We start from the raw sequence: 254904 nt of genomic DNA, 5'->3' as shown, positions 1-254904 counted from the left end.
TAAGCTTAGCTTAGCATAAAAACTAGGAGCAGGTGGGAACAGTTAGCCTGGATGTATCTAGAGGTTGGAGTGGTTCCTGCTAACATAACTGCTTGATCTGCTCCTGTTTTCACTGGTTTCAAACCAGGGTGGAGACTGGTCAAACTGGGGATTATCAGTGTTTAATGGATGTTGGTTCAGCTTCAGGGCGCAGAGCCTGGAAATGGGTCAGAACCAGTGAAACCAGGACAGATGGTCGCTCTGTCCAGATAACAACCTGTCCCACAGATAAACCCCTACATTAAAACACCACATATTAATTTTAAACCAGTTTATAAGTGTTTTACCTGATGTTTGCTGTTTCTGGATGCCAGTAGAAGCACAGTCCAAACAAAAGATCAGTTTTAATTTTTAAATGAGTCATTATTGTAAACACAGAAACCTTATTGGGATGAGAAGCCCTTCCTTACATTCAGCTACAGATCTCCTTACCTGCTCTGATAAACCGTTTCTGCGGTCTGAGTCTAAACACACTGTGGTGCTGATGTGTTTGCCTGTGAGGGTTAACCCGGGTTAATGTGGGCCTGGTGGCCCATCAGAAACCGGTTCAGACTCATGCTTGTTTCTTTTTTCCTGTTTTGTTTGTGGCTCAGGAGACAAAAATAAACTCCAACACAAACTGAAGGCATCTGAGGCCTCATCAGCAGGCCTGTTTGTGAGGGCAATTATCATACCTCTGTCCCTCTGTGTGTGTGTGTGTGTGTGTGTGTGTGTGTGTGTGTGTGTGTGTGTGTGTGTGTGTGTGTGTGTGTGTGTGTGTGTGTGTGTGTGCGCCCTCCTTTCACACAGAAACACATGTTAGGCAGGTACGTCAAGTAACGGCACATACCTGGAGCTGGCGCTGAAACCGTTGCTGGGAGTGTTAACTAACGCTGCGTAATAACGCGCTGACACAGGATCAGTTTTTAATCTCCTCACCCCAGATTACATCTTCTAGTTTTAAACTACAAACTTTTACATGAATGGTTCTTATTTCCAGTGTTTTTAAGAAATAAAACTTAACGAAATACAAAGTCCAGGAAGTAGATGTACCGTTTGTTTTCAGAGCGTTTCACGCCCTGACATGCTCAAAGTCCGACACAATCATTAAAAACTGAGTCAAGGGTCTTCGAAACCCGTCCTAAACTCCAGAACACAACCAGTCTGTGCTCATGTTCCGGTTTGAAACCCTGGAGAGGATGTGAAAGTCAATGATTAAAAGCTAACGGTGAGGAGAAGAGGAAGAAAAGGTCGGAGAGAGGGAGACAGAAAGAAAGGGGGATGGTTAGACAGAGAGGGAGAGAGGGTGTAGTCCGTTACTTGTTATCTGATACCAGCGGGGTCTTACAATAAAAACTCTGCCGATGGCAACAAAGGGGATTGTTCTCAGAGAGGTGCACTCCCTTCACATGTCATTTAGATGCAAAGATGCAAACTTCACCCCTGCACTCAGGTGCCAACATGAGATACTGATGTGTCGTATTAAACGCGTTAATATCACCCACTGAGGCCCCCAAATCACCACAGATTACCTCTCACACTCCTGATTAACTCATCAGAAGGAGAACTGCAGAATGAGCCTGCTTCAGTGACAGAGGAGCAAAGCTGCAGAAGGAAGAAAGCTGCAATCTGGGGTTGAAGGTCGGCATGTGAAAAGCAACGGGCCTTCAGAGAGGCCACAGGCCGCAGCGCGCAGAGATATGACAATTAAAGAGGAGATATGATGACTTCTTTAAAAATAAATACATTTTATGTAAGATTGAAAATGTCATGTTTAGATTTTAAAAAGATAACTGTCTCTAAATTTCACAGGAATAGTTTATTTTTCTGTAAATTTAAAGTCAAAGAGGCCAAAAGACTGAGTCTGCCCGTCTCTTCACAGCCCGCTGTGTTTCCCGTTATTCCAGAGCCCCGGACTCAAGCTGCCCCGTTACAATCACCCGACCCGCGCCCCTCCAGACTCACTGACACTCCTTCTTTATCCAAAACAACAAGAAAACTCAAACAACCGCGCGTAAAAGCGCCCCACACGCGTCAGAAACATGTAATAATCCACATCCAGGTCTCTGCTCCTCTTTTTCACACCGACCTGTCTCACTCAGCAGCGGCGTGGACTCACCTGGGATGTAGACGTCGCCTCGTTCATGATCAGGGAGCTCGCTCCAGTTCCGCTTTCCCGGCGAAACGTTCGCCTTCTTCACCAGAAAGGCCCTCGGCATACTCAGGTAGAGGCAACTCCGTCAGTGTGAGGGGAGAAGAAGCTGTTCGACTCCTGAAGGTGAAGTTTCAGCCGCAGGAAAGTCCAAATGTGGCAGAAAATGGAAGGTGTCTGTCCCTCCGCTCCTTCCTCCTCACACCTTTCTGCTCGTTTCGTAAGTCTGATCCGCTTTATCTGCTCCTCTCACACACCTTTCTTCCCCACTGAACTCTCTCAGCTCCCGACACACAAGCGGAGAAAAGGCTTTGTTTGTCCGGACAGGTGAGTCTGCTCAGGTGTGCAGCCCGGACAGGTAAAGCCGAATTACACCTACGGCGCTCTGAAATAACGGGAGTGTGTGTGAGTGTGAGCGGGGGTGGGAGGGAGGAACACGGCAGATTGTATCCTGATCACACACACACACACACAGTCGGCAGAGGTGGGTCAACAGCAGCACAGGTACTCATTTGAAAAGCAGGAAACAGGCGCCAGCGCGCATGCGCGTCAGAAATAACGGTGACAAGCTGGAGCAGCCTGGGTTAGGCCTCCTCCGGAGACCTGTTGGACCGGTTTACCCCTCCCCTCCCTTTCTCCCCATTCCGCTTTAAGGTGTGGACCAATGACAAGAAGACTTTTAGGGGAAAGAGAGTGTGTTAGGGCAGGTACACACACACACACACACACACACACACACACACACACACACACACACACAGACAATGAGAGGCATAAATAACCTGAACAGCTCTGAAACTACATGACCATGACAGCCAACCGCCAACAGGGTGTGTGTTATTATCATTATCATATTTGCTCCACCCAGAGAGAGGAAACCTCCAGAACAGGACCGGCTCAGACCCACCTGGAGCTTTGTCAGGTCGTATTTTTAGACTCAGGTGCTCCTTGGACCAGTTTGAGTTAGAGGTGCTGAGGTGTAACAGGTTTCACAGCTCGTGTGAGGTCAAGAGGGGTGAATGAAGCAGAATAGGGAGTGTTTATTTTTTTACACATCAAACCAATAAAATGTTAATTAAAAAAAAAAAAATATATATATATATATATATATATATATATATATATATATATATATATATATATATATATATATATATATATATATATATATATATATATATATATATATTTGTAGTTTAATAGTCTGTATATACAGTTTTTCTCTGCAATACTTCCATGATTCTATTATTCTTATTGTAATGTTTGCATTTATCACCAGTTGTGGGATGAATAAAGGATTTTATTTGTCAGCAGTTACTAAATGAAATCACTATAAAACTATACGAAGAAATAAAGAGTTGGTCAAAAACAAACAAGCAAATAAATAGTTAAATAAATAAATAAATGTAGAGCAGTTTCTGTCCTCTGTTAAAGCGAGGATAAGAAGTTTTTCTGTCTTCCTGACTGAAAGCAGTCTGTGTTAAAGCTGCTCTAACACACAGCCTGATCAGAAACAAGCAGTTTAAGGTGAGATGCTGCTGATTTAATGTGTCAGAGATTACTGAAGGTCTTAGTGACTAAAGTTAACTTAGTTAACTAAAACGAAACTAAAAACGAAAACTAAAATTTTAAATACATTGCAGTTAACTCAAACTAATAAAAACTAGTAAGGAAAACAAAAACGATAAGTAAACTAAAACTGTATCTTGTGTTCACAAACTAACTGAAACTAAAATTATAGACAAAATGTCCTTAGTTATAGTTTTTGACAATATTAAAAAGTCTTTAGGATTTAAATTATTTAGACACGTTTTCCCAACCAATTTTACGACAGTTTTCGGCAGTTGTCAATGCCGTACAGCACCATCATAGGGGGGTACTGGGACGTGCTTGTTTACTGCACTGACTGGCTGTGCGCTGTGCTGCGACGAAACGTAGTGGAGCAATGAATCAGAGCATCTGTAATAGTGTCATTTCATGTGAGTCTGACTTTATTGTTACAGAGTCCAAATTTCTAACTATCAAAGCTCATATTTTATTGTTTTATAGAATTTATGTTTATATTATTTTTATGTAATGTATGTTAACATTTTTTATATAATTAATGTTTATATTTTTTATATTAAGTTTATATTATTTTCTTGTGTTGAAGGCAGCAGCCAACAGTTCAGTATCAGCATTGACTGAGCAGTGAGCACTATGTTGGACTGGAAAATAAACAGTATGACAAAATATTTACTCGAATCCTGCACCTGGTTGATAAGGTATGAAAAAACTAAAACTAAAACTAAAACTAAGCCTTGTTGCAAAAATCAAAACTAAATAAAAACTAGAAAGCCTGCTCTAAAACTAATTAAAACTAAACTGTCATGGGAAAAAAATGTCAAAACTAACTAAAACTAAACTATAATGACAAATCCAAAACTATTATAACCTTGCTTGGCTCCTGTTGCAGAAGCTCTCTCTTTACTGTTAGTTTTCTTTGCATTAACCACTGTACTACCACTACCACTACTACTACCACTGTTGCCCGTCATTTCTTTTTATATCTCATTTGTTGACTGTTGATGCCAAACTGGTTGTGTCTGCAACCAGTTTTGAGATCCTACATGAAGCCATGGTCACATTGTATACACACAAGATTTCACCTGTCAGCAGCCTGTAGCATGTTGATGCTAACCGGTGCTGGGGCTGGTGTTCTCTGTGAGCTGAGTGGGAGGATGTGAGGACAACATGCTGGTGCTGCGGTGTGTGCTAAAAGAGATGAGATCAACCTGTCCTATTCATCGTTTTTGAGAATGCAGGATCTATCTCCAATAAAATGGATAAGCTAGCCATGCTAACCCAGCAACAGAGGGAATATCAGAAGGCAGAGTAGCATCATGCTAACAGGATCCAGGAGACAGAGACTGAACAGACTGCTGAAGAAGCTCAGTCCTGGACCCTGTGGAGGTGGACACTGGCTGGACAATGATGGACAAGCTGTCATCACTGATGGACATTTTTATTTCTAGCTGACACTTATTTTATTATTGTGTTTATATAATCTTAATGTTTTGCACTTTATTTTTTTTTGTTTAGCTGCTGGGACTCTGAATTTTTTCCTTCAGGGATTAATAAGTACATTCTATTCTATTCTATTCTATTCTATTCTATTCTATTCTATTCTATTCTATTCTATTGTCGCTAGTTCAGCTGATTATTGCTGCGAAGAAGACAAATATCAGCCTGTGAATGTGAGAAACTCTCATTCACAGATCATCCTCCTGCCCCGCTCCTCCAATGCACCTGTCTTTGTAATCCACCACACACACACACACACACACACACACACACACACACACACACACACACACACACACACACACACACTCACAGATTGACACACACAGGATCACAACAACACTTGATTCTTGGTGTTTATGTGGATCCAGGTTTTGGTCTCATGGTTCGGTCTCTGTCAGACCAGGGATGTGTCTCCTGGTCTACAGTCTCTTAGTCCCCGACACCATCACCTGCTTGTTCTGGTTCCATTTGCATGAGCAGACAAACAAACCCTGGCTCACCCAGAAACACGCTTATGCAGCTTCAGCCCTGACCCTGAGCTCAGAGCGGCTCTGAGGGAGCGCTGAGATGGGAGCGGTGCTGAGGCTCAGTGAATGAATGAGCGGTATGCCGCCTGGGCTGTTGGGGAGGTTTGAGCAGAGGAGTCAGCCTCCTCCTTCTTTCTTTCTAGCTCTTCTCTGACTGTCAGTGCTACCCCCTCTCTCCTGACCCTCTCTGCTCTTGGGAACATGTTTCGGGCTTAAACATCTATAAGCACCTGGACACCTTCAAACACCTGACCCCTGCGTCCTCTCTGAATGTTTCATAAGCAGCCTGATCTATTTTAGTCTGTTAGGGATCCACAGTGAGACCAGTCCAACCTGACTGATCGGCTGCTTTAGTTTCTGCAGGCTGCTGTTTTACATGAGGACGCTGTGGGTGGATTATTGTCCTGATGATTGGGACTCTGCTCAGAGCGGTCTCATGAAACCCTCAGCTGATAGGTCCCTCTGTTAAAGTTATCCATGTTCTGGACTGACTGCAGAGCGAGCCCTTCAAAATCAGTCTAGAGTGAGGACCTGGTAAAGAACTGGACCCTATCACTGTTTACAGAAATAAAAGTAGGGCAGACTTCCAAACGGCCAGCAGGGGGCGACTCGACCGGTTGTACAGCTTCAATAATAAGACGTAAGGAGTGAAGCTGCTTGAGCTGATCCTCGGTTCTGTTTGTAAAGTAGAACACATTTATCTTATAAGACCCAGACCTGGACCCCAGACCAATACATAAGACCAAGACCTCACAGATGGAGGCCTCAGGCCTAAGACCCAGGCCTCAGTCCCAGATCCAGGCCTCAGACCCCAGACCCAGGCGACACCCCCCAGGCCTCAGACCCAGACTTTAAACCTCAGACCCAGAGCGGACATTAGACCCTGATCCAGGCCTCAGAACAAAGCCACAGTCCCAGACCTCGGACCCACATTTCAGACCCAGGCTTTGAAACTAATGCTAGATCCAGGCCTCAGACCCAGATCCATGATTCAGAACAAGGCCTCTGACCCGGACCTCAGACACACATCTCAGACCCAGAACTAAGATCCAGAGCCTCGAACCCAGATCAGGGACTGAGACTTAAAACCCCAGACCCAGATCCAGTTAACAGACCCATGTCTTAGTCCCTACCTGACTCAGACCTATGACTCAGATCCTGGCCTCAGAGCCAGACTTCAGACCCAGGCCTCATACTCACATCTCAGACTCAGATCCAGACCTTAGTCCTAGACCTCAGACCCAGAACCTTGAACACAGGCCTTGGGCCCAGGCCTTAGACCCAGGCCTTAGACCCCAGCCTTAGGCCCAGTTTAATAATAATTATAATACAGTTTATTAAAAAGCGCCTTTCAAACACTCAAGGACACTGTACAGGATAAAACAACATTAAATCAGCAAACAGTACAACTGTAAAACCAGCAATATACAACAGTCAGTAATGGATAAGTGGATGAGAGTGGAATAGTCATGGTAAGGAGTAAGCAGTTTGGACCAGGTGGGCAGTTTGAATTCCATCCTATGCTTGACCAAGAGCCAGTGAAGCTGCTGCAGGATGGAGGTGCTGTGAGGAGTGAGGGAGGGGCAGAGGCGGTTGATATTATGGAGGTGGAAGTAAGCGGACCGGGTGATGTTATTTATGTGAAATTGAAAACAGAGGTTGCTGTCAGGGATGACACCCAGACTCTTAACCCGAGGGAAGGGGAAGACTGATGAGCTGTCGATTGTGAGAGAGAAGGTGTCAGCCTTTGGAAGTGTGGATTTAGTGCGGATCAAAAGGAAGGAATTAAAAGGTTTACACAAAACCTTGAAAACAGGCCTTGGATCCAGACCTCGGACCCAGGCCTTAGACTCAGATCCAAGCCTCAGATCCAGGCCTCTTTGTCCTCTCGTTGTTCTGTGACGTGTTTAAGACATGGTCATACGTGGATGCTTTGAAAGGTGGATTAGGACACCACAGTCTTATATTTCGGGTCTATATTTTGTGCTGGGCCAGTTTTCTTTGACCCACATTCTGGTATTTCTGGTCCATGGCTTTAGAGTTGTTAAACCCTCTTTGTGTTTCTCTCCTCAGCCTCTGATGTCATGTTATTAAGTCTGACTGCATATTTGATTTTAATGGCTTTGTTTTCTCGGTGTGGGTGGGAGCACAGGTTGAGCAGCATACCTGTCTGTGTGTTTAAAGCTGCTGTGTGATATGACAGGACCAGACCTTTCAGTCCGGCAGCGGACTCCCTCTGGTGTGCAGTCTCAAACCAAAGCTGCTGTCTGTGGCTGTCAGCTGGTGTCATAAACCTGATGAATGAGAGACAGAGTGTTTAAAGCCCTGACTTATTATTTCAGTGTTAAAATATGATTTAAAGGCTCCTTCAAGATTTTATGTTTGGTCATAAAATAGCGCCAACAGATGCTATCCTGATTTGAAAACCTTATAGTCTTCATCCAAAATCTAAACTTTCTGCCTTCATCAACAGGTCCTGCTCTATTGGAAGGTAATTTATAAACATAATTTCACTCCACCCAACACCCGAATATACACTGCTCAAAAAAATAAAGGGAACACTAAAATAACACATCCCAGACCTGAATGAATGAAATATTCTTATTGAATATTTTGTTCTGTACATAGTTAAATGTGCTGACAACAAAATCACACAAAATATATCAACGGAAATCAAATGTGTTAACCCATGGAGGTCTGGATTTGGAGTCACACTCAAAATTAAAGTGGAAAAACAAACTATAGGCTGATCCAACTTTAATGTTATGTCCTTAAAACAAGTCAGAATGAGGCTCAGTAGTGTGTGTGGCCTCCATGTGCCTGTATGACCTCCCTCTAACACCTGGGCATGCTCCTGATGAGGTGGCGGATGGTCTCCTGAGGGATCTCCTACCAGACCTGGACTAAAGCATCCACCAACTCCTGGACAGTCTGTGGTGTAACGTGGCGTTAGTGGATGGAGCGAGACATGATGTCCTAGATGTGCTCAGTTGGATTCAGGTCTGGAGAACGGGCAGGTCAGTCCATAGCATCAACGCCTTCATCTTACAGGAACTGCTGACACACTCCAGCCACATGAACTCTAACATTGTCTTACATTAGGAAGAACCCAGGACCAACTACACCAGCATATAGTCTCACAAGGGGTCTGAGGATCTCATCTCGTACCTAATGGCAGTCAGGCTACCTCTGGAGAGCACATGGAGGGCTGTGCAACCCCCCAAAGAAAAGCCACCCCACACCATTACTGACCCACTGTCAAAGCGGTCATGGTGGAGGATGTTGCAGACAGCAGAACGTTCTCCACGGCGTCTCCAGACTCTGACACGTCTGTCACATGTGCTCAGTGTGAACCTGCTTTCAGCGGTGAAGAGCACAATCTTGGTGTTCTCTGGCAAATGCCAAACGTCCTGCACAGTGCTGGGCTGTAAGCACAACCCCCACCTGTGGACGTCGGATCCTCATGCCACCCTCATGGAGTCTGTTTCTGACCCTTTGAGTAGACACATGCTCATTTGTGGCCTGCTGGAGCTCATGTTGCAGGGCTCTGCCAGTACTCCTCCTGTTCCTCCCTGCACAAAGGAGGAGGAAGTGGTCCTGCTGCTGGGTCATTGCCCTCCTATGGCCTCCTTTACGTCTCCTGATGTACTGGCCTGTCTCCTGGTAGAGCCTCCGTGCTCTGGACACTACCCTGACAGACACAGCAAACCTTCTTGCCACAGCTCACATTGATGTACCATCCCGGATGAGCTGCTCTACCTGAGCCACTTGTGTGGGTTGTAGACTCCGTCTCATGCTACCACGAGAGTGAAAGCACCACCAGCATTCAGAAGTGACCAAAACATCATCCAGAAAGCTCAGGAACTGAGAAGTGGTCTGTGGTCTCCACCTGCAGAACCACTGCTTTATTGGGGGTGTCTTACTAATAACCTATAATTTCCACCTGTTGTCTATTCCATTTGCACAACAACATGTGAAACTGATTGTCAATCAGTGTTTCTTCCTAAGTGGACAGTTTGATTCCACAGAAGTGTGATTGACTTGGAGTTACACTGTGTTGTATTAGTGTTCAATTTACTGTTTTTGATCAGTCTAGAATAACAGATATCTGTGTATTTACAGGAGTGTTTGAATAAAGAAGTTTGGAAGTTTGCTCAATGGATGAATGATGAAGAGAAGTTATTAAGTTTTGAGCAACTTTGTGAAAATGTTCAACTAATATGAACTTGAAATGATTTTTTTTTAACAAGATCATTAAAGCCATCCCGACCTCCGTGAAAGCAGTGGTTAAGGAAGACATGATCCACTCTGAGGTAATACCTGGACTGAGACAACTCTGCATTCAAGGGACTGATTTAAGTGAGGATAAATGCACAAACAAACTTCTTAGAAAACTTTTTCTACAGCAGCTTTACCCCATTCCAAGTTTTTTTTAAATATATATATATGTATATATATATATATATATATATATATATATATATATATATATATATATATATCCTTCAAGATCACAAGGAAGATAAAATCTGTAAGAAAAGAAGGATTGACTCCCAAAGCGAAGGAATTAGATTTAAAAATTTGAAATGAATTTTTTCCCACAAAATAAGTAATTTATAACTGAGATGAATAACTGCACTTCTGAGATATTGAAAATTTGGATCGTTTATTTTTTTAAAGTTAAGAGCCCAGTGCAGTCTGGACTGATGTGTTTGTTTGCAATTGTCAGAGGAAGATATTGAGTTCGGTATTTTTGTTTCAGAAAGCTCTCCGAACTTGGAGCCTGTCATTAATTCTTTGATTTTACTCTGGAAAAATGTTTTCCAGAGATGCAGGTACTTAAAAAACTAAGCCCACTTGATTTATTGGAATAATGAATTAAGACTCATAGGCAAATCCTTTAAATGCGTGAAAGATAAGAAAGCCATGAAGCTATATTCATTTCTGAATGACTTTAATTTGCTTTATGTTAAATTTGCTTGTTTTTTCTTGTATTTATACCAGTTTAAGTTAAATTGTATGGCCTCTTTTACTTTCACTCTATGTTCTGCTGCTATTTCATTACACTTTAGGCTGAAATGTTTCTTTACTTATGATTGATTTTGCTCAACCTGAAATTTGTTTGTATAATTTGATGTTGATCTATGCCTTTTTGTTTATATTGATATAAAGTTCAACACAAATAAAATAATAAAAAAAAAACTTTCCTGCCAAATAAAACTGCTCTTAATACAGTTCTTGAAACCAACCAGGAGTTTTCCAGAACAATATTCAAATGTACACTGTTATATCTTAATTCTAATCTTTTTCAAACATCAGAGGGAACTGGAGAGTGATGTGGAAACCAGTATCTCTGATTATCAGTTGACAAAGATACTTGAAAACGTTCATCCAACATCTTCCTGTGCAAAGCCTCATACAGGTTAAGAGTGAACTCCACCTTCATATGTCTGTCAGGTCAAACTTCCAGTGATCTTTTCTGAGATCAATCCAACTCTGTGACAGATGCAAACAGGCCCCTCCCAGTCTGTATGACACATCATGGTTATTAGTGATGTGTCATGATCAAACGATGCGGCTCACAGAGCCGATGCTTTGTAGTGAATCAGGAGAGCCGACTCCCATCGAGTGAGAGCCGGCTTCCAACCATTTTCCTTTTTTTCACGCAGGCCCTGTTTAGACAACAATGTTTAACCCCAAACTTTAAAAAAATGCTTGATAAAAAACACAAAAACGCTGAGGGACTAAAAGACGCTGTAGTGAGCATGGCAGGCCTGTAGTTGGCGCTATAACTGTCTTGTCCAGAAGCAGCTTTTGGTAGATCTCCTCTGAAGTAGAGTTGGGCTGATCATCTGGTGTACTGGGGAAAACTAAGAGCGGAATTGGAGCAACATATGCTCATTTTGTTAAAGACAGTCAGCAGATTCAGCAGTACAACAATGCAGCACAGCATGGCAGACCAGGGTTGGACTGTTATATGTGATTGTGCGAAACGGAGCGTGGCGTCAGCGTTTGAAGTCAGCATACTTTGGTTTCACCCTAGAACTGTTGTCATGTAAACAGCCCTCAGTCGCACTGCTGTGCTCTTGACAGGACTCAGTTATGATTGACAGCAAATCACATGTGAGGATATAGGATCATGCCCCTCTCTGTGGCAGCAGAGGGACACTCAGGGGCTGTTTATAGACAACAGTTTTAAGGTGAAACGCAAAAGAGTTGTTGCGTTTCAGCTGCTCGTTAACATGGAAACAGCCTTTTAGCTGACCTAAAATGCTAACTCCTAAAAGCGGGTTCCAGAGAGGATTTTTCCTGAAACATTGCTGCCACCATCGCAGTGTAAACAGTAAGCTGGAGTTTTCAGTGGAAACGCTGACGTCACACTCAACTCCCCGCATACAACAGTCCAACAGTCACGTTGTTACGATCGTCATGGTCCACCGTGTTGCGCTTGTGCTGCTCAGACTGCTGAATCTGCTCGCTGTCTTTATACAAAATGAGCATCTGTTGCTCCACTTTTGAACCTAATATTCACCAATACACCAGATGATCGGTCCAACTCTACTTCAGTGGAGAACTACCAAAAGCTGCTTCTGAACATGACAGTTATAGCTCCACCTACAGGCCTGCCATGCTCACTACAGCATCTTTTGGTCCCTCAGTGTTTTTAGTGTAAACACAGATTTTCCCCCTGCATTTTGGGGTTTTGGGATGAAACGTTGTTACGTGAACGGGGCCTCAGTCAGGTATTAGATCCTGCCCCCACTCAGCAAGTGAGACAGCAGATGGCGCTGAGGAGGAGAGTGTGCTTATACACCTGCAAAAAAAGCACCACCTGGCTGCTGTTTAGAGACATTGCACTGTTTGAATGCTGGGTTAGGGTTTCTGTGCAGTGTTTTATGTGTAAAAAGTTTGATTGAAATATGAAACAGAAGTGACAATCCCTACTTTTTGTGACAGAACAAATGCACATGATGAGGGAATTATGAGGCATCTCATAAAAACGCTGCAGGCAAAAGGCTTTATCGAAACACAGATCATTCATATTTGCCAGCTTACACAAAAACATTAGGCTACAGAGAGTAAAAGTCAGGAGCTGTGAGGAAGCCAAAAGAGTCAACTCTTCTTTGGGAGTCGAGCCAAAAGAACCAGCTCTCTAAAAAGAGCTGAACTTCTCATCACTGATGATCATGTCCAAGCCTTACACCCTACTGTTCAGCTATGTTTAAAGCATTCATTTAGATTCCAGGTGAAATTATTGAACCATGTCCACGTCTTGGTCTTTTTGGTGTGCTATCAGGTGTAGTAACTCTTTCTTTGCTTAGCCTCTGTGGTGAGGTGTCTCATTCTTACAAACTGGAAGAGTGATCCACCTCCAATCTGTGGATCTGTGAGATCATACAGTCTCTTAGAATAGAAAAGTTTTCTTTTCTTTCACAACTGTCTGATTGTTAACTATGTTTAGTTTAGTCTAGCTATCCCAACTTGTTCAGGCATATTTTTTTTCTAATAATTAATCTATTTCAACTCAATTTAAACTTTTGTCATCACAGTAACAATAACTGTTAGGTTACAGTTCACGAAGGCATTCTGGGTACAACTTGAAAGCTGTAACTCTACTAACAGCAGCGGAAATGTCGTGACGTAGGCGTTTTAAATACCTTCATTGTCAAGTCGACATGATTTGTTTGGACAGAGATTTTCCAAGCTGAAATGTATTCTTAAGTTTAGACAATGTCCTCTTATAAGTGTTATCTCAACAACTTCAGTAACTTTTGTCACACCCACTGAATAATGTTTTATGAATAACAATTGTGCAAAATCCCATTGAACAGAGAACAGAGGGAACAGACAGAGCAGGTCAGTCCGGTTTTACCGTCAGTCTATAAGTCCTATAATGGAACAATACGGTGACACCTTTCTATATGTGATTCAATTACAGGTGAAGGAGGAATCGACATAAAGACATTTACCTCCAGACATTCTCCTTTAACACACCCAGAAGGCTTCAAATAAAAACAGTAGTCATTTAAGCTTTTATTTCTGATCACTGAATCAAACACCTAAATTTAAAAAAACAAAACATTTACTTCATGCTGCTTACTGCTTGTCTTACATGTATGTAATGTCAATAGCGTTTTATGTTTCCTTTTTAATACAGATTATGGTCATGTTTCACTGCAGGGTGTTGTTCACAGTCTCACTGAAAAAAAAAAAAAAAAATCTTCCACACATTTTTTGCTATGTTTGGTTTGATGTGATTTGGTGTGTTTTTTTTTAAAGGTCTGGTCTATTCTAAAATCTGACCAAGGAGGACATGGAAATGAACTCTTATCTAACTCTGGCATATTATATATACAGAAATGGTGATTATTTTGCACTGTCCCTGTAAAATAGATAAATAAATAGATAAATAAATAAATAAACAATTTTACTCTGCCATGAGGATTTCAAGAAAAGATTTCTTTTGTTTTGTTTTTCAAATGTACCAGATAATAGCCTAAATTTCAGAGAAAAAGATTAAGGATATTGTGAATATTAATGTTCTCAAATTTGAGGTCTAACCTGCCCGGTGTTCAATGTTTAAGGTTTTTAGTATGGAGGACCAAAACTGCCAGAAATGAAAATAAATAAAAGTGTAAATAATAATAATAATAATAATAATAATAATAATAATAATAATAATAATAATAACAATTTTATATATATATATATATATATATATATATATATATATATATATATATATATAATAAAATATATAAAAATAAATGTGGGAATAAAATTTAATGTCAATCAAACAAAAGCGCTCTGCTCTCATGTTTATTTATATTTATTATTAGAGGTCCTAAGTGTGTCTTGGGTTGAACTGTTTGCCTATTGGTTGATCCTCAAATGAGTGCAGAAATTGAAGAGGTTTGTCTGCCAACAGCCACAGCAAGGGGAAATAAACAGGGAGAAAATCACATAAGCATTAGGTGGATCTCAAAGCTCCAAAGTTTAGTCCTCCTTTCCTCCACATGTGTCGTTCGCTTGCTACAGTCAAAAGGCATCAGGAAGGCTGTGAGCGGGTAACCACGACAAAAAAGTGACGCTTGGCCCTGTATTTTAACCTGGGACAAGTGCATCTCACAACTCTCTTAGGAAACCCACAACACACAGATGTTGCCTGCTTGAACTGCTGATCGCAGATCATGCATTCACTAAGCCTTGTAATTCTCATTCACATTCAGTCTGTTACAGTATCAACTGTCTCAACAAGAAAATGCAGGAGAAAATAGTGAGAAATTCAAAAACAGGAATACAGCGGAAGAGGGGGTGAAAAAATGGGAGACCCCGGTAAAGAAAGGATGTCTTTGGGTAATACTGCATTCCATTTGTACTCCAAAGTCGGAAATCCTGAGTTCTAAGTGGGAAATTCTGAGTTTAGGAGTGTGTGTGTGGGAACAGATGAGCTGGAGATGATGAGTTTCATTCTGTGTTTTTTTCCTGCCTGTTTTGAGTTTGTATGATCACAGCAACATAAAATGAATAAACATGTAAGCAGAGCGCTTTGATGTACTTATTTATTGATATCTAATTCTATTTTCACATTGACTTTTGTATTTATGTTTACTTTTATTTATTTTTTTTACTCAAGTAAATATATTTTTCATCTTCAGTTTTATTAATTTTTAATTTTAGCAGTTTTGGTTCTCCATATTTTTTGACTTCACACTCGTTTTGTGTACAGTGTAGTACACCAGTCTTCCGGTAGAGGCTGTAGTGAGCTCAGTGTTCCGTGTAGAAAAACCAGTTTGAAAAGAAGAAGAAGGGTTAACTTTATGATGTCAGTCAGACTGTGGTCTCCCTTCCTCTCTTTCAATCTCTGTGCCTCCCCTACAGACTGACTCCCTCTTTTGAATATCACTCTGTAAGTTTATCAGGACATCGTTCCTCTCCTGATCTCAGTACCGTGACGGAATTCCTCTGTTCTCCTAGTCGCCATGTCTTCCCGGAAAAGAAACCTCCAGGAGGACAACGGGGAGCTGGACGGGGTGCTGCCCGCCTCCAAGCAGTCGTGGACGGGGGGAAAGCGTCACATCGCGGCGCTGGTTCTGGCGAGGGGAGGCAGCAAAGGGATCCCTCTGAAGAACATCAAGATGCTGGCCGGGGTTCCTCTGATCGGATGGGTGCTGAGAGCTGCCGTGGACTCAGAGTTATTCGACAGGTAGACAGACAGATTTACACCTAGGCTGACCTTTACGAGGAGCCGCGTACACCTGTACTGCTAGACCAAAACCTGCTCCTGAGAGCCCTGTGAATCCACCTTTGATAACTCTACTAACATGCATCTATTACCTGATTATTAACATGTGTACTAACGACTATAGGCGCTGTGTGTGTGTCCCCCTTCAACTCTCTAATCTAACTTTATCTGCTGTCCTCCAAACTCTCACACACTGCTTCATGTTTGGAGTTAATCCTGGTACTGTCCATTCATTAGTCTGCTTCCTACAGACATAATATCCACAGATAGACTGTAAATATAACCCTGAAGAGGAAGAAGACCCATGTTTAATTCTTTATTCATTACATGTGTCTGAAATGTAACCCAGTTGTATTAGGACCAAAGAAGCCTGAAACCAGTATTTATTTGAAGGACATCTGCAAAACTGTGCCGAAAACATAGAGAGGAGTTTATAGATGAGTCCAAATCTCAGTTTCTAGATTCATGCACTAATGTTTCATTTAAACCCTTTTATACCTGGAAAACAGATGAGAAACTAAGGGTCTTCAGAGCTGCTTTGAATGACTGTAACTGACTAATTCAGACCCACAGAACACGTTTGTTAACAGTGAAGCTGGGACCTCATTTACAAACAGCTGGGGCAGGGAGTAGGAAGATAGAAAGTGATATAAAAAAGTAAACATTCAAAGCGTTAAATGATCAGTGTGTTTCAGGAATCATGATATTGCTGCTATTCTTGCTAATGCTACACTATGACAGAATACAAAAGGATGAATCATACAGTAAAGCATAGTAACAAGTTTAATAGTGTTTGTCCATATGTAAGTTGTTTCAAAAAGTTCACACCATGCTCGCTCATTTATTCATTTTGTTTTGAGTTTCCAAGAAGAAACTTTTACATGTTTTAATATAATGCCGTTTGAGGTTGTAATTTTGACTTCCTTACAGTTTTACTAACTCATTTAAAAACAGAATAATACTTTTAACTAAGGGGGGAGTATTGGCAAAACCTCACAATACGCATCAAGATACTTTTGTCACAATACAATAGTATTACAATATCACAATATTGTAATATTTTGCAATATTCTACAGTTAACCTGAGAAAAACAGAGATGCTTTACAACCAGGGCTGGATTTTGCTCATTAGCCACGACCCCCGTTCACACTCAAATCAATACTAAATACATTTTTAGCACCACAGGTCATTATCAGGTGTTCAGCTTTGATCAGGTTGATCAGGCCTATTAGGACAAGGTCATAAAAGGAGGAGTTTATTTATGCAGAAAATGAAAGTGGTGAAGGGGTGTAGAAGATTAGTTTTAAGGATGAAAACTAAACAGAAAAAAACTAGCATCAGACCCTGCCTGCTTAAATATTTATTTACAACAGTAATTTTTCATGAATTAAGTTAGTACCATATTCTCTAGGATATAAGTCATTCTGGAGTATAATTATACATTTTCTGAAATTGCATCAGACAAACATACCTCATGAAGAGGAAAACAACATTTAAAAGACATTTATTCAGAATGATTTGTTTTTTGTTAAGTATTACCAGTGAGCACTAATAGCACATAACTCTGATAAGTGTTTTAAGGAGGTTTAACTATTGTTCCTACCACACCTCATATCTGTGACCGGTTTCTCTTCTCTACTTTTACCCCTGGATGCCCGTGTTCCCCCCTCTCCCCTGTTCTACCGTGAGTGTTGCCGGTTAGACCGGTGCAGTGTGAGCTCAAGTGAGCTCCATTGAATAAACATCCTCATTTTTAAAATGTTGACTCTAGTTTGTGATTCAAATCCCCAAAACTGTTGACAACGCAGAGCGAAGAAGGCGTGTGTGAACAGTTATTTTTATAAATCACATTATCAGGAGCTGTCAGGCTGAGATGGAGTCAGCTTTTAGGTCAGCAGAAGACTTCACGAATGAACCAGTGAACAAACACTGCATGCAGGCAGTGCTTATGGGAGTTGAAGTGTCGTAGTCTCAAAGCGTTTAGTATTTCAGATGCTGTTCAAGAAAACTACAATGAAATAATAATTCAACCCACCAAAGTGGCCTGTAGTGAAGTGGCCATTTTTCCTGCCATTGCTGAAATTCAACTGCATTTAACTGTTTGTCTGGTTTTCATGTCAAGCCCTGTTTAGATCACACAATATTACTCAGAACTGAAGACAAATTAAGTCAAAACTGTTTGATTGAAAACAACTTTAGTATTTTTTTGTTTTTTAAAAAATAAAAAAGTCAGATGTAGTGTTTCATACATTCACTTAACTTAAAACATGAAGTGCAACAAGTTTGTCACTAGAACTACTGTGACATTAAATTCATGTTGCAAAGAAATTATTTGTGAAAGACTTGGTGACACTGATAAATGTCCCTTGGTGTAACCAATGTTACTCATAAAAAACCTGATGTTACACAAAAAGTTGCTGTATATATGATTTATCAGTTTACTACAGTATAGAAAATTAATCTTAAAATGGTTTTAAACCAACTGACCCCAAAACAGGGAAGAAACATTGATGTCTACAGCAGACTGACTTGCTCAGCCCAATGAAAACTCCATGTTATCAAGCTTAGAAAGTTAACACTCGAATTATACTTTGGGATGATATTTATTTTACAGCCTATGGGCAACATACATTGGAGTGGCTCTTTGGCACTAGCTACTGCAGTGGAGGTGTGGCAGTCATATTTTACCTTCAACTCAGCTAAAATGTGATTTTTTATTACGAAATAATAAGGGCTGTCATTTTATCGCATTAATTAGATTCATTAATTACACCGCAAATTAACGTGTTGTAAAATTAACGCAGATTAATCTGGATCCCAAACCTGTGGGAGGTTCAAAGAGGCACTTATTTTCAAATGTCTGGTATTTACAAACTGTTTGTCCCATTCAAAAGCTGTAAAAAAAAAAAAAAGTGGCGTTCTCGTCAGATTCTGAAATTTCCGACTGTCCCTGAATGTATCACACGTCGGCAACATTCTTTAAACCAGGGGAAGAGAGAGTGATTTTTGTGAGACTGCCGTCCTCATCTCGTTTATTCACACGTCCTTTTTGAAAATCTGCAGAAAATCAACCGTTTGCTCTAGCTCAATTCTGTAAAAAACAAATAATTAAACACTCTTCACTGCATTAAACAAGCCCTGAATGATCAATATTTACCCTGTATGTAAATCTAAAGAATTCTTTGAAAATTTCCTTCCATCTTCCTGGTGTGATGTTTCAGCGCGGGGCTGCTCTGCACCAATGAGGAACAGTTTGTGTGTTCAGAGCATGTAAAATTGAAGATACTTTACTCGTCTTTGATCCAAGACTTGAGTAAATTGTTTTGCACATAGTTCCTCACAGTTTTTAGCCTTTAACCCTGGTTCTCCTGACCTCATAGAAGTATAGAAGTTCATATTGAAAATTGAGTCAACAGCGAGTAAAAATGTGACAGAAGCAAAAACCGTCCCTAAAAATCAAATCAGCTTATCTTAGGTGCAGGACTGTGTAGATTTTGTAAAGATAGAACCATAAAACTTTTTTCATGTGTTCCTTATGCCTCAGGGTACCTAAAAATGTGTTGTATATATTCCCACCTTATTTTTAAATGTCTTTTAATGTAGTTTTAATGTCCTGGAATTCAAATTCTTTATTTTGGGACCATAAGCAGATATAAGATTAAAATGCGATTAATTAGATTAATTAATCACAAATCCTGTAATTAATTAGATAATTTTTTTTAATCGCCTGACGGCACTAGCTAAAATATGAATTTTTATTACGAGATAACCGATATAAAGAGTTGAAATATTGATATTGTATCAAGAACAAAGTATTACAGTATATTGCTGCATCAATAAATATATATACATTTTTTTTCACATCTATAGTGTTCCACTCCATCTTTATCAGACATTTGTGTTTTATGTCCGTTTGAAGACAGCTGACTCCAAACTTGTGTCTGAATGTTCCCCTTCAGTTCAGGAGGCTCTGCAGGTTCAGAGGTTATGTATATTTGTACAGATTTGTTGATAAAGATACTTTTATAGATGGAGGGTTATTATCCACTGGGTGTGGTTCTACCATTGTCAAACAGACGTGAAACCTGTGAGAGCTGGAATAGTATCACAGCTCTCCCAGGTGAGATCCTGGAGGATCTGGTTGACGTTCAGTTGAGTCCTGTTTCCACCAAGTGGTCCGGTTTATGTCAGTACAGTTTGGTCCTGTTTGCGTTTCCACAGCCAACCGTGCCCTTCTTGGTAGGTGGAGTGTAAGCCAGGTGCTGATAGTCACATCAGTTATATAATAGCACAACACCAAGGCAGCGCAACACATGGTACCCTGCTAATAAATCCACTGAAGAAGAGAAACGCGACACAGTAAACAAAGAGAAATGATGGAAGATATCCAGCAACTTGTCTTCTCTGTGATTGTCATGTGTCTTTGTTACTAAGAACAATCAAGTTTTGTTTCAGAGAAGACTGTGAGCCACCAGGAGAAATACAGCAGCCGCTGTCACACAGGAAGTGATGATTCTTTCAACCAATCAGCAGACTGCAGAGCTTCTAGCTCCACCTTCTGGGGGTCAGATCGATATGTCTGGCACCCCAACAGAAGGTGTACCAAAAAGTGTGACGGCTTGTCTCTGTAATTTGGGGATCTGTCCCAAGATTAGTCAGTGGAAACTCCACAAAATGTGTGCTGAACCAAGACAAACCGAACTGAACCATTCGGTGGAAACAGGCTTTTTCTGGATGATCAGACAGGAGGAGGAAACAGCGCTGTAGATGTGGACTTGTGTAAAAAGATGAATGTTTACAACTCATGATGTTCTGATAACTGTAACTGTTGGATGTCTCAGTGTGTGGGTGTCGACAGACCACGATGAGATCGAGAAGGTGGCCAAAGCCTGGGGGGCTAAAGTTCACCGCAGGAGTCCTGAGGTCTCCAAAGACTCCTCTTCCTCCCTGGACACCATCAATGAGTTTGTCCGTCTGAACCCAGGTACACACTCCAGTCCAGCAGAGAGAGTCTGTTTGGTCAGTGCTGCAGCAGCTGGTTGGTTCTGAGCGTGCTCTGTTGACTCTGTGCCCTGCAGAGGTGGATGTCATCTGTAACATCCAGGCTACGTCCCCCTGTCTGCACCCGTTCCACCTGAAGAGGGCGCTGGACCTGATCACTCAGCAGGGCTACGACTCAGTCTTCTCTGTGGTGCGGAGGCATCAGTTCCGCTGGAAGGAGGTGAAGGCAGCGAGTAAGTGGACGATGTAGGAGTGAAATAATCCTTCAGAGAGAGACAGAGCAGGGTGTGGATCACTTCAGAGAGAGGTTTCATAAAGCAGCTGTTCCACCTGCTCCTCCTTCAGCGACCTTTGACCCCACCTGTCTCAGCCTCCCTCCTTTGATAAACTGTAAAACCTGTCTGATACCATCCTCTGACTCTCCCTCTGCCTCCTTCAGCTGATGAGTTCACTGCACCGCTCAACCTGAACATTCAGAAGCGGCCGCGGCGTCAGGACTGGGACGGGGAGCTGTGTGAGAACGGATCCTTTTACTTTGCTACCAGAGTCCTGATAGAAAGCGGGTGTTTGCAGGTACTCCAGAGACACAACCTCTGAGTCATCATCATCATCATCATTCTGTTTGCTCCCTGCATCTCAGTCTGTCTGTCTGTCTGTCTGACTGTCTGTCTGCCTGCCTGCAGGGGGGTAAGATGGCGTACTTTGAGATGCTTCCAGAGTACAGCGTGGACATAGACGTGGACATCGACTGGCCCGTGGCAGAGCAGAGAGTAATCAGGTGAGATTTAAGAAGCAGGAAGTGGTCCGGGCTGCTCTCCACCAGACTCTTTAAAGCTTTTATCAGAAAAGTCTCACAAACGCGTTCAGCAAATGGCAGAGCAAGTCTGCTCTCAGGAAGTCTGTTTGTTTTGTTGTGTTTGCAGAGTAAAGTGATGAATAAAATCCCAGTAGAGCGTAAAATCAAACAGAAGTGAGTGTGTGGGCTCGAGTCTCTACCTAGCTGTGCTGGTGCTGGTTCCAGGCCAGTGCCTGACTTAACTCTGGTTCTTTGAGGGGCGCGGCCTCACTGGCCATTTGAACCGTACCATTCTCAAGCACAATCAACCTGCTCTGTATTGCACACAGCAGAGATCTGCTCTGTTTATGGACACACTAATGCACACACACACACAAAAAGAGAGACGAGCACACGGTTGGGGACAAGTAGTATGAAACTATTCTCTGCCTAGATGAAAGCACTCCTAGCGCCAACTATGTTGCCATCTTCTGCCTCATGTGTCTGCAGCCAATCTCCCCTGGAGCAGTTACATATGCAGTGACGTACTGATGTTTTACGGTGACGCAATAACGCGGCCCCAACTTGGCTCCTTGCATATGGAAAACCAAACCCGTTCTTAGAAAGAACGTGATTAGAACCAACTAAGCGCCAGCACTAAACGAGCACTTGTGGAAAAATGGTATAGGTTATGTTGCAGGACGGACTTATCAGGGTATCATTCGTTTATTCCATATCCGTTTTAGAATCCAAAATCGAAAAAGGGGTAACGACTTGTTCAATTTTTCGTTTTCAAATCAAAAATCAGAAAACAATTATCTGCTGCTATGCGCGCGGATAAGATGGAGTGGATCGTCAGCGATCTGTTACTTACATAAAAAAAAAAAGCTCAGGAACATGTCCGTATAAACCTTCAATGTGAGTTATTTGTCTAATTTTTATATAGAGATGTTCACATTTAAAATCAAAATATCACACAAACAATTTTGACACAATCTTTTATTATTTATCGTTTTTTCATTTTTAAAACCAGGACAGAAAAATCACGTTTTTCTGTTATTCAGTTTTTCCGTTTTGGTTTTAAAACAGAAAAACAAAAAACAAGTCAATTTTTTTTAAATTTTTTTAAATTTTGTTTTGAAACAGAACAACGAAAGAACGAACCATACACGTATTCAAAAAATCCCATTACAATTCCATTCTCTCATATTCAATTTTAATTTCAAAACAAAATCAAGACAGCGAAAAATAGACCGTTATTTGTTTTCAGATTTTTGATTTGAAAACGAAAAATTGAATAACAAGTTGTTATCCGTTTTCCGATTTTGGATTCTAAAACGGATATGAAATGAATGAATGATACCCTGATACGGACTGTCTGCAGAATCCCATGACCCAGATTGTGAGTTGTTGCCACACAAATAAGTAGAGACAAGTAACTCGTACACCCCACTTTAAAACCCTGAAGTGTCCCTTTAAATGAGGTAAATGGTACATGGACTAGCACTTGTAAAGCACATTTCCAGTCTTTCTGACCACTCCAAGCGCTTCACACTGCTGGTCTCAGTCCATCCATCACTTTCATACCCTTTCACACACCACTGACCAACAGTGGGAGCAATCGGGGGTTCAGTGTCTTGCTCAAAGACACTGAGACATGTGACTGCAGGAGCTGGGATCAAACTTTCAACCTTCTGATAAAGAGGCAACGACTCTACCACTGAGCCACATTTGTTGTCTTAACTCCAGCAGCTGTGGAGCGAACGTTTGGGCTGTTTTCAGAAGGATTCCTCTCACCTGTTGTTCCTGTCTGTCCCTCAGGTACGGTTACAACGGTCGCAACACTCCAGCAATGACTGGCCTGCTGCTCTGCAACGTGTCCGGCTGTCTAACAGAGGGGCGGCTCTTTCTGTCCGTGTCTGGGGAAGAGATGGTCTCCATAAACACAAGAGACACCATGGGCATCCGCATGCTGCAGAAAGAAGACGTAGAGGTTCAGACTCCTCAAAAAGCTGATGGTTTCCTCTGTGATAGGACACACTAACCCACCTCTGCCGCTCTGCTCCACCAGGTGGTGCTGCTCACCTCCACCCTGGACCCCATGGCCAAGGCTCTGTTGGACATAATAAGCCAGAGGACAGGCTGTAAGGTGATGCAGGTTGGGGAGGAGCCTCTGGAGTCTCTGAAGCTGGTGGTGGGGCAGAGAAACCTGGACTGGAGGGACGTGGCGTACATGGGTAAGACATCCAACACAGACTTCTTTTTTCATTTTCAGCTCCTGCAGGAGCTCTGCATGGATGAGCCGGCTGCTGACTGGAGGAGGAAACATTGTTTTTGTTATTTTATTATATTATCTATAGTGCTGTCAGGTGATTGAAACAAATAATCTAATTAATTACAGGATTTGTAATTAATTAATCTAAATAATCACATTTTAATCTCATATCTGCTTCAGGTTTCCAAACAAAGAATTGAATTCTGGGACATTACAAAACTGTCGTGCATTACTGATCAAATGAATACAAGAAGGAGAGAAGAGTTTTTGATCCACTTTTTTTTTAACTGGCCAATTTTAAAATACCTGTGTTCGCTGGTGTCTATAGACATCAGTTTGATTGCAACCATTGCAACTGCATCTATAGAAGTAAACCATGTTTTTCAGAATGGGTGGCGGTGTCTGGTGGAGCTTGTCAATCAAAGTCCTGCTCGTAAACTACTGTGGGTGAGAGCAGAGTGCTCTTTGGATGAGAGATCAGCATGGATATGAAGAGAAGATGTGAGATGACAGAGACACAGAGAGACGCTGCAAGTCAGAAAAGTTCAGGCAGCTCACGCTCTAACTGAGGATGTGTCGCCATAGTTCAAAGAGAAAGAGCGGCGCTATCGTGAGAAAAGATGACAGAGATCGTGGAAAGGATCAAAGAATGGGAGCCCGAAATGAATACGATCAAAGAAAGTACATTTTGTCCGATGTATAGATCAAAAACAGAAAGAGACATAAAAGAAGAGAGTCCACTATTCTTGGGTAGTTTTTGTGTTTACATCGTCATAGAAAACAATATTATTTGGGTCTTGAAAGATCATTCAGGATACTCTGAAAATGGCTGGCAGCCAATGAGTTAATCTGCATTAATTTTTATAACGCATAAATTTGCGATGTAATTAATTTATCTTATTAATGCGTTTAAGTAAAAGCCCTTATTATTTATTTATTTAATTATTTTTAGTTTAATTAATTATTTATTAGTTTTAATTATTTTAAATTTTAATTAATTTATTATTTATTTGTATTTATGGTGTTTTTTATTCTATTTTATTTTCATGCACAATCTGCAGTTTTCTGTAGTTGAACCCCAGAAAATTACAGATTGTGTATGAAAATCTACTGTCTACAGCCCTGGTTCAGTTTAGCTGGCATTTTGTGCCGTTTCCTCTGACTTATCCCGAGGCAGGTGTCCAGGTTACAGACCCATACCGTCCCACTTTTTGATACCCTTCCATTTTGGTGCCAACATACTGATCCAACCCCAGGAGGTGGAGCATGAAACACTGCAGTCTGTTGATTGGTCCAAAGAACTAGGGCTGAACGATTTTAAGAAAAGATTGAATTGCGATTTTTCTGGCAGATATTGTGATTTCAATTCGATTCACGATTTTCTTCAAATCAAGCTTTGGGATATTCACATGTAGGGCTGAACGATTTTAGGAAAAGATCTAATTTTTCTGGCAGATATTGCAATTCACGATTTTTTAATCATCAATAGTGATGATAAATAATCTGTTTTTATCAACTTCTACTCCTAAACAGAGGCTTTTTATTGTTGACCTGCTTACCAGCACTTTTAACATATAGATTGTCTACAAATTTGTAAAACAGAATGTGAATAATACTTGACACAACAGATCCTGAGTCAGTCAAGAGCGCTGCAAAAAATTGCTGCTTTGGCGATCTCAAAATTGCATTGTCTAAAATTGCGATTTCGATCTGACAACGATAAATTGTTCAGCCCTACAAAGAACCATTACTTCTTGTGTGAAAGCAGCTGTTGTATTTCTTCTTTGTTGTATTCTTCAGTGGGGTACACTGTGTTGTGCTGCTTTGCCATCATGCTATTATGAAACTGTGGGCTGTGGAAACGCAGACAGTATCAGACTTTACTGATCTGACTCATACCAAACTGGACTGATCTGTACCGGACCACTTGGTGGAAACAGGGCATTAGAATCCACTGCTTTGAGCTGTTCTCTATGAGAGCGACATCTAGTGGTGTAAGTGTGTTCAGCAGGATGAACAACAGCTCTTTGCTTCCTGAAAACTTCCTTCAGTTACACATTTAACCCTTGGTCCCTCTTTGCTCTCAGGTAACGACACGCAGGACATCGAGTGTCTGAACCTGGCCGGTCTGAGCGCCGTACCCAGAGACGCTCCGGTGGAAGCCATCAACGCTGCCAAGTACACGTGTCGCAATGTGGGAGGAAAGGGCGCCGTGAGGGAGTTTGCCGAGCACATCCTGCTACAGAGGAAGAAAGCTCTGTCCCAGATGGAGCAGGAGCGCATCGACCGCAAGAACTTCTGATTCAGAACAAGTGATGTGAAGGAAAGTTGCATGAAAGCTGTACTACATGAAATTATAGAAACAATCGACCTGCAGGGAGCAGATAGAAGCTTTAAGATGAGAGATGAATGTCAGATTTAAGGGTTTAGACTAATGAGTGATGTCTTTGTTTACAATCAGGCCTCACAGCCTCTGAGCTGTTTTTATCTTTTCTGCACACTTTGAAGTTATTTACCAAACAGGAGTTTAAAGAAAAATGTGAAACTGAAGCAAAAGGTGACTGAAGTTTAGCTTTAGACGACTCCTCAAACACACACACAGCCTCATATCACTGGACTGCAAGCTGATAGAGTTAACTTATAGAGAAGGCCTGATCTGTTCGCTCCTAGAGCTACTTTATATTTTATTTAAACACCGAACGGTACCCCGGAGCCTTGAATTATTATTTAATGATCATATCTTATTTCTGATTTTATACATGTGTAATCACAGACGCTGCATTTGAATCTTAGAAGTTGTGTTTTAAACTTAAGTGACGTCTAAAATCCTGTCTTAGCATACGAATCACTTGTTAGCAACATTTTAATCCACTTTACAGCCAAGAATGCAAAAATACAACGCTAAATCCAGGAGCCAACTAGCTTAGCTTAGCTTAGCTTAGCACAGGGTGTGACGAGTGAGAGTGAGGGTGAATGTTTCTCTTTTTAAGTCCAGTTTTATGACCTTTAACCCTCATGGGTTGCTTTCATTTAATATATTATATTTAACAGAATACAATAAATATTTAATTACTTTTATTGTTCTAACTCTTTAAATGCCCATTTAACTGCATGATGTCACTGTTCTTTTTATTAAAAAAAACATGAAATGAGTTATTTTTCATGTGTTAAAGTCTAGAGGGCTGGAATTTATTCTTGGAGATCAGGTTAAAACACACATGAGATTAGTAATAACACTGATTTTGATGTACTTTTATTGATCTATTTTTTTGTTTATTTTTTGCTGTGTCAGATTCTCCATTTACGACCTTTTGAAGACATTAGAGTTTGCCACTATTTTCCTCCAAATGTTACCCTAAAATTAGAACAGGCATGGTTATATTGTGTAATGACTGTGCTTTTAAAAATTGAAGTTTTGGTAGGTTTCGATGGGACATTTTTGTCCTCCATTTACCTGAAAAGGTAACACATTAAGAATCTGACACTGCAAAAAAAACAACAATGCATTAAAATGTTTTTTTACTAATTCTATGTATAATTAAACTTAATCTCAAAATAAAAGAAAAATTCCCAGCCCTCCAACATTTATTGAAAAAATAACTCATTTTTTTAATTAATATTATTATTATTATTTTTATAAGTAGTAGTAATAATAATAGTAATAATAATAATAATAGTAATAATAATACTTGGTATATTCAACTGAGACTGAAGTTATCTGAAAGACTTGAGCAAAAAAGAGAAAAAATATTAATCGGTTGTGTTTTTATAGCAGGTTTTGGATAAAGATATTTTTTTCCCTTAAATGGCTAAAAAATTGCCCCAGTGTATCGATGGCATTAGAAAAATTGAAATGTGAATTCTGAGGCTTTTAAAGGGAAAAAAAAAGCCTTTTTACTAAGTATCATTTCATGTTGAGTAACACAAAAAAAATTACCTGAAAGGACAACTGTCCTTCTAGTTACCCCTGAGAGTTGAAGCTCCTCAGCTTGTTTCTGTATTTTAACACAACCAGAGACCAAGCTGGTCTGGTTTCAGGCCTGGGACAGGAAGCTGCAGTGAAACCTGGTTCAAAGTTCAGAGCAGATTTTGTGACCCTGTGGGGTAATGACTGATAAAAACAGCGTCTTTATATCTAACAGGGCGGATTAGCCTTAACAGCATGAAATGTGAATTTAAGAGCTGTCAAAGGAGAGTTTTAACATACACACACTCCTGCTTCATGCTACTGTCTTACTATCTATCTTACTGCTAAGATAAGCAAAGCTAACATGCGAACATGCATTGTGATTATGCAGATTTGACATAATGACTAACTTTCATTTGTGTTTTTATTTCCACTTGAAGCCAGCAGGAAGTTAATTCTGGGCTGTGGTGCCTTTTCTTTGTTTTAAATGAGAGATTCACTATGAACTGATGAAAGCTGACTGATAGGAGACTAACCATGGAACACTTTACTTTGAGCTGTGAAGTTAGTGTGTGATTCAGCCTGGAGCAATGAAGTCAGTGTGTGATTTAGTGTCTGTCCTCTTTTTCTTAAAGCTGTTTGTTGATTTTTATTTTTTACTTTTTTTGTTATTTGGCTCATTCCTCCAACTGTATTTCACTCTAATGAAAATGAAGCTTTCTGTGGATGATTTCAGCCTCTGTGTCCTGTTTGTTGAATGGGGAAAAGATACCGACCACTGTACGGCCACATTGGACGTGAACTTGGGTCGAGATTACATACAAAGTCAATGCAAAGACGCGTTTAGATGCCAATTCGCCCCAGACAGCGCGTTTGGGGCGTCAGAAGCCTCTACGCTGGAGTTGAAAATATTGAACTGGCAGCAGGCCTTGATTGTGATCTCCAAAGCTTTCACACACTCTTGTTATGCTCTTGAGACCACAGCTCAGTGTTTTTCAGATGCGCTTTTGGGCTTTTGGGCCGTCTTGAAATGAACGGGCTCTCTACTCCATTAGCACTCACATCAGCCCCTCAGCTTGTCAAAATAGTCCAGCGTTCACGCGGCGTGCTACAGGCGTGACGTGTGTTTAAATTCATGAATTCGCGTCCAGTGTGGCCACAGCATTAAGCTGCATACACATGCATTTACATGCTTTTGGTCCCTCTTCAGCGGAGCTTGTCTTCTCAAGCTCCGGTCGAACTCACAGGTACTCAGTTTGTCTTTACTGCAGTAAAAACAAAGAAACAAGGGACAAAGCAACAGGAAACAAAGCCACAGGTATAAAGATATAAGCAACAACCCAAAAAGAAACAAAAAACAAACTAACAAAAAACAAATCAACAAGGAAACAAAGCAACGAGAAACGATCCAACAAAGGAAAGCATCAGGAAAAAAAACAAGTAACAAAGCCACAAGAACTAGAAACAAAGCAACAAAAAAAACCCAACCCCAACAAGAAACAAACCAAATTGGGGAAATCATCGGAAACATACCAAAATAAAACAAGGCCACAAGAACTAGAAACTTCCTAACAAGAAACAATGCAACAAGTGTAAAGCATTAGAAAAAAAACAAAACCAAACAACCCAACAGGAAACAAACCAACAGGAACTAGAAACAACCCAACACAAAACAAAGCAACAGGAAATTAAGCAATAATGAATAACCCAACAAGAAACAAAGTAATAAGAAACAAACCATTTATAAACAACCCAGCAAAAAACAAAGCAATAAAAAGCAAAGAAACAAGAAATTAATCAAAAAGAAACTAAACAACAGGAACAAAGCAACAGAAACAAATCAACACAAAATAGCAAGAAGAAACAAGCAAACTTAGACAAAGTTACAGGAACCAAAGCAACCAAAAACAAAGAAGCAAAGAGAAGAAATCAGCACATGACTGCATCTGTTTAAAAGTGATGTACCACAGTGCTCACATTTGTTTCATTTATTAACCTTTGTTCACTTGCTTGCTGCCTTGACCTCTGTCTTACGCTGTCTCAAAGCTAAGCTAACTGGCTGCTAGCTGTGGCTTAAATGTAGGTTGGCTTTTTTTTGTTTGTTTGTTGTTGTTTTTTTTTTTTTTTTTTTTTTTTTTTTTGGGGGGGGGGGGGGTCTTAGCCAAAAAAATTAAGAGGATTGAAATCAAACAAATCCGGACATCAGGGTGTTCAGATAATGTGATCACTTTAATAAAAGACATGAAAATAATTTCAAACACGATAAAAAAAGGAACCTTCACAGTCATCGTAAAGCAACGCTCTGCAACAGAGAGAAGTCAACAATTCACAAGAACATCAAGCATTGTTGTTCAGTAAGAAGTAAATATTCAGAGAAGGTCAGAAAGCTCTAAGCTGGTGTTGGTCAGTCTGTCATGGTGACCGGCGAGATGATCAGTGGCCCCTCATTCTTCCCTGATTTGTTGGCACAGGGGCTGAAGAATGGGTAAATACTATCACCGAAAGCATTGTTGAACGTGTAGATGTGGATTTTAGAGTCCACGTTGTAAAACGAAACCTGCAGACAAAGTAGAATACAAATAAAAACGAACATCTTGTAGGTTTTAACACATCAGGAAAAACAAGTTGAAAGAAACATAAAACGTCTTCCTTGCTCTGCACCTGTCCTTTCTCGTAGTCCACGAAAACCCCGATCTTCTGCGGTCGGAGGCTCACCTGGACGTCTATGGAGGGCTCAGTGCGAAAGGCGTATTTGTTCCTGAGAGAAGGGAGGAGACCAGAGGGTGTAAAGAAGAAAAGGATCAGAAAGAAAACTCAGAGTTATGTGCTGCTTCTCATCTGATGTGTCAGTGGTCGAGTCCTCGCTCCTGTTTTAGCTCTGTTATGGTCTCCACCACCTTATGAGGAGCTCAATACCAGTCCCCCCCAGCATCAGGGGGCCTCAGTTAGTGAAGTGAAGAGTGGACTCACTTGTCTCTCAGGCTGAGGAACCAGTATCCGTTGGTTGGAGTGACGTCAATCTTCCCCTTCCTATTGACGGATTGTCGAGCCACTCCCAGATCCCAGTCCGTCTTTCCACCAACCTCCACCTGTTGACGGGAAGAGGAGACAGACTTATAACGGAGGCTGAGGAACACACAGCTCAGATACCATCTCTCAGACTTCAATATGTCCTCCATTAAACTGTAAAACTTCTGAATCAGATCAAACATTTGCTGATATGATCAGATCCTACACATGTAACCCAGTCAGCCCCTTGCAAAGCTCATCCTGTTTTCTGCATCAGGTCAGCTTCAGCTAAATAACCCCCTGTGCTTCTGTTGTTATCTGAATAGCAGCCTGTTGGCTGAAGCCAGTGTTTTTTTGTCAACAATGTTGAAACTATTTTGTTGACGGCTCTTTTTTTTCAAGTCGGTAACGAGGCGGTGACGAGCTAAACATGGCTTTGACTAAAACATGACATGGAGCGAGAGATTGACAGAGGGATTGGGGTGGCGTTGGCAGTGATGCAGACGTTATACCAGTCTGTTGTGGTAAAGAGAGAGCTGACTCAGAAGGCAAGGCTCTCAATTTACCGGTCAATCTATGTTCCAACCCTCACCTATGGCCTCGAGCTGTGGGTCGTGACCAAAAGAACAAGGTCGCGGATACAAGCAGCTGAAATGAGCTTTCTCAGCAGGGTGTCTGGGCTCAGCCTTAGAGATAGGGTTCAATGCTCGGACATCCAGGAGAGGCTTGGAGTAGAGCTGCTGCTCCTTTTTCATCCAAGGGAGCAGATGAGGTGGTTCGGGCATCTGGTGAGGATGCCTCCTGGACGCCTCCCTTGGGAGGTGTTTTGGGCATGTCCAACTGGGAGGAGACCCCGGGGCAGACCCAGGACAGAGTGGGGAGATTATATCTCTCGACTGGCCTGGGAATGCCTTGGTATCTCCTCAGTGGAGCTGGTGGAAGTGGCTTGGGACAGGGGCCATTGGTCTTCACTGATGGCACTGCTGCCCCCGCGACCCGGATAAGCGGTGGAAAATGAAACGAAACATGACGAGATGTCTGTGAGTTTTCAAAGACAAGATGAGACTGGATGGTCTGTCAGGCATTTAAAATGCATGACATTGGAGACTTAGGTTTCTGTCCAGCACTACTGAAGTACAGCAGTGAAGCATTTCATCTCCATCAATGGTGCAGTCATACCAGAGTGGAGTGGACGGACTTCACTGCTGTCAGCTGCGTTTCATGAGTAACTAGGCAGCTAAGCCTCATCCAGGAGCAGCATCAGCTCCACAAGCTATGATAAGCTAATGTTACGGTATTCAGGAGCTACATAATACAGCTTTTGAATACCTGAATGTTAGCTTTTCATAGCTAAGCTGTCTCATTACTCATGTGATGTAGTGTATCATGGTGGTGTCTGTTTGTTGTAAATGTGTCGCCCTAATCTGACATCAGTTTATCATCAATTTGTAAAAATGGGTTTGGTTTGGAAGTGAATCAACAGTCGCTTTACCTACAACAGCCAGCGAGTACCAAGGGGTAATAAAGTAGCCTCTCGTTTCTAAGAGATGTTTTTACACTTCTTCCCCTTGGCCCTTAAAGCAGAGGGCCAAGGGGAAGGCGTAGATGAAGGAGTAAGGCGAAAGGGAAGGGGTAAGAATGACAATTGGGATTGGCCCTAACACTTTCTGTGTTCATTAAAACTAGACTAAAACCTTTTTGAGTTTTCGTCGACTAAAACTGGACTTAAACTGTCACACATAGAAATGACTGAAATGTGACTTAAACCAAAACACATTTTCATCCAAAAGACCGAGGTTAAAACTAAGACAGCTGCTGAAGCAGAGTCTTTACCTCCCAGTAGTGTCTTCCAGAGGAGATCATCTCTCGGCCCAGGACACAGATGACTCTGTCAAACCTCTCTGGGTTATCAGGAAGCATCTGGTGTCGCTCTCCACACCGTACCTGCCTCGAGCAAAGTTCAACATGAGCATTTTATATTCTGCCTTTTTAAGAAAACACACTCTGACTTATGATATGAATGTCTTACACTCTTCAGGTCCTCTGACACGATCAGTCGGGGATGAGCCGTGTTGTAGTCCAGAGTCACGTCCACTGTCATGACACAGGGGGAGCGGGTTTAGTGTCTCTGAAATATCCTCTTTAAATCAGGCACACTGGCCCGTCTTTCACCTGAACCCACAGGTGAGCTTCCTCCCAGCTCTGCCTCTGAATGAGAGGCTCTCATTAGTCATCCAAAGTGAGTTTCAAAGAGTGATTCATACCTGCATATTCCTGAACTCTCCTTATCCCTGTGGGAAACACGAGAAAACACAACTTTAAACATCAGACTGTCACCTTGTATACATATAAGATACACTGATCCTGATTGGACGGACAAAGCCCAAGTGTGGTGAAAGGTGGACATTCATTGGATCATGCTCAGTATAGACATTAAAGAAATGCTGATGATGGGGACTTACTGGGCTGTGCACGAACTGGACCTAGTCCCAGTACTGATGCTGGGAAACCTGAAGAGGAAGAAGATGCCACAAAAGAGTCAGATGAAGATACTACAGGGGGCACAGGAGGGACAAAATACTGACTGAAAAAAGCAGCACAGCACTTGTTGCTTGTTTCTGACCCTGTGGATCATGGGTATTGTAGTTTCTGAATATCAACCAGCATAGCAACTTTCAATTAGCCTTAGAACCATTGTTTGATGCAGTTGTCTTCATTTCTGGGTATCTTCGAAAGTAAGTCTGGTGTTTTGCTTCTCACAGACCTGTTTCTGCAGCCATCCTGAGTTCTTTCTGGAAACTCTCCAACTGAGCAGCAAGCGTCCTGTAGATGGTTCCCGTGCTCAGCTCAGTGTTCACTGAAACCCCAGTCCAGTCTTTGGTGGGAGGATGACCGGAGAGGGCTGTGAAGGTCTGAAAGGAAGACGTCAGCTGACCCACAGCTCAGTCATCATTGGTAACCTTGAATGTGTTAAGGACCCAGATCAAACCAGTACCAACCTTGATCCCATGCAGGGCATCGTCTAACTGGCTGAGCTCAATCAGAGATGTTTCTCTCCTCCGCAGTTCGTCGATCTCCAGCTCCAGCTGTCGGATCATGACATCGGCCTGGCGCTCGGCAGCTCTCCGGCTCATCTCCATCACCTCCATCAGCTCAGCCTGGGATCGCTCAATGGCCGACACCAGCTCAGAGAATAGACTAACGCTGCCCGCCGTCTCTTGCTCCACCGTCAGCTGGGGAAGTCAGTGTCAAGTTATTGTCAACAGAAACACCTCTGTGTGCAGTTTCTGATGTTTACCCTTGAAGCAAACAGATATTTCCTTTTGCGAAATCTAGAAGCCTTGAACCACCTCTAATGGTAAGACCCTCATAAGTGGATAAAACCCTCAAAATGTGATCAAACCATTGACCATCATTGTTGTTTGGGCTGAAACAAAAACAGATTATTCAGAGAAACCTGCTCAAAGTCTTGAATATATGGGGTAAAAACAAACGGACCACATCCTTGGGGGAGCACCAAAGCTGAGCCATAAAAAGCCATCCCAGCTCATGACAAAGTTTTGACCCAAAGACGAAATAAAACCTCCTCAGAGTTTGAAAACTGGCAAATTTTCTTGACGGAGCCTCAAACGTGTAAGTGGAAACCTACAAAATGTGTTGTCGACAATGCCAGTCACATGGTTGTCAACGTGAGGCCTGTGAAAGTCTGATAGAGAGCTCAGTTAGAGCCTGTCACTTGCAGAAAAACAAGTTCCCATCCTTCAAAGAGTCCAGAGTCGGATGAAACGTCGATAAGGAGACGACAAGAGGATTTTCTGGTTTGAAGGAATGCATTGGTCTTACCTGCAGCTCAGTCACTGAGGTTTTGATCGAATCAATCTTCCTGATTCTTTGTCTGATCATCTCCTGGATCTCCTGCTCCGACACACTCAGCTGGGCCTACGATGAGAACATATTTTTTATGGTTATGTCATTGATTAATACTTCTCTGCTGGAATAAACTGTTAAACTGATGGTTTCCTACCTTCGTTTTAGTCCATTCATTCTCTATATTAACTGTGTCGTGATCAGGATGATCCTCGGTCGCACAATCTGGACAGATGCTGATGTTGTCGGTCTTACAGTACATCTGAAATCAGAACATGTTGAGTTTGTCACCAAACTGTCAGTAATAAACCACAGACCACTCTTCAAAGCTTCCCAATAGAGTGTTGTACCATTTTCCCACGCCTGTGGATCTCACAAATTGGGAGGTCATCGCTGCTTGCTGCTCCGGTCACTGTGAACCTTCTACGGCCACCGCCCCGACAGAAAGGGGGAGGTGGGGGAGGAGGTTCAGGGGGGAAAGTCATGGTAGAAAGTGGACTTTGGTTTGGCACAGATGTAGCTAACAAGGCTGGGTCTGCTAAAATAAAGAAGATTTGACCTCTTTAGATGACAGGGTACAGGTTTTACTTTCTGAAATACTGGTTTAACTTTCTCAATGCAAAGAAGTTTGAAGATCAGAAGGTTGTACAGCTTTTATGCTCAAACACATCAGTCATTGAATTGTTCACCTGCTGCCTCAATGTTCCTCTTTATTGGCAGTTTGGGAAGAGGTCGAGGCAGCTTCTTCTTCAGCTCCTCAAAGAAGCTTTCAGGCACTCCTCTTCCAAATGCTTTCTTCTCACTGCCTGCTCCTCCTCCCCCTCCTCCTCCTCTCATGGATTTGAACTGCTCGGTAATCTCTCGCAGAGTCCGGTTAATCTGGAGGTCTGGACGCTTCTGGAAGGTCTTCTTGCACAGAGGACACTGGCAGATCTGGGAGGAAGAGTGGACAGTGGAGAGGTGGAGAAAAATGAGTCCATGGAAAGACAGAAATAAAGAGGTTAAATATGATAGGTGTGAGGATGGATCGTTTCAGTTATGCCATATTTTCAAACTCAGTGTCAGGTAAGTCCAGGATCCTGAACCTAGAAATCAGTTTCAGATTTTTTCACAGTCAGACATATTCATTTTAAACTCATCTGGACTCATTTTTTTCGTTTTGTTTCTGGAACATGGAGGCTTTGGAGGTCACATGACATTTAAATAGAGTGAGTAGAAGTCAATGAGAACTTCCAATGCCCAAAAACTTTCCAATGCCAAGACCCACCCAAGAACTCCTACTGCTCAATCCTAACCAAGAACTTTCAGTAACCAGACCTGTCCAAATTCTTCTAAAATCCAGACCTAGCAAGGAACTTCTAATGTACAGACCTAACTAAAAACTCTGAATGCTCATACCCAACCAAGAACTTCCAGCGCCCACACCAGGCTAAAATCTTCTGAGTCTAACCAAGAACTTCCAGTAACCAGACCTTATCAAGACATTAATCCCTACACCCAATAAAAATCTTCCGATGCCCAGACATGACCCTGAACTTCCAATGACCAGCCCTAACCAAGAAATATCAAACCTCAGACCTATCCATGAACTTCTTATGCCTGGACTAAACCAAGAACTTTTAATGCCCATACCTTATCAAAAACTTCAAATGCCCAGACCTAACCAAGAACTTCTAAAACCCCAAACTAACCAAGAACTCGTAACACCCGACACTAACCAAGACCTTTTGATGCCAAGACCTAACCAGGACTATTTATGTTCAGACCGAATTAAAGACTTTCAATGGTCAAACATAACCAAAGAACTTTTGATGACCACACCTAACCAAGAACTGCTGATGCCAAGACCTAACCAAGAAATTCTAATGCCCTGTCTCAACCAAGAACTGCCAATTCCCAGGCCTAACCAAGAACTTCAAGTGACCAACACTCCCAAATGCCCATACCTAACAAGGAACTTCCAATGTCAAGGCCAGAAATCTTAAAGCCATGACATAACCAAGAACCTCATATGCCCAGACCTTATCAAAAACTTTTAATGCCTGCACCCAAACAAGAACTTTCAATGCTCTGACCTACTCATCATAGACCACATTTAGAGACACAGTAGGACTTAGGACTGGGCTGGCTCTGGTACTGACTTTGATTTCACCACCAGGGAACCTTTCCACCAGGGGCTTCTAGTGTGTATCTTTAAACTCATCTCTGATGTTCATGCCATGCACATTTAACCACACACCCACCTTAGAGCCGTCCCAGTACCTGCTGATGCAGGCCATGCAGAAGCTGTGTCCACACGGTGTGGATGAAGGGTTGATGAACACATCCAGACAGATGGAGCACTGGAACTGCTCATCAGACAGGAAGCTACCGAGCAGAGACATCCTGTGGGGAGAGAGGAAGACATCTGTCTTTTATATGTGAGGTTAGATACAGACTGACATGTCATGATGTGTCTCTGACAGAGCTGGTGTCAACTCTCCTGTCTGTGTGCTTTAATTTAAGTTCTACAGAAATAATCTTAGCGTGGACCACCAGAGTCCTCTGAAAAGATAAACTCCAGGACACATTAATACTCATCTTTCCTCAGGACAGACACTTACAGAGTAAACCCATGATTGGATAAATGTCTACTGAGAAGGCAGACATTAAGACGATAAACGGACTGATTATGTAATGAAGACAAACTACCATCAATCAGATTGGACAGTTAGAGGGGTTCAGGAATGAAGATCAGCTGGATTCTGTTGCGTATCAGCTCAAAGTGAACAAGCTGAGTTATATTCTCCCTCCATGTGCACACACATTCCTCCTTAAAAGGTAACGCCAGCGGCATCTGAATCTACACCAGGTATATAGTTTAAGCTGACACCTCCAGTGTCCCATTTCTCTGTGTCCCCCCTTCACGTTCATTAGCATGGAGGGTCTGGTGCCTTTCAGTCTGCAGAGGTCAAATCCACAGACTCCTTTGTCACCCGCCATGAAGGGTCCCACAGTCTGGTGACAGATACACTAACTTAGCTTAGCTTTGTCTTATTGTTAGCATCTTCTCTTTTTTAAACTACAAATCATCTCGTCTTGGTGGCCCGACTCTTCATCCTCCTCCTGCAGTCAATGTCTGACTATCAAAACTCTGGAGGGGCCGGGTCCTTCTCAGACCATTAGTCAAACTTAGAGTCGATAGAGCGTCTTTAGGTTGTTAAGTCTTTGTGTGAAGAAAGAAAAGATTAAATAAGTCATGATGTCTGTTCTATTTCAGCTAATTTATGCAAATCAAATTATTCAAACCTGTACGGAGACCTCTCATGTGCACACAGATCACTAATAATGATCCTGAATCCTGTAACTCAGATAAAAATGAAAATTTGGTACCTTTCCTGCTGGGGGGTCCAACATTAAATAGAATCCAGGGCTGTCTGTGCAGGATCTGAACCTGAAGAAGTGGGTCTGTGGCTCGGGGTCAGAAGTATAAATGTGTGTGAGCTCTCTGAAACTCCACGCCCACTCACCTGTCACTTTGTCTGTTGGGTGAATGTGGAAGGACGGGTTAGTATGAGGGAGTGCTTCACAGAAATACACACACACACACACACACACACACACACACACACACACACACACACACACACACACACACACACACACACATGCAGAGAGTAGGTCAGACGACCACAGGCTCATCCCTTCAACCCTTGTTTCCTGGTTTTTCTCCGTTGCAGGGTCAGATCAGGTTCCTGAAAGCAGGTCAATGTTTGGGCCTACAGCGGCGAGAGATTAAAATCTGAAATGATAACCATGTTTAGTCTAACGCACTCAATAATTAAGGACCTAAGTGTTTTAAGCCTGACCATAAATCCATTTACGGCACAAAGACCCAAAGTCTCTGACCACACCAGGCTGAGTCATAACGTTCAGCAGAGAGAACAGAGACCTGTCTGTTTCCCTAGAAGAAGGGGTTTCTGTGACCCCCCAAAAACAGCAGAGCTGCATAACTACACACAAAGACACAACACTTGACATCCTGGGAAAAAAATCAACAAAGACAAGTAGAGTTCAAAACAAGATCTGATCTCCAAAACAAAGGCAGGTCTTAGAAAGGGTCACGTCTTTAGGACTGTGGGTGATGGTGCTCATGGGAAACAGAGTCTTTTAATCCTGGAAAAAAACTACAGATCCTGAACAGTCCTCACAGCGCCCCTATACCTTCAAGGAAACTGTAACAGAGGTGAGTTAGAGAAAGCATTTCCCAAAAAAGACCTGAGTGAACATGAATGAACAGTAAAGGGTAATTTCACCCAGTTTGAGAGAGAAGTTTCTCAGTTTCCGAAAAACGCTTTTTAACATGACCTTCAAAGGCTTCAGATCAAATAATCTGATACTAATCTGATACTGAAGCTCAATGTGCTTGGATTACTGGGAGAAATGGCATTGATGACATGTGGTTAGCAAATTACTTTCTCCATACGTCTATAAATAACTGTAACTCTTGCCTAACTCCTATTGTACATACACCCTTACTAAACATAAACCAACATTTATAACTTTATATCCTTAATAATTCTGTTGCCAATTATTGAATTTCAATAGTCTGCTCTGACTTATTCTAGTTTATTTTTTCTTATCTAATTTGTTCAAGTTAGCCAATAGTACTGTACTTATTGTACATGTTTAACTGCACTGTTCCTTCACCTTCACTTGCTGGACACTGCAGCAAATCAAAATATACAAGTATAAAGTGATTAACTAATCCAGACAGGATGGGGATGAATAAATGGAATAAATGGGATGGATTTGATTATTTCAGTTAATAGTATAAATAAAATTAATGGGATTAATAGAATAATTGCATTTATCGGGGTAATTGGGGTTAACGGACTGAACTCAATAAATGTAATTAAAGGGAGTTATAGAAAAAATAGTATAATTTGAATGAATGTCATTGATATGACTGATTGGATAAATGAGGTTAGAAATTAATGGGTTGATAGGAATTGATAGGATTATTGGCATTAATGGGATTAATGGGATTAGGAAGTTAATGGGGTGATTGGATAGGAAAATTGGATTAATTGTGATCATTGAAATAAATGGAATGAATGCAAAAAAATATAATTAAAGGAAGTTGTGGAATTAATAGAATAAATAGAATGGATGTATTTAATTTGATAAATTTGGCTTAGAAGTTAATGGGGTAATAGAAATTGATAGGTAGGATTATTGGAATTAATGGGATTTCTGGGATTAATGGAACGATTTAAATTAATGTAATCAATGGGATAAAAAGGATTAGTGGGATTAATGTTATTAATGGGAATACTGGAAATAACAGGATCACTGGAGTGAATGTGATTGATGAGATTAAAGTAATGAATAGGATTACTGGAATTAACAGTGTAACTGCAATTATTGGGCATACTGAGATTAATGGAAGAAATTAAATATATGAAATAAATGGAATAATTAGGATTAATGGAATTAATATGTTTTATGTGATGATGTGATAAATGGGATTAATGTAATTCATGGTATTATTGGAGTTAATGTTATGACAGCAATTAATGTAATTGATGGGTTTAATAGGATTCATGGGATTAATGGGATCCTGTGATCCTAAAACTGTGGGGGTCTGAGATGAAGATTAAGCTGAGTTTGTTTTAGCATCAGTGCCTGGGTTTAAAGTAGATGTAGAACTTTGACTTTTCAGTGAAATTTAGGACTGGTGAGTGCAGCTCCAAGCATATCAAACCCATATTTGGCAGTGTTTTCTAGATGTATACCTGTTCCAGCCAATCAGAATGAGCACCCGTCATTCAGCCGTGTCGTTCAAGAACCAAAAACTCTGTTTACCGGCATCCACTCGAAACCATGAAACTTGAGTTTCCCAAATACCCGGCTCCTTGTGGACATGGCCTAAGATCAGTGTGTGTGTGTGTGTGTGTGTGTGTGTGTGTGTGTGTGTGTGTGTGTGTGTGTGTGTGTGTGTGTGTGTGTGTGTGTGTGTTTGTGTGTGTGTGTGTGTGTGTATCTGTGAACTTGTCTGGACATTGGACATCTTTATCGTGTTTGTCATTCCTTTTGGTAAATGGTCCTCTTCCTGCAGGCAGAGATAATCTGTATAATGAAACGGTGTGTACCAAAAACAAAAGTGTGCTCATACTTAGAGAGTTTGATAGTTCAAGAGTCCAAACATGCTGAACAGGAGCTCTGTGAAAACACACACACCAGGCTGACACACAGACTGAAGACAGGATCACTGAACCAAACATGGAGCTCTGCTGTCAGATACACATATTACTGTTCTGATACTCTGGAGCTGATACCATCCAGAAAAGGTGTTCAGGCCTGAAAACACACAGGGCTACAGTAACTCCCACAGTCTGTCTCTCCATCAGAATATAAAAATGACCTTTGACACAGTAGCTGTTGTGTTTCAGTGACTCAGATAGAAATCTAAAGTTCAGGTAAAATTCCCCTTGGTGTGAAAATCCTCCGACCTTCTGAGCATTCCTCTCTGAGGTTTCTGTGTCACCCTCGGAGCTCTCAGAGATTAAAAACCACATCAGGAATTTAAGTGACACACTTTAAAAAGAGGGCTCAGACTGAACCTGTTCCTCCGGTCCCTGAAGGGATGTTTGTGAACCACTCAAGGGAACATGGAGTTCAGAGGATCTGATAAAAGCAGCTGTCACAAACATGCATATATCTGAACAATCTTGTTTTCTCATTCTCTTGTTTTTCTGAGACGTTTGGCTGTGGAGTGATGATTCACTTCACAACCATCTGCATTTCTGGTCTCTGACTTTGTTTAAAAATAGACGACAGTTGTATGTTAATATTCCACCATTTAACTTTATTTTAAAAACTTGAAGTCTCATTTTAGATTGAACTAAGATTGAAAGTGTTTTTTTTTTTTAAAGTGAGGAAACATGCTTTCCTGTTCAATTTGATGCTTCCTTTGTTTTTCACAATGAACACCTAGCAATGACAAAAAAAAAAGATAGATCAAAAATGAAGGCAGAAAAATACAATATATGACAATTAAAAGATTTTATCTCCTCAAATAGAAAATTACAGATGCGGATTAGGACCATGATTGATGGAGAAAACAATTTTGGGCAGGTCCAGATTAAAGGCCAAAAGACAAGAATAAAATCAAGATAAAATTTTGATATTAAAGTTGTAATGTCAAGAATAAAATCAAAATGACATGGAAAAAATCAAAATGCCTGGAAAGAAGTCAAAGTACCCTGCTCTGATGTTAACCGTAGTGCGTGGGGTACAGTCAGCTCCTCAGCAGCCACAAGCGAGACAGACAGTGGCATCAACTGCCAGTACAGGAGCCTAAACGACTGTCTTCAGGGTCCTTTGTCAAGGTCGGGGGGCAAAACTTTAAAAACTGGTTGATTTCCAATTCTAGTTTTGGAGAACAAAGAATAAACTGTTAGGAGACAGAAACAAAAACAACAAACAAACAGTTTTTCATATTGTGGAACCTGGAGTTGCCTTTTTAAAGTGAGGCACTAAACTGTTTGTGCTAATGTTGATTCCAACCCACAGTCAGCAGTTATTCTGCAGTGGTCTGTTCAAACTTGAGAGTCTACCAATAACATGAAGAGTGAGGTTATGTTAGCTCTGATTGGTAGATGACTGGCAGGACATAACCAGTAGAGCTACAATATGCAAAAGCAAGAAGGGAGAGTGTGACAAAAAGCACTTTGAAAAAGTTATTTATTGAAAACAAGTAAAGTGAAACAGGCTGTTTATCAGCTGATCAAAAGTTTAAGACCATCGCTCAAAAAATGACTAAAAACTCTCCAAACCAGAATAAAGGTTTTTCTCAGTGGGACTCAAAGATGAGCAGCTCCACAAATTCCTTTGGTCATGCTTGATGTGAGTGTTTCCAGGAAGCTTTTGGGGACATTGCTCCAAGTGGTGAAGATGGTTTCACAAAAGGCATCAACTATCTGGAACTGACGGCCATTTTTATTAACTCTCCTCGCCATCCATCCCCAAATGTTCTCTATTGGATTTAAATCAGGGGAACATGTGGGATGGTCCAAAGAGTGATGTTATTCTCCCTGAAGAAGTCCTTCATCAAGCCAGCATTGTGAGCTGCAGCATTGTCTTTTTGAAAAACCAGCTGTTACCACACAGACCAGGGCCCTCAGTCATGAAGGATGCCCGCTGCAACATCTGCACGTAACCAGCCTCTGTTTTACCACCCTGCTCCACCTGAAGCTCCAGTGTTCACTGAATGATCATGATGGACCCCCTCCACTGTGCCGAAAACATCTAAGGTGGGATCTCCTCATCATGTCAGTAACGTTGGAGCCATCTGGACTGTCAGGGTTACATTTTTTCTCATCAGAGAATCAAACTTTTTTCCACCTTTCAATTTTCCATGTTTGATGCTCCCTGGCAAAGTCTGAACGGTCAGTTTTGTGGTGTTGAAGGAGACAAGGTCTTTGAGTTCTTTTATTTTATTTTATTTTAAACCCTTTTCCTGCAGATGTGGTCTGATGTTTATTGCGCTGCAGTCTGCACCAGTAAGGGTCTTAATTTGGGTTGAGGACCACCCTGTGTCTTGACAGACAGCCAATCGGATCCACCGGCTCGTCACAGGTGTAATTTTTTGGGGTCTACCTTCACTTTTTTGTTCCATAATGCTCAGGATCTTTCTGAAATGTAGAATGACTGTCTGACTGCGTCCAACCTCAGCAGCAATGACACGCTGCGAGAGGGCATGACCGTGTGAATGCCTGACAGAAAATGGACATTTGGAGTAGATTTTGGCTTTAATAGACTGTGGTCTTAAACCTTTGATCAGCTGATAAACAGCCAATTTCAGTTTTTCTTTTTCTTTTTTTTAATCACAAGTCCCAAATGTTTTATGTCACACTCCTCCTTCTTGTTTTTGCATATTCTAGCAATTTTTCAACTGGTCTTGAGATTTTGATCAAGTCTCTACCTTACCTCTGGGCGTTGTATCCAGTAAGAAATTGTCTTGAACAAAGGAGGTGTGTTTTTATCCGATCTCCATTTACTTCCAGAACAAACACACTCCTTGCTAAAAGTCATTTACGACAGTATGAGGAGACTCCGGGCCAGAAATGGTGGTGAGGGAGTTTGATGAAAACAGATCCTCTTCACAGCATCTTTAATTTGAATTTGCTCATTTGGATTTCTTCTTGTTTAGTTTGGTCTGGTTAGTTTTTGCTCCATTCACTGTAGTTTTTAATACTTTTACACTTGTTGTAGGCCTGTTTTAAGTATTATAAAAGTAAAACACTTTTTCCTTAACTTTTAGTTTGTGGTTTAACTTCATCATTTCTTTCCCCCTAAGGTAAAGGTATCAAGCTGTTCTTCAGCTTCATGGTCAGTCAATGACACTCACATGAACACTGTGGGAAGAAAAGGTAACACAGACATATAGTCAGTGTTGATGTTGTGAACGTGCCTCAGTGTTAGTGATGATAAAGAACATGCCGTCACTCTCAGATTGTGGAGTTACTAGTTTCAGATTTAGGTTTGTGTGTCAGCGTTAATGCTGCAGTGAACCTGTAACCTCAGAGATTCCTGGGCTGTCTCAGAGGATTTATAGTGGATCAGATCTGAGTCAGAGTTCAGGCAGCAGACCCACAGCCTGAGGGCGCTGTCTCTGTCTCCTCACATGGTATCTGTCCTCTCTCTGCAGCTCCACCTGAGGCATGAAGCGACACCTGGAGAGGAGACGGCTTGTCTCTTTAGAGCCTTTTACATGAGCAGACTGACACGAAGCAACTGTGTGCAGAAAAATATTTATTTACTAAAGATTGAAGCCTGAACGAGCTCAAACATGAAGATGATGAACATACAGGCTGTAAATGAAGACAACTTTGAACACAGCTGAGAATCCATAGGGTTAGATTAAAAAGAAGCAAACACAAAGACTCTGAGGACAGCTCAGGACATTTTTTATTCTGACTGTTTTTATAAACCTGCTCTAAAATCAGGTTGCTGTACTTGTTTTCCACTAAAGGTTTTAATTTTTCCTGTAATTAAAAAGAATAAAGTGAGTATCTGACTCCATCCATCCATGAAAAGGTCATGATTCTGACCTCTGATTCCCCTGAACTCTGTCTCTAATCTCAGAAATGTAAAACAAACTCAGATAAACATTTTAAACAGAATAAATGATGATATGTCATGGATCACAGGCTGGGTCCCATCTCTGGTCCTGCTCCCTGTCTTTGTCCCTCTCTGGTGCTCTGACCCAGCTCACTGTCAGATATTCAGAAATGATCTGATCTCTCAGCGTCTTCTCCACCTTTCAGACACAGAGATTAGAAACAGGTTAAATGTCACATTTACAAACGTGCTGCATCTTCACTTGTCAGCCCATTTAGCAGCAGCTCAGTGCAGCATCATGGGTCTGTGAGCTCCTGTGGACTCAAAGTCCTGATGACAACAGTTTTTTGGTTCTTCAGGAGACAAAGACTGTTTTCCAATTTGCCTGGTATGCAAGCAGTACTGTACTGATTAGGTGGAAATTTAGTGTTTAGTGTGTGAAAAAGAGTTAAATCTGCAGTGTGCCACAAATTCCTGTATTTCTGATCTGGGAAAATTTCTCAGCACGCACCAGACCAGTCCATCTGTCATCTGTCTCCCACAATGCATGGCTATAATGCTGTTTGTCTTCCTTTTCTGATTATGCAGTGAAACTCATGTTTAGGTGTATTAGGTGAATTACCGCCACCTACTGGAATAATTCAGCAAAACAGCTACAGAATAATTAGGTGAAATAAACTTTGGCAAATCTTCTCACAACTGTTTTCATTTACAAAATTCACTTAAGTCCATAAAAAGAATTTACCAACTTAATCATACATGAACTACATTAGCCCCATCTCTCCATATCAGGGATGCCTGGGTCAGTGACAGTGGTGTAGACATTTCAGATGATCTATGGGTAAAAAGTCTGAGTGGGATAAAATCTTGTTCAATCAATGCAATGCTGCGATTAATTCAGTTTAAGGTCATTCACTGACTGCACTACTCTAAAACCAAGTTAAACAGAATTTATCCCAATGTATCGGTCAAATGTGATAAGTGTAAAACAGGGGAACATTAGCTCATCAACTGTGGTCATATCTGACACTCAAAGGCTTCTGGGAAGACATTGTTCATCTTTACAGAATCATATTTAAAACCTTTATCTCCCGACTTTCTTCTTGTTATTTTGGGCTGTTCTGGTAACATTTTAACCCTTCCTTCTGCCCTTGAAATTTAGCCTGGTTAAACCAAAAAGGGCAATCCTGAAAGAATGGAAGTCCTCCACTCCTCCCTCTTTTAAAGCCTGGCTGAATGATAAGGTTTCTTGCTCATACTTGCTTACACTCTGTCCAATTCACACCCAAAGTTCCTAAATATCTGGGGACCTTTTATTGAAAATATAAAAAAGGGGAAGGAACAGTCTATGAACTGACAAAGTCTGTATATTTTTTGTTATACTGTGAGGTTTTGATAATGTGCATAAGTGATGTTATCAGTTATTCATCCTTGCTCCCAGTATCTAAGACAAGGTCTTCCCTTTTGGAATCGGACTTTACACTTGGACCTTCAATTTTTTCAATTCAATCTTGGAATTAGGGACTGTCATCCCTTATAAATATCATTTCTGAACTGGCATGGATGTTGTCCTCTCTGTTATTGTTGTACTGTCTATGGTAGTGTGCATACTTGTTTGTTCCTTTTATTTGTTTTGTTTGTGTTTTTGTTGTTGTTGTTGTTGTTTTGTTTTCCTTTCAGTCTCTTGTTTTTCTTGTATTGTTAAACAAAAAAAATAAATAAATAAAATTATTATTTAAAAAAAAAAAAAAAAACGTGGATTATATGGAAGCAGTTTTTCCCAGAGATTTTGGAAGTCAACCCATTGCTGATTAATTTCTAAAGTATGATTTACCTATTGGTGTTAAAAAATCAAATATAATTTATTTTGCAGTGATATCAATCTTTGCCTTTTACATTTTTTTATTCATAAAACAACACCCTGGAATCCCTCCTAAAATTGATCATTGTCCAACTCTTTCACTGCCATTGACGTATATAGACGTCATTTCAGTGCGGAACGTTGCCCGCTAAAGAACAGAAAAAGGTAGAGACAATCTTTTTTTTGATGAAAGAAGAGAGTTTACTCTTTATTTCGGTTGTTTCTGTGTTTACAGAGTCATAGAACTCAATATTCTGTGGGTCTTGAAAGATAGGTTAAAATGCGCTAAAACGGCTGGCAGTGAATGAGTTGAAATAGAGTTAAACCAGTGTTCCTCAAACTGAAATTGAAAAAGAGAGAGGAAGATGTGAGTTGTAGGGCAGCAACATGAATCGATGAAATCAATAAACATTGATTAATAAAAACATATTTTTTGGCTCGAGTCGCGTATTTGTTAACCCCCCGCGCGCGTAGCGTTGCTGTTTATGTCATGTGTAAACGTGAGGGCAACAGGGTGGAATTGAAGTGAAGCCGCTAATTAAAGTAAATAACTGTACATCTGAAATTTTGCAGCAGCAGAGGAAGCAGCCAGGCTCCATGTGTTGTCAGTGTGTGAGCATCTAACCTGATCTAACCAGCCCATTACCCAACACATGCACCAGGTATGACTGACGGGCTGACAGCCGCTCACTAACTCCATCAGTCCAACACATTTACTGAAAGGCAGGCAGCATATATTGTCTTCTTCTTTTGGAGTGTATACGTGTGTGTAGATTAGAAGTATGAACTAATAAAAGTAAAATATAAAGAGAAGTTCAAAAACAAAAAAAAGAAAGGAAGTAAACATCAGTTGTACTTCTGCTGAACTGAAAACCAGTGTAGTGAACTATGAAACAGACCTAGAACAGTCATACTACATTCTAGAGTCAAAAGCAGAAGAAGTAGAAGTAGAATTCAGAAACAGCCAAAGAGCTGATCACCTGTTTCAGGATGGACTCCCTCACAGCAGGGGACGACATGTCCACAGAGGAGCTGTCTGCAGCCAGAGTCAGTCTCACAACATGTTTACGGAGCAGTGTGGAAACATCTGAGAGAAGGAATCATTTTTAGACCTTTTTAACCGTTCATCATCAAAACTCAACCTTCAGCTCTGAGATCAGCCCCATCTTTACTGTGGGACAAAAATCCAGCCACAGACAGCAGTCAACTAGCTTAGCTTAGCTTAAGCTCGAGAGCTCAGAGCTTCAGATGTGTTGATTGATTGATTGATTGATTGATTTTTTTTTTTTGCTTTTTATTTTTTTTAAATTTGTATGACTGGATATTTGTTGAGTTTGAACCAAATACGTAAACATTTTCACTTCATTTCAATGTTTATCATTTAATGACGTGAATTTTTTTCTGTAAATCTTTTTTTTTCTCGTCCTGATCCTCCATCACACACTCGACACTGAAAGCTTGTTGTTTAAAGAAACATCTGTAATTATGTTTTCAAAGTCTTACACTGTGGTTGTCATAAATATAAACATAATTTAAAATTTTGATATAAATAGGCCTAAATGTAAACAATAAGAATAATAAACATGGACATAAATAATGATAATAATATTGATAAAGGTCTAAAAGATAAATGTTGATATAAATATTAAGGTGTGAGGGGGCAGAGAGTGGTCTTTACCCTTGTAGCACACAAAGGTTTTTCTTGTGTTGCAGTTGATGTCTGCCAGCCCCACAGAGTCTCTGTGGACCTGAAGAACAGAGCACCGAGCTGATCCGCTGGTCTGGCCTCTGTTTGGTCTCCAGGGTGTGAACGTGGCCTTGCTGCCGTCGCTCCAGTCCCAGAATGACCGGGTGAGCCCCATCCAGAACCAGGTCTGCTTCATGCTTTTCTGCAGCTTTTGCAGCTCCTGGTTCTCCAGCTTGTTCCGGACTCGGGCCAGGTCTGTGTGCTGGTTCCTGCAGTACGCCTGAGCATCCATCCAGTTCAGAGCTGCGTGTCCAGGGACAAATCTTTCAGAAACATTGGAAGCTGATCCTGAAAATGACAACAGCACTGTAGAGCTCAGCCCGTGTTACCATCAATCATTACAAGTCAGTCCATGCTCCTCCTGCTCCTCCCGCTTCTGGACTTCAGGAGAGAAATAAGAAATTAAAACATGATGACAACTTAATATTTAGAACACCCTCCTTCTGGAAAATAATCAGAACCTTATATTTTCTGCCAACAGTTTGTGCAAATAAGGAATCATAGGTCAGTGTTCAGATGTTTCACTGGGTGTCCCCCAGGGGTCAGTCTTGGATCCACTTTTTTTTGTGGTTGTTTACCTTCTACCCCCGGGCACACTTCTCCATCGCCATAGGGTCCACTTTCACTGTTACACTGCAAAAATTTGAAACATTTTAATACCTTTTTGTCTTATTTTAAGTTAAGATTGTCTTGTTATACTTGATTTGAGCCACTTTCAACTTATCAGTCCAGAAAAATGTCTTGTTTGAAGTTATTTTAAAAAGACAAAAATAAGGTCTGAATTCCTTTTAATAAGTTAAAAAGAAAATCTGCCAAGGGAACAAGAAAATGTCCTTGAAACTAGACTAATGTCTTAATACAGGTAACATTTCTCTCATTTCTCTCCCTGCTCATTGTCTCCAAACCCACCGTCACCAAAACACAACACACCCCAGCTCCACCCATCATAATGGATGGTTTTCCTGTCCCCTTCTCTCCTCAAGTCAAGAGCTCCAGCATTATTCTGTTCAGCACCTGGACTGCATTCTTCCATCTCCACAGCATCTCCAGACTCTGCCCATCACTTTCTCAATACAGCACTAAAATACCGGTTCACTCATTTGACACATCCCTCATCGATTGCTTCACAGCCCTCCTCACCGGTTTCCCCACCAAACTCATCAATAGACCGCAAATCAGGGGCGGCGTCATGGGAGGGCCCAGTGGTCTCAGGCCCACCTTAAAGTGATACTCTGGGATGGAACAAGTTGGGTCCTATCACAAGGTTTAGGGCAGAAATTACCCCTACAGCAGTGTTTTTGTGCAGCAGAAGCCCAGAGCGCTCACACCAAACACCCCCTCCCTGCTCCTCTGCTGGTTTCCTCTGCACTCAGACGGGGCCATATTTGACTTGACCAAAAACACAAATAAACAGACTCCCACCGAAAAAATCTGATATCGGTCTGTATTCACGCTTTATTTAGATAATTTTCAGTGTGTTACTTTCACACAAAAACACCGCTAAATAAGGCTCTAGTTCTCATCGTGTCTCTTCGTCCTGGCAGACTACCTGTGTTTGTTTATGGCACGCCGTGCACGGACTGATACACTAAGTGGCGAGCAAAGCGTGCTGTGGCTCTGCAGCGGAGGTAGCGCCGTTTTACAACACGATGAGAACTAGAGCCTTATTTAGCGGTGTTTTTGTGTGAAAGTAACGTGTTGAAAATTCTCTAAATAAAGCGTGAATGCAGACCGATATCAGAGTTTTACGGTGGGAGTCCGTTTATTTGTGTTTTTGGTCAAGTAAAATATGGCCCCGTCTGAGTGCAGAGGAAACCTGCACACCTGATTCAAATGATCAGCTCGTTATCAGGCTCCAGCAGAGCTTGATGATGAGCTGATCATTTGAATCAGGTGTGTTGGATTCGGGTAACATCTAAAACATGCAGGGCAGGGGGGCCCCAGGACCGGAATTGAGAAAAACTGCGTTATACCAATAGGACTAATGAATGATTTAAGGAAAGATCGTAGTTTTTTGTCTTTTATTTAACTGTGGTTAATGTTGCTGCCTCTAACACATGATAGTTGAGGCAGCACAGCCCATTGGGGTGTTTTTGGCTGGTATCATTGAGAGCTATTGCTGTCTGATGCACTAAAATTTGATCACATATCAAAGGATCAAAGCAAGCAAATGATCTGCCTGAAACATACACAGTAATAGTACTATATATCTATATCTATATCGTAATAGTTATTTACTAACAATTGTAATTTAAGACCCACTCAAAATTGAAATCCTGGCTTTGTCTCTGCTGCAAATCATTCGGAACTCAACCACCGCGCATCACCACCTGCACTTAATCATCAGACCACATCACCCCTGTTCCCATCCAACACCTCTGGCTCCCTGTAAAATATCCCAACCACTACAAAACAATGTTATACATAAAACATAGTCCATTTGAAAAAGCATCAGAGAGTGAAACTAAGGTGACACTTTATCCCTAGAAACTGAGCTGCGCATCAGAGTCTCACCGTTGTAGCAGAAGAAGTGTCGAGCCCGACTGCACTGTTCAGAAAACCACCCCCCCTTGTGCCCTATGAGCCCACAGTCATGGTTTGCAGGTTGTTTGTTTGCCCAGTTCCTGTAACCCGGTTCTCCCTCTTTGTAGTCATCAGCGTCTGACCTGGTCCAGCCCCACCATCTCTTCAGACCGATGTAGACTTCTGTGAAACCAGAGCCCACCAGATCAGCCAGGTCCTCCAGGTCCCTCTCGTCCCTCACAGATGCCAGCTCCCTGTAGTGGTCTCCACAGAATCTGCGAGCATCATGCCACTGTCTGGCCTGGCTGATGAGGTAATACTTCCTCTGGGGAAGGTCAAGTTTAGGATGAGAGGACACAGAGTGGTAGAGACCTGCTGATGTGCAAACGATGGAATGAAACAGAGAATGAGAGCAGGCTAATAGTTTGAAACGAAGCATGCTGAAGAGAAAGAATAGCTCACCTGAAAGCACCAAGAGGCAGAAAACTCTCTGCTCCATGTCGGAGTCTCAGCAGATCAGTACAGGTTTCAGAAAGAGAGCCGAGACGTTTCCTCTTCAGCAGAAACCTCCTCACTCACTCACCTGAGAGCGGGAGGTCTCTCTAAAGCCTCCTCTTTGTTTTTAAATCAAATTGTAATCCTGAGTGGATTAACTCTGCAGACGTTTCCCTGGCCCTCAGATGCAAAACCAGGTTTCTTTCAGGGCGCGGCTGTCAGGGAACCAAGTCTGCAAAGTGATAGCTTCAATCAGATAGCGCTGAGCTAATCCACAGAGAAGGACTGTGAACGTGACAAACTGAAACGTCCATCATAAAAAGACGCTGCTTTGTGAGACACTGAGGGAGTCAGCTATTTATTAGCCTGCTAACCGGTTAGCATTGTTAGACTTAGACTGATCGATCCTGAGACACGTTAGCATTAGCGTTTAAGCCCCTTTAAACAGTTTACAAATGTATTCATTTTTGGTTTGTGGCTAATGATGCTAATGCTGCTCTTTAGCATTGGATGTGAATGAGCAGCTAACGTGTTAGCCTCGGTCAAACCCTGAGCAGTGTGCTGCTTGTATTTAAACTCTTTTTTCAAGTCTGGTCACATCTTCAGGATGAAGTTCAAACTCAGGACAGACTTCTCCCTCCTGATGTTCTCCGTGCATGAGCGGCGATGCGGCCTCTACGAATGCAAAGCACATGAAAACACCGGAGCTCTGCAGAGAAGGATGCAAAGGTTTGCAAAACAGAGACGCTCCCAAATGTGGAGGAGAAAACAATCTTTATTACAGGGAGAAATCACCAGACACACACACACACACACACACACACACACACACACACACACACACACGCACACACGCACATACAGGCATTAAACAGTTTCAAGTATGGAATGATAAGCAAATTAGCACCTCCTGAATAAAAAATGTAATGAATCAATGAATGTAATCCTCCGTAGCACCACAACAAACAGGAAGTCAGGAGGTTTTACTCAGAATATAAAGTTGAAACTGTTTACAAAGCAGAACCAGATGGCACCACAGGGTGACAGAAGGTGTCAGAGGGTAACAAAAAAAGTTAGGGGGTGTCACAGGGCATCTCTAATGAAAGATTATTGTTTATTAGCTCATATTGAGATTAGAAATCCTTTACTTTACTAATCTAGTCATCTAATAGACCAATTTACTGTCAACATCATCAAAAACATGCATGCACATTTTGGCAACAAGCTTTTAGCTTCATTTATTCAGATGAGTTCTTTTTCTTTAAACTCTAAATCTGAGCTGTAAGCAACATAAAAATGTCTGGTTGTTCTGTGGTCAGCTGTCAGAAATGATACTACACCATGGAGTCAACTTCTATCCAGCTCTGAGTGTTACAGAGCTACAGGTGTTTAGGAGCAAAGAGTGACCGTGCTAATTGGAGACCCTCAGAGGAACGTGTCAGTGATTGTTGGCTGAGAGCCACCAGTTAACAGGGTCACACTTTACACTGAAACACCAGCGACGTCTACAGCTGTGGCATGAAATGTGTCTTCTTTATCCAACCTCAGGTAACCAGGTTTGACCACAAAGAAATAATTTTAACGGCTGATATTCTAAATCCAGTTTTTACTATGTGAATTTAATGAAAAAGTTAGTTATAGGTTGGGGTTCTGACCAAACATGGACTCACTATGGAGGGTAAATACAAATGAACATATAAACTAACAGAAACAGATTTTAGGTTCAAAGTGAAACGACAGTATATTAACAAACTATGAATCAGTCCTTTTAGTAATCTTAAAATACAAACCATTAATATTCTGATAGATTTGGTTCAGTTCTCTGTCTGGACGTGGTTTTCAGGTTCCTTTATTATAACACAGGTCACAGGTTACTATTATCATAGCATCATGTCTTTTCATTTCTCAGTCTGTAAGTCTCCACAGATAATACAGTCATAAGCATCAAGTAATGTGTGTGTTCAAACTCCTCTCTGGGTACATGCTGGATTTGGTCTGTCCACTTGTTGATGTTTTCCATCCACTCTATGATTTCTCACGAACCTGTGGGTTGTTAATCATCTGTAAATTTTGTGATATTCAGGTCAATTTAGTCTATTTTGGTGGTTAACACCCTCACATTGTTTCACCAACCATTGTACTCCACAGCACTTCTGTTGCCAAACCACGGTCACAGCCGTTACGGTTTACAAACAGTGAACTGGTCTATAGAGATCACATTTTACAAACCCAGTTAACTGTGGTGGGACACTGGTCCCCCTGTAGTGTATCTACCCATCTGTCTGTAGATTCTTGGGATATTTGGTCTGCAGAGACTCAGTCTGTGTCTAATGACCGACGGCGGTGATCACCAGAGGAGCAGTGTTCTTCCCGTTGTCACAAACGCCCGGGCTGAAGAACGGGAAGATCCTCTCTGAGAACAGACACCCACTGAATGTGTACATGTGCATCATGTTGTCCACATCGAAGAAGGACACGATCCCCTCCTCGTAGTCCACGAAGACACCGACCGTCTGCGGCTTCTCTCTGAGTGTCACAAGGACGGACGGGGAGTCCAGGGCTCGATACTCGTTCCCGTTCCTCAAGCGAACCGTCCAGTACCCGTTCTCCGGTTTGGAGGTGATCATCCCTTTTCTGTTGGCCGACTCTTTGACCACGCCGAGGTCCCAAAAGGTTTTTGCTCCCACTGCAACCTGAACAATGACAGAGCAGAGTAAAGGGGACTCAGTGAGTCATGTCAAAGGGTCATCAGTCATCTTAATGAGCAGGAGATAATCAAGACCTGGAAGTAGATCCTCCCTGACAGGAAGCCTTTCTTCCCCACCACGCAGATGACCGGGTCAAAACGCTGAGGATTATCAGGAACGATGTGAAGCAGCTCTCCACGGCCCGCCTGCTTCCCATCAGCTGACAGGACGATGTTTGGATGGGCCGTGTCCGGGTCCAGAACCACATCGACTAGAGAGGACATGAGAAAAGAAGAAGCTGAGTCTAAAAGAAAATCTGTTACAGAAACCACAAGCTCCAGATCCACACGCTCCAGATACACACGCTCCAGATACACACGCTCCAGATACACACGCTCCAGATCCACACGCTCCAGATCCACACAGCTCAGTCTCACCTGCATATTTCTTCATCCTCTTCATCTCTATGGCACAGATCAAAGTTCACGTTAGTTTGTGCAGCGGGGTCAGAGATGGCGCTGTTTTGGACATACAGATTGAACTGGTCAGGCTCAGCTTACCTTCTCTCTTCAAAGAGTCAAGTTCGTTCTGCAGAGTCACGTTGAGTTTGGACAGAGCTTTAGTCGTGGTCCCCACACAGAGCTCAGGATGGACCCCGATCTCCTTCCACTGTCTGCTAGGTGGAGGAGAGGTAAGGGAGGGCAACCTCTACCACAGACAGGAACAAAGAGAGTCAGGACTGAGGTAGTCCAGATACCAAATACCTGCTCCAGGTAACCTCCTGTAGTGTTCATGTTCACCTGTAGGAGGTGCAGGTGGTCGTCGGTGCTCTCCAGCTCCTCCAGCTCAGCGCTCCTCCTCTGCAGCTCGTTGATTTCTTGCTGCAGCTCGTCGGTGAGCTCTACGGCCCGTCTCTCTGCAGCTTTCTGCTTCTCTCTGATCTCTGAGCTCACTTCGGACTGTCTCTCCTGGACCGAGCGAACCAGAGACGAGAAGAGGCGGTCGCTGTCCTTCAGCTCCTTCTCTCCGCTCACCTGCAGGGAGATACAAGACATCAGCTCCAAATGTTTAAGAAAACTTGACACTCAACTCTTAACTTTCCTATATAATCTGCACCCAACAGGCTTACAGAGAGGCCAGCCAATCAGAGCGAAGGGGGTTTGTGGAGCAGGGAGTCTTAAAGAGACATTTTACCAAAACACCAGAGAGAAAAAAATAGATTTATTTGAGCTGCAAATCATGAAAGGAGACTACATAGATCAAGGGTGTGCAACCTGCAGCTCTTTGACTCCTTGAAGCGGCTCCTTCTAGCTTTAAAAATATTATTGAAATAAAGAATTTTTCTTTTTCTTACAGAGGGTTTTGATGATTAAAGACACTGACACTACGTATAATCTTCATCCCATCTGTCATTAAAGTCTGCCACTGCTCTACTTCACCTCCTACAACACCAACAGCCCACCAACTTTCCATGCACCTGTGGCTAACCTCAAGTTTCACAGCCCTGAAGAAAACTAGATCAATGAAAGACTAATCTGGAAGAAAAAACAGGTTTTAATTCTGTGTGGATGGATTTATTTAACTGACAAAATGCTGGCTTAATGTACATGCTTGATATGTGGCAAGACCAAGCAGCAACCTCCAGTCTAAGAATATGAGACAGTGCTGAAGTGCTAAAATCTGCTGTTTCTCAAGTGTTCACTTGGGTCTGGCTCCAGAAGTAGCGGAAGTCACACACACACCAAGCCAAAAAAAAGATGTCTTCAAAGCAGAAATTAACCTATTTACAGCCTGGTTCAAAAAACCTCTCCTGTCTGAGTTGCTGATTTTATTATCGGCACCCACTGTACTTAATATCCCCCTTCAGAGGATATTAAGATTGCCAGCTCCCCCAATAAGAGGCACAGCTCAGGGTCACGTGACCGACAGGTGCCCTATGGCTGTAGGTGAAGCCCCTGCCACTACCAATATGGCCGCTATAGCCGATGTGCTTCATTTTCCGTTTCAGAAAAAGACCGGTGATGTCAGCGAGACTACGTCCATGTTTTATACAGTCTATGGGCAAGACATTAGCAAACAAAAAAAAAAAGATGAGTTGTGCAGTATCATCATACATGTTCTTAAATTTGAGTATTCTTTTCCAAACTCATTAAATTATAATTTTTTATTTAAAAATGTTAGAAATTTTGCACATTTTTGCGCAATTTTTTATTTTTATTTTTTTCAAAATTTTGAGAAATTTGTGCAAATTATTAAACATGAAAAACCATGGATGACATGTATAATTTCATAAATTAAAAAAAAACCTTTCCCGTTCAGACAATTATTCACTAGATTTGAACAATGGTGAAGATAAATTTCATTTTGTGGTTCCTGAATGACTTTAAAGACTGCACAGTGGCGCTCACAACAAAAAGGTCACAGGTTTGATTCCCAGCCTTTCTGTGTGGAGTTTGCATGTTCTCCCCGTACTTGTGTGGTATTTTGGCTTCCTCCAAAAACATGCTCATCAGGTTAATTAAACACTCTAAATTGTCTGAAGGTTAGAGTGTGTGAGTGAAAGGTTGTCTGTCTCAGTCAGCCCTGTGATTGGCTGGCAATGACAGCTGGGATAGGCCCCAGCCACCCACGACTCTGAACAGACTGATAAGTGGTTCAGAAAATGAATGAATGAATGACTTTAATCCAGTTGAGCTGAGGCAAATTTGCTCCTAAGAAAGATAAAGTTGCAGACCCCTGACACAGATAAAGAATAGACTCTAAGTTTTCTGTGGGTAAAGAAAAAAAGGGAGTATCTATGAAGACTGACCGTACTGAGCTTCAGACAGTTCTTGATCTCCTCCACTTTCCTGACTCGGTCCTGGATCATCTGCTGAAAACCAGCCTCGGTGGTCTTCATCTGAACCTGAGAGGGGCAGCAGAGAGGAAGCCTTCAGACTGCACACTGGAGCTTGTAGAGACATATAAACTCTGAACATGGAAAACCTGCTGTGTATTAGTGTGAGCTCAGGCTCAGGATCATAACACGACATTATGATGATCTTCAGTCCCACCCCCCAAGCGTACCTTCCTCTCTTGGCTCTCAAGCTCTACGGTCACAGCCTGGTGGCCTTTGTGGTCCGTCTCGGTGCAGAACTGACACACACACTTCTGTTCGTCCCTGCAGAACATCTCCAGCAGCCGGTCGTGCTTCTTACACATCCTCTCCTGCAGGTTCTTCACTGGGTTGATCAGTCTGTGGACCTTCAGCGTGGGAACCCTCTGATGGGGCTCCAGGTGGGCTTCACAGTACGAAGTCAGGCACCCTAAACAGGACTTCAGGGCCTTCACCTGCAGGGACGTGGATGCACAGACATCACACACCACCTCTCCAGATTTGGCTGCTGCGAGCGGGGATGCTGATGAGCAGACGATGATGTTCCTGAATGTGTCTGCCAGCTCTTTGAAAGCTGTGTTGATGCTGGTTTCAGGTCTAGAGGGAAAGGACTTGTGACAGGAGGGACAGTGGTAGACCTCGCTGCTGTCCCACACACTCTGGAGGCAACAGAGGCAGAAGTTATGACCACAGGGAGTGGTGACAGGGTCTGTGAAGACCTGCTCACAGAGTGGGCACTGGAACTGTTTCTCTGGTAGCATGTTGGCTGGCTCAGGAAGGCAGCGTCTGTAAAACAGGAAGTTAGTTAACGAGTGGCTCAGAAATCTGACTGATAGAGGAAGTTCAAATTTAATTCAACTGAACACACTGGAACAGTGACAGGTGGAAGAGGAACACATCGTGTCGTCTGTTCATGGAAACAGTGAGTCAGGAGTGAAACAGCTCTAAAATGAGTGTGAACACAGAGAACACTCAGCATCAACCTGTGTCATGACATGTTTACACTCTAAAGCTGGAGGTACACAGACCAAAGTCTGTGGAGCTGGTAAATCCAGACTCATACACCCTCAACTGTTTGTGCTGTGTGCTTGTGTGTGTGTGTGAGTCAGTGTTTTGACTGAACAACACACCAAGACACACCTGACATACACACATAAACACACAGACACACAGACACACCCAAGGTCCACAACGCAAGGATCAACTAAAACACTCCAAAATGTCTACTGACACACACACACACACACACACACACACACACACACACACACACACACACACACACACACACACACACACACACACACACACACACACAACCACACACAGGCCCAATACACTAACACACCAATGAAACAATGAAACAACAACAAAAAACAGACCAACAATCCAAAAAACTAACAAATTAACAAACCAAAAAAAAAACAAGATAACCAACCAAAAAACTAGCATCCCAACAAACCAACAAACAATTGACCATCAAATGAAAAAAAAAAAATAAACAAAACAAAAAAAAAGTGTCAACCATCCAACAAACCATAAAAACAACAAGCCAACATGACAACGAACCATCAAAAAGATGAACCAGCATTTCAACAGACCAACAAGCCAACATGCCAAAAAACCAAGGAACCAATGATCCAACACACCAACAAACCAGTGAACCATCAAAACAACTAACCAGCAAACCAGTAAACCAAGCATGCCAACAAACCAGCGAACTATCAAAACAACTTACCAGCAAACCAGCAAACCATGCACATCAACAAACCAGCACATCAACAAACCAAGGGACCAATTATCCCACACACCAACATGCCAATAAACCAGTGAATCATCAAAACAACAAACTAGGGAACCAACAAACCAGTTTACCAATGACTCAATGAACTAAAATTCAGCAAACCAACAAGCCAACAAACCAACAAACAAATTAACAAAAAAACAAAAAAGAAACATCAAAACAATGAACCAGTAAACCAGTGAACTAATGATCTGATGGACCAATGACCCCAAACAATGAACCAACAAACCAACATGGGAACAGGCCATGACGTTGAAAGTTAGTCCATAAAGCTATGAATAGTTGGATGTGTTGAAACTGACTGAGAAACCAGAAGCCTGATTTCTTTTGAGGAGTCCATGACGTGACGTGACGTGAAGACCTCAGGTGGTCAGAGTCTCCTGAGGAGGTTTAACAACCTTGACCCTGATCCAGCTAAATGAAGCAGGCACAGGTCCAGGTTCAAGAAAGTGAAAGAGATTATGTAAGAGTAATAAAAACTCTGCTGACTCAGATTTTAAAAGAAAAAAAAAATGTTTTGCTCCGTCTTACTTTAAAGCTACATCCAGCTTTGTCTGAAAGTAAGAAATTCTCCTTCCTCCAGCTTTAAGACTTAATATAGCAAGTTTGGTTTTAGGATTAAAATACAGACACACAGCCATGTCAGATTAATTCAACAGATGGGGTATATGACAGAAAAAGGGATTATTCTCAGGCTTGGTTTGGCATTAATTCATGCAGGAGTAGCAGCTGGCTTAGCCCAGTCTAAGAATCATCTCACCTGCTCTCTGTTAGCTCCATAATGTGTCAGAAGATGGTTTAAAATCCGTGTTTAAAGTTACTGGAAGAATCTATTTTAGTGCAAAACTAACAGGGCAGTCTAAAGGCCTTCACAGCTGATTCATTCTGAGCATGTAAAAGTAGATCTCCTTGTTTAGTCCAAAAACAAATGACATATGGTTTCAACATCTGATTTACTGGTCTAAATCTGCTGCTTTTAGACATTTTACAGAAACTGACGCTCAAAAAATCCAGTAATGTTCAGAAAACTCAGACTAATGAAGCAAGAATCTGATTATGAGTATATATTTTCAGGATGTGTGTATATATGTTAGTATTTTCTCTGTTTTCTCCCAGACTGAAGCTCCCTGTCTGAGCTCTGCTCCACTCTCACTGATATTGAATTGATATTGAACCTGATATTACTCTTACCTACAGGTGATCCTTCAGGTGTTCAGCTCAGCAGGTGACTCTCCGTCTGTGTGACCACTGATGAACACTTTAGACAGATCGAGGTGTGAAACAGGAAAATGAAGCGTCAGTTATTCATCAGCTCAGCCCTCCCTCCCTCTGCTCAGCTGGTCTCTGCTGACGCCCTGCTTCACACCTCCACACCTCAGCACTAAACACTGCTTCAACCCACCATTAGCTCCTCTGTGTGTGTGTGTGTGTGTGTGTGTGTGTGTGTGTGTGTGTGTGTGTGTGTGTGTGTGTGTGTGTGTGTGTGTGTGTGTGTGTGTGTGTGTGTGTGTGTGTATGAAATTATAGAAGACATAATAGTAGTTCTCACACAGGGGAGGATTGAGTTTACCTCAGGGGTGTGTCGGCTGGCTAAGTCCAATGGTTAAACTTTTCGTTTATGACACACCTGAAACACACACACACACACACACACACACACACACACACACACACACACACACACACACACACACACACACACACACACACACACACACACACACACACACACCTGAAACACTGAAACAGACACACGGAAGCTTGAGCTGAAGAATGCTGTATGTCTACATTACTCTACAAATACTCGCAGTTTATGACGCGTTACTGTCAGGTCTAGCTATAAGACCATTAACAGGAAAACTTAACAGCATGGAGACACACACTGAACTCAAACAATAAGGTCATGGTTTAACTCACTCATGGTTTAAATTATTCACTTATTGTTTAAATTATGGACACGTAGTTTAAACTATATGGTTTCAGAGATAAAGTCATGGTTTAAGTTATAGACTGATAAACAATCTAATGGACTCATGGTATAAATTATGAGGTAAAGTTTAGGTTATGGAGTCATGGTTTAAGTAATGAAGTCATGGTTTAAGTTGTGGACTCACGCTTTAAGTTATAAAGTCATGCTTTAAGTTTTGGACTTGTGGTTTTAGTAATGAGTTCAAGGGTTTTAGTTATGAATTCATGGTTTCAGTAATAAGGTAACTGGTTTAAATTTTGGATATATGGTTTAAGTTATGAAGACATGGTTTATGTTATTGACTCCTGGTTGAAGTTATATACTCAGTGCTAAAGTTATGAAGTCATGGTTTAAGTTATGAAGTCATGGTTTAAGTTATGAAGTCAGGGTTTAAGTTATGAAGTCATGGTTTAAGTTATGAAGTCAGGGTTTAAGTTATGAAGTCAGGGTTTAAGTTATGAAGTCATGGTTTAAGTTATGAAGTCAGGGTTTAAGTTATGAAGTCATGGTTTAAGTTATGAAGTCAGGGTTTAAGTTATGAAGTCAGGGTTTAAGTTATGAAGTCAGGGTTTAAGTTTTGGACTCATGGTTTAAGTATAGAAGTCATGGTTTAAGTTTAAATTCATAGTTGAAGTTACAAAGTCATGGTTTAAGCTATGAAGTCATGGTTTTGGACTCATGGTTTAAGTTTTGAAGTGAAGGTTTAAGGTTAGAAGTTTAATGTGGACCCCAGAAGACTAGCTGGTGACTACGGCACCAACTAAAGGGGATCCTTAATAAATCAAATCAAATCAATTCAAGTTTTGGTTTAGAAGTCAAGGTTTAAGTTATGAAGTCCTGGTATAAGTTATGAAGCCAAGGTTTAAGTGTTGGACTCATGGTTAAAGTGATGAAGTCATGGTTTAAGTTATGAAGTCCTGGTATAAGTGATGAAGTCATGGTTTAAGTTTCAAATTCATGTCTGAGGTTATGAAGTCTTGTTTTAAGTTATGAAGTCCTGGTTTATGTTATGAAGTCAAGGTTTAGGTTTAGAAGTCATGGTTTAAGTTTTGAAGTCATAGTTGAAGTTTTGAAGTCATGGTCAAAGTTATGGACTCATGGTTTAAGTTTTTGGGTAATTGTTTAAGTTTTGAAGTATGATTCGAGTTTTTAAGTCATGGTTTGAGTAATGAAGTCGAGGTTTAAGATTTGGACTCATGGTTTAAGTTAAGCAGTCATGGTTCAAGAAAAGAAGTCCTGGTATAAGTTATGAAGTCATGGTTTAAGTTTTGAAGTCATGGTTTAAGTTTTGAAGTCATGGTTTAAGTTTTGAAGTCATGGGTTAAGTTTTGAAGTCGTGGTTTAAGTTTTGAAGTCATGGTCTAAGTTACGGACTCATGGTTTAAGTTTTTATGTCATTGTTTAAGTTTTGAAGTCATGGTCTAAGTTATGGACTCATGGTTTAAGTTTTTATGTCATTGTTTAAGTTTTGAAGTCATGGTTGAAGTTTTGGACTCATGGTTTAAGTTATGCAGTCATGGTTCAAGAAATGAAGTCTTGGTATAAGTTATGAAGTCATGGTTTAAGTTTTGGACTCATGGTTTAAGTTTTGGACTCATGGTTTGGTTTAAAGTCGTGGTGTAAGTTGTTGACTTATGGTTTAAGTTGAGAACCAATGGTTTAGCTTATGGAGAGGTGACTTTGTCCGTGCCTGCATTGAAGCAGCTGTCTAAGGTTGAGTTACTCAGAGCAGAGAACATGTGACTGACCTATGACAGGAACTTTTACAGGACCATAAAGGATGAACAGGACCATCACTGACACACAGAGACTAGGATCAGGGCAAAGTGGAACATGTTTTTTGGGGAGTTTGTTTTCCTTCAGACTTTTTGGTTCTTAGATTAAAGTTCAAAGCCTACAAAGTCAGATCATGATCCTGTGGTCAGAATATGACTTCAATTTAAGAAATCTGAAAAAAGTTTGAATTCTGAGAATAAAAAGTGTCAAACTTCAGTATTACTTTGAGAGAACAGTCTTCATATGGTCAGAGTGGATTGTTCAGGAGATAATTGGTATTTAAAAATGTTTTTACATCGACCCTGATGAAGGGCTCAAGTTTTGACCTTTGACCCTTTCAGGCTTTCATGTCCTTGAAGGAGGTGAAGTTGGGTCAGAATCCTTAAGTTACCCCAAGAAAACATGGGATGCGTCCTAACTCTGTAGCTGTTGACTGTGTGTCAGTCTGACACATGTCAGGACCTCCAGATCGCGGAAGACACTGATCAAGGAGGCCCCTGGATTCTCAACCCAGTGCTGATCCTTTCGTGGTTCAAGTTGGGCTGTAAAAACTCAAACCTGTTGACTCATGGTGTGGCTCTGCTCAATATGCCAGTTTGTGTTGTAGTCAGGAGAAATACAACGTGGTTTGGACACGCTTTCTTGTATTTTGAAAGTCACTGGGTGTTTGTATGTGGTTTTAGGGCCTCAGCTCCTGTCCGCTTGATCTGATGACAGATTGACTTGAATAGAAACCTATCTGATCTGGTGCCCTGACAGACCAGAGACAGGCTGGAGAAGTATCTGGTGTATTTTAGTCATTACGGCTCAACATGAATGAACAAAGACTTTTCAATAAAGTTGGAACATGGGAACTCTTTGGTCTCACAACCCCGGTCATGCAGCTTGCCGGACTGAACAAGCAGCTGGGCGTGTCCTGATTGTATTTTAGATGGCTGTATTTGCTTAGCCAAAGAGAGGCCTCAGTCACCTCCTGTTAGCATACGGTTTGCATGAGGTGAGTCCACCAGCCTTTACATCTGGTTTGCATCTTTGATCAGCGCGCAGACCACAGTGAACGTTCTGCAAACCATCCATCACCATGCAGGGCGAACAGTTAGCTCCTCTTTAAGAGCTTTCTTATCACATCTCTGAGAACGCATCAAAAAACTCTGAGACATCTTTGCTGATGGGTTAATAAAGCACTGACTCATGTCCCTGTCCAATGAAAACTCTTATTTTAAAATAAACATGAATCACTTGAGCATGACCACAGAGGGGCCATTTATGATCCTGTGTGTTGAGTCTTGAAGCTGAAGATGGGTTCAGATCCAGACTCTGGATCCTCTAGAGAAAGGGTCAGAGATCAGGTTACATCTGTCTGAAGTTGGGATGGTTGGATGGTTGGTGCTTTGCATGTCTCCTATGAATATTTGCTGTCAGAGGGGATAAAAGGAGAAGATGAAGGAGAAGGGATATCAAAAAGCATAGCTGGGACGTTTCTCGAAGTTCTGGTGAGACTCAGACTGAGAGGTTGCGAGTGAGGAATCGAAGATGGGACTGTCTAAGAGGAGCACAGGTTCAGGTAGGAAATCTGTCTGAGTTATTGTTCTGCTGAACAACAGTAATTGTTCTAGAAAGGCTGACAAACCTCCATTATTCACAGTAACAAACATCACCAGAGAACTAAAAGTTAGAGTTCTCCAGTCTTATTGAGAACCAAATCATGTTCTTCCTTCATGTTCTTCCTCAGGTGTTGGAGGGGTCATGGGGTGTGTTCTGCTTTTCTCAGGTCAGTTTGTCGCACGCAGAGTCTGTTTACTCAAAGGTAACGAATGCTAAAACATGTTAACACCATAGACTGTATATAGAGTGGACAGCTTGGCTCCACCATTTACCATTATACGGTTTTAAAGCCAAAATACTCTGTCACAGGTGCAGACATTGGCAGCAATCGTGCAGCCATAATCTGCACAGTAGAGACTGAGAGGGATTCTGGGAGAATCTGAGTGGAGCTGGGTGACAAAACTAATAAAACATAACTTTTCAGAAAAAAAGAGAACTTGAATACAAGACAGCCAAATGATATCTTCAAATCACCACAACAATCAGATGAGAGAAACATTTGTACGAGGTGTATTAATTTCTTTAAGTTTGACCACAGCCCATCTGGAATGGCTGGAGAGTTGAATATTTTGACCTATACTGCAGCCAGCCACCAGGGGGAGCTGTTTTTGTGGAGACCTCACTTCGAGCTGAGCAAGATGACATTCATTTTTTTTTTTTTTTTTTTTTTTTGCAGTCTATGGTTAACACATAATGTTTTTAGCAAAAGAGCAAATCAATCAACATGAGTCTGTAGAAAAATCTGAAAAAACTCCACTGTCTGTCTCTCTGTTACTCCCTTGTCCGTCTCTCTGTTACTCCACTGTCTGTCTCTCTGTTACTCCACTGTCTGTCTCTCTGTTACTTCACTGTCTGTCTCTCTGTTACTCCCCTGTCCGTCTCTCTGTTACTCCCCTGTCCGTCTCTCTGTTACTCCACTGTCTGTCTCTCTGTTACTTCACTGTCTGTCTCTCTGTTACTCCCTTGTCCGTCTCTCTGTTACTCCACTGTCTGTCTCTCTGTTTCTCCCCTGTCTGTCTCTCTGTTACTCCACTGTCTATCTCTCTGTTACTCCACTGTCTATCTCTCTGTTACTCCCCTGTCTGTCACTGTTAACAGGCTGTCTGTCTCTCTGTTACTCCACTGTCTATCTCTCTGTTATTCCACTGTCTGTCACTGTTAACAGGCTGTCTGTCTCTCTGTTACTCCACTGTCTGTCACTGTTAACATGCTGTCTGTCTCTCTGTTACTCCCCTGTCTGTCACTGTTAACAGGCTGTCTGTCTCTCTGTTACTCCACTGTCTGTCACTGTTAACATGCTGTCTGTCTCTCTGTTACTCCACTGTCTGTCACTGTTAACAGGCTGTCTGTCTCTCTGTTACTCCACTGTCTATCTCTCTGTTACTCCACTGTCTGTCACTGTTAACATGCTGTCTGTCTCTCTGTTACTCCACTGTCTGTCTCTCTGTTACTCCACTGTCTGTCTCTCTATTACTCCACTGTCTGTCTCTCTGTTACTCCACTGTCTGTCACTGTTAACAGGCTGTCTGTCTCTGTTATCAGGACTGTGTTGGTGCCTCCATGAGTACCACTTTGTGGATGAACCCATGTCCTGGACTGAGGCCAGAGATTACTGTGAAGAGAACTTCACAGCACTGGCCACCATCAAAAACATGGGGGACATGACGCGGCTGACGGAAGCGGTGGGCAGCGGTTTTCAGGGCCGGGTTTGGATCGGCCTGTTTGACAGAGAGAACAGGTGGAAGTGGTCGATGGATGATAAGAGCTTCTATGGTCCGGGTGAGTATGACTTTCACAGTTGGCACGAAGGCGAACCCAATGACACTCGAGCACATGGGAGACTGTGTGTGGCCTCCAGAGAGGGGACCTGGTTCGACCTGACCTGTAACAAAGAGTTCCCCTTCGTTTGCTACGACAAAAACCTAAGTAGTGAGTCGTCAGTCGGTCTTCTTGTGTTTCTACACATTATGAGGTCTAGTACAGCCAAAGAGGACGGGACAACTTAATGAGTTTTATATTTCACTCCAGACACCTCGTTAGGGTTCATCCTGCTGGACCAGGAGATGAGATGGTGGGAAGCGGGGAATTACTGCAGGACGAACCACACGAACCTGGCCAGCGTGAGGAACAAGAGTGAAAACTCAGAGATCCAGCGCCTAGTAGGTGATGACCGCTTTGTCTGGATCGGACTCTTCAGGTACACTTGGGGCCTGTGGGCAGGTGGCAAAAGCAATTTTGAAAACTGGCTCAGTGGACACCCCAAAGAGCTGAAAAACAGCTGTGCCAGCAGCGTGTTTGACGCTAACCATGACGGGGAGTGGGTGGAAACGAAATGCCGCACCAGACTCCCGTTTGTTTGCCACCAGAGTAAGTTATTCACTGGAGATGTTCTGCAACAGTTCAAAGCTTTTCCTCTTGACACAACGATTATCTCTGACCTCCTCCAGCTCTGAATGATCCTACGCCACCACCAGAGATTAAAAGAAAGGTTTTTCGCATCAAGATAACGGCGCTGAAGTCCACCATTGACCTGAACCACCCCAATGTGACTCAGGCCCTCTTAGACCAGGTAACTAAAGGTCACAGGGCGGGCAACACACGGGGAGGAAAACAGATTTATCAAACGGATATTAAACTCTACAGAGGTGTGCTGATAGTGTACAGTGTTCCCTACCAGCAGAGGGCAATACATGAAAAAAAAATCTGAAGCTGTTTTTACAAAGCAGGTGTGTTTTTTTAAGTTCCTGTTTTTTCATTTCCATCAGTGAAACATTAAAAAACAAGACTACTCCTTGTTCTGACATCTATGGAAGTGTATTTGGAATATAATCCAAATGAAAATGCAAACATGAAAATGGAAATGCAATAAAGGAAATACATTTTCATATGAAGAATACAGGCTCGTTATTTTAGTCATATTGCAAATTAAATGTCAAATATTAAAATATCATTTTTATTTTATCTTCAAGACTGTACATAATGTGACATGATTCTAATTAAAATGAAAATGGTGTTTGCATTTTAATTTAAAAAAATGGTTCGCTAAATACTTAATTCAATTGAAAATTCAAAAAAAAAAAAAAAAAAAAAAAACATTATCATTATCTAGTTTAATGAGCACATTGTATGGCATAATCCAAATGAAAAGGAAAAGATCATTGTATTTTCAAAACCGGCCCTCAGACCATCATGAAAATGAAATCAAAATGTGGACTCCTTAGTCACACATCATCTTCAACAGCAGGGGGCGGTGTGTATGTGTGACTGCCAGCTCTGTGTCACTTTTATTGTAAAGAGCAATCTCTTTCAGATACAGGAGAAACTGGGAGGGATGGGGCTGACCGAAGATCTCAGAGTTTCCTGGATAAAGAAGTCCAACAAGAAAATCTTCAACACAGTAAAGAAGAAGAAGAAGAAGAAAAAAGAAGTTTGTTAGAAGAGCGACTCATTAAAATGTCTCAGTAAATGACTGAATATTACAGTATGTTGAGTTGTTACTGACGTTTTCTAAAACGAGGAGAAAACTTGATTCAGAAATAAAGCACTGTGTGAAACATATCCGTCTGTGGTGTAAATCTGTAAGCAGAATTCATTGTCGTATTGATTCACTGATTTTTATCTTATGGATTCAGTGTGACTGTAACACGTGATCCATTGAAGCAATCAGACTGATGGATGCTCAGTCATGATCGACCATAGAGTCTCAAACACATCCTACTTTACCTCTGAACCCTGGGGCCAGTCGTTCAAAGGTAATCTTATTGGAGTTTGGTTCTTGGATTGGATCAAATGTTGAAAATGAGTTGATCAAAAAGGGAAAGAAGGTTTTTGAAATTGGATTAGATTACATAATCAAATCCTAGTTCTAATCCGGATCAAACCTTCAGTTTGTGTTGTTCAAAACTTTTCAGAAGTATCTGGATAACTTTGATCCAAAAAAAGGATTATTCTGATCCCAGCAGGGGGCAGGATTTCAAAGTGGATAAAAACTTACAATGGGTCAAATACAAGAACGTGTATCATTAAGTGCTTATACTTTTGTTTTATCTATACGTTACAGTGACAAAGTAGATAAAGGCTTCCAAAGTGATCTTTTCCCCATGAAATAATCTCTCAAACAGATTTCAAGAACAAACAAAAATAATATATCTAAATTTTTTTTGTCATTTTTCTGTTTATTAATGTCAAAGAAACAGTCAGCAGTGATGAACCTGTCAAAAATAGTTACTAACAGTATCATCCGTTACTACAGGTCCAGTCAGTCAAATCAATTGACAGTAATTTCCTGTGAAACTACTATTTTTCCCATGCACAGTAACAAATTTGTAATGTATAAAAAAAAACTCCATAAAAAGATAAATGTCTGCAGATTTACAGTATTGAGATGTAATTTTAGAGAAAAATACCATAATTTAACAGATTTTTCCTCAATTATTACGGTCAAACACCTTCAATATAGTGACAATGCAAAGAGTTATGCAAAAAAAAAATACCGTTATTTTACAGCAAAATACTTTTTGTTGTTATGGTGTTTTGTAACCGTGAGGAGGGCACACAGAGGATATAAGACTCTGCTGAACATTAAAGTATTACATTGGGGAAATATGCTGCCTGTGCAACACTGCAACGACTGGCTGTGTCATTCAAATAACATTGTTATTAAAGATTGACCAACATAGCAAAGACCGTCAACACATCTCATTCATTAAAAACGAAACATAAAAAATCACTGGGTGCAGGGTCTGCACAATGGAGCACAGACAGACAGTCCACACCACAGGGCGCAGACAGGCGGTCCATTCCACTGGCCACAGACGACCAGCCCTGTGACCAGTGATGCATCAGAGGAAAGTGTTTTTTGAAGAAGGGCAGTGTGTGTTCTGTTTGTTGGAGTTTTTTTTTTTTTTTTTTTTTGTCTCTGATCTCAAAATAATTCATTCTGTATTTCTTTTTTTTTTTTTTTTTTTACAGTTTTTTAAGCAGTCCTTTGTTACAGCATCTGACTGTAATTTTACTGTATTTGTCTGGAAACTTTGCTGTCAGTGCTTTTACTGTTCTGTTTTTGTTTTTTCGTTTTTACTGTTTTTTTTTTCTTATTTGAGTGAGGAGGGTACAGAGTTCAGCTCTGCTTTATTATTGACATAATACCTTAAAAAAAAAACATCCAGGATGTCATTTTACAGATAATTTCAGTAATTTTACAGTTCTTGTATTTTTTTGACTGTTTAAAATAAGTTAAAATATCTCTAAATCTACTGGAAATGTGTTGTTTTATAAGAAAACAGGAAAAATCTGTTAAAAATTACAGACCACTTCCTGTAAAATTACATTTTTTAACAGTGCAGATTAGAAACATCAGCACAGAGAGAGACAGACATAACTCACATGTTTTATATGTGTTATGGTTTCTCTGTAAACAAATTGGATATTTAGCCTTTTTAAGGTTCAATACATTTTCAGAATTTCCAGGATGTAGTTTTTAATACATGTTCGTTTTTTATTTTTTTTTGTGGCTCAGATGAGGGGTCATTAAAGAAATGACAAATGGAAGTAGAAATTTTTGTTATTTTTGTGTTTTGTCTCAGAATCAGAAACTCTCAAAGTGACCCCATGTTGGCTCCTCTACCTGTTCTTCTTTATAGAGCTGGGAGCCCACATTGTGATATGCTGTCCCATTCAGAGCACTGGTAATCTGGATTTGGTAATCTTGAAAACTGTGTGTGTCTGCATCAGGGTCAAAATCCAATGTTGCTTTGGAAAAACAGCATAAAACTGTGACGGATTACTTGATCCTGGATAGCAAGAGATAGGATTACCTAATCCAGATCATTTTAATCCAGCTTAAATTCCCTGCAGTGCCCTGAATGCATCACTAGGTGGCAGTAAAGATCAGATCAAACAGACAGGTCAGAGAGAGAGAGAGAGAGAGAGAGAGAGAGAGAGAGAGAGAGAGAGAGAGAGAGAGAAAGAGACAGAGAGAGACAGAGAGAGAGAGAGAGAGAGAGACTAAGCAGACAGATGACGAGATCTTAAACTATGATAATTAGGATAATGAGAGAAAGAACAAAGAGCTGCCAAAACACGTACAGTGGCCACAGAGGAGAGGAGACAAACTGCTGACTGTTACACAAGAGTGACTCTAAGGTTTTACAGTCAGGGACTGAGAGAAGGAGGCCAACACCACACAAACACAGCACACACACAGAGCACACACACCTGATCGTCAGGTAGGAGACAGGGCAGGTAACATGCTTCAGGGGTATGACATGAGGGGGACATGTAGGGGAAGATAAAGGGGACATGAAGGAGAGATGAAAAGGAAAGGAAGGGGACAGGAAAGGAAAACTAAGGGGACATGTAGGGGACATAAAGCAGGCATGAACAGAACATGAAGGGGAATTGAAGGGGACATGTGAGTGATCTGCTTTAGATGTGGAACAAGAGAGAGCTGCAGGCTCAGACGTCTGTCAAGGTGTTGATCTACGGATAAAGGACCAGGGTGTTTTTGGACTCAGATGAAGACTGACAGTACAGAAACCAGGATCTAATGAATCCACTCTTGATCCGACGTCTTGTCTTAAGAAATGCTGCTTTTGTTCCTGAATCTCTTTGTTTGGACATAAAGAGTGAAGTTGATTCATCAGTGTTCAGATGGTTTTGTGTTTCCTAACCTCCAGCTTGAGTCCCAGCAGAGATCAAAGAGCCGGTCCTACATTTGTGCCAGTCCCTCATTAGATCTGTCCCTCATTAGAGCCGGTCCCTCATTAGAGGAGGTCATTTAAGTCAATTGTGTTGTTATATCTTTCTCTAAAGGAACACTTTGTTCACGCCTGATTCTCCCTCTTTGTGTCAGTGACAGTTTCAGGTTGCATCAGGTCTGAAAGTGGATCTCTCAATCTCTGAACTCGTAGGTATAGGACTTTGTTAAGTAACTGGACCAGTGGGAGTTTGAGCCTTAAGTAGAGGTGGATCTCAGATTGTTTTCTGATCGTCACTGGACATGTAGTTTTGTGGTTTATTGACCCACCAGTTTGTACAACTGGTGGGTTTTGGGCTCACTGAGAAACTGGACTGTAGAAAAGTTTGTGCTTTGAAGAAATACTGGATTGACAGGTCAAGCCTTTAAAGAAGACCTTAAGTCATCTTTTGGACCTCTTTAGGTGTCAGAGGACTGGAAGGTTTCAGGCTCTTTTAAGAGACTGGTCCAAAGCAATCTTAGGCTGGAAAAGAAGTTGATCCATTGGGTTTGGGTCCATTTATGAGTCTGTTTTCGGGTCAGTTCTGAGTTCATTCATATCTCTGAGGGGAGTTATCTATCCTCACATAAAGCCATCGATGAGGTCTTTAAAAAAGATCTGAACCCACTGATGTAAAAACAAAAAACAGTCACAGACTCCAACTCTTCATACCAACGTGGGTTCAGGCTCATCTCTGTGAACTCCACCCAGTCACACAGATTACTTAATCAGGATGCTCATTAAGTTAACTCTCAGGACTCCTTTCACTGACTGCCAACACAAACACCTGAGCCCAGAGCATTAATAAACCTGAGACTGTCAACAAAGCTGCAATGAATCATAAATCTGGAGTGTAGAAACGCCTATAGCTGGCAGCTTTCTAAGAGTGTTAGTGTTTGTGTGAGTTTTACAGACGTCAGCAAGGAAACGTTCAGTGACTGAGTGTGTGTCTCCAAACTTTAGGTCAAAACCAGCTCATCAAATCAAACCCAGCTCTGGTTTTAGATTTCACCCTGGATCAGATGATAACATGAGGATGTGAGGATGAAGAGAGGGAAGAGCAGGATGTGTGACAGGCTTTCAGACTGACTGTAAGAAGGAGTGATGATGGAGTCCAAATAGGACAAACTGAGAGCCCAGAGAGGAGAACCCCAACATGTGCAAAGAAAGTCTTTACATTATGAGCTGTCCTCCAGAACAGAGCCGGACCATCATAGGATCCAATGACTGAAAGATGCTCCGTGGAAGGAACAGACGGCACAGACCAAACACCAGCAGCAGCCGTGTTGTCTGTTCAACCCCTCAGATGTTACATAACTCACCCTGCTCAGTCTGACGTGAAAATCAGACACAAAATCTGTTTGGAGCCTCGTGAATATGACGAAGCAATAACAGGATGTGCTGCTTTATTCTCTGCTTACCATCACAATCCAAATGCATCCAACACAGAGAGACAAACTCATTCCACGTCAGCAGAGACTTTCTACCTCTTCGTTTCACTATATCTGAATAAATTAATTAATACAAATACTATATTACTACTACTACTACTACTACTACTACTACTACTACTACTAATAATAATAATAATAATAATAATAATGATAATAATAATAATAATAATAATAATAAGCTGATGATGATGATGATAACAACAAACAACAACAAAAGATCAGCCCCAAGAAGAAATCACTACAAAAGCCAGTCTTCAGCATCAGCTTTATTTATTTTACCTGGTTAATATTCCTGGTATAGTGAGATTTTTTTTTTTTAAATAACTATCTTAAAATCCAGGTGGAGTAAAAAAAAAACTTAAACAATTTAAAAGCACAATAAAGTAAAAACACCTTAAACTAGTGTATATTCCTGGATAAGTGAAAAAAAAAACTTAAATTATTTTATAATCCCGATAAAGTGAAAACACCTTAAACTTAAATAATCCTGGTTTTGTGAAAAATCCTTTAACTAGTTTATAAACCTGATGAAGTGAGAACACCTAAATCTAGTTAAAATCCTAGTTAAGTAAAATCCCCTGAAAGAATTTTGGAAAAAAATAGTTCAGTGAAACCCTTCAACTCGTTTATAATTCTGGTAGAGTGAAAACACCTTAAACTAGTTTAAAAGTAATAGTAAAGTGAAAACACTCTAACTAGTTAATGTGCATGATTAAGTAAAAACACCTTACACTTTAAAATCACATTGAAGTGAAAACAACTTACACTAGTTTAGTATCCCATTGAAGTGAAAACACCTTAAACTAGTTTAATATCCCATTGAAGTGAAAACACCTTAAACTAGTTTAATATCCCATCGAAGTGAAAACACCTTAAACTAGTTAAATATCCCATTGAAGTGAAAACACCTTAAACTAGTTTAATATCCCATTGAAGTGAAAACACCTTAAACTAGTTTAAAATCCCATTGAAGTGAAAACACCTTAAACTAGTTAAATATCCCATTGAAGTGAAAACACCTTAAACTAGTTTAAAATCCCATTGAAGTGAAAACACCTTAAACTAGTTTAAAATCCCATTGAAGTGAAAACACCTTAAACTAGTTAAATATCCCATTGAAGTGAAAACACCTTAAACTAGTTTAATATCCCATTGAAGTGAAAACACCTTAAACTAGTTTAAAATCCCATTGAAGTGAAAACACCTTAAACTAGTTAAATATCCCATTGAAGTGAAAACACCTTAAACTAGTTTAAAATCCCATTGAAGTGAAAACACTGTACACTAGTTAAATATCCCATTGAAGTGAAAACACCTTAAACTAGTTTAAAATCCCATTGAAGTGAAAACACTGTACACTAGTTAAATATCCCATTGAAGTGAAAACACCTTAAACTAGTTTAATATCCCATTGAAGTGAAAACACTCTATTTAATAAGTATCATTAAGTGAAAACACATGAAACGTTTCTGTTTTCATAATGAAGTGAAAACTTGAATCCTGTCTAAGAGTTTAACAACTTAGAAAATGTCTTTGTTCCTCCTCTTTGCTTGTGGCGATGTCTTATCAGACAGATGGATCAAGGAAGAAGAACAGCATGTTGAGGGATGATGTGCTTGGTTACAACTTCAGAATTTAATCCAAACTTGATCTTTTTAACTGAAAACACTAACTGCAACTTCAAGCAGAGCTCAGACAACAACCTCACATCAGTATGTGGTGAGTGCTGCAGGTGTTATTGGTGTTTGGGAGCAGGACGTGTCGGTTAGTTGGATGTAGAGGGCAGATGGAGTTGTGGATGAGGGGCTGATGTTTCAGCGTGATGTTTCTGTCAGGAGCACTCGTTGCAGAAAGTGAGCATCTGAGACGTTTCTGTACCTGCACAAAACAAAGAGGAGCTATGATCACCATTAAGCTCTTCAGATTTACAGGCTGTGTGTCATAAGGCCTGTTTCATAAAGACACAGTGTGATAAAAAGGACTCTGTTCTGCTCCTAACAGACCAGGAGGAAGAACCTGATGGACCTGTTCCTCCTCTGACTCCACTCATACTTCAGGAACAAGTTGTTTTGACTCTGCTCATACGGTGAAGACGACTGTTGACGTGTCGAGCTGACAATCCACACAGGTGAGACATTATTTACTACGAGGGGCTAATATTTATCAACCAGGTAAGGGTTGTGATTGCTGTGGACCATGGAGGATGGATATGAGTTTCTTTAATTCATCAAAGATCATTTCTGATAATGAAGGTTCTTCTTTTCATCTTGGGAAGATTTCTGTCACAGTCAGGTTACGTTCAGTTCAAACTTTAGAGAAGGTTTTGGCAGAGGATGGTATGACGGGTCAAACTATTTTTTATTTAACTTTATTTTGGAATAACCTCTGGTTTCAGTCACCCCATGTGTTTTAAACTTTGCTTTGGCAGTATGCTGTTGGGAAACAGTTTCAGATAGTAGGAGTCTGCAGGGAGAGTCTGGGAGGAGGATCTGAGCCTGTCAGCGTGGACAGGTTGTTGTAGTGGGAGGAGGAGGATCATCTGTGAGAATGACGCTTGGTAGAGGTGATACTAGAGTCTGAGTTTGGTGATGTTCTCATGACACAGATCTGCCTGATAATTCACGCCATTTAAAAAAAAGCTCATTAAGTGGCTCATTAAATCAGATCAGGACTTAACCTTACTTTATTATCCCAGCGGCTCTTTGAGGATTTTTGTACGTCAGCGGTGATCTGTCTCCTCTCCTAAACCCAGACTAATCTTTATTAAAGTGATTTTTTTTCCCTTCTTTTTTTAATTAAACCTTTTTTTTTACCAGAACTATTTCTGTCGAGACGCAAGATCTCTTCTACAAGGCAGTCCTGGCCAAGACAGCAGCACAAAACAGTTTCACACGGAGGGCGAGACAGAGACGATAGAAAGCAATAAATCAAAAAACATCGGCAGAAATCAAGTAAACAGATAAAAAAAAGTGTTGTTAAAATTAGTTTTCCAAACAACAAATGAGAAAAATTCAGCTTCCTCTTCAGCTTTTTTTTTTTTTTTTTTTTTTTTTTGGAGGGGCTGTGAGGAGTTTCTAAGTGATCTTGAAAAAGTCTCCCTTCTAGATATATGTCTGATCCTAATCCACACTTTAAAATGAGATTATCAGAACCAATATTACAGGTTACATGTTATTTTATAATAGTACTTCTATGCTTCCCAGTTGGGTTGAGCAGGACAGGAGTTATTTATTACAAGTCTAAGTCTCTATGACAACACACCATGGATAAAGTTTAGCAGTGAGAAGAAACATCTTTCTGTGATTAATTTTGTAATGATGGTGGACACTGGAGCCTAACTGTCAGACAGAAAAAGGACAGAAGAGCAGAAGAAAGATAAACAGGAGAGAGATAGAGCACAAACTAACGGCTAACACAGGAGCTAAACTGTTTGAGCTAATGTTGATTCCAACCCACAGTCAGCAGTTATTCTGCAGTGGTCTGTTTAAACTTGAGAGTCTATCAATAAAATGAAGAGTGAGGTTATGTTAGCTCTGATTGGTAGATGACTGGCAGGACATAACCAGGATTCACTAACGTTACATATTACAGACATGTCTTAGAGCACCGGGCTCTCAGCTGTGCTAAATATAAATGGCTACTAAACTACGTTCTAAACTGACAGTGTTTACTTGTTGTCACATTAGCCTACAGATACATCTGAGCACAGGGCTGCTGATAGCACTATATATAGCCAGCCACTACAATGTTTGCTTGACGCCACATTTCATGCCTAAAACTATGTAACGGCACTGATAAATCCCTTACCTTAGAGCGTTGTATCCAGTAAAAAGTTGTCTTGAACAAAGAATTTTTTTTCAATCTGATCTCTTTTTTAGGGCTGTCATTTTAACGTGTTAATTAGATTAATTAATTACACCGCAAATTAACGCAATATAAAAATTAACACAGATTACTCTGGATCCCAAACCCGCGGGGCGTTCAAAGACGCACTTATTTTTAAATGTGTGGCATTTACAAACCGTGTGTCCTACTTGAAAAAAGAAGTGTTCTCGTCAGATTTTAAAATTTCCAACGATCCTTGAATGTATCACACGTGACGTCAGCAACATGCTTTAAACCGGAGGGAGGGAAGCGAGAGTGATTCTTGACTGCCGTCCACATCTCGTTTATTCACACGTCCTGTTTGAAAATCTGCAGAAAATCAACCGTTTGCTCTAGCTCAATTCTGTAAAAAAACAAGTAATTCTACACTTTTTACTGCATTAAACAAGCCCTGAATGATCGATACATATCTTGTATTTAAATCTAAAGAATTCTTTGAAAATTTGCTTCCATCTTCCTGGTGTCATGTTTCAGCTTGGGGCTGCTCTGCACCAATCAGCAACAGTTTGTGTGTTCAGAGCATGTTAAACTGAAAATACTTCACTTTTCTTTGATCCAAGACTTGAGTAAATTGTTTTGCACATAGTTCCTCACAGTTTCTAGCCTTTAGCCCTGGTTCTCCTGACCTCATAGAAGTATAGAAGTTCATATTGCAGTGAAAATCGAGTTAACATCGAGTAAAAATGTGACAGAAGCAAAAACCGTCCTAAAAATCAAATCAGTTTATCTTAGGTGCAGGAATGTATAGATTTTGTAAAGATAGAACCATAAAACTATTTTCATGGGTTCCTTATGCATCAGGGTACCTAAAAATGTGTTGTATACATTCCCACCTTATTTTTTTATTTTTTTTTTAGTGTTTTTTTAATGTAATTTTAATGTCCTGGAATTCAAATTCTTTATTTTAGGACCTTGAGTAGATATGCAATTAATTAGATTAATTAATTACAAATCCTGTAATTAATTAGATTAATTTTTTTAATCGCCTGACAGCACTACTCTTTTTGATTCCAAAACAAACACCAGCCTTGCTAAAAGTCATTTACAACACTGTGCGTAAGACTCCAGGCCAGAAGATGGCTAGGCAGTCCAATTAAAACAGATCCTCTTCACAGCAGCTTTAAGCTGACTTGAAGAAGAAAGAAAGACTAAATTAAAATCTTTCATCCAGAGAAAACCCAGGTCTTTAAAAGTCTGGACCCATTCAATCCCCTCATTTGAACGAGTAAATATCTGACAATCACCTGTTCCTGTCCTCTTAGACCTAGAGAAGTACATCGCTTGAGTTTTATCAGCATCTTAAACCAGCGTCATGTTATGAAGACTTCTTAGAACAGTGTTTAAAGCCACCTGCACTTGGTTAACTGCACTCAAAAGAGAAAATCCTGAGGTGTAAAGGATGTTGTCAACAGCATAGAAATGGAACCTTGCCTCTGTGATGCTTTTACATAAATGATCAATGAAAATCATTGATAAATAGGGCCCAATAACGACCCTTGAAGAACCTCATTTTTATATATATTTAAAGTGATAGAAGATAAGTTATCACCTCTGACACATTGCTCCCTACCGCTCAGGTAGTTTTTAAACCACTGAACTGTTTTCAGTGAGAACCATGGACTGTATGAAACACAGACATAGTCTCTGTGACTTTGCTGTTCCTGAAACAGTGAAATGAAGCCAATGGGCAGATGCAGCCATATTGGATATGACACAGACTTTGAGCTTCCTTTTCAACGGCTAGTGGATGGCTGCTTTCAGGTGAGCTGAGCTACGTCTCTGATTGTACAATCAGACAATCCTAATATCTTCTAAACTAAAGAGTTATGAAAAGATTCACACACACACCTGTAGAGTGTTTGCTAATAGCAAAATTAGTGTTTCAGACTCAAGCTGTTTATTGAACCAGGCTGTAAATATGTTTTTAATACCATAGAAGTCTGTTTTGTTTTGTTTTTTTGTCTCGGTGTGTTTGTGGTTTCTGGTCTTTCTGCAGCCAGCCTTAAGCAGATTCCCTTTCAAACAGGCTTCATTTTTTCTAAACTAGATGTTGCCCCTTGGTGAGAAACCACTGTTGGTTAGCCTTTGCAGAAGACCAGATTGATCCACTGTGTCGAAGGCCTTAGATTAATCTAAAAGTAGAGCAACACACAAGGGTCAACATCCGGTTAGTAAAAATGAAGCCTTTGTGGAAGTGCTAAAAGTCGCTGTTCGTGGAGAATCTGCTTGAGTCTGGCGCAAGAAAGACCAGAAGTCGTGTACACACCCAGCCATAAAAACAGACTTTTACGGCACACACTGTACGGTGAGTGAATTTTTTTCTATCTCTGTGGTTTAGAAGTTATTAGGATGGTTTGATTTTCCAATCAGAGGCACAGCCCAGGTCATGTGACCGCCGGGTGCCCTGTAGCTGCTCGAGGGAAAACTCACAGCCACCGATTCGCTGCATTTCACAGTTTCAGGAACAGACGGGTGATGTTGCGGAGGCTACATCCATGTTTTATACAGTCTATGGCAACACATTGTTCTCAGAAGTTTTAGAGGTTTATGATGTCATCAAAGAGCTATGATCCTTTAAGTAGGCATCTATTTCCATGATTACACTAAACACCAATTTAAAGCTCTTTGCTCTCATTTATCGAAACTAAAGAGAGTCCTATTTGATTTGACTCATAAAACATAAAGTTTTCTGCATACAGCATCCAGTGGTTAAACTTGTGTTACCTTTATTTATGAGTTCTGTATCTTAATGATCCTATTTCCCCTCTCTAAGTTTTAATATCATCTTCTGAGTTTCTCTCAGGCACAGTGGCTATGTTTACATGCAGTCATTAACCCTTTCATATTCGGCATACTACCAATAACCCGGTAGTGCACGGCCATGTAAAAAGCAATAACTCTTTTTAGAAACCTGAAAAACCCCCGGGTTCCTCCTCTTCTAAGTTGAATATTTGCTCATGTATTCTCCTATCAGGATCTCCCCATCCAAAGGAACAATAATCTGTGTTCTGCACATGTTCTGTTCACAAGGAAACTTGGGCTGTTTCCTGAAGCCCAGGTACCTTGCCTTGCCTTGGTCTGATGTGGACGTGGGGTGGGTGTGGGCAGGCATCCACATCATCAGTCGCTGCCCAAGTGCTGTTCCAATGTTCATGTCCTCCTGAGGCATATGTCCTCCGTTTGGTTAGCATGTGGCTAATTGACCAAGGATACACTGGTGTATTCTCCGTAGCCTTGCCACGGCTATAAATACCCAACATGCAACGCGTGAATCTACGAAAAAGAAAAAAATGGAAGGAAAAGACGCACCAGAGAGAAACACTCCAGTGGAGGTGCGGGGTAAATTGCAATTCAAATGTAAGCAACAAAATACACCTCTGAAAATAACAACTTATACCATGTCCAACACTTAACTCTTTTGTGTGTCACTCACGTAACTATAACTACTGAGAAGCTGCACCTGCAGAGTGTCAATGATGCGACAATAAAAAAGCAAAAAGCGTACAAAAGTGGCAAGCCATGACAATATTTGTAGCCGCCTGAGCATACGGTCTACTCCCATGTTTGTATCTAACTTTCCAAGAACTGTCCACAGTGCAACACATGTTATGTGAGACAATGTAACTCCAATTACACAAAAAATTTGTGAAAGGAATCTGATGGTAAAAAATATGCCTTTGAAGGCTGTTCCATTAGCATCTCCTTTTGAGTAGAGGCAGGACACTTGCCTTGGATTGGAAGGAAGTGGCTTCAAAGGCACTGCCTTCAAAGGCAAGGCAAGGCAAGGCACCTGGGCTTTGGGAAACAGCCCTGGTCTTTTGAGTTCAGGAAGTACACCATGCTGCTGCTGCTGTTGCCATGGATATGAAAAGAAGAGGCAGAAATGACGCATATTGCGTCACGATTATGGCCGCATTATACTTCCAAAATTTGAGTGCATATATGATATACAAATACAACATTCAAAAGCAAAAATGAAATTCACGCGAGCGTATATGAGATCTGCATTACAGTCGAGCATCCGTGCGAGCTGTCACAATGATCGCGTGCAGAAGCTCCTCTGTCCGCTTAGCTTTCTCTGGCTTGCTCACAAGCAGATTTTCTTATGGCAGTCAGTGGGCGGGCCCAGCCGTTGTCATTGTATCCCCTGATGTGATTGGCTACAGTCCTTATGTCATTTTATTGGCTATGGTCTTTTGGCCAGAAAACGTAAACAAGAAAGGACAGTGAAAAGTTAAAGTCTCCTCAAAGATTCAAGAAGAATGGCTGTTGAAACAGCTGTTATTTGATTTTAGTTTCCTCATGGCCACTCTATGGCAAGCATTGTGAAAGCTTGCACATGGGCTAAAGTAACATGCTCGCGCGGATGCCAGACTTCAGTGCGCGCACGCCTCCTCATCTCATATTTGCTCCTGAAAGTTATATTTGAATCTCACATATGCTCTTGAAATTTGGCAGTATAATGCCGCTAAACATGATGTTGTCCGTGCATCACTGTTTTGATCGGTGTACCATGTAAACAGGAACAACCCTGTGTGCTCATGCATGTAAACGAGTTATTCTGAATGTTTCAGACAGTGCTAGTCGTTTTGTTGTAAAGGCTTGTTATGTGCTGAGGTGTTTTTTCTTAACCTCACACTGTTTATTTTTGATTCTGATTCAGAAATATGGCTGAAGCTCTGTCTGAGGAGCAGTTTCGATGCAGCATCTGTTTGGACTTCTTTAAGAACCCAGTCTCCATCCCGTGTGGACACAACTACTGCCTGGGATGCATTAAACGCGCCTGGGATACGAGACACAAGTGGGAGTGTCCGCTCTGCAAGGAGGTCTTCAAAAAACGCCCCGACCTCAGGATCAATCTGGTCTTAAAGGAAATCACTGAAGGGTTCAGAAGGTTGGTGATGTCTGATTCTGGTTTTAGGTTTTTCTTGGATGCTCGACCGAGGCTCACCCACATTTCCTTTAATTTGAAAGGTCTTTGAAGGGAAAGCCAAATTATAAGATCCCACCCAGAAAAAGGCCCATCCAATCGAGACAGGCCTCCATTTGTGAGGATGTCCCCTGTGACCTGTGCCAGAGGAACCAAATAACAGCCGTCAAGTCATGCCTGGTCTGCCAGAAGTCCTACTGTGAGGTTCACCTGACGCCTCACCTGAGAGACCAGGTGATGACCAAGCACATGCTGACTGATCCGGCCACCTTTGTCACCAGTCACATCTGCAGGAGTCACAACCTGTTCCTGGAGATGTTTTGTGAGAGAGAGCAGACACCGGTGTGTTTGAAATGCTTCGAGACCGATCACAAAAACCACAAGATCGTCCCCTTAGAGAAGGAGGGCCGGAGGATCAGGGTGAGCAGGGACAGGTTTACCACCATCAGATGATTAGGATGATTCAGAAAGGTCCCCCTGAGCTCCTCATGATGGATTCATGTTCAACCTTTTCAGTCTCAGGTGAGGAGGCTCGATGCAGAGGCCGAACAGCAGATCCAGGACAGACTCCGAAAGTTTGATGAGATCAAGTCTGCAGTAGACCTGGGCAAGGTCAGTGACCTCTTCTGGCCCCCAGTCTGTGAATGTTTACTGATCACCTGACGTGCTACTGACTGCTCACTATGCTCACCTGCAGGTAAACCAGGAGCGAGAGATGCAGAAAAGCGTTCAGGTCGCCACCATATTGATGAGCGCCATCGAGTCAAACCAAGCATCACTCGTCAAGGACATCGGGGAGAAGCAGGATGCCGCAGAGAGGACGGCAGAGGGGCTGCTCAAAGAGCTGGAGAAGGAGATCAACGAGCTGCAGATCAGACGCACGGAGCTGCAGACGCTGGAGCAAGCAGAGGAACCTCTGCACCTCATCCAGGTCAGCTCCAGCTCCATCTGCACCAAAACCCCACTCCCTGTGAAAACGAACCCACTTCATGTCTCTGTCCTCCTGTTTCAATTCAGTGTTTCTCATCTCTGAGCGCTCCATCCGGGACCAGGGACTGGTCCAGCTTTAGGGTCCAGTCAGAGGACTTTCTGGGAATGGTGAGGGCCAATTTCTCCAAACTGGTGGATATCTGCAACGATTTGGAGAGGAACCTGTCAGCAGAAGGTGAGTAAGCTCTGGAGGGGTTGTGTTGTCTGACCTGTGAGGGATCCACACCCCAGAAACAGAGGAACCTCAACACTAAATGAGCCTCTGGTGTCCCCTTTAATATGTCTACGATCATCTGATTCCATGTTTTGAGAAATGCTTGAACAGTTAGCAATGATCTCACAGGAGCCTTTCTCTTTTTCCAGAGGCCAACCAGCTGAGCCTGTACGCGGGTACGGTTTAAACCCTAATGAGGAGATGACTCAACCTGAGTCTGATGTCAACATTGGAGTTCATACCATGAGCACACTCTCTTAAACTATGTCTGAAGTTGTCAAATCTGATGATGAACATGTTCTTTTGATTTCCAGTGGACGTGACTCTGGATCCAGATACGGCTGCAGGCTGGCTGATCCTGTCCCCAGATGGAAAACAGGTAAAGACCCTTTAAAGTCCACCTGTCATACTTCTTCAGTCAGAGTAAAAGCTGTTGCAGCCTGAAAACAAGGCTTGGGGCCAATCTTAGTTATCGCTCATTTTCCTTCCCCTTCATCTCCCCCTTCCCCTTGGTCCTCTGTTTTGAGGAACTAGGGCAAGGTGTAAAAACACATCTCTTAGAAATGAGACGCCACTCGATTCCTACTACAGCATCACTTCTGGTCGCTTGCTGGCTGTCATAGGCAGAGCAGCTGTTTCTTTTCCTCCAGACTGAACACATTTTTACAAAGTAAAGATGAACTGATGTCAGATTGGAGCGACACATTCACAACAGACTTCACTACCATTAACTGCATTTCATGAGTGATGAGACAGCTAAGCTATAAAAAGCTAACATTAAAGATGCTATGATGACGATCTGTTCTAAATGCACTCCCTCGCCACCTTCTGGCCTGGAGTCTCAGGCACACTGTCGTAAATTACTTTTAGCAAGGCGCATGTTTGTTTTGGAATTAAATGAAGATTGGATCAAAACAATCTTTTTTGTTCAAAACAACTTTTTACTGAGGTAAGGTTTTTAACAAGCAATACAGTTTGAAATGTGTCAACAAGCAAACATTTTAGTAGCCAGCTTTATGTAGCACTATAGGCAGCCCTGTGCTCTGACGTATCTGTAGGCTAACGCGACAACAAGTTAACACTGTCAGTTTGTTTATAGTTAAGTAGCTGTCTATATTTGGCAGCCTGGTGCTCTAAGACATGTCTGTAATGTGTAACATTAGTGAATCCTGGTCATGTCCTGTCAGTCATCTACCAATCAGAGCTAACATAACCTCACTCTTCATTTTATTGATAGACTCTCAAGTTTGAACAGACCACTGCAGAATAACTGCTGACTGGGGGTTGGAATCAACATTAGCACAAACAGTTTAGCCCCTGTTTCAGCCTTTAGCTTGGGCTGTATCACTTTCCCTGTATCACAGGTTCCAGTGTCCACCATCACAACAAAATTAATTACAGAAATCATTTTCAGGAGAGAAAAACACAGATCTCTCTTCTCCCCTCTAAACTTCATCAGCCAATTTGGTGCCATCATAGAGACTTATACTTAAAGACTTAAATAACTCCCGTCTTGCTCGACCCAATCAGGAAGCTAAGAAGTAGCATTTAGAAATAACCTGTAACCTGTAAAATTGGTGCTGATAATCTCATTTTATATTGTGGATTATGATCAGGTATATATCGAGAATGGATACTTTTCAAGATCACTTTTGAACTCCTCACAGCCCCTTTACCTGAACGTGACAGTATTTAGAAGCCGTATTATGCAGCTTCTGAATACTGTACCGTTAGCTTATCATAGCTTATCATAGCTTATGTAGCTGATGCAGCTCCTGAATGCATCTTATCTGTCTAATCATTCGGGAAATGCAGTTCATTGTAGTGAAGTTTGTTTGCTGTCAATCTGTCACCCTGCTCTGACATCAGTGTAGCTATTATTAGCTGAAGCTGTTGCTATAACAGGCTTAGCTAGATCATTATAACATGATTTCAAAATACAACCAAATATTGAAAACATGGCTAATATTGACTTGGAGTAGCTAAGGATTGGATATCTGATAAAAAGTATCCATATCATGGGAAATTTGTCAAACCTCTTGGTTTGAGGTGAGGTCCTGGTTTGTCTTTGTTTGAAAGACTGTGTAGACCTTCACCCAGGGGTGTAGCTACAGTTAGGCAAATACAGGCGGTTGCCTGGGGCCACAAGATTCCCAGGGGCCACCAAAGCATCTCTTAAAAACTGATGTATGAAGTTCTCTTCAATTGAAGGCATTTCTTTTTTCTAAATCTTACTTCACATGCTTCAAAATACATCTAAAGGCTTAATCTTTAATGATGGTTTTGGGTACTCCCCCTCCCTTCTTATTCAATGGGCTATTCCATGTTACAACACATCTGAAAATTTGATTCAGGAAGAAAGTGGTAAAAAACACTTTTTTCACCATTTTTTTCTTATTTTCAACCAAGTCGGAAATAAAAACAATGTTGCTCTGAGATCTGAGATAAACATATCAGACTTTTAGGATTTTAAGGACTTTATCTAGCCCCGGAAACAGGATCATTTCCTCAAAATCAAACTTTTTGAGTTGGTGATAAACATTATTGTACAAAATCTCTTTTTTGGAAACATTACTCACTGGACAGGGGGTTAATAAAAATACATTAACTTTAAAATAATAGTACCAAAAAGTATGGTAACTGTAAATATCACCTCTTTCAGTAGATTTGTTCCCAGTTTTATGTTGTGCTTGATATTTACATATTTTTTCTTTATTAATTATTTTTTTCAATATTTACCTATTGTAATGTTTTTCACTTCATACTTTCTTGTTTGTTACTGTTACTCTGTAAATTCCCCACTGTGGGACAAATAAGCTGTCAATTGACCATAAAAGATTTCAAATCCAGGACAAAGTGGACTAAATTATGTATTCACTTTTTTCAAAATCAAACTAAAGTACAGAACTTGAGGAAATGCATCTAGTTGCGTTAAGTTACCATGTACAAGATTAGCACTGTCTCATGCCTTGATTCTCAGAAAGAGACAGTGGATCCAGGGAAGGCCAGTCTAGCTCTGAGGAAGAGGAGTTACAAGGACATGGAGGGCACCATTGACTGGGTTTGCCTTGGGCCCCCAAACGACTTAATACGCCCCTGCCTTCACCTATACTTTACAGAGAATTGGGACACCATTTCACTACATGCAGCAGCTAGGCTTTTAACTGGTTTTAATAGACGGCATCACATCACACCAGTTTTAGCCTCCCTCCACTGGCTTCCTGTCAGTTTTAGAATTGATTTTAAGATTTTATTGATCACTTTTAAAGCTCTCACAGGACGTGCTCCTACTTACATTTCTGAGCTTTTAATTAAATATGAGCCAGCTCGCAGCCTCAGATCCTCTGGCGAAGGTCTCCTGGTCATTCCAAAGTCGAGGCTCAAAACTAAAGGTGACAGAGCTTTCTCTGTCAGAGCTCCTCGACTTTGGAACGACCTGCCAGAGGAGATAAGGCATGCAGAGTCTGTTGGTTCTTTTAAATCACTTTTAAAAACCCACTTTTATAGGCTGGCTTTTATGTGATGCCGTCTTTCGTCTTTCATTCTTCATTCTTTCATTCTTTCATTTTTTGCTCTCTTACTTATTTATTTATTTATTTATTTATTCTTATTTTTTGTTTATCTAACATCATTATTCTGTTTATATTTATCTTTCATTTTTTTTTTTTTTTTTTTTTTTTTATATTTATATTTGATGTTTGTAACTGTCTTTTATTGCACTTTCCATTGCCTTTTCCTCCTTTATCTCACTGAGTTTATGTTTTAGCTTTTATCCCAGTCCTCATGGTCTCATTTTACGTTGTATGGTTCCTGTATAGTCTGGGTCCCTGACTATGCTTCCTGTTGCCCTCATACATGATGTCTTTCTCCACAAGTGCGTCTTGAACTGTGTGTTTTGTTTTTGTGCTTGGCTTTATTTATTTATTTTTATTTCATTTTATTTTATTATATTTTATTTTATTTTTTGTGTGTGTGCTTACGTTTATGTTTATGTTAAAGCACTTTGTAAACTTGTGTTTTTAAAAGGTGCTATATAAATAAAGTTATTATTATTATTATTATTATTACATCTACGCTGACGTCAGCATGTCATATTTCCACAAATATGATCCCACTCATGTTCCAGACTCAGACTCTTGTTTCTAACTCACAGCTTCTTTTGAATATTTGTCTCAAAAGAGATCACATGGAGTCCATGTGTCTGTGTTATCATCCTCTGAAAAGAAACGTTATCAAGCACCTAATCTTTTGCATAATCTCTAACTGTCAGTCTGTTGAGGCTTCTGTAGAAACCAGGTTATATAATCAGCCTTCCCATCCAGGGTCCAGTCTGTGGAAACGTCAGCACCAGGGATCGCCTCTGCCTCCATCACCAGGAGTTAGTGTTGTGCAGCATTCTTCATGTCAAGAAAGTTTGACATCTTTGGCTCAGAGCCAAAACCCACACGTGAAACCAGAACCTCAAAGAGATGAGCTTTGAAAGAGCTGCATCCTGTTTGAAACTAACTCTTTCACCGACTTTACTCATAATAAAATCAGGATTATCTTCATGTCTGTGGTTCAGAGAGCATTCAGTCCTTTCAGGTTTCTCTTAGAGTCGATCCTGATCAGAATTTAATTTCTCCAACACCCGTATCAAATGATCTAAAGGTAGAGGAAAGTATTATAACTGTCAGAACAAGTTTGGTTGGTGCTCAGCATCCTGATCATCTATGCTGATACCTGCAAGCGCTGATAAGCGGTTCCACGGAAAAATTTAATGTCAGCTGTTCTTCCTGTTCATCCTCAGGTCAGCCTCGGCTATCAGAAACTCTCCGTCCCTGACGACCCCCGCAGGTTCGATTCCTGCGTCTCAGTTCTTGGGAAACAAAGCTTCAAATCAGGACGGAGTTACTGGGTTGTACAGGTGAGACTTACTGTATCCACCCACACCACCATCCCTCAGAGACCTTAAGTATAGACCAGATCTGTCAGGAGACCACGGACGCAACCTTAACTGCTCAGGATAATAACAAAAATTACACCTGCTCTGGTAAAAAAAAAACAGGTTCTGATGAGAGGTCTAAGGTCATGTCTGTCTCTCTGACCACTTTCCAAACCACCTACTACACTAGCAGTGCCTACTATTTTGGCCTAAATTCAGTCTGTAGTACGGAGTATGCAAATACTTGCAAAATCTGCAGTATACTAAAAATCCCCTGATGTCCTACTGATCCAGGAAAATTTCTCAGTATGCAACGGACCAGTCTACTTGGCAAACTGTTTCCCACAATGCACGTTGCTAACGCTATTTGTCTATGCTGGTGACAGGTTTTGGTGAATTACCTCCAACTACTGGAATGAGTTGGCATTATAACTACAACACAACAACACTAACGTTGGCCATCTGTGAGATAGAAGTGAAGTAATTGGAAAGAAACACCAGAAAATCTTGTCACTTCCACTTGTAAAAAAGGCATTTACTTCTACAAATTTATTAACCCATATAAACCACTTATTCACTTTTTAAACCAAACGTGGATTATATAGAAGTGTTTTTACAGCAGCTGTAAAAATAAAAATCCTTCCCAGATTCATTTCAGTAAACAATATAACTTTTGGTGTAAAATCAATAATCAAATACAATGACTCTGCTGTGATATGATTAACAAAATAACTTAAATGCCAAGATCTACCCAAAGTTTTTTTTTATACATTTATAAAGGCAAAATTAAATCCATCAACTGTAGCTCTGAAACTGAAAACCAGAGTAGTATGCTCATAGCAGACCCAACAGAACAGTCATACTACATACTACATGCAAAACAGTAGTTAGTATGCAGTACCCACTACATACTACATTCACACGTAGTATGTAGTAGGCCATGTCAGTTCCTGTGATGAGAGGTTAAAGGTCATGTCCATCTGTTAATGTCTCTTATTAGAGGTCAAAGGTCATGTCTGCCTCTCTGTGGGTCTCTGTATGACATGTAAAGCAGTCAGTCAATCTGAGCAGCAGTTTCTCTCTGAGTGCCCATGCTTGGTTTAAATGGTTCATCACGCCACCTAGTGGCTGAGAGGAGAGTAATCCACCCTGAATCATTAACTGCTGAGTAACTGCTCACACAGCATTACTTAATATAACTATGGCATCTATTACAACCTGGTCACAGTCACACACACCTCAGAGGCCCTGCAGAGGTTATAGTTAACACACCTCAGACCACATCAAAGGTTTGTTTGTTAGTCATCCTCAACACTGCCACCTACTGGACAAATGATGCCAGTGTTCTAGAAATTTCTCAGCATCAAGATCACTTTCAGAGGGTCAGAAATACCATACAACTCATGAATGTCCCGCAAATCCTGGAGGACCACTCAGGGGGGTTAACCTCAGGTCACAGGTGAGAACTGAACGGTTTAAATTCTGAAGAGTTGATTCAAAGTTTGGAAAAATAGGAATGGTCCCCTGTTCAGCAAAATGAGTCTCCCTCACTGCTAAAATACAGAGCACATGAACACATTTGCTGATGATGATGCTGTGGTGAAGCCATGACATGGATCTACTCTGTCTGATGTTATTAAAGTGATCCTGCAGGTTCCAGTTTTTTAACTCACCCTGAAGCCCATTTTGAGTCTGATAAGTCTAAGGTTTCCTTTCAGAGCCTGGTTTCTTTGAGTCAGATTGAATCTACCATTGGATTGAAGCAGCCAGCAGCTCTTCCTGTTGTCTCATACCCTGTTTCCTGCGTTCTGTCAGGTGGGGGATAAAACAGACTGGGATCTGGGTGTAGCCAAGGAGTCCATCAACAGGAAAGGAGCCATCACAGTGCGCCCTGACAGCGGTTACTGGGCCATCTGTCGCAGGAAAGGCGGCAGTCTGAGCGCCTGCGCCGGCCCCTCCATCACCCTCCAGCTCCGAGAAACCCCTCAGAAAGTGGGCGTGTTCCTGGACTATGAGGCGGGGTCAGTGTCCTTCTACGATGCAGACGCAAAGACTCACATTTACACCTACAGCGGGTGTTCCTTCACAGAGCCTCTCTACCCGTACCTGAACCCCTGTCTGCATGATAACGGGAGGAACGTCGCCCCGCTGATCCTCAGCCCGGTGGAGGTCGGCCTCCCTGTCCAGACCGCGACGCTTTAGCGAGGAGACTCTGACAGAGTGGAGCAACGTTTACTGAGATGGTTTGGATTTTAAAGTCTAAAACTGTCAGATTAGCCCATTGTCCTCAGAAACAGACAGGACAGAAAGACAAATAAGAGAGTGCATTAATGTTTTCATTGAAGGTGAAGTGGATTAATACTCTTCAACTCACATCTCTCTGCTGGCTGTGACTCTGCTCTGACAGACCTCCACTGCAGCTTGGTATCAGGAAAACCCAGCAGGTCAAAGGCTGCCTCCAGCTGAAACACAGACAACACAAGAAGAAGAAGAAGAAGAAGAAGAAGAAGAAGAAGAAGAAGAAGAAGCTGTTTCTAAATATCAAAGAGCAGGAGCATGTCCCTCAGGAGATTCAGCGTACCTGCTGGGAGAGTTTCTGTAGGGTGTTTGGATCTATGAAGCTGAAGTTTGACGACAGCTTCAGCTTGAGAAAAGTCCTCCTCACTAAAAATGAATGAGAGCATATTATGATTTACTGACACCTTTAAAGACATTCAAACACCTGAAGTGCTTCTCCCCATGGTTTATCAGATCTGTATGAAACCAATATTCAAGACCAAAACCCATCTGAAACCTCTCTACTCATCTGTAAAGGATCAGCTGATTCATATGAGATTAACTCAAGACAGATTCTAGGTATGGAAAGGTCAGGAGACTCAGATTAATGATTATGATGGCGAAAATATTTTGTCTCTTTTTCTCATAATGATAACAAACGGTGATGAGCTAATTATGGCTCTTTGATGACTAAAACATGATGAGATGTTTGTGAGTTTGCTGGATGAGATGAGACTGGATGTAAATATTAGTGCGTGTTTAAAATGTGACATTTCTGCCTGTTGTGTGTGTAATCTGTCAAAAGCTAAAAAGTATCAGAAATGCTGTTGCTTCCTATCCTCATTTGGTCACACCCACCACCTGACACACAGTGCACATTCTGCACAACACATCTGGGACTGCACACACAGACCCCTCCTCAACCTGCGACATCATAAAGATGCATTTCAGCAACAGAAGCAGCGTTAAGCTCCGCTCATTCAGATGAGTTCTTGTTCTTTAAACTCGAAATCAAAGCTGTAAGCAGCATAAATATGCCTGGTTGTTCTGTGGTCAGCTGTCAGAAATGATACTACACCATGGAGTCAACTTCTATCCAGCTCTGACTGTTACAGAGCTACAGGTGTTTTGGAGCAAACAGTGACCGTGCTAACTGGAGACTCTCAGAGGAACGTGCCAGCTGGGATTGTCGGCTGAGAGTCACCAGTTAACAGGGTCACACTTTACACTGAAACACCAGCAACGTCTGCAGCTGTGTTATTAAATGTGTCTTCTTTATCCAAACTCAGATAACCAGGTTTGATCCATTCTTACCCCTTCCCTTGGTCCTCTTTTTTTAGTGCCAAGGTGAAGGGTTGAAAACACATTTCTTAGAAACGAGACACCACTCTATCCCTGCTACGTCATCACCCCTTGTAGCTCACTGGCTGTCTTCAGCGACTGTTTCCTCTCTTCCAAACTAAACACATTTTTACAAAGTGCTGATAAACTGATGTCAGATTAGGGTGACACATTCACAACACCACAAACACTGCATCACATGAGTGACAAGACAGCTAAGCTATGAAAAGCTAATGCTAAGCTAATGTAAGAGTATTCAGAAGCTACATTATGTACCTTAAGATTATGTAACTTTAGCTAATCATAGCTTATGTAGCTAATGCAGCTCCTGAATGCACCTTATCTGTAGTGAAGTCTGTTTGCTGTCAATCTGTCACCCTGCTCTGACATCAGTGTAGCTATCATTAGCTGAAGCTGTAGCCATAGCAGGGTTAGCTAGGTCATTATAATGAGCCATTTCAAAGTAAAATCGACAGTTCAAAACATGGCAAATATTTACATGGAGTAACAAAGGATTGGATATCTGAAAAAAAAAAATCCATATCATAGGAATTTTTTTAAACCCCTTGGTTTCAAGTGAGGTTTCAGTTTGTCTTCATTTCAAGGACTGTGTAGACCTTCACCTTCAACTCACGGAGAATTGGGACACCAATTCACTACATGTCCATGAAGAAAACCAAGGGGAAAGGGGCAGAATTGGGATTGGCCCTAAGACCCTAAGGACCAAGGTGTATGTTAAAATGAATGAGGGGGATATTTGCTTTTGAAAATACCCAGTTGCATGTGTACAAGGCCTAAGACTATCTGGCTGCCCAAAACCCTGTTGGTGAGCAGGATTTCAGGACCATCTCTGTCTCACCTGGTACAATGGTGCCTGGTTCAATGTAAGGAGCTGGAATTTCTTCAGGAACTTCAGTTATTCCTGTTGAAAAAATGTGAAAGAGAGGAGACAGAGAAGGGACAGAGAGGAGATGGATAGAGTTAGAAAGGGGTGGATCCACAAAGAGGAGCTACACAGCTGAAGTTTCATTAAAATAACACTTTGTCTTATTTTCAGTAAACCTTTTTTTGATGATAATAAAGGAGATATCTGAGATGTTTGAGACCTGTGGTGTTTCTTCTTTGTTGTATTCTTTCGTATTTTCAATGATTTCCCTAAAGTTTTCAGTTGCTTAGTATTAGTAGCTTCCTATCATCATCATCATCATTATGGTGCAATAGTTGCTGCCACTGTCTGGCTGAGTACCAGCTGGAGGGTCATGTGATCTTACGCTGGCAGAGGAAGTTGAATCCTAAGCTACAGTTCTGGTTGGTCCAGCCTTTGTTCTGCATGGCAACACATGCCTCAACGCTGCTCTGGTTGTCAGACTGCTGCCCCCACCAGCGACTGAAAGACAAGCTGCTTCCATCAGACCACCTCCAGGAGTTTCTGTGCAGACCAATCCAGACCTCCGTCACATTCTGGTTCTTCTGCAGTCTGCTCCTCAGCTTCTGGTTTTCAGCTGGACCCCTAACGCTCACCAGGTCGGTGTGATGTTCCCTGCAGTAGAGCTGAGCATCAAACCAGCTCTTGGCCTCGGTCACGAGGACGTAGGGATCCTCCTCACCGTCTGCAGGGAGAGACAGCAGCAGATCACAGGCTGGAGGTCTGGAATAAAAAACATTACTGTGACCTGGTCCAGCTGAGAGGATCGTCAGAGGACCTGACCCTGAAAGTGTGCTCACCTCTGTAACAGATGGGGGGCATCTTCAGCCTGCAGCTTCTGTCACTCCAGAAGCCGTCGCCCGACATGGAAACACAGTATTTGTAAACTCTGTTGTCCGGCTCGCCCTCCTTCCACTGCCTGTAGTCCTGATCCATGTCTGTGTAGAACCACTCACCAACCAGAGACCATTTCCAGCTGTGGACGTCATCGTACAGACCGATCCAGAAGGCCTCGGTCTGGTCCCTGGTCATGTCATGGATCACGTTGAAGGCAAGTTGGTCAGATATGGTGGCCAGGTCATCATACTGGGCTCTGCAGAAGCTCTGGGCTTCAGTCCAGCTCAGCTTTAAGTCCCTGATCAGGGTGAACTTTTGGATAGAGTACGAGGAGCCTGGATCCAACAAAACAGTCTCTGTTAGCCTCTCTGCTGAGCCCAACTACAGCCACTAACCTTGTTCTGTGTCACAATGAGACATCATGTAAAGACATTCACTGACCCGTCTGTGGGATGGAGTCCAGGAGAATCAGAACCGTCCCTGTGGGTTAGAAGGTTCTCATTAAAGAGAGGACTTATTCTGTGTTTTGGTTTCTAAAAGATCTGATCAAATACAAACCAAAGACAAGCAGCTTCTTCAAACTTCCCCCCATGATCTGCACAACCAGAAGAAAGAGACCAAACCCTGAAAACCCTGAGAAAACACATCAACTTGTTTCTGTTCCTCACTTAGTGTCTCCTACCGTCTCCTCCTGGTCCCAGTCTGGAGACCAGGTCCCCCTTCAGGTCCTTTTCTTGCCCTGCGTTTGAATACTAAATGGTCCATGACCTCAGACAGACACTAAGAGTTTTCCCCTCCCTCCTGGTGAGGGGGGTTTGTTGGCTTAAGGGGTTTAAAGAGGGACATGTTTGTTCACAGGGAGCTCAAGCATCCAGAGAGCTCAACAGAGCACGAGCAGAGAGCAGGCAGGCAAATCACCAACACAGCTTCATCAGCAAACAGACTCATCTTCATCACTCCACAGGCAAACCACCAACACAGCTTCATCAGCAAACAGACTCATCTTCATCACTCCACAGGCAAATCACCAACACAGCTTCATCAGCAAACACACTCATCTTCATCACTCCACAGGCAAATCACCAACACAGCTTCATCAGCAAACACACTCATCTTCATCGATCCACAGGCAAATCACCAACACAGCTTCATCAGCAAACACACTCATCTTCATCGATCCACAGGCAAATCACCAACACAGCTTCATCAGCAAACAGACTCATCTTCATCACTCCACAGGCAAATCACCAACACAGCTTCATCAGCAAACAGACTCATCTTCATCACTCCACAGGCAAATCACCAACACAGCTTCTTCTTCATCATAAAACACACTCATCTTCATCTTCAACTTCATCACCAAACAGACTCATCTCCATCTCCATCTTCATCAGCAAAAAAACTCATCTTCATTTTCATCTTTATCTTCATCAGCAAACAGACTTATCATCATCTTCATCAGCAAACAGACTCATCTTCATCTTCATCTCCATCAGCAAATAGACTTATCTTCATCTTCATCTTTATCAGCAAACAGACTCATCCGATTCTTCATCTCCATCAGCAAACTGACTTATCTTCATCTTCATCACTGAACAGACTCGTCTTCATAACTCAACAGGCATATCACCAACAAAAGCTTCATCTTCATCAGCAAATATACTCATCTTCATCTTCATGTTCATCAGCAAAAAGACTTATCTTCATCTTCATCTTTATCAGCAAACATACTCGTCTTCATCTTCACGTTGATCAGCAAACAGACTTGTCTTCATCTTCATCTTCATCAGCAGACATACTCATCTTCATCTTCTACCGCAAACAGACTCATCTTCATCTTCATCAGCAAACAGACTAATCTTCATCTTCATCAGCAAACAGGCTCATCTTCATCTTCATCTTCAGCAGCAAACATACTCGTCTTCATCTTCACGTTGATCAGCAAACAGACTTATCTTCATCTTCATCTTCATCAGCAGACATACTCATCTTCATCTTCATCAGCAAACAGACTAATCTTCATCTTCATCAGCAGACATACTCATCTTCATCTTCATCAGCAAACAGACTCTTCTTCATTTTCATGTTCATCAGCAAACAGACTTATCTTCATCTTCATCTTCATCAGCAAACAGACTTATCTTCATCAGCAAACAGACTTATCTTCATCAGCAAACAGACTTATCTTCATCAGCAAACAGACTCATGTCAATCTCCATCTTCATCAGCAAAAAAACTCATCTTCATCTTCATCTTCATCAGCAAACAGACCCACTTCATCTTCATTTTCATTAGTTATAAGACTTATCTTCATTTTCATCATCATCAGCAGACTCGTCTTGGCCTCACCAAACAGACCCATCTCCATCTTCATCAGCAAACACACTCATCTCCATGTTCATGTTCATCGGCAAACAGATTCATCTTCATCTTCATCTTCATCAGCAAATAAACTCATCTTCATCTTCATCTTCATCTTCATCTTCATCAGCAAACCCTAATCTCCATCTCCATCAGCAAACAGACTCATCTGCTTCTTCATCTTCATCAGCAAACAGACTCATCTCAATCTTCCACAGCAAATGAACTCATCTTCATCTTCATCTTCATCAGCAAACAGACTCATTTCCATCTTTATCAGCAAATAAACTCATCTTCATCTATATTCATCAGCAAACAGACTCATCTCCATCGCCATCTTCATCAGCAAATAAACTCATCTTCATCTTTATCTTCATCAGCAAACAGACTCATCCTCATCTTCATCTACATCTTCATCTTCATCAGCGAAAAGACTCATCTCCATCTTCATCTTCTACCGCAAACAGACTCATCTTCATCTTCATCAGCAAACAGACTCATCTTCATCTTCATCAGCAAACAAACTGATCTTTATCACTGAACAGGCAAATTTGCAACACACTCATCTTCATCACCAATCAAACAGCCTCATCTTCATCAGCACACAGGCAAATGACAAAAACAAGCTTTGTCTTCATCTTCATCAACAGAAAAACACAGACTTATCTTCACCGGCAGAAAAACAGCCTGATCTTCATCTTTGTCACTACACAAACAGCCTCATCTTCATCACCGCCACAAAACAGCCTCCTCTTCAGCTTCATCACCAGGAAAACAGCTTCTTCTTCATCACCACACAGGCAAATCACCACACAAGCCTCATCTTTAGCACCATAAAATTAGCTTCATCTTCATCATAAACAGACTCATCTTCATTTTCAGCACCACACTGACCCTCATCTTCATCAGCAGAAAACAGCTTCATCTTCCTCTTTATCACCAGAAAAAACAGCTCCACCTCCATCTTTATTAGAAGAAAAACAGCCTGATCTTCATCAGCACAGAAGCAGACTCATCTTCCTCTTCCTCAGCAGAAACAGACCAGTCCTTGTCAGTAGCTGATTGAATTCACAGATCTCTGAGCTTCACTGTTTCTCTCTTTTCTCCACCCTGCCTGAAGCCTGTTTGTTGTCTGTATTGGAAATGTTTGAAAGTGTGTACGAGTAAGTGAAGAACAAAGGATTCATATTCTACCAGGAGGTATCTGCCTCTTTCTGTCAGCTGGTTTTGGAGCTCTTTTTGTGTTTGTGTAAAGGAAGGCAGAAATTACCTGAGGTCTGGATCAATTCTTCAAGTTTGTTTCAGTAAGGAGCAGGGTTTGCAAGTCCAATCTACAGTGGTCTTCATCTACTCTTCCATAGGCGTGACTCAGGCATGAGGCTGCCCTTAGTTTGTGGTGAGCTGGCTTGAGTTGGGCGCTAGTTAGGCATGAGGTTGGCTGAGTTTGGTGGGATCTCAGTGAGAGTTCAGTGTGGTGCAAAGTTCACATTAGTTAGCATAAACTGGGTGTGAGGTTGGTGTTAGTTTTGTGTGAGGTGGCTTGAGGTCGGCGGTAGATGGGTGTGAGTAGGCAATAGTCAGGTGGGAGTTCGGCATGAGTTGGGTGGGAGGTTAGTGGGACTTCAGCTTGAGGTTGGTATGATTTCAGTTTGCTGCGAGTTGCTGCAGCACTGGAAGTGGTTGCAACAAGCATGGATTTGGGTGCAGCGAGTGTAGATGTGTACAATGACTACCTCTGTTAGCAACAGGGGTGAACGATATATATCAGCCCGATAATCAACAGTGGATTTACATCACATCCTAAATGCAGCACAACATGCCCAAAGCACGCCATGTTAGTGCTTCAAAACAGAAAACATGGAGTCGACTGTGAGGGACTGCTTCAAAGTTCTTGAAGAAAACAGTTATTCCAGGAAAGTTCCATGAGGAGGAAAAGGGAGCAGCTTCAACACTTTAATCCGATCAATCACACGAAACATAAGTATCAGTTTGACTGAGTTTTGAAAGCATCTGAAGACACCTGGGCTGCTAAAGATGCCAGAAACATAAATCAACCGCAATGAAGCCACTGGAACTTACACACTTTGAAAACAAAAGAACACTGTGTCAGGTCAGAACATGTGCCATCTTTAGAGTAGTAAAGCCCATAGCTTATTCCCTGTGTGTGTAGCTGGGTTTCCATTACACCTTTTCACAAAATAAAAGCAATATTTCTGAAGTTTCTCTTCAGTGCACTTCTATTACAACCAGAATTCCTCACAACTTGTGTAAAATAACACGTAACATCCGTCCTGATGCTGCACTGATGATGATGCTGATTCATGAACATTAGTATTTTTATTCACTGGCCAAACTGTTGGCCTTGATCGCCCAACTCAAAACAGGCAGGAACAAAACACTGAATTAAAATTATCATCTCCAGCTCATCTGTTCTCACACTCACTCACATACCTCTGCCCCTCCCCCATGATGCACTAATGACTGTCGAAAACACAAACATCTGCACTGAGCATTATGATAATAAGATAGATAGATAGATAGATAGATAGATAGATAGATAGATAGATAGATAGATAGATAGATAGATAGATAGATAGATAGATAGATAGATAGATAGATAGATAGATATACAATCACTATACTGTACACAGTAGCTGCAATTATAATAGTATTTTGGTTTCCGTCATAGAATTCATGGCATGATTTTAGGTAAATATGTAAATGTTTGTGTGTGTGTTATCAGTCAACAGTTATCTGTATCCACCCTTGAAAGTGGAAAGTTATCTGTTATTTGTATTGGTTCAAGAAAAAAGTTACCGTGCATCCACAATCTGTTTGATGCATTCCATCATTTCACAACACGCGTCTTGGAAGGACCCAGAAGAGGAATCATAAAAGCAAAGCAAACTAACAAAAGTAACGGCAGTGTGCCTTGCTGGTTTAAAACTTTCCTCTCTTATCTCATCTGTTAACTGAAGGTGTTTTCTCCCAAATCTAAATTTGCTGTTAAGCTCTCACATTGTCATACTCTCCCAAAGGATTACCTTAATCGGCGCTACTACCGGTTGCTAGGCGCTACCCAAGTAGCTGCCTGTTGCAGCAGCTCTCTCGTCTTTGTCCGTTTCTTGTAATTTTTTCGTCTCTTTTTCGTCATCTCTGTATTTGGAGTGGACCATCACTTTGTATGGTTCATTGTTGGTCATGGACACCAAACTTTTTGTGGCTTCGGCGGTATTTTTTTACTACTTTTCTCCTGTGTTTGTCTGGAGATCCTACATGTAACCATGGCTGCATTGTTTACATGTGAAATTAGCTGTTAGCAGCCTGTAGCATGTCAATGCCAACTAGTGCAGGGATTGATGATTTCCCTCGAGCTGAGGAGGAGGCGGTGAGGACGACGTGCTGGTTCTCGGATGTGAGCTGGGAGGTGACGACGTGGACCTGTCCTTCCATCCATCGTTGTTGGGAACGTGGGATCTCGCTCCGGGGGATTGATGAGCTAGCCGTGCTAACCCAGCGGCATCGTGCTGTTCACGGACGTGGCTGACGGAGCTGACATCGGACGCCGCGACACATCGGAGAAGCTTCGCCTGCTGTGAGCAGACAGGATCCAGGAGACAGAGACTGAACAGACTGCTGGGGAGGCTCAGTCCTGGACCCTGTGGAGGTCGAGACTGGCTGGGCTGGAGAGTGGTGGACGAGTGGTGGACGGGATGTCGTCATCTAATTTTTTATGGACATTTTTGCACTTTCTATACTCTTTCTTACTTTTGTTTTCTTAAATGCTGCAGTGACACCTGAATTTCCCCTCGGGGATAAATAAAGTATTTTCTATTCTATTCTATTCTATTCTAATCCCTTTATATCTGCTGTCTCTGTATATTTTGTTTTAAATGGTAGCGTATGAGCACGATGTCTACCTTTAAACAGCTGAGCACGTGCTGTAATCCTGCTGTTAGCATCTATGATGGTAGGGTCTGCCTCCATTGGATTTAACACTCTTTTCAGGTGTAATCATGGCTCAGATTTTTTACATCGTTAGAACAAACAGTCCATTTTCAATGCTAATGGCTAGATATGCATACAGGCAGTGGTCTGGTTTCCTTCATTGTTGTTCATTGTCAACTGTTCCGTTGCTAGGCGCTGCCCTAGTAGCTGCCTATTGCAGCATCTCTCTCTTCTTTGTCCGTTTCTTGTCATTTTTTTTGTCTCTTTTTCGTAATCTTTGTATTTGGAGTGGATCATCACTTTGTATGGTTCATTGTCGGTCATAGACACCAAACTTTTTGTGTCTTCAGTGATATTTTTACTACTTTTTCTCCTGTTTGTCTGGAGATTCTACATGTAACAATGGCTGCATTGTTTACATGTGAAATTAGCTGCTAGCAGCCTGTAGCATGTCAATGCTAACTAGTGTAGGGCTTGATGATTTCCCTCAAGGTGAGGAGGAGGAGGTGAGGACGACGTGCTGGTTCTCGGATGTGAGCTGGGAGGTGACGACGTGGACCTGTCCTTCCATCCATCGTTGTTGGGAACGTGGGATCTATCTCCGGTGGGATGGACGAGCTAGCCGTGCTAACCCAGCGGCATCGTGCTGTTCACAGACGTGGCTGACGGAGCTGACATCATTGGAAGAGCTTCGCCTGCTGTGAGCAGACAGGATCCAGGAGACAGAGACTGAACAGACTGCTGGGGAGGCTCAGTCCTGGACCCTGTGGAGGTGGAGGCTGGCTGGGCTGGAGAGTGGTGGACGGGCTGTCGTCATTTATTTCCTTATGGACCTTTTTGCACTTTCTATACACTTTCTCACTTTTGTTTTCTTAAATGCTGCTGTGACTCCTGAATTTCCCCTCTGGAATAAATAAAGTATTTTCTATTCTACTCTATTCTATTCATGGTCCTGACATGTGTTTGTGGATGTCAGACTCCAGTAGATTTGGTTTGCAGCAGACTATGGCTGTGTGTACACTGCGTCTGGACAGGACATTTGTTTGCAGTGGGTTGATGTTTGTCTGAGAGAGCCACCAGCTGAAGTGTTTGTGTGTTTGCTTACAGCTGATGCAGAAACGATATGAACACGTCGCTGAGCTCAGCAGAGAGTCAAAGTTCAAGGCTAGCCTCCTTCTCTTATTAAACCTTGAATACCAAATTGTTATTCCACTCCCTTTTTTTTTTCTTCTTATCAACCTCTTTATCCTTATCTTTCAAGGTCAAGGTACTGGAGGCTTGGTGTGTAAAGGCGCCTCCACATGCCTCATTATGTAAACATCGTATAAAGTAATAAAGGCACAGGAATAAAACTGACTTCACAGGCAGCGATTACAGTTGATCCAGAGGTTAATCCATCAGCAGCCAATCACAGGGGGCCATTAATTGTTGTGTCATGTGACGTAATCGAAACTCATGTTAAAGTGCTAACTCAAGGGAAATGCAGAGCGTCATGTGATGAGTATGACACAAAAGATAACGCCACCTGTTGATGATAGTCTTCACACAATAAGAGAGTCAATACAGATTCACTCATTGAACAGGATTCATGGTGGACTTTGACTACAAGCACACCCAGGCTAGTTTCTCCCTCTGCTTCCATTATCTGAGCTAGGCTAAGCTAAACCAAGCTAGGCTAAGCAGTTACATTTGAGACTTGAGTTCAATGCAGCAGCCAGAGAAATCAGAAACTATGGCTTTAATCACCAACAAATGTTTTATTCTTTATAATAATAATAATAATAATAATAATAATAATAATAATAATAATAATAATAGTACATTTCATTTGGAGGCACCTTTCAGGTCACCCAAGGTCACCTTACAGAAAATAACAGCATCGCAGATCAGAAACATCCTTAGCATCATTGAAACAGATCATCAGCAGGAAAAGACGTGAAGTGTCCGCTTAGAGGAGAGATTCCAGGTTCAACTGGTGAGTTTGAGCAGGGACGGGACTGAAAATTTTCCAGAGCCAGCCAAAAAATTTAAAGTTAAGCCAGGCTGGATATTTCACAATCTACAGAAGCATTCATGCAGAGGAACAAGTAGAATGTTCTGGGAAGGCCATTCTAGTCCCCAGACCTGAATATCGTTGAAAATCTGTGGGATGATTTGAAGCCGCTGTCCATGCTCTGCAACCATCAAATCTAAGTGAAGTGGAGATGTTTTGTAAGCAGGAATGGTCCAAAATACCTTCATCTAGAATCCAGACACTCATCATAGGCTATAGGAAGCGTCTAGAACAGGGGTCTGCAACCTGCAGCTCTGGAGCCTCATGTGGCTCTTTGCCCCTTTGCAGTGGCTCCTTGTAGCTTCAAAAAAGATATCACTGAAATAAAGACTTTTTATATTACTCACAGAGGGTATTGATGATTAAAGACATCAACATCGCTAAATAAAATCATGCGTAAACATTTAGTTATTTCAAATCTTCATCCCATCTGTCATTAAAGCCTGCCACCACTCTACTTCACCTCCTACAACATCAACAGCCCACCAACTTTCCATGCATCTGTGGCCAACCTCAAGTTTTACAGCCCTGGGAAGATAACTACATCTACAAAAAGACTAATCTGGTAGAAAATAGAGATTTTAATTCTGTGTGAATGGATTCATCCAACTGCCAAGCGTGCCTGCTATATATACATGCTTGATGTGTGGCGAGACCTTAGCAAACAACAAAAAATGATGAGTTAAGCAAATTATAAGATATCCAATCCAATACAAGTATTATTTAACATATTTGAGATTTTTGCAAATTTTGGAATTTCAATTATTTTGATTATTATTATTTTTTATTTTTTGACTTTTTTTTTTTTTTTTTTTGACTTTTTAAAATTTTGGGAACAATTGCATATTTTTGAAATTTCTTTCTTTATTTAATTTTTTATTCTTTTTTGTATAAATAACTTTAGAATTTTTGCAAATATATATGAAATAAAAAAAAATCAAATTATTGCAATTTGAAAAAAAAAAAAAAAAAAAAGCCATTTTCATGCAAATCTTAGACATTTCCAATGTTTTTTTGAAGTAGGAATGGAGTTTTATTCACTTTATAATCTTCATTGTGATGATAAAGTAGATTTTGTGGCTCTGGAATGACTTTAACCAAGGTACATTTTATCAGTCTCTTTCCTGGGTGTAAAAGACACAAACAGAAACAAGAAATCAAGCTGTTTTTCCGTTTTTGGATTTTGCACAAAAAAAAACAAAAAAACAGGAAATGGCTTGTTTTTTGTTGTTGTATTTTGCGCAAAAGACAAGAAAAAAATAAATTAATTTAAAAAAACGGCCCGAAGCACTATCGGGCTTCAACAAAATAAAATATTAAGTGGAATCATCATCTTTTTGTGTAAAAACGGTAAAAACAAAAAGCGGGGCGTTTTTTGTTTTTTTGTCTTTTGTGCAAAATACAAAAACGAAAAAAACAAGCCATTTCCTGTTTGTTTGTTTTTTTGTACAAAATGTAAAATGGGAAAACAGCTTGATTTCTTGTTTCTGTTCGCGTATTTTATACCCAGGAAACAGACTGATAAAACGTACCTTGGTCGACTTTAATCCAAGTTAGCTGAGGCAAAGTAGCTCTTATGAAAGTAAAGGTTGCAGACCTGGTCTAGAGGCTGTTGTTTTTCCAAAAGGAGGCTTGCCTAAATATTGATGTGATTTCTCAGTTGGAGTGCCAAAATTTATGAGCCTCTCTAATTTTGTTTTGATGCATTTTTCACATTTTCTGGTAATCCAATAAACCTCATGTCACTACTGAAATAATGCTGTGCCCATCAGTTACGTAACTGATCAAAATGAAATTATTGTTTAATGAAAATAATAGAAATTGTCAGTGGTGCCTCAACCAACTCATACCACTGTGTTGGGGGACTCTGAATCACTGTTAATCACTGTTTCATTGATCAGATAGTGTCCTCTGAATTATTGTGGAGTAGTCACACAGCTGATCTGATCCAGCACAGGTCTCTGAGCTCAGCAGTTCTCCCGCTTCAGACCTTAACTTGACTGTAAGTATCCAGGTTCACGTGTCCCCCTTCCAGACCCTGCTGTAAAGCTTCTTGAAGAGGCCGTCTACAGATGACTGTGCACAGGTATCCATCCATCAGCAGGCGCACGTTGGTCAGACACAGAAAGGTAATGTACAGGTCCATAGATACCTTGCTGCCGCCAACAATCATGCACTCCAGGACAAAACTAGGAAAGTAGGTTCCCCAGAAGGAGATGAAGGCAGACGCAAGGACCTTCATGGAGAGTTTTCTATCACCTTTGTGCAACATGCAGGCTAAAACCAACAGGAGACACATCAGGTTTGAGGCTACTGCACCCAGAAAGATGGAAGCTTCCATGACATTGTTGAAAATCAGGCAGATGAGATTCACCAGGAAGACCACAGGAACAGTCACATGCACTCGCTGGAGCTTAGGGCCCAAATGAAACTTCCCACAGAAAAACTCCAGAGCCACCAACAGGTGGAGGAGTACTCCACTTCGTCTGGAAGCCTGCCACGCTACATTCATCAGATGACAATGCTCTAAATTACAGTTAATACTCAGCAAATTCATTACCATCAAAGATGAGCTAACTGCCTGGAGGAAGGAGGTTAAGACCAGTGACACCATGAACACCGTCAGGTGTCTGTGGGGGAACATCCTACAGACTAAAGCGATCAGGAAGGCCAGCAAAGGAATCATCCCAGTGCACAGACCGGTCAGCAGAACACCCAGAGCTGCAGAGTTTTGGACGTGGACCCTGTTCCCAGGGAAAAGCTCTGCAAACTGGCCAGACCCCATCCAGAGGCCGCCTGCAGTGTCCAAACCTCCTGAGCTGTTCATCCTTCGTTACGTTTGAGCTTTCCTGAAACATCAAATCCAACCAGAACAAAAATCAGGAGGGAAATAAAGAGACAGATAAAACTTCAGTCAAGATGTAAACAATATCACCAAAACAAACCTGGTTTCAAACAGCTCTGATGAGAGTCGTCTGTCCTTCAGAGGAAATCCACTCTGAGGGGAAAGAAGCAGAGTCAGAGCTGTTTGGACACAGAGATGATCTCAAAAAGACACCTGACGTTTCTCAAAACTCGGCCATAAAGTCAGATTTCTGTGGTCGCCAGAGATGGACATTAACACTTGCCAACCTACCAAAGAGAATAGTTTTCAGCCATGGCGGGTCACATTGTCATTTCTACTAGCCACTTTGGCGGATTGAATTCTTCTATTGTAGTTTTCTGAAACAGAATCTGAAATACTATACAAATTGCGATATGAGATTATGAGGTCACTACAACTCCCATGAGCACTGATGGCTTGTAGTGTTTGCTCATTGCTTCATTTACCAAGTCTTTTGCTAATGTAACTGCTGTTTGATAATATGCACCTGATAACATGATTTTAAAGTTCACTTGCGTCTTTTTTGCCCTAATTTACAAACACTTAACAAGGTTATACTGTATATAGAGGAGGCCTGGAGTGGTGGCAACATGGGGAGGGTAGTAAAACCACCAATTCCACCAATCAGGGATAGGATAGGAGTCATATGATCATTTTGACATTTACCCACTTCCACCCTGAACACACATGGTGACCGTCAGGGCTGGAAACATGTGAATGCTGATTCTATACAGAACAAAGTGTAGGTTACTGGACCCAGTGATATCCCAGTGTAGGTTACTGGACCCATTGGTATCCCAGTGTGGGTTACTGGACCCAGTGGTATCCCAGTGTGGGTTACTGGACCCAGTGGTATCACAGTGTAGGTTACTGGACCCATTGGTATCCCAGTGTGGGTTACTGGACCCAGTGGTATCCCAGTGTGGGTTACTGGACCCAGTGGTATCCCAGTGTGGGTTACTGGACCCAGTGGTATCCCAGTGTAGGTTACTGGACCCAGTGATATCCAAATGTATGTTACTGGACCCAGTGATGTTCCAGTAGGGGTTACTGGACCCAGTGGTGTCCCAGTGTAGGTAACTGGACCCAGTGGTATCCCAGTGTGGGTTACTGGACCAAGTGGTGTCCCAGTTTGGGTTCTGGACCCAGTGATACCCCAGTGTGGGATCCATTGCGCATGGTTGCCAAAGATGATGGACATGACTGAACTCCAGATGGTGTCCTGTTTTATCCAGATGTGAAGGATCCCTGGCTACAGCTATGTGATTGTTTTTCTAAAACTTTCAATATTTTGTCCAACAGTGGAAAATATGTGTTGTTTGGACTCTTTTTAAGTGATAAACTGAGGAAAAAACAGTTCTTCTTTAGAAATCATTTTGTTATGGAAAAGCTCTATGTTCATAAATATATTCTCTTGGATAAAAACCTACTTGGGTTTTTTGTATTTAATATTACAGGGAATTTAACAAATATATTACATAATTTCAATATTCTTAAAAAGCAATGAAAACTAAAACAGTTTGCATTTTATACTTTTTTTTTTTTTTTTTTTTTACCTAGATCCCCCCTAGCATTTGTTCAAATGTTGAAAATGTACATTGTTGCTTAACTTTCATGTAAAAGGTGGTCCTATACCCTATCAATACAGAAAATAATTTGACATAATATAATTACATTTGACAACACCTGGTAATGGCTATGATGTCCTTGCAGAGGTCTGAATTGATGCCATTTTTAGTAAACAAATGTGGGAATTTTGCATTAAAGTTTGAGAACTCTGACTCAAAAACTCAGTGAGTTGGAGGTGCTGAAGGAAAAAGTGTTGCAACCATACCCAATCTCCCCTAACTAGTTCTCTCTGGAAACACTGGAAACAAACCAAATCATTCTAATTAAATGTGACTTATAGCTTATAGTTCAGTGTGACTGGTACAACTTCAAAAAATGTAAATACTCAGGAGTGACTTATAGTCCAGAAGGTACAGTACTTACTTTATTACTGAAAAATGACTGTTGTAAATAAATATTTTAGTAGGCAGTGTTTCTTGCTAAGTTTTTTTGGCTTAGTTGTATTTTTTCAAATAATCTTCTTCCTTGACTACTTTCATCAAATGCAATAGCAAACTAGCAAACTTATTAGTTAGTAATTAAATTAGTAATTAAACTAATAGTAAACTCCTCCTTTTATTACTTTGTTTCCATAGACTGCATATTTTCATATGAAAGGAGCACAATCTTACACACAACCTGATCAGAGCTGAACATCTGATAACGACCTGTAGCGTTAAACATTGATGTAGTCTTGATTTGAGTGTGAACGGGGGTCATGTATGTTTAAAAAGGTTTCTAAGCTAGTTCAAGTAAACCTAAGCATGCCACAGTCAGATTTAATCACATCAAACATCATTATCCAACAACAGAACTGTGGCTAGTGAAAATCCTGAGTGGTCAGTAACTCTGGGAAACCACTAGCCACAGTAGCTGGTTAGCAAAAACAAGTTAATGTTGAGCCCTGGTGTTCATACAATCTCAGAAGCACATGAATAAAAAAGGGAGCTTTACCTGTGCTCAGTCTCACCTGTGGAGTCTCTGAGTGTGGCTGGATTCTAGTTTATAATTATGACTGCTGCTGATTAAAACTGTTCACACCTCTATCTTTGCTCACATCAGCGATAATAAAGAGATGCAAACATCTCATAACGTCATAAAGTTTGTTCTATGCAACAGTGAGCCACCACAGGTCAGATCAGGCCAAGTGAAGCAGCTAGAGTCATAAATTCATCATAATAGATAAACTATAAAATCATAAAATGAAGATAATTCAAATGAAGAATTTATCTGTGATGAAAATGAAAAATGATAGTCCTTGGTCTCTGTAATTCAAATTTAGTCCAGATTAAATCCTCAGGTGTTTTTATTCTTTTCAGTGCATAAAAATAAATAAATAAAGAATTCTTGCCTTTTGTTCATAAAATAACCAACACGCATCCAAGGGTTAAAAAATATTATCAGCTATAAAATATGCACAGTTAAAATGTGTGAAAATGTGTTCATGTGTTTTCCAAAGCATAAACAGCAATCAAAGCAACAAGCAGAGATAAGCTGACCCTTGCCCCATGTGCCCGTCGGGGCATGCCACACCACCACACGTGCTGCAAAATCTGCCTCAATTAAAAGCCATGTATGTGAGGGAGTAAAAATGACTTGTCTCCAATAGGTGGCTCTATTCCTGTCACCCTAATGTATATGTAGATGAGTTCAGAGTGGGACTGTGGTCATGTCTAATTGTTGCTAGGCACCGCCCTTTTGTGGCTACCTGTTATGGAAGCTCTCTCTTCTTTTTTTTTTTTTTTTTTTTTTTTTTCTCGTCTCTTTTTCGTCATCTTAGAGTGGGTCATTATTTTGCATAACTCATTTGTTGTTTATGGACACCAAACTGATTTCGTCTTCAGTGTTTTTTTTTGTTTTGTTTTTTTTGTTTTACAATTTTTGCTCCTGTGTTTGTCTGGAGAACAATCAGTGGCATTTTCTCCTGGAGGCCAATGGAAGCCATGCTTCCTCTCCTTTTTTAGACTGTAGCTGTGATTTAATGAAAATATTCCTTTTTAACAGGTTTGATAATTCTTTTGTGTTTCATCACTGTCATCTCTTCCTTACTCCTCTCCTCTAGTTATTGAGCATTTTACGATGTGTAAAACAGCGCCATCATAAATGTTCTGTGGCGAATGAGTGGTGAAAATACAATACTGCACGTTGTTGTCCGCAAGGAAGCCAAGCTGAGTTGGCGTCCCTTGGTGAAAAAAAGAATGATTAACCAATCAGATGAGGCCGTGGTCATGACACTGCTCATCTGTGATTGGCCAAGACTGTGTCAAGGGAAGCCACCCCGTCTTTGGCCTCAAACCAATCAAATCACAGTATCGTCATCATTGAGCCACTGAATGAAATCAGGGAGATTAGCACGATAGCACTTGCATGAAGCTGTCGGTTGTGTGTTTAAGTTGGCGGTTGAATGAATTAATAAGGTGTTTAAGCCAAGTCAAGAGGACAGTGCATGTGTGTGAATGAGTGAGTGAGGGTGGGAGAGTGAAAGGGTGTGTGTCGGCGTTCAAAGTAAATAAAATGAGCGCTCTTTGGGCGCTCTAACAGTTCCGTTACATGAAATGGTGATATACAAACTGCAACATAGTCTTTTATGTACCACACTCCCTAAAAATCATACAGATACGAGGCTTTGTCTCACTTGGCTTTCTCAAAAAAAACCACGCCACTGGTAACAAAAAGCTGCATTGTTTCCATATAAAATCAGCTGTTAGCAGCCTGTAGCATGTCAGTGCTAACTGGAGCAAGGCCTGATGTTTCCTACAAGGTGAGGAGAAGGAGGTGGGGATGACATACTGGTTCTCAGGTGTGACGGCATTAACCTGTCCTTCCATCCATCATTATTGGGAACGTAAGCTCTATCTCCAATAAGATGGACAAGCTAGCCATGCTAACCCAGCAACAGAGGGAATACCAGGAGGCAGAGTGCCATCATGCTTTTCACAGACATGGCTAACAGAGCTAACACCACCCACCAACGCCACATTGGAAGAACTTCACCTGCTGTGAGCAGACAGGATCCAGGAGACAGAGACTGAACAGACTGCTGAAGAAGCTCAGTCCTGGACCCTGTGGAGGTGGAGACTGGCTGAACTGGACAATAATAAACAAGATGTCAGCATCTATTTTCTTATGGACCTTTTTGCACTTTCTATACACTTTCTTACTTTGGTTTTCTTAAATGCTGCTGTGACTCCTGATTTTGCCCTCAGGGATAAATGAAGTATTTTCTATTCTATTCTATTCTATTCTATTCTATTCTATTCTATTCTAATATATTCTAATATATTCTATTCTATTCTTTGTGTGTCAAGTTTGTAACATGTTCGACAATATAAATGATAGATAGTACCATGCATTTCCAGAGGATGGCACTATTGCAGTAGCAGAGATTTGAGCATATAGGTGTGTTGGAGGGTGGACCTTGATCATGTCAGTGTAATCTCAAACAGATTGAACATCATAGGGAGGAGCTACAATGGCTTTCTGGTTCATGGCGAGATATCAGAAGCTGTGTTTGCATTACACAATTGCACAAAACGTAAAAACCGCAATAAAATAAATTAGAAATGGAAATGCCACATTTTTTAAAAAAAACCTCTTAATATTGATTTTTTTTTTTTTTACACTCTTGTGAGGTGGTTTTTCGGAAGTTTTGACATTTAAGTTTCTCGCAAAAGTGCTACGGAAACACCTTTTTGCAAAAATATCACGTTGTCATAACAACGCACCTCCCTCACCTCTTTGTATGTGTCCACTGCCACACAAACAGACTCAGAGCAGCAGAAGGGAGGGGTGGAGGTCAGTGTGCCAAGCCAACTAGAGACTTTTTTTTATAAGTCTAATGCTGCATTTCATCTACATCAGAACCGGGAAGTGGGGAGTGGGAATGATGTCATCTCCGAATTAAAGCATTCCAGTTCTGAGCACAAATAAAACCCACCATAAGCATGATGGTTTGCAGCCAATCACAGGGAGCCATTAGTTGTTGTGTCATGTGACTTAATTTAAACTTGTGTTTTAGTGCTAACTCAAGGGAAATGCAGAGCGTCATGTGATGAGTATGACACATAAAATAATGTCACCTGTTGATGGTCTTCACACAATAAGAGAGTCAATCCAGATCCTCTCAGTGAACAGGATTCATGGTGGACTTTGACTACAAACACACCCAGGCTAGTTTTTCCCTCTGCTTCCATTATCTGAGCTAGGCTAAGCTAAACCAAGCTAAGCTTAGCTAAGCAGCTACATGTAAATCTTGCTCAATGCAGCAGCCAGAGAAATGAGAAACCTCAGCTTTGATCACCAACATTTTTTTTATTCTTAATAATAATAATAATAATAATAATAATAATAATAATAATAATAATAATAATAGCACATTTCATTTTGAGGCGCCTTCGATGTCACCTGTGGTCACCTTAGAGAAAATAACAGCATCAGATCAGAAACATCCTTAGCATCATTGAAACACTTAGAGGAGAGATTCCAGGTTCAACAGATGAGTCTGAGCAGGATGGGGACTGATATGATGGAGTCTGATGCTCTTAAGTGTGGGGAGGACTCTAAATCACTGTTGATCACTGTTTCATTGATCAGATAGTGCCCTCTACAGTTTAATTTCATTTTGCACATGCTCTTGTCCATTCGAGGTACAACACAGGCAAGTATTTTGACAGAAGGGAAAACCTTAGTTAGTGCGACAAAGTGCTACAAGTTATTTGCAGCAGTCATTAAGTGTAAGAAAATTTTTTTTTAACCCCATGTAGAATAATTGAGCCATAACTAACCACATTTAATCACTGCACCAATATTGATTAACCTTATACAACATTCAATGATCAGTGCGAACCTGAGTTATTCTGGGGTATTCCCCACCCTTCAGTCCTTAACCAGACTGAGAGAATCCAGGTTCACGTGTCCCCCTTCCAGACCCTGCTGTGGAGCTTCTTGAAGAGGCCGTCTACAGATGACTGTGCACAGGTATCCATCCATCAGCAGGCGCACGTTGATCAGACACAGAAAGGTAATGTACAGGTCCAGAGAGGGCCTGCTGCCGCTGACAATCATGCACTGCATCACAAAACTGGGAAAGTAGGTTCCCCAGAAGGAGAGGAGGGCAGACGCAAGGACCTTCATGGAGAGTTTTTTATCACCTCTGTGGAACATGCAGGCTAAAACCAACAGGAGACACATCAGGTTTGAGGCTACTGCACCCAGAAAGATGGAAGCTTGTGAGACATTGTTGAAAATCAGGCAGATGAGATTCACCAGGAGGACCACAGGAACAGTCAGATACATGCGCAGGAGCTTAGGGCCCAAATGAAACTTCCCACAGAAAAACTCCAGAGCCACCAACAGGTGGAGAAGCACTCCACTTTGTCCGGAAGCCTGCCACACTGTGCCGATCCAACCACAAAATGGCAAATCACAGTAAACACTCAGCAACTCCATCACCATCCAAGAGGAGCCGATCACCTGGAGGAGGGAGGTGAAGATCAGAGACACCATGAACACCGTCAGGTGTCTGTGGGGGAACATCCTGCAGCCCGCAGCAACCAGGAAGGCCAGTAAAGAAATGATCCCAGTGCACAGACCGGTCAGCAGAACACCCAGAGCTGCAGAGTTTCGGACGTAGACCCTGTTTCTAGGGAAAAGCTCTGCAAACTGCCCAGACCCCATCCAGAGGCCGCCTGCAGTGTCCAAACCTCCTGAACCGTTCATCCTTCGTTATGTTTGAGCTTTCCTGAAACATCAAGTCCAAACAAAAATCAGGAGGGGAATAAAGAGATGGATTAAACTTCAGTCAAGATGTTAAACAATATCACCAAAACAAACCTGGTTTCAAACAGCTCTGATGTGAGTCGTTGAAACCACTAGCCACAGTGGCTGGTTAGCAAAACAAGTTAATGTTGAGCCCTGGTGTTCATACAATCTCAGAAGCACATGAATAAAAAAGGGAGCTTTACCTGTGCTCAGTCTCACCTGTGGAGTCTCTGTGTGGCTGGATTCTGGTTTATAATTATGACTGCTGCTGATTAAAAATGTGCAGGCCTCTATCTTTGCTCACATTAGCAATATTAAAGAGATGCAAACGTCTCATAAAGTCAGCGTTTGTTCCACGCAGCAGTGAGTCACCAAAGGTCAAATCAGACCACGAGAAGCAGCTGGACGCAGTCATAAATCCTTCTGATTAAGGTTAATAATAAAGATAATAGAATAAACTATAAAAGTATATAAAAATGATTATTTAAATGAAGAATTAACTGTGATGTACCTTTAACTCTCTGGCACAAAAACAAGGGGGAGCAATTAAAAGAGCAATGCATCTTAGAATCAGTTCATCAGCTCACTGATACCTGGTTAGGGTTACCAGGAGTCAGAGGTCACTAAAACTGAGCTGAACCACTTAGTGGAAAAAGGGCTTATGACAGCAGTCCTATTTATGGCCCATTAACATCTTGTAAAACAGGTTTTTATCATCCAAGCCTACACCTTGAAGCTGCTGTGGGAAGTTTTTGGTGATGTTTCCAAATGTAACGACAAATGGTACAACAGCAGCTGCAGGTCTGCTGCTGTTGTACCATTTGTCGTAATACGATGTACAAGTGATAATGTGTGATACCAGTAGGTACACAGCCAATGTGTAAAGTGGTTACCATAGTTACAATGGAAAAAGGAAGAAATCTCATTAAGCATAATGATTGTTCACAAGTCTCAAAACACAAGTCAGAGTCAAGTCTAAAGTCTTTTGATCACGAGTCCAAGTCAGAAGTCTCTGTGTGTGAGACTTAAGTGCATTCAATTCCCCATCTCTGACAGACAGAGCTTCTTGGTTATTTCATGGTTAGATCTGAAACCCCTGAAGCAGAGTCAGTGCCAACACTCCAAACGCTTCTTCACTACATTACAGCAAAGATTCTCAGACAGACTAAGCAGGAAGCAACAGCATCTAAGAAGTTACAACACAACAGACAAACAGAAAGTTTTTGACCTTCTTTATTTACAGAAAAATCACATTTAAATTTGAAAACAGCAAACATGAAGCAAGTGAGAAAATGTCTTGTGTTGTGCCAGGTTTTTCTAGCCTTCAGGTTCAGATAGCTGGTTTTTCATCCCTTCAGTCGTCGAAGTAAGTCTACTTTGATGGTTGGAGGAAGTCCGATTTCTATCAGGAGACTGCGAAGCTGATGGAGAACAGGTGATTACTCAGTGTTTTAATGTCATGAAGATGTTATTTTGTTATCCCCTGGTCCTTTTAGAGGTCAGAGAAGAAGAATTATTATGTTGAAGTGACACAGAGCTGGCTCTTTGAGGAAGTCTCACCTGAACTGTCACCAACTCTTTGAGCTCGTCTTCACTCAGTTGTGTTTCAGAACTCAGTTTCATGTCCAAGATCACCACATAATCTGTCAACAACAAACAGGCTTCATTTACCCAAAGTACAATTCACTCTGATGTCAGTTAAATCTCTACAGGGAGGGAAAGAGGCAGGAAGTGTGTCAGCCTTGGGCGTAACCATTGGGTGATTGACAAAGAGACAAATATAAAACCTAAGTTAGCATCATGGTCCTGTTTTCCTCTTCTCGTTTGTTACTCAAAGTGAAGACATGATCATGTGATCATGATGAAACTGAACTGACCTGTCGTGGGACCTGTTTTTTCCACATGTAGCGTTGAAAGCTGCTTCGACGTGGTGACGGGCAAGCCTTTTTAAAAAATAAACAAATAAATAAGCTGAGTATACGCCAAAAGACCTATAACAGCTTATCATAAACATGCAAGCAAACACACAAACACACATGCCCTGACTCTCTGTGACTCACTGGTGCCAGAATCCGTTTTGTGTTGCTCTTCAGTTGGACGCTGCTCAGGTGAGGTGATCCCTGCACTCTGGTCTCCGATTGTTGGTCTGATCTCTGTTGTGGCTGTAGGTGCTGTGGAAGTTGGAGATAACTGTCTTGTTTGGAGCTCAAATGTAAACGTGTCAACGTGTTGGTCACAGAGAGTAAGGTCATCACAGAAACAAGAGAGACTGTTAAATAGTTCCCCTCACCTGTAGCAGGTGTTTTTTGGTGAGCCTGTGTCATTGGTGACATTGTTTCTGTACTGACGCGAACAGTAGATGCTTTATCCCTCTTCCTCGTTGTTCCATGGTCTGGGTTCAGTTTGGTGCTGGGGGTTAAGGTGGACAAAGTTGGTGTCCGATCTGCTGAATGGAGAACGTAAACTTCACACAGAGCTCAATATCATCACCACCATTGACACCCAGAATCTGTTCGTGTAGTTGAAAATGGCCACGTTGAGCTTGTCTCTGTGATGATACCAGCAGGCATCCTCCCCGTCTCAGAGGGAAATATTTTGGTGAACGTAGTCAACAACATTGGTTTGGTTGAGCTCCCCCTGCTGGATAAGAAGTTGTATCCACATCGGCTGAATGTTTCTTCTATTTACCAAACAAAGAAAACAGTTTGACTCACTGGAAGTTATGCTTGTTTGGTCCGGCTCTAGGGATGTGGGCTGCTTAGAGGAGATAAACTCTGTCCTGGGATAAGAAGAGGTCGTCTTGAACGTGGTTCCTCTGTCTGTGGTTGTGGACGTGGTCTTAACTGTAAATAAAGGAGATGTATATGGTTGGTCTTTACTCAGAGTCTCTGTGATGATGGCTGATAGCCCAGTTCTGTAGATCTGTATCATGAGACTTACTTCTGAGGGTTTCAGTTCGCTCTATCTCTGTGGTTGTAGGTTTTTCTGAGTAGATTTGACTTGTGGTTGGTTTTGTGTTTCTGGTGCTCCTTGGATTTGAGGTTTTCTCTCTTGGAGGGGAAGTGCTCGGAATGGCAGAACTCTGAGTTTCTCCTGTAAACCAGAAGTTTAGCGTTTAAAGATAACAATGTTCATAACATCATGAAAGAAAAAAACTTCACTCACCGATGGAAGGCCTGGTTGGCGTCACGTGTGGGGTCGAAAACTGCTGAGCTGAGGAGGTCTCTCTGATGGGTTGACCTGAATCTGTGGTTCCTCCTGCTGAGGTTGCTTCACTTTTTTCTGCGGTCAAGGTGGAGGTCAATTCACCTCCTGCTGAGGTACCCTCAAGTGGTCTTACTGTGTTACCCGCTCTGGTTGTGGGCTGCAGTGTTTTGATTTGAGTTGAAGGTGAGACCAGGGGCCCAGGGGTTGGGTTTATATCAGTTTGGGTCCTTCTCTCTGGGGTCGCTGTAGAATCTCTTGTCATGGCTCTTGTTCTGACTTGTTCAGTGGTTAAGGTTTGATCGTGTAGGGTGAAGCCTTTAATGGAAAGACGAGTTGATGATCTGATGTTCGTGGGGGTTAGAGTCTCAGTAAACTCAGTGGTTGGTTTGCGTTTTGTGGTTGGTTTTATGTCAGTGGTAAGTTTAAGGTCTGTGGTTGGTTTATGGTCTTTGGTTGTTTTGAGGCCAGTAGTAAGTTTAAGATCTGTAGTTGGATTGTGATCTGTGGTTACTTTTCTATCTGTGGTTGTTATTTGATCCGTGGTTGGCTTTTGGTTAGAAGCTGGTTCAAGGTATGTGGTTGGTTCATGGTCAGTGGTTGGTTCATGGTCAGTGGTTGGTTTACGTTCAGTTTTTGGTTTATGGTCAGTGGTTGGTTTATGGTCAGTTGTTGGTTCATGGTCAGTGGTTGGTTTATGGCCAGTGGTTGGTTTATGGTCAGTGGTTGGTTTATGGTCAGTGGTTGGTTTATGGTCAGTGGTTGGTTTATGGTAAGTTGTTGGTTCATGGTCAGTGGTTGGTTTATGGCCAGTGGTTGGTTTACGGTCAGTTGTTGGTTTGTGGCCAGTGGTTGGTTTATTGTCTGTGGTTGTTTTTTGGTCCTTGATTGGGTTATAGTCAGTCGTTGATTTATAGTCTATGGTTGTTTTTTCGTCTGTGGTAGATTTTTGGTCTGTTCTTGGTTTGTAGTCAGTAGTTAGTTCATGGTCTGTTGTTGGGTTATAGTCAGTGGCTGGTTTAAGGTCTGTGGTTGTTTTATGGTCATTGGTTGGTTTGTGGTATGTGGTTAGTTGTTTGCCTATGGTTGGTTGTTGGTCTGTGGTTGGTTTGAGGTCTATGGTTGGAGTAAGGTCAGTGGTAAGTTTAAGTTCTGTGGCTGGTTTGAGGTCTGTGGTTGTATTTTTGTCAGTAGTTGTTTTATGGTCTGTTATTTTTTTGTCCCTGGTTGTTTTTTGGTGGGTGGTACCCATGTGGTCAATAGTCAGATTAATGTCCGTGGTTGGTTCATGGTCTGTGGTCAGTTTATTGTCTGTGGTTTGTTGTTGGTCTGTGGTTGGTTTGTTGTCTGTGGTGGGATTAATGTCTAGAATCTGATTATGGTTTGTGGTTGGTTTGAGGTATTTGGTTGGTTTTACATCATTGGTTGGATTTAAGTCTGTGGTTTGTCTTTGAACTGTGGCTTGTTTTAGGTCTGTGGTTGGTTTGAACTTAATGGATGGATTAGGGTCTGTGGTCAGTTTTAGGCCTGTGGTTGGTTTATGATCTCCTGTTTCTTTAATATCAGTTGCTGGTTTTTGATTTGTGGTTGATGTAAGGTCTGTGGTTGTTTCAGGATTTGTGGTTAGTGTTAGGTCTTTGGTTGGTTGAAGAGTTGTGGTTGGTGTAAGGTAGGTGGTTGGTTTATGAATTGTGGTTAATGTTAGGTCTTCGGTTTGTTTATGGCTTGTGGTTGCCGTTAGGTCAGTAGTAGGTTTATGAATTTTGTTTGATGTTTGGTCTTCAGTTGGTTTATGATTTATGGCTGAAGTATGGTCTGTGGTTGGTTGATGTTTTGTGGTTGGTGTTTGATCTTCGGTTGGTTTATGATTTGTGGCTGATGTATGGTCTGTGGTTAGTTTATGTTTTGTGGTTGGTGTAATCTTGGTGGATGGTATATGATTCATGGTTGGTGTATGGTCTGTGGTTAATGTATGATTTAGGGATGGTGTAAGGTGTGTGGTTGGTGTATGAGTTTTGGACGGTGTAAGGCCAGTGGTTGGTTTATGATATGTGGTTAATGTAAGGTCTGTGGTTGGTATGGGATTTTTGGTTGTTGTTAGGTCTGTGGTTGTTGGAAGGTCTGTGGTTGGTTTGGGATTTTTGTTTGTTGTAAGGTCTGTGTTTGAAGTATGGTCTTTGGTTAGTTTGGGATTTTTGGTTGTTGTAAGGTCTGTGTTTGAAGTATGGTCTTTGGTTAGTTTGGGATTTTTGGTTGTTGTAAGGTCTGTGGTTGGTTTGGGATTTTTGGTCATTGTTAGGTCTGTGGTTGATGTATGGTCTGTGGTTGGTTTGGGATTTTTGGCTGTTGTTAGGTCTGTGGTTGAAGTATGGTCTGTGGTCAGTTTGTGATTTTTGGTTGTTGTAAGGTCTGTGGTTGGTTTATGATTAATGGTTGTTGTAAGGTCTGTGGTTGGTTTGGGATTTTTGGTCATTGTTAGGTCTTTGGTTGATGTATGGTCTGTGGTTGGTTTGGGATTTTTGGTTATTGTAAGGTCTGTGGTTGGTGTAGGATTTGGGGTTGATGTATGGTGAGTGGTTAGTTTGTGATTTTTGGTTGTTGTCACGTCAGTGGGCAGATAGTGATCTGTTGTTGGGTTATGGCCTGTGATTGGTTGCTGGCTTGTGGTGGTTTCTGAATGCTGGACCATTGTCCAGCTCTTGGTGCTGGATGATAGAGGTTGGTTTGTTTTTTTATCTACACAGAGGAGAGGTGATAGTCATTGATGTGACAAAACACAGTGTATAGAACTGAATTAACTTGCTGATTTAAAAGATAGTTGATGATTTCAAATACACTTACTGATTTCAAAGATATCGATTTTTTATGATACACTTATTCTAAAGCTACTCTCAGATTTCAAATGTACTCTATGGTTTTTAGTTCTGTAGATGCTCACTGATGATAGGAGCTGTGTAATCCTCATGGGGTACTGAAGGCTGCTCAGACGACACAGTCTTTGTGTTCAGTCGACTGTTAGTTGATTGATCTTGATCTGTGGTTCTCTTCTTCGGGGTTGGTGTTGTGCTGATGGAGGAATTCTCACTTATGAAATTTTTATCCGAAAAACCTTATTCACAGCGTATGACATCCCACAGCCAGAGAGATATAGAATTTCTTACCCATGTGGAACAGCCTTTGTTTTCCCTCCTTCTCTGGTCAAAGACATGTCTGTACTGACCTGAGCTGTAGTGGTTTCAGTTTCAGGGTTGTTGGTGGTCTTCAGGGTTTCTGTGGGGACAGCTGTTGGTTACAACAGTCAATTTGGAAAGAAGAAAAATGTTCTCCCTCCATAAGATCACTTGTACTCACTGGTAGTGGTCTTTGTTTGTGGGACTAAAGGCTGCTCAGATACCACCTCTTTCATACCGATGTGCTTATTGGATGGTTTAGTTTCAGTCGCCATACCTTTGTTTGGCCTTTCTGTGGTGCTGAACTCTGATTGGCTTAGATTTCCTTCTGCAGAATGTATAATACGTCTTATTAGTTATTATTGAAACCAGTCTATAGCTGATGGTACAAACAGAGTTTACAGCCTTACTCCAGGGGACCATAAACATTGAATCAAATCCTAACCCTTCCATCACATCAGAGCAGACAGAATGACAGAGACAGCATGGAGAGAATGATTTATTGTGATGCAGGAAGACGCTCAGAGCACAATGGGCACAAAGTAAGACTTAAACTCTTTGTTAGGTCAGAATCCGGTATTTATACGAGTCTGACGGACCACTGACACCTTAGTTAAGCTATGAGGTAACCAGAGGAGAGGGGCAGAGGATCCATCTGTACCTCACAGCCATCAGTGCTACAACCAGTAGGATGGTGAAAACAGACAGCTACATATCTCCATAGAAATGGCACATTGCTTAGGGCAGGTACACAGTTTAAAACTTCCTCCTTTCAACCAGGGCAGCTTTATTCTGAATGTTGTGATACTGATGAGTTTGACAAAGATCCAGGAATTTTTGAACACAGTCAGGTGTTTATGATAATTGAACAATTGGTTTTCATCATGATTCAAACTAAAAGCAGGTCACTGACTGGTTCTTGATCTGTCCTGGTCCACCTCTGTGGTTGCAGGCTGCCTTAAAGTTGTGCTCTCTGAGCTGACATTTGACCCTGTCTGATCTGTACAGTGGCATGGACACAGGCAGCCAGCAGTGGTGGTGGTTGAAGACAAAAAGGCCCAGTTTGGTGTTTGACCTGTAAATGGAGAGGTGGTTTAAAGGCTACCCTTTGAGAGGCCATCAGTCACACAACACCTGTGTCTAACTCACCAGAAACAGGTCCTGATTGGTCTGTGTGAGGGGTCAAAGGTCTGGTCTTTGCAGTCACCAAACTGGGCTTGTTTGGATTTGTATCTTCAAAGGGTGAAAAAGACGTAAATGAATCCATGATGTCCAACAATGTTTTAGATATTAAGATTCAGAGATTCATCAGCCACTCAGTTTACTGATGGTTCTTTTCTGTTATGGGGTTCCCCTCCGGGGTTGAAGTCTGCCTTCTAGAGGTGGTCTCTACACTGATGGACTTAGGAGTGGGTGTTATATTGGGTTCAGTTCCCTTGTTTCATCAGTAAATACATATCAATTATGAGACTGGGACCCTACCATAACATTGGTCAGTTCTACTCACTGGTCCTGGTTTTTGGTTGGTCCACCTTGGTTGTGGTAGCTTGTTGTAACAAGGTGTTCTTAGTTCTGGGAGCGGTGACTGAAACCCAGAAAAGAGAGCTTGGTCAATGACAGTCTGGAGTTCCAACAGGACAGCCTAAAAAATGGATTTCTTCCTTAAAGTTGGACTAAGCTAACCCTAGGTCTAACCTGCTGGTGTTACCCAGGGGTCACTGTTCAGACCTCCTCTCTTTCTTACTAAAGTGCTTTCTTTAAGCTTTAAAGAAGTAAAAAATACTCTCATGCACAAATAAGAAATATGTTTCCCATAACAAAAAAGAAGGGTCAGTCCTTCTTGGGACATTTTGCTTCATTGAAATTACTAAACCCGAAAGTAGCTCAGCGAACACCCCAGCAAGTCCTGAGCTACGTGTTGTGAGCTGTGTATCTCTCACCAGGACTGATTGTTGGTGGGCTTGGTTTGAGGGCTGGTTGAGACGGGGAAGTGTTTGCAGCAGCTGAGCCTTCCACTGTGGAGGCAGTTTCCTCTGAGCTCTCTTTTTCTTGCATGTCCGGCTTTTCCTCTGCAGAGAAGATGAGACTGCTCTGTGATCAGATTGTTGGAGCTAATTCTAATGGACTTTTTGTCCAAACTCACTCTGTTCCCCATGACAGATGAAAGCCAGCTTCCTGCTGCAGTGCTCGTCTGACCACAGGCCTGCGTGTCCCAGATCAGCTGCAGTGCAGTTCTGATTCCCTCCCAAGTTATCGGGCTGCCCTTGCCTCCAGTTTCGATAGGTGGAGCTGCTTTTATCAGACCATTCCTGGATCCTTTACCCCAAACAAAAGGACATTTACTAACTCTGACACAGGGCTTGGTTTTTAAACAGATGGATGAAGAACTCCCTCAGACCTGTACAGGCCAATCCAGATGCTTCTGTTCTGGGACAAACTTTGGACTTCTTGGTTCTCCTTCTGGTTTCTGATGCTGGCCAGGTCTGTGTGGTGCTTCCTGCAGTACCGCCGGGCATCTGACCAGCTCATCTGCTTGTTGATAAACAAGAGCCGTGGACTGGATCTGATGGTTCCTGTTGGATATAAGAACAGGGGTCAGAGGTGAGTTCAGAACCAGAGCTTTCAGGTTGTTGAATGACCTTTGAATGTGATCCCAGACCATCATAGCAGACGAAGGGGAGCTTTAGGGAGCACAGCAGGTTGCCCCAATAGCCCCTGTTCCCCATCCTGGCACACTTTCCGCGGAAGCTGTGGGGCTGAAACAAGTCCCAGTTCCTATAGTCCTCCTCCCCGTCCCTGTAGAAGCTACGGTCTGAGAAAGACCACCTCCAGCTGGTCAGGTTGTCATAAAGTCCGATCCAGGCCTGACCCGTGAAGCCTCCAGACGAGTCCTGAGCCGTGTTCACCAGCAGGTTCATCTCCTCTATGTTGCTGATGGTGGCCAGGTCTGAGTACTGCTCTCTGCAGAACCTCTGAGCCTGCAACCAGGTCCGGGTCTGAGCAATGAAGTGGAACCGACGAGGAGAAGGCATGCAGACCCCAAGAGGACATGGACCTGTGGAGGGAGATGTGTCAGGGAAAACTAAATTCCAACAAGTTCACAGAAATCCACTTGGAGTTTAATTAATGACAAACTAATTAAAAACTTCTGTGATGAGTTCTGAGACATATGTGTGTGCTCCTTCATGAGTAAAAAAAGTAAACAAGACCATTAACGACCAAAAGGATCTGTTGAATCTGGGCTCCATAGGGGAGCTTTAAATTAGTCTGACATCACTTTGACTTAAAGTGGATTTCTGTGAACTTGCTGGACTTTGGTTTCTAGGTTTCATTCTTTGGGCTCTAATTTTGCAGGCGCAGGCGCAGGCGCAGGCGCAGGCGCAGGCGCAGGCGCAGGCGCAGGCGCAGGCGCAGGCGCAGGCGCAGGCGAACCTGCCCTGCGCCGCGCAGACAGGGTGTGACCGGTGCACTATGCAAGTTTCTTGCAGTGCCAAGAGAGGCACTCTCAAGGCGCGGAGTAGCGCGTCCACACCTCCCTCCGCGCAAATTGCAGAGAGGGAGGACAAAAGCCGTGAGTGGGTTTAACACAACCAAGCGCTGTCTTCACCAATCAAATGAGCGCCTCTCCTCGCCTTTAAATGCGCTGCGGCCGAGGCGCAGCATCTGACTGGTCCGACTGATCACTGTGGAAAGTGTGCTGGAAAGACCCGGTATTGGAGACGGTCAGAGCCGCTGTCCCTGCAGCAGGAGAATGTACAGCAGGGCGCATCAGAGGACACGAAGCGCGTCACCGTGTGGGCCAGCTCCCGGGACAGATTTGTTCCTTTGTCATTAATAGGAATACAAAATGAAGAGGCAGTTACACAGCTGGCTTATCCATTCAGAATACTTTTGATCCACCTGCACTCCTGGTTTGTCATCACCAAATAGCAGAACCTTTGGTGATATACTGTATACTCTCCCGGTGTCTCTACCTCATCCTCCTTACAACAATGTACTCCATCTTTTTAGATCAGGTTAAAAATAAAGACTAAAACAGAGAAATATGGGAAATCACGGGTAAATCCTGAGAAACACACATTTATTTTGTCTCTTTTTTCTTCGTCTTTTCTCTCCCTCTTTTCTTTGAATTAAATGAAATGAGAGAACCAGATATATACTCAGTATCAGATGTTAAGGCTGTTTATTGTTTAATTGTAAGATGTGCATCAAACTTCCAGCTGCCGTCAGGTTAACTTTCCATTATGACAAACGGCTTTAATCTGACATCAGATGTGACGGGACAGTTAATATAGATATGAATGTATATGCTGGTTCAGACGGTTACATTAAATAGTGATTGCTGTGATTGTTTATTGCATTAAAATGTGCCTGACACTCTGGAAACCTGCCTCTGAGGCTTTGTTGATGTGTGTGCACATGTGCGCCTGTCACCAAATTACAGCTGCGTGGGGTGCGCTCCGCTTTGCGCCGAGGATAGACCAGGTTAGAGCTGGCGAGCTTTCAGCGCACTTTTTTGGCACGAAATTCTCACTGCGCCAACATGAATCAGCGGACACCTCCCCCTGGAGCGCAGTCACACCCATCTCTGTGCAGACGGTCTACCAAATTGTCAAATTGGCAGTGCACGGCAGTGCACTGCACGAAATCAGCCCTGCATGGGGTGCGCCAGGCTTGTGCCCCTGCGCTGTGCCACGAAATTAGAGCCCTTTATCTTAAGCCCCGTTTCCACCAAGTGGTTCAATTTGGTTTGTCTCAGTAATGCACGCATTCTTGGGCATTTCCATTGAGGAATCTCAGGAAAGGTCCCCAAATTACCCACTTGTACCATCCTACTTTTTGGTACCCTTCTGTTGGGGTGCCAGACATACCGATCTGACACCAGAAGGTAGAGCGACAATACTGCAGTCTGTTGATTAGTGGAAAGAATTGTCACTTCCTGTGTGACAGCAGCTGCTGTATTTCTCCTGGTGGCACACAGCCTTCTCTGAAACAAATCTTGATTATGCTTTGTATCAAAGAACACGACAATCACAAAGAAGACAAATTGCTGAATGTCTTCCATGCTGATCTATGTTTACTTTGTCACGTTTTCTTCTTTGTTGGATTTTTAACTGGGTTTACTGTGTTGTGCTGTTATGCCGTCATGCTCTTGCATAACTTACACGCCTATCAGCATCCAGTTTAGGGATTAATTATGTAATCCACACAAATGTGTTGCATGGAAATTAGACACGTAGAGTCAGAAATGCGGCATCTTTTCCCAAGCTGCAGGGTGCGGTGTATCCAAAATGCATGTCTACCACAGTACTAAACTAGAGGAGAAGTTGTTTACACTGTTTACACACAGTTACCATGGTGATCTCTGTGCGACGAATTATATCAATGCCTGGATCTTTCTACTTTGGACACCAGGAACCCTGGTTCTCTGGGCCTTTCCATACATCACTGTGCAGAAGTTACAAATTTTTGGAGGTGTGCAACACAGAAATTTCTTTGAAAAGGACAGCGCTAGGGGGCCATGCTGCTAAAATGTCGCCATTTGTCCACACGCAACCGCATGAACCTTGTGGACCCATCAAGCATAAACTAAGCTTTGCACGCCACCCACCAAGAGGGGGCACAGGCAAACAGGACCAGGCTTTACCGATCCAACCCGTACCAAACTGTACTGATCCATACCGGACCACTTGGTGGAAACGGGGATTGATCCTCTAAATTCAAACTGACACAGGTCTTACTTTGACCAGCAGGGGGCGTTGAAGGTAAACTCACAGATATTCACTTTAATCCTCAGGGGGGCGTGAATGTTTCTACAGATATCTGGAGCTAATCCTTCCAAATATTTACCCTCAGGTCTTCAGAGGGAGACCAGTCTACATCCAGCTCTCTGAAGTCACTTCAAGCAGAGACTAAAATATTGACCTCACACTATAAGCCTTTATTTCCTCATCAACAAAACCTAAAGTTTATTATTTAACCGGCTCTTTTTATGTAAGCATGTGTGACAGGGTGAGGTCAAGACAGGATGAGAGGAGTACTCACCAATGAGGAAGAGGAGGACACACAGCCTCCACCTCATCCCTGAGCAGATTGAATCACACCTTTTTATTCCTGCAAGTAAAAAAATTACAGCAGACTCTCAGACACTACCATGAGTTTAACCTCCACCTCCACAAACACACACACGCACGCACACTTCCAAACATGTCTCCATGTAGAGACAAAGCCAAGAGCCTGAACACTCAAGAATCTGGTTCCTCTCTCAGGTGATCCAGGAGGAGGATTCGCTCCTCTGCAGGCTCCTTGCTTTGATCTTAGACCTCCATCCTTGGTTCCTGAGTCCAGTCCCTACAAACTGAGCAGCAGCGTGTGACCCACAGAGCTCTGGGTGTAAAGCTCCGGGGAGTAGGATCAGTCTGAATCCAGGAATCCACAAAGCTGACAGGAGTACCTCACAGGAGCTTTAATTTGATTGATTTAAAAACATTTCTTGTTGTATAAGAATGACCCACTGAACCATAATTGAACGCAAACAGGAGACAAATCCATTTTTATAAATCAGTTCCTCTTTATCCAGGTGTGAAATCTGAGAACGCCCTGCTTTGCTCTCGCTGCTGTGAAACCCTGTCTTGAGATAATTTAATAAAGCTTAAACCTGTGATCATTCATTTGTGAGTTTAAATCTCTAAGGCTTTGACTGTCTGAAGATGTGTTAGGAGAACTTTTCATCTCATTCAGAATCAGCTTATATGTTGTTTACTTACCCGGAGCAGCTCCTTTCTGTAAACACCAACAGAAGACTCCAGAGTGAGGTTTCAGTGCAAAGCTTTAAGTTAAAGGGGCACGAGTCACCAAACCAGTGTGTGCTTCAGCCCGTGTGTCTCTGTTTCACACACAAACCTGTTCTTTTCACGTCCTGTCAGACCAAGAGGAGGCAGCCTGGAGGAGTCGTTAACACATAAAGAAGATTCACTACCACTTAAAATACTTACAACTTACAACATCTACAACTTAAATACCTACAACTAAACACATCTATAAATTGTATATTTAAAAAATCTTAAAATATCTACAACGAAACACACCTATTACCTAAAATATCTACGACTGAAAGTACCTATAACTTAACATATCTACAGCTTAAAATACCTAAGACTTAACAAATCTATAACTTAAAATTTAATTTAGACTTTAAGTATCTACAATTCAACACATCCACAACTAGGGATGGGTACCTTTCACATCTGAACTGATACGGTACAGATACCAGGTACTTGGCAATCGGTACCAGTACTCAACGGTACCAACTTTCTGTACTTTTTTGTATTTATGTGGTAACAAATACAAATTTGTTTAATAATTAAGTACAAAATGTTTTAATTTTAATATATTTATTCTTCAATATGTAACCTTACAATGCTGTGTTCATGTCTAGCATGAAAATCATCTTCTCTTCCACTTCCTCACAGTCACAACGCTGCATTTAGGTACCCAAACATAGTACCTTTTGGTTTGATGTGAATTGGTACCAGGTACTTTTGACAGAATTCGATCGGTACCTATAAAAGTACCTAATTCGGTACCCATCCCTATCTATAACTGAGAATATCTCCAACTTGACATATCTACGACTATCTATATATCTACGATATCTATGACTCAAAATACCTATAATTCAATAAATCTATGACTTAAAATATTTATGACTTAAAATACCTACGACTCAACATATCTATAATTTGGAGTAACTAAGACTTTACATCTGAAATTATAAGCGATTACACCTTAACCTATATATTTATGATCAAACATATCTTCAACTTAAAATATCTGCAGCTCAAAATATCTTCAGTTTAAAATATCAATGACTTGTCTTGTCTGTACGTGTCTATAACTTTAAGACGCTATGGGGAGGATCTGTTTTAATTGGACTGCCTCGCCACCTTCTGGCCCAGAGTCTCACACAGACTGTAGTAAATTTCTTTTAAGGAGGTGTGTGTTTTGGAATTAAATGGAGATTGTATCGAAACAGGACTTTTCAACATCACCTAGAAACTCCTCACAGTCCCTTAAATCTGAACCATGTAGAATATTGCAGACAAACTAGCATTAGCATCAGACAAATAAGAAATAATAATGGTCCAGCAATAGACCCCTGAGGGACCCCACAGAGTAATTTAGCATTGTTTTGAATAGCAACCTTCAGCTTCATGAAAACAATACTTATCCAGCATTTCTAACAAAATAAGATGTTCCTAGAGTAAGAACGTATTCATGTCAGAAAATATAGTTGAATCACAGGTTTGTGAGTCAAACGTTAGTACACATGATTGAAGAATAAATGTGTGTATATGCAGGGTTTGTGAATCAGACCCAGTGAGAGGGATAAAAAACAACTAAAGAATATTTCTTATTGCATTGACAGATTTTTTTTTTTTGCTTTACAAACAATTCAGAAGACATTTTAATCTTTGACATATTAAAATCAGACACATTGTTTTCTGGACCTGTAATGTGAATGTGGCTCATCTTGAGTCCAATCAGACATTTTTGTTAAAATAAGAAAAACTGTTGAGTGTCTCTTAGTAATCTGAGAGTTCCTTTAGAGACAAACGGTCCTGATGGCTCTCTGCAGTCAGTTCACACCCATCATCATACTTCTGGAGGTTCCTGAGTCACAGGTAGAAAAACCTGATTAAAGTCTGCTGACACTTAATACCCACCCAACCCCCGAACGTTAGAGGAGCCTCTCGTTCATTGAGAAGCAGCAGCACTTTGATCTGCTCAGATACTCAAAGATTCAGACCCACAGAAATAAAAGTTTACAGAAGATCAAACTTTCTGTTGTTTGGTCAGGAAACAGAGAGAGTTTGAGGAGTAAAAACCCAGAGTCAGCGTAAACTAGAGTTCCTTTTAATTTTATTACAAAAACAGGATTCAGAATTAACAGTACAACAACAAACAGAAACTACCAGAAATCAACAAAATAAGCAACAGAGAGGAGGAGGAGGACAAGTGCCAGGGAAGCTGCGTGTGTGTGTGTGTGTGTGTGTGTATGTGTGTGTGTGCCTTTACAAACCCCCATCTAAAAAAGAAAGATCAGAAAACATTTCTGCCCCTCCCTAGAAAAAGACAAAAATTTAATCTTTAACAAACGAAAAGAAAAAAACAAATGATGAGAGGACAGGAAACAGGTCAGAGGTCAGGGGGCGGAGCGAGGGTCGACTTTTCATCTTTTATAAAAACAGCTGGCAGAGAAGATTCTGAATTCGTAATCTGTTAGTTAAGAAACAGAAAATTAACAAGGCTTGGATAAAAACCTGTTTAAACACACACACACTCATACACACACTCACCCAGACACACACCTGATGGAGACAGGAGGAGGAAACAAAAGAGAGAATGAGGAAGAAAAGAGGAGGAAAACTAACAAATGACAAGTGTGTGTGTATGTGTGTGCGTGTGTGTAACCTGTCTGGTTCTCTCATAACAACATCACTGACCAACACCAAAATCAGGGGCTTCTAACATCTATATACACATTTCTGTGTCTGTGTCTGTGTGTGTGTGTGTGTGTGTGTGTGAGGAGAGGGGGTCAAAAGAGCCAGTTGGGGTAAAAGAAAAGGGTCAATGTCAACTAGGTTTGGCAGTATGTGTGTGTGTGTGTGTGTGTGTGTGTGTGTGTGTGTGTGTGTGTGTGTGTGTGTGTGTGTGTATGGGTGTGTGTGACAGAGGTTTAGTGCCGTCTCTTCTTCTTGGGCGGGGGCTCTGAGCGGCCCTTCCTCTTCTTGTTGGACGTGTCCTCGTCCTCATAGTGACTCTCTCTGTCAGCTAGAGGGCGACAAAGCACAGGCAGGGATTAGAGCCAAAAACAAACTGACTGAACATGATCAACATATGAAACAACAGAGGAGTTTTCCATTTCCAGGTATCAAACTAACATGTTTTTCTGTATTGAGGCTATAGATCTGGGCGGACAGACATAAGCTAGACTCTTTTTTCCACAAACTTGACTGACAGTCAAAGTGAATTTTTATTCCTATAGAGTAACAGAAACAACAGGTGTACAAAACTTTGAACAAATTAAAATTAGGGATGCAGGAATACACTCTATTTTTTGAAACAATTTTTTTGGAACAATGTGTTTTTTTCATTTTTTTTTTTTTTAACAGGATGAGCTTGCAGACAAAATTTGACTGGAAAAGATTCTATTATTTCTACAACTGCAAAACACAGACCATGAAAATACACACTCACTCACCTGTATATTTTAAAGTATAAAAACTACAAAATATTTTTTCTCTTATTTTTTACAAATAAAAAGAGAATTCCCTTTAAATTCTCTGAGGTAGGGTAAACTGTGCAAAACGTTTGTCCTTTTCTTGAAAGTGCAAGAAAAGTTATATTTCCTCTAGAATACCAAAAAAAAAAGACTTTTAAACAAATCTAACATCTAAATAACTGAATGAGTGATACAAATGAACAAAATCTTATCAAATAATCCCGGATTTGCTTGTGTCCCTAGTTGATTTACATGTTTGTTTTTTAAAGAAAAACTGCCCTCTGCTGTTTAAATAGAGCATCACGATTTGGAACGTCACATTTGTTCTGATTTTTAACTGCAATGCGATGTTACATCCCTGGTTAAAGTATAAAAGTCAAAGTTTGTGGAAATTTGGGTGAATTTCCTCAGAGGAAAAATCTCACTATTCTAACATTAAAATGAAGCTTTTCAGAGCATTCTGAGGTTAGTTTATGATAAATTAGGACTTTGGTGTTGATGCTAATTAGCTAGTGAATGAGAAGCCTCCTCTGTTCTTGAACTTAGGCAGCCTAAAGCAGCAGCACAGACAGACCCTAACACCAGGTACTGAAGTAAAAGCATAAACACATCAGACTTCAGTCTGGAGATACAAATGAAAAATAGTTCCTTTGCTAAACGTACCTTTTGCAGAAAAACAACTTTATATTTATCTAAAATGCATGAATGTTTTCCTTATTTTATATGTAATACAGTCGTGTTACAGTTGGAGCTAATCCAAACTGAATATTTGCTGAATACATTGCGAATTCTTGAGGTATATATCAAAGACATTTTTACAAATGGTGGATTAACCCCGTTTAACATTATATATCTAATTTCATTTAACACTAGAGGGATTTTTTTTTTCCTTTGGACATAACTTATGCAGCACTGTGTAATAACTTTGACCTACTCAGTGGTTAAAAGTAAAGAAGTAAACCAGCGCTAGCTTGTTGAGCTGACATACCATGTAAGAATGTAAAGTAGTGCTAGCTTGTTGAGCTAATATACCATGTAAAAAAGTAAAGTAGTGCTAGCTTGATGAGCTAACGTGCCATGTAATAAAGTAAACCAGCGCTAGCTTGTTGAGCTAATATACCATGTAAGAAAGTAAAGTAGTGCTAGCTTGATGAGCTAACGTGCCATGTAATAAAGTAAACCAGTGCTAGCTTGTTGAGCTAATATACCATGTAAGAAAGTAAAGTAGTGCTAGCTTGATGAGCTAACGTGCCATGTAATAAAATAAACCAGTGCTAGCTTGTTGAGCTAATAAACCATGTAAAAAAGTAAAGTAGTGCTAGCTTGATGAGCTAACGTGCCATGTAATAAAATAAACCAGTGCTAGCTTGTTGAGCTAATAAACCATGTAAAAAAGTAAAGTAGTGCTAGCTTGATGAGCTAACGTGCCATGTAACAAAGTAAACCAGTGCTAGCTTGTTGAGCTAATATACCATGTAAGAAAGTAAAGTAGTGCTAGCTTGATGAGCTAACGTGCATGTAAGAAAGTAAACTAGAGCTAGCTTGTTAGGCTTATACACCATGTAAGAACCTTGTTGTCAGACGGTTCAGTGTAAAGCTGTTTCATGTGGTGCAGTGCTCTGTGGGTCATGTGTTGTATCACCTGTTGACTTGATGCTTGTTCCTAACAAAGTGTGTCTGGATCACTGACTGTCTGCTCTGCCTGTACCTGATCAAACTTTAACCGTAAACTCCATCATGTCACAGATTGCGTTTCTCTGTTTCTTTTTCTTTGGTTAGGTGAATAATTTTAACGCTAGAGTCCAAAAAAAAATTCCAGACACGACAGGCAGTGTACACTGATTCTCTCTACCACAATAAAAGCCTCCTACACAGAGCAGATCAAAGTTCCAACTGTAGCCTACAGTGAGAGGCCAAACAGACAGAAAAACTACACTTTATCTACAAGATTCAGATAAATACTGACATCAAAAACAATAGACTGCTCCACTTTTTGTCTGATTGACACTAAAATCCCTGCACAAGTCTTAGGTTTTAGGATGAATGTTCAGTGAATGAACGACTGAAGTCTTGGAGTGTGTGATGAAACCATCAAGAAGAAAAGTCATGAGGCAGAAACCAGGCACCCCTGAGTCCTGCTCTTAACGTCCAGATGAACAATGGTTGCTGAGAGCCAGCGGAGTTAAACACTCTCTGTAGACGACTAATGAGCCTCAGCGTTTAAGATAAGCTATGCTAAGTGTCTCTAGAGGGGACAGGAACAAAAGAATCTCCAACAACATGCCAAAAGTCTTTCCTCCTTGTGTGTTTCACCTAAAGACACTTTCTGGACCAGGACGTTCAAACTCTGTCCTGCAGACTGAAACTCTCTGGGATCAGTTCAGACTTTCTGTTCCTGTCTGTTCAGGATGGAAGAAAATTACTTTAGAGGAACACAACGGCTCTGACACAAACCTTTCCTGGCCTCTTCCTCCAGTTCGTCCCAGTCTTTCCCGCTCTCCTCCTCGCTGCCCACCGACTCGCTGTAATCTAAGAAACGAACAGAACGATGAGCATTAAAACCTCACAGTGTTTATCCACATCACACACACACGGAGAGGCAAAGACAGATCATCTTACTGGAGTCCTCGGTCTCTGAGCTGTAGTCCTCGTCACTGTCTTCCTCCTCCTCCTCCTCCTCGTCTGCAGACGGGTTGAACGTCTCATCCTCCATCTCTGACTCGGAGTCTTCCTCTGCCCCGCTTCCCTGAGACACAAACAGACCCAGAACAAAGGTTTTAATGTTTCACATGCTTCCGTCTCTTTGTTTGAGAACTCAGTGCGAGGGCCGGGCCAGGGTCAACGCACCTCGCTCTCTGGGTCCAAGAAGGACCAGCCTCCCTGCTCGAAGAAACCCTCTGGATCATCTACGATGGTCTTCATGATCTTGGTCCAGTTCAGGGACTGGACTCCCTCTGTGTACTTGATGTCACATGAGCTGAGAAAGAGAAAGCGTAACGTGAAAAACCTGATCGTAAACCTTCTCAAAGTCTGGTTAAAACCCTCGCCGTGTGTCGTCCTTACTTCAGCCACTCCTTGATGGGGTCCAGGGAGTTGACGGGCACAGCGTTGATCATGGTCACCTTCTTGTTGTAGTCCTTGTATACGATGACCACATCAAAATTCTTCAGGTGGAATTGCACACGCTCAAAGTGGACCAGCTCCACCTCGTCCAGAGTCACCACGAACGGCGGCTGAAGACAAACACACAGACAAAGATGATATAACTCCGAAAAGGTCGTGACACTGACTTACTGAAGGTCTGGATGTCAGCTGGCTTACTCACCCATTCAGTGACGTTTACCAGCGAACTGGATGTTGGTTGCAGCAGGCAGGTGCTCCTGTAGGGGGCGCCCTGGAACCTGGAAGGAGCACAGACAGAAGAGAGTCAGGGTGTGGCGGCTCATTTCTCCTGGAGGAGTTTTCTGATGGAGTCTGGAGCCGTCTCCACTCACCCCAGGTCTCTGAAGGGCACCTCGAACTCCAGCTCCTCCTTGGTCAGCGTCTCCACCTTCTCGATGAAGTTTTTGAAGGCCGACTTCAGCTTGTGCCTCATCTCGCGTTCCATCTGCTCGGCGTACAGGTCGTCTCTGTCGTGCATGTGTTGGTGTTTGCCCAGGTCTGTGGTGATCTCACCGACCTCCGTGTAGAACTGGACGTCTGTGTGGCGCCGCTTTCCAAACATGATGGCGTTCTGGGAGAAAAAAAAACACTTTACTTCAACAAACCTGAGGCGGTTAAGTCTGAGAATGCAGCGCCGCTCCTTTAAATCTGACCTTGAGGTGGAAGTGCAGCACGATGATCATCTCGCCGTCACACGGCTGGAAGATGGCGTGTTTGATGTTGTTGTACAGGATGTCGACTTTATCTCCTCGGACTGACGTGAAGCGGAAACCTGAGGAAGAGGGAGAGCGGTTACAGGTTGTTAAACTCATCACACTCCTCTGAGGAAGAGGAAGAAGACATGACTTCCTGCTGTCTCACCGTTGGTGTGCGCCTCCAGCGAGCCCTGCATCCTCTTCTGGGCGATGTTGGGTCTGATGTAGAGGTCTTTGAGTTTAGGGTTGCTGCGGTTCAGGTTGATGACCAGTGAGTCCTGCTTGATGATGCCCTCCTTCTCCTTCTCCTCAGCCTCTCGCGTCTTGTAGCGTTTCTGGACCTCTTTGATGATGCGGAAAGCATTCTGCAGGTTCGTGGAGGGCACTGACGTGTCGCCTGGAGCTTTCAGGTTGGATGCTCGGTACGTGCTGTGAGGAAAGTCCAAAGAGTTGCATGAGGTGGTGTGAAAAGGTGGGAGTGGACAGAAAGCAAAGACTTAAATCAATCCCCTGGGGTGGTTGATCTGTGGTTTACTCACATCTCTTTGACGAAGGTGGCGTCGGGGTTGGGGAAAATGTTCCCCTCCTGTCGTCCCAGGGAGCTGCCGGGGACGTAGAAGTTGATCCTCAGGTAGGTGTAGTCTCCTTCTACGGACATACTGATGTTCTACGCAGAGACCAGGAGGAGGAGGGAGAACGCAGTCATGGATTAGAAACAGCGACAGGAGGTCGTATGAAGGAGGGTTTAAAGGTAAGGTCGGCGTACCTTGATGGTGGCGATGTGGAACGGCGTGGCGATGCCAAACACGGGCATGATGACGGTCTCGTACTTCTTGTCGATGAAGATCTTCATCTCTCGGATGTCTTTTTCTCGAGGCATCTGGGAGACGTTCTTGTAGGACACGTTGGATTTTCTGGCCCTGAGGGGGAACACAGACTCAACTAATGAACAGGAGTTTAATCACTGGGAGGACTCAGGACTCTGGAGCCTCCTGCTGACTTCAAACCTCCACACAGAGATTATGTACAGGTACAGAAATATCTGCTGGAGCAAACACAGGACACCAAATACTCAGAGGACGGAAGGAATGTTAGAATCTCTAAAAAGCAGTGCTGTTTTTGACAGCCGTTTTAGTCTTTTGGAGGAAATTGTGTTTTAGTTTGTCACATTTCAGTCATTTTCATCTGTGGTAGTTTTAGTCCAGTTTTAGTCGAAGAAAACTCAAAAAAGTGTCAGTCTAGTTTAAGTAAAACCAGAACATTTTAGTCTTTAACAAATCAATTTAGATCAATAAGTTTTAACAATTGGAAACAATGCTGACAAGTTGTATCTATTGTTGCAATTCATAAAACACCAGTTAACTTTAACACTCGTAACCACATTCATTAGCAGACTGATAGCTCGAGCTTAAACCTTCTCATGAAGATGTGATGCTGAAACAGGCAGAAACCTTTATATCTCCATATTTCAACTTCTGTTTTTTTTTAATGAGTTGATAAATCAAACAAATCAGGACATTAATGGTTTGTATTTTAAGATTACTACTAAGACTGGTTAATTGTTCTACTTTGAACTTTAAATCTTTTTCTGTTAATTAATAGGTTCACTCATATTTACCCTCAATAGTGAGTCCATGTTTGCTCAGAACCAGTGGCGATTGCTCTAAGACTGCAAGGGAAGCTCAGCTTCCCCTAAAATGTCCCTAAAAAAGTGGTGATATGTACTTCTGTGTGTACATTTCATTGACAAGCTAGAATTCCTTCCTCCTTTTGTTCAGAATCAGCTCCTATCACAGGTAACTGGCTCCACCTCCTTCTCATTCATCCCTGCAGCGTCTCAGTGGTTTAACACAGTTGGACGCTGGGCGTCTTCTGACTTCAGTGGGGAAGCGTAGAGTGGGTTGTTCCACTGTGGAAACTGGACGGTCATTGGATAAACGCTGGGCTTTGTCCCGCCCATCGGACGCTCAGCGTCTCTGGGGGTCTATGAGGCAGTGGGCTGGCCTGGACGCTGGGCTTCTGCATGATGATTGGATGATCAGTCTGAGGCTGAATCCCTTTTTGATTGACAGTGAAATGAGCCAGTCAGTGATCTTGAAGTATAACCCTCCACTGGAGCATTTTCTGAGTTGTTCTGGACTGATCCAGAGGCTTCATCGGTCCCCAGCGAGTTTACCTTTCTTAAAAACGACGAGCGCTGTGTTTACAGATTCTCTCTCTTTTCACCAATAAGCAGCTACAGCTACAGCTGTGGAGCTTCTCCACCTGTCACTCACACTTACAGCCTGTTGTAGTCTCATGTAGCAGCTCAAGCTGCTAACAAGCTGACATGGAGGGTAGAATTTACGTTTAAATAAATAAACAAATTTATGATGTAGACTGGAAAAAAATGAGCTTCCCCTCCTTGACTGACCAGCAGCTGCCACTGGTCAGAACCTCGGCCCGAGACCAACTTTTCATTAAATTCACAAAGTAAAAACTGGATTTAGAATATCAGCAGTTAAAATTATTTCTTTGTGGTCAAACCAGGTTACCTGACTTTGGATAAAGAAGACACATTTAATAACACAGCTGAAGATGTCACTGGTGTTTCAGTGTAAAGTGTGACCCTGTTAACTGGTGACTCTCAGTCAACAATCACAATGTTTTATGCCGTCTCAGTTATCCACGGTATGCCCTTCAGTTCAGACACTTGGTTTAACAGCCTGCTTCATTGCAGCTGTGCGGCACAGTCCGTGGCAACATGTCAGGATGTGATGGTTTGATCAGTTTGACAACAGAAGTTTGTCCGGTGTTCCTGCTGAGCCTCACAGCACACTAGATTGATCCCTTGCCATGGATGGTTCAGGTCATTTAAAGTTATAATCCAGTTGGTATCAAAATAAACCTTTCCATGAAAGGGGAAAAACATGAGATAGTCCCGTTGGCGTCTAATATGTACATTCAAAGTCTCTCACCGTCTTCAGAGAGTTGCGTTTAGGGTAGCCTCTGATTTTAGCGTTCTGTATTACATGCTAAAAGTTGTCCACCATTCAGGGTTTGCTGAAAGCCGTAAGAAGCGTAGAACTTTATTCAACTAAATTTAGCGAGCAAACCGGTCATTTTCTGCAAATGTTCTGGGAAGACATGGATTCAAAGCGATGTTGATGAAATTCTCTCGTCTTCTGCGCCATGTTAAGACACTTTTCCAGCTTTGTTTGTGATACATTTAGGTACCTTTGGAAACTTGAGAATCTGACGATGCCAAATCTAACCCCAGTAACTTCAGTATTGGGATTGGACAAATACCAGTCATTTAAAAAAAAGTGATAATTTGATCCAGAGGGTTTTAACTAGCTGGACTAAGTTAAATGGACTTAATAAGCTTTAACTGTATATATATATTTTTTTACTATACAGTACTGTAACGCGCAAAACAAAGAGACTGTGCTGCTTTATTTTCTCACTTCTTCAGCAAAGATTATCTTCGAACCCAATAATCGGATCGGGACTCGGTATTGGCCAATACTCAATGTTAAATAATAGAGATCAGGGACAAAAAATGCTTATCGGGACATCCCTACTGCTCAGTTTTAATTTAGAGTTTAAAGAATGATGGTCTGAATGAGTGGAGATAAACGCTGCTTCTGCTGTGAAAATGCATCGTTACGATGACGTAGGTTGAAGAGGGTTCAGTCTGCAGCTGTAGGTGTGTTGAGCAGAATGTGTGCTGTGTGTCAGGTGGTGGTCGTGACTGAACAAGGATAGGATGTAGCAGCATTGCTGATACTTTTTAGCTTTTAACAGATTACGCACACATCAGGCAGAGATACCACACATTTACGCCTGACAGACCGCGCACTGACATTTACATCCAGGGTTAGGGTCAACTGAATAATTCTGTCATTGTTGACAAAAACACTACTAAAAAGAGGAACTCAACTCAAAACCAGGATTCAGAAGGAGCTCAGAGAGGCCAAGGGAGCAAAGACGTCTCTGACTCAAACCCCTGTGAGATCAAACCCCTCTATGTCTGACTCCAGCCTTCACACTCACTTCTGGATCTGCTGCTCTCCTTTCTGCTCCGTCAGACGACGCTTGGCTTCTTCATTCAGGTTATTGGCCAGCTCCTTCTGATGAGCCCGCCTCTTCTCCTCCGCTGTCATCTCGTTCTGAGTTCAACAACAGACACAGCTGAGTGATCTCACACAGAAAAACACAGATCTTATTTCTTCAACAGAGAATGGGATCAAAGCAATGACATGCAGGATACAGACGGAGTGCTTCAATGGTCAAAAATCAAAACACACACAAAACGACTCAAATAAAGAGAGGACAGAAACGTCTCCCATCAGAACGTGGATCTGAGGAGTGAACCAGTCCGGCTGATGAGTTTAGTAAAAACCATGAGTACTTACCTTCCCCAGTAGCTGATAGAGTACAGAGACATTCACACTCTTAGTTATCAACACCCAGCTCAGAGACAAAGGTACACAACTCCAACCACACACTCCCACTTACTCTGGTTCTGTCTGCCAGCAGGGCGGCGCTCCGAGCTCCTTTTCCCAGCAGCTCCTCGGCATCGTCTCCTTCTTCCTCCTCGTCTTCTTCGTCATCATTCTGGGGAGGAGAAGGTTTGGTTTACTTTGATCCAAAGCTGATGGAGAGTCTAAATGCCCTGTGTAAGGGTGTTTCTGTTTAATAACCCGCATAAAGGACAACCCGATTGTAAGATGACCCCCTCTTTTCAAGGCCAATCTTCAGAAAAAGTCTCTGATAACCAAAATTGAATTTGTTTAAAGAGGCAATCACTGAAATAATAATGACAGACTCACTAAGATCAGTGTTTCAAATATAATTCTGAGACAGCTCTGGTAATGGGAATGCCTTAGTTACATTGTTCAGTAAACTCACACACCCTCCTGTCAGTCTCTAGGAAACGGCTGCTTTGAGGACCATGATAAGCTTTCTTTTACAGCGCCCATTTTTCAGACAATACACTCCACAGCGCCATTTTTTTTCGGAGTCTGCAGGAATTTCCTAAAAAGATAAAATGTTAACTTTTACTGAAAAAATCCTGCTCAGTCGTCTCCTCTGGGCCTCTTTATGTGTGTCAGTGTCTGTGTCTGTCTCAACCCCCTCCTCTGCCTGGAGGTTGATGTTTTGGTTGTGTCCGAACAGTTTTGGGCAGAGTGGGCGTGGCTACAGCAGCCAATCACAGCGCAGCCAGTGCGCAAGTGACTTTGCATGTTGATTATGGCACGTTGAGGAAGCTAATCAGAACAGCTACGATAGTAGCACAGAGAAAGAAAAACACAACCAAAGTGAAATGAAACTCCAAACAGATGAAGGGTTGTCTCTAAACGATGGTGAAGCTTAGCTCAACTTTTGCTCGCTTTCATGAACTTGAGAGCAGCACGGGACGAAAAGCGACACACTTTAGCTAACCAGGTATGTGTCAAATACCTGTGATTAGCTTGTGCTAACATGCCAGGTCAGCTGTACGGCTCTCAAGTCTCTCCCATGTAGAGACGGGATGCAACAGGTGGTTGCTGGGCTAGTGAGTGTGTTCACGTAGTAGGGGTCTGAGGCTGTGGGTGTGTGCTGCTGCTGGCACTGCGCCAAGGAGGAGGAGCCCAGTTTGGATGCGTGGTTTTACTAACAAGTAACCAAAATTCCTGCAGACCATTGACCATCATTATCTTTACATTAAGCATCATAACTCGCCACAGTTGTCTATTAACTCGCCCAACTTTTGGTCCACTTTGCTCTGGAAAATAACTGCGCCTCTCCAAAGCTCACAGTGTGACGGACCGATTGCTGCAGCCATTGTGAGGTCACTAGTTTACAAGCAGCGCTCTCTGTTGTCTCTTTTTGGAGCTACTCTAGACAACTATCAGCATGTGTCAATGGTTAGAAACCAATAGGCGTTATGTACAAGCAAGCATGACGTAAATCCAGTTAAAAATCAGGTTGTATGTAAACCTCCGGGTACTGTAGAGTGCTGTGCTAATGTATGACCATAGTGAATGTTTGTCGTCAAATCATCCAAAACGGTGCATTTTTTATCGTTGCTTTGTGGTTAATGTTGATAGTTACATTGATGTTCTTTAATTGTGGCCTGAAAATGAATCACTTGTAAGGGAGTTATGAACATTTGTGTGTTCGGTGATGGAAGTTGATACTCTGCTGGAAAAACAAAGTTTTATCAATGTATTCTAACCTCTAGCATATCAACACGATCCCCAATGTGCATTAGCATCAAGCTAGTGCCAAGTGCTTTATATCGTTTTTAGTAGATTAAGAGCTACGTAACATGTTGAGTGGATTGAAAATGACTCTTGTGAGAGTATTACACTTTTTGTGTGTTGAGTGATGAAAGTTGAAATTTTGCTCGGAAAAAAAAAAAGTTTAAATGCTGTATGCTAACCGCTAGCATGTATTTTGTCAGAGAGTGATGTAACAGTGGCTCTCAGGGAGATCTCCTGTAGCCATTTTTACCTTGTGCTTTAATAAAAGTACAAACACATGAGGTCAGAGGTAGATAGACGTGATTACACCGACTTATAAGCATGATTGACCTGAAGCTCTTAACTTTAAACATGCAAGCAAGTCTTCCAGCTCAGGCTAGTATCAGCAAATGACCTTCGAAGCTCCAAAGAAATAAAGACGCGTACATTTAAAGCCTTTATACAACTTGCTACATTCGTTCTAGATACCTGGACGATTCTCATTAACAGAGACCTTATTTAATTAATCTCTGCCATCATAACACCGTCTACTGTCACTTTCTAACGTTTCTTTCGGTAACCGGAAATGCCCAAGCACCTTCACGGCAATACAGAAGCAATCTGTGCATAGAGCCCATCATAAGGCTCACATTAAGTTCAACGAAAGAAAACCTTTTCTTGTGTTCAGATCAATACGGTATTAAAGAATGACTCCGAGCAGAGTTGCTCTCACCTTCAGGAAGATTCCCACGTTCTTGATCTTTTTCTTGACAGGTGTGAGGATGGTGGCGGCCTCCTCCTGTTCAGTAACACAGAGTCAGTGCTGATATCTTAAACCTGATCACCTCTCCCCGTTCAGTGTGTGGAAGCTGCTCACCTCGTTGATCTGTACCGTGTCTCCAATAAACAGAGCGTACTTCTTCTGCTCCTCCTTTTTGCCATCTTTGTTCACCAGGTCAGCGAAACCCAAACTAATGCTGAGCACCATGCCTGGAGGACACACCACAGAGCGAGGTTTATGCGACTATATCTAAAAAACTTCATTAAAAAAGTTACTCTCTGATGTCTTTTTTAAGAGGTTAAAGTTCCACTTCAGTGTTTGAGGAATATCAGTCTATGAAAGAGTACGACATGTTCGAAGTCTCATGATCATCACATTTAAAGACCGACCCTCACCTTTTTTCAGTTTGTACTGATTCTTTGCATTTAAAACCAGGGAGCCTTCTCTGAACTCAATCCCCATCGCAAAGCTGCAAAATAACAAAAACCAGAGACACTCAGAAAGTTTCTTTGATGAAACCAGATCAGAGAAATCTAAAGGTCTGTGTGTGTGTGTGTGTGTGTGTGTGTTTACCCAAGGTTCTTGGTCAGCTTTGAAAGAAGATCCGACTTCTCTTTCTTCACGTACTCCTGCACCGTGTTGTAGGCGTCACAGATTTTTACCCCTGTGGTGGAAACAGAAAGAAGCATGAACAGGATCCTCACTGACTCTGACTCCGTGTTCTCCTCTTTATGGAGCATCAGTGACTGATTGATTGTGGGTTTCCTCTCTTCCTGAACGCACCATGCTTGAGCTCCTTCAGCAGCTCCTCCTCCACCTGCAGCAGGAAGTTGTAGTTGTCCTGCATCTCCTGTGGCGGGTCCACCATGAGGGTCCGAACCAGGTTGGAGCAGTATGACTTGTAGCGGATTCCCATGGCGCACGTTATGGCGCCAAAGTGCATGTGATTCTTATCGCTAGAGCAGGAGGCAAGAGAGGAAACTATCAGGGACCAACAGAGAGGATTATTTCTGTGTTCTCATGCTAAGCTAAGCTATGTTGAGCTAAGCTAATGTGAGTTTTTTCACATTAATTAAACACAAAGCCAAGAACGTCATTACTCCAAATTTACATCACTTTGAAACACTTCCAACAGCAGTCTTTAAAACATAATTTCACATATTTTTATCACTTCTTATAATCTGATAAAACAGTAAAATAAAGACGGTTCTTTAAAATCAGTTCTAGTCTCGCCCTATTTACCCAAGCTTTCTTAGCTTCGTAGCACTGTACATACAAAGAAATTCATGTGGCTCTCCTTTCCAAGACTCCTTATTCAATACATTCAATTGTCATGCTAACGTATATGGGATTTTGCACTGATATGCTAACGGTTAGCATACATATATAACTTAAGTTTGAAACCATAATTGCAATTTCTATCACAGAAACATATCACAGTTACTCTCTGTAAACAACACCGAAAGCTCTAAATGTTGAAGTACAAACAGATAAATGTTTCCAATGGGAAGAGAAAAGAAAAAGCTGACTTTATAACTACAGCAAGGTTCCAAACAACTTAAAGCATTGCTTTAACCACTTGAAAACACTAGATGGCGTACTTCAATTAATAACATAACAAAACAGTAAATCTACATCAGATGATGTATGACACTGAAAAACTGCAAAGCTACTTTCCGTATAGAAAAAATACACAGGAGTTGATGATAGAAAAAAAAATATTCCTAAGTGGAAAAGCCACAGTTTTGTTTGTGTCATTTTTGTAAAATGCATTAGTTTGTGTGATTTATTATTAACATATAAACTTGTGTTTGCACTTGTTAGGTAGAATTTTGTTAAGTCGTTGTGGTAAATGCTTGTAAGACTCCAGGTCAAATTTTTTTCTAAGTTTACAACTGTAATTGAAGTAGATACATAAACCGTATTACATATTAATTCATGTTTCATTTGCCTTTATCTTTAAATAAGCCCAGCTCATAAGAAAGAAAAAATTGTGTATAGTAAATATGATTTTATCATAACACAGAATTATATATTGGGTTTGTTAAAAAATGCATGAGAAGAGGACCTGGAAAAAATAATCACACACTTAATCACAATACTGGGGAAAAAAATCTCAATTACATTATTTTCCAAAACCATTCAGCCCCACAACAGAGTAAGTAGGAGTTTAATCGGCAAATAAGGATTAATTGATGCTTTTTAAAGTGAAATCAAGGATCTTGGACCCATTTCTCTACCTGACCACGCTGAACTTGAGGCTGTAGTTCCCTCCGCTCTGGATGATGGGAGGATAACACATCTCCACCGTGGACGGATCAGCACCACCCAGATATTTCTTCTCCTCGATTGCCTTCTCCACAGACTCTGCCAGCTTACTGTGACGCACTTTCTGCAGGATGCAGAGAGAATAGATTAATTAAGAGTGCCCCCCCCAAAAACAATTTAATGAACAAAACATAAAAACAGAACGCTCTAAAACCAAATCAATGATCCTAAAGCGCTCATTAAGAGGAATGCTTGTCAGGTTATAAAGATAATAATAAATGCTGCATTCACTGGTCATCAGGAGAATTGGAAAGAAAGTCTCTACTTGGTTAACCTCTGAAATCAGCCACAGATAATAATGATGACAACGTTCACATAAGGATCAGTGTCTGGACAAAAATGTACCGCTCCATCTCCTCACCTCGTCTGCATCCACAATCTCCATGACTCGCTCTTTGAAGAACTTTGAGTAAACCTCGCTGGTGATGGCTGCTGCCTTCTTCATCAAGCCCAGCTCGCCATCCTCTTTCACTGCCATCGTGTACGCAACCACGGCGCTGATGTCCACCTGGGGGCGTGGAAAGAAACAGAAAAGTCAGGACTTGTTCAAGTATTAAATCAAATCTTAGATCAAATACTGGATCACGTCTCACCTTCTCCAGGCCCTCAGCGGTAATTGTGTCGTTCCAGCTCTTCATGTACTCTCCAGGAAATTTGTCCTTGCTGAAGACGCCCACCGTCTTCCCCTCTTTGCTGCCTCTGATTGCCTCGATCATCTTGTCGAAGTTTGCTTTGTTGCTTTCGTTCTGGAAGACACATAAACCAGAACAGTTTTGATCCAGTTTCAGACGGAGAACAAACAAACTCCTGGGTGCTTGAAGTGCAGATTAACATCTCAAAATGAAACTACAGATGCAGAATCACACAGATCTGGGTGAAAGTAGCATTGTTGTTTCTTTGGTGGTCTGAGAGGTCGGTCACTTTGTGTCTAAACAGTCATTTTGCTGATACGACAACACCTGTGGGTTTAATTCAAACATGAGCGTGAGTCCGTCTGAGTCTTCTCTCAGGTTACCTTTTCTCGGGTGAGCAGAGTGATGGGCGGGACACCATTGGCATTCTCGTTGCCTTTGGTTATGGCCACCTGTTTGAGGAAATCCACCTTCTTCTTGCTGGCGAGGAAGATGATTTTGGTGTCGCAGAACACCATGATGGTGTCTGTCAGCTCATATCCGAACAGCCACGTCTGATGAGAGAACAGAAACAGACTGATCCTGGGGGGTTCCTGAGCAATCATCACTTTTGGGTATTTTCACAAATGAATATCCCCCCTCATTTGTTCTTAAAAACATTTGTCCACATGCACTGGGAAAATCCACCGAGAAGATCAGCTCGAAGCATCAAACCCATACTTGTCAGTGTTTTCAAGATATGAAAACCAATGCCATCCAACCAAAATATGTGGTTTCCCAGATACTAGACTACATGTGGACATGGTCTGAGATAGGCTGTTACCTGTATGGCTGTGGATTTGGCGTACACGATTTCCTCATCCACTCCCACGGACACCACGATGGCATCCACTTTGCCGAACTCATCCTCTGCTTTCTAGAAATCACACACAGAAGAAGTATGAATTATTTAATACCTCCTTTGGAGAAAAAAAACAGTCGCCAAAAACAAAAGTAGTGTGAGCTGTGGGACAATTTTAAGATTGATCTGACTGTGATGAATATCCCCTCTGGGGACCAATAAATCTAAATGTAATCTAAATCTATTCCTTGCTGGGTAAAATTTAAGTAAAGAATGTGTTAACATTATGCTACAATCACTTCTTCTAAACCCCTCTCGACGGATTTAGGTAAATGTTAAGTTAGGAGAAGTGATCTTTTAGCTGGTGGCCTCTTTCACTTTTTTCAGTCATACAGTAGCATCAGTGCTGATTTCAGTCTTATAAACAGTCAACTAAAAGCTCCACAAGAAGCTTTGTGTGAAACTTATGATGCAAATAAAATGCATACTAGTTATCATTTTAAACGTTGGGCTAACAACACTGTCAGAGTGATTTCTGCGTGCTTTGCCTGAAACAGCAACAGAAAAAGCAACAATCAATGATAAGTATTACAGAAACGACTTGTGGAATTAAGTTTTAAACTTTAAAGTTAAAACAGCTTTATGTAAAGTGGTTTAAAGCAAACGGGAGTTAAATTAAGTGATTGTTTGGTGTTCGCATATACATCCTGCACATGCCTCTGAGATGCTGGCGTTATTCTGATGCTAATTAGCCAGCTAGCATTAGCATTAACGTGTGTAACAAACATGCAGCGGTGTTTATCAGCTCTAAAGAATGATGTTCATCACACCTGTGGACCAAAGCAGCGCTTGTGATTACTTTGACTGCATTTAATCATAGAACTCGATCTCATGCTGCTTCACTGCACATCACCTGCCCTGCTAAGTTAGCTCGCTCGGTGGTTCACTTCACAGCTAACAGGCTAACAGGCTGGTTCCTGTGTGTCAGTTCGCACGAGTTAGCACGCTCCTCGGACTCGAGATACCGAGGGAACAGCGCTGAATTGTGGAGTTTAGTGAGAGTTTAAATGTGGGAATAAACGAGGGTGACTTCAAACAGAGGCCTTGTTTGTCCCCGGGTGTGGGTGCCCGTGCAGGCGGAGGAACAGCATCGCTCACGCCGACAACACAGGCATCTCACTCGGCTGAAAAACGCGGCTAACTCTGCGTTGGGCATCTTCCACCAATTCCCCCTTTTTTCACCTTTAAACCAACAAACAGACAAACTTTAAGTCCAACAAACGCTCTAGACAGAGCACTTTTACCTTCCAGTTGCCGTATAATCGCTTGATCCGGCGGTAGTACGCTTCCTTGTCCAGGTTTACCGCCATGGTGAGTCCTGTGGTACAAACTCCAGCTCCCGGCTTCACTCCTCAGCAGGCCGGATGATGATGATGGTGGTGGTGGTGATGATGATGATGATGAAGATCAGTGTCAACCAACAATAACGCACTTTCTCTCTACGCCTGGTAAGAAACACACACCACTACGAGATGCTGCTCCCCTTATATCAGAGGCCTTTATGACTCAGAGCTCATGCAGAAACCTATCACACTCACCAGCCCTCAGGAGAAACCCTCAGTTAAATCACGTTAAATCATTAAAATTAAAATGTACTTTTGTTGTTCTGCACACACAACTACGCACACAGCAACCTGTTATAATTAAGTCCTCACTCCCTCCCTCCCTCCCTCCTTTCCTTCCTCCTGTGCTCCTTTTCCCCTCCCTCCCCCTCTGACGGCTTTCAAACGAGCTTTTATGATAAACAGTCTTCTTTAGAAATTACACTGAGCTCTTTCAGCGCCTCTTCCTCTGAACACACACAAACATTTCGTTGTTAAAGTGGAAATAAAAGTCACACAAACACACTTGCTGTGTGTCTCTGTGATTCTGGGATGTCTTTTGATGAATTTTGGCGCATTTCAGTGTAATGTGTAGCGCTACACTGCGCAACAGCGCCTCCCCACTTCTGTTGACCACGCTGCTTTTTCCCGCCATGGTAGGCTTTCCCGCCACCGTCATCGAACAGTTCTCCTGATGAAAGTCTCGCGATAAAGACAAACAAACTGAAGAGTACATTATTTCGTTGAAGGATGATTTCTTGACTTTTGTTCATTACTATTACAATAACACTGATTATTTATAACCTTTAACTTTACTTTAACACATTTAAATTTACCAACATAACACATAATTAAATACATATGATTTATTTTAATCCAGGATTTCAAAGTATTACACATTACATGACTGTCCAACACTGCTTTTATAAATGTTAACTGATAAGTATCTTATGTAGTAGTGTTCTGGTAATTGTAATAATCTTGTTTATTGCTCCCAGTAGAGCAAAGTTTACCAAATGTTCAGTTTATGTGCACACACTTGGCCAATAAAGCAGATTCTGATGCTGAAGTGACATGTATGTCTTTTTTTTTTTTAACCAATGACATTTCTATGGTGGGCGGTAGGTGTCAGCCGTTTTGCAAAAGCCTCAGCACGAATGCAAAAACTGCAACACAAGTGAAAAAGCTACATCATAACACAAAGTACAGTCACAACAGAAGTTAAAAGGGAAGTTATCCTGACAGACACAGAAAAAATGTGAACGCAAACAAATGATTGTTTTCTTTTTTACCTCGTTATAATAAATTTAGCTTTAATGCTAATGTTATTTATTTATAAAGCAAAATACAAGATGCCACATTTTTCTGGTGAATAAAGAAATATACGTACCATGGAGGATATCACAAGGTGAGATCCCTACAAAGCTATATTAATCATAGATGAAGTAAAAAAAATAAAAATAAAAATAATTAACTCACCTTAGCAACTTTTCTGTGCCCTGTTTGTGCTCTTGCACTCATGCTGTGGCTTTTGCAAATTTTCTGACACCCACCGGCCACCATACATTCCACTTGCATCTGTATATCTAAATAAAATTTAAACACTGTTGATTTTTTTTTACCAGAGATTTTCAAAAAGTGAACTCTCATTTTCAGAGGCAAGTTTGCTTACATCTTATGGTCTTGATAGTAAATTTTTGAGTTTGATACCAAATTAAGTTTAAATGGAATTTAAATATAACTCTTATGCTGTGTAATTAAAGACAGCAGGGCCCTGCAGTGAAACCATCAAATAAATTCCACTCCAAATTGTCTGAAGGGGTTTAAATGCTCATCATATAATGTGTATTAAAACATAAAATATTTTATTTCACAATTACAAACATTTCCAGGATATCTACAATCAATATCTTGTGTATCTTGTGTCCCTTTCCCCCTCACAGAAGTGTTATTGAAGCTGGTGTGTTTTATTTCGTTCATGTATTTCTTACTTTTTTTCCTCAAACACATTTCACCACAGATGTTTGTCATAAAACAAGATATGCACCACTTTTTAAGAAAGCTCTTATTGTGGCAGGGTTTTTCAGCAGGAGAAGGTGAGAACAGAGGAAACACTGGGGCCTGAAGTTTAGCACCTGTTCAGAAAGCTTGAATCATGTGACCGATGGGAGCTTTGTAGCTTCTGGCTGGCTTCAGGAGGCGACGAACAGTGTTCACGTGCTGAAAACTCGTCTAACATCCCCGCATCTCCAAAAACAGCTCAGAGAGCGTCTGTGCTTTGTCCAGTCGTTGTTCATCTGTGCCTGAAAGCAGCCGCTGACCCGTTTACAACATGAAATAATTACACAAAAACATTTCTCAGGTTTCATTCACGACAGTAAGTCCTGGATGTAACAGTAAAGGGAAGAGCAAACACAAAAGAGATTTAAATAAAATAAACACAATTCATCTTCAAGATCATGGTTTCCTGTTCTCATAATTAAAAACACTGAGTTCATACAAAAATGATCCGTTGTATATTCACAGGAAGTCTGAGGAAAGCAGGAACACTGATTCAGTTTCTTGTTTTCATCATTGTGCCCCTGTGAGATGAAGTTCCTGCTGTCAAAGTCCGAGGGGGCTAGGACGTTTAATCAACCACAGAATAATCAATCTATGAACCCGTCTTTGTTCTCCACATGATAAACAAACCGTCATGGACCGATACCTGAGCCTGACTGTCCACCTTTCCTTTCTCTCTTCTTCTGTTTGTTATTTTCTCTCCTCTTTCCTCTCAGCCTCTGTCAGTTCTCTTCCGCCCTATGTGACCGTGGTGGAGTTCTGCCGACGGATAGCGCACCAGGCCATGAACACGTCCCTGTGGTAGAGAAAGGATGAAGGTAAAGGTTATTCTCTCTGGTTTACACAAAGCAGATATGATATGTCCATTCATCAGCAAGAAGACAATAAATCACTTCAGAGAATGAGTTCATCCTTTTCAAGAAAGCCTGAATGTCCCTGTGTGACACCAGTTTCATTTTTTCAGAATTATGATTGGATATGATACCTGCTTAAAATATCTCAATACCGATACTAAAAAGTAAAGTCTGCAAGAAAAAAAAAAAAAAATGTCAACTTTAACAGGAAAAATCCTGCTCAATTGTCTCCTCTGGGCCTCTATACATGTGTTTCAGTGTCTGTGTCTGCCTCAACCCCCTCCTCTGCCTGGATGTTGGTGTTTTGGTTGGATGGGGACCCGGGGTGGAGAGTAAGTGTGGTTACCTCAGCCAATCACAGCACGCCCAGTGATGCAAGTGTTGATGATAGCGAGTAGGAGCTACGATAGCTACAACAGGGGACGATGCACAGAGAAAGTAAAACACAACCAAAGTGAAACGAGACGCCTGACAGTAAAAGCTTTTTCATAAACGAGAGTGAAGCTTGGCTGGACTTTCATTCACTTTCAGGAATTTGGAGAGCAGCACAGAACAAACAGCGACGCAAGTTAACTTTCTGCTAACCAGGGAGTAAGGTATCAAGTACATGTGATTAGCTTGTGCCAACATGCCAAATCAGGTGCATGGCTATGGAGTCTCTTCAGAGTAGAAACACAATGCTACAGGCAGTTGTTGGGCTAGTGAGTGTGGTACCATAGTTATAGTCTGAGGCTGTGGGTGTGTGCTGCTGCTGGCACTGATCCAAAGAGGAGGAGCCCAGTTTGAATGTTGTGTTTACAAACAAGTAGCAAAAACTCCTGCAGACCCTACTTTTAAACATCCCATGCCAAAACCTAATAGATCATAAAATGAATAAGAATGAATGAATAAGAAGCTTGAAGCGAAGGCTGCCTCCAGTAAGTAGATGCAGATTTATCCTGGTATCTGTTTGTGTGCCTGTGGGGCTACTACTTGCTCCCTGTTTAAACTGTGTCTCACAACTCTGACTCAGCTGTGTGTGCTCTACAGCTCAGGTGTTCACAGTGCTGATTTTCTGTCTTATTAAACACAAGCAGCGGGGAACTAGTTTGCTTGTCACAAAGTAATTAAAACTCATTTGACTTTTGTGTTTGAGCGCACGTTGCTTGAATCTGTCACACTTGCTTCTTAAGGAGGTGATGATGCTGAACGGTGACATGGTTCATCATTTTTGTGGGGTTTCTCTTGATCTGTGTGTGATGGTAGCAAGCGCAACAGACCAAATGTTGATTCGCCTCATGTAGAGATGGGTACAGAATTAGGTACTTTTATAGGTACCGACCAAAATCTGTCCAAAGTACCAGGTACCGATTCACGTAAAATCAAAAGGTACCATGTTTAGGTACCTAAATGCATCTTTGTGACTGTGAGGGAGTGGAAGAGTAGGTGATTTTCCATTCTGGACATGAACACAGCATTACAAGGTTATATATTAAAGAATATATATGTCAAATTAAAAAACAAAAAAATATACTACTAAACAAATTGATATTTTTTTACCAAATGAGCACAAAAAAGTATCGAAAATTGGTACCGTTGAGTACCGGGGCATCAGTACCGTATCGTTTTTTGTGTGAAAGGTACCCAGCCATAGCCTCATGCCAAATTTCACTCCATGCATTGGCTTTTCCGACAAGCTGGTTCACAGGTGTGCTGGAACTTGAAGCCATGTCTGTAACTCAGTCAATACGTTTGCATGCAGCTCAGGAAAACAGACTGTGAGCTAGTCAGCACCAGATCGTACTGTTAAAATTAGAGATGGACTGATATGGTTTTCTCAGGGCCGATGCTGATAATCAGTGCCTAAGGAAACTGATAACTGATATCTAGGGCTGATATTCATTTGGGAACTCCGACACTTAACTTTGTTTGAACACTTTTAAGCATATGTTTATTACACAGCTCCCAAGCTAAGCTTATTAGGTCTAAAGGTTATTACGTTAAATGCAACATAAAAAAAAGAATAGCTCCCTAAAGTTTTCTACAGGGAGTCAAGCTTTCCATAAATGGCTCTGCATGTCACCAATCAGATGGTAGATGGGACAATGCCAGAGACAGAGTAGTGACTGCAGAAAAAGGCGCGGCTGTATTGGAGCCACGATAACACGGTCTGAAATGTAATTTCTTATCGGCCCCTGCATTTAGAATAAAAAGGCAATTTTTTTTTTTTTAAACTGTAATTGTTTCACTTAACTCTTCTAATTCTTATAACAGTATTTTATTATTTATTTATTTTCTAGTTATTATTGCTATTATTATTACTTTGTGTGTATAGCTTATTATTTTCTTTTCCTTTTTTCTAAATATTTTAAATACTATATTATTTTATTGAATTATTTTCTGTCGTTTTTTTTTTTTAATTTTGAAAAACTTTATGCAGATATGGCCTTTTTTTTTTGGGGGGGGGGGGTATATGCATAATTGTCTATGATTATGTATGTTTGTAAATACACATACCTCTATTCTTCATAATGTTATGATTTTCCAATGCAAAAATGCACGCATTCATTATAACAAATGGTAAATTTCTGGCAACTTTGTGCCAAAAGTTCAAAAAAAAGAATGTTGGAAAAAAAAAAAAAAAGAAAAAGAGGCTGTTGCTGATGTGCCTCAAAATTCTAAATGGGTGCTGATAAACTGTCTATCCTTAATTAAGTTGAATTTAAAATGACCTTAGGCTTAAAAAGACCAAAAACAGACTGTACATTGTTCAGCTGAAACTTTACAACAGCACACACAAGAACACATGCTTTGGAAGGCTCCGCCCACTTCAGAGAGGAGAAACGACCCAGCTCGGTGGCTGTAGACTCACAAGCTGCCTGACTTAAAATGTCTGTGATTTCAAAGACAAAAATGCCTTGAGGTGTGGATACTTAAAGCACATGGTGTGGTTAACTTTTTGAAAATGTAGTACTTTCTTTGTATGCAACACTTTGAGCATGAAGGTGGAGGAGAGCTCAGAGCTAAACCCCTCACTGTGGCTTTACCCTGCACTGATGGAGAGGCTCTCTGAGGCCTCTAAAGGAACATTCTGTGCTTTGTGAACGTGTAGCTTCAGAGCAGCTCTAAGAGCCGGTCCCCTGGGCGTGGGACCTGTTGTTGATGTGTTTTGAACACACCTGCAGTGTGTGGCGACACACTCGTTGCTGCAGTACTCCTTGTCCCAGTCTTTGCTCTCCACAGCCGGGTTGTTGCAGCCGGCTCGCACGCACATGTTGGGGCTGGCAGTGTGGGTCATGCTGGGGGCGGGGGTAACGTTCACCTCAACCTCCATCTGAGACACCAAACATGACAGAAACAAAGATTTACAGCGTTTATCTCGGGCAGTGAAAGCAGCAGTAGCAGGCTGAATGGAGGAACACGTCTCACCCCTTCTTCCGCCTCCGCTGCCTCCACATCACCTGACTGTCCCTCCTCCGACTCCTCTCCTGATGACTTCACAATGACCGTCTGCCTGGACGATGGGGAAACTTTGATCTGCAGTGGAGGTGGCGCTGTGGCAGCAGCTGCTCCTCCTCCTCGTGGTTTGGCCTGTAGAGGGGGCGGAGCCTGAGCGTGCACCATCTGCTGCAGCCGAGGGGGTGGAGGGTTGCTCTGCATCTGCTGCAGAGGTGGGGGCTGACGTGGTGAGGAGGCAGTCGTCGCTGTGACTGACATGCCGCCAGAGGGCAGAGGAGTCTGCTTGATGACGATCTTGGCGACGGTGGGGGGGTTAGGGGGTACAGTGGGGGGTGGAGGGGCAGGTTTGATGGCGCCAGTGCGGGAACGGGTGGTGACCTGAGGGAGGTCCAGGATGATGTTGGAGGTGCAGATGTTGGTGATGGTGTTCTCTTCGGGGTTGTAGTGCTGGGAGCGCGTGGAACGAGCAGCCTGAGAGGACGCAGGCGATGCTGTGACGGAGGGGACAGGCGCTGGGGCTGGGGCAGGGGCAGGGGCTGGAGACGGTGGAGAAGGAGACGTGTCCATAAGTTCAATAGGAGCCTGAGGAGAGAAGAAGAGAGGAGAAGTTAGGAGGAGTTTCAGGACATCACATCAAAGATCCAGGGACAGATTTCTCTAACCCTCAGACTTTTCTCTGACTCCCTGATTCTTTATTTCTCGTCTCTTTGCTGTTTACTAAATGTCTCCCCTGTTTCCAAAACTTCACTCTAAACCTGGATCATATCTGCGTCTGTTTGTGTATCACTTCTTCTACTTCGGAGTCTCCATTCTCTCTGGATCTGGATCCGGTGTTTCACAGAGAAGTGACATCATTGAGAGCTGAACCAAGATTCAGGTGAAACCTTCAAACTTCTGCTCACTTAAGTCACGAGATTCAAACGAGGAACGAGCTTATGGCAACGTTCACATGTGATTCATGAAGCATGCGTACCAGGACCAATCATAGTGTTTGCCTGATCAAGTGTTGATAAATGTAGCAGCCTAAAACAACCATAATTAAATAACACGTCCCCTAAATATTCAAGGTTCAGCTGGGCTAACCCACAGTATTTATGACATGGAGGGACACATTGCAGAAAAATAAGACACCAGGAAAGTGGTGTTAAAAAGAGTCAGACTACACAAGTCTGCAAGGAAATCACCTCAGCCATCAGCAGCGTGGATGTGACTGAACTACAGCAGAGTTTAAATCATTTAATTATCACATCCTTTGATGTTCTTGATTTAATTAATCAGTCTGAGATCAGTGTTGCCACAGTTACTTTGAAAATTAGATCTGAGTACTCATACTTCATTAAAAAGTAACTTAGTTACTGTCCTGATTAATCCTTTTAAAAGTTACTTTCAGAAGTAATTAAGTTACTTTTCTGATTACTTTTTTAAAAAGCAAGCTAGTTACTTTACTGATTACTTCATTAAAAGTAATTAAGTTACCATACTGATTACTCCTTAAAAAGTATCTAAGTTACTCTACTGTTTACATCTTTCAAAAGAAACTAAGTTACTTCACTGATTATTCCTATAAAAAAGTTACTTAGTTACTTTACTGATTACTTCTTTAAATGTAACTTAGTTACTTTTCTGATTACTCCTTAAAAAGTATCTAAATTACTCTACTGTTTACATCTTTCAAAAGAAACTAAGTGACTTCACTGATTACTACTTTAAAAAAGTTACTTAGTTACTTTACTGATTACTTCTTTAAATGTAACTTAGTTACTTTTCTGATTACTCCTTTAAAAGTAACTTTTTTCTTTACTGATTACTTGATTAAAAACAAACTTAGTTACTTTGCTGACTACTCCTTTTAAAGTAACTTAGTTACTTTACTGCAGGTGCTTCCAAACTTTTCTAGCCTGAGACTGAAAACAGGAACTTAGTGGCGACTGGTTGGTTGAGCAGACATGCAGGAGTCTTTAATGTGACTGAACATGTCCTGTGAAGCTCTAACAGAGCAGCTCGTACCTGAGAGGACTTCCTGGCTTTGTACTCTGCCAGCGCCTTGATGTAATCCTTCTTCGCAGCTTCGTTTTTCCTCCTGTAGACCTGGTGGAGAGGGAAAATGAGACTCTGTTGATATCTCTTCATGCGTTTGATTCATGTCAGCCATCCTGTAGCTCATGGAGGAGAGAATCCTCAGGTGAACAACAGCAGACACATCTTCACGTGAGCTCCACACACGTCTATACGAACACTAACAGCTTTTTAATACTGACTGCAGGACTGGTCCAGTGTTTCCTCTCACCTGTTTCTGCTCCTCCCCCAGGCTGTCCCACATGGACGCCACTATCTTAGAAACCTCGCCGAACGTGGCGTTGGGGTTTTGCCCTTTAATGGCTGCCTGAGTGTCCCTGAAGAACAGAGCGTAGGCCGACACAGGTTTCTGAGGCTCGTTCGGGTCTTTTTTCTTTTTCCCCTTCTTCCCTGGGCCCCCTCCTCCTTTCCGCCCGCCTGCCGGAGAGATGCTGGGGGTCGGGGATTCGGACAGGGAGGGGTTGAGGGAGATGACGCCGGGGGAGACAGCCAGGGAGACGGGGGACTCCACAAGGACGCTCTGGTAAGAGAGGAGGGTCAGCACATCAGATCACAGCTCTCTGTGGGTTTCTGACACTTCATTTTCATCCTCTGAGACTTTAAACTGACCTGCATACTGAAGCCTCAAAACACAGAACACAGAAAGGAAGACTTCCTGTTTGGAGTTTCAAAATAAAACCAAACAAACAAGCAGCTCCGTCAGAGCTCTGGTTTCTGTTTGGTGTTTGAAAACAATCAACAGAGTCAGTTTAAAGCATCAGGGTTTGTCTGCTGCTCTTGGACTAAGCTCTGACAGGTCACAGAGTCTTTATGGTTTCAGACTGACCCTTCTGAAGTCGTCCATGTCGTCATCCTGCAGCGAGCTGGTGGGCGACGCCGTGGCTGACAGTGGGTGTTCAGGTGACTGTGAGCGCTGTAAAATGTTTCCTCCTCCCAGGCCGAGCCCCAGCTGAGCACTGAGCTCTGATTGGTCAATGGTGGTCAGCTGGTTGGAGCCCAACAGGCCCTGACTCATGTCCCCCAGCGGGACATCAATGGTGACGGGGGGTGAGCTGCTGAACTGAGAACCGATTGGATGTCCCAGATCCTGAAGGCAGAGCGAGAACCATTTGAGTGTGATGCTCAGAGAAGTTAAACTTCATTACGCTTCCCGCCCTGCTCACCATTCCCAGAGACGACCCCAACAGAGAACTTCCCCCTGGCTGGCTCATGACCCCCAGACTCAGGTGCTCCAGCCCTTGTGACGGCGCGCTGACGAAGGTGGAGGCGAAAGAGGGGTCGTCACCTTCAACCACGGCGTTCCCCGAGACCACCACGCCATCTGAGGGGCCAGTGTCCGACAGCTCGCCAAAGTGTGACACCACGTCCGACACAGTGAGCGCCGTGTCCGGGTCCAGAGAGATCGGGGGGATCTCGAACTCCTCATCTCCAAGGCTGGGAGTGTGGAAGGTCTGGAAGGAGGAGAGGAAAACAAGAGATGAAAATGAGTAAAGAAAACAAAGAGAGAAAAAAAAGTAAAGAAAAATAAGAAAAAAACAGAGAACAAAAATGAGAGGAGAAATGAAAAAAGAACAAAGAGAGAAGAAAAACAAGGAATGGAAACAAAAGGAGAAAACAAGAGAAGAAAGACGAAGGAGAAGACAACACAAGAAGAAAAAAAGAGGAAACAAACGAGAGAAGAAATTGAGAGAGCAAAACAAAAGACAAAAAACAAAAGAATGAAAACAAAAAATGAAAAATTAGAGAAGAAAATGTGAGAAAAAAAAACAAAAGAAGAAAACGAAAGAAAAACCAAGAGGCAAAAAAAAGAACAACAATTAAAGAAAATGAGAGAAGAACAAGGGAAGGAAACAGATGAAGAAAACTGAGACAAAAAGAAGAAAAGAAAAATGACCAGGACACAGAAAGTAGAAAACAGGAAAAAAAACTCAATGGAGAAAACAAAAAAAGAAAACAAAAGATGAAAACAAGAGAAAAAAACAAGCAGAACACAGAGAGAAGAAAATGAGAAGAACAAGAAGTCAACAAAAGATGAAAAATGAAAAAAAAAGAAAATAGGAAAAAAAAATGACCAGGACACAGAAAGAAAAAAACAAGAAATGAAAATGAGAGAAGAAAAACAGAAGGACCAAACAAAAGAAGACAGATAAGAGGAGAAAAACAAGAAACGAAAATAACAAAAGAACAAGAAAATTAAAAGAAAATTTTAAAAAAGAAAAAATGAGAGAAGTACACAAGTGAAGAAATCAAGTGTATAGAAAATGAAAAAAAAAAATGAGGAAAAATGAGAAAAGAAAAATGAGCAGAGGACACAGAGAGGATGGGGGAGGAGAGGAAAAAATGGTACATCAAAAACTTGGATAAAACTGACACTGAGCCATAGGAAAGTCTAACATGGCCTAAAGCTGTGTTTACTCCACAGGAACTTCCCCCAGAGACCAGGAACTTTTCCAGGTGCTCTGTGTGTTTACACCAGCTTACCGCTAACCTTAGATAGATACCAATTGAAGTCATAGAAACGCCTGTACTGGAGTTTTTGTTGCACATTATGTGGTTTAATATAAAGTCAAGATGGTTCTCTCATACAGAGCAGGTCAGTAAATGAAAAGAAACGGGGTCCAAAATCCGTTACTGGAACTGTAGTCTATCCCCAAAAATGTTCCTGTTCCAGAGTTAAAACCATCCTAACGTACAGGATCCACGTGTTTCTGGGTAAAATTCCACGTTGACGGATGAATAAAAATCTGCTTTGACACTATCACATGTTGGAGCAGGAGCTCACCTCAGAGGAGGAGAGGAAGGGGTGGCTGGACCCTGCAATGGTCAGGTAGTTGTCACTTCCTCCAGGGAACTGAAACATTAAAGCCTGCATTAGTTATGAGAAAGATGAGTTTTAGAGAGAGTCTCAGGGATACCATCGCACATCATCTTCATTTAGAGACATGAACACACAGGTTATTCAAGTCCAGACAGAACCAGAGGTGCAGCAGGACTGACAGACACAGAGACAGACTTTAAAGACACAATAACATGAAATAAAAAATAAAATAAAAATAAAATAAGATTAAAAAGGCTCTGAACTCCACGGAGACAAAGACTGCCCTTGCTCAGTGAACACACTGACAGCTTAAAGCCTGTTTCCCATTCATCAGAGAGTCACCTTGCTGTCCGTGTCGAATCCATTGAATGACTGCGGATCCAGGAACTCCGGATCCCCATCGTGCTGCCCGGTACTGTCCGTTAAATCCGAATAAAAATTCAGGTCCATCGCTTCAGCTGGGCCTCATGGGATGGCCCCTTATCGCACGGTGAACTGAGAGTGAAACCTTGGTTTCAAACAGCTGATCAGGGGAAATATCGCCCTGGATTAAGCCCAGTCTGGATGATCTGATGACAGCCCTCAGACTGATGTTAGACCAGCTCGAACACGGAGCATGTGTGCGCGTCAGCCGTGCCAAAAATAACCCGTGTGTCTCTGCCGTTGCCGCCGTTGGCCCGAGGTAACGTGGCTGATACCGGTCTGTGTGCTGACCGTCCTCACACGGGTTAGCTTAGCTGGCTCTGACGCAAGGCTGCAGTCCCCCCAGTCCGGCAGCAGACACCAGGAGCCCGTTTCACCCACAGTCCGCGAACGTCACATCAAACACACGTTGACCGGAAACAGACAACACTTCAGGGGACGATTATAAGGACTCCAGAGGTCCGGAACACATACCGTTCGGTATCAAGGTTCGGTTATGAGGATCCTGCGATAAACGGAACGGACCGGATTCTCGTTAACTCGCTTCGTGTTGGCCCGGGCCAGGCTGATCAATCGCTCCAGAGCAATGGATCGTGGCTTAGGCAGAGCTAGACGAAGACGAGTCCGGATCGGATGGATGGCGACGACTCTTTCAAAATAAAGCAAAGACCATAGAGTGTATAGGTAAAGACTGAACGCTTCATGGACAAGAGGCAACATCCGGTCTAAGCATGAAGCCCATGCGGAAGTCCTAAAATCTGCAAATCCTCCAGTGTCCACTAGAAGCTGACTGACCACAAACACAACCATTCAGAAAGCCAATCTTTACAGCAGAAATAAACATTTATACAGTCTAATTAAAAAAATAAAAGAAAATCTTGGGTCTGAACTGATCATTTCTCTAGCACACAGTGTGCAGGGAGGAACTACAGTTCACTCAGCCACAGTTCATCATGACACCTTATTAATGAGTCAAAGGTAGAATAAACATTAAAAGACAGAGTGTTAGCTCATCAGGTAATGTATCCCGACTCATTTCATGTATTGAATGTAAAGGAATATAAGTTTTCAAAGCCTTTAATGGCCGACAGCAGCTTTCCTTCCCTGTCCTCTCCAGTAGTTCAGTCCGTTTAATCCTCCGTTTAGCAGTCGGATAAGGTTTAGGACCACATATGAATCTTTATAGGTTCAATTCATTGAAGATAATCCATTTCGGTAACCATAAGATGTCAGCTAAGACGTCTGATGAAAAGCTATGGCAACTTTACAAACGTGCTCGATCTCTACGTTAAAAAGGAGCAGAAGTAAATATGACTCAAAGTGAAGGATTAACTGATCCCTCAAGGAAAATAAGGAAAGGTACAGCCTCAAAGTTTATCAAGAAGGAACATAAAGTGAAACAGATGAAGATCCGCTCAGTACAAACCATCTGTACTGAGTTTAAATGACATTAAAACATTCGGAATGACCCTAAAATCATCGAAAGCAAAGGTAATGTGTTTATTTGAGCGTGTGTAGTGTTTCTAACACCAGCTACTCTTACCTCCATGCTCACTCCGTAAATCTGATTATTATGTATTTATTGTTTTTGTCGTGTTTATTCCACTTTACAACTGAACTTCAGCCTCAACTAACACAGGACACCTGCTTCCGGATTGTACGTACAAGTGGAAGTGACGTCAGTACGCAAATAGTTCGTTAACGTTTTAAAAGTTTATTTTAAATCTGTAAAACCTCACTTTCAACACGAAAAGAAGCTTTTATCTTTTGATAATGTTTGATTGGATAAAATAGTAAAAAAAAAAAAGGATCCATATACCATATGCTGAAAGAGAGTGTCATATTTGAGTCAATTAAGGCGGTGTTATATATATATATATATATATATATATATATATATATATATATATATATATATATATATATATATATATATATATATACATAAACATATAAAATTAAGAATATGTATATAATTTCTGTTTTTAAAGAAAAAATGAAATCAAATTGGATGACAGGGTAAGTTAAACTCAGTATATATTTATTTATAAAAGTCAATTGTAAAAGAAAAATAATTAGAATAATTTAAAAGGATGCCATGTATGCAGGAAAAGTGCCCTGGAAAAGAAGAATAACAGTTATTTCAAAAAAAGGTCTTAGATGACTTTTCTTTCAAAATTGCTTTATTTCTTCCAGTATTTTTTCAAGCAAGGTATTTTATGCTTCCTTTTATATTAATGTAATTAAAAAAAGATAAAACTCAGGAACTTTTTTGTCTGTATGTACAAGCAAGAAAAACAATGTTCTGGGAAAAAAAGAACAAATGATGATTAAAGAATCCCTGCACAATAACACTGTAAAAAAAAAAGAAATAGAGCGTTGAATCGAACACCTGTGTTTACAGCTCCTTTAGCATCAGGGAACAAGCTCACAGGAAGGAGTGCAGCAGATATGCTCAATAGAAGAGATGAAAACACCATAAATCATTTATCCATTACACACACACACACGCTCACACGCTTCTCTCTCTGGTTGTCTGACAGCATGCAGTGTTGTGGTACTGTGAACGTTCTTCAGATTCATTATCCTCCTCTCGCCCTTAAAGAGAAAACCTGCAGGTTTCTCCAAATGCTCTGTGTCACCACAGGAAATGCCTCAGAGCAGACCTCTGATCATCTTCACTCCTTTGCTTCAGTTTCAGTAAACATTAAGATAAAGATTTGTGTCTGTAAATAAGTATATGTGGTTAGTTTCTGTTGACTGTGTTTAAGCAGATTATGATGTATGGAAGCCCATTTTGACCAAAAAGGGACAAAGACCTAGTCAAAATTATGAAGAAAAATAGCTGAAACCAAAAATATAATAACTGATCCACTCATGACTTTGTCTTGACTTTATCGAGAATGAATACTCTGTCAGTTACAATAAGACTGATGTTGGAATGAAGTGTCTCTTCATGGGCCTCCATACAAGACAAGAGGTGAAGCAGAAGTTAGAGTTTCAAAAAAAACATCGTGAAGTTCACAGTAAAAAAAAAAAACCTGAGGTAAAACGTTTAACTGACTCAAAGAAAGAGATTAAAAAAAAATTTAAAAAGAGGTTTAACATCTTATTCCTGCACTGAGACTTTTTCAGTTTGATGTATTGTGGTAAATCTATCGTCGCCATTGAGGAGAGGACGACACACACACACACACAGCAAACACACACACACACACACACACACACACACACACTCCTTTCTGCTTCACAGACACATTTTGCACAAAAAGCAGCCCTGAGTCTGACGGGGGGACTCTTCATACACACCCAGCACAACCTGGTTCCCTCTCCAACTAACCAGAGCTCCTACAGGTGACTCACTCACACAAACACACTCACTCACTCACTTACACACACACACACACACACACACCACTGATCACTGTTCTTCTCATTCCTGTGTTTTCTGTGAGTTGGTGTAGGTGGAATGAAACCCTTGTCTGGACCGTGTGGAGATAAAAGAAAACGGGCTGAAGGATGGAGGAGGAGGAGGAGGCGACAGCTGATGCTAACAGTCTTTTTTTTGTTTCAGGCCCCGCCCCCCAGAGCTCACAGGACCTTACAGGACCCTCTCGCCCTGGCTCCTGCTGTCTGTCTGATCAGGAGTAGATGGTGATGACCTCACTTCCTCCCCCTCTGACCAGCAGGACGCGCTCCAAACCTTCAGTGAGGACCTCGAGGAACTCCATGTCTGAGTGCAGAGTTAAGGAGGGCTAAAGCTGCTGTGAAAGCCACTTCTGTACCTTCTTGTCAGTTCAGTGTGACTAACAGCTTCTCAATGTGTTACCGCCCCCTTGTGGAGAGCATCAGGACAGTTGATCTGAACAGTCTGAACTCTTTCCAGAGAGAGAAAAGATGACATGAAGAAGGTGAAAACAAACGAGAGCATCAGTGTTTCAAATATCTTCAAATGAACCTTTCTGATTAAACATAGGAACAGTTAAAAACCTCATCATGCAGATCCACTTTAAGAGTTAAGGATACAGTTTTCGTCCCCCTCAGGGTTCTTGGGGGGACCAGGCATGTTGAGCAGGACCAGCCGAGCATCATGGGACTTGTTGACGATGACTTCGTTGAGCTTGACGGCGGTGTGCATCCTCCTGACGTTGGAGTGATCCCTGAAGGAGAGAAGAACCGTTGTGAATCCTCTCCGTGTTTCTAACGTGTGTTGTGTTAGAGAGGAGCGGGACTCACGGCCGGATGCTCAGCATGTCTCTGAAGCCCTCAGGTGTAGAGCAGCCTGAGTGCGTGGCTCTGTACTGCGAGGCTTTCTCTTTGGTCCAGGTCATCTGGACTCTACGATGGTGCTCGGAGCTGCCGCCGGTTCCGCTGCTGCTCCCCGGCCTCTCGCGCTCTCCACCGTCTGTGTCGTCGTCATCATCTGACCCGATGCTTGTCAGCCGCAGCATGGAGTTACGATCCTTCACCAGCTGGGCCTGGAAAGAAGCACAAATATTTATTCTGCATCTCGTTTGTCCTTTTACAACCCTCTCTGGGTTCCTTCTGTCCTTGTGTCCCCTCAGGAGGCCTTAAAGGAGGGACAGGCTGACCTGCTGAGGCTAAACTCAGGCTACATTTGCTTCAGAAGAGGAAGTGCAGGAGAGCTACAGGGTAATCTGTGAGCCTTCAATTCCTAAAGAGACCTGAGTCAAATGATGACAGATGTTTTGGGATTTTTAAACTTTGTTAGGATGAAAAAAAACAGGTGTGAACGTGGTTTCTGGTGTTTCTGCAGCCAGCCTCTAGTGGATACTTGAGGAACTGCAGTCCCTAACACCTGAGAAGCAGCTTCAGGTCTCAGAGAGGAGGTTTCTGTCAGCCAAAGGTTTAAAATGTTTCTCAAATGCAGCACATTTGACCCAGGTCAGCAAACATGAACTCTAATCAGACTAGACTGAATCCTTCAGGTAAAGACATTTTTTCAACTGGTTTAAATTCTGTTTTTTTTTTTAATCCGTAGAGTTTCTGCTCAGAACGATGGAGGCTGAGGGCAACGTTAAAGGAGACTGTGGGGAGGAAGGCCCACTGGATAAGCTGGGGATCAAACCGGTGACTTTCTTGCTATGAGGCTGCAGCGCTCACCGTTGCGCTACCATTGCGCCCATTTAAGAGATTAATCTCATAAATTTAGCAGAAAAAATAACCCAGGTGAAGTTATTAAAATTTCTGTTTCATATTTTATTGGTGCTGCAGTTTGCAGACGTTTCACTGGAACAGGAGCCGCTTCATATTGTTTGTGGTCAAACCTGGTTAACTGAGGTTGGATGAAGACGAAACATTTAATAACACAGCTGCAGATGTCCCTGGTGTTTCAGTGTAAATTGTGACCCTGTTAACTGGTGACTCAGCTGAAGATATCAGGGATTAACGGCTGAGAGTCACCAGTTAACAGGGTCACAATTTACACTGAAACACCAGGGACATCTGCAGCTGTGTTATTAAATGTTTCGTCTTCATCCAACCTCAGTTAACCAGGTTTGACCACAAACAACAATATAAACTGCTGATATTCAAAATACAAGTTTGACTTGCTTATTTATAAAAAAGTTGGTTTTAGGCCGTGGTCATGACCAGGCATGGACTCAGTATAGAGAGGAAATAATAAGCGAAGCTATAAATGATGATGAACAGAAACAGATTTTAGGATCAATGTTAAATTAGTGAATATCATGAAATGATGAACCAGCCTATTAACCCTGAACCCAGTCCACTTGCTGATCTATTCTGTCCACTCACTACTGTTTCACAAAGCTGAGAGCTGTTTACCACCTGACATAGTGATGATAATGAGTTAAAAAATATGTTTTTTGGTGGTTAACTCCCCCACATCGGTTGAAAAACCATTATACTCCGCAGTACTTCTGCACCCAAGTTGCGCGCATCCGCAGTTGTTGATAAACTCCTAATCCCTCTATACTAAAGTATAACTTCACAAGATGCTCCACGTTTTTAATTTTGTACAGGCGCTCTTCTGATAGCCAATAACTACAGAGTTAAATTTGACTTACTTCTTGCAAATTTAAGACTTTGTTGTAAATGTATGTCTTTATTCTTATAACTGTATGAGATTATTCTCATAAATTAACTTATTTTACGTGGCCCTAATCCTCCATCTTAGTTCAGAGACTGACTTCTATGATAAACTTTATCTTTGATCCAGTGATGAGTTCTTCTCAGTATTTTTTCTATACAGGAGTTGATCTTAAGTCTTTTCCTGAAGGATTTTTTTGATCTAAATCATCTTTTTCTTCCAGGATGTGTCTACAAAGGTTTCTAACAACAGGTCATTGAGTGAGTGTGTATCTAAGTTTCTCTACTCTAAATCAGCTGATTTTTACCAACTTACATCATCAAAACTCCAGCGAACACGCTGAGGAGATCAGTGACAAGAGGAGAAACTTTAATATCATTCTGACACATGTCATGTGGGATTATCTGATCTAATACATGAACAGGGTCAGAGAGGAACAACAGTCCATCAGGAACAGACAGGAGAGCTCTAATCACAGACTTACTGTTAACCATTGTGTGACAAGAGGAGGGTTAAAGGCACAGAGACCTGGAGAGGACATCTAACAAGTCAGAGCTAACACAAAGTTAACACCTAGCAGAGGAGTTTACAGAGTTTACAAACACAGACTGACATCCGTTGCTCCACATTGTCCAAAGTTTCACTCTCTGGGTTAGAGGGAAGGTTATCAAAATATTTGTTTTTTATGTTAAAATGATTCAAACTGTACTCTGTCTTTTTTAATGAGGCCACACAGCTTTGAAAAAGAGAGACTTATCTTTAGTGCAAAGACAGAGAGGGCAGCAGTGGACGAGTTACACAGAGAAAAAGCAAAGCAAGGGAGTGCTGCTAATGATGACAACAAAGCTGTGAAACAGAAAACCAACACTGACTGCACTTTCTCTGGACATCTCTGAAGTTAAACCTAAACCTAAAGTTTGGCAAGAAGGAGCTTTAAAAGTTTGAGCTGTATAAGCATCAGCAGTCGTGTTATAAGCGTGTAATAGGCCTGTAATAAGCATGTAATGAGTTAGATGATGTGAAGTGAGCAGGTTGTTCTGGATCCTTGACAGGGTGAGACTTTTAGGAGATCCTCTTGAACAATCTGCTCACCATACTTTAGCCGTTAGCTGTTAGCCAGCTAAAGCACAAACATAGAAATCACCTGAAAATGAATTCACAGGATGGTTGGCGGCTCATGATCTTGTTTTTAATAGGGGTGGTTTATCTGTTTGATTTCCTGATTCCATTCAATCACGGTTATTGAGGTCTGATTCTATTACCAACCAATTTTCAATTATTAACGATTCTTGATTAGCAATTATTGATTTTCCATATGATAGCAACCCAAAATGAATCCACCATTTAAAAAACTGTCAGTTGCTAAATCCATCCCCTCTAGTGAGAAATATCTTAAAGCACTTTCTGTGTAGTGCACCTGTTTCTACAACCTTTTTTACTTGAAAATAAATTTCCAAATTTGGTGTTTTTTTCCCTGTAAAATAAAATGCAGTTTTGAAATTGTGTGTTAACAGCGGTGTAATGCCTTGCACCTTCATAAAAACCGAATTTAAATGGAAAAACTTATTGTGCTAGCTTATACAGTAAGGGGCACAGATATAAACTAAGGGATCTTAAGACAGCTCTGAAGAGACAGTGTGAGACTACAAATGTAAATATCAGACTCTAACATGACTGTCTGTCTGTGTTTTTCCCCCGAAATTGAAAAGTTTATTTTGTCTCAAACTGGATTACAACTTTGTATCATCAAATCATCAGCTGAATCATCAAAACTAAAAAGCAAAAGAACCAATCCATTGTGCCGTGAGGCTCAGCAGAAACACAGGACAAACATTTGTTGTCAAACTTTTTACATAATGTTTCGATCACCTCACATGTTGTCACAGACTGTGCTAGAGAGGCAGGATGGGAAACCAAATATCTGAATGTCAGGACACACCGCGTGTGTTGTCTTTTGGGGAAAGCAATTTACTGTTCAGTTTCAGAAAAAATGACAGTTACCCCTTTTCCACAAGTGCTCGTTTGGTTCTAAGAGCTGGTTTGGATTTCCGTAAAACATCAGTATGTCACTGGTTATGTAACCACTCAGAGTGCAGGCAGCGTCGTCTGGTGACGCATGGGGCGGGTGACAGCTAAAAGTTGGCACTAGGAGCACTTACAACTAGGGATGGGTACCGAATTAGGTACTTTTATAGGTACCGACCAAATTCTGTCAAAAGTACCGGGTACTGATTCACGTAAAACCAAAAGGTACCATGTTTAGGTACCTAAATGCATCCTTGTGACTGCGAGGGAGTGGAAGAGTGGGTGGTTTTCCATGCCGGACATTATCACAGCATTGCAAGGTTATATATTGAAGAATAAATTTGTCAAATTAAAAAAAAGATGTATGTTTTATTTTTAAAGAAATTGATGTTTTTACTATAAAACACAAAAAGTACCGAAAATTGGTACCGTTGAGTACCGGTACCGATTGCCAGGTACCAGGCATCCGTACCGTATCGCTTCAAATGTAAAAGGTACCCATCCCTACTTACAACTAGCCAGAGAATAGTTTAACATTACTTGTTTTTGACTGAGCCAGTTCTTTGTCAGTGGAAACACAAAGAACCAGTGCTAAGTCAGGCACTGGCCTGGAACTAGCACCAGCACCAGTTAAGTGGAAAAGGGGTAAGAGTGAGCACCCTGTATTTGTTTTTGTTTGGTTTTCAAAAACAGCGTCAGAGTGAGCGCTCTATAGCACACTATAGATGATCTCTGACTTTAATGTCCGCTAGCTTCATCTGATGTCCAGTTCTGAGGCTGCAGAGAGAGAAATAGAGCTGATTTTACCAAGTCCTTAATGTATTCATTCTTCAGCTTGCACAGGCTGTGAGGACAGCATACTGAGGATCACAGAGATAGTGTTCTTTTAGAGTCTGGAAACAGCGGAGCAGCCTTTACTCTGTTAGTGAACTACGCTGCATGTTGTATTAGCATGTAATCGATTTTCAAAAATGTAATAATTGATCCAAACTCATCCATAACATAATCGAAATTAATCAGTGATCATTCTTATTTTACCACTCCTAGTTTTCAACACTTGACACCATCACGATCTGCTGAAGCAGAACTAGTGCTTCAAATCTGACCCTTCAGGTTCACCTTTTGTTAAAAGCTTCTGTTCCACTGTGCCAAAGTCTGCAGGTGTTAATGAACTCACAGCTGGTTAGAACCACTGACCTCACCTGAGACTTTGTAGCTCCACCTGCCTCTGGCCTACTGCTGCTGAAACCAGGGACGCCCTGGCAAAATGATGCACGACAATCACAAACACATGACAGTAGCATGTAACCACTAGCTGGAGAATCATTCAGAGACCTAGTCCTCTGCTGGAGGGGTTCACCTCAGGTAGAGGGTTTGGACAGACTTGAGGAGGTTTTGGTCCTGATTGTCCTTATGTGGATCTGATGTCACAGGCTGATCTGAACTCACCTCCTTCTCCCGGTCAGATTTGGACAGTCTCATCTGTCGGAGCATCTGGGACCTCTGCTCCATCATCAGGGTCCGCTCGTACGTGTATGCGCTGATGTCACTGTTGTGCTGCAGGGAAGTGAGACAGAAGAAAACAGAGCTGAGCATTCTGGGTAATTACTCTCTATAGTGTGATTCTATTCCTCTGTTTCTAAAAAGAAGCCCCCTAATAATGGAGACATACCATCTCCACCACCTCCACCTCGGCCTCGATGCGGAGGTGATACAGGAAGGTTGCCAGATCTTTCTTCATCTGAATGGAGTTATCCTCCATCTGAGCCACAGTGAAGATCCTCATCCCACACTTGCGCCACACCTGGACACGTGACAGACACGCTTACTGCAGACAGAGCTGGATGGTCTGGTATGAATGACCTCAGATGGATGAAGCAGACCTACTTTGTGCTGGCGCAGCAGGAAAGGCAGAAGCATGAGCATCCCCCCATCATGGACGATCCACCACACGTCGATGTAGCCGTCTGTGCTGGGCTCACTGTTGGTGGGGAACAGGGAGATGTTTTTGGGCACCAACAGGGCCAGGTGGGCTGCTGTGGTGACCCGCACTGTGTCTGGAAGGAAGGAAGGGGGCGCTGTTAGACTGCACAGTTTAAAATAATCAAATACTCACTGCAACATGCTCCACACATCGTATGTCCTGGGTCTGTGAACTCACTGATGAAGGTCTTCCAGGCCTGAGGGTCCTCGCTCTGCCTCCAGGCCTGAGGCCAGCCCATCACAACCGTGTTCGGTTTCATCCCCCCCAGACCGCTGGACTGGATCATGTGACTGATCCCGTCACGAGGCTTCTGGGCAACGATACACTGACAGAAACCCTTCACCTTCTCCTTCTCCATCAGGAGCTTCAGAGTCTGAAAGAAGAGACCAAAAGTTGTGAGTTCCTGAGTTCCTGTTTCTGTGTGAAGATCAGACATGGTACCCCTCTCACCTGTTCAGCAGCCAGAGCCTCTCCGTAGCTCTGGAGGAAGTTTCCAGGAACGACGGTGCCCACAATGGTCAGACCCTTACCCGCTTTCAGCTGGCTGGCAAAGGTCAGCAGGCGAGGAGACTTGACATGAGCGTCCTCATCTAGTTTCAGTAAGACCAGGACCTGAGGCCTGTGGGGGGATTGAGGTGTTAATGGATGTAAAACCAGCAGGTTCTGCTGCTAAAGATGCTGTAAGGGTCTCTTGGGATAGTCCTGGGTTCATGGAGCTCTCTGATTACTAACAGAGGGTTCAGCAGAGATCTGGTCTGCTCTGTCACTCTGTTCTGGCCCACAAGCTCTGGTTGATGCTCTCAGCATGAATGTGTGTTAGTGTGTGACAAGGGATCTATTGTGTACCTCCAGTTTTTGGTGTGTGGTGGTCCCTCCTCCAACCTCAGGAGGGCGTAACGAGCAGCACTGAGGGACAGACCCCGGATCCCGTCCCCCCACTCCTTCTCCGCTCTGTGGAACACACACACACACACACACACACACACACACACACACACACACTTAGACAAACAGGAGTCAAAGTGACAGACTCACACACATGTCCCTCCTGTCCATGCTGAACATGGGCTGAAGTGTGGAAGTTGGGGATCTCCATGGAAACCTACCCGTGGTACTCAATGTACTTGTAGATCATGCCTGCGATCACCATGGCAACGATTGCGTAGTACCAGGAGGAAATGAACATGAGTGCCAGGCAGATGGTCATCCCCAAGAAAGACAACGTCCTAAACACGGCAGAGACACAGGTCAGAGAGTGTGTGTTTGTGCGAGTGTGTATGCGTGTGTGTGTAAGTGTGTGTGTTAGTACCAGTGATAGTAGGAGAAGCGGGGCCTCCAGTTTGGTGTCCTCAGGAGCGTCTGAAGACCACATGCCAGGTTGACAAAAAGGTAACACATCAAGAAGAACCTGAGGGAAGACACAACAGAAGTTAAAACACACATTCTCTCTAACACACACTCACCAACTCACACACTCTCACACACTGCTATTTCTCACATTGTTAAAATTGGAGCAACCAGGTCCAGAGAGGCAATCAGGATCCCAAGCTCAGCTATAAGGGCCGTCAACAGCAGAGCCCAGGTCGGCTCCCCATTAGCTTTCCCATGACCAAACACCTGTGACACACACACACACACACACACACACACACACACACACACACACACACACACACACACACACACACACACACACACACACACACACGCACACACACACACACACACACACACAATTATCACGTCTGGGCTTCTTTAAATCAAAGTCTGAGTACTTTAAAATCAAGGTCTGGGTAATTGAAACCGAAGTCTAGATTCTTTTTTTCAGAGTCGAGATTCTTTGAATCATAAATTGTTATCACAAAAAAGTCTGGATAATAATCAAAGTCTGTGTTTTCTATATCAAAGTTTGGGTTCTTAAAATTAAAGTCTAGATTCTTATAGTACAGTCTTGATACCTGAAGTCTGGATACTTGAAATCAAAGTTTCAAAGTTATGGTTCTTTAAATTACATTTTTGGTCCTTTAAATCAAACTCTGGTTTCTCTTTTATTAAAAGTCTGGTTACTCTAAATCATAGTTTGAGTTCTTAAAATCAAAGTCTGGGTAGTCACTCTGAACATTTGGGTAAATTAAATCTAAACTCTGCTGGTCTTACCCGGAGGAAGGGGATGATGTTGTCCTTGGCGATGGCCTGCAGAAGCCGGGGGGCACCGGTCAGCGACTGGAGTCCTGCTCCACACGTTGAGAAGAAGGAACCGATCACAATGACCCACGGAGACGGCCAGGCCAGAGTCCCCACCACCAGATTCCCCTTCACTGAGTCCCCGAACCTGCAGAGGAGACAAAAACCTGAATGTTTTTCTTGAAGCAGGTAAATCCGGAGCAAGTGTGAGTCAGGGAGGAGAGCAGCAACACTGACTTATCTCTGAGGACCACGCCGTCGATGCAGGCTCCAAACAGAACAACACTACTTAGATCTAAAGGAAGACACTCAGGAAAATACTCAGCACTCAGATCAAATCCAGCAGACCCATAAAACACCTGTTCACCCTCAAAGAGGAGCAGACCAGACCAACAGCAGCATGTTGTCTGATCGCACTGAGCCATGTCTGGAGGAAAACTTTAATTCTGCTCTAATTCTTAATTCTGTCCTCTGAACCAATTATCTGAAGGATACAGACCAGGGAGGTGGTGAGGATGGCCAGGATGGTCCCTATCGGAATGGAGCGCTGAGCATCTTTCAGATCCCCAGACCGGTTTGAACCAGCCATGATTCCTGAAGACAAGAGCAGAAAGATCATCTATGAAATCATATCCAACAGGGGCATTTGCTGAAGCTTGGATCTGTTCCTGTCTTTGGGGAGGAACCACTGACGAGTTCAGCGTCAGAGGAAGAGAGTCCAGTGTACCTGTGACTGAGGGGAAGAAGATCCCCACCAGCAGGGTGAATGAGGTGGTGATGTCTGCAAACACGTAAGGCTGATGCATCGACGCCGGGTACGCCTCCTGAGATGAGTCTAGCGAGCCTTTCTCCACCACGTCCCCTTTGCTGAGGTAGGAGCTCCACAGGTTCTCTGTGAGGGGGACACTTAGAGCGTTATTCTGGACTCAAACCTGATCACAGGCAGCAGACTACTAACTGTCTCCAAACTGATATGCCCCCTGTCCAGAACTCATCCTGACCTGTCCCTGTCCTGGCCCTCATGACCCTCCCGACCCTCCTGTCTAAGGCCTGACCCCTTCCTATACTGTCCCTGTCCCTGTCCCGTCCGGTCCCGTCCTGTCCCTGTTTTTCACCCTCCTGTCCCTGTCCTGACCCAGCCTTTACCCCTTCTCAACCTGACCCTGTCCCCTCTCAGACCCCATCCTGATTTGTCCTTATCTCATTCCTATCTGGACCCCTTTTGACCTTCTCAGGGTCCCGTCCCTGTCCTGATCTAGTCCTGAACCCGTCCAGACATCGTCTTGGCCTGTCCCTGATCCAGCCCTGTCCTGGCCCTCCTGACTCTGTCTCACCCAGCCCTTTCCTGTCCCTGTCCTGACCCTGTCCTTGCACCACATTTACCCCATCTCAACCTGACCCTGTCCCCACCCAGACCCCGTATTGAGCCCTTTCCTGTCCCTGTTCCTTCCCCTAATCCTGCCCTGTCCAGATCCCTGTCCTGGCTCCTCCTAACCACTCCTGACCCTGTCCTGACCCTTTCTTGAACCTGTCCCTGGCAAGGTTATTATAGTTTTGGATTTGTCATTATAGTTTAGTTTTAGTTAGTTTTGACATTTTATTTTCCTTTACAGTTAAGTTTTAATAGCAGTTTCAGAGCAGGCATTCTTGTTTTTATTTAGTTTTGATTTTTGCAACAAGGCTTAGTTTTAGTTTAGTTTTAGTTTAGTTTTCGTTTTTCATACCTTATTAACCAGGTGCAGCATTCAAAAAGGTCAGAGTAAATATTTTGTCATACTGTTTATTTTCAAGTCCAACATAGTGCTCACTGCTCAGTCAATGCTGATACTGAACTGTTGGCTGCTGCCTTAAACACAAGAAAATAATATAAACTTAGTATAAAAAATATAAGCATAAATTATATAAAATAATGTTGACATAAATTACATAAAAATAATATAAACATAAATTATAAAAAAACAATATAATATGAGCTTCAATAAATAAAAACTTGGACTCATTAACAATTAAACTATTACAGATGCTCTGATCCATTGCTCCACTACGTTTTGTCACAGCACAGCGCACAGCCAGTCAGTGCAGTAAACAAGCTCGACCCTATACACCGCTATGATGGTGCTGTGCGGCACTGACAACTGCCGAAAACTGTCTAAAATTGTTTGGGAAAATGTGTCGGATTAATTTAAATCCTAAAGGTTGTTAATATTGTCAAAAACTATCACTAAGGGAATTTTGTCTATCATTTTAGTTAGTTTCAGTTAGTTTTGTGAACACAAGATACAGTTTTAGTTTACTTATCGTTTTTGTTTTTTTTTCTAGTTTTTATTAATTTGAGTTAACTGCAATGTGTTTTAAATTTTAGTTTTTGTTTTTAGTTTTGTTTTAGTTAACTATTACAACCTTGGTCCCTGGTCTTGTTGGAATCTGTGCTGACCCTGTCGAGGTCCTGTCCTGGCCCTACCTTATCGCCTCAGATAACAGAGACTTGTAATGGTAATTTTATTGTCTTTGTTTTCACTGCTTGAGATGCCCCATATCCTGCTTCCTTGAGACACCCCATCTCCTGATTCTTCAATAAGCATCCAGACCCTTTTGTCTTGTGTCTAGATTTCTAACACCTTCAGCCCAACTTCTAGGCCTCTGATCTCAATGTGATTTCCTGTAGCAGACAGAGGGGTGTGAACAGTACCTTTTGGGGCGTTTCTCTCAAGCATAAATGTTGAGCTCGAACTAGGTTCGGGGTCTTTTCTTCACTTTGACCGCTCGCGTGTTGACTGACCTTTTTCTTTGCAAAGGAAAATAAAACCTTGCTGGCCGGCAGAAGTCTCTATTTCATTCTTCACCAGAAACAGGAAAATTTCCACAACAATTTGGTGTCAGAAGTGGGATCCCTCAAGCAATCGTCTGGGACGGGACACGGACAGTGAACAGGCCATCCTGGAAGAAAAAAGATTTCCAGCCTCCAACCTCAAATCCTTTTAGAGAAGGGAGGACTGTCCGTGGACACCCCAGATCGTTGCTGCTGGGATTTTACGAGCGCAAGTTCAGCTAAATTTATCTGGTGAGCACTGAAATATTGGCTTTTAAATGATTTTAGTTTTGTTTTCTCTCTCTCTCTAAAAATTGGGTTTTTGAATTTGGCATAATAGTTTTCGTTTCTCATAATATCCACAATTTTTCTAAGCTACTCTCGCTTGTGGCTTAAAAATAAGGAAGTGAAAGCTACTCTCGCTTGTGGCTTGTTAAAAATAAGGAAGTGAAAGCTACTCTCGCTTGTGGCTTGTTAAAAATAAGGAAGTGAAAGCTACTCTCACTTGTGGCTTAAAAAAAATAAGGAAGTGTTTCGCTTTTCTATCGCTTGTAGCTTATAACGAAGCGGTCTGCATAGAGACGTCTGTGTTGAATTAGTCGTATACGGCCTCCACATTTGGAATGCGGAGTAAAATCCGTGAGGTTGGACCTCCGGTGGGACATATTGTGGATATTATGAGAAGGAAAAACGGGGATAAAAGTCTAAAATTTTTAGATGTCTAGACAACTGAGTTTGGATTCCCAATAGGGGGATCCCTCAGGTTAAAAAACACACCAAATTTAGAAGGAAACTTAAAGGAAACGAAAAGAAGAACGAAACAAAAAAAAATAAAATAAAAAAGGAAAAATAGAAAAGTTTGTCTAAAAAGAAAAAAAAAATGGAATTGAATATTTGGAAGGTCAAAAAGAGAGTTCATGGACGCGGGAAGGAGATGCAAGTCATGAACTAGAAAAACACTGTAGAAACATGACTCTTTTCGTGTGGAAAAAATTGAAACCAGTGAAAATCAAAATTAACAAAAGCAAGGACACCAAACCTTGCAGATTGTCTCCTATATTTTTCACAGATGACCGCTTTGAAGCAGGATCCAGACCTCAACAGCAACCCATCTTTTCATCCTTCAGCTCCATCACTGCACAACTCTACCCAAGGAGGGAAAAGAAACAGACTCAACAGACAACAAAAAAAAAAAGAAAAGAGGAAGACCTCAGATGAAGCTCATTCTGAAATGCCTGCTTCACCACCAACTCTACAGTTTGACCACAGAAACATCTCATCAACTCATGCAGACCAGTCGGACTCAAAATGGTTGAAGGTTGCTGGAGAAGGATGGAGTCCAGCTGACAAGCCAAGCTAACTTGTGAGGTTGAAGGAGGTACTGCACCACACTCACACAAACATACTGAGCAGATTAATACACAGTCTATTGAGAGCTTAAGCAACAAACATATAGTTGCCCCAAAATTCATCCAGCACACATCTAATCATTTCAAGAATTTTCGGCAACATACATTGACCATCGCAGAACGAAATTTTGTACTTTTGGTTTACTCCACAGACTGTGGGTAAAGCTTTAGAATTAACTAGAAAAACAGAACCTTTGCTAACTTGAGATTATGTGTACTCTGTTGATCAGCTTAGACAAACATTACCATCCCACTCAAGTGTGGGGGTGAGTTAACCATGAGTTTCAAACATGCATCGTTGCTCTGTGAAGTCTGACCCATCAACCTGATGGGTAGAGACTTGATGTGCAAATTTGGCATTTGTCTGATCTCAACCCTAGGAGGTGTCAAAGTTCACAGACTATCTGACCTGAAACCAAATCTCTCACACTCTTTTGTCTACCACACCCCGAACCTGATATACATATCAATGATTTGCAATCACTCGCTGCTTCTCCTGAGCTTCTCACAGAAGCTAGAAAAACAGTTTCAACAGCTGCAATAGATTTCATGACACCAGAGGACCTGCAGTGTACCTTAAATGTGTCACCAGGATCCGATGAACCATATGAGGAAAGTTGGGTGAGAGAAAGATTCAACAGACTTGATTTGTCACACTGTTATCGAACACAACAGATATGTCTTACACCAGTTTAATATGACATGTACACAATTAACTATTTGCTCCCACACATCACACATGCAACATCAGATAACCATAAAGGCTGGGGCCCATTATGACATCATGTACGCGCGTTTGCTAATGGCAAGAAACATCTGATCGATCTTTCGTACATTGACACGGCAGTGCTGTTTTCAGTTTAACATCTGTTGTGCACACTCAGAGAAAATCCAGCTGGTACCTAAAGCACTTCTAAATCGTTCAATAACTTTTTTCATTTGTCTGAAGAATCAAGCTACAGTTATTACAGCCCTACAGGAGGTCACTAAGACTCTGTAGGCTGTCAGTAAGTATGATGTCTGTCTCGTGAAAAACTGTGAACCTTTTGTCATCACTCTAACAATTCAGAATTCTTCTTTCTAGGAAACTCAAATAGTGATGCCACTACAAAATGAGATGCATTCCAACCCAGTGTTCTTGATTCTTGATTCTTGATTAGCTTCGACTCCAATTTCTATTCCCAGCTCCTCACGGCAATACAGTCCTTTAACAACCAAAGGAAAGACGTGTAGATCCTATGAGGACGCAGTGTGAGAGGGACCAGATACAAACATCGCCTACCCAAAGTTTTCCTTACACACTTTGCAAAAATTGACACATGGATTGGGCCATGTGTCAAGAGGGGGAATACTGGGCGCCATCACTCAACAATGGTTCATCAAAAGGGTTTTTCAGTTTTATGAGCAGAATTTTTTTCTTTTCTTAATTGTGTTTGGTTTGTGAAACACAAAACACAGGTAAGAGCAAAAACCATCACACACACAGACACACACACATACATACACACGGACACACACGGACACACACGGACACACACACACACACACACTCACACACACACACACACACACACACACACACACACACACACACACACACTCACACACACACACACACACACACACACACACACACACACACACACACACACACACACACACACACACACACACACTACCACCACCACAACCACCACCACCAGACAGACCATTAGAACATTTGATTAGGATTTCATAGAACTGTCTTGTTTAAGATTTTGTTGATTCTGCAGTAACATAAATCAGTGAGTTTCTTGCCAGTGACTTCAGTCAACATTATGCATACCATCCTGCCAGTGGAGGTGCTATGGAATAAGATAAGAGGCACTCTAAAATCTAATGGGGCCAAGTGTTGTTGAGGAAACAGGACTGCCATGGACAGAGGCTCTGTCTGTTGTTTTGATCCAAATGGGGATGAGGAGAAGGTCCAGAGTGAACATGAGTCCCTTTGAAATTCTTTTTGGCAGAACCCCCATCACTCAGAGTGAAGACTGCAACCAGGTCACTCCCCTCCACTGGCCTACCTGAGGGTGACATGATATAATACTGCAAAAACTTATCTTCTACTTTTTCTCAAATCTCCCAGCAGGTGAAGTAAGTCCTTCCACCACCAGTTTCCGCATCGCTCCATGGTTCCAGGCTGGTGACCGGGTGGTGTAAAGGACCTAAGACGGAAGGCCCATCCCAGATGCTCCTGACAACGCATGCTGCCATGAAGATCACTGAGGGGACCACGTGAATTCACACCAGCCACTGCAGGAAGGTTCCTGAGCCCACAGAGCAGACCAGACAACAGGAGGACCTTCCAGACCAGACGAGAGGAGGACCGTGTAGACACGACCAATTGAGGACCACGAGACCAGACCAGAGGAGGACAGACAGCGCAAGGAGGAACCAGCACGTGAGAGCACAGCATAAGGAACAACCGTGAACTCACCAGACGACAACTAGACGAGAAGGATTGACAACGAAAACGTCTTCCCATTAAACTACACCACATACCACCTGATCTTCACCCTATCATTTCAGCAATAATGATGGAAGCCTACACCTACAAACCTGCCAAGACTGTCCCTCTGACAAAAGGACAACATTTACCTACTTTACTGCTGAATCTGAAATTGGGCAATCGAGTCCAATTTGTGCATATTTTGCCAAATATGACAAGTACCAATGCAGAGACCCCTGTGGCCCACACAATTGGAACCTGATCGTGGCCTCTACTGACAAAACCCTTGCTCCAAACAGAGACCCCGTATCACAGTAGCAAAACTTCCAACTTCCAATGGAGCCAGATCACCATCTCTAATGTGACATCCACTGATGCAGGCCCATATTGGTGTGAAATTGAATATCCAAACCCTGATATGTATAGACAACACAGACTCATAGTCAATGAGCCACCAAACTCATATGACACTTCACTGAACATGCTGTCAAATGTTAAGACAGTCTCAACAGCCTCTGAGACAGAAGATGACCACCTCGTTTCCACAAACATTGCTGATCATAAGGACGATATACTGCAACAAGCTCTCAGACAATGCAATAACAACAACACATGCTCTAACTCTAAGAGTCGAAGATTCCTGGTGACAGTTGGGTGTTGCTGGAAAACAAGTCAGAAACAATATTATTGTTGCTCCACATCCAAATATCATCTTTATTGACTCTCATTCAACCCCTAGTAATATGGTCTCTGAAGTTCCCCCACGGCATACAGAAACTTGTGTTTGTTCATCAACATCATCATGTCCTTTGTTTCTAGACCAGACAATTTGCTGAACTAGAATGTTTGTGACTACCACAGTTGTGACTGTAGTTTATGTAAATGTTAACAATGCAGATCAAAATTCATTTTTCATTTCACATTCCTGACCCCCATCATTGCCCCAGCTCTGACTCTGATGATGACATTTTGTACATGATGCTTTTTGAATGTTTGATTGGTGTTTAGTTTAGTTTAGTTAAGTTTTCTTTTTTATCAATTCCTTTGCTTCTTTTTATTTTATTTTATTTTATTTTGTTTTATTTTTTTTCCCTCTGGTTGTGTTCAACTGATTAATGAATAATCAAAAGGGGGAATTGTAATGGTAATTTTATTGTCTTTGTTTTCACTGCTTGAGATGCCCCATATCCTGCTTCCTTGAGACACCCCATCTCCTGATTCTTCAATAAGCATCCAGACCCTTTTGTCTTGTGTCTAGATTTCTAACACCTTCAGCCCAACTTCTAGGCCTCTGATCTCAATGTGATTTCCTGTAGCAGACAGAGGGGTGTGAACAGTACCTTTTGGGGCGTTTCTCTCAAGCATAAATGTTGAGCTCGAACTAGGTTCGGGGTCTTTTCTTCACTTTGACCGCTCGCGTGTTGACTGACCTTTTTCTTTGCAAAGGAAAATAAAACCTTGCTGGCCGGCAGAAGTCTCTATTTCATTCTTCACCAGAAACAGGAAAATTTCCACAACAGACTCTACCTGAAACAATCCCGCTAGCCAGTCCTGGGATTCCTTCGATCTCTGAGAAGTTGTTGGATGAGAAGTATTTATCACAGGAGGCGTTCAGCTCAGGGCCTTCACAGAACTTTCTCCACAGATGTGTGGTCTTCTCCACAGGGGGCGGAGCCAGGCTAGGGTCAAAGGTGGGGCCCATGGTGCTGTTTTCTAAAGGAGGAGTGCTGCATGTCAGGGAGGAAGAAGAAGAGGCTCTGTTTGATGGTAACTTTAGGGATAACGCGGGGTTAAATACCGTTACTGAAGGTGAGGTTGGTGTCAGGTCTCTCTGCGGGGTGGACGGTGACCACTGGCAGGATGGTCTTTGCACACTGACCATCCATGATGTCATGGCCACTGATGGTTCTGTTTCCCAGCATGCACACACTGTCACAGAAACACATCAGTCAAAAACACGCTGTTAGCAATATTTCTGGGAAAATCGCCATCAGCACTTACGGGAAATTTGGCGGTTTGAAGGCAGAGACCAAAGCGCCGATGTAGATGGAGACGATGGAGACAATGACGCAGGCCAGGAAGATGGAGGCCAGTTTGTTGACGTACTTTACACCCACAAAGACCAGCAGGGACATGAGGAGGAGGCAGATGGAGCCGTACACACGCATGTTGTTCAACATGGCTGCCCCTTCACCTTCAGGCGTCTTGGCCTCAAAAATGGCAGCTTTAGGGGCGATGTACATCTAGAGGAGGAGGCGAGACGACAATGAGAAGATTTTAAAAATAAACTTTATATGAGAATTATAAGAAACCTCTGCTTTAAAAACAAAGACCGTGAAACAGAAAACTTTCTTGGGGACCCTGAAGTTTCAGTGGTCTAGGTTCTGTGCTACATGGGGCAAGTCCTCAAGTGGGTGGCCCCAAGGTTCTAGTCCAGCCTGAGGCCTCTCTCCCTTATGTCTCTCTACTATCACCCTGTGTCTTACCTATCCTCTTTCCTTTAAACAAAAGATACCAAAAGACTGTACTATTTCAAATGGCCAGCTGGGGGCACCTTTAGCTGCTATTCCTATTTGATCTCTCCACAATTTACAGCTTTTGGTCTAAAATTGAAGTTTCCAATCTTCACCAAAGAGCCCCATAACAGTCAAGCAAACTAAAGCTGCAAGCAGTGTCGGTTGGGTCCTGGCACTGTGCCTGACCCTTCATGCCGGTTTCCCCTCCACTCTCAAAGTTTCATCCCTTTATGATGTGTGTGTGCTGAGCATTTATTTTTCCCTCCTTCAGTGAGTCACATGACCAGCTGCACTGAACTGTCAATCAGTGTGTGACATCATCACCAACTGCTGCCTTACCAGGAGTGAAACTGACTGAAGTTTTGTAAACATTTCCCCATAAAGAAGGATAATTTTGTTGGAAATCCATCCATGTAATTCTTAAAGCTGTTCCACTTTTACTTTTTGTGCAGAGGCCTAACTGCCGCAGCTTGTGTGGAGCTAGACCCGCTTAGCTCCAATTCATTCTAATAGGGGGAGCTTAGAGGGTTTTGGGGGGTTCATCAACTTTGAAGGCTCGCCATTTGAAAACAATTGGGGAAACAACAAATTCCCGCACAACTTTTGTAAAGCAGGATCCACTCTGTGATCTGAGCAAATTTTAAGCCTATACCATTTATGGCCTCAGAGAAGATTTGAAAAAAGGCCCAAAAATGTGGGCTTATTTTATTTTGAATGGCAAATTGCCAGCTTCCTGTTTGAGATAGGCCAGGGGTGTCTGTGTATGATTTGTGTATGAGAGCTGCTCCGGACAAAGAGAAGGGCACCTACCACGAAGATAAACACAGTATGACCACCTGTTAAGAAGATAAACAGGACATGAACACCTACCAGAAGGATCTCGATGGCTCCCAGAATGTACATGGCCCCAGCAAAGGTGGTGCCCAAGTAGAAGCACAGACCCACTGCCCCCCCAAACTCTGGACCCAGAGAGCGGCTGATCATGAAGTAGGCTCCGCCCGCTACAGGTGGAGGAGAGAGAGAGAAAGCAAGACAGAGAAGAGGGAGAGGAGAGTGAGGAGAGAGGGGGGAGTGGGTTGTTGGAAGAAATGGAGAGGCAGAGAGGAGGATGGTAATGGTTAAGTAAAGACAGAGATGATGGAGAAGGAGAAGAGATGGGACATAAAAAGAGGGGGTGAGTGTTAGTGACATCATGGTGTTAGGAGGTAAAGAGAGGAAACAAGAGGACAGCTGATGAGAGAAGTCATCGTATGCTTGGAGAAACAAGCATAAAAAACTTCATAAAACTTTGGAGAAAGACAGAGCAGCACTTTGGTCAAACATCTGCAGATAGACGTTTCTCCTCTCTTTGGAAAAAGAAGAAGCCGGGGTTAAGCTCAAAAAACCTTCACCATCATCTCACCTCAGGTTACATATTTTTATAACTCAGATCCAAAGTCGTGTTATACTTTAAACTCCAGGACCCCAGTGACGAGACACAGGGAGACGACACATTTGTAGTCTTTCCCCGCTCAAACCTCTGCCCTCTTTTCTTCTCTCTTCTCCCCATTTCCTCTCTATAAAAACTAACCCTAACCCCTTATGCTCTTCTTCATCAGCGTTAAGTCAGAGTAAAGTCAGAGTAAAGTCAGAGTGATGTTGGAACAAAGTTGAAGTAAAGTGAAATTAAAGCTGGAGTAATGTAGATTAAAGTCTGAGTAAAGTAATAGTGAAGTCACCTTAAAGTCAACTTTAAGTCAAAGTACAGTCAGAGTGATGTTGACCCAAGGTCAAATCAGTGTAGACCCAGAGTAAAGTCAGAAAAAAAAATCTGAAAAAGGAATAGTGAAGTCAACTTTCGGTCAAAGTACAGTCAGAGTAAAGCCGGAGTAATATCAGATAAAAGTCAGAGTTAAGTCCAAGTACAGTAGAAATAAAAGCAAACGTGAAGTCAGCAAAAAAAATTGGTGTAAAGCAATAATAAAGTAACAGTTAAGTCAGAATAAAGCCAGAGTAAAGTCAGAGTTAAACCACTGTAGAGCCAGAGTAAATTTAGAGTGAAGTCAGAATAGAGCCAGACTTATACAGGAGTAGAGTCAGAGTAGAGCCAAAGAACTGTCAGAGTAAAGACAGGGTAAAGTAGGAGAAGAGACGGAGTAAAATCAAGGTAAAATGAGAGTACAGAAGGAGTAAAGTTAGAGTAATGTTAGAGAAGAGCAGGGTTAAGTGAGGGTAAAGTTGGAGTACAGTCAGAATAAAATCAGAGTAAAGTCAGAGTAAAGCCAGTGTGAAGTTGGACTGCATTCAGAATCAAATCAAAGTAAAGTTGGAGCATATTCAGAATCAAATCAGAGTGAAGTCTGAGTAAAGCCAGAGTAAAGTTGGAGTACAGTCTGAATAAACCCAGAGTAAAGTCAGGGTAGAGTCAAAGTAAATTTGGAGTACAGGCTGAATAAACCCAGAGTAAAGTCAGGGTAGAGTCAAAGTAAAGTTGGAGTACAGTCTGAATAAACCCAGAGTAAAGTCAGGGTAGAGTCAAAGTAAAGTTGGAGTAGAGTCAGAATCAAATCGGAGTGAAGCCAAAGTGAAGTCAGAGTAAAGTTGGAGTACAGTCTGAATAAACCCAGAGTTAAGTCAGGGTAAAGTCAAGGTAAAGTGGGAGTAGAGTCAGAATCATATTGGAGTGAAGTCAGAGTAAAGTCAGTGTTTTGCCTCTAACTGCAGCCATCAGGTATGAAGACTTTGGCCTACGTTCGGGTTAACCACAGAAATCTTTGAAGCATGAAATATGATCATGATGTAGGATGCTCAGCTGTTTTAGAAGCTAAACAGCTTCACACACACCCTGACATGGAGTCCTGTCAGAATTACTACCATCCACAGACAGATGGTGAATGAGCATGAAGCTGTTCAGGTGAGGAGAGGATGGATGATGTGTTAGATTTATTCTATGTTACCCAAAGCTCTTTGAAATGTCACATGCTAGTGGAAACATCACACTGCTTTGACATTTAGGGTCTTGGTCTACAGGCGATCAGTGAGCGGTAAAGTCAGCCAGGATCAATTCTGTGTTTGTGTGTGTGTGTGTGTGTGTGTGTGTAGACAGACAGACAGTAAGAGGAGGACAGAGAGGAGATGGGACAAACACAAATAACACTCATTAGAAAACAACACGAGTTTAAGGGCTGCCAGCAAGGGGAGGAGCTGTGAGAGGTCAGGTGACCACCCAGAGAGGTCAGGTGACCACCCAGAGAGGTCAAGTAAATGTGCTCTGTATTTCTTTCATGTCTGTCACAAAGTGTTATTTTTATTTCTGCCTCAGTGATAAACTCTAAGTCAGCGGGCCAAAGAAAGGTTCTTCTGCTTTAATGACTGAAGCTCATGAAGTCTCATGGACTGTTTATCTCAGGGACTGTTTATTTCACAGAGGGTCATTTTGACTTTTAAGGCTTAGTGAATTTAATCCTCTCAGAGTTCACAAACAGCCCATCTTTAACCTCGATACCAGGATAATTATAGCCACAGAAACTTTCTGCTTTTCTGAAAACACAGGGTTTAAATCCAACTGAAAGCTTCAGAGATGGGCGTTCTGTTGATTTTAGCACCCCTTCAGGATAAAGTGAAACCTCTAAAACAGAGAGTTTTAGAATTTGAAGGACTCTTTGGTTCTTTGACTTCTGTGCTCCAGATTTGATATGAGAGCTGTTAACTCGTGGTGGTGGAAGGATGAGAGATGGAGAAAGGGGAAGAGATACCTGGTACGACTCCGTTTGTGGCAATGGCACTCATAGATATTGCAGTCAGCATGGTCTGAAACAGATTTTTGGCACATTTAGAGTTTTACTCTGATTATCCTCTGAGCTATGAGAGCTGAGTGCTCAGATACTTACACAGCAGCAGCAAATAAAGACGATACAGAGCGCTTGTAGCACCCCCGCTGTTCCGACCACCCAGGTCAGCCTAAGAAACAGGATGACACCAAAGATGTTCTGTAGGCACGGCAGGTAGACGCCCATGAAGGTCCCCATCTGAGGGGACTGGAGCACAGCAAGTAGACAAGGAAACAAGAACAGGTGACATTAGTAGGTTATCAGACATCATAAAAAAACAAAACTAAATTACAACAATGTTCATGAGAAGCAGAAACCAAGCTCCCGATGAGTGTGACCAAACTTATAGGAAGAACACATCTTCTGTCTGAAAACTGAGCTTCATTTGACTCACAAACTCTGACTGCTCTGACGGTGTGAGAGGAGAACTTTGTTTTTTATTCCATAAATAAGTGATTAAAATCTGCTGATCTGTGATCACCTTTGGCTCCTTTCTTTTGTGGAGGTTTATTTCATTTGTTGTCGCTGAGCTGCTCCTCATATCCTCCCTCTGCCTGACCTGCACCAGTCCTGGTTTACCACGGACTCATGTGCTTACCCTGAACATGGTGTGTGATTACAGTGTGTGAACACAGTGTGAGTGAACTGTGGCCAGCAGGGAGAATTACCAATGTTTTGGTTGGATGTCCCAGACTGCCTGTGGTAAATGTGCCCAGTCCTGCAAACGTGTAATCAGAGCGAGGCTGGAAGTCATAAAACAGTGAACCATAACAGCAGACAGTCTTATCTGGACCTGCTGGATCCTTATCAGACAGGAAGCTGTAAAGATCAGGGTCACAGCCTCTGGATCTTCACTTTCAGTCACTGAGCTCTCACAGAGTTCTGTTACTCTTCCTGATCCACATGTGAATGGCTTTAAAAACTGCTTTTAGAGCCCATGTTTTCTTCTTTCCCATGTTTTAAACATGGACTTACTGTTTCAGTGCTCTGGCTGAAAACAGACCAGGCTTGTTGGACAGTGAAGGTTTTCAGAATATGAACCCTGACTGAACTCTGCAGTGTAAGAACACTGAGCGATAGACAAAGTTCATTTCAGGTCATATGAATAAATCTACGTCCTGTCATACAATTCAACAGACTATTTGCTCCACTGTGAACTGCTGCGAGCTGCTGCGAACTGCTGCAGACTTCTTCAGGCCCATTTTCAAACCAACCTTACACCCTCCCCCTCCGTGGTAGAGTGCACTGTTAAGGCTAATTTATGCTTGATGTGTCCACCTAACCCCCTCGTGCGGTCTCTTTCACACAATAAAATTTCTGCGCCGCGCACACTTGAAAATTTCTAACCTGCCAGACGGAGACGCTGGTACAAGATGGCGGAAGAACGGGATCTCCTAGTAGTCGAAGTGCAGAAATACAAGCATCTGTATGACACGTCACACAGAGATCACAAAGGCAAACTTCTTCGAATCTCCTTCAGTACTCTGGTGGACCTACATTTGTGATACACCACTCTCTGCAGTTTGGGAATTGACACCAACGGACGCTGCGCGGGGTGTTAAAAAGCATTAAAGCTCCATGCATTCTCTTGCGAGGATCTCATGCGTCTCATTTCCACACGTCACGTTCGTGCAGAGAGCATCACAGCCTTTAGAAGTCACACTTCCAGCTAAGCAAAGTCCCCTTTATCAAGATTTAGGGAAAAAATTACAGCAGCAGGCTTTAGGAAAAACTCTTTGAGGCGTAAAGAGGAACTGTGTGTTGCCATGGTTTCAAAACGGCATCTTGTAGGAACAAGATGCCGCTGTGTGCCAGTGAATGATGCACCAGCTAAAAAAGGAACCTCTTTACTTTTTGTAACTAACACATTCTGTGAAAATCCTTATGGATATTTATTGTTTTCTTATTCAGTAAACTAGTTACTTCAGACTAATAAGTTATCCCTTAATGTAAATTAAGCAACGGAATGCTTCTTTTTTTGTCTTAACTTATGTTTGTATGGAAATTTCACAAAGACGTAACAAAACATGAATATAAATAAATGAGAAATAGCCTGAATGTTAAAAGACAACTTTTCTAAATCATGATTTTTATTAACCTACATCACGTAACTTCTGGAATTAGCTCAATTTATGAGTGCAAGTGCCATAAACTGCTAAACTTTGCTTAAAGCTGCTTTGAACAGCTAGACTCTGCTTTAAACTGCTTTAAAGCGCTTATAGCTGCTTCAAACTGCTTCAATTTGCTGCAAACTGCTTTGAACTGCTTCAAACTGCTGAACTCTGCTTCGAACTTCATCAAGCTGCTTCAAACTACTGGAACCATGCTTTAAACTGCCTGAAACTGATTGAAACGGCTACAAGCTGCCTTAAACTGTTTTAAACTGCTTCAGACCACAAGACTCTGGCTAAAACTGCTTTAAACTGCTGCAAACTGCTGCAAACTGATTCAAACTGCTTTAAACTGATTCTAACGGCAAACTGATTCAAACTGCTAACTGATTCAAACTGCTGACAACTGATTCAAACTGTTTAAACTGATTCAAACTGCTGCAAACTGATTCAAACTGCTAACTGATTCAAACTGCTGCAAACTGATTGAAACTGCTGCAAACTGATTCAAACTGCTAACTGATTTAAACTGCTAACTGATTCATACTGCTAACTGATTCAAACTGCTTTAAACTGATTCAAACTGCTTTAAACTGCTTTAAACTGCTTACTGATTCTAACTGCTAACTGATTCATACTGCTAACTGATTCATACTGCTAACTGATTCAAACTGCTTTAAACTGATTCAAACTGCTTTAATCTGATTCAAACTGCTTTAAACTGTTTCAAACTGCTTTAAACTGCTTACTGATTCTAACTGCTAACTGATTCAAACTGCTTTAAACGGATTCAAACTGCTTTAATCTGATTCAAACTGCTTTAAACTGTTTCAAACTGCTTTAATCTGATTCAAACTGCTTTAAACTGATTCAAACTGCTTTAAACTGATTCAAACTGCTGCAAACTGATTCAAACTGCTTCCAATTGCTTCAAGCTGCTTCAAACTGCTGCAAACTTTGGCAGTCTTCTTCAAGCTGCTTTAAACAGCTGCCCTGAGAATTTCATTTCTTGGGAGTCAGTGTGATGCCCCTGAGTTTTTTCAGGCTTCAGCACCAGGTTTTTTTTTTTTTACTTTTGCTTTTTTGGCTTTATTTTGTACAGGGTTAAGGTGTTTTTGTTTCCTGGGACAGTCAGCCTGTTGTACCTTTCCTGCTTTCTTCTTCTCCCCAATGCTCTCGGCCTCCTCATGCTCCTTTGCCCCCTGTGTCAGGTTGGTGTAGTTCGCCAGGCGATTGAGCAGAGAGGACACCTTTGGCCGAGTGTCCATCTCCTCCTGTGGCATGAAAAGAAGAGGGAATAATGGCAGAGAAAAGAAAGGGATTTAGAGAGTAAACATTGGAGCAAATAAAGCAAACTGCATGGGCAGGGCAGAAAAACAAACCAGGGGAGGAGGGAGGAATTAATGGAGCACAGAGGAGAAACAGATGACAGAATACAGCATAAAAGGAGTGTAAAAAGAGAAAGAGAGGCACACTGAAAGGAGTGTTACAAAGCGGACCGAGCTGATTCCAGGAAACTTCTAAATCTATAAAAACTCTAAAGGATCTGCACCGGCAGTCAAATGCTGGTGTAATTCTGGCTCTGGACTCTTTGGCAGATGAACGGCAGCCATGTGGAGGTTCTGTTTTTAACCACTTACTGTGTAATAAAAGCGTTTTATGGACGGCACCACACACAGACACTGTGAAGTTTCCTTACTCAGACTTTAAAGAACTTTCATAACAGGAGTGTAATGTGTTTCAGAATTTTCAAACCTCGAATAAGGCCAAGTTTCTGTCGTAGAAGTCGTCATCGTCCACCCCGTGAGTGTTGTTGATGTACACACTGGAGATTTTAGAGTTTCCATCACCTGAACACAAAGACAGAGAAGATGAGAGATGGCTCAGGATCTAAACACCAGGTTCAGACTTCTCTCCACTGAACGCTCACGTCCCAAACACATGACTCTGTGGTCACGTGGTCCACCTGAGAGCTACATATTCAAACAAAGGGGGTCATATCTGCAGGTCCTGATGAAACCCCGATGCATGACTCTGAGCTGCAGTAAAAACAGAGAATCATGATAAAGTAATCCTGAAGGTCAACATGTTTAAAGCTTGTTTATTTAATTTGGATCCTCGATAGCTGTACCCTACAGCACAGCTAGTCTTTCTGGGGTCCAGGCTAAAAACAAATAATTTACAAGCATATAGTGTATACAGCTAAACTGACAAGAATGCAACACAGTCTGTACCATCAATCACTTTTTGAAAAGAGAAATAAACATACAACACACAAATTGAAAATTTACAATAACATTTTTCAAAAATAGAACAAATAGATGTCATCCTCAAAACACTGAAGAGGGGCGCAACCACTTTGTGCCTGTTGTTCTACAAATATGCCAATGTGTTTTTTAATTTGGTTTGTGAAAATACATTTATGTGTTAATTTAGTCAACAACAGACAGTTGTAGGGAATTCCATGCCTTCATTGCTCTGTATTGTACAGTACGTTTTAGGAAATTAGTATTTGCTTTTGGAAATGAGAACTGCCCATTTGTTACCTGTCTAGTATTGTATCTCAACGATTCTAGGCTTAGTTTAAGCATCTTGTTCTGATAACAGGGTATATGCTGAAATCCTGAGGTTAAATTCAATACCTTTTTAAGACTTTTTAAAAAAACCTTTCAGAAAGTCTTAAGACCTTATCGGGACTTTAAGCTGTTGTTAGCAACAGATGTTTGACAGCTGCAGTTTGCATTTTAACATAAATTAGGTAAGCTGAGAAGGAATAAAGCTTGAAAGAATTAATGAGACTAAATGCAGCTTAATTGACATTCCCATTCCCACAACAAGTAACAGCAGTTATTTAGGGCCAACTTGCAGAAAAAAACAAGAATTTATTTCATCATAGTCAAATTTTAGGATTTAGGGCTTGAGATTGTGTTATTTGCTTTCCATCAGTGCTACCTACCGATGGGCTAGCGCCACGCATAGCCCGTACCTCACAAAAACTAAATCTTTGCTTGTTGTCAAGTTTCAAACAACAGCACTACGTAACTGTATTGATAAATACCTTATCGCATCACGTTGTATCCAGTAAAAAGGTGATTTGAACAAAGAAAATTTGTTCCAAAACAACTGAGATCAGGGGAAGCTGGGGGAAGCTTTCTCTAGATCTTAAGAATCCAAGATCCCAGGATATCAAAAGTCTGAGAAATTTTCTCAGGAGGCTTGAGAAACTCTTATGCTAAAGCTTTTTCTAGATCCTCACACTGGTCTGTGATGAGAGTGACGAGCAGAATGATCGTCCAATCACCAGGTGTGGTTATTTGTGAAGGTTCAGACCCTGAAAACATTTTCGGACCAGATGGACTATTTCCATGGCAATATATGGGACTGTCTGTCTGGTGTGTCAGGTCAGTTTGTAACTGTCCCAAAGAGGAAAATAAATAATCATGGATACTTTTGGAGTCAAAGTTTGAATACCAATACAATTTAATACCTTTTTAATACTTTTTAAGGGTCTTAATTTTCCCACAGCTGATTTATCAACTTTTAATACTTCTTGAGACCCCGCGGACACCCTGGATAATTAGGGATTTTAAATTTCAAAAGTTTCCATATTGCCAGGAGTAAAGAAGCAGTCATCTTGTCCTCCACCTTTAGCCAGCCTAGACTTCTGTGCATGCTAGTGTCATATCATTGTAGAGCTAGGCATGCTGTCTTGTTTTGTATGAGCTGCAGTTTACATAAATCTTTTCTTGCAGCATTAGACCATATTAACTGACAGTAATCAAGCTGTGAAAGAACAAGAGTATTCAGTACAAGTATCACTAATTTGGGGTAAGAAATTTTCTGTTTCTTCCTATCAATGCCAAAGACTGTTCCATTTTGCTGACAATATTTTCTATGTGTTTAGACCAGGAAAATTTGTTGTCCAAGGTAACGGCCAAAAGTTTGATTTGCTTTACCTGCTCTAATGGTGAATTACTGATTAAGAGTTTAAGGTAATACTCCGGGATGGAACAAGTTGGGTCCTATCACAAGGTTTAGGGCAGAAATTACCCATACAGCAGTGTTTTTGTGCAGCAGAAGCCCAGAGCGTTCACACCAAACACCCCCTCCCTGCTCCTCTGCCGGTTTCCTCTGCACTCAGACAGAGCCATATTTTACTTGACCAAAAACACAAACAAACGGACTCCCACTGCGCGTTACTTTCACACAAAAACACCGCTAAATAAGGCTCTAATTCTCATCGTGTAGTAAAACGGCGCTACCTCCACTGCAGAGCCACAGCTGGCTACGAGGTGCTCGCCCCTTAGTGTATCAGTTCGCGCGCGCAGCGTGCCAGATATGAACAAACGCAGGTAGTCTGTCAGGACGAATTATGCAATAACAACGTAAAGATGAGTGATTTTGAGAGCCAGTAGCGCGCTGAAAATTCTCAAAATAAAGTGTGAATGCAGACAGATATCAGATTTTTTTGGTGGGAGTCCGTTTATTTGTGTTTTTGGTCAAGTAAAATATGGCCCCGTCTGAGTGCAGAGGAAACCGGCAGAGGAGCAGGGAGGGGGTGTTTGGTGTGAGCGCTCTGGGCTTCTGCTGCACAGAAACACTGCTGTAGGGGTAATTTCTGCCCTAAACCTTGTGATAGGACCCAACTTGTTCCATCCCGGAGTATCACTTTAAAGTGTTCAGTATGAGCTTGTCTTCTTAAATCCAAATAAAAGTGTGTTCACAGGTCCTGACTGATGACTGAAGACAGACCTGAAGAATCCTCCACTGAGCACAGAGATCACCTCTGTCACCATCAGTGCTCAGCAGCTCTGGTTACACTTACACACACACTCACACACTCTCACAGACAGACAGAAGACTTGATGCGGAGGCCGCCGCCATGTGTCCGGTGGCGTTCTGCCACAGTCAGCAGAGAGCCTTACATCAGCAGAACCTGAGTCAGCAGCATCACTTCCTCCTGCTCCACCACACACACGCTAACAGCAGCATGGACGGCGTGCAGCGTCACGCTTTACAGAAGGAGTCTAATCATGACAGGACTCACCTCACACAGACCCTCAATACAAAAACTCTGCCCTGATCTAATGAGTCTGATGAGGCTAGTCTACTGTGCTCAGCCTCCCTGACTAAGTGACCTCACTAACATCAGGGAAATCCCAGAATGCATCATCAAAGTGTCTCTGTCACCTTCAAACACAAAGCAGAGCTGATACTCAGGTGGAGAAAAGCAGCATTTGTCCGGTGGGTGGAAACTTCCTGTTCTCACTTCTCTGTTCTGAAGCTGACAGTGAGTGTGAAGCTGACTGAGCTGCTGATCCTCAGAGAGTGAAGTCTGCAGCGTTTGTAGGAAAAGAGAAGCTGATCTGAGGACACGTTTCTTAGAGACAGGATGAGTCTTTCCCATGTTTACTGTCAAACAGGCTTTCTGAAGCCTGACAGAGGACTAAAAGCTGCATTCTTCACACACTTAAGAGTCTCCCTGAGTAAACATGAGCACATATTTTCATTCCTGTCTTCTGACACGCACACACATGCATGATAACTCTGTCTGCATGAGAACCTGTTGATCAGGTTCAGAGCTGCAGGTGTGCTGAGGTCACAGCATCAGGACAAACAGACCGTGATGAAACTCTTCAGGCTGTCTGACTGGACGGACCTCCTCCCACGCTTTGATGAGTCTTTTGGTTTTCACTGGAGAACTGGTGCAAAGGTAGTCCTCTATATCCTAGTATCTTACAACAGTGACATTAAATTGGTCTGTATGTGGGGAAAAAAGTCACAACACATGGGTTCAAATCCTGCAGAGAGGACCAGGTCTCTGAGGAAATACAAAGGACGGATTAAATACCTGTTTTTATTCTCACTTCAGAGTCACAGTCCTGAGATTAAACCAGAGCTATGACACTTTTCCTTTGAGGGCTGAAATCAAAGTTCAAGCTCTGACCTAGTTTGAAGATTGGTTAATGTTCGGGTCATCCTCAGAGAGACAGAGGTGTGTTCCTGCAGAGAGGCAAGCCACCTGACATGGATTACAACACCTGAGAGTGACGCCAAAAACAGGTGGTGGAGCAGCGTGGTTCAGCTGAGTCTCCCTCCATGTTTCTCTGAGCAGCATCACAGCAGCTCTTTCTAAGTACAATGAGATTAAACGTCTCCATTTCTATTTGTGGAGGCTTAACGGACAACGTGGGGCGTCCTTACTACACTGCTTACAAGGCTCAAAGCTGTTAATACACTCACAGCTGTTTCTGACCCACAGACACACCCTTACACTTTTACAAACAGATTTGAGGACACAGGTCAAAGGAGACATGTGTGAGGAGACAGGGCAAAGGAGACAGGTGTTAGGACTTAGGTGTAAGGAGACAAGGCAAAGGAGACAGGTGTAAGGACACGGGTGTGTGGAGATAGGTGTAAGGAGACAGATGTGAGGGCATAGGTGTAAGCAGACAGGGCAAAGGAGACAGGTGTGAGGACACAGGTCCTCCTGTTTTCTCCATGTCATTTAAAAATTTTGAGATACTCTACACGAAAAACAAAATTGTGTTTTTTGGCTAAAGTGGGTTCCACAGAACAGACAAAACATAATTCACTCACCATAAACTTTTCATAAACTCTTATAAATTTACTTAACACCTCCTGTCAACACAAACTGACTGACCCCTCAGGTAGAACCACTTTTGGGTCACGTTCCACATGTAATACATTCTCTTTCTGTCAAAATTCTTACTTTGTAAATAGGCCTGTCACGATAATCAATAAATCAATTAACTGAACGATAAATAAAAACGTCCTCGGTAAGTTTGCCAGCCTCGATAAACTGACACGAGCATGCATGTTTGTTTTCCTCCTCTCTTTCCACCAAAGAGGCTGAATGAGAAGATGGCTCACTACGTCTATCTTTCCTAACATCGGGGTGCATAGGTTCTGTAGCGGATTTATAGCGGAGTGAGCATCTGTCAAAAACACGATCTTTGGGGTGAAGACAGGGCTGCTCGCGCGTACACACGGAGAGAGCTGAAGCGAGCGTCCTGAGGGGTAAGGAGGAAACACACGCTAATATGAGTGATGGCACGAAAGATATGGTTCTTAAGCCGCCTGCCACAGTCCCAGTGTGGGAATATTTTGTTTTTTATTAGAATGAACAAAGTGTGAGCTCATGAACACCAACGAGCTGATATGTCGCATTTGTTTGAAAATAGTGGCGACGCAGAAAAAGAGTGAGGTGCAGCGGAGCCTTGTTCTTTGACAATCTGCTCTTACTGAGGCTTTTGGTCGGCAAAGTAAATAGAAGTAAAAGCGCCAAATGGTGGGCGCTCAAAGACAGCTACATTGGCAAAGAAATGCAGCCCTTCAATACGGTTGAAAGCCAGAAATGTTCAAAATGTTGACAGACAGTACGGAAGGACATGTTACAAACAATTCAGGAACTGTATAAACTCCCTTTTATTTAGGCTGTAGTTTTTATTATTGTTGTTTTTTTTGGAGTTTCGTTTTTTCTTTGGAGACAGGGTCTATGTTTTATTGTTTTTGATTAGTATTAATTATTTTCATTGACATGTATTTTTTTCTAAAAGAGAGTCCATTTCATTTTCATTGTATTTTTTTCTCTTTCTTGTTTGTTAAATGTATTATATTTTTTGTTTAATTTATTTTATTTAAAAGATCCTGACCTTTTAATTACAGTTAAATACTCTTAAGAAATTAAAGTTTCTTGCTTTTGATATGGTGTACTCACTTTATTATCCCATTTATCATAATTGGAAAAAAAAATGGGAACAAAATCAAAATAATATTGACAATAATATCTTTTATCAGCAATAATTTTTCGGAAATTTATCATCTAGCAAAAGTTGTTATCGTGACAGGCCTATTTGTAAATTTGTTCCAGGACTTGTAAAAGTGTTCTGCTAATTAAATGCAGATATTTCAAATTTAAAAATGTTTTGTAAAATACAAATTTGTTTAAAGTTTGTAAAAAGTTTCAACCTTTGTAACATTGCACTTCTCAGCCATTGTGCTTCTCTGATCACTTCGCAGGAACAGGATGAGTCAGGCAGAGCGACCTGGAGCCACACTGGTTCAGCCTCAGGTCGCAGACAGACACCATGGAGACCAGGGACACAGGAGACTGATGGGTTAGTCTCAAGCCTACAGAGCCACAGAGAGCTGCACTCTGATTTCACAGAAGGTTCCTGAATCTAAACTGGAACTAATGATAACTCCATGAGTGTTCATGTGACTGTGAGCCTCTGTGCTTGAACCACGTGCCGTTGGTAGCAGCAGCAGGCTCCACTCTGTGAGGAGGAGGAAGAGGAGGAAGAGGAGGAGGAGGAGGAGGAGGAGGATCTGCTGACATATGTCAAACAGGTGGATTAATGTGTCAGTAAGGGGCTTTGCTTCAGGGACAGGTCTGAGTCTGATCCTGTTCTCACTCTTTTGTATGACGCTGAAACATGTGAAATCTTGCTGTGTGTACCTTAGTGACACTCACATACTCTTGGTGAATGTGTGTGTGTGTGTGTGTGTGTGTGTGTGTGTGTGTGTGTGTGTGTGTGTGTGTGTGTTTGTGTGTGTGTGTGTGTGTGTGTGTTTACCTTGCTCGATGCTGCTGTATTCAGGCGTGTCAGCCCCGTCTCCTCCTCCCTCGCTCAGCGGGTCACTTCGATTCACGCTCTCCCTGGAGCCGAATTGCACGCGGGCGCCGGAGCGTGAGCTGATGTCAGGCGACGTGTCGGACAGTCCCGGGAGGTCCTCGGCCTTGGTGGGCGTCACCGTGAAGCGCACTGAAGCCATGGCAGCTCACTGGGAGAGTGGGAGCAAAGGGTGGGGTGTTTCTGTGGGTTAGGGGACCAGCTTGGTGGACTGTGCTGACCTAAGCTGTGCTAGGCTACGCTAGGCTATCTCTCAGGTGATGTTCAGGTGATGGTGGCCTCTGGGATTCTTTCTTTTGCTGCAGGAATTCTCCATTTGAGCAGAGAGGCTGGCTGCCACTGAGGATGAGAAAGAAAAGAGAGAGTCTCCCCTCAGCTCAGACGACACATGCTCTGAGATGAATCCAAAACCAGGCAGACTGATCACGATGAACTAAGAGAGGAGTAGAAACAGTAGAAGATCCTGCAGAGTCAGAGAAGTCCCTCTGAGCTAATGTTCCTCCTCTTTCCTTTCTGCTGCTCTGCTGATCTGTCCCCTCTCTGTCCTGGTTCCTGTGGCGGAGGAGAACATTCACTCAGCCCTCTAAGCTCCCCTTCCTCTCTGCTGTAAACAACTAAAACTGGTGCAACATGCGCTTCAGAGATAAAGAGCTCTTTCTGCTGATAGCAGCCATCGGGGGTCACACACGGGGTGGGGGTGGCACAAGCAGGAGAAGTTGGGAGAGGGAGAAATGACCGGAGAGAGGAAGAGAAAGAGACACAAAGTCAGGTAAAAACAGACACATTATATCACACAGAGCTTCAAACACAGGAATGTGGAGCTAATCTTCATATGACTGTAGAGGCAGCACAGATACATTATGTTCTGATGTCATCAGACTGATACACCTCGGGTAACAGTGTTAACACAGCTTCAGTTCTTTCAAAAGTTTCTGCAAACTTTATCAAGCAGAGCTCTGCCATTTGAATGTTAGCTCGTAAAAAAAAACACCAAACAGAAAGTGTCTGATTTCTTTTCTTTGTTTTTCTAAACCAGTATACTGGTGGTATAAGAGGAGGCAGATTCGTTCAGGAAACAGAAACGTGACCACACGTACAGACCAATTTACAGTCAGCATCATGCGCGCACATTTTGGCAACAGAAGCAGCTTTTAGCTCCACTCATTCAGATGAGTTCTTGTTCTTTAAACGCTAAATTAAATCTGTAAGCAGCATAAAAATGTCTGGTTGTTCTAAAGTTTTCCACAGTAAATAAAAGTTTTCCAAAATTTCAAAGTAACTGCACTGCTGATTGGCTGTTTCCCCAAGCCATGGCTCTGCCTGTAACCAATCAGACGGTACTGGGGACTGAGTAGTGACTGCAGACAGCGAAGCGGCTGCATCAGAGCTTCACCAACACAGCTCTAGTTTTGTTTCTTATTGGGCCGTCAGATTAAAAAAAACAGGCCGATACCGATATGCCTCAAAATGCCAAATATCGGCCCCAATTATCGGCCGGCGGATAATCGGTCAATCCCTAGTTTAACCACGAAGAAATAATATTAATTCTACATTTTATGTTTAAAGCAAATGAACAAGTCAGTTTAGTAGTCTTAAAACACAAACCATTAAAATTCTGTTAGATTTGGTTAGTTTCTCTCTGGTTCCTTTATTATAACCCAGGTCTCAGACTCAGCTGTCTGTGAGCGCTTTTTGCTTTTTTTTCTGGTTTATTGGCATTAGTTCATGTCTTTATATTTCTCAGTCTGTAAGTGTCCACAGATAATACAGTCTTAAGCATTCAGTGACCTGTGTGTTTAAACTCCTCTCTGGGTACCCGCTGGATTTCTCCACTAAAACTGTCTATCCACTGATGTCTGTCCACTTGCTGATGTTTTCCATCCACTCACTGATCCTCATGAACCTGTGAGTCATTTACCATCCATCAAATTGGTGACGTTCATTCATTCATCTTCCAAACTGCTTATCTTCAGGGTTGCGGGCAGCTGGAGTCTATCCCAGCTGTCTGTCGGCAGGAGGCCATAGTCGCCTACAGGGCGGAGACAGAACACCTTTCACACACACTCACACCTATGGATAATTTAGAGTGACCAATTAACCTAAGGAGCATGTTTCTGGACTGTAGGAGGACAAATTGGTGTTATTTAGGTCAAAAATGTGTTTGATTGCTTTTTGGTGGTGAACACCTTCATGTCAATTTACAAACCATTACACTCTGCAGCACTTCTGTTGTCAAGATGTGCGTATATCTGTAACTGCTTACAAACATTAAAGAGGTCTATGAGACAGTTGTTCTTAATTTTGTTTACACAACAGTTTTAGGATGAAACGCAAAAGTATTGTTGTGTTTCAGCCTCTCATTTACACAGAAGCAGAGTTTTATCCGACCTGTAACAGAAACTTTTGAAAACGGCCTCCAGAGTGGATTTTTTTTCTGAAACACTGCAGCCACCACTGTCGTGTAAACAGTGAGCTGGAGTTTTCAGAGGAAACGCTGATATCGCGCTCAGCTTTGTGCACGTACAACAGCACTGTTGTTATGATGGTCGTGGTCTTCCATGTCGAGCTTGTGCTGCTCAATCTGCTGCATCTGTGACTGTCTTTAACAAAATGATCATCTGTTGCTCCAATTCTGCTCTTAGCATTCACCAATACATCAGATGATCTGCCCAACTCTACTTCAGTGAAGATCTACCTAAAGCTCCTTCTGGACACCACAGTCATCGCGCCAACTACAGGGCTGGCATGCTTACTACAGCGTTTTCAGTCACTTTTCAGATTTTTTTTTCTGTATTTTGGGTTTGGGGTGAAATTTTGTTGTGTAAACAGTAGGGGTGTAACAGTACCATGCCAATCCGCTCCATAAGGCCGTTGGGTTCAGTACAGTGCTGTATTGTAACGAGTACAGTAAGTTTACGTTAGCCGCTGCACATGGCTCTTTAATATTCACGTGAGTACTTGTCTATGATTGCCTGAGCAGGGAAGGTGTTTTTATATTCATGAGGAAAGTGGTCTGTGATTCATGCTTTGCGATCGTGTGCATATCATGTGGACGTGACGTCTCACGGTGAGCCAATCAGAAGATGAATATCAAAGAGCTTCCGTAGCCACAGGAGCTTGTGTCTGAATTGTGCATCATGGCTGCTGCTAACGACCAACCGGAGCTTGAAGAACCTCCCCCCTCACTGTAAAATGGCAAGTTTTTGGTTTAATAAACATGCTAAACAAGCAAATGGTTTTGCGTTGTTCCATACTGTACCGAAAATGTACCAAACCGTGACCCTAAAACCAAGGTACGTACCAAACCGTGATTTTTGTGTACCGTTACACCCCTAGTAAACGGGGCCTTGGTGTATTCACACAGCAGGGGGTCTCCAGTCTGCAGCGCTGACATTTTAGAGCTGAAATGCTAAGGGATCAGTCCGCAACCTCACATCTTAAAGCCAAGCAGAAGTGCTGAAAACTGCAGTTCCATAAGTGTCCACCAGAGGCTGTCTCCAAAGCCGCAGCGACCACATACACACCCATTCAAAAAGTCAGATCTATACATCCAAGACAAACGTGTTTAACGGCTCACTTTAAATCATGGTAAAACTTTTTCATTCCTCTGATTGAACCCTCAGTACAAACACTGGATTCGTTACTGCCTTGTTTTGTAAATCTCTCTCCCTCCTGGTTTCCAGCTCTGAATGCTTGCCTTTCCTCAGAAGAAAGATCTAAGATTTGGTTGTCTCATTGAGAGTTGCGAGTGTTTTAGTAAAAAAGTATATTATGTAAAAATGAATTTAATGAACTGTAAAAGGTTTTTTCATGGATTATCAGATGTTATTAAAAATGTACTTTTCTTCAAATAAGTCTTCAACACTGTTTAACATTTCATGTCTTTTTGAACCATACACTAAACTTTTCTTCATTTTCTCCATGGGATTAAATATTGTCAGTGTTTTAACCCAGCTCCGTTCAGACCAGTGAAATATTGACAGAGGTTTCCTTCAAACCACAGGACAGAGCTCAGAAACCTTGCTGCGTTGCATTGCAGGTGTAAAGTCAGCGGTGGGTGCAGTCGACTCCCTCTTCTTGGGAAAAAAGTGACAGAGACAGGTGGCTTTAGCTGAATGGTTGTTTTAGCCCAGTTCATAATTTAATTATTAAAAGGAGAGCGGTTCCAACCGGTTGTGCCAGTGGCTGCTGCAGGCTGTTTCTTCTCGCTCAGCATGCAGAGACACGGCGTATTTCCCTGTTTTCTAATGCTGCCTGCCTGCCGTACAGTTGGCCTGTCCGTGTGGAGACCAACATCAGAGAGGAGTTCACCAGAAACATAAAAAGACACGAAAAAGTCATCTGTCCTGTTCTTCCCGCTGAAGACGAAGAAGGGGTTTGTTTCCACTAACTTCCAGCTTTGTTAGAATTAGCCAGTGGGGGGGGGCACCGAGGCCTCTCTCAGCATGCACCGTGCTAAAGGCTGGAAACACCCGGGAGACGCTGTTAATCTAGACAAACACATTCACACCCAAAGGCTACCAGAAATCACCAGAAATCCTCAAAAATCACAAGAACTCTTCAGAAATCACCAGAAATCCTCAGAAATCCTCAAAAGTCAACAGAAATCAAAAGAAATATCTAGAAATCCTCAGAAATCACAAGGAGTCAGCAGAAGGAGAGCAGAGCTCCTCCACCATGCTTCATCTTTCAGTAAAGTTCTTCAATCCGTGTGTCATCAACACCGCAGCTCAGATATTACATCACATTAGAGCTGAAACGATTCCTTGAATGATTCGAGGTACTCGATTACAAAAAAATACTTGAGTAATTTTCTCCACCTCAAGGAATCGTTTAATTTTAAAAAAGATCAAAGAGTGGTATTTCAAATAGAGCTGAGGCCACATTAAGAGAGTTTTCAGACCCCACAAGCTACCTCTTATACAAAATAGCAACTAGCAACAAATCTAGCTTCTTTTCTGGAGTTTGGAGACTAATGGGTCATTCTATGAAACGGGTGCCATCTTGGTCCGCAACATTTGATGAGATGTACAAGGCACAAAAAATGTGTCAAAATGTGTTTACAAATTTTGGAGCTACACTGTATCAGAAAATTCTATTTCTTACTGAGAAAAATTTTCCTTCAAAAAATAACCGCTCTTTAACCAAACAAAAATGTATTTTATCCGATTCCTCGATTAATCGATGGGATATTCAGTAGAATACTCGATTACTAAAATACTCGATAGCTGCAGCCCTATATCACATGCTGTTTTCCTTTCACAGCACACACTCTCTTCCTCTTCTTATGACTTGTGCTCGGGCAGAGATTGGGTTTCTTTACAGCTTAAGTCTTCACTTTCAGGCTGTGCAGAACATTTTGTTCAGTAAATTTTGGCAATCAGCAGTCAGATTAGTGTTTTTTAAGCTGTTATGTTAAGAGGATTTTCTTCATGTTCAGGTACGCAGATATCATTCTGTATCTCTTGGAGCTGTCTTGTCCTGTGTTGTCACAGTATGAAGCAGCAGTGTTTCGTTTCCACTTGCTATCCACTTATAGCTTGAATAAACACCTGTTTTAAAGGCTGTCATTGAATTGTGATGTGTGGATCTGCAGAAACACTCTGAACCATGTGTGTATGACCCCAGCTGTCACTGTGTGTGCACCAGGCCTCACTGTCAGATGAACCAGTACCTGTCTGTGCTGTACCAGTCATGAAGCAATGCAGATTAATGCGTTTTGATAATTAAATTTGTTAATAAAGAAAGCAACAATCACTGTTCATTCACACAGTAAGGTATCTCTATACTCTTATGTCCCAGGTTATATTACTGTTAAAGAGTTATGATGTACCATACAGTAATGTGCTTTTTTTTTTTACCATTGGTGTAATCCTGTAATCCAATTTGTAATCTTAAATGAATAAATGAAAATATCATTGTCGCATGGTTGTAGTGATCTGAATAGGACCTGATACCCCCTACTGTGGTCTTACTCAAGGTTTGCTCTCTTTCATGCTAATGAACCTGTAATCAACTCGATCCAGGGACTAGTATAAAGCCTAACACGTATCTATAAATGAGGATAAACCCCCTCTAATGAGTCCCAACCAGCATGTTAAGCAGATCTCCAGCTGATGCTCGGCTGCTCCCCTCCACTCTTCCCATTCTAAGCCAATTAAGCTGGCCCTAATAATTCTGGCTCGAACCGGTCTGTAAACACCGAACCCAAACCCTAACCCAGTATTGGTACAGAGAGGGGGGCAGATGTGAGGAGGATGTTGTGAGGTCTGTCCCTCTCCGGCTCTGTGTTCATGACAAAAGGAATGCGGTATCTGCGTGGAGCTGCGGTTTGACAGTTAAAGAAGCCGAGCTAAAGGCGCGTGGCTGATTGGGGATAAATTGGTAAAGTCATCGGCTTTTTAATCCTAAATATGTCCTCTTAGACCAATGTGGACACCGTCTGACCCTGGGCTGTGTGTGGAGCACCGACCATCCTCAGGTATCTTCAGGTACTCTGGAGATGAAGGTGGTCTAAGGCGGGTCGCGTACAGTCGGTACAGCTAGGTGAAGCTAACGTTAGCCCTGCCTGCCGCTGATAAACTCCCTGGCAGAGACTAACAGGACACAGAGACTAACGTCCACTGATAAACACACCTTTAACTCAGGTGAAGCACTTACCTGGTCCGACTCCTCCACACAGAAAGCCCCCACCTTGAGTCTGTTTTCAGTCTATCAGGAGGATTTGACTCCGCTCAGGTTTTATCGGCACTTTTTTCCCCAACCGACAAATAACACGCGCGAGCGACTCGCTGGTCCTACTTCCCCTGCCGTTGTCCCAACGTCTTGCGCATGCGTGAAGACAGAAAAGCGCTCAATCTGACTGGGAACTGTAGTTTTTACATAAAGAAAGCGCTTTAATACTAAACTGTCACTGAAACTGTTCATATAACATAAGAAAAACCGAGTAAATTAAAGTTAACCTTTTCTATTTGTGATATAAAAACTAATGAAGGAAAATACCACTTTATTAGGTGGAGGACTGGACCAGCAACTCAAATTACAGTACTGACTTACAAAAAACAGACATTTTTGTCTTGTGATTTTTTAAATATTTAACCCTGTGTTTGTTTTTATTTCCCTTTATTCCAATGGGAAAGTGTATTATACTTAACCCTAACAACTCTCAAACAGCTTAGTTACTTTCCAGATGTCACAAAAATAAACCTATTTGAAACTTTAAATAGTGGACTCTTACATTAATATAGGATTAATTTAACAGGTTCTGATTTTGAACATGAGATAAAATGATTTTAAGTATTCTGTTTTTAGACTTTAATAGCACTCTATTCGAAGAAATAGCTTTTAAGAATATAACAGCATTACAATTCAGTTTTGTGGCAAAAAAAGGGAAGCTGTCAACCACGGCTCATTTGGTTAAATTATTTCATGTTTTACATAATGTACACAAAGACAGCAGAATTAAAACAGAAAAACAAAAGTTTATTGTAGCCTCACTAAAAAATAAAACTTAAAATGATCGTCAACATAAAACAGTTTGTGGTTAATAAAAGGTTAACCAACACATAAACAGTCCTCTCCTGGATCCCGAGTGTGATCTTTTCTCTGTACAGTCTCATCTTTCCCTCCACTTTTTGGTCTTTTCTCCCTCCATCCATCCATCCTTCCATCTCACACCTCCTCCTGTCTCCAGCACTCTCACAGCACAGGTCTGGGCTGCTGGGTGAGCAGGAGGCCAAAGCGTTTCTTCACCAGCACACGGTGTCGAGAGAACTTGTCATCCGGAGAGAAGCGAGCCGGGTGGGCTGAGCTGGTGTGCTGTCCATCGGGACGAGCCTTCTGTTGGGGACAACAAGAGAAGATGTATGGAAAGTTTAATAAATCAGACATTTTCTTTGATATTATGAGCTTCTATTGAACCTCGATGAGAAAAGCAGTTGTTTATTTCAGCAACAAATAAGCATAGAACAAGAAAGTACAAAAGTACATTTGAAAATATATAAATTGGAATCAAACTGGCAATCCAACTTGCAATAAAAAAAGTTTTACACACAAAAAAACATGCCCAGAGTCCTGCTATGAGTTAGAATGAAGTGCTCAAGATTTTAATCATTACTGTAATAGTATTCTTTATAGCTCAACCACAAACCTCCTTGATAAACTTCAGTACATTTAAAACTCTGACGCCTCCCCATTAACTATTTTTGCTGTTGTTATTCTATGTTTGTTGGCTTGTGCTTTTTTATGTTACTATTTTGTATAAGTCATTTACCTTGTAAAGTGTCAATGAGTTTTTGAAAATGGCTCTATAATAAAATGTATTACCATTATTATAACTCAAACCTGAAAATGATAAAGTTAAGTTTGTTCTCTAATAGCATGTATGTTTTGTGTGCTGTGGTTGTGTGTTTTCTGTATGCACTGTGGTTGATGGGTGTCTCCTGTATATGTAAACCTGTATACCTCAATAGTCTTTCACTGTAACTTGGGTAATAAAGCAGGTAAATGTTTGCTATGCCCGTGCCTGTGGTTTGTTTGTGTAAAGCTTTTATAGCAAAGCTAAAAAGCAACCGATAGAAAAACTCACGGTTACTGACCCAGTGTGTGTGTGTGTGTTTTATTGGTGCAGTAAACAATCATCCTGCTTAGCATAAACGTCCATTTGCTGTCCATGGACAGTGTGAGACTGGCTTTAGATGCTGCTAAACTTATTTCATTTAACTCAGGTTTGTTTCACCAGCTGGGGAAACTTAAGCACAAGTTAAAGTTTTCATATGAAGCTTGTATTTATTTCTTTATTGGCTCTAAAACCCTGACCTACTCCTCAGGTTTAAAGGAATGAAAGTTTCAGGCCCAGGCCTCGACACAATGACAGACTAACGAAGACGATCGTTGGTTTAAACAAGCTTTTTAAAGTAATGTTATGCCTCTTTTTACTTAGAAACATTGCTCTTAGATGTTTGCAAAAAAGTTTATTAATCTAGGAATACAAACAAGTTCGATATGAAGGTTGCAAACACCATGCTAACGTTACCTTCAGGGTGTAGACTCTTTCTCCGGCCTCGTTCAGGTAAAACTGGAGAAACATCTCGAAGTTTCTTTGTTTCTAGAGTTTCAAACAGCGATGTAGAGTTTGTTCCAAACCTTTAATCCCTCTAAAGTCTCCGGTAACACGCTTTTCGGCACTGGCTTCCACGTGTGGCGAGCTCCTCTGCATTCTAAGAAAACAGCGGATATCCGCTCTGGAGTATGGGGCGCAAAGCACTTTGGGAAATGGAGTTTTTGCACACACGGTTCCAGACGCTCCTAGAAAACAACCACCCTGTAAAAAAATTATATCACGAAAACTACCAAGAATGACCACTGCCTTAATACTAATTTAATATATACCGAAAAAATACGGATTAACAAAAAATATTAAAGTGAGTGTTTTTGAGCAGCCACTTGTTGGATCCAGAATGTTTATGCACAAAACTTTTAAATCAAATCAAGTCAAATCAGTCATTTTTAAAAACAATACAAGCACCAGATGCAAGCTGATTGTACTGGCCAACTACAACAAAGGTAAGGCATCCTTTAGATGGACTTCAACTTTGGGTTTTAGGTCATTTTACTCTTTTTCAGTGACTGAAAAATTAACAGCTTAAACTTAGACACTACCACTAAATATCACAGGCAGGTTTGTGTTTGATTCCAGTTAAAAACAGGTTTTGTTTTCTGCACCTGGGCACTTCTGAGCCTCAGAAAAAAAAAAAAAACTTAAAATAGTAGGAAAGACCTGTTGTTTCAAACCAGTCATGACCTTTTTGATGCCAGCAAAGGGAACTGTCTTATAGGTGATGTATTATAACTGACTCTGATAGATTACATAAACATGGATCCACGGTGGGGTCCCCTCCCTGACATCATCCTGAGTGACCATGGGGACTCGAGTCCCTATACTTCGAGATGTGCCCAGACCAACCACCAAACCACTCTCGAGAGTAGATCTGCTTTGGGAGAATCCAGTCACAAAATCTCAGAGGTCTCACCTCAGGTGGGCCCTAAAACCACCAAGCAGGTGGGAGACTTCAGCCTGGATGAATCAACGCCACATAGACCTTTCAGAGCAGCAGATGTCATCCCCACGCCAGACTCTGTCTATCTGGGACACAGAGGCTTCAACCAGCCACACCAGATTTTGCCCCCATGTTTTGGGTACCAGGCTGGACTCTGGATCCCCCCTCCTCATCCTCCCCACGGCTGGTTTCGTGCAATGCCTGTAGCCTCCACACCATATCCCACGTTTGGGTTTAGTCCGGGTGTGTTGGTTCCAGTCAGCCCATGTGTGGCCTATGCAGCCCATGTTCGCACGCGCAGGGCCAACCCCAGCTGGTGCCAGTGTCCCCCAAAGGTGCCGGTTCACCCTCCATGTACCCCGAACCTGTAAGAGACAGTGCAGAGCACACAGATCACACTCATAGGAACTGTATCAGAGGTTTTAAAGATGGCTGTCTTTCTGCAGGGAGTGGAGAGGACAGGTCCAGACTGTCAGAGAGCAGTTTGTGGAAACACCAGAGATCACGGAGCAGAGTGAGGAGACAGCCGTGTCTGAAGGTCAGAGGTCAAGTTTTGATTAAACCATATTTAAGGCAGCTCATGAAGGTCAGACACTTCATCCTCTAATGATTCTCTGGATTTCTAAAGATCTCTTCCTGTGTCCCTCGAGAGAGGGGAAGTGGAAACAGAAGGAACCTGGTGAAGACAAAGCACAGAGCAGCAGCACAGAAGGAAACAAGCCGGAGTCTGTGGGTCTGTCTCAGATCTCTTTGGAGCAGGAGGTGCTGCCAGAACAAGCCTTTGAGGAATACATGACAATCATGGATGCACTCTGCATGAAGGTCTTGATGGAAACAATTCTGCATTTTAAAGAAAAAAATCATGTTTTTCCTGATCTTTGAGATTTCCTCAATTTTTTAAACTTTGCTCAGGATGCAGAGAACGAGAACCAGAACGAGAACCTCGAGATCAAAAACAGCTTGTTTCAGGACTTCCTGGATAAACTGTACAGGGACGAGGAACTGGTTAAAGAGGCTAGTAAAAAAAGAAGCATTTATAACAAAAGACAGGGACTCTGGAGTTTCTCTGAGCTCCAATTTTTCCTCCTTTCTGTTCACTTCTCAGTTTGAGCTCACACAAAGCATGGATCTTCTAGATCCTCTGGATCCTCCAGCGTCTTCAGATCCACAGCTGGACCGTGCTGCTCTGGATAACCAAGAGGTAACACGGACCACTGGGTGTCAAAGTTTTTATTTTTTTAATAGTTTTTTTTTTTTAATAAAATGGAACGAAACACATAGCAAAACATAAACACATCCCATCCCAAACTGACAGAGAGCACTGCGCTGTATATACACACAAGAAAAATAAGTCGATACAAACGACGAGGGCAGATGAAAAAAAAGCATTTATAAAACATAAGCAAATAAGCGCACACTGCAAAAAAAAACCTGAAATCTTCTCAAGTGTATTAGTCTTATTTTCTGTAGAAAATGTCATATTTTTCAAACTTAATATGAGCCACATTCACCTGAGCAGTCCAGGAAAATGTCTTGTTTCAAGCTTAGCACAGTGTTTCTTTGAGTAGCCTAAGTGATAAAAGAGTTGTGAGACCACTCATCGCTCACGTCTTAAATTTGGAGTCGTGTCTGTTCGGATGATAAACTGAGTCATGAGCAAACCATATAAAAATCCTCAGCACTCAAGAGCGCGGTCACACTGGCCATCCAAAACGTGCCGTGCTTGAGCACGATTGCCCCCCTGCAGCGCTGTTCCCCAGCTGGAGAGTACGGCCGGCGGTCACACTACCCCAATATGAACCAGACTTAAGCGTATCACACACGCGCACAGCCCGCCTACGTCATCGTGAAGCATCTGTTTACATGAAGTGCGATCTCATCAGAGTCAATGAGACACAGAGAGCACTGCTACAACTTTAGAGACTTTTGGACTTATATTAAGTCGTTTCGCCAGACACAGCCCTCTATCACCCCGCTTTGTTTAAAATGATTGTGGAGAGATGCGCTCGCGGTGATTATACGTAATGGATCGCACGGGCTGTCCGCGTGCTTGTGCTCATGCATGAAGTAAACCGTGCCGAAGCCCACCTCTTCGAAGCGTGCCGAGTATCTCATAAGTGCAAACCATCTTCTGCCAGACATTAAGTGTGTGGGCCAGCGAGTGTCAATGTTTCTAACGACGCCATCAAAACGTTCAGACTGCAACAGATCAGCTGGTCTCCAGAGCCAAACATCCAACAGGAGCTATGAGGGTACCTGAGGTACTCGGGTTGCATTATGGGTACTGTAGGCTCAGTAAAGTGTTATCTCATGTCTCTGTCAGGTGGAGCAGACTCTGGCTGCAGAGTCCTCAGTTTCTCCAGATCCACAGCCCATTGACATTCTCCCACTGAAGGAACCACAGCAGGAGGTAAGACCAGACAGGGGTGGCTTTGGGTTCAGTGGAGGGTAAGGGCCAATCCCAATTGTCACACTTTCTCCTTCATCTACCCCTTCCCCTTGGCCATCTGTTTGGAGAGAAGGCTCCATGTTGCCCCTTGGTTTTCACTAAGGGTCAACATCCGGTTAGTAAAAATGCAGCCTATGTGGAAGTGCTGAAAGTTGGTGTTCATCCAGAATCCGCATGAGACGAGTTGAAGAAAGACCAGACACAGACTTTTACAGCATAAAAACACATTCACAGCCTGGTTTGAAAACATCTTGGCTCTTAAACGCTGATTTCTCTATCAGCACACACTGTACAGGGGGTGATTTTTTTTCGAACTCAGCAGTTTAGGAGATATGAGGATCGTCTGATTGTCCAATCAGACACGGCTCAGGTCACATGACTGACAGGTGCCCTGCAGCTGTTCAAAAGGAACTTACAAGCCTGTGTCATATCTATTATGGCTGCGTCCAACAATTGGCTTAATTTCACAGTATCAGGAACAGACAAGTTATGTTACGGAGACTATGTCAATGTTTTATACAGTCTATTGTCAAAACATATCTCTCAGAAACAAGACGCCATTCGATTCCCGCTACGCCGTCACCCCTAGTCGCTTGCTGGCTGTAGCTGTGTAGCTATTGTTAGCTGTAGCTGATAGCAGCGTTAGCTAGATCAACATTTCAAAATACAGCCAACAGGTCCAAATATGGCAGATAGAATTGGAATCGACTAAAACATGTGGTTCAGGTAGATGAGGTTTGCAGTTTCAGGTCTTATTTTCTCTGAACTCTGTTTTCTCTCCTCACCTTCAGCCTAGGGGAGAGACTGTAAAGCAGCTGTTGACTCAAACATCTGGAAACTTCTCTGTGATATCTCCTGAAAGCACAGAAACACCATCTCAGGTTACTTCAGACGCAGAAGCTCAGTCCTCTACTTTGAATCCTCCAAACCCCAAAGCACAGACGACACCTGAAGAGGAACCACTGCAGACCAGTGCCACAGAAAAGTTCCAGAAGACGACTCACGCTCAACACGATGTTGACTCCCTCTTCCTGGGCGATGAGTTCATGTTAGTTCCTCCCAGAGTTTCACCACATACAAGCTTCATGTTGAACACAAACCCTTCACAACCTGCCAACCCTCCTTCTTTGATCATCCTTGCTCTGAAAACTCTGCATCAGCCACCGGCTCCTTTTAAGACTCAAAGACATGAGAAAACCCTGGACTCAGACTGTTCTTCAGACCAACACCAAGTCTGTCTGCAAGGAAAAGACGCCAGCTCAGAATCCAGTGATGCCCCGCTGTCTGCCACGTCATCCAGCTCAAAACAAAAAGACCAAACACAGAAAGAACTGCAGGTTTCTCAAGAGTCTGCGTCCTCTGGATCAGGAAAGAGGAGGACGTTACGGAAGACTGGGGACAGTATTGTGGACAAAAGGCTGGGAAGACCAAAACAACCAGTGCTGGAAGCACAGGAGAAGAAAATAATCAAGAAGGTTTCCAGAAAGAAAAAGAAATTCATGGAAATGCCCAAGAGCAGACGCAGTCAGAAGCTCGCAGGTCGGATCAAAAACCGCAGAGCAAGAAGAGGTAAAGAAACTGAGCAGAGCATTGACCAAACACCAAAACCCAGCCCTGAAACGAGTGAAGAGCAGGACAGAGCACGGACAAAGGCTGAAGAGCAGAGTGTAAAGTCAAACCAGACAATACATCAACCAATGTTCAGAGAGGACAGAAAGAAACCAACACTTCAAAACAAAAACTATGACCCAAAACTAAGCACAGACATCAGAGCCCATCACCCTCTAACTACCAACGCAACACAAGATGAAGAGGAGGAAGGGCTAAACACCGGAAGAGGAGACGCTGACCCAAAGGCTGGTTTGAAACGGAAAGGAAGTCAGGAATGCCATCACCTAGGTGAGCCTGACACACCTGGAAGGTTCATCAAAGAGCCGGAGATGGAGAAGAGAGAGGTCAAGGCCTCGCCTCAGAGACAGATTCAGGATGACACATCAGAACCAAAGACCAAGACGATGAATGACCATCAGAGTCCAATGACCATCAGGGAAAAGGACGTGGTGAAGACAAAGAAGAGGAAGGATGACAAGTTGATGGGATGGAAGATGAACGATGAAGTTTCCAGAAACATCATTTTGGTTTCTAAAGCGGACTCTCCTCTAAAGAGGCCACGAAGTCAAACAGCTCCAGGACAGGAAAAGGAGTCTGCTGGAAGCTGCAGGAGAAGCCTAAGGTTAACCCCGACCCCAGGAAGTAAAACTCATGACTTTTATAGTGTAACATCAAGAAACTGTGAGCCGAATGTGTCGAAGACTCAACACCAACAGATCAGCAGACCAACTGCAGAGCAGACAGCAGGGACTGAAGGACAGGAAGAGGAGACCCACACAGACAGCAAGAGGAGGAGGAGACTTCAGGTGGACTCTGAAAGAGCCAATGAGGGACCAGGGGACAAAACTGATCCAGAAACCTCCGTCTGTAAACCCAACACCCCTGACAGAGAGGTCAGGAGTTTGAGAGAAACTGTAACCATCGCTCCCCTTCAAAGCAACAAGCAGAGCTCTCCGGAAAGTTCCCCTCAAAGCACAGAGACTGTCAAACAGCCGCTCCTCAAGGAGCCAGGAGACGGTGCAGAAACCCCAAAGAAAGGGAAGGGGTTAGGAGACAGAGCAAAACCCCTAAGAGGAGAAAGGAGGAGCCAGGAAACAGAGCAAAAACTCAGAGGAGTCAAGGGACAGAGCAAAAACACAGAGGGGTCAGTGGATGAAGCAAAAACCCTTAAGAGAGTGAGGAAGAGTCAGGAGATGGCCCAAAAACAGTTCACAGTTTAATAGTCAAACATAAAAACATTCAAACCAACATGTCAATAAAATAAAAGTCCTCTTTACAAAGTGACATGTTTCTTTTTGCACAGACCATCATCCCATTAAAAAAAACACATCATACACATAACACATAATAAATAACACACTTTATGGCTTCATCCGTATAAAAAGTTTTTTGAACAGCTTCAAGTCACAACCATGATCAGAAACCTGGACTCAGACTTTGACATCAGAGAGTATCGTGGTCATAACTAAAGCCGTCTTTGTTTTTTGTAATACATTTTAAACAAAGACAGAAACAAACAGGCCTCGTCCTGTTTCAGACAGTTTCAGCAGCTTTTCACCCATAACCAGCGTCACTCAGACTTTTTGTCGTAGCTGACCGATCCGTTGCTGCTGAGCGTGTTTCCGTTGAGCGTGTTTCTGTTGTTGTTCACAGCCTTCCCATCAGCCATGAGAGCGCTGGCCTCCTCAGGCTGCAGGTACTGGTTCACCACTCTCTGATAGGTGGGGTGGGTTGTGAGAGTTCGCAGCAGATGCTCTGTAGAGATAAACCATCCAGAGATGATTCAGAGACACATTTTCTGCAAGACAAAATTATCCAAACTCCTTTGAGTCCTGAAAAACTCAGTGAATAGACATTGAACGAAACTCATACCTTCAGTGAGCCGACCCTGACTCGAGGCCTGTTGGTAAAGCTCAGAGGTGTTGTTCTGAGGGAGACCCAGCAGCGCCCCCATGAGGTCTGACAGCTCCTCTGCACTCAGACTGCCTCTGCCCTCTGTGTCATAGAGCTGCAAACAAAGAGGATGAATTTAGAACAAACACAGAGGAACTTTTCACACAGGTTCCTGATACCAGCAGAGAACCAAACAGGACTCACAGAGAATGCCGTGTGGAGAAGAGACCTGAAGCTGACCAAGCCTGACAGAGCAGAGACGCTAACGAAGACCTGTCTGAGGTCCACCCGCTCATCCTGTGGGACACACACACACACACACACACACACACACACACACACACACACACACACACACACACACACACACACACACACACACACACACACACACACACACACACACACACACACACACACACAATACATAAAGACAAACACAGAAAACTGAGGCCACAAGCTCCAAACTTCACACATCTGGTCAGAAAACAAGAGACATTCAACACTTTACTGTGACTAATCGTACATCACAACAGAAAGAGTAAAAACCTTAATATGAAGAAAGAAAAAATCCTAATTATAATTCTAAAAACCACAAAATAAAAAGACTTGAAACAAAAAAAAGATTAAAAAGAATTACAAAAGACTATAAAAACACATAAAGGATTTAATACCAAAAAATGAAAAGACTTAAAAACAAAAAATATAAACTAAAAGCCACAGATCTAAAAAACACTAAAATAATTCAAGTCTAAAAAATAAAAATAAAAGGCTTAATACCAAAAAAAGACAGAAAAGTAAGATAAAGACTCAAAACCACTGATCTAAACAAAATAAAAATGACAAAAAAATTAGAAACAAAAAATTAAAACATTTAATGACCAAAAACAAAGACTTCACCAAAAAATAAAGACTAGAAAATTAAAAGGATAAAAACCAAAAAACAAAGTGATGATTTTAACCAATGAAAAAATCAAAACCCCAAACTAAAAAAAAAAAAAAAACCTTAAAAAAAAAACCCTTGAACCACGGAAAAAAAAGGACTCAAAATCAAGAAGTAAAATGAGCAACCCCCCCCAAAAGAGACCAAAAAAACCCAGAAAGAGCAAACAGAATCAGTGTCTCAAATACACGTTGAAAAGAATCAGCTGATGTGAGAAAATAAAGAGGATCACCTCGTACCTTGGAGAAGAGGCCACAGATGTCTCTGGCTGTTTGGATGTCCCTCAGCCTGAGGATAGCACCCAACTCCTCTGCGCTGACCTTTGACCCCTGAGGTTCTGTCTTACACCTGTCCATCATCCTGTGCAGCGCTGCGTCTAGGTGTTGAGGCTCCAGGCTGACGGACACAGAGACGGTCAGAAAGAGAAGAGCAGCAGACAGAAGCAGAGGACGGTTTCTCTTTCTTACCCGTGTTGGCGAAGCAGTGACAGGGTTTCTCGTGCAGGCGGCTCCAGAGCCAGAGAAAGACCGCCCAGCTTGCTGACAGGAACCCCGCCCTCCATCACGTAGTCTGTAGCCGGGAGTCGCAGAGCCCTGAGCCCAGCAGGAAGGAACCAGGTTAGGAAAGAGACACTGAATGAAGCCCCTTCTGGACCATAGAGCCCAGACACAGTGGATTGTGTTTCACAGTGAATATAAAAAAGGTTAGATCATGTATCTGTACTGCCATCTAGTGGCAGCTGTGGAAACATTTTTAACTGGTGTTTTTTTTTCTCTCTGGACTAAAAGAGCTCCATGTGTTTTTGGTCGTTCTGGCTCCTTGAGTTAAAAACCTTACAGAAGCTTATCAACACCCCAGGTGAGCCCTGCTCACAGCTCAAAGGTCAAAGGTCACAGCCAGCTGGTTGGAGGTTTATTCTGATGGTACTCACTTGGCCATGAGCTTCTGGACGTTGTCTGCGTACAGGTTGGGGTCGTTCTTCTCCTCCTGGGACGGGACGTACACGGGCAGGAACTGGAGCAGAGGAAAAAGAAAGACTTAGACTTAGCGTTACGTATGAACTCAGGGCATGTCAGGGGAAATACTCCAGAGGGAATAAAGGTAGAATAAACAAAATGCTGGTTTAATTCAGAGGTTTAACTGCAGTGAGCCGTCTCACCTCAATGGTCATGTTGGTGTAGAGCTGAGATGTTGTGTGCCACAGAGCCTCATACCTGTTCAGAGAAGAAACGTCACGTCAGCTCATTATTTACACTTTACACTTCTATGCTCTCAGGTGAAGGATGAAAGCTCTCAAATCCAGTCAAAGGAGAAAAGACGTTCAATGAAGACAACATGAAGCTGAATTTATAATGAATGTATGAGAGCAGACATTAAAAAGGTTCAAGCTCAGACAAAGACGAATGATTCAGCAGGTAACAGAAACAATCATACAGATGGTGATGCAAGCAGGAAATTTAGCACAGATACTTTCTAAATGAAACCCTTTCGGAAAAAGGTGGTTGCCACTCAAAACTTAAAGAGAGCAGCCTTTTTTTCTCAAGATGGACACAATTTCTATTGAATACATCTGGAAATTCATCAGTCCTCTGGAAAAATTGAAAGTGACAATCATTTTTCCAAGAAGAATGCCATTTGTATTGAATGTGTAGCATTAAACACAAAACACACTTCTTTGATCTTTACCAGCCTGGGTCTGCAACATTTACCATCAAAGGGGCCTTTTTGCCTCAACTCACCTGGATTAAAGTCACTCCTGTGCTACAAAATCTACGTTATCTTCACTTTAAAAGGGAATCCAGGGTATAAAACTTAGTACATAGTGAAACTACATTAAATCCTTATCTAAACAAGAAGTTCCTGAATTATGGAATTGCAAAACTACCAAAAAGGGCTTGAATTTGAAACCATGCATTGATGGTGTCCCTAAACTTGTCATTTTTGTTATTTGCTGATGTCTTGCTACTGATCCCAGACTTGTATCGTGTTATTAGTCAAATGAATTCATCCACACAGAATTAAAATCTGTATTTTCTTCCAGATTAGTCTTTTTGTAGATGTAGCTACAAGGAGCCACTGCCAAGGAGTCAAAGAGCCACATGAGGCTCCAGAGCTGCAGGTAGCACACCCCAGGTCAATACCTCGGGGTCTAACATCTTTTTTTCTTTCAGAGTGGCCCTTAGGGCAGGGCTGTCCAATTAAATATTTGGTCAGGCTGGTTTTTCAGACTAAAGACATGAGCTGGGCCACACATTTTTAGCATCAAAGTGAAGCTGCTGTGGTCCTCTCCTGAGCTGTGCCAGTCTGATTCATTGTAGTACAGCTCCAGTTGTATGATCTGTCAGCACTGCATCACACTCGTTGCAGAGCAAACACATTGATTTGAGTTTTGGACTTGATGTTAAAATGAATAAATGTTTTCCAGTCCATACAGGTTCAAACTGACAATTATCCTCCCTGAATTTTTCTTTTTGCTGTAGAAAGAGTCAGCTATTTCCGCCTGTGTAGGACTGCTAATGTTAACTTTTCAAACTCACCTGCTCAATGACACAATGCATTGTGGGTTAGCTGCTAGGTTAGGACATGTGTTGCAGTCAATATTTGAAATAATGTTGGAATTTTTGTAAGAACTTGTCAGTTCTCGTAAGAGATGTTTTTCTCATCGGACCAGAATCCCATTCACTTGGCAGCTGCTTTGGGGCCAGATGAGGGAGGCTTTTGGGCCACATGAGGCCCACAGGCCGCTAATTGGATAGCGCTGCTTTAGAGAATATCTGAGCCAAATTTCATGCTTGCATCACTATTTGAACTGTTAAAATAGTAAGCATTCAATAGAAATGGTGGCCATCTTTAAATGTTGAGTGACGAGCATCTTTTTCCAAAAGGGTTTCCTTCAGAGATTTAGAGATAGTGTGAAACCTGAGGCTTACACCACCATGTGAACTCCTTAAGTAACAGGCATTCAGTTGAAGAAGGCAGCCATGGTGACCATCTTGACAAATGGCCGCCACCTTGAATTTTTGAGTGTCTAACGTCATTTTTCAAAAGAGTGGCCTTTTGATAGTATTTGTGCCAAATATCATGCCTGTGTCACTATTTGACCAATCCTCATGATATATAAAATTATCCACTCCAAAAAAGGAGGAGGAAGAGGAGGGGGAGGAGGAACTCACCAGGCTGTTCCCTTGTATGTCCAGCGCACAGTGTCCTAAGGGAAGAGCCATAAAAGCACACATTAAACACACACACACACATTATCAAACACGCTAGGACTAAATAAAAACTGATCCTCTGTCCTGATCAGGAAGCTGTGCTTTTACAGCCTCAAGGTCTCAGCTCACCGTCCCTCCAATACGCAGAGAGGAAACAGAAAGTAAACATGACATATGAACAACCAGGACAGCATGTCCAGAAACACAGAGAGAGCAGAGCTGAACCATGCTCTCATGGTGGTCAGTGGACTTTAAAAAGAGACTGACTTTTTTCTGACGTCACTGTTTCTCCATCAAACTGTGTTTCTGTTGGAAGGGATTTGAAACGTCTGATCAAAGTTACAGAGCTTTACAGACCAAACAGTTGTTTGGTCTGTAAGATTAAATGTTAATGTTCTTTAAGTATCTTAAAGTAAGTGAACAATAATCTCTGTAAAACTTAAGTTTTCTTATACCGAGTAATACATAAGCTTTTTATATTTACATTACTGTGAGTTCTGTTCACAGAGGCAGACATAACGAACGGCCATGTTTGTCTACGGCAGGCTTTGGGGACAGAAAGAACAGAATATGGTTTCAATACGAGCTTGGCTGCCAGTCCTGGAATCTACCTGGAAGTCAGGGGGAGAAGAAGAGGGGAGAGGGGCAGGTTTTTTTTATGATAATAATAATAATTATTATTATAATAATAATAATAATAATAATAATAATAATAATAATAATAATAATAATAATAATAATAATAATAATGAAGAAGAAGAAGAAGAAGAAGAAGAAGGAGGAGGAGGAGGAGTATATTTTTGTTGTTTTATGTTAAAGAATTGGTATTGAGAGTATTTTCTGATGGAGAATCAAACACCCTGAAGCTGGCTGTTTTCTGCTCAACAGCCAAAGGTGCAACGTTCCCATTTCCATAGCAACGTTTATTGGTCGTAAGAATCAACAAACGTAAGTGTTTCTATGTTTGACAGTTTTCTTTTCTCTCTGACAGAGGTGTGTTTGAAGTGGTCAGGGCATGATAAATACTTTCTTCACTGGTGTTTAAAAGTCAAAGACTGGTTTCCAGACTGGAAAGTGAAAGAGTCGTGTTTGTCATTTTTGTGGAGCAGCTGTTCCTCCAGGCTTTACTCACCAGCTCATTCGGGTAACGCAACAGAACAGGTTGGACCGGGACTCCGACCAGGAAGGCACCTGAAGACAGGGAGAAGAGAGGACACAGACCTGAGCACACTTTGAGAAGCGTTCCTCCCTCCTCCATGATTCACTCCACGGTTCTCACAGAGGGGAAGATTCAGGTAAAACCAGAGCACGCCAAACCCTCTGACTCACCAGGTTTGAATTTGATGAGGGCGCTGCCGTTAGTGGTGGTTCCTTCAGGGAACATCAGCATCTGAGGGAGGAACAGGGTCTGGATCAGACTTTAACTGTGACTGTGAATGTGTGAACAAGCACGCAGGTCAGACCAGAGGAAATGTCCAAACCAGCATGAACCAGCTCTGAGACAACATCCACAAATCACTACACAGGCCAGCAGGTGGAAGAGGAGTTCTTCTAAAACCAGACCAGTTCAGCAGGGCTCCTTTAAAACTTAACAGTTCATCTAAAACCAGAACAATTTAGGAGCGTTCCTTTGACACTAAAACAGTTCAGGACAGTCCTCTGAAACCAGAACACTTGAGGTTCCTTTAAGAGTGGAACGCATCAAGAAAGTTCCTCTAAAACCAAAACAGGTCATGAGAATTTATCTAAAACCAGACCAGTTCAGGGAAGTTCCTCAAAAACAAGAACAGTTCAGGACAGTTTCCTTAAAACCAGTACAGTTAAGGAGGGTTTCCCGAACAAGAACAGTTTAGGAAAGGTCCTCTAAAACCACACCAGTCCAGGATAGTTTTTTTAAAAACCTGAACAGTTCATGGGAGTTCCTTTAAGACCTGAACACTTAAGGATGGTTCCTCTGTAACAAGAACAGTTGAGGGTGGTTCCTCAAAAACTAGATACGTTCAGCAGATTTCCTCTCAAACCAGAACAGTTTTAGGGTTCCGTACAAACTGGAACACATGAGGATTCTTCTAAAACAAGAACAGTTCATGACGGTTCCTCTTAAATCAGAACAGTTCAAGAGGGTTCTCCTAAAACCAGATCTGTTCAGGAGGATTCTTTAAAGCTGGAACACATCAGGAAAGTTCCTCTCAAACTGCACTCCTCTGTCTGGATGTTTTTGCTGACTGAGGTCAAACATTAAAATCTGGTAGTCAGGGAGTTCTGGAGGCAGCCTGTCAGAGTGAAGTAATCTGAGACTGTGGAGGTCAATAATACTTCACATTTCTTTGTAAACAGCAGGAGGAACGTGTTTCTGGGAGAAAGGGTAAATACTCTCAGGGAGTAAACACACTGATGGACAGACTGAGGGCTACACCAACGAACAGTTTAATGTGAATCTATTTAAAAACCTGATCCTATCTCAGGGCGTGTTTTCCTCTGGATAAACTGTTAGTGAACCAGCCCTGGTCCATTTTTTCTCCAGCCTATTATTCAGCAGGAATTCAAAGGTTTATCAGATCGTTTGTCCGCCCTGTCAGTTAAAGAACACTAGATTAAAGCTGCTTATCTCCTCTGAGGAGACCAACAGAGCTGCTCCTCACCTGAGGCCAGTAACCACCAGACGTCAGCCTCTCGGTCAGCTCGGCCACCGCCTTCCTCCTGGACTCAGGGTCCTTCCTGCTCACAAGGACGGACTGGTTGAACTCCAGCAGAGCTGAGACACAAGAACAGAACAGGGGGTAAATGGAAACACCTAACAGCAGAATAAGGATCCTCTAGACCAGAACCACAGACTCACCCCCTATCACCGGCAGGCTGGTATTCTCAGACCGGGACACCACGGTGGCCAGCTCTGTCTGACACAGAACTATCATGTCCAGGAAGCTGCTGTGCGGTGCCACCACCAGCACCGGCGCCTCCTTCAGGTCCGCTCTGCGACCTTTGACCCTCACCCAAAGGAAGCCCAGAGAGAGGAAGACGGCTCGGCTCAGATACAGGACCAGGGGGTGGAAGAGCCTGCGACGCCAGCCCTCGATGGGACGGGAGCGCTCCTCCTTCGTCAGGCCGGCCACCCGCAGCCAGGCCAGGGGCCACATGATGAGGAAGAAGAGGGCAGCCAGGGCCACACGTAGGGGGAAGAGGACACTGCCCAGGATGATGCCCTGCAAAGTAGAAGATTGTTTTCTGTTACTGTCAGCAAAGGACGAAAAAAAGATGTCTACGTTGTTCTAAAAGCTGCTTCACAGAGAGGGAGGAATTCTTCTGTTTGAGATGCCAAAATCCAGAAAATCAATTTAAGTCATTATACTTTTTTTATCATATTTGTTGTTGTTTGTGAACATTTTAACCCGTACAGCAGGCTAGAGGAGGGCCTGTTTCTGCAGATGGTTGATAAAAGCCTTAGTGCAGGGGTCTTAAACTCGTGCCATGTAGGGTCAAGAGGCTGCAGGTTTTCTTTCCAACCAGAAACAGCTGATTTCTCTGATTAGTCCCTGCTCTCTGCTTGAAGGTGAGGTAATCAGTGGAATCAGCTGGTGGAGTTGTTGGTTGGAACGAAAACCTGCAGCCTCCTGGCCCTCCATGGCACGAGTTTGACATCCCTGACTTAGTGTTTAGACCTATTGCTGAAATGTTAATGAAAGAATCATCAATTTTTGGCTTTCATGGATGTGTCAACGTGAACCCCAAAAAAATCCATCTCGTGCTGAAACTCTTTTGGCCAGTTTCGCAGGACTAAAGTAATCTGGTTTAACCTAATCCACACAGATCATGATTGCTTTTTGAGATGTTGTTAAACTTCAGATGAACTAGTTCCAGACTAAAGGGTCTCTTACCAAACATTGTTTTTTAATGATGTAAGCTGTGGTTTGGTGTGGACGACAGGACTAAACGTATAACAATGTGTGGGGTTACCCAGATACGCGTGCTACGTGTGAACAAGGCCTTAAATTAGTCAAGGACCAGTCAGGTTGTGTGTTTGGAGCTGAATCAGGTTAACAATGTGCACATGAAGCAAAAGTGAGGACTCTGAAAACCTGGGGTGGATTTCTCATATAAATTCAAAAACTTCAGTTAAAGTGAGAAGATGCTTTTAAAAGAAATCAATTTAAAGTACCCTGTAACTGAGGACAAACTCCATGACTCAACTGCAAAAATAATAACAAAAAACTAAATGCATGGACTGCAGCTGTGAATGAGCAGAACTCAGACTTTAAGGTTACTAACAAGACCCTCCAGCAACTTCAGCTAAGACTGACCTGGGACACTTGTTGACTGGGATTAATGAAAGCCATGCATTTTTTTTGTTTGTTTTTAGATGTTTTCTGTAAGCGTCCCGAGTTTTGTCATTAGCTGCCTCTGCCATGGGAACATGTGTCATTGTGATATTCAGTTGGTGGCTCTATGCAGCCATGCTGTCTGAGGTAAATATAAAGCGACGCAGTTACCACAATGACCTTACAGCATCTTCCTCCAATCCAACCAATCCAACTTTATTTGTTAAGCACTTTAAAAACAGACACTGTTGGCCAAAGTGCTGTGCAAAGAAATTAAATAATTAAAATAAAATACATAGAATAGAATAGAATAGAATAGAATAGAATAGAATAGAATAGAATAGAATAGAAAATACTTTATTTATCCCAGAGGGGAAATTCAGGATAAATTTCATGACTATGGCTATAAGACATGGCTAACAAGAGACAAGAGACACTTCATGTGAAATGCAAACAATTTAAAAAAAATTTAAAAACATAAAACATAATTAAAACACAGTTAAATTCCACTAAAAGAGCAATCAAATAATGAAATAAATAAAATAAATAGAATCAGGAAGTACTGTGTGTCAAAAGCCAGAGAAAAAAGGTGGCCTTTAAGAAGAGATTTAAAAACAGACAGAGATGAGACTTGTTTTACATGCTTCTAAGTTCAAAACTTAATGTATTCCTTAGACGCAGAAACTTCCAAAAGACCAGGACAAGTCTGAGAATATCTTAATCCATATCTAAGAAAGCTATTCTTATAAACTCTACATTAAAATGTGATTTAGTCTAGAATAAAGGCTTAATCCCTGTACAGAAAGATGGCCCTTTCAGTAAATTATTGAGAAACACAGGTGGATTGTGGGTCCGTTAGGTCATAAAGTCAGTTTGCATATTTTAATATGAGGAAACTCTTATCTTCATCATCCTTAGACAAACGCCAAGCCTTAGCCCCGCCCCCCTGAAGAGTGTCACCTGTTACCTGAATGCCTAACTCTGAGGTGTGTTAGCGTGCTGGTCTGGTGTGTCACTCTGGTTTATGACAGCTCTGCTTTGACTAAAGTCAGAGAGCAGAGTGAGAAGCACTCTCTCTTCTATGAAATCATCAGTAAGACAAAAAAGAAAAGAAAAAGCTCAGAATGATCCTTTAAAGCCCACAGTGAGGCTGTCTGTGTGTTCAGTTCACCCTGCTAGGACAATGACTGATTAGATCCAGGTGGTCCAGCTCTGGGGACAGAGCCTTTCAGACATCATGCTCTAACTCTAGCACAGATGGTGAATGAAATGAGGAGACTTTGAAGTTACCCTGATCCTCTGCGCCCGGCTCAGCTTCACCTCATGGATGAACGGATGAGGATACCTGGAGGGACGGCCGAGCCTCTCCATGGTGACAGGATAAAACCCGACAGGTGAGTTTAACCACAGAGCTGGAGATGAAGTAGAAGCGAACTCTTCTCGGTGTTTAAGATTTTAAAAAAGAGTGAAAATGTTCCGTTTGAAGGAAAATATCTGTTATCCGTTAAATTTCGACAGCCTCGGGTTAAAACATGTCGGTACCGTCACTAAAAACACTAAAAAGAAACCATAAAACGACGGAAACCAGCTCCAAACCAGCTGGTCAGATCTCTATCCTCCACATGGTCCAAACACAAGCTGTGCAGGAACCTCCACCCCTTCTTGTACTGCCTCCTCACCTGACCCGCCCTCCTCACGGTCCGACAGCCCGGCCCTCCCTCCCTCTCTCAGGGGCGGGTCAGGCCAGTCCAACCGGTCCCTGAAGCTCGAAACCTCATTGTGTCTGAGGAGCCTGAAGTTTGTTGTCTCAGGCTTTTAAAGTTTCAGAAACTTTGACTCACTTTGAATAAGTTTTCATCACTTTAATAACTTTAATAGAGACTTTTATCTTTAGCTTTAACAACAAACATCAACACTTTGGTTTTATGTTCCAAATACTTCAGTGTTATTGGATATAAACCCTCTGGGCCCTGTTTTCCAAAAAGTTAAATCTGGATCAAAATGATTCAGATTTTGCATTCGCCCCCTTCTTATTTATCTATTTTTTTTATTTTCTGTGGAAACAAGTCTAGATTTGTAGATTTTGTCCTGATTTTTCAAAGGCTTTGCAGATAGGATCATTCTGATCCAGATACCACAAGATCAGGATTACAGAATCTAGATTAGCAGTTTTTAGCAGCACCTGTTGATGAAAGTAATACACTTAATTAACATGTTATTTACATTAAATTTCTTACTGTGATTAAAATATGAATTTTTAAAAAAGTTAAAAAAAATTAAATAAAAAAAGAAAAAGTTTTTGCCAGCATAATTTTGTACATCGGCAGAAAAAAAAGTTTATTGTGTGCATGAGAAAACACTTTTTTTTCTGATCATGTCTTTTTACGGGCTCTGTCGTTCTGTAATTGAACAAAAGAAAAATAATGTTTAACTATAGCTTCAGCTGCTTCTTCACCCCTCCAGCCTCGCCTTCTTCAGTGATATCATACAATGCAGGGGGGAATTATGTTGCTCACTGTGGGTCCACCACAATGAAGAAATAAAGTGGAGTAATATCAACTTGAAAAAACAAAAATATCCAAATCTTTTGAGTTCGATCACTTGCTCCCCATGTTTAAATTAAACTCTACTTATCCAGGCTAACAGTGCAGTTCTTTCTAAATAAGTCCAGTTTCAAGTTGATTCAACTAAAAATTATTAGTGTGCCCATTAGTGACGTCACCAGACTTAAATGTCAGGTTTCCTCGATAAAACTGACTTGATTTAAACAGTTTTAACACTCACTACATCAATGAATTAATCTTACCTGATGATGTCATTTACATTTACACTGTAAAGTGTTAACAGTTAAAAACCAAGTATCACAATAAAAAACCTTCTTGTTTATTTTTTTAAGTAAATGTGCAGAATTAAAAAAAACCCCAAATGATTATGAAATCAAAGTTATATTTACAGGACCAAAAATATTAAATAATTAAAAATCATTTTTTATCAGTGTAGACATTAGCAGTCTAGACAGGTACCTACTGAATCGTTCAGCTGTGCTCCTAGCACTTCCATGAGCGCAGTTAAATCTCTCTAGGAGGAAATAAGTGTGATTTAATACGTGTCCTACGTCTCCACATCCATCCTGGGATCAGGATAATCCTGATTTTTTTTTCTTGCTTGAAATCTGTGCTAATCTTCATCTCAGAGTTTTGACATACGCAAGATCAACATTTGATCTGGATCTGTCCAGATCGTTCTGATCCAGCTTGAAGTTTTTGAGAAAGTGGGCCCTGGTGTGTTGATATTCAAATGTTTAAGAGCCTGGAAGCGAAGTCATTAATCTAGATGTGTTTTATTGTGAACCGAGTGAAATCAATAATGATATGGATACAGATTTAACAGTTCCAGGAAGGTCATTTTTCTATGTTTTAGGAACTCTGAGCTAACAGATAAACATGTTTTATGAGGAGAAAATAAAAATCACTACCCTTCTCTGTTGAGCTGTGAGTCCTTATATCTTTGACTGTACGAGGCCGTTCAGGCTCTCTCAGCCCCACCTCACTGCTTTGTTCTCCAGCCCGGGTGGTGCTGCTGATACCAAAACACACACACAAACACACCCAGAGCAGGAGAAAGAGAAGTCCTGTTGGGGTCAAAATGCTTGATTTAAACATTACGTTCAGTTGAAGTAATCTGAATGAACTTCTCTTTGACTGATAACAGCTCAGGATGAAGAGCGCTGATTTCTACGGTGGCCCTGAGCTGCTTCACATATTTCACAAAACACAACTTGTCCACACGTCTCCACTGAGAAACAACATGTTTATTGACAGGTAAAAACATTTCATTTCAGCCTCTGAAGATTTATTTCATACAACATTACCAGAATAAAGTAGCATAAATTAAACAGAGCTATAAATTAAAGAGGGGGTTAGATGTCAGGCTAGTGCGCTAACAGGGAGCTAAACATGAGGCATGTTACAAAAACTGAAGAAGAAGGAAAACGCAAGTAAGCATCTGACTGTTTACAGCAGCTGTGTGTGTGTGTGTGTGTGTGTGTACGGTGTGTGTGTGTGTGTGTGTGTGTGTGTGTGTGTGTGAGTGTGTGTGTGTGTGTGTGTGTGTGTGTGTGTGTGTGTGTGTGTGTGTGTGTGTGTGTGTGTGTGTGTGTGTTTGAGGGGATAACAAGATGTAAGGGAACAAAGCAGAGCAGAAATGAACGAACATCCTGTGTGTGAAATCTGCTGCTGTGAGGGGCTGAATGTTTCTGTGGACGAGGATCAGGAACTTTCTCCAGGCTGTAAATGATAAACTCTGTGAATCTGTTCAAGAACATGCCGCGTCCTCCTCACAGCACCATGCCTCCACCCATGATCTCCATCCTCTGAGGAGAGAGACAGAGACAGTTCAAGGTCAGCTCGGATTGTATCAACACGTCGCCCATCAACACTGACTCAAGTGAGTCATTCAAACACTGTTTATAGAGATTAGACTGAAATATAACCTTAGGTTCAGACGTAAAGAGATCAAGGTTTATAAGTGAAAAAATAAATTCATTAGTGTTTGGTTTGAGCCTCCAACATTAAAAGTTATTACATCATATTAACTTTTTCATTTTGTTCTTGTAGATACAGTTACTGGTTTCAGGAACTCAGACCTGCGACCCAAAACAAGAAAAACCTTTCTAAAATTTTAAACTGTTCTGAGGTTCATGACCAAAACTGAAGAACACATTTTGTGACACAGCTCACTGAACAGACTAAGACCTCCTCAAAAAGAATATTGTAGGTTAAAGACAACAGTAAATAAATTTGTAGGGAAATAACTTAAAAAGAATATTTTGAAAGAAATTTTATTTATTTATTTGACTGCTCTTTTTTATGCCTTTTATCTATGTTTTAATTATGTTTTTAAATTGCTGTTGTATTTTACATGAAGGGTTCTTTTGACTCATGTTAGCTGCTATGTATTTTATTTTATTTATTTAATTTTTCTGTATGGCACTTTGGTCATCAGTGTCTGTTTTTAAAGTGCCTAACAAATAAAGCCGGCTTTGATTGGTTTGAAATTCCTAAATGAATAAACCTCAGGGTCTCCTGGAGACATTTTAGTACAGGTTTTTGTACTTCCTGATTAAAAACTGTGATTTGAAGGTGACATCACAGGGAATTCCAGCTGCTTCTGCCTCTGTGTGACATGAATAAACATGGATCAGACTGTCACCCCTGTTAATGAAGAGGAAGAAAATCTGTATTCTATCCATATGATGGTCTATTGGGTTGAATCTCAGGCTGAATCTCTGAAAAATCCTTGTTAACTTCTGTCACCAGGAGCCAGGCTAGGAGCTGCTGCTGCCAGTGAAGCTGCAGTTGTCTGTATTGAGGGGACAGTCTCACTTGGACCTGGCTCTGGTATCACTAGGCACATAACCTTTCTGTCGAATATGAGCACCACACATTACCCTGTTTTTATGTCCCAAGGAAAAATGCTAACTCTGTTTTTCTTCCCTATTGGGGAAAAAGGGGACTCTATGTCCTGCATTCAGCACAAACACAGTACTGAACCATCTTAATGAATGGTCAAATTTAAAAATACACTGCAGAAACACCATAAAGTGACCCCAGACGCCGATCTCACTGACTACCACCTGTTATTCACAGTGGATCAGAGTCTCTCCTATGTCATGTGACATAGTGTGAACAGCTACAGTTAGACAGCTGTACTGTAAACAGACTCCTATTCATTTAAACTAGTGCATTTTTTGTTGAATAACATTGATGGTTGTCAGTCACTATGATGTTAAGTGTTAATTTAAATTAAACTCTAACTTGCAGTCTGCCCTTTAAGATAAACAAGAACCGTGAGCACAAGAAGCATTAACAGAGCAGAGGATAAAAAACAAACTGAAGTGTCAGCCTGTTGCAGAATGACTCTTACCTGAGGTGGATCTATGAAAGCCAGCCAATCAGACGAGTGTGTGGGCAGCAGTCCCATTGACTGACACTTATAAATGGCCAACGCAGAGCCCAGCAGGTTCCCGATCAGGTAGACCAGCCCCTGAAGCCACTGCTGACTGGAGCTCTCCAACAACTTAAAGGCTGAGACCAGAAGAGACAAATGTTATATAAAACTATTCAGAGAGAGCAGAAAGTCCAACCACACGGTGAGGAGAGGACACTCACTGGCTGACAGGGACATCAGCGCCTGGATGGGCCTCCACGCCATCATACACACCATCATGATGGGGAAGATGGAGATGGTGTTTCCTGACATGTACATGATGAACAGGTTCATGGGGATCTGCTTCAGGGGCCCTAGGGCAACGTCCCAGCAGCGCTGTACCACAGAAGGAGAGGGAGGGAGAGAAGGTGAGGTCCACGATCCATGTTTCAAATCCATCCCTCTGTGTTTTCTGTCTGTTGATGAAGGAAACCTGAACACAGCTTAACTCTAACTTTCTAGAGCTCCTCCCTCAGTCTCACCTTCTCCACCAGGTTCTTGTCGGTTTCCTGGATGCTGGTATCAGGCACAGGTTTTTCAGAGTACCCTATGGGATAAACCACGTCTCCCTGACCGCCCTGCCTGTCACGACTCCTGCAGCAGAGAGACGACACAAAAATTGTCAGGTATTCTTCCCCATCATATACAAAGCTGTGGCTTTAAGTGTTGTCTATAACGAGATAAGAACAAAATATCAAAGAAAGAGGAAAAACAGACAGCAACAGAAATCACACACAGCTCCTGTTGAAGCCAGGTTACGGTGTTAGCTTCCTTGGCTGTGGGTGAGTGTTTACCTGGTGTTGCCCACACTCAGCTCCAGAGCCCACTTCATCCTCCTAGCCCCGCCCCCTCCTCTTGTGGATAGAGCTCCGCCTCCTCCTTGTCCACCTGGAGACGCCATGGTGACTGGAGCTGCTCAGCTGGACTTTAGTGGCTTACAGCTCCTTTTACAGCAGACAGAGAGGTCTGAGCCTGTGAAATCAAAAACAGGTATGACATCATGATCCAAAAACAGCTGATCAGGACGTCCCTCAATACTCACCCCACCCCCTTTCAAATGACATACTGCTCCAGGTCTCTACCAGTTTATTCATTTCAATAAGGATGATGGTTTTACTGATGTAGAGGGACTCTTAATTCCTCAGCTCATGTTTCTGTTACCGAAGCTTGAAGACAAGAGAATCAGTTCATTCAACTCAGTTACTTAAGATAATTCATTTACACATGTACAATCTTCAAAGGATCTAAATAACCTACTGGACTATGACCCATCCTAAGGCGTAACTATGGAAACATATATAGCTTTAAAAGACAGTTTGAGACATTAGTATGACACGTTAAAGGACAGTATGAGACAATATAGGACAGTATTAGATGTTAAAAGAACAGTAGAAGTTATAAAAGGACAGTATGAGTGGTTATAGGACAGCTTAAGGCAGTATAGGACAGTTCCAGAGGTTTATAAGACAGTCAAAGACATTAAAGGACAGCTTGAGCCCTAAAAGGACAGTTCATTACACTGAAGGACAGTATGAGGAGTTATGGCTTAGTATGAGAGGTGATAGGTCAATAAGACAGAATATTATAGTACACTGTGTCCCAAAATTTCATGCACCCCAATGGGCAACATTTTTGTCTGTTTTTCTCCAAAATGGGTTTCACCTGGTCAGCCAGGGGTTGTGAGGTTGTTTGATTAGTTCATCTGTCTGTGATAGGCCTATACATTTCTTGGTCGACCATGAAGCATGTCACTGAGAGAACCTTCTATGTAGTGTTGCCACGATGGCCAAACAAAAATCTGGAAAAGCTGCTCTTTCAGAGCCTCAAGTCCGTGCTCAAGCCATTGCCTTGCACAAAGCAGGGAAAACTTGCAGGGAGGTAGCTCAGGTCCTTGGCAGAGGCATACGATGGGTGAAGAAGTGGTTGTAGAGATACCAGAGCTGTGACTCCCTTGAAGACATGCCCCGCGCAGGTCGGCCCTCAGTTCTGAGTTCGAGGGCCAAGGACCTCATCTGCAAGGCCAAGGGAAAGAGACACCAGTCCTGCCGCAGACTCAGTTGAAGACTGAAAAATCTTGTTCTGACTGAGAAACTGGGTCTGAGAGCATACAGAAGACAGCGAATTCCTCACATTACCAAACTGCAAAAGATGAAGCAGCTTGCTTTTGCAAAGAAGCATGCTAAAATGACCCCAAGAGACTGGGAAAACTGGGTTTTCTCTGATGAGTGGCGTCTCTACTTACTACCAACTTCCAACAGCCAAAACGACCGCATTTACATTGACAGTCAAATGGAAGTACCACCTTCTGAACAGGTCAAGTTTAGTTCCCATTGCATGGTCTGGGGGGGCGATGTCTTCTTCAGGGGTGTCTGAGTTGCATGTTGTACCCCAGGGCACCACCACCAACACTGAGTATGTTAGGAACATTCTCCAGCCAGTGCTACTTCCCTTACTCACCAGAAAGAAGAAATCGGGCCCTATCACAGCTAGGAAGATGTTCAACAGGCGGGCGAAAATGGTCTTCATGCAGGATGGTGCCCCCGCACACACTGCTCGTACAACTCAGCAGTGGTGTTCAGAGCAGTTTCCTGGCTTTCTGCACAAAGAGGAATGGACACCCAACTCCCCGGACATCAACCCGATTGAAAACTACTGGGGTATCCTGAAAACTCGGGTCTTCCACAGCCCACCCCCTTCCACCATGAAGCAGCTCAGTGCAAAGGCTGTGCGGGAGTGGGCCAACATTGAACCTTCTGTTTTGAAGAATTTAGTGCATTCTATGCCCGACAGGCTGAGGGCAGTAAGTAAGATGCAAGGGGGATACATTGGCTTTTGAATAAATGAATTTCTTTGAATATTCACAATCTGAGTTGACTTTTTCTGTGGTGCATGAACTTTTGGGACACAGTGTATAAGACATGATCACAGGACAGTATATGTCATTAAAGGACTGTTTCACATGTTTAAGGAAAGTTTAAAACATTGTAGGACAGTATGAGAGGTTTTGGGACAGTATGATCTTATATGAGATAATGTAGGACAGTGTGAGAAGTTGTAAAACATTTTGAGATGTAATTGGGCAGTATATGATATAATTAGGGATGTCCCAATATTACATTTACACTTCTGTTACGATACCGATACTGCAGCATTGAGTATTGGCCGATACAGATACTAATCTGATATGATATCAGCATTAAGCATGCAAACTTTTATTACTTATTTTGTAGTATGTCTGTCATGTTAGAAAAGGCTTGATTAAGTGATATTATTCAAACAAAGAACTGTAGTGAGCAACAGTAGGTATGAGGAAAAACTGACCCATTTATTATTAACCAATGGGTAACAGAAACTGCTTATATCAGATATTTTAGATGCATTCCGATAAGATACCAATACTTGTCTTTTTTGCTGATATTGGACCAATATCCAATATTAATATCAGACTGGGACACCTCTAGATATAATAGGACAGTATGAGATTTTATATGAAATGTTATATGACGGCGCATGAGAGGAAATAAGACAGTTCTAGACTTTCAGTGAGAAAATTCTGGGCCGTATGAAACGTTACTGGACAGTATGAGATTTTATGGGAGTATATGATACCTAACATGAGACGTTTGAAGTCAGTATGAGAGGTTATAGCACTGTATGAGATGTGACAGGGCAGTATGAGACATTATGGGACAATATGAGGGGTAATACAGCCGTTTGAGACCTTATATTAGACAAAAAAGGACAATTTGAGATGTTATTGGACAGAATGAGATATTGTAGGGTAGTATGAGACATAATATGACAGTTTGAGACATAATTTGAGACAACATAGGGCAGAATAGGAAGTTATTGGACAGTACGAGACATCACTAGACACTTATTGACGTTACAAGATGTAAAAAGACGATACGGTAGTGAATGTCTGTCGTCGATGTTGTCACCCAGCCTCGGCCGGATATAATCTAAGAACGTCACCTTGAGCAGGTCTAAAACGCACCTTACCTGAGATGAAGACCAAAGAACGGCTCAGTGTGTCTCTGTGGTCGTTATTTAAGGTTTTCAGGATGGTTTTGGGTTATTATTGCAAAAACAGACTCCGTTGGAAAACCTGACCCTCCGTCGCTCCCGTTGCGTCGCGCGTAATGATGACGCAGTTACGCTGGTTGTATTGTCCGAGGTCGTGCGTCATGCTCGCCATCTAGTGGCAGCTTAAGAGAACTGCTGATGCAGAAAATAAACAAGTTATTATTTTTTTGTTTCAGATCTTTATGCCAAACGTAATCAGTCACCCCAACCCTAAAGTGTTGGCTTCCTGCTTTGTTAGGATGTTATGAATCAGTGAGGCTGAATGTTTAATGTATTTAGAGAGAAATGTTAGCAAAATATATGAGTTTTCAAAGCGTTTATTACAAAGGACAACACTCACATAATACACAGCTGTGAGCAGCCTTTACAGTCAGTCTAAAGCAATGATTTTATTTACAGTAAACACATTCTGACATGTAAATGAAAGAGTGCAAATTAAATGAAGTGTGTTCAGAGTTACAGACATGTTACTTTAGTACATCTAGAGAATCTAAGAGGCACATTGACTCTAATATGTATTCACCAGCATGTCCATCAGAGCCATTAAGGTTTCAGATAATGAGGATCACATGTGAGCTTAACTTCACTCAGACTTCATATCTCTCTGTTCTTGATCTTGGATCTTTGTTCTGGTGGTTTTACCAGATGTCTCAGGTACCTTTAAGTCACCTGAATCTTAAATTGATCTTTCTGCAGCACTTTAAGATAAAGAAAGAGTCCAGATTCATAAATCACAACTCAATCCTCTACAAGTAGGACAGAAAAGACAGCAAATGGCACAGAATATTAAATGTTACAAAGCACATAAATACAAGCGAATAAAGGCATTTTGTCCATTGATGTTGCTCTTTTTGTGCATTAGTTGGCTTATTTTCTTTATACAGTGAAGAAGCTTAAAGTAGGATCAACTAAGATGGATTCTGCTGCTGTTTGTGGAGGGACTCTGCCTCAGTAATCTGGACAAACCCTCAGTAAAAAAAAGGAGGCGGTCCAATTCTTTTCTTGGCAGGTGAGCCAGAGGCAGTTTACTGATTCACACACAGGTCTGTGTCATTGTGAGTGAGTGTGTGTCCAGATCACTTGTACAGGCTGAGCTCTGGGCTGTGGTACAGACACATGTAAGAGTCACAGAGGAGTCTGCGAGCTGTTTCTCGTAGTGATGCAGCATCCACTCTGCTCAGCTCGTCCTCTGATAGGCCGAGGAATCGTCCCACCTCCGGACACGCCCTCACCTGAGGGATGTTGAAGCCGTTCTCTCCCCCTGAGAGGGATGGCAGACAGACAGACAAGTGAGCACTTCAGCAGAGTTTACTTCATCACCTGAAAAATTTGGACGTCTCACCTTCTCTGTCTGCCATGCTGTCAAAGAACAGCCAGTCAGTGGGAAGCGGGCCGTGTTTGACGAAGCTGACGTAGTGGCTCGTCTCGATGCAGGTCACAGCAAACAGAGACATCAGCTGACGGGTGCAGTGCAGAGAGCCGGTCCACGATCCCTCAGGGACGGAGATCTTCACAGGGCTGTGGGACACTCGTTTCCTGTGGCTGTGGACCTGAAGGTAAAAGAAGCTCCTGAAGTCACACTGGTTTCTTGGTTCATTCATTTATTCACTGTCATTTATGCTTCCTATGATATCCTTAAAGGGCATATTTGAGTTTAAAGACAAAGGTTAAGCAATTTGTAGGGAATTAACTTATAAAGAATATTTTGAAAGAAATTCATTCATTCGTTCACTAGTTTTTGCCTTCTATTTTGAATTACTGGACTGTTCTGCACACAGACCTTTGAGGCAGGAAGATTGCAGGCGCGCCGACAGATTTCGTTTCAGGTGAAAGGACACTTAAACATGGACAGCTTTTGTGGGGATTATGTTTTTCTTTAGAGGGGTGTTACAGTTTATTTTGAAACTTGTACAGTATTTAGTGAAAAATTAATGCAACACTGGATGGAGTTAAATCTTGTGACATAGCAGAAGCTTATTGAAACAATGCCACAGCGAATGTGTGCTGTAATAAAGGCTAAAGGTGGTCCAACATGAATATTAGTGTGTGACCTTATTTTTTCCTTTTTCCTTTTTTTTTTGCCAGGCAGCGTAGATTATCATTTTTTCAAAGGAAAGCAGCTCTATGAGAGCCACAGGAGGAGGAAGAGCAAGAGGAAGAGGAGGTGTGTACCTGTGTGTTGCAGGTGTTACAGTACTGTTTGAGGTGACCTGGTGTGATGTCCAAGTCTCCATAACACTGGAGACATTCCCACTCAGCTACAGCCTGACAGATGCTGCACTGCCTCAGAGCTGGGGGGTCAAAAGAAAGGACGTGAGTGAAACTGAAGGACATGAGTCTGGATCTACAGCTGTCTCACAGTCCCACTTAGCATTGCTTTAATGAGGTGTCCTTACTGTCATCCAGCAGGTCGGTGATGTCCAGGCTCTGCGTGGGTAAGATGGCGTCAAACATTTTGAAGTCTTTTCCAAACCTGGGCATGAGCAGCAGGAGGCAGGACGGAGCCTGTGGAGGTGATAAACACACCTGAGGGTTAATTCATGACGTCTCCACAAACACTTTTCAGTCTAAGTGCTGTTCATCTCACCTCCACAAACTTCAGACCTGCGTGGAGGAAGGAGGACTCCAGCAGAGCCTGGACGCTGGCTACCCTCATCCGACTGGACGATGGGGAGGAGAGAGGGATGGGGGACTGGATGGGAGAGATGGATGTGGGTGAGGAGGGGGAGGAAGGAAGAGTGGGAGGGAAGAGCTGGTAGAGGTGACACTCCTGAGACTGATGTGTCATCGATCTGAAAGACAAAAACATCTCATGACCTCATGTGATGTATTTTTTTTCTTTATTCAGGATTTCTGAGGTTTGAGGACGTTAAATCAAACAACAGTTTTCTTAGTTTTTAATTAGATCCATGTGTCAACACTCCAAAAGATCATCCTCACTCAGTCATCTGACCTCCATCAAGAGGTCTCTGGTCCTCCCGAGACTGACCCTTGCAAACTACTAGGGCCCTTTTTAACCCTCACTGAACCAATGCAGAGCAGCTGCTGTGTGTGATTCAGCAGTAGGTCAAAGAGTTGCAGTGTGACCTGCTGTTGGTGGAGGTGGGGTTACCTGATTTTAAGGAGCGGCTCAACTCGGAGGAGCTGGAAAAGCTTGTTGAGGAACTCTTCAGGATCTGACAAACAGCGAAACAGCAGCATGACAGCATTCCTTAGTCTGATCCAAGACATAACAAAAAACACAGATTCAGGCCTTCTGAGGTCTGCAGAGTTAAGGCTGAAACACTCACCTTTCTCCTGGTTGGTGAATCCCTTGTCGCTGTTCTCGGCCTCCAGTAGTCGTCTTAAGGCCATGGTCTTACTGGCACACACGTATCCATATCTTTGAATCATGGAGGAGCAGAAAAAGGTCAGGAGGTTTAGTGTATGAGAGCACAACAAGCAGCCGATCAGACGCTGCTTGGTGAAGTTGCTGAAGGTCAGCCTATTGTTGACCTCTGTGACCTTTTAGAGCTCATTCCTGCAGCCAAAAGTGTGCGAATTCCTCAGACTGTGACATATTTCCCCAAACCATGAAGAAGAACATCTGGTATAGAATCTGCAGTTTTGTTTCACTATAAAGGATTAAAAGTACAATCTGAGAAGCTGCAGGGAGACATGAGGAGAAAAGGACATCTTTACCTTCTCAGGGGATTGACCACTTCACACCTGAGGAGGTCCTGAGCCTGTCTGGAGTTCTGGTCCGTGTCAGGATCTGAGGGCCAGAACAGGACCCAGTCTGCTGAGCTGCAGCAGGAGAACAGGCTGAGGGGACACAACAGATAAAAAAATTAGAGAGGAACTCCACTTCATCAACAACTGTTTCATTCATGTCCGTGAAAACACAACATCATTTGCAGGGAGCTACAGGTGTGTTCATGCTCTCTGTATCAGAGCCATGATGAGTTCACTGATGGTCTGTTTGCTCTGAATGAGACAGAAACATCAGAGGAACACGATCTTTAAAAAACCTGACCTGCCAACACGGATTTGGGCGGATACCGATTTTTATTTTCTCTATAACTCACAGCATATACCTTTGATGTTCCAATCTTATTTGATTGAAAATCATTGAACAATACCAGTGAAACAATAAAAATCTTTCAGTTTTAACTTAAACAACCAATAAAGTGACCTGAGTTTAGGTCTCAGAGCAAAAAGCCACAATGGCTGGCTGTCAGACCTTCCTGCAAGAATATAAGATCAGTTTCATAAGTAGGACAGGCGATCACTGATCCCTGATCCCCCAAAATTAAGGAAACGGCACCACTGCTTTATCATCTCCTCCTCTTCTGGTTGAAAGATCTGACAAACAGGAGCTCACATCAGCATGAGTGAGAAGGGCTGAGTGATAGATCCATGTTTTAACTATATCAGTATATTTCTATATGTGATATAACACGGGGTGGTATCGTTTGTATCAGTGTAGTTTATTTAGCATATCATTGTTTAGATACATATCTCTTCACACACAGCCTCCCTCACTGTGTGAGCCCCCACCCCCCTCACAAAAAAGATATCCAAACCAATCCAATATTTTTTTTCAGCACACTTAAAAAACATGTCTAAAAACAATCAAGTTTACCAAAGAGCTGCACAATAAAACAAGAAAGAAAAGAAAATCAATAAAAAAAATAAAATAAATTGAAATAATTTGGGGATGACGAGGTGAAGGTAAGCAGTAGACCTCAGGGACCACGAAGGAGTGTAGACATTTGAAAGGTCAGAGATGTACTGAGGTGCTGATCCATTTAAAGATTTAAAAACAAGCAATAAAATTTTTAAAAAATCCAAACCCTGTTTCCTGAACACTGTCACGCGTTTGCTGCAGGATGAAAACAGTAAAAACAGGTGATTCTGTGGAGAGTGACAGTGAGATGAGAGAGCTGGCAAGAAAAAAAAGAGAGAAACATGACACTCCTCTCTTATTGGTAAAAAGTTCATCACCTTAGCCAATCAGGAAATTATCAAGTGCAAGGACAGAGGGGAAGTTTTGAAGAGAGAAACATCACGCAAGTTTTGATGGATTTGTAAATTTAAACATGTTTGAATGGCATCATTGGTGTGCAGTGTAGTGAGTTGTGTGGGTAGTGTAGTTTTTGTGTTTTGTGCGTCAAAGCAATAAGGTGATTTATGTCAATTAGTCTGTAAACTCTAATTGCAACACCTGATGGTTTTGTAAATAGCTGGAGAAAAAAAGTTAGATTTGACTTGTTAACAAAATTTGTATTTTGGTTTTTGAAGTTTACAATTTATATTTTGCATTTTAAGTCACAATAATGAATATTTGCACGTGTTTGTAGATTAATCAGTAAAAAGAAAAAACTTACTCCTGCTCTGTTTTTATAATATTTTTTTGGAATTTTTAGTCCAGTTTGTTCATGTGTCAAAATGGATAAATAGTAAATATCAATAATACTAAATATCAAAATCGAGCGTTGACATTCTGGTTTGATTGTTTGAAACAATTTTTATATATTATGATATTGCCTAAAGTCACTGACAAATGAATAAAAAGCAGTAATGCCCAGCCCTCTGAGCGAGCTGTGGTTTCTCACCTGAACAGAGAAGCGTCCAGGTAACAAGAGTTGAGGTGACCCTGGATGCCTCTCTTCCAGCCCTCATACAGCTCTCTGGCCTCTTCTCCGTCCACAGGAGGAGTGTTCTCTTCCACGCGCTCGCTGCCCCACTCTGCAAACGCTGAGAGCCAGGAGAGGAGAGAATGACTTTGTGTAACAGGAGCCAATCAGTGATCAGTGGGGAAGTGATGGGGCTGTAGGATCGCCTCACTTCCTGTTGTTGTGAAAACATCTCACGTCTCTGTTCACATCTATGAAAACCATGAAACTCCATAAAAAATACTTGCTTACAATCTGAATGAGTGTGGATGCTGGAGAAGCTGTTTAGTAAAAGAGAAATTTAGGTCTGTGTACGGAGGCGGTTCTGAAAACAGCGCAGACTTGCTTTCCAACCTATAGAGTTGCATCGCTCCACTTGATTGACAGGCGTCTCAGGGGCAGGGAACCTGGAGTCCCGCCTACAGTTGCGAAGCTTCACAAACAGCCCCTTGTTGGCCGGACATCTGAAGTGCCGCTCCCCAAGGTAGCTGCCGTCTGTTCCTGCAGAGAGCTCCTGGTCCTGAGACGCACAGAGAGACCGTTTCAAATGTGAGGGTGGAGCTAATGTAGCTCAGATTTTTTAATCTCGACACGTTACAAACATCAGGATAAAGCATTTCATCAGCGTCTGAAAACATTTACCAGCTCGATCCCCGCCACCGGCTCTGTGATCCCACTGATTGGTCCAATCCAGCGAATGACCCCGAAGAGAGGCGGGTCGTTCACCTCCACCATGGAGCCCACCTCCAGCTCGTCTAGCTGACCCGCCTCTCCGTCATTCCCCTCCACTTCACTGACATCCAGAAACCGTGGCGGTGACGTTGGGCTGCGCTCACCGTTGGCGTGAGGCAGCTGAGGCAGCTGAGGCAGCTGAGGCAGCTGAGGCAGCTGATCGGGCTCGGTTGGTGACGTTGGGCTCAGAGGTTTGGGAGGCGGCAGCGGAGGAGCAGACAGCTGTTTGGTTAAAGGTTTAGGAGGAGGTAGAGGTGGCGGTTTAACGACATGTTTGACTGGAGGCATTAGGGCAACTTTGGGAGCAGAGGCTAGGGGTGACATTTGTCCTGGTTTGGCCACAGGAAGGGGCGCTGGCTTCAGGACGGATTTAGGGAGCTGGGCAAGGTTGTGACGGTGAGATTTAGACTCTGAAAGAGGAAACCAGACAGACTGTGATGAACTCATCTCCAGCAGCTCAGCGTGTGACAGCACAGGCTGTGACAGAGGATTACCTGAGGACACCTTGGTGGCTGGCAGCATCAGTCCGTACTCAGAAGAAGGAATGTGGCAGAGCTTCTCTGTCTTGTAAGAACCGTCCCAGTTTCCAACAGGATGGTCCTGAAACACAAACCAAGAGCTGAGTTTAAACACCTTACAATAATCTCAACAGAGCTTAGAATAAGAGCGTTGTCGTGACACTGACCAGCAGGACTCCCACATACATCCCTGACGAGGAACGTCCCGGCAGGGGACCACAGAAGCGCACCTCTCCCCCATACACACTGTCCTCCAGGGGAAAGCAAACCCTCTGACCCACATGGAAAGGTGGAGGTGATGCGGGGCCTCGGACCTGGACCTGGTTCTGAGCTGTGACGGGTGCTGACTCCGCAGTCCGAGAAAGAATGCCTAAGGCGTGCGTCTGAGGAGGGCTGCTGGGGCGGTGCTGCCGGAAGCTGATGTGACAGTTGTGCTGCTGCTGCTGCTGGTGATGGTGATGGGGATGGGGATAGTTGTTGCTGCTGTGTTGCCCGTTGCTGGTGTGAATGTTGCTGCTGCGTTGTTGCTGGTGGTCTCGATCACGGGATCTTTCGTGTCCATCAGAGCCGTTGCCACGAGACCAGCGACGCACCCTGATGTGGCTGACAGGAAGAAGGAGGCCGCAGGCTTCAGGGCAGCTGAAGAGTCGGTGACCTCTGAAGGTCCCGTTGCTGTCTCCTTTACCGACGGCTGAGCCCTGGAGGATTTTACAGAGACACTGTCTGTCCTGCCCGTTTAAAGACTGCATCATGCTATCACAAAGATCTGAGCAGTTATAGCTTTAACATTAAGAGCTTACCTTGAGCTGTACCCCAAACAGCACAGCGCTGCTCCCTCTGGTCAGCGGCCCGATGAATTTCAGCTCCGCCTCTGCCAGCTCGTCCTGAGGGCCCATCTGGACCCAAAGAGGAGTTTCCAGAGGCAAAGAAAACAAGTGCTGTAATTTCCCTGGATTGCCTACAAGTAAAAAACAATGGGTCCAAACATTGTGTCACTTTAGCAGCCAAAGGTGGTCAGTGTCCATAAAACAGGAGAGTGATGTCTTGAATCTACAGTCAGAATAAACAAAACAAAGTGTTCAAGTTTCTATCACCCACAGATCAATACCTATCGCAGTAATAGCTAGGATCATTTCCTCAGTTCCGTTCAAGACCTGCCACCACTTAAGATTCATGATGACTGAGTAACTGTAAAAATGTTTTACTGAGAAGTTTGAGGCGGATTTCAGGATCAGTCACAGGCTCCAGCATGCCGCTAAGGTCAGTGGGGACTTCATGCAGAAACTTCCTCTCCAGTTTGACCATCACACCATTGTCCAGCACCTGAGGGTGAAAAAACAACACAATGTTACAGAAAGTCTAAAGGGACATTCACCTAATTTCACCTGAAATTAGAGAAGGTTGGATCCAGTAAAATAACTCACATTTAAAAAAAATTCAAAACATAAATAAGGTTCAGTTAATTTCTTATCTTTTGTTAAATAATATTAGATTTTTTGTCTACAAAGCCTTAAAATATCAAAATTTAAAGTATGTTAAAACCATCGACTATTATAAGAATACATATAATATACCATATCGTATATAATAAAATATAATAAAATAAAATAAAATAAAATAATACCTTGACCCACAAAGAGTCGCCTCTACTCTTGCCCGTGTCTTGCTCCTGGCACATGAACCCCCGCTGAAGCCGAATGGTACCTTCCAGCTGGTCCTGGACCTTCAGGTCGGTCGAGAGTAAAAACGTTTTTGGGGGGCGGCGCTTCCTGTTCTGCTCGTGGGCTCCTGACATCTTCAGACGTTTTTACTTATGCTTGTTCAAAGAGAAATAAAGAGCGCCATTTTCTGTACAAAATAAAGAGACAAGGTTCGTCAGAAAACAAAACAAGGGAGACCAAAGCGTACCCGTACACCTGAAGTAAAGGTAACTACAGGTAGCGACAGTTCAGCAACTTTCTTCATTCATGTACAAACGGAAGAACGTTCAACCGCATTAAAACTTCATACTACAGTACAGACATGTGAATGCGCCTATCAAACGCTCACTAACTTCTTTAACCGTTCTTTAAAACTTATTTAACTCACCGTGTACGTCTCCCTCAAAGGAGCGACGATTCAACAACAAACCGCACAGCAAGCAGGAAGCGTGTTGATTGACACCACGAGGAGCCAGTAGGAAGCCAGGAAAGTTTTCCAGGGAAGTCATGATAGCCAATCAGAGCGTATGTGGGCGTTACAGCGAGCAGAGGGAAATTCCGGAGGTGTTGAAAGTAGAAGCAATTTTACAAATGAGTCAGATTCAACCGTTATTTGTTTTATTATTAGTCCATAAATAGTAAATGGAATATTTCCCTTTATACACAAACTCTCTTCAGTTTACATTCAGACTTCATCCCACACAGAAATTAAAGAACGAGGACTCTGTCAGTATCAAAGAACCCCACTTATAGTTTATATAAATGTGCAACTTTAATCAGCATTTTCTGCCTCTTCATGGCAAAATACATCTTTATGCTCAGGTGCAAATACGTGTCAAAGCATCAAGTCTCAGTTTGGTCAGCAGTCGTACACAGAAACATTTTTTAACCGGAAACAAACCTCACTGACTGCAGCGGTGAGTGACACACAGACAGACATGCTGTGTGAAAACATGTAAATCTGTTTCCTTGTTTATCAAAAGGAGAAAGTTACTTCTCTTTAGTCTTTGTCTTCCCCAGGATTTCACAATGAAAAGCAAAAAAACAAAACAAAACAAAACAAAACAAAACAAAACAAAACAACAACAACCTTCTTCTGTTACAATCTGTTTTTCTTTTTCTTTTCTGTTTTCCAGGCTGTGAATCATCTCGTGACTTTTCAGACTTGTTTTCAAACCATATGGGAGATGAAGAACCAATCTGTCCCAAAGAGCTCCATTAAAGTAATTGTAGAAAAGCTATTTCTTCTTCTTCTTCTTTTATTTCTGTAACTAACATCAAACCAAGATCAGTGTAATCTAACTAAAATAAAATGCTCAACAGCTAGATAGATCCACTCCACATCTCTAATCTTTGGCAAACATAAAAAGGATCAGACTTTTTATTTAAATAAATTAGTTTATATTACACAGTGCATTTGTATCAAAAGAAAAGCATGATCTGAGTCATACTTTGTGAGTGTACCTATGTTTGTACCTATGTTAAAGTGAATGATGGGTAATGTAGTTTCACAGGATAAGCCTGTCACAGTACAGATACAGTCAGAGGGTCAGTTTGACATTTAAAGGTCCATGAGTAGAAAACCCTCTGCTGTCACCTACTGGTCTTCGTTGAACTGGGTTTCAGGATTTTATTTAGCGTCTCATCCCAAAGACGGAGGCAGTTCTGCTACATCCCATTAACAACATGGAGTCAGTGCAAAGGTAGATCATTTCTGAGTCTGAGGGGCACCGGTCGGAGCCATGTGGTGCTCCATCAGGGCAAACATCAACAGTTTGTCCGCAGGTTGGGTCTGAGGTGACATCTGAGGTCAGATCTGAGGAGATGTTGGGTCCGTGTTGACAAAGTATGTGGTGAGATCTCCTTTCCCCTTGACGTGGACGACTCCTCTGAGAGTGATGCTGAATCCCACGCTCTCCACCATCTGACTTGTCTCCTCTGTCACCTTTGGAGCAAAAGGAAAAGAGTTACAGAATGACAGAGGGAGGTCTCTCAATCACCTCATAAACACGATTAATCCACTCATTTGGATAATGTTGGGAGAGGATTGATCCTGAGTCACTTTGCTATACACTACAGTTACATTACACCCTCTGGTAGATTTCTAGAATCCTCCCCAGCTCCAGCCCTTGAATCTTCAGGAGTCTGCCCCTCAAAGAGAGTCAGGGATGGGTCAATATAAGTGGGACAAGTCAAGAGGCAGGACATCAAAAGACAGAGGCTACAGAGAGATGCTGCAGACAACATGATGGCAGACAGAGCAAAGATGACCTTTGCTATGATGTAAACAGACAGATGAAAAGAATTCTACACCATGTTTCTATCCATCCTTACTCTGCAGGGTTACTACAGGTTTCTCTTTAAATGAAACCCTCAGGGACAAGAGTATTATGGCATATCTCACTGAAATTATACTGTGATCTATCTTTCACCTGAACCTTGTCTCTCGTCTCTCAACTTTATCTTGTTATCGCAATTGCATTTTGTTTAATACCTGTATCTTGTATCTCATCTACTCTTTGTATCTGATCTTTTAGCCGTATCTTGTATCTCACCTGTATCTGGTCTCTCATCCGTTTCTTGTATCTTGTTTCTTAAATGTATCTTTTATTTTACATCTTGTTTTTCACCTTATACCATGTCTCCCACCTGCATTCTGCAACTTGTGTCTCACATAAATCTTGTACCTCACCTGCTTCTTGTCTCTTGTCACTCAACTGTACTTGTATTCTAACTGTATCTTGTCCTTTACCTGTAACTTGTACCAGGTCTCACCTGTATCTTGTATCTTACTTGTTTCTTGTATCTGGTCTCTAACCCATATCTTACATCTCCCCTGTATCCTGTCTCTTGTCTCTCACCTGTATCCTGTTTCTTGTCTCTCCCCTGTATCCTGTCTCTTGTCTCTCACATGTATTCTGTCTCTTGTCTGTCCCCTGTATCCTGCCTCTAACCTGTATCCTGTCTCTTGTGTCTCACCTATATCCTGTCTCTTGTCTCTCACCTGTATTCTGTCTCTTGTCTGTCCCCTGTATCCTGCCTCTAACCTGTATCCTGTCTCTTGTGTCTCACCTATATCCTGTCTCTTGTCTCTCACCTGTATTCTGTCTCTTCTCTCTCCCCTGTATCCTGCCTCTAACCTGTATCATGTCTCTTGTCCCTCGCCTGTCCCTCAACTGTATCCTGTTGCTTGTCTCTTAACTGTCTATTGTCTCTAACCTGTATCTTGTATCTTACTTGTTTCTTGAATCTTGTCTCTCACCTGTATCTTGCCTCTCACCTGTTTCCTGTGTCGCACCTGTCTATTGTCCCTGACCTGTATCTTGTCTCTTGTCTATCACCTGTATCTTGCCTCTCACCTGTATCTTGTCTCTCACCTGTCTACTGCCTCTAACCTGTATCCTTTTTTCCCTCACCTGTCTCCGACCTGTCACCTGTCTCTCACCCGTATCCTGTCCCTTGTCTCTTACCTGTCTCTTGTCTCTCACCTGTATCTTGTATCTTACTTGTTTTTTGTGTCTTGCCTGTATTTTGACTTTCCCGTATGCTGTCTCTTGCCTCACCTGTATCCTGTGTCACACCTGTTTATTGTCTTTCACCTGTAACGTCTCTTTTTCCCTCACCTGTATCCTGTGTCTCTTTGTATCCTGTCCCTCACCTGTCTCTTGTCTCTCAACTGTATCCTGTCTCTCACATGTCCATTGCCTCCTGTGTATTATGCTTCTTGTCACTCACCTGTCCCCCACCTGTATTCTGACCCTCCTGTGTCCTGTCTCTTGTCTCTTACCTGTATCTTGTAATTTACCTTTATCTTGTCTCTTACCTGTATCTTGTATTTTACCTATATCTTGTCTCTTACCTGTATTATGACCCTCCTGTATCCTGTGTCTTGTCTCACATGTATCTTGTCTCTTACCTGTATTCTGACTCTCCTGTATCCTGTGTCTTGTCTCACATGTATCTTGTCTCTTACCTGTATTCTGACCCTCCTGTATCCTGTCTCTTACCTGTATTCTGACCCTCCTGTATCCTGTGTCTTGTCTCACCTGTATCTTGTCCAGCACCCCGGTGCTGTCCATCCTGCTGGCCACGTTCACAGTGTTGCCCCAGATGTCGTACTGAGGTTTGTGAGCTCCGATCACTCCTGCGATCACGGGGCCATGATTTATTCCTGCAGATGAACCACAGTTAGCTTACTCTGTGTGTAAATTATCTTTCTATAAACAGAGTCACATCTCTGTGTGTTCAGGATGTTATTTGATGGAGGAATATCTGGACTATTTTTGTTTTTAATTTTTATCTTTGAAACTTTGACTGTATTACGTGCTCGTCACTGCTTCACAGCTCCTCCTACCACTCCTGCAGGTGTTTCAGTCAAACACACTCACCAATCCTCAGCTTGAAGCTGTTGAAAGAGTGTGTGTTGATGAGCTCCAGTTTGCGCATGAGAGCTGAGGCGAACTCCACCATGGAGCGGACGTGACTGTAGGACATCTCCACTTTCTGCAGGGGGAGCCAGAGGTCAAGTTAACCTGGAGCAGGGTGTGTGAAGTCTTCAACTTTGATAAATAAGACTTTTCAAACCTTTGTCTCATCCCCGTGAGGCGCCTGTCGGAGCCCTGCTGCAGCCATGTACGTGCTGCCGATGGTTTTGATCTTCTCCACGGTGCAGAATTTGGGCTTGGACAGGAGCTGAAGGCAGGGAGGAAGTACAGAGAGCACAGTCAGAGACAGAATGTTCCAGCTCAGTCATTATAATATCCTCTTCCTCTTACCTCGTCAAAGTCTGATATGATCTCATTGAGGAGGCGCAAACACTCCAGTCCGTCTTTGTTGGCGCTGCTCTCACTGTAAAACTCTTTAAACTGAGGCACCGAGGCGAACATCACACACACCGAGTCATAGGACTGACTGTACAGGTCCTGAAACAGCACCACAGAGAAGAGGAAACATTCACAGTATGCTCCTTCATTTATTCACCTGATGTGTAAAGAGTAGGTCACTTTACTATCATTCTACCTTGTTACCTTGATGTTTTTACTCTTTTGGCTATCTGTCAATGGTGTCGATTTGTTTTTAAAAGTGGGGAGGGACTTTAAAGTTGGTGCCAGACAGGCTGGTCTGAGTGTTTCATAAACTGCTGATCTACTGGGATTTTAACCAACAACCATCTCTAGGGTTTACAGAGAATGGTCCCAAAAAAAGAAAATATCCAGTGAGCAGCAGTTCTGTGGGCCAAAATGCCTTGTTTATGCCAGAGGTCAGGGGAGAATGGACAGACTGGTTGGAGCTGATAGAAAGGCAACAGTAACTCAAATAACCACTGGTTACAACCGAGGTCTGCAGAAGAGCATCTCTGAACACACAACACGTCCAACCTTGAGGCAGATGGGCTACAGCAGCAGAAGACCACACCAGGTGACCCTCCTGTCAGCTAAGAACAGGAAACTGAGGCTACAATTCACACAGCAACACCAAAACTGGACAATAGAAGATTGGAAAAACATTGCCTGGTCTGATGAGTAGGGATGGGTACCGAATTAGGTACTTTATAGGTAAGCTTGTATAGTGAAGAATAAATATGTCAAATTGAAAATAGATATACGTTTTATTTTTAAAGAAATTGATATTTTTACTACATGAACACAAAAAAGTACTAAAAATTGGTACCATTGAGTACCGGTACCAATTGCCAGGTACCGGGCATCTGTACCATATCCGTAAGGTTATATATTGGAGAATAAATGTGTCAAATTGAAAAAAAATACATGTTTTATTGTTAAAGATATTGATATTTTTACTACATAAACACAAATAAGTACCGAAAATTGGTACCGTTGGGTACCGGTACTGATTGCTAGGTACCGGGCATCGGTACCGTATCGCTTCAAATGTAAAAGGTACCCATCCCTACTGATGAGTCTGGACTTCTGCTCCACATTCAGATGGTAGGGTCAGAATTTGGCGTCAACAACATGAAAGCATGGATCCATCCTGCCTTGTATCAACGGTTCAGGCTGCTGCTGCTGGTGTAATGGTGTGGGGGATATTTTCTTGGCTCACTTTGGGCCCCTTAGTACCAAATGAGCATGGTTTAAAGTCCACAGCCTACCTGAGTATTGTTGCTGACCATGTCCATCCCTTTATGAGCACAGTGTACCCATCTTCTGATGGCTACTTCCAGCAGGATAACGCTCCATGTCATAAAGCTGGAATCATCTCAGACTGCTTTCTTCAACATGACAATGAGTTCCCTGAACTCTAATGTCCTCCACAGTCCCCAGATCTCAATCCAATAGAGCACCTTTGGGATGTGGTGGAATGGGAGATTCTCATCATGGATGTTCAGCCCACAAATCTGCAGCAACTGTGTGATGCTGTCATGTCAATATGGACCAAACTCTCTGAGGAATGTTTCCAGTACCTTGTTGAATCTATGTCACCAAGGATTAAGGCAGTTCTGAAGGCAAAAGGGGGTCCAACCCGGTGCTAGCAAGGTGTACCTAATAAAGTAGCCTGGTACCTGACAATCAGTATCAATAGTACCAATTTTCTGTATTTTTGTGTGTTTATGGTGCATTCTGAAGTGTCGAAACGAAAAATAGTTGGGGTAACAATGGCTTACATATGAAGGATTTGTGCGTGGTGGGGGCAAAAGACCTCTGAGAAAAAGTGTGGGAGGACACACCCCCCTGGTTCCCCCCTAAACTGACACCTATGCTTATTACATCTGTGTTCAGTTAAAAATGTTGGCCTTTCGGTTCTTTGTTCCTGTCTGTACAGAGATGAGCAGAGTGGGGGACAACATGCAGCTGATGGCAGTGTTCAGAAGTTGATCCTGTAGTCTCTGTACATGTAGCGTGCTGTTAAACTGTATGGTTAATCAGTAACTGGATGTTAATATGTGCTGACTAATAGCAGGGTTAGAAATCAACAACCCATCTTTACTCTGCCGTCCTTCGTTTACCTGGTTGCGGATAGTTTTTCCCATGAAGAAGGAGGCGACGTGGAGTGGCAGCACATTCTGCAAGAGGAGCTTGTTGACGTTCTCCATGGTCTCCATCTCCTCCCTCTCCGCCATGAAACAACACTCCAACAGGAAGTCCACACGGGAACCTAGCTCGTCCTGAGAAAGAGGAGAGAAAGAGGGGATATCAGATATCTGTCACACCATCACACACATCCGGTCTTTCAGGGACACTTCTGAAGTCAGACATGTACCTGTCGGGCCAGGATGAGGCACACGATGTAGAAGATGACCAGCCAGACTCCGGACATGATCTGAGGGTCTTTCAGCACCCCTGGTCTGCAAGAGAACACATCAACATCTCTTTAACTGATAAAATCCTGACCCGTTTCCCTTCAGCACTTCACTCCTCACTCAACAGTTTCTTGTATCCAGAGTAAACTGAGTGGGCCCCCTGCTGTGAAAAGCTCCTGAATAAAAGATGCTGATCTGATCCAGAGTGAGGCTGAAAGCAGGAACGTAACACCTGGACTCAGAGCACCCAGAGAGGACTAAAGAGAGCCATGAATGAATGTGGAGGACAGGCTTCTGCAGGACTCACTTGGTTTGGTTGTAGAGCAGGCCGATGAGGCAGTAGGACCTCGGGGCGAAAACGTAAAGGAAGAGTGCAAGGTAAACCACCACGGCCAGCGTGAGCAGCAGAGCCTTCACAGAGAGGCAGGTCCTGACGAAGACGATGACCCCCAGCATGGCCAGCAGGCAGCAGTACAGGTAGTACTGCACGTTTGGAGACCAGGAGGAAACATGGGGTTAACATGAGGTCTGTGTCATCAATGAAGCTGTGCTGGAGATTTAAATATTCAACATGTCAGGACATGACAGTACACTGGGCAACACCATGACAGACCGATCATCTTTGATTTATTCTCAGGCTGCTGTGTGTTACAGTGTAGCTTAGAGGAGGTGTAATCCTGCTGGATCTCTACTCCACCCTTTTCTCCATCATCTGATCGAAGTGTGTCTAAAAACATGTTAAGGTTCAGACCCATACGCTTGCCTCTCAAGGACCCTGGTTACTTTGGTACCTTTCCCAAGACACCGCCCGTTTGTTTTAACCTTTATCAGGAGAGGAACAGTGTAAAAGCTGGAAATGTAACAATGACAAAATGTAATATCCAAAATGTGACGAAGTCTTACATTTTGGGCAAAGAGTTGTTACATATAGTGTTTAATTACATTCTGAGTCTGTATTACATTTTGGGCTCTAACAGGGCTGCAGACCAGGATTGGACCAAGCCACGATGTAGGCCCCTATATGTGCATACGCTTTAACCACCACACTACGGACCAATCCCAATTCTACCCCTTAGACCTTGGTTTTGAACGTTTGTCTAGTGAAGTGGTGTCCCAATTCTCTGTAAGGTGAAGGTGAAGGGCTACACAGTCCTTGAAATGAAGACAAACTAGGACCAGGAACAGTATTTAAACTACCTAATGTACAAACATTTATCAAAGTTATATGTAAAAATTTCGCTCTGGAAATACTGTAAACAAACCAAATCATTTTAAATAAATGCTACTTATGGTCCAGTGTGACTTATATATGCTGTTTTGGTCTTCATGACACAGTTTCTGACCGATACAACTTCCAAAAAATGTATGATTATACTCCAGAGTAACTTATAGTCCAGAAAGTATGGTACTTAGTTTATTGCTAAAAAAATTACTGATGGAAATAAATATTTAAGAAGACAGTGTTTCTAACTAGATTTTTCAGCTTAGTTTTTATTTTTTCAACTAATCTTCAACCTTCACAACTCCCATTAAACGCAATGATAAACTCCTTCTCTTTTTACTTTGTTTTAATAGTATGCATATTTTCATATTTAAGGAGCACAACTGTTTCAGAGCTAAATACCTGATTTATGTAGTCTTTATTTTAGTGTGCTCAGGGGTCATTTACATTCAAAAAGGTTGTAAATTTAGTTCAAGTAAACTTTACCATGTTATCATCTGCTTTAATCATTCATTCATTCATTTTCTGAACCGCTTATCCTGTTCAGGGTTGTGAGTGTCTGGAGCCTATCCCAGCTGTCATTGGGCGAGAGGCGGGGTACACCCTGGACTGGTCGCCAGTCAATCACAGGGCTGACACAGACACAGACACAGACAACCATTCACGCACACACTCATACCTACGGACAATCTAGAGTGTTCAATGAACCTGGTGAGCATGTTTTTGGACTGTGGAAGGAAGCCGGAGGACCCGGGGAGAACATGCATACTCCACACAGAAAGGCCCACCGGCCAAGCTGGGAATCGAATCGGTGACCTTAGTACTGTGAGGCTTCAGCACTACCCGTTGCGCCACTGGGCACCCCCCACTTTGATCATATTGGACATAATTATCCAACAACAAACTTGTTGCTAGTGAAAACAGTGAGTGGCTAGTAACTCTGGGAAACCACTAGCCACAGTAGCTGGTGAGCAAAAACATTAATGTCAAACCCTGGGGAAGAGTAACAATTGGGATCAGCCCCATACCACTGACTGTATAAAACATGGACGTAGCCTCTGTGACGTCACCCATTTGTTCCTGAAACTGTGAAATGAAGCCAATCCACGGACGCAGCCACATTTACTATGACACTGGCAGTGTGTTTCCTTTTTAACAGCTACAGGGTGCCTGGCAGTCATGTGACCTAAGCCATGTCTCTGATTGGGCAATCAAACAATCCTAATAACTTCTAAACCACAGAGATAGAAAAAAATTCACTCACAGTACAGTGTGTGCCGATAGAGAAATGAACATTTCAGACCCAAAATGTTTTTTAAACCAGGCTGTAAATATGTTTTTAATGCTGTAAAAGTCTGTTTTTTGGTTTGGTGTACATGGTTTCTGGTCTTTCTCCAACTTGTCTCATGCAGCTTCTCAATGAACAGCAACTTTTAGCACTTCCACGTAGGCTTCAGTTCTACTGACCAGATGTTGCCCCTTGCCTTAAACCTGCTTCAGTGAAACAGCAGGTCAGGAAAACAGCACACCTTATCTGTTTTAAACAGTGTCTGAGAAGCTAAAAGGGAGCAGTAACAGGAACACTGATGGTTTGTCACAGTGATTAACCTAGAGAAGATGATTGCAGGGGCTGTGTCAAACCAGTTCACTAAACGTTTAATGAGCAGTTTCTGAAGCCATCAAAAGACATGTGATAAATAGAGGGATTATTTGTTTAGCAACAATGGTGGATGAGTACCACAACGTCTCCCAGGTTTGTGAAATAGCAGTGGATAGAAGAGATCATCAAGTGGACAGATATTTGGTGGACAGACGTTTTTAGTGGAGAAATCCAGCGTGTACCCAGAGAGCAATTTAAACACACAACTGTCACTCAATGCTCATGACTGCATTATCCGTGGACACTTACCAGACTGTGACAGACCAGGACGTAAACGTGTCAATAAATCAGAAACCCTCCCACACTAAAAAGAGCACACAGACTGATATCTGATATCCACTGATACTGTCGGCTGAGAGTCACCACTTAGCATGGTCGCTATTAACTCCAAAACACCGGTTGCTCTGTAACTGTCCAAACTTGACAGACGTTGTCTCTGTTGTATAGTATCATTTCTGACAGCTGTCCACAGAACAACCATACATTTTCACGCTGCTAACAGCTTGAATTTAGTGTTTAAAAACCACTAACTTGTCTGAATGACCGGAGCTAAAAGCTACTTCTGTGGTCAAGATGTGTGAGCATCTTTAGGATGACAGAGACTGATAATCCCTCTTTACAAAAACACAGAGATGGATAAACTCACAGGTCCAGTGTAGAGCTTCAGCTCCTCCAGCTCCGTCCTGTTCTCGATCACAGTGCAGTTCCGTCCTGGGAGGAAACACTGAAACACATGAAAGGAAACAAAAAGAAACTGAGAAATGTTTGAGTTAATAACTGAAGAAAAAAAGAAGAAGATGGAGACGAGGAGAACTCACAAAGTTCAGAATGGCCATGAGCAGCGTTATGAGCACACAGAGAGAGACCACAAAGAGCCGCAGTGCCGCCTTGCTGGAGACGCCACGGGACAGCCCTGATACCCACTGAACGCCCACCGGCATCTTTGAACGCCATTTCTGAAACAAACACAGGTCCAAAAAAGCGTCATGGCAATGTATGTGGTCATTTAAACCATCACACCAAATATTGTTTTAAAATTAATGAAAACCAAACTGTTTTCAAAACTTACTCAAACTTCAACTGTTTGTTAAAATCTACAACCCATCTCAGTCACCCCCTGTACCTACACTTTACTATGAGCTCTGATCATGTCAGCTTACCTCCAAGTACCCAGTGAAACCGATGGACAGAAGCAGCACCAGCACAGGGAAGCTCACCCCGTAGGACACAGCCAGCTCAAAGTTCCTGAGAAAGAATGTAAAAATAATCACAGACACTGTTAACCACCGTTAACGGGAACATGGTGGAGAAAATCAGAACTTTTTACAGCAAAAGAACTGATTTCCTGTGATTTCAGGAAAATAACAACAAACACGTTTAACTAACAGGTTCCAGTGTGTGGCTGAGATTAGACTCACTTCTCAGACACCAGCATCTGAACAGCAAACAGAGTGACGAAAATCAAAGCCATGCAGCTCATGGACTGGTGTAAACCTGTGACCTCTGATAGACGGAACTGCAAGACAAACACAAAGAGAGATATTCAAGTTTCAACCAAAGTTTTCATGATCTGATCCTGCTTCTGTCCAAAGGAATATACCTTCCTCTCCAGGCTCAGGTCGTTGAACAGCAGAGTTAGACAGTTCAGCTTCTTTAGCCTCCTCCTGAACAAATCCACACAAACACAAACCAAATAAGAAACCACAGTACAAACAGATAAGGGACCATGTTAAACCACTTTAGTCTGCATTAGACACCCCATTAGAAACCACATTAGAAACTATGTTAAGACACATTAGCCTCCATTAGCCACAACTTTAAAAAACACATCTATAAACCACATTAGAACCTTGCAGAACCTATGTTGAATCCCATTAGCCTGAATTAGTGACTGCATTAGAATCTGTATTGGAAACAATATTAGAAACTACATGAGAAACCACATTAGAAACTATTCGGAACCATGTAAAACCACGTTAGCCCACAGTAGTATCAGACGGTCTCACTGCCGTGGGTTACTACTGGTAACTCAGAGAGAGAATAGGAAGACTGTCTTACCCTGCAGTGTCCAGTGTGTCCAAGGATCCTCTTGTTCCCTGATCAACCTCCAAACTAAACACAAACACATCAGACTTGAGTTCAACCACAGAGTAAAACACTCTGACCGGTATCAACAGGATTCATGGAGGGACAATGCTAACGTATTTCTTCAATGTTGTTCAGGAAACTTACCTGGACGAACTGCTGTGGCGAGGTGTTCTTACCTGAAACACACACACCAAGGTTATAATAGTTAACTAAAACGAAACTAAAAACAAAAACTGAAATTTAAAATACATTGCAGTTAACTCAAACTAATAAAAACTAGAAAAAAAAACAACAAAAATGATAAGTAAACTATAACTGTATCTTGTGTTCACAAAACTAACTGAAACTAACTAAAATGATAGACAAAATTTCCTTAGTTATAGTTTCTGACAATATTAACAACCTTTAGGATTTAAATTAATCCGACACATTGTCCCAAAATTTTGAGACAGTTTTCGGCAGTTGTCAGTGCTGTACGGCACCATCGTAGAGTCTATGGTGACGTACTGGGACGTGCTTGTTTACTGCACTGACTGGCTGTGCTCTGTGCTGCGACGAAACGTAGTGGAGCAATGAATCAGAGCATCTGTAATTGTTTCATTTCATGTGAGTCTGACTTTATTGTTACAGAGTCCAAGTTTCTAATTATTAAAGCTCATATTGTATTGTTTTACATAATTTCTGTTTATATTTGTTTATTTAAGTTTATATTATTTTCTTGTGTTGAAGGCAGCAGCCGACAGTTCAGTATCATGACTGAGCAGTGAGCACTATGTTGGACTTGAAATTAAACAGTATTACAAAATATTTACCCTGACCTTTTTGAATCCTGCACCTGGTTAATAAGGTATGAAAAACTAATACTTAACAAAAACTAAGCCTTGTTGCAAAAATCAAAACTAAATAAAAACTAGAATGCCCGCTCTAACACTAATTAAAACTAAACTGTAATGGAAAAAAAATGTCAAAACTGACTAAAACTAAACTATAATGACAAATCCAAAACTATTATAACCTTGACACACACACACACACACACACACACACACACACACACACACACACACACACACACACTGTCAGCAGTGTGAATGACATGAGGTGACCAGTTTCAAACACTTTAGAACGATCTGTTTGAGCTTGTAAGGAGAGAAATGTTGCAAACCTTCAGGGCCCGTATACATCTTCAGTCATTAAACAAACGGAACCATTAGTCTCAATGTTCTGTTATGGAACGGCCCGTTTAGCTGTATGCATAACTGCAAATAACCGTCCAGTTAACTTACTACACCATGAAAGAGACACAGGTGCAGATTATGTCATAATTAAGAGGAACCTTCTGGAAAACCCCATCAAACAAACTCCAACTGCGCATGTCTACCACTTATAAACAGCAATAAACCTGACAAGCGGTAGCAGTGTGGCTGCAAGATCAAGAGAAATATTTTTAGAGGAAGAAGTAGAGGCTTATTACAAGAACACACAAACAGCGGTTATCAGTGAGTCAATCAGGTAAACAAAGAGAAAGAGAAAGTTTGGCGATCTTGAACAGAGTAAATGTGTGTTGTGTTTCTGAGCACAGAAAACCTCAATAATAAAATCAGTAATATGAAAGCTGCTTTGAAGAACAAGCGCTGCAGCAATGCCCCAGTACCACGATGAATAACTCTTAAAGCAGTTTGTGAACTACAACATTTCACCACACACATCTTGAAGGACCCAGACGTATAAAAGCAAAGAGCCAATCAAACATGTTAAACTAGCGGCAGCGAGCCTCGCAGGTTTGAGACTTCGATTTCATGCAGCACAGAATGAAAACAGGAAGAGAAACACGTACAGCCGGCTGATAGGATCTGCTCATGATATTGGTGATGCTTCGGGGCAGTTTTCTCTTCTTGGTAGGCGTAGCTCCAGGGTTACTCAGGTCTGCAAAGGGGTGGATGGTCCTCCAGGACTGCAGGTACTGAGACATCCGGACTGACGCTCGCTGCCTGGGCTCCCCTGACGCCAAAATGTTGACCTAGAGTTGAGACAGAGATCTTTGATTCCTTGTTTCGCTTGACTTCAGGAGCTAAGATTCGTTTTTTTTTCTCTTTCATTCACTGGATGTCAACTTTCAGTCCAAATACTGTCACACCTGAAGTTATTAAAATGTTTTTTTCTCTTTGTGTTTTTAGCTGTTCTCCCCTGTCTTAGCCTTTAATAAGGTCACCCACTTCCTTCTCAATTGTAAACAAACACAGTCTGTATCTGCTAATGTGCTCAATTTAAATAATTAAAGTAAACTTATTTTTCTACACATAATTAGTTAAAGGAACATAGAGGATCCCGGACAAAGGCTGTTAATGAATGAAAACCAAAGGTGTCGTATAGCTGACCCCATCAGGAAGTCATCGTGTAATAAGCGGGCTCCAGAAACGCCCTCCTGTCTGCAGAGAAATGTGTGTTAACAATCTCACCACTTTAGGTCTTCTGGACATGCTGCGCTGCTTGTAGGGGTCAATCACCAGGTAGGTGTTTCTCCCCTTTAGAAGAGGATCCCGACTCCCCCCGTCCCCTTCCTCCACCTGGTACGCCCCGTCCAGGTGCTGCAGCGTCTCCTCTGTGATGTGGACTCTCCTTTTGAAAACAGAAGCAATCAGGATGTTTCCTCTGAACTCCTCCTGAAAATGAGTTTTCTGCTACGGCTGCCCCACTGGTTCTTACTCAGGTAGACCTCCAGACTCCATGTGGTTGGCCAGAGTGACGTCGTGTGACCACACGTCGTACTGCCACTTCTGTAAGCCAATCACACCGCAGAGCACGTTGCCCGTGTGGACTCCTACACGCATGCTGATCTCCACCCCCGTGGCCTCCCTCAGTTTACTACAGACAGACACACACACAGACAGACAGGCAGACAGGCAGACAGAGGGAAATGCAAAGAAACAGACAAGCAGAGACACACAAACAGACAGACAGGCAGACAGACACACGAACAGACAAACAGGCAGACAGGTAGATCCCCACAAAAACACAGACACACACAAACACACAGGTAAGCAGGCAGACAGATAGGCACACACAGAAAGGCAGGCAGGCAAGCAGACAGACAGGGAGAGAGACACAGACAGAGACATGGACAGGCAGACAGAGACACAGACAGGCAGACACACAGACAGAGACAGACAGACAAGCAGACAGGGACACAGATAAACAGACACAGACAGGCAGAGACACAGACAGGCAGACACCCAGACAGAGACACAGACAGGCAGACACACAGACAGAGACAGACAGACAGACAGACAGACAGACAGAGACACAGACAGGCAGAGACACAGACAGGCAGACACCCAGACAGAGACACAGACAGGCAGACACACAGACAGAGACACAGACAGGCAGAGACACAGACAGGCAGAGACACAGACAGGCAGACACACAGACAGAGACACAGAAAGGCAGAGACACAGACAGGCAGACACACAGGCAGACACACAGACAGGCAGACACACAGACAGAGACACAGACAGGCAGACACACAGACAGAGACAGAGACAGGCAGATAGACAGATAGTGAATTAAAAGTGGTTTTATCAGTGAGTTGTCCAGAGAACAGGATCAGAACATACAGATGTTCTCTGACTCTGACCCTGCAGAGCTTCTCATCCTGTAGCTGAAACAAACAGACCAAAGACTTTAGTTTGGTGAAACCCACCTGATGGCGGTGCACATGTCCAGACCCATCTGAACACAGTTTTTTGCATGGGAGGGGATGGGATCAGGCAGACCGGACACACAGTAGTAACAGTCTCCTAAGATCTTGATGCGGAGACATCCGTTTTTCTACAGACAGAGAGGAGAGACTCTGACTTTCCTCAGCGACACCTTTAACAAACCTTTAAGTGTTGTTCCTGAAGGACTCAAGCTTCATCTAGGACAGGTCTGCTGCATTTCTTACCTTGGCAATGTCGTCAAATCTGCCAAAAAGCTTGTTGAGCACAGCCACCAGCTCCTCTGGTGTGCAGGTACTTGCCAGCTTTGTGAAGCCCACAATGTCTGCATACAGGATGCTGTAGGAGACCAAACGCAAAGGTCAGTCATGTCTGAGACATGTGTCAGATGTGTGTGCTTCTGGGATGTTCTTTGTTCCTGGCTCTTTGTGCTTTGTTGTCAGAGGATAGCTGTATAAATGTTACAAAATGACACACAGACAGGAGCTAAAGGTCTCAGCAGTGCCCCAGAATAATGCTCACCTGACGTCTTTGTGTTGCCGGATGTAGAAGCTGTGGAAGTTGTGGAGGTTGGACTCATTCTGCTTATCGCTGCTCGGCTTGGAAAGCCTCTTTATCACCTCCGTTTTCAGCTCCATGGCGATGTAACGTGGCAACACTGACAGGAGGAGCTGCTCCTGTGGTGGAGGAAGCACAGGGACAACCAGAGGTTACAACTGGTGTGGAGATAACGGCGGTGATTTAGAATGTGAGTGATGAGACGTTGGTTCTTCACACAGAGGGCTCAGTCTGTTCAAAGAGGCTGTAAAAGGAGAGGCGGCCAACAAAAGGCTCTTTGAAGCCACGGCCTGTTGACTCTGTGAACCATGTTACACATATTTGTGTACCTGCGGTGAATATGGTCCACCTGGGTTTGTCTACCACTGCCTGGCATCAAGTGAATGATTAATCTATTGACCAAATGGACAGGAGAACACACAGCAACCAAAGCCAGGCGCTCCAGGTAGAGAGGCCTTTATGAGGAGGATTACACATAATGATTTTTAATTCAGAGCAGCTGAAGAGGCAGAGAAAAGGAGCTCCATCAGATTTCTACAGAGCTCAACGACCCAGAAGAAAGAAGGAGGACAGCTGAGGCTGTCATTTCACCTGCTGATACTTGCTGACTTCTTTCTGCGAGCGGATGGCGCTGAACTTTTCCCTCTTCTGATTGGATTTCCTGAGATCGTTCTCGGTCATCCACAGGTGGAAGATCCCCACGCAGTTCACACACACAAACAGCACGGCGTTGGCCACCAGCTGAGGGAGACAGGTGAGGTCATTAGGAGTCCATACGAGCCTCAGCAGAGCAGCTGACGCACCACATTCAGGTGTCCATTAATCAGTGACAGGCTGAAGAAAACTGGAGATCATTACTGACACAAAAGTCATCAAACTGAGGGACTCTGGGTCCTTTATGACCTGGTTCAAGACATGGTTCAAGACCGGGTTCAAGACCTGTTTAAGGACCTGGTTCAACACCTGGTTTAAGACCTGGTTCAAGACCTGGTTCAAGACCTGGTTTAAGACATGGTTCAAGACCGAGTTCAAGACCTTTTTTGGGACCTGGTTCAACACCTGATTTAAGACCTGGTTTAAAACCTTGTTCAAGACCTGATTTGAGACCTGGTTTAAGACCGGGTTCAAGACCTGGTTTCAGACCTGGTTCAATACCAAGTTCAAGACTTTGTTTAAAACGTGGTTCAAGGCCTGGTTTTATACTCAGTTCAATACCTGATATAAGACCTGGTTTAAGACCTGTTCAAGACCTGGTTTAAGACCTGGTTCAAGACCAGGTTCAAGACCTGGTTAAATTCCTGGTTCAAGAATGGGTTTAAGACTTGATTTAAAAGCCGATTTAAGACCTATTTGAAGACCTGGTGCAAGACCCGGTTAAATATCTGGTTCAAGACCTGGATTAAGACCTAGTGAAAAGAAAAACTGGTTCAAGACCTGGTTCAAGTCCTGATTCGAAACCTAGTTTAAGACCTGGTTCAAGACCAAATTTAAGACCTGATTTAAGACCTGGTTAAAAACCTGGTTAAGACCTGGCTCAAGACCTGGTTAGATACCTGGCTCAAGACCTGGTTTAAGATCTGGTTTATGAGGGGTTAGATCCATTAGTCACAAACAACAAAACAGGGTGTCCATTTACCACTCGAACATCACATCACACACTTACTCAGTCACTAATTTACTTATATACTCATTCACTTATTTTCTCATTCACTTATTCACTCATTCATTTATTCACTCATATATTTATTCACAACTCTTTTATGTACTCTTTCATTTACTCATTAATTCACTAATTCACTTTCACACCCATTCACTTATTCTCACATTTACTCTTAGTTATTCACATATTCACTCATTAACTAATACACTTCATACATCATTCATCTCATTCACTTATTTATCTATGCACTCATTCCTTTGTTCATGCATTCACTTATTAAATCATTCAAATATTTACTCATTCACTAATTCACATATTGACTTTAATCACTCATTCACTAATTTACTACTTCACTCTTCTATTTATTGACTAATTCACTCTTTTACTCCTTTACTTATTTACTTGTTTCTCATTCACCAATTCACTTATTAACTCGGAAACTCATTCACTTATCCACTCATTTACTTAATCATTTTTACACTTTTTTACCCTTTCACTCATTTGTTCATCTGCTTATTTACTCATTTACCCATCTTTGATTTTTTTATTCACTCAGTCATTTATTCACTCATTCACAGTGGAGAGACTGTGTCTGAAGGCTCCACTTCGGACACAGTTTAGGTTGAAGTGTCTCTCAGTAAAACCCATGACCCTGTAGACCTGGTCCTGAAGTCCTGAGGTCTAACTGGTCCACTGAGCTGGAACCTGCCCACAGAGCGGCCGCTCTATTTGAATGTGATCACTGTTTTGTGGCATGTGATGTCTTTGCATAGGAAAATCATTTGCAAATGCTGACCTTCCCTTTCTTTGAAATTATACCCTGTGGTGAAACTCATTTTCCACTGTGACCGAACAAGCTGAAGTGTTGAGGGAGGGATATTAAACGTCATCCTCTGAGCAGAGCGCAGCCAGCCTCACATCTCCTCTATTCACAGGAATCTTTACCTGTACAGCCAGGTCTGGAGTCTCTGGCTTTGTGACAGGGACGTAAACACTGATGATGATTATGTGTGACACGCTGGTTCCAATCCCAACCATGAGAGCCCAGGCCATGGAGAGGGGAAGGACTGTGTACACGCTCAGAGAGAGGAAGAGGAAAAACGCCACCTGGCCAGAGAAGGAACGGGGTCACAACACAGGAAGACTACAACCATTCAGGTCTCACCTTTGGTGTTGTGATGTCTCACCTGTTCCCATGCAGTCACGGGTCCCGCTGTGAAGATGAAGACGATGGCAGTGACGTAAAGAGTCCCCCACACAAACAGGGCCAGGGCTCCTCCACAGCGCCTCACTGTGGCGAGCCAGGGCAGGCAGACAAGTAGGATGGCGCTCAGACAGAGAACCACACACAGGACGGACAGAGCTCCTGCGTGAACGTCCACATCCTGTGCAGAGATGAGCAGAAATCTGGGATTAGTGGATCAACCATGGATAAAGGTGTAAAAAAAAAAAAAAATACAACTTAAAAAAGAAAAATCAGTTCGGATTGAGTTCGCTGATTAGATTATTTTAAACTAACACAGAGATGGAAAAGAAAAAAAAATGAATCAGAGCTTTACTTGTGTGCTCTGATGTTATCCAGGACTCTCAGCGTTACCTGTTAATCACTGTGAGATTAGTCCCAAATGTTCATTTACTTTAATCTGATCTCCTTTTGGCACACTGCTGCTTTCTGCTTGCTGCCGCTGTGACAGGAAGCAGGAAATCAAAAGAAACATGACCTTTGCATCA

At 42.2% G+C, this 254904-nt stretch overlaps 12 protein-coding genes across 17 annotated transcripts in view; 2 read left to right on the top strand and 10 right to left on the bottom strand.

Annotated features, from left to right (window-relative positions):
• Nucleotides 1-2763, bottom strand: part of ovol1a (ovo-like zinc finger 1a) — a 6951-nt gene extending 4188 nt beyond the window's left edge. The window contains exon 1 of the mRNA XM_074662064.1: nucleotides 2138-2763. Within this exon, the coding sequence (XP_074518165.1) occupies nucleotides 2138-2237 (100 nt within the window). The 5' untranslated portion in view covers nucleotides 2238-2763. The remainder of the gene's footprint in view (nucleotides 1-2137) is intronic.
• A 12807-nt stretch (nucleotides 2764-15570) lies between these two features.
• On the top strand, nucleotides 15571-28690 carry LOC141784534 (N-acylneuraminate cytidylyltransferase-like). The gene is made up of 8 exons (XM_074662373.1): nucleotides 15571-15970; nucleotides 20852-20994; nucleotides 21089-21244; nucleotides 21451-21584; nucleotides 21695-21789; nucleotides 23608-23779; nucleotides 23858-24023; nucleotides 26149-28690. The coding sequence occupies exons 1-8, from the start codon at nucleotides 15747-15749 to the stop codon at nucleotides 26361-26363; spliced, it is 1305 nt and encodes a 434-aa protein (XP_074518474.1). The 5' UTR covers nucleotides 15571-15746; the 3' UTR covers nucleotides 26364-28690.
• A 1682-nt stretch (nucleotides 28691-30372) lies between these two features.
• Nucleotides 30373-37228, bottom strand: LOC141784152 (E3 ubiquitin-protein ligase TRIM39). Its single transcript, XM_074661883.1, has 14 exons — nucleotides 37088-37228; nucleotides 35534-35777; nucleotides 35195-35382; nucleotides 35002-35106; nucleotides 34821-34916; nucleotides 33977-34210; nucleotides 33742-33889; nucleotides 33440-33487; nucleotides 33242-33268; nucleotides 33007-33071; nucleotides 32811-32921; nucleotides 30939-31057; nucleotides 30630-30726; nucleotides 30373-30525 (listed from the first exon to the last, which is right to left on the bottom strand). The coding sequence occupies exons 1-14, from the start codon at nucleotides 37226-37228 to the stop codon at nucleotides 30373-30375; spliced, it is 1776 nt and encodes a 591-aa protein (XP_074517984.1).
• A 16676-nt stretch (nucleotides 37229-53904) lies between these two features.
• LOC141784154 (E3 ubiquitin-protein ligase TRIM39-like) lies at nucleotides 53905-57900 on the bottom strand. The gene is made up of 7 exons (XM_074661884.1): nucleotides 57295-57900; nucleotides 57074-57133; nucleotides 55065-55298; nucleotides 54825-54972; nucleotides 54702-54728; nucleotides 54360-54535; nucleotides 53905-54270 (listed from the first exon to the last, which is right to left on the bottom strand). Exons 1-7 carry the CDS (start codon nucleotides 57898-57900, stop codon nucleotides 53905-53907), a joined length of 1617 nt encoding a protein of 538 aa, XP_074517985.1.
• Nucleotides 57901-81036: 23136 nt separating this feature from the next.
• On the top strand, nucleotides 81037-89629 carry LOC141811308 (E3 ubiquitin-protein ligase TRIM21-like). The gene is made up of 9 exons (XM_074699323.1): nucleotides 81037-81263; nucleotides 81344-81719; nucleotides 81816-81911; nucleotides 81997-82230; nucleotides 82317-82464; nucleotides 82653-82679; nucleotides 82818-82882; nucleotides 87293-87409; nucleotides 89243-89629. Exons 1-9 carry the CDS (start codon nucleotides 81037-81039, stop codon nucleotides 89627-89629), a joined length of 1677 nt encoding a protein of 558 aa, XP_074555424.1.
• A 37303-nt stretch (nucleotides 89630-126932) lies between these two features.
• Nucleotides 126933-144449, bottom strand: supt16h (SPT16 homolog, facilitates chromatin remodeling subunit). 2 transcript variants are annotated; one of them, XM_074661913.1, is made up of 25 exons: nucleotides 144327-144441; nucleotides 144033-144233; nucleotides 142711-142803; nucleotides 142271-142441; nucleotides 141849-142001; nucleotides 141617-141763; nucleotides 141168-141319; nucleotides 139711-139883; nucleotides 139501-139591; nucleotides 139323-139396; nucleotides 139024-139136; nucleotides 138880-138945; nucleotides 136438-136536; nucleotides 135973-136088; nucleotides 132704-132857; nucleotides 132477-132604; nucleotides 132104-132366; nucleotides 131896-132014; nucleotides 131575-131813; nucleotides 131406-131481; nucleotides 131144-131313; nucleotides 130928-131057; nucleotides 130700-130826; nucleotides 130535-130609; nucleotides 126933-127629 (listed from the first exon to the last, which is right to left on the bottom strand). In XM_074661913.1, the coding sequence occupies exons 2-25, from the start codon at nucleotides 144096-144098 to the stop codon at nucleotides 127535-127537; spliced, it is 3090 nt and encodes a 1029-aa protein (XP_074518014.1). In that variant the 5' UTR covers nucleotides 144099-144233; nucleotides 144327-144441; the 3' UTR covers nucleotides 126933-127534. The 2 variants fall into 2 exon arrangements, with proteins under 2 accessions (XP_074518014.1, XP_074518013.1); XM_074661912.1 differs by having other exon boundaries at nucleotides 144033-144449.
• Nucleotides 144450-145954: 1505 nt separating this feature from the next.
• Nucleotides 145955-157446, bottom strand: tox4b (TOX high mobility group box family member 4 b). 4 transcript variants are annotated; one of them, XM_074662094.1, is made up of 9 exons: nucleotides 157324-157446; nucleotides 155322-155405; nucleotides 153703-153990; nucleotides 153366-153626; nucleotides 152751-153059; nucleotides 152471-152551; nucleotides 150434-151045; nucleotides 150184-150338; nucleotides 145955-146967 (listed from the first exon to the last, which is right to left on the bottom strand). In XM_074662094.1, the coding sequence occupies exons 1-9, from the start codon at nucleotides 157327-157329 to the stop codon at nucleotides 146910-146912; spliced, it is 1854 nt and encodes a 617-aa protein (XP_074518195.1). In that variant the 5' UTR covers nucleotides 157330-157446; the 3' UTR covers nucleotides 145955-146909. The 4 variants fall into 4 exon arrangements, with proteins under 4 accessions (XP_074518195.1, XP_074518196.1, XP_074518193.1 ...); XM_074662095.1 differs by having other exon boundaries at nucleotides 155322-155390; XM_074662092.1 differs by lacking the exon at nucleotides 157324-157446 and adding an exon at nucleotides 155700-156581.
• A 540-nt stretch (nucleotides 157447-157986) lies between these two features.
• On the bottom strand, nucleotides 157987-198657 carry slc12a6 (solute carrier family 12 member 6). The gene is made up of 27 exons (XM_074698912.1): nucleotides 198506-198657; nucleotides 191789-192505; nucleotides 184944-185038; nucleotides 184334-184462; nucleotides 181138-181284; nucleotides 181003-181057; nucleotides 178139-178269; nucleotides 176754-176995; nucleotides 176551-176681; nucleotides 176280-176465; nucleotides 168774-168938; nucleotides 168542-168640; nucleotides 168284-168341; nucleotides 168020-168194; nucleotides 167361-167479; nucleotides 167172-167270; nucleotides 166969-167088; nucleotides 166709-166813; nucleotides 166313-166481; nucleotides 166040-166235; nucleotides 165766-165935; nucleotides 165551-165682; nucleotides 165328-165435; nucleotides 165081-165137; nucleotides 160017-160258; nucleotides 159807-159940; nucleotides 157987-159513 (listed from the first exon to the last, which is right to left on the bottom strand). Exons 2-27 carry the CDS (start codon nucleotides 191985-191987, stop codon nucleotides 159422-159424), a joined length of 3555 nt encoding a protein of 1184 aa, XP_074555013.1. The 5' UTR covers nucleotides 191988-192505; nucleotides 198506-198657; the 3' UTR covers nucleotides 157987-159421.
• Nucleotides 198658-207320: 8663 nt separating this feature from the next.
• Nucleotides 207321-217980, bottom strand: lpcat4 (lysophosphatidylcholine acyltransferase 4). Its single transcript, XM_074661845.1, has 13 exons — nucleotides 217618-217980; nucleotides 214851-215214; nucleotides 214654-214766; nucleotides 213341-213401; nucleotides 213144-213202; nucleotides 211973-212007; nucleotides 209959-210013; nucleotides 209731-209813; nucleotides 209267-209392; nucleotides 209039-209195; nucleotides 208061-208153; nucleotides 207836-207971; nucleotides 207321-207718 (listed from the first exon to the last, which is right to left on the bottom strand). The coding sequence occupies exons 1-13, from the start codon at nucleotides 217696-217698 to the stop codon at nucleotides 207534-207536; spliced, it is 1548 nt and encodes a 515-aa protein (XP_074517946.1). The 5' UTR covers nucleotides 217699-217980; the 3' UTR covers nucleotides 207321-207533.
• A 2138-nt stretch (nucleotides 217981-220118) lies between these two features.
• On the bottom strand, nucleotides 220119-226470 carry emc4 (ER membrane protein complex subunit 4). 2 transcript variants are annotated; one of them, XM_074661826.1, is made up of 6 exons: nucleotides 226313-226470; nucleotides 223110-223287; nucleotides 222798-222909; nucleotides 222498-222651; nucleotides 222253-222413; nucleotides 220119-220699 (listed from the first exon to the last, which is right to left on the bottom strand). In XM_074661826.1, exons 2-6 carry the CDS (start codon nucleotides 223214-223216, stop codon nucleotides 220664-220666), a joined length of 570 nt encoding a protein of 189 aa, XP_074517927.1. In that variant the 5' UTR covers nucleotides 223217-223287; nucleotides 226313-226470; the 3' UTR covers nucleotides 220119-220663. The 2 variants fall into 2 exon arrangements, with proteins under 2 accessions (XP_074517927.1, XP_074517926.1); XM_074661825.1 differs by having other exon boundaries at nucleotides 226318-226469.
• A 249-nt stretch (nucleotides 226471-226719) lies between these two features.
• Nucleotides 226720-235475, bottom strand: cyld3 (cylindromatosis (turban tumor syndrome) 3). The gene is made up of 17 exons (XM_074699332.1): nucleotides 235397-235475; nucleotides 234933-235156; nucleotides 234514-234631; nucleotides 234109-234266; nucleotides 233476-234006; nucleotides 233285-233390; nucleotides 232701-233200; nucleotides 232413-232578; nucleotides 231999-232140; nucleotides 230083-230205; nucleotides 229692-229783; nucleotides 229514-229577; nucleotides 228989-229193; nucleotides 228798-228906; nucleotides 228574-228692; nucleotides 227744-227951; nucleotides 226720-227662 (listed from the first exon to the last, which is right to left on the bottom strand). Exons 2-17 carry the CDS (start codon nucleotides 235101-235103, stop codon nucleotides 227478-227480), a joined length of 2997 nt encoding a protein of 998 aa, XP_074555433.1. The 5' UTR covers nucleotides 235104-235156; nucleotides 235397-235475; the 3' UTR covers nucleotides 226720-227477.
• A 194-nt stretch (nucleotides 235476-235669) lies between these two features.
• LOC141811323 (adenylate cyclase type 2) lies at nucleotides 235670-254492 on the bottom strand. The gene is made up of 24 exons (XM_074699333.1): nucleotides 254361-254492; nucleotides 254119-254280; nucleotides 252105-252254; nucleotides 251478-251632; nucleotides 251183-251294; nucleotides 250940-251067; nucleotides 249946-250104; nucleotides 249699-249858; nucleotides 249077-249259; nucleotides 247384-247415; nucleotides 247210-247263; nucleotides 246752-246815; nucleotides 246570-246667; nucleotides 246312-246396; nucleotides 245970-246107; nucleotides 245798-245875; nucleotides 242577-242752; nucleotides 242230-242314; nucleotides 241976-242134; nucleotides 239784-239930; nucleotides 239593-239700; nucleotides 239397-239511; nucleotides 239055-239179; nucleotides 235670-236953 (listed from the first exon to the last, which is right to left on the bottom strand). The coding sequence occupies exons 2-24, from the start codon at nucleotides 254224-254226 to the stop codon at nucleotides 236819-236821; spliced, it is 2754 nt and encodes a 917-aa protein (XP_074555434.1). The 5' UTR covers nucleotides 254227-254280; nucleotides 254361-254492; the 3' UTR covers nucleotides 235670-236818.
• Nucleotides 254493-254904: the final 412 nt, after the last annotated feature.

Source organism: Halichoeres trimaculatus, unplaced genomic scaffold (assembly GCF_033239565.1).
Source record: "Halichoeres trimaculatus isolate MK-OKI-2021-1 unplaced genomic scaffold, fHalTri1.1 fHalTri1_scaffold_22, whole genome shotgun sequence".
NCBI classification, from domain to species: domain Eukaryota; kingdom Metazoa; phylum Chordata; class Actinopteri; order Labriformes; family Labridae; genus Halichoeres; species Halichoeres trimaculatus.
Note: the sequence above shows the minus strand (reverse complement) of the source record. Positions and strands in the feature narration are given on the sequence as shown.

Bases quoted from the DNA above. Each gene is read 5' to 3' on its own strand.
- LOC141784534 (XM_074662373.1), top strand. From the start codon at position 15,747: ATGTCTTCCCGGAAAAGAAACCTCCAGGAGGACAACGGGGAGCTGGAC. The intron at 20,995-21,088 runs GTACACACTCCA...TGTGCCCTGCAG, and splicing joins GTTTGTCCGTCTGAACCCAG to AGGTGGATGTCATCTGTAAC. The intron at 23,780-23,857 runs GTTCAGACTCCT...CTGCTCCACCAG, and splicing joins TGCAGAAAGAAGACGTAGAG to GTGGTGCTGCTCACCTCCAC.
- LOC141784152 (XM_074661883.1), bottom strand. From the start codon at position 37,228: ATGTCTCTGCTCGGTAGCTTCCTGTCTGATGAGCAGTTCCAGTGCTCC. The intron at 33,488-33,741 runs GTCTGTGAGAAG...CTTCCTCTTCAG, and splicing joins CAGGATGGCTGCAGAAACAG to GTTTCCCAGCATCAGTACTG. The intron at 33,269-33,439 runs GTAAGTCCCCAT...TGTTTCCCACAG, and splicing joins TCCAGTTCGTGCACAGCCCA to GGATAAGGAGAGTTCAGGAA.
- LOC141784154 (XM_074661884.1), bottom strand. From the start codon at position 57,900: ATGCTACCAGAGAAACAGTTCCAGTGCCCACTCTGTGAGCAGGTCTTC. The intron at 55,299-57,073 runs GTCAGTCTTCAT...ATCTCCCTGCAG, and splicing joins ACTGTCTGAAGCTCAGTACG to GTGAGCGGAGAGAAGGAGCT. The intron at 54,536-54,701 runs GTGAGACTGAGC...TGTCCTCTCTAG, and splicing joins GAGGATGAAGAAATATGCAG to TCGATGTGGTTCTGGACCCG.
- LOC141811308 (XM_074699323.1), top strand. From the start codon at position 81,037: ATGGCTGAAGCTCTGTCTGAGGAGCAGTTTCGATGCAGCATCTGTTTG. The intron at 82,465-82,652 runs GTGAGTAAGCTC...CTCTTTTTCCAG, and splicing joins GAGGAACCTGTCAGCAGAAG to AGGCCAACCAGCTGAGCCTG. The intron at 82,883-87,292 runs GTAAAGACCCTT...GTTCATCCTCAG, and splicing joins TGTCCCCAGATGGAAAACAG to GTCAGCCTCGGCTATCAGAA.
- supt16h (XM_074661912.1), bottom strand. From the start codon at position 144,098: ATGGCGGTAAACCTGGACAAGGAAGCGTACTACCGCCGGATCAAGCGA. The intron at 142,442-142,710 runs GTAACAGCCTAT...TTCTCTCATCAG, and splicing joins CCAAATCCACAGCCATACAG to ACGTGGCTGTTCGGATATGA. The intron at 131,814-131,895 runs GTCAGATTTAAA...TTTTTCTCCCAG, and splicing joins TGCTGCACTTCCACCTCAAG to AACGCCATCATGTTTGGAAA.
- tox4b (XM_074662092.1), bottom strand. From the start codon at position 155,807: ATGGACCTGAATTTTTATTCGGATTTAACGGACAGTACCGGGCAGCAC. The intron at 151,046-152,470 runs GTACGAGCTGCT...TTCTCTCCTCAG, and splicing joins AAGCCAGGAAGTCCTCTCAG to GCTCCTATTGAACTTATGGA. The intron at 146,968-150,183 runs GTGTGTTCAAAA...TCTCTACCACAG, and splicing joins TGTGTCGCCACACACTGCAG to GGACGTGTTCATGGCCTGGT.
- slc12a6 (XM_074698912.1), bottom strand. From the start codon at position 191,987: ATGGCTTCAGTGCGCTTCACGGTGACGCCCACCAAGGCCGAGGACCTC. The intron at 168,939-176,279 runs GTAGAGTCTGTT...TCCCCCTCACAG, and splicing joins GGCTAGCGGGATTGTTTCAG to AGAACCTGTGGAGCTCCTAC. The intron at 167,271-167,360 runs GTGAGAAATAGC...GTCTTCCCTCAG, and splicing joins GTTGCTCCAATTTTAACAAT to GTTCTTCTTGATGTGTTACC.
- lpcat4 (XM_074661845.1), bottom strand. From the start codon at position 217,698: ATGGAGAGGCTCGGCCGTCCCTCCAGGTATCCTCATCCGTTCATCCAT. The intron at 215,215-217,617 runs GTAACTTCAAAG...TCTACTTTGCAG, and splicing joins GCCGGGCGCAGAGGATCAGG to GGCATCATCCTGGGCAGTGT. The intron at 207,719-207,835 runs GTATGAGTTTCG...TTATCTCTACAG, and splicing joins TCAGGGTCGGCTCACTGAAG to AGCATCTGCTGCGAACTCTC.
- emc4 (XM_074661826.1), bottom strand. From the start codon at position 223,216: ATGGCGTCTCCAGGTGGACAAGGAGGAGGCGGAGCTCTATCCACAAGA. The intron at 222,414-222,497 runs GTGAGTGTCCTC...TTCTGGTCTCAG, and splicing joins GCTGATGTCCCTGTCAGCCA to CCTTTAAGTTGTTGGAGAGC. The intron at 220,700-222,252 runs GTAAGAGTCATT...CTCTCTCCTCAG, and splicing joins CTTTCATAGATCCACCTCAG to AGGATGGAGATCATGGGTGG.
- cyld3 (XM_074699332.1), bottom strand. From the start codon at position 235,103: ATGTCAGGAGCCCACGAGCAGAACAGGAAGCGCCGCCCCCCAAAAACG. The intron at 233,391-233,475 runs GTCAGTGTCACG...TTTGTGTTTCAG, and splicing joins TGTATGTGGGAGTCCTGCTG to GACCATCCTGTTGGAAACTG. The intron at 228,907-228,988 runs GTGAGATGAACA...TCACCTCCACAG, and splicing joins CAGGTCTGAAGTTTGTGGAG to GCTCCGTCCTGCCTCCTGCT.
- LOC141811323 (XM_074699333.1), bottom strand. From the start codon at position 254,226: ATGGCCTGGGCTCTCATGGTTGGGATTGGAACCAGCGTGTCACACATA. The intron at 249,859-249,945 runs GTAAGAACCAGT...TGTTTTCAAAAG, and splicing joins GAGTCTGGAGGTCTACCTGA to GAGAGTCCACATCACAGAGG. The intron at 236,954-239,054 runs GTGAGACAAGAC...TTTGCTCCAAAG, and splicing joins GGGTGCTGGACAAGATACAG to GTGACAGAGGAGACAAGTCA.